General features: G+C 59.5%; 5 protein-coding genes across 7 annotated transcripts; 1 reads left to right on the plus strand and 4 right to left on the minus strand.

The window, feature by feature from the left end:
• Positions 1-923: 923 nt before the first annotated feature.
• Positions 924-88,720, minus strand: BCR (BCR activator of RhoGEF and GTPase). Its single transcript, XM_055549709.1, has 23 exons — positions 86,977-88,720; positions 48,224-48,390; positions 40,274-40,378; positions 39,749-39,934; positions 34,566-34,673; positions 31,267-31,327; positions 30,003-30,055; positions 28,132-28,272; positions 25,284-25,405; positions 24,160-24,328; positions 22,997-23,116; positions 22,184-22,259; positions 20,818-20,922; positions 20,139-20,213; positions 17,938-18,035; positions 16,300-16,434; positions 8,016-8,075; positions 6,848-6,957; positions 5,620-5,759; positions 5,007-5,141; positions 4,221-4,326; positions 3,739-3,901; positions 924-3,480 (listed from the first exon to the last, which is right to left on the minus strand). Exons 1-23 carry the CDS (start codon positions 88,292-88,294, stop codon positions 3,391-3,393), a joined length of 3,843 nt encoding a protein of 1,280 aa, XP_055405684.1. The 5' UTR covers positions 88,295-88,720; the 3' UTR covers positions 924-3,390.
• A 6,119-nt stretch (positions 88,721-94,839) lies between these two features.
• RAB36 (RAB36, member RAS oncogene family) lies at positions 94,840-104,836 on the minus strand. The gene is made up of 11 exons (XM_055550216.1): positions 104,768-104,836; positions 100,936-101,027; positions 100,329-100,394; positions 99,822-99,923; positions 99,151-99,215; positions 97,747-97,802; positions 97,029-97,106; positions 96,714-96,803; position 95,264; positions 95,104-95,223; positions 94,840-94,904 (listed from the first exon to the last, which is right to left on the minus strand). Exons 1-11 carry the CDS (start codon positions 104,834-104,836, stop codon positions 94,840-94,842), a joined length of 804 nt encoding a protein of 267 aa, XP_055406191.1.
• Positions 104,837-110,388: 5,552 nt separating this feature from the next.
• Positions 110,389-157,984, plus strand: RSPH14 (radial spoke head 14 homolog). 3 transcript variants are annotated; one of them, XM_055550344.1, is made up of 6 exons: positions 110,389-110,587; positions 112,129-112,231; positions 114,754-114,872; positions 155,969-156,194; positions 156,421-156,557; positions 157,684-157,984. In XM_055550344.1, exons 1-6 carry the CDS (start codon positions 110,389-110,391, stop codon positions 157,920-157,922), a joined length of 1,023 nt encoding a protein of 340 aa, XP_055406319.1. In that variant the 3' UTR covers positions 157,923-157,984. The 3 variants fall into 3 exon arrangements, with proteins under 3 accessions (XP_055406319.1, XP_055406320.1, XP_055406321.1); XM_055550345.1 differs by lacking the exons at positions 110,389-110,587; positions 112,129-112,231; positions 114,754-114,872 and adding exons at positions 150,910-151,304; positions 151,489-151,622; XM_055550346.1 differs by lacking the exons at positions 110,389-110,587; positions 112,129-112,231; positions 114,754-114,872 and adding an exon at positions 150,910-151,622.
• Positions 121,583-150,693, minus strand: GNAZ (G protein subunit alpha z). The gene is made up of 3 exons (XM_055550343.1): positions 150,549-150,693; positions 136,511-137,683; positions 121,583-121,963 (listed from the first exon to the last, which is right to left on the minus strand). Exons 2-3 carry the CDS (start codon positions 137,231-137,233, stop codon positions 121,619-121,621), a joined length of 1,068 nt encoding a protein of 355 aa, XP_055406318.1. The 5' UTR covers positions 137,234-137,683; positions 150,549-150,693; the 3' UTR covers positions 121,583-121,618.
• A 4,430-nt stretch (positions 157,985-162,414) lies between the features above and the next one.
• Positions 162,415-210,303, minus strand: LOC129629805 (sodium/glucose cotransporter 1-like). Its single transcript, XM_055549969.1, has 15 exons — positions 209,249-210,303; positions 204,634-204,705; positions 201,603-201,707; positions 200,055-200,114; positions 195,055-195,159; positions 193,454-193,559; positions 192,348-192,428; positions 187,251-187,471; positions 179,628-179,763; positions 177,053-177,160; positions 175,798-175,948; positions 168,468-168,636; positions 165,998-166,213; positions 164,688-164,787; positions 162,415-162,695 (listed from the first exon to the last, which is right to left on the minus strand). Exons 1-15 carry the CDS (start codon positions 209,363-209,365, stop codon positions 162,415-162,417), a joined length of 2,028 nt encoding a protein of 675 aa, XP_055405944.1. The 5' UTR covers positions 209,366-210,303.
• Positions 210,304-232,763: the final 22,460 nt, after the last annotated feature.

Consider the following 232,763-nt stretch of genomic DNA (forward strand, 5'->3'; position numbering starts at 1 on the left):
TCGCTGGCCGTGCCACGGGCCTGGGCTGGGCTGGACAAAGCCCCTGCTCTCAGCTTGTCCCCAGATCGCTTCCTCCAGAGAGAGGCGTTGGAGCTTTTCTTTTTATCACAGGTTTTTGAATAGGACCCGGAAGGCAGGGGTAGAGAGATACAACTAGACTTTAAAGGGAATGGCAAACCACTCCAGTATTCTTGCGTGGAGAATCTCACGGACAGAGGGGCTGGGCCTGGCGGGCTACAGGCCAGGGGGTCCCAAAGAGTCAGACACAGCTGAGCGTGCACGCACACACAGAACTGCCTTTCGGGGGCCAGGTCCGAGGTGGGGGCCCGCGGTAGCCCTTTCCTTGTCAGCAGGCGTCAGGAGGGCAGCAGCACAGCATCCACGCAGCTCTGCAAACGCCAAGCCTCACGCCTCGAGGAAGGCGCCCCGGAGGAGCCTCAGGGTGACGCTGGCAGATGTCGAGGCCGGCGATGCAGGTCCCCGTGGCTGTGGCCCAGTTTGTCCCCACCGGGCATGCCCATCTCCACGGGGGCACGGCTTTCCCGGACACTGGGTAGCTTTTTCTGAAGGCAAGGCTGGTGGCAGCTAAGGGGCCCCACGCCCCGAGGCCAATCACCCAAAGGCTGGGCCCGGGAGCACCGGTGGAAACCAGAGGCTGAGGGGCTCGGGCAGGGCTGGGCTGGGCGAGGCTGGACCCCCCGCCCCCGGCACTGGGCAATGCCCGTGTCCCTGCAGCTGTTCACCCCAAACCCAAAGGCCCCGTGCTTGGCAGGGAGGCCTCCTGGATGCCTGCCTATCCGGTCCACCTGCTGCTGCTTCCAGCCCCAAAGCCCACCCCCAGCCCTGACCCATCGGCCCCGTCGGGGGTGCTCCCGGAGCCCCTGGTCCCGGCGTTCCTATAGCAGCCACCACACAGACGCAAGTTGCCTTGAGGAACTTTAATCAAAGTGTCAGCAGTCTTTCCCTCCCCACCCCCAGCGGCAGGAGAGACGGCTGGGCTGGAACTCAGACATGCAGCTGCCTGGAGACCCACCACCAGCCCCAGTGCGTGGCCGGGTTCCAGATGCAGGGCCCTGGGCGGCGAGATGGAGTCCGGCCACTGAGCCTCGTGGACGGTCACATCCGGCCCCCAGGGGGTCACCCGCCCGCCAGCTTCGCTGACCGTCAGGGCCAGAGTGTCAGATGGGCGACGGGGATGCCCGGGGACTCAGAGCGACCACCGCCACGGTGGGTCATTGAAGGAGCGCCTTGACGGCCGTGGAAAAAAGAACAGTCATCCCACCACACGATGGCGCGCATCCTAAGTAAAGAAAAAGCTCGAATGGGGACAGAGGTGTGGCAGGGAACCGGGATTGGCACAGACGCTGAGAGACGGCTTTCCAGTTTCAACGCGATGGATGCAGATCACGAAGGCTCCAGGGGAACAGAGACCAGGCCAGGGCTTTCCAGGCAGAGCGTGTTCCCCACCACAGGGCTGGATGGGATGGGAAGCCAGGCTAGAAGAGGTCAGGGGCCGGAGGCCGGGAGACCCACCGAGTCCAGAGAACATTTGGGGACAGAGGACACCCCCCCTGACATCTGCTACACCCTCATCCCCCAGGGGGACCACGGCTCTCCCCACGAGACCAAAGTACAACTAAATAAATACAGTACGAGGACGTAAGACCTTCGAGTGGCTTCTTTTTCTGTCCCCCGGGTCAGCAGGTCCACGAGCAGACAGGAGGAGGGGCACGTGGCCCCCACATGCCTGGAGCTCCTGCCCAACAACACGACGGGGGAGAGCCTCCCACCCCGCAGGGACACGGGACGGGGCCGGGCAGTGCCCCGCGTGACTGGTCTAATCGCGTGACAAGTGAACGCCTTTTCCTGAGTCGTGCCTCCGCTTCCCTCCTCTGGTTCAGCTCATCCTCTCTTCCCGCAAGTCCAGCCTGGAAGCTTTGCCTGTTTCTTTTCTCCTTGCCCCCGCCCTTCTTAGAAAGGAGCAATGCAATTCTTCACAGACGCGCGTGTTCAAAATACCTAGAGGTGCCCCCAGTTATTGTCTCCTCTAAGTCAGACGGTCGGGAGGGTAACCAGCCACGTGCTGGCTTCAGCACAGGGGCGTGGAGTGTGTGAGCAGGGCGGGGTCGGTCCCTCTACCTGCTCTGGGGCGGGCACCCTCACCCTCGGCCTGTTCCCAACCTCCCCCCCAATTCCGGGTGCCCAGGAGACTTCCGGAGCAGCTCCCGATGGAAAGAGGGCTGGCGTGTGGAGGAAGACGAGATGCCGCTGTGGACACCGCTTGTCCACAGAGTACATTCTAACATCTTAGTGGGTATCTGAATCTTCTTAGGAAAAAAAAAATTAGAAACTGTATAAAACTTAAAAATATTCAAGTATCAAAAAGCTATCCGGATCAAAGTTTAAAACAAGCTGTCGGCAAGCTGCCGCCGCCACCAAAAGAGGAAAACCTTTACAAGAGTCTGGGGGGCGCGTGCGGCGAGGGGGCGCAGCCGATCTGGGTGTCAGGGGCTTGGGGGGGGCCGGGGCGTGATCAGGGGAACGGGAGGGCAGGGGGCAGACGCGCCTCGGGTCGAGGAGGCTGGCCTTCTGAGCCGACGGGCGACTGTGCGGTCTTCTAGACGGTGGGTGGGTCCGCCCTCCCCCGACGAGCGGCGGTGAAGTGCGCAGCCCGGGGGCTCCCCTCCCCTGGTGTCCGGGCCCTGCGCGTGACACGGGTCGGTGGGCGGCTGCCCAGGAGATGGGCGGAGACAAAGCAACGGAGGACAGAGCAGGAGGGAGACCCGTGTCTGCCACAGAGCCTTCTGCAGAGAAACAGAAGCCAGCAGGTGAACGGGGTCAGGCGCTGCACGGTGCAGACTCGGCTCCGCCAACCCGGTTACAAAACAGGCGTCAGGCGTTCTGATCTGGGAAACCGACACGCTCCCACCGCACGGGAGGGGGCCTGGCCCCCGGGCGTGAAGCGGCGGCGGCGTTTATTCAGGACGGCGACTCGCGGGTCAGGGAGTCCGCTCCTGCCTGCTCGCTTCGCCCGCGAGATGCGCAGGTGACCCAGGGGAAATCTTGCAACGCTCCCAAGTTAGGTTTCGTAACCACCACTTCCTCCGCCTGGTCCCGCCCAGGCCCGCGACGGGCGACGCGCTGGCTCGGGGCGCCCTCTGGCGGTGGCGCGGACACAGTCTGAGGCCGGCGCGGCGCCCGCGCGGGCGGGGGCGGGACTGCGCGGCCGCCTCCGCCAGGGGTCGCTGTCTCGTGGCAGCAGCGTGGGCCCGGGTGGGGGCGCCCAGGGACGCCTCCAGGAGGCGCAGCTCCCGCTCTGTGGCTGGAGGGCCCGTGTCCCAGGCAGGGTCCCGGGCCGTCCTCTGCTCTCTCGGGGCGGGCCGGGGGCCTCTAGACTTCGGTGGAGAAGAGGACGCTCTGCCTCCTGCCGTCCGGGGCGGGGATGGCCTCCAGCTGCAGGAAGTACAGCAGCACCTGGACCTGCGGGCGGGGCGGGAGGGCCGGCGGCTCAGAGCGGGGAGCCCCCACCCCGGCGGGGCTCCTCACAGCAGGAGGGCCGCCAGGCCGGGCGGGTCCCGGGAGCCCCAGCCAAGAGCAGACAGCGCAGCTGCGGCCCTGTCCCCAGACCTCGGCCACCTCCCCTGCGCGGCTCGGTGGGAGCCACTGGCAGGACACGGGGGTGCGGGGGTGGGCAGGCAGGGGCCACAGGTCCAGGCCAGGTAGGCGAGGCCACCGTACCTGAGACATGACCTCCAGGGACCAGCTGTCGGTCATGGAGATGGCCTGGCTGGGGTTGGTGGGCGGCTTGTTCTCCTTCTCCGAGGGCCGGAGCAGCGTGGGGCCGAACACCGTGGCGAGGTTGTGCAGGGACATCTTATTCACCGTCTCCTTTTCTGCCACCCTGTGTGTGGGGGGGATCTGCCGTGACACCGCCTCGGGGGATGGGGGCATGGAGGTGGGCGGGGACTCCTCCCCAGCTGCCCACCCTAGCCGGGATGCAGAGGGCTAGAGGCCCGCAGGGGGAGGGCAGGGTCGGGAGGGGACACCCGAGCCCACGGCTGGCCACGGCGCAGGGGTACGTGGGTGACGGTGGCGCTGGTACCCGGAGGGGCACCCACAGATGGGGGCGAGCACTACACAGGGAAGGCCCCGGGTGCCAGGAAGTCTGACGGGCGCAGGGGACCCACTGGAGCCCTGAGGACCCCAGAGGAGGGAGCTACCTTTTCAGGTGGTCCAGGAGGAAGAGGAAGGTGAGCAGATTGGCCTCCGGGAGCGACAGCAGCAGGTTAAGCATGCAGCTCTCCTTCGCCACAGGGTCTGAGAGCGCTGCGGGGGGCGGGGGGCGGGGGTTACTTCTCACAGCCACAACCCGGGCTGGAAGGCGCCCCCAGGGCCCGGCCGGTCACCGTCCTGCCTCTCACGCTAGCCCCCAGTGAGGGCCCTGGGTGGGAGCCTGGCCACCCTGGACACCTTTTCTGAACCTCAGAGTGGTGGAGGGCGCCACACGGACCAGCGGCGGGGGTGCCGGGCACAGCTGGCTCCTCAGCCCTTCCCACGTCCTGCTCAGGGGGAGCGGGGGCCACAGACCCCCCATCACATGAGCCTTTGCACCTGGGTGGGGGTGGGTGAGGGCAGGTCCTCTGCTGAGTGGCCCTGTCGGGGGGGGCGGGGCGCGGGCAGGTGCAGAGGCTGCAACCACCCCGTGCCAGCGCCCCCCACCCTCCAGGTGGGCCCAGGGTCAGGGTGTACTCGAAGGCCCTGACCGATAAGCCAGGGTCTGGGGCCAGTGAGGAGGACAGCGGCCTCCGGAGCCCACGCTGGCGTGTCCACAGCGGCAGCCTCCCTCTCGGCGACCTCCAGGGAAGAGTGCGGAGGTCAGCCCGTGGAGGCCTCCCAGGACGGCTGGGTTCCCGGTCCCCCACCACTCGCAGAGTTTCTGCTGAACCTCGGGTTTCCCCCTGACCAAAGGCGGACAGGAGGAGGGACGGGAGACGCCCCGCGCTCACCGATGCCCTCAGCGAAGTTGGGATAGAACTCGTCCGTGAAGAGGGGCTCGGGCAGCTCGCGGAAGTAGAGCTTCAGCGTTCCGGCAATGGCATTCACGTCCATCTCGCTCATCATCACTGACACGTCCTTGTTGTCTGGGGAAGAGCGTGGAAGTGGAGCGGAGCCCGCCGCGGACCCCGAGTCGGCTCCACCCTCTGAGCCCCAGCCGGCCGTGCGGGTCACCTGACGGCAGCTGTAACTACCGTGGCGGTGACCCGCACCCCGCGCCACACCGTCCAGGGCTGCAGGCCCCCCGCGGCGGGAGGAGAAATCCATCGAGGACAACCCTGGGGTCTCCCGCCCACATCTGGCAATCGGGGCGGTTCCACCAGCTTCTTGGCACCAGACTCGTTGACCCCTGGGCTTGGGTCACACCCACCCCCGGGGCGGGGGGGGCAAGCTGAATCCCCGGGGGTAGAGCAGGGGGCCGCCCCACGGAAGCCCCTGGACCGACTTGGCAGGAGCCACGCGCGTGGTCAGGACGGGTTAGGAACCGCTCTACGGAGCCGCCCTCCCCAGCGGCGGACGCACCGCGCCCACCCCTCCCTCCCGCCCACCCGCTGAGACACTCACTGACGTCAAAGGCCGCCTTCAGGGCCTGGATGTCCGTGGCCACTCCGGACACGCGGTAGATGCCCACCTCCTCCATGCCCCGGCGCTCGATCTCCTCGACGCACTGGCGCACGATGTAGGGTACCTTGGACCGCTCCCTCCTGCGGGGCGGGGGAGGAGCCTCAGCGTCCGGCAGCCCCGCCCCCTCGCCCCTCAGCGCCGGAGCCTGTGTGTGCCCCCTGGGCTCTGCGGTCTCACGATCGTCACTGCCTCCATCTCATCAGGGTCTTTCCAACAGTCCGGGTGGGTTGGACACCCTCTAAGCACACCCGCCCTGGGGGCGCGATCGGGAGGTCTTTCTGAGCGAGGTCGGCTACTGGAGGTGTGTCCGGAGCTCCCCCGGCCCTGGGTTAATGGGCAATGGACTGCAAGGGTCCTGGGAAGCGGTCTGGTCTCCGAGTCGGGCGGGCATGGGGGGACCCCTCCAGGCCTCAGGCAGAGGGGAGCCCAGCGCCCGGCAGGCAGCCGGGCCAGAGGACGGAGTCCACGGGACCGCCTTGCCCCTGCGCTCAGCTTGGAATCCTGTGACGCTACCCTTCTCTACAGGACAATTCTAGCCCCTGCAGGCAGGACGCCAGAGTAAGAACTCTAATTCTTCAGAGTAAGAACTCTAGAGGGTTGGTTTAGTCTAGTTTAGCAACTGCATCCAGGACCCAGCAGAGTCCTCTCCCCAGCCCCTCTCATGAGTGGTGCTCGTTCGGGGGTCCCTGCTCTCGCCCAGAGCCTCTGGCAGGAGCTGGGGGCCAGGCTGTAGTCAGGTGTCCCGCCTGACCACCAGTGAGGTCAGGGCCAGGCCAGGCTCCAAACCGGGGAAAGTGGATTCCGGAGGAAGCGGCTGTGTCCCCAAGGCCTGCCCTGAACCTGCACACAAGTGTCTCCTCACGACTGACCCGTGACGCGTGGGGGGCAGGATAGGAGCTCGGATCCTGACAAATTCCAAGGCAGGGAAGGAAGCCCTGGCGAGCCCAGCTCTGGGGGCAGCACAGGCAGGGGGCGGGACAGCCCCAAGCTGCTGGGGACTCGTCTGTCGTCAGCACGGGAGGCAGCCACGCAGAGAGTGCTCCACGGGCCTGCGAGGGGTGACTGTGCACAGAGAGGGAGACCCACACCGGCTCCGTCCTGCAGAGACACCCGGAGAGGGAGCGCCCTCCGCCCCCGGGGACGAGACGTGGGCGCCCAGGCCACTCACTTGGTGACTACGGCGATCCTGACTCCGAAGACACCCGTCTGTTTTCGGGAAGGCATCCTCTTCAAGCTGAGCTCCCTGCTGGTGAACTTGATTGACAGCTTCACTTCAATCTGCAGGGGAGGCGAGGGGCACGACCCTCTCAGCCTCCTGGTCCTCAGAGCCTGCTCCCAGGGCCCCGCAGGCTAGGGTCCAGGTTGGGGGCGGGCCCTGGTCCAACTCAGTGGCAGCCAGGAACAGCCAGGGCCGTCTGAAGACCCGCTTCTGCACAACCTCCCCCCAGGACCCTGTGGCTTCTGCTTCTCATTTAATCCTGATTAAAAAGAACCATGAGACTCCATGTTGCATGGCATCCTGGATGGGACGGGAGTTTGGCGGAGAATGGATCCATGTATCCATATATGTATCCACCGAATCAATGGACATGAGTTTGAGCCAACTCCGGGAGTTGGTGATGGACAGGGAGGCCTGGCGTGCTGCAGTCCATGGGGTCACAAAGAGTCAGACACGCCTGAGCGACTGGACTGAAATGGACATACATATGTGTGTGGCTGAGTCCCGTCTGTGTTCACCTGAAACCATCACAAAACTGTCAACTGGCTACATCCCCAAACAAAATAAAAAGCCAAAAAAAAGACACTAGAGAAAATGCATAGAGAATGTAACAAAAGGCCACCGATCGCCTATCAAATGTTGGCACTGTGTCCTGCATGCTGACTCGCTTCAGTCGTGTCTGACTCTGTGCGGCCCCAGGGACTGTGGCCCGCCAGGCTCCTCTGTCCATGGGGCTCTCCAGGCAAGGATAGAGGAGTGGGTTGCCACGCCCTCCTCCAGGTATGCACAGAGCTTTTCTGGTGAGCGGCAGTGCTTTTTCTTAAGGTCTCAATTCTTACGGGGTACTGGAGTCTCATCAGGGGTCTCAGTCTCTAAGGGCAAACCCCAGGGTCCAGGCCCCCTCCATCCCCGTGATGCCCCTGAACCCCGACTTGAGGGACGCCCAGTGCCTGGCGGGTGACCCGCACTCCAGCCACAAGACTCTGGCCTGCGTGGACTTGGGCCCGCACACTGTGGTCTCTCTGCCTCCTCCAGCCCCGAGGGTCTCAGAAGGGACTGGCACCACCCCAACCCTCTGCAGGAAGCGGAAGCCAGCACAGCGCCGGGGGGCACGTACCCCGTTCATGGCGATGACGGTCCGCTGCCAGTCTCTGTCGTGCAGGGTCTGAGGGTCCAGCTGAAAGCAAGGGGTCGTGATTACCGGAAGCCCTGGGCATCCACGCAGAGGCCTGGCCGGGCAGCGAGCCCAAGCCTGCGACTCCTCCACGTCCAAGCAGAATCAGCGGCAGGCCTCGGCCGGCACCTCTCCAGAGGCCAAGCGGGGTCTTGATGGAGGACCCGCTAGAAAAGTCTTGGAGCCTCAGAAGCCCTCCCGCCCCCAGACCCTCGCTGCCTGCAGACCAGGCTCAGCTGGGGGGCGAGTCAGCGACCACTCAGGCCCTGCACCCTGCTCCCCCGGGAACCCTCCCTTCCCAGTGGTGCTCACGCCCCGCCCTGGCAGCCTTGGGGGCTGGGAGCTGTCCTGCTCCCCCACCTCCCAGCAGCACAGGGGGCTTCACACAGCTCGGAGAAGGCTGCATAGTCATGCAGGCGACACTTTGGGAAGCCTGGTTTCAACAGCATCTTCTTCTGGGTGGTGGGGAGGTGTGCTGTGTCATCTAAGAGCTGGGGACCCTGTCTTCCCCTTAGTGTGGCCCTCTGGCATGGGGGCCTGTGCAGGCTGGGTCTTTAGTCCAGGCCGGGGCACCCACGGCGGGGCCTCCCCTTCCTGGGAGGCTCCTGGGGCCATGCTCTGGGGCGGTGGGGACTCTGGCCTGTGGGGCGGGTGTGTGAGCAGAGAGCCGGCACAGACCACTGGCCCGTAGGGCTTCCCGGCCCCCAGCTGTGGTCACACCTCCTCGGGGGGGGCGCCTGCGGGCAGGGACAGGGGGGCACTCAGGGCCCTCGCAGCTCCGGGGTCCCGACCAGGCCAGGTGTGGCAGGAGCAGGGAGGCGCCGGTGTCCTGGCCACCCAGGAAGCCAGGGGGCAGGCTCAGTGCCCCCTGCTCCCAAGGAAAGGGACAGGGTCCCTCCACTGAGGCAGTTTTATTATTTTAATTAAAAACAGAAACTTGTCTAGCCATGCTGTGTAGCGTTTGGATCTTAGAAGCCTTGCCCTCTGCAGTGAAGCGTGGCATCCGAACCACTGGACCCACCGGGGCATCCCTACGTGCAGCTTTAAAAGGGGAGACAGAGCAGCAGAAAGACGCCCTTTCTGGTTCCCTCCAGAAGCTGGCGACCCCTGGGCCCTTCTCCCCATCCCTCCCCTCCCCTCCTCTTCCAGAACTGAGACCAGCACAGCCAGCAGGGGGACAGAGCCCGGACCCTGCCCGGTGCCACCCACCCCCGGGATCCCAGGCCCCCGCAGGCCCACCTTGCCCTTGCGCACGAGGCTTCGGATGTGGGTCCACAGGGCGGTGCCGCAAGCACACACGTGCTCCTCCACCGAGGCCGCCCGGCTGCGGCCCGCCAGGCCAGGGTGGAGGTGCCGCAGGAGGGTCTGCAGGGCGGCCGTGCCCGGTGTCTCCCACATCCTGGGCCCTGCTGCCCGAGGGGCTGGCGGCGAGGCAGCGGCGCGGTGGATGGGACAGCGGCCGGGCAGCAGCATCGGGCTGGAGTGTGCCGGGCTCCGGCCCCGCAGCCTTTTGACCCGGTTCTCAGGAAGCCCCGCCCCCGCAGGCTCGCCCAGTCCCATCGTGCCGGTTCTCCGTTTTGTTTGCGTGGGAAAAACACCCCCACGGGTGGCCTGTTGGTTACGGGAACCCCGATGCGTCACACTTTCCCTCCAGAGCCCAAAAAAGCCATGCTTCCTTCTCAAGTGGCCGGTTTCCTGCCGGGCAGTTTGGAGACGCTGAGTAACCTGTGTCTGCCCGGCCAGCCCTCCGCACGGCTGGACAGGCCCCCTGCTCCTAGGTCCTGCGAGAGCCACAGCGGCGACCCCATCCATCCCTGCCGGGGCCGGACTCAGGTGGGAGAACGCCCCACAGCCCCCAGAACCGGCTGCTCGGCCCAGGGACCAGGGGCTCAGCGCCGCCGTCCACCCCTCCACCTGCCTGCCCTCCGGCCCCAGGGGGTGGGGGGGAGACGGTCCACAGGCTGGCCCGGCTCCAACAAACAGAGCGGGCGGAAACCACGTGAGGACGGCCCCCCGCGGCCGGGCTCCGTCCACAAACAGTGCTCGCAGCGGACGTGCTCCCGCCTGGGCTATTTACGGCACAGGGAAGTAAACAAGCGGGGAACCCGGGCCGGGAACGGAGCACACTGGGGGAGGACCAGGAAAGGGCCAGCGCCTTCGGGAAAGCCCAGGGCGCATGGGGTCCGGGAGGAATGCGCCAGCCACTCAGGACAACGGGGCTGGGTGGGCGGGGTGCCTCCCCAGACAGAGGTCTGCATCTCCACTCGCCTCCCCCAGGGCTGGGCACGGGGCACCCCCAGGGAACAAGGGTGGGTGGCAGGCCTGGTGGACGGCTGCCCCCAGCGCTGCCTGGAAGGCCGAGGCGGCCTGGTGGTCAGGGATGGACGGCCTGACGGACACTCTCAGAGCATTCTCTCGTCCACCCGCCCGGGCGGCGGCAGAACCAAGACAGGGCACGTGGCTCCCTCCTCACCCGCCTCCTTGGAGACTGCGGTTATCTCCGGGATGTGCTCAGCGCCCAGGACGGGCCAGTGGGGCCTCCCCGGCCCTCCGGACCAAGCCCCACGTGTCTCACCCTGTAACCTGCTCTCAGGAGTGGTCCCTAGAGGGAACCAGAGACGCCCCCGCCCCCGGGGAGGGGACACGGCCCTCCAGCCTCTGTCTCTCTAGTGCATTCCTGGAGCTCTGACCTCTGTGTCCTTAACTCCTTCCTGCCCTCCCCCGACCCCAACCACGCTCCAGCACCACCCCAAGACCCAGAGGACAGCTCTGATCAAAAAAGAGAGGGGACCTCCCCGGGTGGTACCATGGTTGAGAATCCACCAGGCAAGGTAGGGGATGCGAGTTCGAGCCCTGGTTCGGGAACTCAGCCCTCAAGCCACACCTAGGGAGTCCACGTCCGGCGACGAAAGAGCCTGCATGACGTGGCAGGGACCCCAAGTGCCACAGCAAAGACCCAATGCACCCCAATAAATAAGAAACAAACAGTAACGGGCTTGTCGAGGATGCTGAGAAACAGGAGCCCTCGGGCACCTCCACGGGGACGTGAACTGCTGCAGGCGATCGGGAAGAGCAGGTCAACAGCTCAGAGCGCCAACCTTGGCGGCGACCCAGCGACTCCCCCCGGCTCTCCACACGGGAAGGAGGAAACCGTCTGTCATCACGCCGACCGTGACACGTTCACACAGCGGTCACCGTCATGGCCGGGAACTCGAAGCGGCCCAGGTGCCCCCCAGCTAGAGAACAGACAGGAGCTAAACGTGCCGTGTGGACACATGCGTGAGGCAGGGCCCAGCCAAAAAAGGGAGAGTGGTGAACGCACTGTGAGCGCGTGACCCTCAGAAACATTTTGCTAAGTGGGGGAAGCCAGTCACGGAAACCGCGTCACAGAGTGTGAGTGTGTTTACACAAAACACGCAGCGTGAGCAATTGTTGAGTCAGTACGTCATGTCCGCCTCTTCGCGAGCCCATGGACTGTAGCCCGCCAGGCTCTCTGTCTGTGGGATTCTCCAGACAAGAATGCTGCAGTGGGTTGCCATGCCCTCCTCCAGGGCATCTTCCCCACCCAGGGATCGAACATGCATGTCCTGCACTGCAGGTTGGTTCTTTAGACTGAGCACATCCGTACACAAAAAGCACATCAGCCTGGGCCCGGGGGTGGGACAGGGAAACCGCTTTGAGAGGACAGAAATATTCTCAAACGCGATTGTTGTTAACAGTCATAAAACACTGTAAATTACTAAGATCACTGACTATCTCCCCGGTGGCTCAGACAGTAAAGAATTTGCCAGCAATGCAGGAGACCTGGGTTTGATCCCTGGTTCGGGAAGCCTGACAGGCTACAGTCCAAGGGGTCCCAAAGAGCCGGACACGACTGGGTGACTAACACTTTCACTTTTCACCGGCTGCTTCTCTACTTGAAAGGGATGCGGTGGATGTCAGCCAGTGAAAAAAAGATGTAGAGCCCCACACGGGACCGCAGCTGGAGCAAGGGGGCCTGGGCCGCTCCGCACCACTCCTCGCAGCGGCAGAGGCTCTGGGAAGCTGAGTCCCGGAGCGGCTCTGTGGCTCCACACAACTTCTACAGCCTAAAACTGGCCTCAGACGGTTAACAGCCATCTGCACGCCTCTCCCGTTCATGGGGCCGGAGACCCCGTGGCCCTGCCCGCTCCAAGGGGCTGTCACCGCTGATGCCCTGAGGCACGTTCGCACCTCAGCCACCTCTGACCACCCCCCAGCACCCCCCCGCTTCCCAGCACCCGAGTGGCCCTGGCACGTGAATGACCATAGGGAACAGATCGTGGCCAGCCCTGAGATAACCCTGATGGCAGGTGGGCCTGGGGACTCTGTGGCACTTATCTGATGCCCGCTGCCCATCTTCCTCCTGCCCAGTGCGTCTCCAGGCGTCCCACCCGCACTCTGGCTGGCTGGGGTCAGGGGGAGAATGCAAGTGCCCCGAGGGCCGAACGACAGCAATGTAAAGTCACCCTCTGAGCAGAAGAGACAGACACTGCACACAGAGGCGAGAGAAGGAAAACGGAAGGAAGGGATTCGCGACGCCCCCTGCTCCCAGGCCAGTGGTTCCTGAACCCAGGACTCCCCAACACAGTCCGGGGGATCGGGTGGATCCAGAAGCCTGACCTGGGGGGCGAGGACCCGGCTCCCCGGACGACTGTGATGCCTCCGGGCCTGACAGCGTGTTCGGTTTCCACCCCTGGCCCCTTGGGGCCCGCTGACCCGGGCTGGCTCCAGGTTTTCCCCGCGCCCCCCTCGGACACTGTGGGGTGCTGTGCCCGCCCTCTGCTCATGGCAAGGGCTCTGCACTCAGTTTCTGAGTTGAGGTGTGTGTGAGGGAGGGGGAGAGGACTCGGGGCGGGGTGCGTGGTGTAGCCACCCCTCCCCCACAGCAGGACAGGCAGGGCCACCTGCCCCTCGCACGTGGCCGGGCTGGGAGACCACCTGGAATTGCTGGGAAAGCCCCCATTTAGGCAGGATGGGCCCGGGAGTCACCGACAGCCTCCCCGAGGTGCCCCCCACAGAGATACGCGTCCACGGGGGAGGGGGGCGGCTGGCTGGGGTCCCGGGCTGATGTCAGCATGACCGGCCTCCCCTGACTGCCTTCCTTCCTCCTGCTGAGGATCCAGACTCGTAAACAAGCCCGGCCGCCCCCAGCCTGAGTCACAGACCCCCTCCCGCCCTCCAGGACGTCCCCGGGGCTGATGACAGTTCTGAGTCACCCCAGGTCCCAGGAGGGGCAGCGGGGCTGTGGGACCCGAGTCTGCAGGCTCCTCTGACCTGCTTTCCAGCTACGGACAAGCCCTCGTTTTTCTGTGCTCCGCCATTTGCGTTTTTACAAGTTGAAGGTTTGGAGCAACGCTGCGTTGTCAGATGCTGGCTGGCACTTCTCAGGAAGGAAGTTTTGTTTTTTTCATTAAGGCACCTGCACTGCTTTTTCCAGGCGACGCGATCGCGCACTCCGACCTCAGTACAGTGTCAGCATATCCTTGACACGCACTGGGAAACCAGAAACCTCATGTGATCCGCTTCCCTGCGGCACCTCTGAGGCACGCCTGCAGGTCTTGTCCCCAAGAGACAGGTTTTAGCAAGAACCCTGCTAAGACAAAGCGTCGGACACGACTGAGCAACTGAACTGAACTGCTAAGTCAGTTAAGCAAAAATCCCCTGCCCTAGGGACTTCCCTGGTGGTCCGGTGGTTGAGTCTGCCCTGCCGTGCTGGGGGTCGTGGGTTCAATCCCTGGTTGGAGAACTAGGATCCCCAAGGGCCACAACACAAAGTCCAGGCCCCGAAGGACAGCTCTTCTGTGCCGCAACTACGGCCCAACGCAGCCAGATGAACAGAGGGTAGGTATTTAAGAAAAAAATTAAAAAAACCCACCGTCAATATTTAACCATCCTCAACCTGTGACCACGCTGTTCATCCCCGCCTTCCCTGGTGACGTCTGAATGACCCGGGCCTGTCTTCAGCAAGAATCCCACTAGAATAGCACAGCCAGAGACCCCCTCAGTCCCGCTGTTCTCTGATTACCACCGCTCTCTCCCTGGTGGTTCAGACAGTAAAGAATCTGCCCGCCACGCGGAGACCCCGGTTCGATCTCTCTTTCCAGAGACAGCCTGACTCCATAAAGGAGGAAGACGAGTGTTCCCTTTCCTGTCTGAGACCCCCAGTTACCCAGCAGCAGTGCTCGGAGGCCCCGGTTCAGACCCCGCCACCCCCGGGACCCCAGTCCCACAGAAGAATGCAGATGACGTCAAGTCCAAGGTTGGAGGAACCAAAGTCGAGAAAAGGAATCGGGTGCCCAGCCTGCCAACTCACCATGGGCTGGGCAAGGTGTAGGCAGAGCCTGGGTGTGGGGGATGAACGCTGGGGCAGGGGGCAGGTGCAGGAGGGAACGGGGGAGGGGTACAAAGGAGGCCAGCCGTCCTCAAGCGCAGAGGCAATGACCGAGGCCCCGAGCGATGACCAGCGCGAGGCAGCTGCCTGAACACCGCCGCGCTCAGAGGCGTCCGGCTCGGGACGCCCACGGAACAGCCCTGTCTGGGCAATGCCCCGCCGTCCATCAAGGCCACCGAGGCGGCCTCCTCTGCCAGGGTGGGAGACACGGGTTCGATCCCTGGTCCGAGAAGACCCACCTGCTGTGGAGGAACGTGCTGCATGCTAGCGGCTCACAACCACTGAGCTTGTGTTCTAGCGCCCGGGGGGCTGCAGCCACTGAAGCCCCCACTAGAGTCCGTGCTGCTCCGAGACGAGAGAAGCCGCGGTGGTGGGAAGCCCGCACCCTGCAGCCACCGTAGCCCTGCTCACTGCAGCCAGAGAGGAGCCCGAGCTACGACGGAGACCCAGGGAAACAAACGATATGTATGTATATATAATAATAACAAATTAAATAAATGTTTTTTAAGTAACCACTTAAAAGAAAACAAAAACGGGATGGTCAGCAGTGAGGCTGGAATCCCTGGGATTCCACGCAGTCACAGCCACCCCGGGCTGCCCCTGCCCGAGGAGCACCCAGCCCCAGGCGCCGTCAGCTTCCTGTCCTTGGGTCTCAGCTCAGCGAAGCCAGGACTGCCCGCGCCACCCCCCCACCTCCCCCAGCGCCCTTGCCCCGTGCTGCCGGCTGGCAGGTGGCGGAGGGCGGCAGAGACGGGTGACTGGGGGGCACCCTGGCTCTCAGACCCAGTCCCAAGGGACAGGGGTCCCTGGAGGCCGCAAGCTGGCCAGTTCCCTAAGCAGCTTCTCAGGCACTGTGCCCCTCCCGGAAGCCAGCCAGCCAGCCGTGGCAGGGATGGAGCCCCCCGCCAGGCGAGGACTCCCCAAGGTCGCAGCGGAGACGAGGAACTCCGCGGAGTGTGAGTCACCTTCTCTGCCTGGAGGGTTTTCACTTCCTGCACCGGGGAAGGGAGGCAGGGTTCTCCCACGGCTACCTGGCATGTCCAGCCACTCCCCCCAGGAGGCCTCATGGCAGGGGGGTTCCCAGGGCACTGGGGGAGCAGTCAGGGCCCACCTCCAGGGCAGGGCAGGCAGGAGCCCCCTTAGCTGGGTCCGGTCAGCTGCCCCGTAAGGAAAGAGGGTGCTGGGGCTTCCTCCTGGGGTGCAGAGCCATGCAGGTGAGGCTGTGAGAAGGACAAGGCAGGTGGTTCTGCAAGAGCTGGGGGGCACGTCCTGTCCTTGGAAGGCTGAGGGCCCGGAGGGCTTGGACCTGGGGACCCCTCCCCGGTCCTCTGTGAGACTTCCTCCTGATCCACCAGGGGCTCCTCTGCCAGCTCCGGGGGGCCGGGGGGGGACTGGCGCCCGCCCACAGAGGGAGGCGGCTACAGGCCTGGAAGTGGGGTCTACACGCCAAAGAGGGGGTGCCAGGCGGGGAGACTCAGAGTCTCGGGTTTTTCCAATTAGAGGCAGCTCCTGACTGCCAAGGGCAACCCTGCAGGGCGCCACCTCAGGCTCTCCAGAGGCCAGGGTGGCACAAGGCCTCCTGGAAAAACAGGTAGAGCTGGAATTCCCTCGGGGACAAGACGCTGAGTGACAGACAGGCTGCGGCGGGAAGGGACCCACGACGGCGCCAGCCCAGGTCTCCCATGCCGACAATTAAGAGCCGGGCCTGCCTCACTGTGTCCCCCGACCCCCCCTCGGTGTCTCCGGGCGTCAAATGGGAAGAGCACAGAGCACCCGGAGGCGAGGAGCCCGCGGGGAGCGGAGGGGCCGCCTCACCTGCGCCTGGCCCTTGCCCACGATCCTGTCCGTGCTCTCCCCGCCATCCTCCTTGGCGAGCCTGGTCTTGTGGTAACACTTCTCGTAGCACAGGATCCTCAGGGTCTGCGAGCCTTCCAGCTCGATCTCAAACTCCTGCGCCCCGAGAGAGGAGGAAAGCCCCCAGGTTACCGGGCAGGCCCCGCAGAGGGGCGGCCAGCGCTGCTGGCCGAAGGGGCCTCTGAACAGCGGCCCCTTCCTGCACAGACAGCTCCCCTGAGGCCCCGCAGCGAGACCCTCCCCACTGTCGCCCCACGATGCAGACCCTCAGCAGCCGCTGCCCTGTGAACATCACACCACCGGCCAGTCTGGGAGCTTCCGGAAGCTCTGGGCGCCTCTCACGGCTAACCCAAGCTCCGGGAGCCGGCATCTCACACAGGGTGGTCCCCAAATCACCTGCAGCAGAGGCCCCGGGGCGGGGGGTGGGGGTGGAGGGGTGGCTGGTTACAAACACAGACCCGCTGTGGGCTCTGGGGGGTGTGTCTCTGGGGGCCCACTGATCACGACCAGTGCCCTCCAGGTGGGTCGACACCAGGGGGCCAGGGTCGGCGGGCAGGGGGAACGCTCTGCCCTTTGCACTCAGCTTTGCTGCGGACCCTCAAGCTGCTCCGAGGACAGTCTATTTGAAGGGAAAAAATAAACATCGACCCAGGGAGGTGACCCAGGCGAGGCGAAAGAGGGACCCGGGAGGAGGGGCTCTCCTGCAGGCTCTCGGCGTGTCTGCCGTGGGGTGCGTGGGGCCTGCTTCCTCCTCCGTCACCCCCACGGCACCTCGGGAACTCCGGTGCTTCCCAGCAGGGTTTCACCGGCATGGGTTCTTGGTGGGGAAACGGGGGTCGGAGGTCAGGAGAGCAAGTATTTCTGAGTCTGAATTGGGGGGAGGAACGGTGCGTGCGCCGGGAACCTGCGAGAACCTAGACAGTCCACACGTGCAGCCAGGGTGGTGGGCTGCCCCGAAGCCCCGAAGCCCAAGCTCGGTCTCTGCAGCCCCCTCGGTGGTGTCCAGAACCCGGCGTGCGCTGCCTCTGCGGGGTCACGCCCTCCTGGATGGGTCCGCCTGGCTCTGACACCCCCTGCCCCACCCCGGACAGCCCGGGCGCCCGGAGTTCTAACGACCAGGCAGGTCCGCCGGCTCCCCAGGCCCCCGCTCTGAGGGCGGCGTGTGGCACGTCTAACGATCACAGAGACCAGGGTCCTCTCCAGCCCAGCGAGGCAACCCCCGCCCCAGGAGCAGAGCCCGGCTTCCGGGCCTCGGGTGCCGCAGCGCCCAAGGCTCATTCCAATTTCCAAGCAAAAACACCATGGAAACCTCCCAGATAAACACTCGGCAATAATAAGGGCCTTAATGCTAAGAAGCCCTTTGAAGCTCTTTTTCCAGACGCTCTGCCAGCAAAACAAGTGTCTCCGTCACTGGCGGTGGGGGGAGGCGGGTGTGTGTGTGCAGGCGAATTCTCAGGAACACGGAGATAAAATCTCCTGGCCCGCCTGCTCCCCCGGGAAATTCCGGGAACGGCTGCTGGCACGGAGGCTGGCGGGGAAGCCCTCAGGGGTCACATCCTGTGGACGGAGCACCTCGTTTGCTGGGAAGTGGGGCCTCACCTCGTTCCAATTGGGCTCGGCTGTGTCCCTGTAGACGCGCGTCTTGGCTTTATTTACAAAGTAGCCGAAGGAATCCACCTCCAGGGTGCAGTAGAGACCTGGGGGGCACACAGAGAGCGGGACTGACCACATGGGCCTTTGTCACCCTTATCTCTCATAAAAGCAGGTGTTATTTTCTAAAGCATAAAGAAAAAGTGTCTTGGGTTTTTTTTGGTAGCGCTCTGACGCCTGTGGGATCTTGGGACCCAAACCCAGGATGGAACCAGTGCCCCCATATCTCCTGCAATGGAAGTGCCAAATCCTGATCTCTGGACCACCTGGAAAAGTTCTCGGTTTCCTTTCCAAAACAAGACACCAAAACAGTGCCATCAAGACAGCCTCACGTCACACGAGTGCAGCTAGAAGCCGGCACCTGTCACGACATTCGCTCCCCTGCTCACGGACAGTAGCTCGGCGCTGGGAGGGAAGTGGTGTAGGGCCGTGGAGCGGGGCTCGGTCCATCGGCGTATTAATGAAGTTCTCCAGGCAAGAGTACTGGAGTGGATAGCCTTTCCCTTCTCCAGCAGATCTTTCCCGACCCAGGGATCGAATCTGGGTCTCCTGCATCGCAGGAAGATTCTTTATTGTCTGACCCCAGGGAAGACCTATTAATAAAGTTACTATGCTGCTGCTGCTAAGTCACTTCAGTCGTGTCCGACTCTGTGCGACCCCATAGACGGCAGCCCACCAGGCTCCCCCGTCCCTGGGATTCTCCAGGCAAGAACACTGGAGTGGGCTGCCATTTCCTTCTCCAATGCAGGAAAGTAAAAAGTGAAAGTAAAGTCACTCAGTCGTGTCCAACTCTTCGCAACCCCATGGACTGCAGCCCACCAGGCTCCTCCGTCCATGGGATTCTCCAGGCAAGAGTACTGGAGTGGGTTGCCATTGCCTTCTCCAAAAACTATAGGGCAAAGCAAAAATGTGTATCTGAATAAGGATTCAGGCTTATTCAAACCTAGTTATAGTTTTAACTTATCCAACAGAAGTTGTGTTGCTTCCTTTAAAAAACGGCTCTACTGAGGTATGAACGATTGTACCTTCACATTCACCCACTGTGAGCGCCCAGCTGGGCGCTTTTGGGTGAGTTTACAGAGTTCTGAAGGCATCACCGCCATCCAATTTTAGTGCATTTCCAACACTCCTAAAAAGATCTCTTCGGCCCATTTTTCCCATTCAACCACAAATCTATAAATCTGCTTTTTCTGTCTATCTAAATCTTTTGTTCATTTTTAAAAGACTGGGCTGTCTCAGGCATGGCACTGTAAGCCTTCTCGATATATCCTGGATACAAAGCCCTGATCGTATCCACCTGGTCTGGAAACAGCTTCTCTTCTGGGGCTCATCAGGCACGTCTGGTTCGGTTTTGTAGCCACAGTGGCATGGTCAGAGGGGTGCCTGCCCCGTGTCCTCCTCCAAGGGGCCCTAAGAGCTCGGGGGTCAGGCTGACAGGTGAGTGTGTGCCGAGCCTGCGCCGCAACGCGACCAACCCTCACCGCTCCCGAGTGGCTGGGACAGATGGCCCCAAGGGGAGGGATTAAAAGGGTACCCCATCGGCACATCAGAGCAGCAAAATCTCCCTGGTACCAGGGTCAGGGTGCCAGCCCTCAGCCTCCTGGAGACCTAGGCTGCATTTTGTTGATGTTCAAGTCGCTCAGTCGTTTCCGACTCTTTGCAACCCCATGGACTACAGCACACCAGGCCTCCCTGTCCATCACCAACTCCTGGAGTTCACTCAAACTCATGTCCACTGAGTCAGTGATGCCATCCAACCACCTCATCCTTTGTCGTCCCCTTCTCCTCCTGCCCTCAATCTTTCCCAGCATCAGGGTCTTTTCCAATGAGTCAGCTCTTCGCATCAGGTGGCCAAAGTATTGGAGTTTCAGCTTCAGCAGCACTCCTTCCGAGGAATACTCAGGACTGATTTCCTTGTCTGTAGCAAAACCTGACCTCTACAATTGCATGACCTGCCTGCTGTGGGCAGCTCCCAGCTCCCAGAGTCTGAAGAGCCAGGTGCAGGCAAAGGCAAGGTCCACCCCAGAAAGCAACCCCACACCCAGCGGGCGTTAGCGAGCACCACACCTCCGGGCGGTCAGCCGCCTCCCTGGTCCCCATACCCTCCGGCTCAGGGTCCGGCCACCTTACTCCCCACACCAGCCACCTACTTGAACTCTGCTTAAAGCCGGTGGCAGAGTGGACGATGACATTCAGGAACCCGTAGAGCCCAGGAGATTCGTCATCTGTGCAAGAGACCAGAGAGGTGAGTGCCCGTCCTCCTGGGAAGGGCAGGCAGGAGGCAGGGCTCTGCTTCAGGGACCCTCTCGGGGCGGGGCACTGCGTGACTGTCACTTGCTTAGCGGGGGACCAGGCGACAACGTGAGCAGAAACACATCCGCTGTGGCCTCCACTCGGCCTTAGGATCGAGTGCTAAGTTCACAACGTGGACAAACCAGGGGCGGAGACGAGACGTGACGGGCTCTCAGGACAGGAGAGGGGTTGGGGAGCATGTCACGTGGATGAGGGGCACAGTGTGCAGAGCACGCTCTTGTGTGTGAGCGCGTGTACACGAGTGCAACAGTGAACGCAGGTGCGGCACGACCACACGTGGGGGCGGGTGGGGGGATGGGGATCAGGGCCAGACCAGAGCACTGAGGGTCTGAGGAGCGGCTCGGGACTCGGAACCAAGTCTCCGGTCGCCTGGGTCACCCCAGCTTGTCCTGTCCACTCCAGGGAAAAGCCGACAGGAGCACACACAAGCCCGGGCATGGAGATCCCCGGCCCCAGGGCAGCCCCAACAGCAGTAAGGAACGGCAGCCTGGACGGTGCGGGGCGGGGGCGGCCCACCTTCCTTGTTGATGGTCAGCGGGATGCTGTGGACGGTCTGCAGTTTGACACACGAGTTCGTCAGCATCTGCAGCTCCACGGACGTCAGCGAGAAGCTCTTAAAACCTGAGATGGGGGCACAGGGGTGCCAGCCAGTGAGTCCACCCGGCTCCTCGGAACCCCGGGACCCCCTGGAGCGTTTTTTCCAGCTACCCTCACAGTGGGCCCTCAGCACACCCCGGTGAGGAGGCCCACAGCGTCCACGTGCTCCCAGGGAGGAGCCGCTAAGGGACGGGGAGGCGTGGCCCGGGGGGCGTGGAGGGAATCTTAGCAAGATGCTCACACAGGGTCGCCTGCCACCTCGGCTTGGCCATATGGCGGTCGTGAGGGGCGACCCGGGGCAGCTTCCTGTGGGGTCTCCCCAGACACCCAGCGCAGCTGTCCGCTGCGCCCCCGTCTCTCCACCAGGTAGGGGAACAGAGCTCACTTCTGAGCAGAGGACAGACGCTGAAAGTGGTCTGGGCCCCTGGTTACAACAGGACACCGGTGATGGGAACACGGGCCGGGTCCAGGCACTGGCCGTCAGAGCCGCCAGGAGCACCCCGTCCCCAGAGACGGTGCCCTGCGGGGGACAGGGCAGAGGCGTGTGGAGCCCCCCGCCCACCTGGGATGCGGGGCTCAGCCTGGCTGCCCCTGCAAGAGCCACAGAGGAACCTCTCAGCAAGAATGGCTCGGGAGTCCACGGGGTGGGGGACGGCGGGGAGCGGAGGAGGGAAGCAGGCGGCCACAGCCCCAGGTCCCGGGTAGGGCCTGCCCTCCAGCCCTGAAGGCAGCCAGGCAGCACGGGACAGCTGTGAGCTGAGGAGAAGTAGAGACCCGCTAACACACAGGGAAGCGCCCAGAGAAGGGCCCGTCCTGGCGCAGGCTGGGGGCCCCGTCCCGACAGCGGTCAAGCACGGGGGAGCAGGGCCAGCAGGGTGTGGCCGCCCAGCTGGGCTCAGCCAAGGGCCCCGTGGCGCCAGCATCTGCTGGGCTGTGTGGCAGGGTGGTGGGGAGGCGAGGCGGGGGTGGGAGAGCCCCAGGGGCGGGCAGGGGTCAGGGCAGGAGACCCACCAGGCGGGATAGGGGAGTTCAGGGAAGGCTAGGGGAGCAGGAGGGGTTGACGGGGGGAGGTCAGAGGGCAGGCTGGCGGTGGGCAGTTACGGAGGGCAGGGGGTCCTTTCAGGACAGCCCCTCCTCAAGCATCTCCAGTGTCAGGGCTCCAAGACACACCTCACTTGGATGAGTTCCACAGCCCAGCCCGCTGGGGAAAACGAGGTCAGAGACCACAGTGCCAATGTCCTGAACCCACACCTGGATCCCCCACCCCGGCCCGGGGGCCACTCACACTTCTTCTGCTGCTCCCGGATGGTCTCTCTCCACTCGGCCCGCTCGTAGTCGGAGGAGATCAGGAACGTGTAACTCTGGGGGCAGGTGGAGAGCACACCCCAGTTATCACCATCCCACTGACCGGGCACCCAGGGGACCGGGCTCCGTCCCGGCCATCATGTGCAGCCGGCAGCGAACCCGCTCGGGGCGCCCGCAGCCCCGCGCTGTAGGCGTCAGAGCTGGGGAGTAGCGGGGTGCACTCACAGCCCTGCTCCTGCACCCCCTGCCCGCCTGGCTCAGGGCGACGCATCGCAGCACAGGCCCACCGGGTCCCCAGGATGGATGTGCCGAGGGGAGGGCCCTGACGCGGAGGCAGCGGCCCCCGCAGAGCCCCTGGGCAGGCGCCTGATGCCACAGAGAACCCTCAGGGTAGAAGTGAAGCGTCCCTTCAGGCCCACGGGCTGCCAGACTGCATCCTTGCGCTGAGAGCCTGTGAGCCCCCAACCCTATGGAGACGCCCCTGGAGCCCCCGCCGTCTCCCAGCTGTGGGGTCCAGGCCAGAGCCCCAGAGAGGGGCGCCCTCAGGCCCGTGTGCCATGCCGCACAGGCCTCTGGGGCCCAAGAGGGACCCCAGGCAACCGGAGGGGTGGGGCGTGGGTGTGGCTGGCGGGTAGGGCGTGGTCTACAGGGTGTGATCGGCAGGTAGGGCTGTGACTGGCGGGTAGGGGCGCGGCCTGTGGGCGTGACCTGGCTTGTCATATGGGCGTGGCCTGTGGGCAGGGCGCTGCCGGTGAGGGGCATGGTCCGCAGAGTGTGGCCGGAGGTCACTCACCTTCCCGTTGCGGCTGTGCACGCGGAAGGCCATATTCGGGGACATGAGGAGCAGCAGCGACTCCTGCTCCGAGAGCTTCTTCCTCAGCCTCTCGATGGCCTTGCTGCCCTTGTTCGCTCTCTGCGGGGAGAGGGTGCGGCCACGTGTCCAGCCCCGACCCAGCACTGCGCGCTCCTGCTCAGCCTGCCCGCGGGCCTGGACCCTCGGTCCGCAGAGGACAGAAGCCCGTGGACAGGGCCTCGGCCGCACTGTCCAGGCCGGGCCCGGGCTGCCAGATGTGCTCAGTGCATGCTCCCCGGGGCAGCAAGGCCTTCTCACGGACCTCCCTTCTGCCACTTTGCCCAAACTTAGGACAACGTCCAGGGGCCCGTCGTGACCCCGAAGGCCCCTCTGTGCTCCCGGGTCTGCACATTTTGACATCACGTCCCCTGGGAGTGAGGGGCCCGTGCAGGGTGAGACGTGCCCCCAGGACCTGGCAGGGAAAACCCTCTCTTCTCCCAGCTGTGCACCGCCCTCCTGAAGCTTCCGTCCCAAGGGCACGGCCTGGACACGGGCATCAGTGGACGGGGCTCGACAGCCCTTGGGACACTGCCCCGGCCAGACAAACAGACAACCCAGAGTTCATGCCAGCCCGGAGCTCTGGGGACCCCCCATCCCCTGGGGTTTGTGGTGCAGCAGGGCGGGCAGGGGCGGGCTGCGAAGGACGCCTGTCCCGCTGCACCCACCGCAGCAGCTGGTGTCCCTGGACATCAACCTTCCAGGGACCCACCCTGTCTTTGGCCGCCACACAGTACCTATAGACCGACCCTACAGGTTGGGGGCTCACCCTCGCTGTTCCCTCAGAACACTGCTCCTCTCCAGAAACAACCAGGGGTCTGCCGGGCGCAGGTCAGACCCTCCGGAGGGACCGTGTTCCCCACCTGGGACTCGCTCCCCATCGGGGCAGTTGTAACAGGGACAGTTGGGCAACCGCCCCCCACCCGATCCTGGACGGCTCCAAGTCTGATGGGACGCCTGGTGCTCTGAATGCTCTCAGGGCCCCAGCAGGTCCCAGAGACCTGCAGTGGGTCAGAGGCCCAGCAGAACTCGCCCGCTGGGAGGTGCTGCTGCCCCCGGAGCTGCAGAGCCAGCCTGGTCCACCCCCTCACCCCCGCCCCGCGCACCTTCTCTCTCTGGATGTCACTCTTGATCTGGGAGATCTTGATCTTCATGGCGTCCAGCTCCTCGTCCAGCACCAGGGGGATGTTGGGCGCAGCCTCAGACTCGTCCACCGTCTGGAAGCTGAGGTCCGTGAGCGGGATGTACCACTTGCAGTCGTACTGCTGGGTTTTGCTGGGTGTGGGGTGGCGGGGGGCACGTTAACAGGCTGCCCACCTTCCTCCACTTAAGTCACTGTTTCCAGTCTGGGAGCCCTGAGGTCACGGCCATGATGTCTACCTGACCTTCAAACCCTGCCCGTGGTCCCCGAGACAGGCCAGGACGAGGACCCAGGTGAACACTGGCGACCCGGTCCTGGTGGCCCCTGTGCAGGGGCGCTGCTCACGGGGGACGCAGGCCCCAGGGGTCTGACATGCCTCATCCACTCTCTCCTGACGCGGTAGACCTCCTAGGCCGCCAATGACAGTCAGGACAGGACTGCAGACGCCCCCAGGGCTGCAGTTTGAGGGGCTGCAAATCCACCCAGTGTAACCCCCCTCTCTTGACAGACAGACGGGGAAGGTGAAGCTCTCTTCTGATCGAACTCACTCAGCACAGCAACGGCAGGGGGGCTGAAGAGCCCAGTTCAGTGACTGGTCTCTTCCTTCGTTGCTGCCCCTGCACCCTGGGCGGTCTGATCCCTGAGGGGCTGGGTGGGATCTGCAGGCCAGGGCTGAGAGCCACTCACAAGCCTCTGCGTTCTTGGCCATCAGCTGGTGATGTCTACCAAGGGCCGGGGCGGGGCAGGCACCATGCATGCCCCACCTACAGCAGACCCTGCACCCCCGGACCTCTCTGGGTCACGACCTGACAGCCCCCCTGAAGTCACAGTCAGGCTCCCCTGTTCCTGTTAAGAGTCAACAGCCCAGTCACTCACGCTGACCCAGGACATCTGCTAATGATGATCTCTGACCATGAGCCTGGCACCGTGTTCCAGGTGGAAACAGACTGTAGCTTAACGACAGTGGCCTGGCCCACAGGGGAATGACCTCTGCAAGCTGACTGGCAAGAACACCCAGTCTCCTCCTGTAGAAACCGCCCCGGGTGCCCTGGACCCTCTGCCGGGCCGGGGGGCCACACGGTCACTCACCCCCCGCTCTGCTTCTTAAGCTTGGTGCAGAGCAGCAGGTCGGTGAAGAGGAAGACGTGCCGCAGCTTGCGGGCCCCCTCCACCAGCTCCACCATGAAGCTGTCCTTGAGCAGCTGCCGGTGCTGTGGGCAGGGTGAGAGGGGCGTGGTCAGGGCGAGAGGGGCGTGGGCAGGGTGAGAGGGGCGTGGGCTGGGCAGGGGTCGGGGCCTCCGCCCCCCCACCTCCACCTCCCGCGCCCCCTCCGCCTGCAAACACCTCACACCCCTTGCCCTCTGTCCATTAAAGTCCCCAAGCGCCCGGGGCACACGGCCTGTGGGGGAGGGTGCGTGGACAGGGTCTCGGCCGCCGGCGTGGAGGCCGGAGGGCACGGCGCAGCCCAGGGGATGGAGAGGCCGTCTGAGCAAGGGCGGCCCAGGCCTCCCTCCCCAGGATAGCCCTGGACACCCGGGCGGGAGGCAGGCCAGGAGAAGAGGGGACAATCTCGTGTGGGGGACTGCCACGACGCCAGCAAGAAGGGCCCGTTGCTGAGGGCGGACAACCGCCTGGTGAGTGGGGAGGGGCTGGGCCGGGAGGACTCCGAGAGGGGGGCGGTCACGCTCAGGGCCAGGCCCAGATCTGCGGGCGTCAGAAGGCCAGGCAGGGGTCCCCCAACTGGGGCCCCGCATTCCAGTCCTTCTCAGGTCACAGCCCGCTGATGGACAGAAGCCCACACAGGGGTCACATGTCTGATGCAGGCCCCGAGCCCCAAGGAGGCCTTGAACAGCAGGCGGACTCGAGGCACCCGTGCCCCGGCAAGCCCTGCACCTCCGCCCTGGCGGCTTCCCTGAAACAGAGGGGCGGGTGTCCCCAGTTCGCACAGGTCCAGGGCGTGTGGCGGTAGGTCGGTCACCAGCCAACAACCAATGGCCACCACCTCGTCACCTGGACCAAGGCTGTGCAGTGCCGAGGACAGGCGGAGAGGCTGGCCCACCACACCCCGGGGGCGGGTCCTTGTGCCCATTTTACAGACAGGGAGCTCTGCCACCCGCCCCTGCCAGTGCAGAAAGCAAGCAGGGACTCAGGGCTCTGTGCCCAGGGGGAGAGGGACCCTGCCCACCCAGCCTCAGGGAAGGCCCCTCAGAAAGCGCAATGCCTCCCCTCAAGTCTGCAATGGCTGGGGCGGGTGTGGGGCAGTGCAGAGTGTCAGGCCCGCTCATCACGCAGAACTCCAGAGCCGCCTCACCACGGTCCCCCCGGCAGGTCTGGGCACCCGTACCCAAGATTCTTCTTGGGGAGGCTGTGCCTCTCTGAATCCCCTACCAACACTCAGCCAGAGCCCCCCCAGAAGCGAGTGCAGCCTGGGCTGGGCACCCCCCGACACCCACATCACTATCACGTGGGGGTGGGCTCATGGCAGCCTGCCAGGCCCTGGCACAGAGCGCAGATGGTTCACACGGCGCTGCCCGCGCCGACCGCACAGTACGTGAGAGGGCGGGAGGGCTGCCCGTGAGCCAAGGCCATGACGTGGGGTCACCGCCCTCCGCCCACCTGCGCCCCCAGGGGGTGTGGGGGCGTGGGCATCTGACGGCGGGGTGTGTGCAGGTCCTGGGACGCTGAAGTCCTCGAGGGACAAACGGGGCGATGTCCCCTCGGCAGGGACTCGGCAGAAGGTTCTCCAGCCCAGGAGGCAAGACCTGGGGACCTTCTGTGAGTTGGAGGGGGAACCGAACGGGCTGAGCTACTGGACATCGCCAGCAGAGGGCGCCCGACCTCCAGCTCAGTGGCAGACCGTCCCCCAGCCGTGGTCCCCGGGGAAGGAGGCCTGTGACTAGAGACCCAGGAACAAGGGCCAGACTGCCGACTGCAGGCGACACCTGACCAAAGGCAGCTGCTTCCAGCGATCGAAGGAGCAGGAAGGCTCGTCTCCTAGGGGATGCCCGCTGCAGCGGGAGGCACGGCACAGACTCGACGTGCCCTGAAGCCGCTTCCCGGGAGGGGAGACAGAGCCATGGCAAGGCTGTCTCGGCGAAAGCAACTCCCATGTCTGCTGAGGTCGCGTGAACTTGTGACCAGGGAGGCTGGGCACGCACGCACGACTTCCCCCAGAGATTAGGAGCTTCGGGCCGAGAGCCACTTGCCGGCCGCCCCGAGCACCTGGCGGGTCAGACTGGGCACCACCGAGCCCTGGGGACTCGAAGGAGCAGGAAGGGGAAGAAGCGGCTCCCAGCAGTGGCGACGGTCAGGTTCACCGCCCGGCCCACATGCCCCGTCCCTGCCTGCTCCCGCCCCGGCACACGTCCAACAAAGTGTGCTCACGCTGGACGCCAGCCCCCTGATTGGCACACCTCTGCCATCTTACTGCAAGGTGCCTGGCACGGGTGGGCCACTCCCGGGAAGGGTGGAGGCAGCCAGGGCAGCACCTGGCCCCTCTGCGCCACACTCTCGCCTCCAGGGACAATGGAGGGCAAGAGGGGCCCTCGGTGCGGCGGGGGGGAGAGGAGGGGAAGGGGAACACCCCAGAGGACGTCAACCCCGTTCTCAGCTACGAACACACCACGCCCCGCTCCCTTTCTTGCCCAGGAAGTCCTTAAACCCGCTGCCAACTGTCTTATCATGAAAGAACAGCCAGGGGGGCACGGAGCGGTCACCAGGCAGACAAATGCCGTCTGCCTTCTGGTCCATATCTGGGACCCCGATCCGGCAGAAGTGTGGGGGGCTCTGCAGCGAGGCCACCACATCCCTGCAACCCCACCTGGACGCCCCGCCTGCCGACTGGGGTCCACCCTGCCAGGGTCATCTCTGCTGTGCTGAGCTGCGGGGACACGGGGGGCCCGGCGTCCCCCACCGGGGCAGTGGCCACTGCACTCACCTCTCCCTTCTTCACGGTCATGGACTGCCGGCGGGGCGTGATCTCCTCGTTGATGCTGGATAGGAAGTTCTGCGAGATGCGGAGGGCGTCCTGCAGCAGCGGGTGGTCAGGGTGGCTGGGGGGCGTGTGTTTCAGCAAGTCCTGTGTTGGGGGAAGGGTCGAGTCAGAGCTGCTGGGCCCGTGGGCCATGCGAGCTGCAGACACGCTGGGGCGGGGTTGGGGGGCGCCCGGGGCCAGCCCTCTGACAGCCGGGGCCGCGTGGCGGAGCACCATGCCTGGGGGAGGTCCCGAGCGGAGCCAAGCTAATGCTGTTTGCACGCTGCGGAGAGGGGTTCCACGCTGCGGCTCTGGGGCAGGTTTCTCCAGCCAGGGCCGGGAAACTCTGGGTGGGGGCGGCCCCGTGCCCTGAAGGAGGCTGGCACCGTCGCTGGCCTCTGCCCACTTGATGCCAGTGGTGCCCCCTCGTGTGTGGCGGCGTCAAGCGAAACCACCTCTGGACGTGTTTCGTGTCCACCGAGACCACCCGGGTGCGCTGGCCTGTGCGAGGTCAGCAGAAAGCCCCCAACCTTCCCGACTCCTGCTCTCTTAGATCAGAGCCTGGGAATTCCTCTCCACGGGGGATGCCCGTAATTTGAGCTCAAAGTCAACGGTTCTCTGGTCCAGAGACACAGAACCTCTTGGCTCCCAAATCCTATGGCAACAAGAGCCTGGGGGAGACGAGACAAGTCAGGGGAGACTCTGGCATGGGGGTCCCAGGCCAGCCCCTCCACCAGGCCTGAGCTCATCGCTGCCAGGGGGTCAAATGAAGGGCCTCCAGGGTCCAGCGCCAGAGCCTGGCAAATGTGTGCAAACCGCAAATCTCAGCTCATCTCCCTCCATCCACGAAGTCTCTGAGACGTAAGACATTACGAAACGTGCAGTGCGTGGGAAACCGCGCAGCTCAGAGAAGAATGAGGCAGAGCCGCCGGGGGCGCCACCGCCCTGACGCAGCACAGGGGCCAACGGCACGCGCGCAACGGCGGGCCCAGCGTCTCTGAGTGATTAAAAGTACGTCACGTGTGTCAGCATTAAGGACCCTCCGGTGGTGGGTTCGTTGTGGGCAGGGAGCAGGAAAGGAAATGCGCGCTTTATAGGCTTCTGCGAGCTGGTCGTTCATTTTTAAAAAATGAGCGTGCAAGACTTGCTCTAAAGACCTATGGATAGGGTCGCCAGGCAGTAGGGCTGGGGGCCTTCTTCCCTCTGCTTTTGTTTCTCGGTATTAAGATGACCAGGCTGCCCAGGCGGCGCGAGTGTTAAAGAGCCCGCCTGCCAACACAGGAGACGTAAGAGACGTGGGTTCGATCCTTGGGTTGGGAAGATCCCCTGGAGGAGGGCATGGCAACCCACTCCAGTACCCTTGCCTGGAGAATCCCACGGACAGAGGAGCCTTGCAGGCTACCGTCCAGAGGGTTGCAAAGAGTTGGACATGACTGAGCACGCACACACACAGACTGAATGACGGTCACTTAACAACATGTGAGTGACTCCCCGCTGTCCTCAGGAGCAGCCCCGCTGGGCGGGCCCCCTCGCGCGCCGTCCATCTGGTGGAGGGTGTGATCCGACCGCAGCCCAGGCGGGCACCTGGCATCCGTGCCCTGCCCCCTCCCTCAGGAGAGCATCTTCATTCTCGAGCCCCTCCCCACCTGTGCCTGCGCTGATGAGGCACCGGGAGCCCCGGACCACCCCCCACCCCAGGAGCCCGGGAAAGGAGAGGCACCTCACTCCTGCATGCTCAGTACAGGTGCAGGGCAGAAAAGAGGGCAGGCGAGCAGAGCTGACCCACAGCGGCGCCAGCCCCGAGACAGCAGAAGCCAAGAGCCCTGGGGACTCACGTGCAGGACCAGCGTGCTCCGGGTCACCCGGTCCACGGGCTTGTAGAGCAGGGCTGCGGGGAGACAGGCAGGGGCTGAGAGGTCGCACGTGCAGGAGGCCGACCGCCCGCCCTGGCTGCAAGGCTGGAGGAGGGGGTGGCCCCCAGCCCGCATTCCCAGGGCACCCCACCTCCCCTCTGCCTGGGGACCGGCAGGGAACCCGGCGCCTTGGAAGGCTGGGGATGTCGCTGTGGGCTTTCCGTCCGTGACGTCAGCGCCGGGTCCGGGGCTGATCAGGACCCAAGCCTGTGAGGCTGCCTCGGAAGCAAGCACTCAAAGGCGGGGGGCGGTCAGGGAGCCAGCCGACTCCCTGGGAGGATGGGCGGGCGCGGGTCCCTGGGAGGATGGGCTGGCGCGAGTCCCTGCGGGCAGAATAGCCCGCTGGTCTCCACGCGGACCCAGGCCTGGCGCTGAGACACAGCTCCCGGTTGAACCGGTGGGTCAGCTCATTTGCTTTTTAGTATTTACGCACGCAGGCTGTGCCGGGTCTTGGCCGAGTCAGGATCTCTGATCTTTTCTGTGGCGAGCAGCATCTTCAGCTGCCTTGCGGGTGTTTTTGGACCCCTGGACGCAGCGGCCTGGAGCCCCAGTGGCTGGGCTGCCCCCTCTGCTCCATGGCCGGCACGGGACTCGCTGTGTTTTCCTGCGTCGGGGGCACTTCTGCCCGTGACCCGCCGGCTCCCGGCATCGTGCCCCCCTCGGGCAGTGCAAGCTGTGCGCTCACCCCATTTCACAGACGCGGGGGAGACCGGCTCGGAGCGGGGCGGAGCTCTGGCCCGGCTCCCATCACACGTGCTGCGCTCTGTGAGTGAACATCCTCCTGAGACCCTAACAGCCAGGAGTGAGGAGGACCTTCTCGTTCCTGAGCCCACTCTGCCCAGAGGGAGGAGGGCAAACACCCTAGGGGGCCTCGCCGCTCGGCTCTGACCCCTGCCCAGCCACTCGGGACCCGCCTTCTACACAGGTCCTTCATCCTAAACCCGTCGCATCATCTGGAAGAAGGGACGATACGATCCCCCGCAAGGTCGCTGGACGACACCGTGGCGCTGGAGAGGCCCGGGGGGCGTCCCGCGTGATCCTTGGCAGCGGCCACAGGTCCTGCCCGCTCCCTGCTCCCCTCCTCGTGACTGGAGGTCTGCAGCAGCAGAGGGGGGCCCGGCTGGGCACCCTGTCCCCTCACAGTGGCCACCCCCCACAACTCCCCCAGGGAGCACTGAGAACTCACTTTCCAGAGAGTTCTTGGTCGTCTGGTCCTTGGCCTCCTTGTTGCTCCTGGCTCGAAGGTTCTGCAGAGAGAAGAGCGCGTTTTCACGCGGGTGAACAGAGCGGCCTTGATGGTGGCAGCGAGCTCACCCCCAGGAACCTCGGGCAGAAACCTCAGCATTCTTTCAGCCACAAACCTCAGGGGTGTGTCTGGGTCACAGCGTGAGGGGCGGGGCCGACTTCAGCAAAAGTCTCTGTTGTGAGACGCCCTGGAGGCTGAACAGCCCCTCCTCCTGCTGGGACGTCCCCAGGCATTGCTAGGCGTCCCCAGGGGACACAATCGGCCCTGGCCGAGACCTCTGACACAGAGTATCTTGCAAACCCAGACCAAAGGCAGCACCTGTCCTGGGAGCGTGGACCGGCTTCCTCGCCTCAGTTAAACAGCATGCTTGGACGCAGGGGCCGGGGCAAGGGGGGTCAGAGCACCCTGCCTCGGGGCAATCACCAGCAGGCAGGCTGCCTCCATCCCTCTCCGGACTTTGCAAACGTCCTTGCCCAGGAAGCAAGCAGAGCTTTTTTAGCGGGTGGGTCATTTTTCAACATAACTGCGTTCACAGGAGCTGCCGATTCGGTCCGAGGTACCAAGAGAAAGGGAATGAAAGGGCCCTGTGTGCCTGAAATCGTCCCTGAAAAGACACTGTGGTTAATCCCAGCGCGAGGACTGGGAGCAAGAGAAACCCCAGCTGGAGACTGCATTCCTAACCTCTCGGGCTGCAGGAAACCTCCAGGGCCAGCCACCGGATAAGCCCTGGTGCCCCTCCTGGGCGTTTAGTTCTCTGCAGGGGCTCCTCCATCACCTGCCTCAGCAGCTCCCAGAGGGCAGGGGAGGGGGAGTGGGGAGCGTGCGTGAGAGCTCAAATCTGCACAATTCAGGTGCTGCTCCGGTGAGCCAGGGCGGCAGCCCACGCTTGGCGCCCCTAGAAGGCACAATGCATTTGGGCCCCTTCATCGTCTGGGAGCTCGGTGGGGCGGGGGGAGGGACTGCCTTAAGGAAACTTACAAGTTTGGTTTAACCCCGCAGCTCCCAAACCAACTACAGACTCCAGAAGCCCTTTGCACTTGATTCCCGTTACCTATTTATCAGGGGCTTCCCTGGTGGCTCAGATGGTAAATGCAATGCAGGAGACCTGGGTTTCATCCCTGGGTCGGGAAGATCCCCCTGGAGAAGGGAATGGCTACTCGCCTGAGGAATTTCATGGACAGAGAAGACTGGCGGACTACAATCAATCCACAGGGGTCACAAAGAGTTGGACAGGACTGAGTGACTAACATTTTCACTTTTTTCCCCTTGTCACCTGTTTATTATCCGGGGAGCTTGGGCTCATGGAACCCAGCGCGGGCAACTCCGGTCTGACCGGACAATGCGAACACGGATTTCTCAGGCTGGTCCTGGGAGAGATGAAGGACCACTGCTCCATGTCGTTGGAGATGGAGCTCCCGTCCCCACGGCCGAGCTCTGACCCCCACCCCTGAATGCAGCCCCCTACACCTGTGGCCTGCTCCTTCCGTGTCCTTGTGGCTCATTCCACGTTCCGTGTGGTTCTAGTTTCTCTGGGCCTGTTTTTCTGCTGTTTGTTAGTTATCTGGCTCAGTTGCAGCACACAAATCTTCATTGCGGCGTGTGGGATCTAGTTCCCTGGCCGGGGATCGAACCCTGCATTGGGAGCACAGAGTCTCAGCCACTGGACCCCCAGGGAAGTCCCTCTCTGGGTCTTTTTTGAAACAGGGATGGAGAACCTGAGTGGATATCACCCGACGGTACAAAACTTCACGGCAGCCTGGCCGCTGGCTGCCCCCCAGTGCAGTCCTGTTTCCCACGCCCGGGTGGGGCTCGGATCCCCTCCTGCATGTGGTCGGTGGGACCCCGTGAGCCCCGGGTGGTGTCCCACTGTCACTTCCTCCTGTTTCTGTAGAAACCTGTCTGGGTGGATGTGAACGTGGCCCCGTTTAAGTGCAGCCCGATCTTAAAACGTTACGACTCTTAATTTGACAAGGTCACCTAGGGACTCAGCGCCCACACCCCAGCTCTTGGGGGCGTGAGGGCTGCTAGTTTAATGAGTGAACAAGAGGAACAGACCCAACGCTCCAGGCCAACCGGGGCGGCTGTGGAGGGCAGCGTGGAGCCAGCCTGCAGCCCTGGGTGCGTGCTGCGTCTGCGTGACCAGCGGCACCAGGCTGGGGGGAGGGCACCACGGGCTCTGGGGGACGGGGTGGCACGTGTTAGCACCCTGGGGCGACGTTGGCGCCGGGACCCGCAGGGCCCACCTCCCCGTTAGGCTATGAGACAGCATGAACGCTCTGCAGCAAAGCCCGGATACGGCCGTAAGCACAGATACAGTCAGTCTCCCGCAAGAGAGCCGCCCTCCCTGTTTCTGGCTTCCGTTTCTCTTCCTAAAGCTGAGTTCTTGGGGCTTTCTTGGGGGTCCACTGGTTAAGACTCCACGCTACCAATGCAGGGGACACGGGTTCGATCCCTGGTTGGGGAACTAAGATCCCACAAGTAGGCAAAAGGTAAGAAATTGAAGGAAAAAAAAAGCAGCTGAGTTCTCACTCAGAGGTCTTCCCACACAGAACCCTTGCTTGGTGGGGCAGGCAGGTCAGGGCTCTGACGAAGATGAGCCCCAGGAAGAGGAAGGTGTCCCCCCAACTGCAGGGAACAGCAGGATGGACAGGGCAGGGAGGACCCAGCACGGCCACCAGCAGCCCCTGGTGGCCGGTCTCCTGCCTCCGGGGGCTCTTCCAAGGCCCCTCCTTGTACTGAGACTCCAGGGCTTGAGGTTTCAGAGCTGCTGGGCTGGTGAGGCTGGCAGCCTGCAGCTTCCCCCGTTGTGGGTGGGCAGCCCACCCTGCGCTGCCTGTAAGCCCCAGAGGAGCGGAGCGCAAGGCCCCCACCTGTTCTCCGCCCGCAAGGTGCAACGTCAGCCTCTGGCTCGGGTGTCGAAACCCTCTGTTCCTGGGGGCCTCATAGACAAGCGCAAGACAACATCCGTTCGGGCTGCCCAGACGGACCCCCGAGCCGGGCCCTCGCAGCTGGAAGGGCAGGGAGCGTCCAAGGCTGCTCAGGACTGCAACCCCACCCCGGCTGGGGCTGACAGGGCCCACCCACAGGCATCCGGAAACACAGGTTCACGACCAGACCTCGGTGTGCAGTGCGTGTTCTCTGGGGTCACGGCGAGCCCACGATCGCCCACGGCGCTCCACCCCACCCCGGCCCCACCCAGGGAGGTGCGGGCACACCTCTCTGAACAGCATCACGCGTACCTCAGAGATTTCTGCAAACTGAGCGTTGGCCTGACAGCACTTCTCGGCTGTTTCCATGGCAACTTCATAGTTGTCCACAAAGGCCCGGTACACGCCCAGCTGGCTGGCCTGCGGGGAGAGGGAGAGACAGTGGGACGGGCGCCGGGCAGGAGCGGGGCAGGAGGCCTCCGACCCTCAGTGCTGGGCTCCCCTAAGCCCAGGTGCAGCAGCTGGTGCGGGGCTGCAGGGACCTCAGCTCCCTGCGCGCTCACCGCCGCCCACCTGCTTCCCCTGCCCACGCGCTCAGCGCACTTCTGCTCCCCACGCGACACATGGGGAGGTGACTCACAGCCCCAGGCAGGTAGGGGCTCTCTTCCCAGCAACCTCCTCCTCCCACCCTGCTCGTTTAAACCCGGCCACCAGCAAACGGCTGGTGTTCCAGGATGTCAGTGAACAAAGATGAGCGTCTCCAGCAGGTGGGAGGGGGCGGCCCCTGCTCGTCCCAGCTGCAGACGCCTCGGCGGGACCCATCCCTGGCCCGACGGGCTGCGCTGCTGCTGCTGCTCAGTCGCTCAGTCGTGTCCGACCCTTTGCGACCCCATGGACTGCAGCGCGCCAGGCCTCCCTGTCCATCACCAACTCCTGGAGTTTGCTCAAACTCATGTCCGTTGAGTCGGTGATGCCATCCAACCATCTCATCCTCTGTCATCCCCTTCTCCTCCCACCTTCAATCTTGCCCAGCATCAGGGTCTTTTCCAATGAGTCAGCTTTTCTCATCAGGTGGCTAGAATATTTGAGCTTCAGCTCCAGCATCAGTCCTTTCAATGAATATTCAGAGTTAATTTCCTTTAGGATTGACTGGTTTGATCTCCTTGGATCATAAAGAAGGCTGAGCACCAAAGAATTGATGCTTTCGAACCGTGGTGCTGGAGAAGACTCTTGAGGGTCCCTTGGACTGCAGGGAGATCCAACCAGCAAGGCGGGGCTACACAGCTCTGCTCCTCTACAACCTCTTCAGACATGTGAGAAATGCGCAGTTTAGCTGCCCATGGAGAAGACGGGCTCCCACTGCCCAGTTATGAGCTCCATCCAGATCCGCGACGGGGCTCAGGTGTCACTTGGCACACCTGGCAGGCGGGAGACCTCCGCTGCCAGCTGCAAAGCAAGGGGCGTTTGTCCTGTTCTCAGCCAAAGGCATTAACAGAAGGTCTCCTGCCCCGACAACTCAGCTGAGTCAAGACTTCCAAGGTTGGGGGCAGGTTTGTCTGCGGCCACCACCATCACCAGGGCCTGGGTCACCTCCAGAGGCAGGAGGGAAAGCCCAGCCTGGACAGGTGAGGACAGTCCCCGTGACCGGCTGGGTGGGTCTCCTCCACTGCAGCCCACCGGGAGCCGGAGGCCCAAGACTTCTGCTGATCCTGGCGTTTGCTGCGTCGAACCTAAATTTTATTTCTATGTGCATTTGCATTTGTATTGAATTTTAGGTTTCTTCGGACAGCAAGGCCAGATGCCCTCTGCACTGTTTGGTCTTCTGGCCCCGCTCCCTGTGGGGGTTGCACCAAGGGTCTGGGGGCGCATGAGAAAAAACAGCAGCTGGAGGAGGCCCCGCCCGGCCCTGGCCACAGCGTTCACCTGGACAAGTCGCTGCGTCCAAGACCCCAGGTCCCCTGTCACATGGTGGGACCCAGAGCCCTTTCTCCCCCGACTCCCCCGCTCACTGAGGGTCTTTCTCCCCCGACTCCCCCGCTCACTGATGGTCTCCCACCCAAACAAAGGCCCTGCTTCAGGCACTGTCTCCACCAATCATTCAGACACAGTGCGTGTGGCCGGCTAGCAGAGCACACGATAAATAAGTAAAGAAACGCATAATGACAGGTGGCTGAAGGCAGAGCATGGGAGAACAGCAGGGCCACAGTAGATACCGTGGCTGGGGTGACCTCTTGAAGAGGCCATGGCTCAGCCTAGTCCCGAGGCGATGTTACTACTCAAGTGTGTCCCCTTGGAATCCCTAAGTCGAAGCCCTGAGCATGGAGAATGTGACTGGAGCTGGAGATGGGCCTAAAGAGGTGATGGGGAGCAAATGATGCCGTTACGGGACTTCCCGGGTGGTCCAGTGGTTAAAACTTCACCTTCCAGGGCAGACGGTTCACCCTCTGGTCAGGGAGCCAAGATCCTACACGCCTTGCCTCGACGCCAGAAAAACCAAAACACAAAAGCAATAGTATAACAAATTCAATAAAGAACGTAAGAATGGTCCACATCAAAAATAATGTTTTAAAAACCATGAGGCTGTTCGAATGGGCCTGATCCAATCTGACAAGGGTCTTTAGGAGAAGAAAAGATTAGGACACAGAAACAGCGGGACGACCACGTGAGGACACAGGGAAATAACAGCCATTGACACATCGAGGAGAGGCCTTGGGAGAAACCAGCCCTGCCAGCGCCTGGATCTGACTACCAGCCTCCAGAAATGGGAGGAGATAGACCTCTGTTGTTTGAACCGCCTGGGCGGTAGCAGCCTAAATACATCAACACAGAACCCCTTGTTGGTTACTTCTGCCCGCTCTTCCAGGAGCTCACATGTCCCACGTGGCTTTAGAGAGGTTTAGGCAACTCATGCACCAATCAGAATCCGAGCTGCATGGGTAACCGGACAGATGGAGATCAGGTGCACCAATCAAAACCCGAGCTGCATGTAACCAGGTGCTGCACGGATGAACATGAGCTGCACGGATGAAGGGACAGATGGAGACCAGGTGCACCAATCAGAACCCAAGCTGCACAGGTAAGGGGACAGATGGAGACCAGCTACACCAATCAGAACCCGAGCTGCACGGGCAGTGGGACAGATGGAGCCCAGCTGCACCAATCAGAACGGAGACCAGGTGCCCGCCCCGCACCATGTGAGGCACCGAGAGGACACAGCATTGGTGCAGTGGTGAAACACAGAACCTGAATCTTTTCTGGAAAAAAACATCCGACCCAAACTGGTGTACCCTTAAGAAAAATGTCAAGGTTGTGGAAGACCAGCGCAGGTCAAGGAAGCGGTGCAGATGTTAAGAAACTAAAGAGACCTGATGACCACATCCGGACTCAGAAGGAAAATGGCCACAAACAACAGGACACCTAACCTGGAAGAGATCTGTAGAAGGATCGCGTATTAATCAGCAGTATCACATCAACATGAACCGCCTCCGATGGAGCACTGTCCTGTGGGCTGTGGAGGAGCATGTCCTCAGCAAATACACGATGATGCACTTAGAGGTAAAAGGCAGGATCAGCACTTGACTCTCAAACTATTCACCGTGTGTGTGCGTGTGTGTGTGTGTGTGTGTGTGTACAAAGGAGAGGGAAAAAGAGAAAGAAAGCGAAACGTCACAAGTGGTGCAGCCGGCACAGAGACTTCTTTGTGCGATTCTTTCAACAATTCAGGAAGTTTGAAATGATTAGTAACCAAAAAAACTGAGCTAATAAAAATTCAGCCAGAAACAAAGCCCCAGTTGGGTAGTGATTAACCCACAGGAAGGGAGTCAGGGCAGCGGCAGGAAGGGGCTTCCCAGCGACGAGGTGTGGCTCGTGAGTTCCTGGGGAGCGGTGGTACCAGGGCTGGGGCATTGTGGGCTCCTGGGGGGTCCCGAGACCCTCCCAGCTGGGGAGCCCAACCCCACTGTGCTCATCTGAAAGCGGTGGGGACGGAGCCGTCCACCTGTCCGTGGGGATGCCCAGCGCCCGGCCCCGGGGGCACACAGGTGAACACACGGCACAGGGCTCCCCAGCAAGCACCTCCCACGGCGGCTCCTCTTCCGTAGGGCTGCGCCTTCCCTGTCTGCCTGTCGCAGTACCTCATGCATGAAGGTAGCTCCAAGGCACCAGGGAGACCAGAGCAAATGCTGCAAATTCCGGTGTTTGTCAGACTATAAAATTTTTTTAACTTTCTGGGTGACTTAAGTGTTATTTGGGGAAGAGAGTGGTTGCGGTTTCTGCCCACAACCTGGGTCTTCAAAAATGGGGGTTTTGAGGATGGGGAGTACCTGTCTCCCTGCTCTCTGGCCCTGGGAAAGGGGTCCCAGGCGGGGAAATCTGAATCAAAGAAGCGTTCCTCCCCTTCCTGAAGCCCCGGGCAGTGGAGAGAGGGAACAGCCCACAGGAAAGCCACGCCCGAGCAGAACGCCAGGGTCCGGCATGAGCTGAGGCCGGCCAGCTGGAAGTCTGGGCAGCCCAGGAGGGCCGGGGACTGGTGCTTGGTCTCCGTGCACTCTGGACACTTAGAAGGGGGCCCAGCGACCTCAGCTGCCCCGGCCCACAAGGCCGGGTTCCCTCTCAGAGAAAGAGCACGCATACAGGGGGCCGGGCAACCCGGAAGCTGGGATTTCAGGTCCCTGCAGGGGGAACTCCGGACACGCGGGCCAGCCCGGCACCTGCCTTCGAGGAGTCCCGGGGCGAGGACTCGCAGTGCTGGGAGGCCGCCTCTCTGCTGGGCCGGCCACACACAAACCAGCCCGGCTGCCTCCTCCACCCCCGTCCACAGGATGCGCCGCGTCTCCAGGGCGCCGCGATCACCGTCACTAGCGGTAAATTCGGCTCCAGGTCCTAAAACGGCTGCCACGGGAGCTGGGGCCACACAGGAGCTCTGTCCTCACCACGTCCTCAGTCAGGGACCCCCCTGGGGACCAGAGGGCTCCTCGCCCATGACCAACCTTCCCTCCCCAAACTGCCTTTCTCTCGTTCTTTAAGAAATCCTTGACTAACCCTTTAACTCAAGAGAAGTGCACACACGCAACGAAGCGCAAGGAGCCCCGCTGCTCCCACCTGCACGGGCGGCTCCCGGCTCCCCGCCCCCGTGCCCATGCCTGGAACCTCAGTTTTGCTGCCCGGTCAGCAGCCTCTTTGTGGTCCAAAGAGGGCCCCGTCTGGAGCCTGGGAACCCTGAGCGGAACTCGGGCGGAGCCAGAAAGGACCAGAGATGTACGCGGGGTGGGCCATGGGGAGAAAGCCTGGCTTGGCGTCCTCGCCTGGGGGTCCAGCAGGGGTGCTGCACAGTACCCACTCCCCGCGGCCCGCCCTGGGCGTCTGGGGCGGTAAGATGCGCCTGGAGTCTCCCTCCCCACCACGCCCCTGGCAGAGGGTGGGCGTCAGGCTCAGGGCGAGGCCTGGCCCCGCCGCCCTCCACCCTGTCACAGCCGCGAGGCCCCCGGGTTCCTCACCAGCTTCTGGAAGAGGTCGCCCACGCGCTGCTGGCCGCTCCAGCGCTGCACGCGGGGCAGGAGCCCGTCGTAGAAGTCCTTGTGGATCTCGTAGAGCTCAGGCACTTTGAAGAAGATGGTCTCGATCTGCTGGCTCGTCAGCACGGGCTGAGAGGTGGTGGCAGCCGCCTTCAGAGGCTTCATGGGCTGGAAGAGGGCACAGGTGGCGGGTGGTGGGGGGGCGGCAGGGGACGGGGCTCGCCACGTGCCCGGTGTGCGGCGGTCACGTGAACACACACGCGCTTCGGTTTTTAAATTTCAGCAGCCACAAAAGCGTGAAGCCGGCTCGGCTGGGCACCGCGTCTCACGAGTGCGTCCACCGCCCCCTCCCCCGGGGAGGGCCGACCTCCGCGGCCAAGGCCGTGTCCTGCCCTCCTGCGGGTGTTGGCGGGGATTCCAGGGGGCAGGCGGGGGCTGCTCCCAGGCCTCCATGGCAGCACTGCCCAGGCCTGCCCTGCCCGCCCGGCACCCCTCCGCCCCCCTCACCAGCAGCAGCGCCTCCAGGTGGCTCAGGTAAGTCTCCTCGCTAGCCAGGATGCCAGACAGGACCCATTTTCTCATCTCTGAGCCCTTTTCCAAGTCCGGCTCACTCTGCAGGACAAAAGGACAAACGTCAGGCCCGAGGGGGCGGGTGGGGGCGGCGGGGAGAGTTGTTGAGGTGGAGGAAGCCGGCTCGTGACCCTGAAGATCAGCTTCCCGAGAAGATTCTGGGTGGGATGAGACTCAGGAGGCCTGGGGGCCCCCCGGCAGGTCAGGCCCCGGTTTCCGGTCCTTGCAAAGTCTGGCCAGTCATCCAGCAAAGCTGGGGGCCACCCTTGGCCTTGACGCCAGGCAACGGGCAGTGGGGAGCTGGGCGGAGGGGCAGGCAAAGCCCTCCTACGAACCTTGAGCCCGTGACCAGAGGAGTTGAGCCCGGGGGGGGTGGGGGTGGGGGTGGGGAGGGGCATCGGGCCCAGCCCACAGCCACTGCGGCCTCTCCGCCACAACACCCCCTCGCCCGGCACCTGCCCAGCCTCAGCACCGCTACCACTGGACCTTTGGACCGGCCAAGGCTGGGTGGCCCGCCTCGTGCCCAGTCACAGGGCGAGGCTGGGGCTGACGCCACCTGCCCAAGGGAAACCCCGTCTCCTGGGTCCAGGGCCTTTGTCCCTTAAACCTGCTGTTCTGAGCCTGCTTTCTAGATGCTGGGACCCACATACCTATGGGCTACAGCAAGGACCCCCTCCTCCCCACTCTGCAGTCTTTGCCTCGAACACAGAGCTGGCAGGCCCCTGGATGCAGACAAGGGGGGCCGGGTTTGGAGGCTGAAAGACGACAGTGCCGTGCTGGGTGTGACGGTGTCACACCAGGGACGTGTCCCCGGCGCCCCAGAACGCGACTGTCCTTGGAGATAAGGGTCTTTAGAGACGTAATCAAGTTAACATGAGGTCAGTGGGCTGGGTCCTAGTCCAAAACGGCTGGTACGCCCTTCTAAGAAGAGATCAGGTGATCAAAAGGCACAAACTTCCAGGAACAAGACAAGCAAGTCCTGGGGATGTACGGAACAGCTCGCTGACCGTGTGTTAGCCGCTCGGGTGTGGCCGGCTCTGCGGCCCCAGGGACGGTCGCCCGCCAGGCTCCTCTGCCCATGGACCTCCCGCTCTGGAGCGGCCAGGCTCCTCTGTCCACGGACCTCCTGCTCCGGAGTGGCCAGGCTCCTCTGTCCACGGACCTCCCGCTCCGGAGCGGGTTGCCACAGTCGGTACCATGCCGTATACGTGAAAGTTGCTGAAAGAACAGATCTTACGAGTTCTTAGCACACAAAACATTTATAAGCAGGCGTGGTGATGGATGTTGAGTCATGGCCAGCAATCGTTTTACAATATACACATATACCCAACCACTGTCTCGTATACCTAGGATAAACACCGAGTTATAAATCGACGCCTCGAGAAGACGAGGAGGAGGGGTTTAGGACACAGACATACCCGGTCGGAAAGACGCAGGGGGAAGACGGGCATCTCTGAGCCGAGGAGAGAGGTCCCGGGAGAAACCAGCCCCCCTGACACCTTCACCTTAGACGTCCCACCTCCAGAACTGGCAGAAATCAATCTCTCTTGTTTAAGCCACACGGTCTGTGATGGTTTATTACAGACGCCCGGGAAACTGACACGGAGCATGATTCCAAAGGCAACGAAACTGCTTTTTCATCAACTTACGGGCTGAGGTCTTCTGCCTGCTCCCTGACAGGCAATGAGGCAGTCTGGGGTCAGGGTGGCTGTGCCCAAGGCCTGCGCCCCACCTGGCTGGGGTTTTCCTCCCTACGTCCAGCCTGTGCTGCCGGCCCCACTGCAGCCCGAGGGTGGTGCCAGGGGGCTGAGGCCCTGTGTCCCTGTGTCCAGAAAAGAGGACACAGCCCTGCCCTTTCCGCCACTGGCTCCCCAGCCTGCAGGTGAGCCGAGACGGCCCTATCCTTGGGTATGGAACCGGAGCACTGGCCGTTGGTCACTCGGGGGGACGTGACGGACGGGGCAGGTCCCGGCCTTGGCACCGCTGACCTCTGGGGCTGCAGGATTCTCTGCTGGGTGCCGAGGGGCACCCTGTGCCATGCTGGGTGTCAAGCGGCACTTCTGGGCTGCGTTCACTGCACCAGCAGCAAGGCCCTACCCCCGGTTACGACAGGGCAAACGCCCGTGGGTGTCGTCACCCATCATCCCACACCAGCGCGGGCCTCCTGGCACTCCCGTCGTCGTTGTTCAGTCGTGTCCAGCTCTTTGTGACCCCGTGGACCGCAGCACGCCAGGCCTCCCTGTCTGTCACCAACTCCTGGAGCTTACTCAAACTCATGTCCATCGAGTCGGTGATGCCATCCAACCATCTCATCCTCTGTCGTCCCCTTCTCCTCCTGCCCGTAATCTTTCCCAGCATCAGGGTCTTTTCCAATGAGTCAGTTCTTTGCATCAGGTGGCCAAAGTACTGGGGCTTCCGCTTCAGCATCAGTCCTTCCAATGAATATTCAGGGTTGATTTCCTTTTGGATGGATTGGTTTGATCTCCTTTTTCTGTTGTTGTTATCATTTCACTTGTTCATTTATTCCTGCCTGTGCTGGGTCTTCGTTGCTGCGCAGGCTCTTCTCTAGCTGTCGTGAGCAGGTGCTCCGAGTCTCTAGTTGTGCTCGGGCTTCTCACGGCAGCGGCTTCTCTTGTTGCCGAGCACGGGCTTCAGGAGCCGCAGCCGTGAGCTCAGCAGTTCTGGCTCCCGGGCTCCAGAGTACACGCTCCACATTTGTGGTGCCAGGGCTTACCTGCTTCGAGGCATGAGCGATCTTCGTGGATCAGGGATGAAACCCACGTCTCCAACACTGGCACGCCGATTTTTTATCACTGAAGCACCAGGCGAGCCTGGTTTGATCTTCCTGCTGTCCAAGGGACTCTCAAGAGTCTTCTCCAGCACCACAATTTGAAAGCAGCAATTTTTCAATGCTCAGCCATGTTTAGGATCCAACTCTCACATCTGTACATGACTACTGGAAAAACCATAGCTTGGACTATACGGGCCTTTGTTGGCAAAGTAACGTCTCTGCTTTTTAACATGCTGTCTAGGTTGGTTACAGCTTCTCTTCCAAGGAACAAGGGTCTTTTAATTTCATAGCTGTAGTCACCATCTGCAGTGATTTTGGAGCCCAAGAAAATAAAGTGTCTATTTCCATTGTTTCCCCATTGATTTGCCATGAAGTGATGGGACCACATGCCATGATATTAGTTTTCTGAATGATGAGTTTTAAGCCAGCTTTTTCACTCTCCTCTTTCACCTTCAGCAAGAGGCTCTTTAGTTCCTCTTCACTTTCTGCCAGAGGTGGTGTCATCTACGTATCTGAGATTATTGGTATTTTTCCCAATAGTCTTGATTCCAGCTTGTGCTTCTTCCAGCCCAGCGTTTCTCATGATGTACTCTGCATATAAGTTAAATCAGCAGGGTGACAATAAATAGCCTTGACGTACTCCTTTCCAGTTTGGAACCAGTCTGTTGTTCCATGTCCAGTTCTAACTGTTGCTTCCTGACCTGCATACAGATTTCTCAGGAGGCAGGTCAGGTGGTCTGGTATTCCCATCTCTTTATGAATTTTCCAGCGTGTTGTGATCCACACAGTTAAAGGCTTTAGCGTAGCCCATAAAGTAGAAGTAGATGTTTTTCTGGAACTCCCTTGCTTTTTCTATGATCCGACGGACGCTGGCAGTTTGATCTCTGGTTCCTCCGCCTTTCCTAGATCCAGGTTGAGCATCTGGGAGTTCTCGGTTCACCCACTTTTGGGACGTGAAGGATTTCGAGCATCGTCTTGGTAGCCTGTGAGATGAGCGCCATTGTGTGTTTCCATAATACCTGGAACAGGACCTCCCAGGGCAGCCCCTCTGGACCCCCAACCCTACTGGCCCTTCCCACCTGCCTGGCCTGGCAGGAGGGAGGTACTTCGTGGTGGAGAAATGGCAGATCTGACAGGAAGCACCCGGGGCTGAGTCAAGGGGTGGGGGTGCGGCCATCAGCCAGGCCTGCCCTGCGAGCCCCACTGTCTCAGGCCCTTGCCCTCCTACCCTGAGCCTTGGCTGCCCAGGTGCGAACTGGAGAAAAGGAGCCCAGTTCCCACTTGCCCCCGTGTCTGCTTTCTGCATCCTTGGGACTTACAGCGCATCCTGGCTGCCCGCCGGGACCACCCAGAAAGGCTGCCTGGACCACCACTCTGCTCTGGGCATTGCTGTGTATGCATAAGCCAGGTGCTCGTGTGTGTGTGTTTCGTGTGTACACGCATGTGTGTGCTTGTGTATGTACACCTGTGCTCAAGCACGCACACGTGTGCTTGCGTGTATATGTACGTGTGCTCCTGTGTATGCACACGTATGTGTGCGTGTGCGCGCATGCGTGTGTACACGTCTGCGCTCATGTGTGTGTTCATGTGTGCGTGCACATATATGTGTGCTCATGCATGTTCCCATCTGTGTCTGTGTACACGTATGGGGGGTAGCCATCGGATTCTTGGCTTTCAGCCACTCTGGGGAAAGGACACCCAGGTCCCACACCACAGCCCCGTCCAGGCCATGCTGGGCAGTGGGAGCCTCTGGGCCAGGGCGCCCAGAACCCCAGGTTCTCCACCAAGATCCACAGAATAAACCGACCAGCGAGAGGACCCAGAACCGCTGGCTGGGCCCTGGTGTGGCCACACGTTCAAGAAGGTGCAAAGGTCCCTCCAGGGAACCCTTGTCCATCAGATGAGCAGGTTCCGGGGTCCAGGACCGTCCGGGCAGCCAGCTCCGGGGCCCCCAGCACCATCAGCAGAGATGTGCAGGGTGGGGGGGCCCAGCCACCCCTCTCCTCTCAGACCACGGAGGTCATGTCTCGAATGGAGGCACCCTGGGGAAGCTGCTCCCAGGGGACCCTGCTCACACCTCCCGTCATGGCCGAGGTGAAGGCTTGTGTGCCTGGGGGGAGCTGCTCCCCAGCCCTACGGCCTGGAGAGCCGGGTGGAAAAGGATGGCGCCCCGTCCTGCTCTCTGCTCCCAAGGGCCTGGCCGGGTAAAGGAACGTCTGGGCGAGGTCCAGGGCTAGACTAGAACCTTCTCCTGAGCCTCAGAGGGGCTGGGGGCAGCGGACAGGGGCCTGAGCACCGGCTACCCCACCCAGAGGCGAGAGGGCGGAGGGAACAGGAGGAGGGGGCAAAGGGCAGGGCGGGACTGCAGTGCTGACACCTGCCCTGCGCGCGCAGGCTCTGACAAGGGTGTGTGCAGGCACCCAGGACGCGGAGAGGGCAGGAGGAAGCTGGAGGAAAGAGGCCTCCACTGCCCGGGAGCTGGAGGGGAAGACAACACAAGCCCTGGGGCTAAGAGAGCAAAAAAGAAAACCCCCAGTGTGACAACAAGGTCGGGGAACGGAGGGAGGGAGCCAGGGGAGCAGAGGGGCAGCCCGCCAGCCAGCTGCCAGGCCCAGAGCTGCAGGGCCCCCACCCCCACCCTGGGGCAGTCGCAGCCTGCTGGCCAGCGCGGCTGCAGAACAAAGGCTACCCCCTCCCAGGACAGCAGCTGGGGTGACGCCTGGACGCTCGTCTGCACCCCTGACGCGCTGGCCGGAGGCCCTGGTCCGGGCTCCCCGGGAGCCCACTCCTCTCTGCAGCGTCTCCGAGGGGCTGACGAATACGTAACCTCACTGTCCCTCGCAGAGACGAGGGACGTGTGTCCGCTGGCACTCTCCCGGGACTTGGGTCCCCAGCTGGCACTGCACACTCGTCGTTCCAGGGAAACGCAGACACGCCCAGCAGCCCCTCTGAGGACGAGCACCAGGAGGGAGGCGCTCGCTGACGCTCCGCGCCGGGACAGCCTCCTAGGGTCACAGGACCCACCCTACTGCCCACCTGGCTCCTCCCCCAGTGCCCCGGGCAACTCCCCGGGAACCCCTACTCACCCTGCAGGCATGTGTTCCTGGAGCTGACCTGCACCCCCAGGAGGCCAGCGAACCCCCGCATCGCCATGGGGTCCCCAGGAAGGTCCTCCTGACCCCCCACCACCCGCCACCCTGAAAGGGCCCAGGCTCGGCGGCCCCCACCCTGGAGGGGCGGGATGGAGGGGAACGGGCAGGCACCCCGGCCCTGGCGGATGGGGGATCGGGCAGCCACGACCGCAAGACCACAGTGCTTCCTGTGGGCGCCAGGAAGCCCCAGCCGCATCGTCCTCAGACGCACAATCAGAGACGAAAGAGGGAAGTGTCCCTACGTGGCCGACGGGGCCCCAGAAAGCCAGAGCTCTCTGCTGGTCTCCGGGGCCCCGAGCCCTGGACCACAGGGCTTCCAGAATAAAACCACGCATGCCTCATCCGGTCCCGTCCCCGTCTCCCCCAGGTGCCACCTGAAAGCCCCCTGGGCCAGGTGCCCGCTTGGGGCTGGAGCCCCCAGGCCCGACAAGCAGGTGCAGCCTTCTCGCCATGTGTGTAAGGCGAGACGAGTCTGAGGGCTCCTGGTCTGGACAGGCTCTCCAGCAGGTGGGCCCCCCAACTGGGGGTAAAGGGTGGGGGGCACAACCCCAAGTCAGCGTGCTGGGGGCCTGAGGGCAGGGGCCCGGGCAGGGGCGGAGGTTATGTGCCGGGGGAAGACAGCCCTCAGGGACCACAGACAGACAGGGAGGACCGTCCCGAGTCCAGGGATCGGGCGTTAGGATGCTCGTCTGTCCCAAGTCACACCCGCAAGGCAGGGTGAGAGAGGAGACCTCAGGAAGGGCAGGGCAGGGGCCGAATGGCTCAGCTGAGGGGCGGGGAGGCCTTCAGAGCTGCCACGGTGTGGCCTCGAGCAAGTCACTCTGCCTCTCTGAACCCCGGTCTCTTCGTCTATGGAATGCCGGGGTTGGCAGTGTGGGTAAGCCGCACCAGGCAGGCATGTGTTCACACGGGCGCCCACCTACCGCCCCCGTTTCAGGGGGAGAAGCTTGCCCAGCAGGGGGAAAGCCAAAGTGTCAGTGGCTCCATCACGTCTGGACTCTTTTGCGACCCCATGGACCGCAGTCTGCCGGACTGCCCCGTCTGTGGGATTCTCCAGGCAAGAATCCTGTAACGCGTGGCCATTTCCCTTCTCCAGGGGAACCTTCCCGACCCAGGGACTGAACCCGGGTCTCCTGCACTGCAGGCAGATGTTTTTACCATCTAGGCCAGCAGGGAAGCCAGAAATCACAGAAGCCAAAGGAAAACGGCAGTCCTGAGTGAAGGCGCCGGCCCCACAGGGGGGCCACGTGGTGAGGAGATGTGGTTCCAGCCACGGGGGAAACCACAGCCCTCGCTCTCATTGCTAAATCCGGGGTGGAGACGCCCCAGAAACAAGCTGAGCGGGAGGAGGGTGTCGGTCATCGGGGGCAACACCTGCACTTAGCCCCTCGGGCGGGCCCGGGAGGCCAAGGGCGCCCGGCCAGGTCCTGACGCCCCTCGGGCGGGCCCGGGAGGCCAAGGGTGCCCGGCCGGGTCCTGACGCCCCTCGGGGGCGCCAGCCTGAGGCGCGAGGCCACGGGGACCGGGAGTCAGGCCTTCACGGCCACTGCCCGCGAGGGAGCGCACTGGGGCGGTGCCAGCTTTTGCTTGCCATGGGCCTCGGGGCCTCAGTTCCATCGCAGAGCAGAGGGGACGGCAGGAGGGTCACTAAAGACGGGGAGGCCCCTGGAGAAAGACCCCAGAGAGCGGGTAAGCCATCTCAGCAGCTCCTTGGGCAAGAGCAGGGGCTAGTGTGCTGGGGGATGGGCCTGGACCCGACCCGCCGTGCACCCTGCCAGCCGAGACAGAGCCCCAGGACCCCCACGCCCGCCCTCGGCCCCCCGGGACCCCCGCGTCCACCCTCCACGCCCACCCCCTCAGCCCGTGCACCCAGATCCAGGACGAGGGCCTCAGGGAGACTGGACCCTCGGCGGCCCCCTCTCCCACCCTCCTGCCCCGACTCACCGCTCTGCTGGGCTCTGCCGCGTCCCTGCCACCCCGGGCCTTGCTGCTGAGGTGGGGTGAGGAGGCGGGCGAGTCATCGATGTAGGGCAGCCCGTCCTGGGGCCGGCGCGGCTCCTCCGCCCGATCCGAGGCACAGCTGAACCCCGGCGGCGTCCCGAACAACGCATCTGCAAGTGCGGAGAAGCAGGTGGCATCAGAGGCAGAGAGGGGCTGAGGGCTGTCAGCCTGCGGGGGGTGGCACCCCACCTGTCCCCTGCGGGCCTGGAACAGGGGCCTCGTATAGCCAAACCTCACCTTCACAGCTGACTCTGCAGGCGGGCGGGGTGGGGCGCCTCCTCCCCAGACAAGGTGAGGCTGGGCCTTTGATCCCCGTAGGTGGGGGTAGTGGGGCCTGAAGGGTGGACCCCAAACGCTAGAGGCCTGCTGTCCAGGAACGTCTTTAAGCCCCATCTGGGGGGATCCTAACTGACCCCACCAACCCAAGTGCAAGGCCAGGAGACAGGCTGTGCCCCCCTGCCCCCCAGCTGAGAGTCCCCACGAGCAGAGCGTGGCTTGTCCTACAGCAAGCTCTCCCCGAATTGGGGAGTGGGCGGTACCTGGCCACAGAGACGACACCCTGTTCCTTCAGGTGCTAGACAGTCAGCGCTCCCCCCACCCCGCCCCCACGGATCACAGGCCACATGGGCTCCAGAGCCCGCTTCCCAGAGCCGTTCTTACCGAGCGGACTCCCTGGCTGGGCCATCAGCCCGCAAGGGCCCGGCCCGTTCCAGCCTCACGTCACGGCCGCCCGTCCACTCGTCCTTCCAGAGGGCGCCCGGGCCTTCCAAGAGGTCATCCCAACGGGGCTCGGTCACGTCACTGTGACGCGCCCGCTGGCAGTCCAAGGTGACGGCACAGGCGGCCTCCGGGGCGGTCAGCCCCCAGGTGGCGACACCTTCCGGCACCAAACGTTCTGCATGCTGGAAGCACCCGGACCGACCCGGCCAGGTGGGGCCCAGTGCCTGGCACCGGCTTTCCAGAGCCTACTAGAGCAGAGGACAGGCCTCACTGCCTTCCACGGGCGCCGCGGGGACGAGCTGCAGGCTGAGACGGGCCACCGAGCTGCGGGCGCCCGCAGGCCGAAGTCCCCACTCCCTGCCCCGCCCCCACCTCGCCCCACCCCTCCAGCTCCGCTCCCGTAAGGTCACCGTCCTCCAACAGGGCCCTCAGCCCTGGCTACCCGCCAGCGTCATCCAGGGGCTCAGAAAGCGTAACCCAGGCGGGGCCCACACCTACTGACCGAGTTGGGGGTGGCCTGGGCCCCGGTGGCTGCGAAGGACCCCCAGGGGGCTCCAGCCAGGGCAGAGAGCCTGTCCTGCCGCCCCCCGGCCCGGGGCTGTGCCTGGGGCCCTGGGGTCTGCACTCAGGGGCCGGTCACCAAAGCCAGGCTGGGCTTTCCTGTGGGTCCACAGGAGGGTCCCAGTCCTCAGGAGCCGCTTCTTGGGTGAGAGCCACAGAGGACGCTGTGGGCTGCACCAAGGCACCCTGGTACCTCTTAATCCATCATCTGAGGGGCTTCAGGGACCAAGATCACTGCGCTGGGTGTCGCCCTTGGACTTCGGGGTCTCAATTTTTTTTTTGGCCGCACATCACAACATGTGGGATCTTAGTTCGGCGACCGGGGATGGAACCCACGCCTTCTGCACTGGGAGATCAGAGTCTTAACCACGGGGCCACCAGGGAAGCCCCTGGACTGTGGGTTCTGTACCGTCCTGAGGGGGCAGCCCGAGGCCACAGTCAAGCACTGCCTCCTCCTGAGAAGACCCAGAGGCTCAGCTAGCTCTCACTCAGCGTTCCTGAGGACTGGGGGTGGGGGGGGTACAGAACCCTGGTCCACACCCACCCCCCAAACAAGTCTCATCCCGGGTTCCTGTTCTTTCGGGAATCACATTTTTTTTTTTTTTTTAATAAAATAAATGTCCTCCGGCGGGGGGGCGGGGAGGAAGGTCGCAGACTCGAGAGGCTCCGGTTCCACCCAGGTGGCAACACAGCTGAGACAGCGCCGGTCACTCAAGCCATCCGCGTCTCAGGTTCGCTGACTTGAAACTGGGCCCAGAAACTAGACCACGGACAGAGCCCGCCTGGCGCTGAAACGTCCCTGTCGCCCAGCCCTCCCTGCTGCCTTCGACAGCTCTACCCTCTGCCCCGCTTCCCATTAGCGCAGAATGGCCAGCGTCCACACGTCCCAAGAAACCTTCAGCTTTTCTTTTTTTTTTAATAACCATGTTGTAAAAAGTTAACATATTCTTCATTTCGTGGAAGAACATGACCTGAGCGCGTCACCTGATTGCCAGGCCTGCGAGCGCATTGAGCTCACGTCCGAGGTCAAGTCGACACCGAATCCCCAGTGAGAACCTTGGGATGTCAGGGTCAAGCTTGGGACCCCAGGGCTCACCCTCAAGAACCGCAAGTGTTCACACGTGTGACTTCCTCACGTGCTGGTTCCACAACAGCATCCGGGCTAAGGCCCGGTGTAAACCGAAGTCCTCGGTGAGGGGGCGCTGGCCCGTGTCAAGAGGGGCTGGCTGTCGGTGCTGCCGTGGAAGCTTCGCCCGGCCAGACCAGTCCGAGGGGCCAGGTCTGCAGCCAGATGCCAGGGGTCACAAGGTGGTGCCCTGGAAACTAAAAACCCAGCCGTCTCCCCACTCTGCACACATCTCCCCAGTGGACATTGGTTAAAGGAACCAGTGCCGTTAAGCCTCGGTCCTGGCTGGCGGCCACCCCTTGTTTCTCACCCAAGGGCTCAGTGTGCCGCCCAGCTCATCTGGACTTGACATCCCTCATTTTGATGACCGCCCCCTCCCCACCCCGCCCCAGGCTGTTCTGACGCAAGTGTGTCACGGGAGGAAAGCCCCCCGCCCCCGCCTCCTGCTTCTAAGCAACACGCGGGGAACTGTCTTCCTCTCGCTCTGCAGCTTCCACACCCGACGTCCCCCCGTCTTGAGCGTAAGGCACGATTTGGGATGAGAAAGGCCGCTGTCTGCCCAGAACCACAGCACAGCGAGAGGCAGGGCGTGCCCTCCACTCCTCTGCCAGCGACACCCAGGGGGAAATCCTCTCCAGGCTTGGCCACCTCGGGCAGGACTGGGCACTTCCTATAAAGCTCGACCCAAAGCTGAGGCCAAACCCAGGAAAGCAGTGTGTGTGGACTTGGTGGGCATGGGATCCCATGGCTTCTAGAGTCTCTGGGAGATGTTGTTGTTGTTGAGTCGCTAAGTTGTGTCCGACTCCTGCGATCCCCTGGACTGTAACCCGCCAGGCTCCTCTGTTCATGGGGTTTCCGGACAAGAATAACTGCAATGGGTTGTCATTCCCTCTTCCAGGGCGATCTTCCCGACCCAGGGATCGAACCGAACGAACCGGTGTCTCCTGCATTGACAGGCGGATTCTTTACCGCTGAACCACCAGGCAAGAGAGGAGGCTCAGCTGAACAGCTCACAGTGCGGAGGGGAGGAGGAGGGACGGAGCGGGGCTGAGTCATAGTTCTGGCTGAGTGTGGAACAGCTGAGTGTGGAAGAGCGTGGAAAAGCGTTTACACAGTGAAACCTGAAACCTCCTCTGCACGCAAGCAGCCCAGCACTCTGTGCATCTACAATCCATTCTGACGCCTAGAGAAAAGGCAGCCTCCCTCCCCACGCCACAGAAAAGGCAAAGGAGTAAGTCTGGGGGGTGCCAAGTTCACGTCCCCTTCTTACATCTGAAGGGCAACACAGGTTTTAAAAAAAAAAAAAAAAAAGTCCTTCAAAACATCACACACAGAACACCCACAGGATCCAGCAACCCCGCTTCCGGGTATGGACTTGAAGGAATTCAAAGGAGGGTCACGCCCAGGTATCTGCCGGCCCACGTTCACAGCGGCCAAACGGCAGGAGCACGCGCCTGCCCGCTGAGGGACAACTGACACAGGATTCAAAGCGGACACCGCTCGGCCTTAGAAAGGAAGGCTGTCCAGCGCCCGCAGCAACGCGGCTGAGTGACCCCGGCCAGACCCGGAAAGGCAGGTTCACCCTCTGACTGCACCCTGTGTTGCTCTTGTTCAGTCGCTCAGTCGTGTCTGACTCTTCGGGACCCCATGAACTGCAGAGTCTGTTAATTTCATGGCTGCTGTCCACGGGGTCGCAAAGAGTCGGACACGATTGAGCAACTGAACTGACGGACTTAACTGCAGCACACCAGGCCTCCCTGTCCTTCACCGTCTCCCAGAGCTTGCTCAAACTCATGTCCATTGAGTTGGTGATGCCATCCAGCCATCTCATCCTCTGTCGTCCCCTTCTCCTCCCGCCTTCAGTCTTCCCCAGCATCAGGGCCTTTTCAAATGAGTCAGCTCTTCACATCAGGTGGCCAAAGTATTGGAGTTTCAGCTTCAACATCAGCCCTACCAAAGAACACCCAGGACTGATCTCCTTTAGGATGAACTGGTTGGATCTCCTCGAAGTCCAAGGGACTCTCAAGAGTCTTCTCCAACACCACAGTTCAAAAGCATCAATTCTTCAGTGCTCACTATATGAGGTCCCTAAACAAACTTGTATACACAGAACAAGGAACAGGGGTTACCAGGGCAGCAGGTAGAAGGGAACGGAGCGATATAGTTTAACGGGGCAAAGTCTGGTTCAGGAAGAAGACGACTCCTGGAGCTGGACAGCGGGGACGGCTGCACAGCGATGAGAATGTGCCTCGTGCCTCCGTGCTGGGCACGCACAAGGACTAAAACGGCACACTTAACTGTAGGCACACACTCCTGGGGGTCCCTCCTGCCAGTGGAGGAGACCCGAGACCCGGGTTCCAGCCCCCGGTGGGGAAGATCCCCTGGAGGAGGAGATGGCAACCCACTCCAGTGTTCTTGCCGTGAAAATTCCATGGACAGAAGAGCCTGTGGAGCTCCATGCAGTCCACGGGGTGCAAAGAGTCGGACATGACCGAGCGCACACACAGATACACACACGTCTAAGGGCCCTGCCGCCACTGGCGACGTCGGGGAGCGGACGAGGAGGGCCTCATCTCCAGCAGCCTCTCGGCAATCACAGCCCAAACAAGCACGGAACGGGGGGTGAAGTCAGTCAGAAAGAGAGAAACAGGTATCGCAGACACATGGAATCTAGAAAAAGGGCACCGATCAAGTTATTGGCAAAGCAGAAATAGAGTTACAGATGTTTACAGAACAAACCTATGGTTACCAAGGGGGGCGGGGTGGGGGGGGCGGTGGGACAGACTGGGAGACTGGGACTGACATATACACGCTATGGTCTCTTAGACACAAAACCAACAAGGCCCTACTCGACAGCACAGAGAATCCTACCCAGGAGTCTGTAATGACCTACATGGGGAGAGAATCTAAAAAAAACAGCAGATATTTATGTATAACTGATTCACTTTGCTGGGCAGCAGGAACCTGACAGTGTAAAGCAGCCACACTACAGTAAAAACTAAAAAGAAATCAGCAGAAAATGAGCACAGAATCGAAACATCCAAGGGGGTGCTGCCTGAGCGGCGGGGAGAGGCCTGGGTGAGGGACATCGGGGCTCCATGACACCCCCAACCTGTGAGCTCCTTCAGCAATAAAGATGATGAAGGGAAGGATGGGCCTTCTCTGTAGAGCAGATCCAGGTGTCACAGAGCCCCACCGTCTCCGCTGGGCTTGCATGCCCCCTGCCCACTCGCACACCCCCCACCTGGGCTGGGTGCGATCCCTGCGGCGAGGGCAGGACCTGATCCATCGCAGACCACACCCGGGAACCGCCTAGCACGTGCCTGCAGCCCTCAGATGCTGTGCCCCCTGGCCTGAGACAGCCCGGCCACAGCTGCCCGGGAAGCAGCAGGCGCCCCAGGAACTTCGACACGCCCCTCCCCATTTCCACGTCGAGCGAGACCCCCTCTGAAGCCTCTGCCCGGCCCCCTGGGAAACCCCGCCGCAGGGGTCTGCGGGAACACGTGCAAAACGGAGCTCGGACCATGGCCGTTCTGTCCTGGGGGCGGGCGAGCAAGGCGGGGGGCCTCCTGGACCCTACGTGCCCGGAGCATCCCCAGCTCCAGCCTGGATCGCCTGGCCGCCGGATCCCAGCCCAGGTCCCGCCCTCAGGCCAACGCGCCCCTGGGGGCGAGTCCGTGGGTGGGCGGCCCTCGGTTGGGGGAGTAAAGGTCCGTGGCCTTCCCGCCCAGAACACACCAGGGAAGGAGAGAGTGCGGGGAGCGGCCCGGCTGATAAGACAGGCCCCCGGGGTCAGGAAGACACAAGGGCTGGGGTGCGCCGCAGGAAGACCCCAGCGGGACGTGCTTATTTGCAAAGGTAAAAGCACCTCAGACGGCGGCTTCCTTCCGGCGGTCAGCTCAGAGAACCGCTCCACCACGCCCCCTCGGGCTTCCGCCCTCCCCGCCCAGCCCCACACCCCGCGGTGCTGGCCCCCGGCCCAGCCCAGTGCTGGCGGTGCTGCGCTGGGTACTCTCGACGCTCGTATTCCCGGTGGCTAGCGGTGGGGTGGGGGCCCTGCAAGGTAGGCTCGCTCCTCTGAGAGAGGCTCAGAAAGCCGGGGTGTGGGGGTCAGGTATCACTGAGGGGCGCACAGTCCCCACGGGACAGAGCTGGCCCTGGACCCACAGTCATCCTCTGCTTTGAGCCCTCCCGGGGGCTCGGTGGTCGGGAACCCTCCTGCAGGGCAGGAGACTCGGGTTCCATCCCTGGGTGGGGGAGCTCCTCTAGAGGAGGGAACGGCCCCCCACTCGTGTTCTTGCCTGGGAAAGCCCATGGACAGAGGAGCCTGGCGGGCTACAGCCAGCCCACGGGGTCGCAGAGTCAGACACGACTGACCGACTCAGCAGCGGCAGCAGCGCGCCGCCCCGTGTGCTGAGAGCAGATGCGGGGTCCAGGCTGGCTCCTGTATTTGCGGCAGCACCTGCAGCCCAGTCAGGGGATGCCTGTGCTGCTCAGGAAAGTAAGTTTCCCAAAGAGTGAAAACTCTCACATCTTTGATGTAACAAGTGGGTATTTTTGCAAAATTCCCGCTGACCTCTGCCCTAAACTGCCTCTGGGCCAAGCACAGGGCTGGCCGCTCACGTCGGCTCCTTGAATCCCCCCCACCTCCGTCCCCTTAGGAGGCAGGAACTTCCAGACGCCTGCTTTTCAGACGGGGACACTGAGTCCCAGAGAGAGGAACTGCGTCCGCGTCTGTCTGCATGAGCTGCCCAATTCAGTCAACTTACAAACACTTCCAAGCAAAGGCATTTTTCAAAAGCCAAACTGGCAACCATGTGACTCAGCAATTCTCGTCCCGGGTATGTGTAACTCAGGTGAAAACAGGCGTCCAAACCAAAACTTATTACCAGAATGTACAACTGTTCTTTCGCAACATTTCCAGAACAATCAGAACGTAAAACAACACAGGCATCCATCAACAGAGGAACGAGTCAGGAAGGACAAGTCGGAAGCCTGGGACGCATGCGCGCACACACACTCTGCCATATACGAAACAGACAACCACCAAGACCTACTGTAGAGCACAAGGAGCTCGACTCAATATTCTGTGACAAGTTGTACGAGCAAAGAACCTGAAAAAGAGTAAACAGGGACGTCCCGAGTAGGAAAGAACCCACCTGCCAACGCAGCAGACGCGGGTTTGAGCCCTGATCCAGAAGAGCCCACAGGCCTCAGAGCAGCCACGCCCGTGGGTCACAGCCACTGCGGGCCGTGCCCTGTGACGAGAAGCTGCCGCAAGGAGAAGGGTGCGCGGCAGAGGAGCCCGGCTCACCCCAACCAGAGAAAAGCTCACGCTCGGCAACGAAGCCCCAGCACCGCCAGAGCAAGGGACGGGTTCGATTATAAACCAGAATAAACACGTACAAGCTCAACCGAGTCGCCTCTGCAGTATGCCCGAGACTGACACGCCCTCGTAAATCAACGATGTGAGAGCGTCAGTCGCTCCGTCGCCTCTGACTCTTCCCGACCCCGTGGGCTGTAGCCCGCCAGGCTCCTCTGTCCATGCGATTCTCCAGGCAAGAATTCTGGACGGGGTTGCCATTTCCTTCTCCAGGGGATCTTCCCGACCCAGGGATCAAACCCACATCGCAGGCAGATTCTGTACCACCTGCCATCTTCACTTTAAATCAATCATACTCTAGTAAAAACAAAACCAAAAAACCCCCTGACTTGTTGATAAACACATGGACATACCAAAGTGGTCTATCCATAGAAAGGAAGATTATTGGCTTAGGAAGACCACAGCATGGATGAACCTCCCCAGCTTTATGGCAGAAGTGAAGTGAAGGTCGCTCAGTCATGTCTGGCTCTTTGGGACCCCGTGCACTATACCATCCATGGCATTCTCCAAGCCAGATTACTGAGTGGGTAGCTTCTCTCTTCCCCAGAGGACCCTCCCAACCCAGGGATGGCTCAGGTCTCCCGCATTGCAGGCAGATTCTTTACCTGCTGAGCCACCAAGGAAGCCCAAGAATACTGGAGTGGATAGCCTTTCCCTTCTCCAGGGGATCTTCCCAACCCAGGGATCAAACCGAGGTCTCCCGCACTGCAGGCGGATTCACCAGCTGAGCCCCAGTGAGGGCAGCCCCCAAACGCCAGGCAGCGGCCTGACCCCATGTACACGAAACGTCCACAACAGGCCGGTCCACAGAGGCAGATAGCAGGTGCCCGGGGAGTGTGGGGCTTCCTTTCGGGGTGATGAAACTGGGAAGTGGACAGGGGAGGCGGCTGGCTGCCCAACACTGCGCCCCTGAGCCGTTCACGTGAAAACCTTTCCTTTTCTGTTATATAATCTCATCTCCATGGTACAAAATGGAAAAACTGTTATTGTCTCTTAAACCAGGAACCTGGGAACATAATCCAGCTGTTTCCTGACGAGCTAGAGCGTCGTTCCGGACAGACGTCAGGACGGCCTGGCACCAGGACCCCGAGCGACCGCGGGCAGAGAGCCGGGGCCGCGCGTTCTGACGCGGCTGGGTGGTTCCTCTGTTTTGCCTTCTTCCACCGGCAGGCTGGCAGCTGTCCCTTCCTGCAGCCACACCACGCGAGTCAACATCCTTTTCCAGAGAGATGGCCCCCGTCCAATCGGCCCCTTCAGCCCGGCGGGGTTCTGTGGGGGGAGGAGGGGCAGAGAGAGCACCCCAGGAGCCAGCCCTGCCAGCCCTCAGGCAGCCACCCAGACTATGAACCAGACTGGCAATTCCCTGCCAGGCACAGAAGGCCCCAGGCTGGCTATGGACCGCCCCCAGGCCAGAAAACGCAGTTGGGAGGGGCCTGAGCTTGCCCCACCCTCCAGGCAGCCCCAGGTGCCCTGAGCCAGGCTGAGCTCTTGGGGGCGAGGCCCTGCCCAACAGCCACAACAGCCTGTCCCGCCCAGCTGGGTGGAGACCAAATCATCAGGTCAACTTGGCTGGCCTTCCAGCACCAAAGCCCACATGCCCCAAACAGCACCCACCACATCATCAGAGGACTTTCCTCTGTCTCCGAGGACCCACCCAACTGTGCCTTTGGCTCCCAGATCCCCCGGGGGGTGGGGGGTGGAAGGCCACCGATGCTTCGGGCTCAGACAGAGGCTGCAGGACCAGCTGGGAGCAGCCGCAGCCCTCGGCCGCGCCGTGACCCGACTCTGCATAGCCTGACTCTGACACCGCGCAGTCTGGCTCCAGACAATCAAGCTAACGTTTATTGAGCAGCCCGCCCCTCGGGCCGGCACAGTGCCGGACGCAGGATGGCAGGGGCACCCAGCCCCAGCCCTGAGAGCCGCAGAACCCCAGGTATCGTGTGGCGAGGCCACCGACGAGGGGCGGCCGGACCCCCCAGGCGGGCAGCAGAGAAGGAAGTCTCCCTCAGGAAGTAACCACGGGGTGAGGGGGCAGATGCCAGGTCCCCTGGGAAGGACAGAGGAGGAGGAGGAGGAGGAGGCCAAGTGAAAACAGGGGCTGAGACTGGGAGTGTGAGGCCACAAGCCAAGGGGTGCACAGGGCCACCCGGAGCTGGGCGCGGAGGAAGGACTTTCTCGGAGCCTCCAGAGGGCCTGGCCCTGCCCTGCCTCTGTTCCAGAACTGGAGACAATTCATATCTGTCGTCTGAGCCACAGCCTGCGGTCGTTCTGTTTGGGCACCCACAGGAGGCTGAGCAGACACAGCCTGTGGCCTGGAAGAGGTGCCACAGAGCCAGCGGAGAGAGGGCTGCCGAGGAGACCGGAGGGCTTTCCAGGGGTGAGGGCCGGGTGGGATAGAGGAACCAGCAGGGACACCCCCACGGAAGGAGGGGTCGGAGCCTCGGGGGACCCACACTCGGGTAGGGTGACGTGCGGGAACACAGCAGGAGGCCGCAGTCCTGCTGGGAGAGCCGGGGGCTGCGGAGGTCGTGAGGGTGGGCCCAGGGGCAGGCGACGCTGGCGGCACGTCTGGGTGAGGAGCTGGACTGCGGCCGGCTTGTGATGGTCACTCCAGGGGAGCGGGCACAGGGCCCGACTTCAGGGAGAAGCGACACGGACAGACGACAGGAATTGGCCGACGGCTCGGATACAGGAGGACGGGCCAAGAGGACAGCGCATCCCCACTGCCGGCGTCTTGGGCCCGGCCACGGTGAACCAGCCACAGGGCCGTGGACTGGGGGCCAGGGGCATCACCGATCGGCAGGGCCTCCCCTTGGTGGCCTGGGCGCCCAGCCAGGAGCCGCGAACCTGCTTTGAGACCCCGCTGGGTCTGCAGGCCCCGCTGGACCCTCTCCCGCAGCAGCCGCCCAGGGCTCGCCTCCTCTTCCTCCGTGGCCCTGGAGTGGGGCCTGGCCCTGCCTTTCCCAGGGGCAGAGGCCCTGGCGCCTGGCCCCACGCCGCCCAGGGCGAGTGCCCGGGTGCCCTTATCTCAGCTGCTGGCCCGGAAGGCCAGTTTCTCTCTCTTGCCCATGCAGTTCAGAGGAAGCCCATGGCCTGTACGGGCCGCTCGGGCACAGACTGCACAACAAGAAGACACGTGGGTGCGGGGTCCTGGGCACCGGCCGCCTCACACAGTCACTCCTGCGCTGGGCACCACCCGCCCCAGGGTCCCCAGGACACTCCTACCCAGGCTGCCTCCCAGCGGGCATCAGCCCTGCTGACCTGGTTACCTGTCTGCAGGGCTCTCGGGAGACAGCGGGTGGCCGCTGGCAGCCCATGGGGTGGACACTGCTCTTCCTGAGCTCAGCTTCACCTCTGGCTCCGGGAGGATTGGGCGTCCCTGACTGAGCCACCCTGTGAGCGGCAGGGTGGGCAGAGGCTGCGAGGGGGCCCACCTGCCCACCTGCCATGGCGCTGGGTCTGCCCAGGGATGACCCTTTCGCTCATCGGGGCGGGAGGGTCCCCTCGCCCTGGTGATGAGCCCAGGGCAGGGGGCTGAAGCCCAGCCCTCGCTGGTCCTCTGGGCATCCGTGTGTGGGGACAGCCTCGGAGACCGGGCGTCAGGGGGCCGGCAGCCTGGCTGCCACCACGGGGAGGGCGTGCCCGGCTGCCTGCAGCGGGCCCAAGGTCAGCTCCCCCAAGCCACGTGTGAAGCAGTGAGGGAAAGCAGCTTGGGGCTGTGCCTTCCCCAAGCCTCAGGCACCCTCCCTCCACGCACACACAGGGGGACACGTGGCCGTGAAGGGCCTGGACCAGAGGTGGCCTGGGAGCCCAGAGCAGCGCACACGTGTGTTACTTGGGGGCTTCTCTGTGCACCTCCGGGGTCCACTCACTCGGTGGACACCCCCCACCCTGCTTCTCTGACCAGGCCGGCAGCCGGCTGGCCACGACCCCCGCCAGGTCAAAGGTCAGACTCCAGGGCCCCAGCTCCCAGGTCTCGCGCCAGGGACTCAGGGGCATGGTCTGAGCGCCTTCCTGCCCGTCTATGGTGGTGGCTGATCGGGGCTTTCACTTGGGGGGGCATCCCTGGGAGTGTGTGAGGAGCCAGGGGGACCCAGGGTCCTCATTTTCAGCCTCTACGGTCTCCTGCTCCAGCCAATCGGAGGGTGGGGAGAGAACCCCGGTCTCAAGGAGGCCAGGGTGTGTGAGTGCCAGCCGCCTGGCCATCCTGCACCCCAGCTGCCCCCGCCCCCGAGAGCAGCAGGCATGCGGGTCGCTCCACCTTCCCAGGCTCTGCCATCAGGAAGCCTGGGGGCCCGTCGGTGCGGCTGGTGCACCCCAAGGGCCTGAGACCCTCCTCGGGCCTTCACGGTTCCCCGCCATGGTCTTGGTTCACGCCACACCAGTTCTGACAGCTGCCTCAGAGGCCTCTGGAACCAGGCAAGCAAGACCGACAGCAACACAGCCTCCACCCAGGCTGGCAGGCTCCTGGCCCACATCCTGCTCTCCTTCTTTGGGACCCGGAGGCCCCGCTGCAGTGGGCCCCTCCCCGGGCGGGGCAGGGCGCGGCGTCTCCTGCGAAACCCTGCAAGCCGCCTCCTCAGGCTCCATGATTCACTTCCTTCAGGAGCCCCGTGTGCTGTTTTCCAGCACAATCTCTCCTTACGTATGAATCAAGATCCTGGATCAGGCCTTCTGCTGCCGTGACTGACGTGAATCTTCCCTTTAGAAAATGTTCTTCCCACAGGACCCAAAGTCATTCTTCCATCAAGAGTGTGTGTGCACGTGAAGGCCGCTGACAACATCTTTTTATCTTATGGCATGTCGCCTGTGTCGATGCGTTCTTGGCAGAGATGAAGAGGTGACCAAGCTGTGTGACACATTCCTCGGTCTATGGTGATGGCAAGGAACAGCCAGGTTATGAAACTGAGGAGAGGAAGGTGGTGGCGCCCCTCCTGGTTATTGGGGCCTGGGTCAGCAAGCTACAGCTCGATCCGGCCCACGGCTTGCTTTTTTGTAAATAAAGTTTTATTGGAACGGCGGCACTCTCCACAAGACGGACAGCTGCTTTCAATCTGGGATGGTGAGGCTGAAAAGCTGCAACAGACACCAACCACCTGGGTTGCAGAGCTGAAAATGTTTAACAGCTGGCTCTTTGCAGAAACAAGGTGCCTGACCCCCCCACACCCTGTTCAGGATAAAAAGCAGAGGTGCAGAGGCCCCAGCATAATGGCTGTACATAGAGGATGGGCAGTTTTATCTTTTGAGTCAGGTTTACCATGAAAATGCCAGCACCTTCATTTCCACCTGAAAGGGGCCAGAAAGAGTGAGTCCAGAGACCCAGGTCCGGGCGGAAGTGACGTTAGACCTGGCCTGGAGACCAGGCGCAGGTCCGGCGGGTGGTGACCTGGAGGCGGGCCTGCATACGCCTGAGCGACAGGACACTCTGAGCAAGGAGCGGCCTGCTGTGTACACATCTTCACCTTGAGCTTGGAAAAGTCCCCTCGAAGCCAAAAACCACGCAGTCCTGGAGCTGCCTGAACATGCTGAGTGCCTCAAGGGGCAGAGAGCAGGGCCTGGCAGAACGCACTGGAGATGTGGCTTTGGACAGCGTGCGTGCAGACTGGGACTGAAGGTGCCTCTCGCTGCCGGTGTCCACCTGGCAAAGCAACGGGCACTGTCTTCAGGCAGAGGCGGGGAGGGAGCTGCCGGGGGCGCGTCGCCCTGGGGTCCAGCCTTGTCGAGAGGATGGGGCACGAGCAAGCATCTGAGCTGCCCAGGGGCCAGAAGGAAGGACATGTTGACTGCGAGCCTGCTGAAACGTGGATGAGCTGTCAGGAGCGGGACACAGTCGCATCCAGGGAGGCTCTGCCGAGGAGAAGCCGCTTTCACATGCATCCTCAGTGCTCGGTCTTCAGCTGCCTCGTCATTAGTGCTGGCCTCGTTGGCTCCCCCACCCAGAAGAAAACCTCTGCCCCTTTGGATTCAGCGTCTCGCTCTCTCCCGAGATGCCCCCAGATCGATGGCTGGTCAAATCCCAGGAGCATGGAGCCCCTTGAGAACGTCCAAGGTCCTGAGTTATTGCAGGTTTGGTCTCTGGGATGGCTTTTATTTTTGGCTGCACCGGGTCTTCACTGCCACACACGGGCGCTCTCTCGGTTGCAGCGAGCGGGGACTCTCTGGCCGCTGGGCATGGGCTTCTAATTGCAGGGCTTCCCCTGACGCAGGGCAGGGGCCCAGCACAGGCAGGCTTCAGCAGCTGAGGCAAGCACGCTCAGCGGGTGTGCTTCCGGGGCTTAGCCCTCCGGGCCTGTGGGATCGTCCCCGATCAGGGATCAAACCCGTCTCCTGCGTCGGCAGGTGGATCCTTTACCCCTGCACCACCAAGGCGGCCCTGGGACAGTTCTTCAACTGAAGGCTCTCTGCGGAGGCGGGACCATCTCACAGGGTCCAAGCGCTGTGCTGAGACCCCTGCTAGGTCAGCCCAGCCCCTGGGTGGCCTTGTCAGCCCTGGGAGTGGGGTGGGGGTCCCAGCAGGTCCCGTTGACAGGAAACCAGACTCTGCCCATCGATGGTAACAAACGTCCCACCCGCATGGTGGGGGGCTGTGCCCGTGTCGGGGCATGCGGGAAACCTCCGGACGAAGACGAAACTATTCTAAGAGGAAGTTTAAAAAACAACAAAAAAAAGACGCTCCCCACCCCTACCAAAGAAGTCACTGCCAGGATGTCCCTCAGGTCGTGAGGTCCCTACCCCGCCCTCCGGGCCCATCTGCCTTCTGGACCCCTGGACAAGCCCCCTGCACGCGCTCTGTGCAGAAAGCACGGCCGTGGCAAGTGGGGAAGGGCGGCGGGCGTTCACACCTCTGCCCGGGAATCTCCTGCGTGCGACGCTGCTCCCGGTATTCCCACCCCACACCTTCCGAGGGCGCTGGTGACTCCGCCGCCCCCTCTCCAGTGGCTTCTCCTGCGGGAGCCCCAAGCCTGGCCCAGCTGGCTGCTACGGGCCAGCCCTCGGGGAGCCCCAGGGCCCCGACAACTCAGTGTCCAGCTCGCGATGCCGGGAGCACCTCCCTGCCGCCCTGCTCAGCCTCATCTTTGCCCCATTGAGGCCTCCTCTATGGATTCTGCCATCCCAGCAGGGCAGCCACAGCTGCACGTTAAATTCCTGCCCGCATTTCTGGGGTGGGGGGAAGGCTTTGGGCTCCCCAAGCGTGGACATCTTTGCCAACATGCGGATTCCTGGGGCTGGAGGATCCCAGAAGCTGTCCCACGTGCCAGACCCGCCTTCCCAGTCGCCTGGAGAGCCCCACGGCCAGCTGTCACCCACCCCGCACAGCAGGAATCCGGCAGGAACGTGCCCTGCGCCCTTCCCTGGATACCAGGGCCACCTGCCCCATCTGGCCGGGCACATGGCGGTCCTCGGTGGCACATGCCCCTAGTGGTATGGGGCTCCTGCCTGTCTGCAGTGGGGGCTGTGGGTGGGTGGGTGGCGGGGGCAGAGGGTCTGGGACCAGCAGACGAGGCAGCGGAGGGCGTCAGGAGCCGACCGTTCCCCTCTGTGGGGGTTCTCGTTTGTCAGCTGGGAGTGACTCGAGGAATCTGTAGGGCTGGGCTGGGACCCACAGTTAGGGCCGTAACAGCCGGTACGTGGCAGGCACCTCGCAGAGGAGGGGCTTTGCATCTGACTTGATCCGCACCCTCCCGTCCGCAGAAGGCTGGGCCATGCACCCTGGACGGGGGAGCCGGGTGGGGAGGGGTGTGTGTGTGGGGGGGGGTCCGTCCCGGGGGCTAAGGTGATTGTGCTCGCCCCACCCCGCCCGTGGCCGTGGGAGCAGGCCTGGAATCCAGCACCCTGCGTCCTTCCCGGGACACCGTGGAGCGTGTGGGCTCGCCAGTCACGCCCCCGCCTACGCCTGCTCCCACGTCTCTGCTCCGGTTTCAGAAGGGGAGCCGGACACCAGGCTAGAGTGGCGGGAGGAAGGGGCTGGTGGGGGGGGGGGGAGTCCCAGGAGAGGAAGTCTTTGGGGTCTTCCCTGTCCCCCTGGGGCGCCCCCAGCCTGTCCGAAGGCCGTTCGTCCCCTGCACACCGCCCTGCCTGTCTCCTCCAGCCTCCTCTCCCGGGGACCTGCTCGACACCCACCGGCCCAGACCTCAGCGTGACGTGACCCCTAGTTTCCTGTCACTCTCCAGCAGCTGGGAGCCGGGGGACACAGGGCTCAGCCCAGGCTGGCATCTGCAGATCCCGCAGGCAAGGGGCAGGCGTCTTCTGGATGCCGCTTTGCCAAGCATGGGGCCTGGCACCTCCTCCTCAGGACTTGTGGCCAGCAGACCGGCTGAGTCCTCTTTCTAGTGATGAGAAGCTTGGGGCCCAGCGAGACACGATCAACGGCCCAGGTCACCCAGCTGGGCGGTGGCGGGGCCTGGCACGTTGAGTTCTGCGCCAAGCCAGACGCTCAGGTGCCGCTCAGGTGCCATCCTGCCAGCCGGAGAGGCTGGGACCTTGGGGCGGACCGAGCCTGACCTGGCTGGGGGCTGCCCGTCATCTCTGGGTCTTTCTGGCTGGTCAGCAGGCCCACCTGATGGGTCCCGGCCTGTCTTGGCCTCAAGGGGAGATGCCTGACTAGGGGGACACAGCTCCACCATGCTGCGGGGACGTCTGTGCCCAGATGGCACTGGTACCCAGCCCGTCACCTCGTGCGTCCAGGCGCCCCCATGGGCCGGGGGTCACCCGTGTGGGTGTGGCGTGTTTCTTCTGATCTGGCCCTGGGTTGGAGGGGTGGGATGGTGCCTGCAAGGCCCCTGTGTCCCACCGGTTGGTGGCCGGAGGGGGGACAGGACTCGGACGTGGGTTCTGGCGTCTGGATGCAGGTTGGGAAGCAGGTGGAAGGCCAGGGGGCTCTTAGGCAGAGGGTGGGAGAAAATCCAGCAGAGGGCCTCCTGTCGGGTTGGGGGCGGGGGTGTCGGATTTTTCAGGGAGGGGCATCTCAGAGTGCCTCCCTCATCAAGGCTGAGGGGTGGTCCTGCAGCTGACTCCCCAGGACCGAAGGGGGCAGTGGCGAGGGGCTGGCACGTCACCCGGCTCTGAGGCGCCCCCGTGACACTTCGCTGGACGCTGGCCAGCCCAGGTGCCGGCCAGGTTCTAACCCGTCCCCCCCGAAAAAGGCTGGTCCCATCACACGAGATCCTCAAGCCACTGTCTGGCTCCACGCGGCTCAGGGCTCGGCCGTCTCCCCGCCAGGATGCACCGTGGCCGGGCAGCTAGCAGGCCAGGGGCTGCCCATCTGCACTGCTCATGCAGCCTCTCTGGGGGGCCCTGCTGGCCTGAGTCCAGCCGCTCAGATCGGGCCGCTCCCCCATCAGACTGCCCTGGGGGACGTGCCCTGGTCCCAGCCAGGAGCAGGTGCATCTCGGGCTGGAGCGAGGTGAGACCCAGAGACGGCTGGGGCTGACTCTGGGCCTTGGAGATGCTTTACAAAGTGTGCGATGTGGGAAGGGTCTTTTTGCTGGCAGGGCACTGGAGGACGTGGTCAGGTTCCTTCCTGGAGGAAGTGGATGGAAAGGGCCTGACATATGGAGGCCTGCGGCGGGTACCAGGCCGCTGTGCGGGTGGGTGACCTGGATGGTCTCCACCCCCACTCCCGGCAGGGGGTTGGCAGTGCCCGGTCGGGAGGGACAGAGACCTCGGGGTCGGCAACCTGAGGCCCAGGAATCGGGCTTGTCTTCTCCAGGCCTGTCTGGCAAGTTCGAGCCCAGATCCCATGGCTTTAAAACAGGACCCTAGGAACTGCAAGCCTGTGGCATGTGTGATCTGGGTGAGCCGGGCTGGGATTCCACCACGCGGGGCGTTTCTGGAAGACATCCTAGGCACACCGCTGGGGTCAGGCACCCCTGGGAGCACCTCCAATTGCCGTGTCCTCCTGATTCCTGCGAGAAGGAACTCCTCCTGGGGGGCCCGGGGCCTCCTGCAGCGTGGGGGTCCACTCTGCCCATGTCCATGGGCTGAGTCTCTCTGCAGGACTCGTCTCTCCCCAAAAGTGTTCAGAACTGATGCCCCAGACCCCCGTGGGGACCTGCTCTCCAGGCTGGCCTGCAGGTGGGCCCCCCGCCTGAGTCGGGGTCTGGCAGCTGTGCCTGTCGTAGGCATGGCCAGGTGGGTTGCGGAAGCAGGATCAGCGCCCAGCTAGACTGAGGACTGAGCCGCAGGGCCAGGGCAGGCTGGCGCTCGCGATGACAACTGGGATTATCACCGGAGGCAGTAATTCCCACGTTGACAGTTTCAAGTTTCAGGTCAAGAGCTGAGGCCAGTCCTCCCACAGCCTTTGGACGAGAGCCTCGCGGCTTGTTTCCCGCCTGCTTCCTCAGCTGCTTTTGAGACCCTGAGCCCCAGGGGGTGGGGAAGCCCCTCTTGGGTCTGGGACGGTATGTGTGGGGGAGCCACGCCTTCCTGGTGGGAAGCTCTGAGACCAGGGTTGGTGGGGGGCGGGGTGCACGTTCAGCTTTCAGGGTGGACCAGAGGGACGGGATCGCCAGGCCAGGGTCCCCCCAGACTCACGGAGGCCTGACGGGTGCCACGGGCCTGCAGCCATGTGACCCCAGCCCCCAACACGGGGACGACGCTTCCCAGCACCGCCCCCCGCCCCCCAGCGAGTGGCCCCCACCCCGTCCCCCAGAGCAGAGCCTGCTGCCTGGCATGGACGCAGAGGGCAGCACTGAGAGTCCTGGGCAAGTTGGGCTGGGGCGGGGTGCGTGGTGTGGATCTCGGGGACACGGAGCCGGCAGCCCTCGTGGGCTGCACCACGTGAACAGCTGAGGCGTCGGATAATTATGAGCAACGATGCCTGTGCTTCTTGATGCTTCCTGCTCCAGCAGGGGAACCCGCGCGGCCTGCTAGTCACCCCCAGGGTGTGCGTGCAGGGTGTCATTATCCCCACTTCACTGGTGGGAATGGGGAGACGGGAAGCCGGCCGCCCGGCCCGCGGGGACCCCAGCTTGTCCGCTGTCTTTCTGTTCCGCAGGGATGACTGGAGGAGCCCCCTGGGACGGGAGTGTCAGGGGCTGGGAGCGGGGCATCACACTTCCTGCTCTGAATGTGCAGGTCCAGGTGGGCGAGCTCCTGGGCCTCTCGGGAGTCAGGGGGCACAGAACGCTTTCCCAAGTGGAGACAAGACTTCAGCCCTGACTTCTGCTCAGGTGGAAAACACCTCAAATTCTGGTGTCAAATACCAGGTATCAGCACCCCCGCCACCCACCCCCAGCCCGCTCTGAGTTCAGTCCCAGGGCGTCTGAAACTGGTCCAGCTCAGGGTGTGGCTTTGGACCAGTGAGGCTCTCCAGGAGCTAGCCTCAGCCGGGCAGACCTGCCGGCGTGAACCCCACTTTTGCAACTCGACTTGCCAGCTCTGGGGCTCACAACACGGGGGCTTCCTCTTGGAAACTTTCAGCTTCTAAAAACAAGGTGCCTACAGTTCCGCTATAGACACGAGGACCAGAGGCAGCGCACCTGGCCAGCACCTGCTGCCACTGCTGGGTGCCGCCTCCTGGGGCCCCAGCCCTCGAGGATGAACCCCCTGCCCCCCAAGGGGCCAGGCATGTCCTGTCTCAGGATCTCAGGGGCCCAAGCCCTCAAGGATGAACCCCTCTCCATGCGCAGGGCCAGCCACGCACTGTCTCAGGATCTCAGGAGCCCCAGGCCTCAAGGATGAACCCCACCACGCGCAGGGCCGGGCACGCCCTGTCTCGGGATCTCAGGGGCCCCAGGTCTCGAGGATGAACCCCCCCATGCGCAGGGCCGGGCACGTGCTGTCTCGGGATCTCAGGGGCACGGGAGGGAGTCAGCGCCCTCATCTCCGAGATGAGGCTCAGAGACACCCGTGCGGACGGGCTGGGGCAGACATGCATGTTCACGCAGATGTGCACACGTCATGACCCGCGCGGGGTCGAGCCCTGCTCCCACTGCTAGGGGATCCAGATCCCCCTGCTCGACACAGACCTGCCGCCCAGAGACCCAGGGGGACCAGGGCGGGGGCGGGAATCCCACCCACCCAGGTCCCCGCCCCACCTCTGCCCAAGGCTCAGGCTCGTGAACCCAGCGTCCCGGCCTGACAACCTGGCTTGGGCCTGTCTGTCCTGCTCACGCGCGTGTCGCTGGCCCCGTTGGGGACACGAGCAGCTCCCTTCCACCCGGGCCACGTCTTCTCGCGCCCTTCACCCCATCCCACCTCCCCTACCCTGCTCCAGGGAGACCCCCACCCCTGGCCAGCGCCGGGACAAACCCCTGCTCCCAGCTTTCCCGGCACTCGGCAACCTCTGAGCTTTCCCGACACCCGGCAACCTCTGAGCTTTCCCGGCACTCGGCACCCTCCGAGCTTCCGGCACTCGGCACCCGCGCAGTTCACAGAACTCAGCACCCGCGCAGTTCACGGCTATCCACAGGCCCGTCCGCCATCTGCAGAGAGCCGCCCCGTCACACGTCCTTTTTACCTTCCAGGGTTGGAGTCTCCGCCTCCCACTCAGGCTGGAGACAGCCTGTCTCAAACTTGCCCAGGCCCTCAGTGAGCCGTGGAGGCAGCCCGGGATGAGGTGGGCGGGTCTCCTTTCCTCCAGCAAATGTTAACTGAGCACCTACTATGCGCCCCAAGTCACTCCAGGCGATGGGGACACAGGAGTGACCATGGCAGGCAGTGACCACAGGCCTCGGAGAGCACAGAATGGACGGACGGGTGCGGGGGACCCTGGACAAGGGTCACTAGTCATTCTAAAGAGGACTCTACCACCCACAAGGCTGCCACGGACGGCAGAACGTGCAGTGATCTCAACCAGAAGAGGAGGACCACGTCTGCCACCACCTGGGGGGTGTCTGTCCTGAGTCTGAAAAAATGAAGTGTTCTTCACCTTGGAAGTGAGACCCTCCTTAAGAAGCACTGGGTAGGGGCTTCCCTGGGGGTCCAGCGGTTAAGAACCCGCCTGCCAATGCAGGGGACACAGGTTCGATCCCCGGTCTGGCAGCTAAGCCCGGGAGCCGCAGCTGCTGAAGACCGCATCCTCCGCACGGAGCAAACCCACCTCAGAGAGAAGCCCACAGCCACAGCCAATGGCAACCCCTACTTGTCGCAAGGAGAGGAAGACCACACGGAGACCCCACCCGGCTAGCGATCAGCACACAGACACCCTGAGCAACGCGGGAGCCTCAGCCGGCCTCCGTCTGGGGCACATGGATGGCTGCGAGCGGGTCTCTGCTCCCTGCCCCCAGGGTGGGGCCTGCAGCACCCCCTGGGCCCCTTGCTCTGGACCTGGCACCCAGAACTCCTCCCAGGAGGACCTCACCCACCCGCCCTGGGTGGGGGTGCGGGCAGAAGCAGGAGACCCCCCGCTCAGAGGGGCTGGGGCAGGGCTCTCCATCCGGCGGGCTCCGGGTGTCCAGGCCGCACCCGCCCCAGCCGGCTGGGCTGCATGGGAACGCCCTGCCCCCCCACAGCCAAGCATCCCACGTGGAGGTGCAGCGCGGTTTCCCGTGTAGTTATTTGCTTAACTTTTAATTCTGAAACAATTTCAAACTCACAGAAAAAAACGCCTGTGAGCAAAGTACAGAGAGCCCTGTGTTTAGGACAGCCACGACCTAGAAGAGGGAGCCCGGAGGACAGCCGACCAGACAGCGCTGTCCTCAGACACCAGGCGCCCGCGACAAGTACATGCGGGGCCCACGCCTGCCTCCCGGAGGCAGTCAACCAACGCCTCCAACGGCCCAGGCCCCTCTGTGCGGTCCATCCACCCTCTGCCAGCTGACACGGCACCCGGAGCCGGAGGGCGGCCACGTGCTTTCTTCTTCCCAGAGTCCAGGCCCCAGCGTGCTGCACCAGCCAAGCCTGTTCACTGAAAAGACAGAAGGGTTGGGCCCCCACCCCTGTCAGTCTCAAGTCAGGCGCCCCATGGTCGGCGTGAAGAAAACTTTTATTTTAAACCTATGCCATAAACACGGCAGCGGTGAAACTCTAAAGACGACTTGCCCATGTCCTCACCTTGGTGACCCATCACCGAGGTTCGTTTCCCCGAGATCCCAGAAGTTCCTCCCCTGTGATCACGTCGGGAAAACCCCAGAGAAGGCAGTACCAGTGGGGCACCTGGAGTCACACCCGCCCGGGCCCACACCCCCTGCCAGGGGGAAGCTGCCTGCCCCTCCCGTCGAAGGACAAGCATCCAGTTCTGGTTCTCTACCACCCTAGGGCCTGCGACCGATGCGGCGGAGGTGACGGACTGCGAGCTCCATGGCCCGGACCTCAAGAGGCCTCGCTGCCTCAGCCTGTATCCGCGGACCCCAGCCTCCCGCCGTGTGAAGGCACCCAGGCTGGACCACGGAATGAGGGGCTGACCGAGAGGTCCCCACCAAGTGACGGCCGACAGAAGAATCACCCACCAACATGGAGTCAGAAGAGATAAACCATGCTGTTCTAAACCGCTCAGCGTGGGGACAGTTTGTTACACAGCAAAAGACGACAGATACAAACCCTGAGACGTTCGGCTCCACGCGTCTCTCCTCCTCACCTAGGAGCTCGGACCCCGCGTCCCTCCTCCTCACCTAGGAGCTCGGACCCCCGCGTCCCTCCTCCTCACCTAGGAGCTCGGACCCCGCGTCCCTCCTCCTCACCTAGAAGCTTGGACCCCGCGTCTACAGAATTTTCTCTGTCACCACGAGCTGATTATATTGCAGTCCAGCCAGCTCATGTAACCCCTTTCCTTCTGGGAGACTAGGTTAGTTTCTTTCCAGCTTTCCACTGTTATGGATACAATGAATCAGCTCATACAATAATATCTAAAGGAAAAGGGAAAAAAAAAGTCCTATTTCCTTAGGAAAATCTAGGGTGGGATTCCTGGGTCTGAGTTTATAAACACTGCTAATGACTCCTGAACAATGTGGATGCTGAGAACTCAAGAGAAAGGGGCTGGGAGTCAACTAGGCTCTGCAGAAACCAGGCGTCCATATTCTGAAGCCAGGCCAGGCCGGCCAGACTTCCTGAAGCTGGCAAAACTCAATGGACTCTGGTTAGTCTAGAAAAGGAGCCAGGTTTCCAGGAAAGGGCAGACGCCCGGAGTCTCAGTCTCTGCCTGCTTTCGAGACTCCTGGTCCCTCAGTCCCCTCGCACATCCCTGTCGGCCAGCTCCCACCCCGATTCCCGACCTGCTGACTGAGGGGCAGGACCCCAGTCCACTCCAGGGCCAGGTTCAGCGCCTGCCAGCGCTGGTGGCAGGAGGGCACCCACCCACCCTGCTCCCCTCAGGAAGCAGAGTGTCAAAAACACACAGGCGCCGGAGTGCCGGCCCACCTCGACGCCGGCTTCATCGCTGACTTGCCCAGGTGGCTCACCCAGAGAACCACCCCACCACCTCCCGGGGACCTGATCGGAGGTTTGCCACATCCAGGAGCGCCTGGCTCAAGTTTTCTTGGCAGGCAGAGAAGGTGGCTGGCGACACTCACGGGATGCGCCACCGGAAACACGGCTTTCCAAGGACCCCTGCCTCTCATCGGCCCCCTGCTCCACCCCCAGAGGGTTAGGGTTAGGAACCCTAACCCTAACCCTAGCCCAGCCCCATCTCTCATCCACGGCCGCCGCGTGGTGCTGGGCACTCCCGCAGGGGTACCAGGTCGCAAGGGCTCAAGCGGAAACGTGTTCCAGCCACGCTCACAGCAGCCAAAGCGGGAAACAGCACCCTGATGGACGCACGGGTAAGCAAAACGCAGCCTCTCCACACGTCTTTCAGTTCTAAGAAGGAAGGACATTCTGACGCCTGCCACAGTGTGGACCAACCCCGAAGCCACAATGCTGAGCAAAATAAGCCGACACGAAAGGACGAACACGGCAGGGTCTGTGCGGCACCTGGAGCGGTCAAACCCAGAGACACACAGTGGAGGCGGGGCTTCCAGCTGCCAGCATTCCCTGGGGACAGAGTTTAGGAGGCAGGTGGTGACGACCTCAGGACAGTGTGAATGTGCGCACGCTAAGCTGTCACCTGATTCTTCATCATAATTTTAAACAAAAACAAAAAACAAAAAGTTTCGTGACAACCAGAAACCTTGCCTTTAACCCCTCGCGCATGCAGGTTCGGACCCCACACACACACGCAGACCCAGGTTCCCAGCTGGCGCGCCCCCTCAGCCCACCCCACGCCTGTTGACAAAGAGTTGGGCGTTTTGGAAGGCAGGTCTGTGTCTCGGCCCCGAGGAGGAAGCTGTACCAGGCTCCCTGCCCGGCTGACTTCTCCCTGGAGAAGACGCAGGAGCCCGACCTCCAGGGATGGCCGCCCCCAGCCTGTCCCCAGGACAGCACACACCTGGGTCCTCCGTGCTGGTGGGAGGCGGCCGGCCCGGGAGGGCGGGAGGCTGGGCGGGGCAGGGCCCGGGGACACTGCTCAGCTCTTTTGTGTACCAAGGCGTCACCTAAAACGTCATTTGAAAAGAAGGGCCGTGCTCCTAGAACAAAGCAGCCCATCTGTGGGTCCTGCCCGGTGGTCTGGCGGTTAGGACTTTGTCTTCCCATGCCAGGGGTGAGGGGGGGATGCAGGTTCAGTGCCTGGTCCCGGAGGTAAGATCCCACAAGATACCAAAACATGAAACAGAAGCAATACAGCAACAAGTTCAATGAAAGGCTTTAAAGATAGTCTCCCTGAAAACACACACGCCCCAGCCCTGAACTATCACACACAAAAAAGAAAATCACTGCTTGGAAACAGGACTGGGTGTTTCCAACTCTGATGGGAAACGGCGGCTTCTCAGCTTCCGCCGTGGCCCCCGTAAAACAAACAGGCCCACATGTCCAGCCGGCCGATGCAGCCGACGTCCTCCCCGCCTTCCGTCCCGACCGCGACGTGCCCCGCCAGAAGAGCCGGGCTTCCGAGGCACCAGGCGCACGTGCCGGCAGGCAGGCCGCCTCCCGGAGCTCCACGCCAGCCCCCGAACGCAGGGCCCGCTCGCCCACCCAGCTCACACACGGGGAGACCCTCCTCCTTGGATTTGCAGGCAGAGGTCTCTTGCCCCTTTCAACAGGACTGAAGGGGGCATCTCTCACTCCTCCCTGACTCGACGATGCTAACTGGCGCGTGGCCCTCGGTCGCTCCCTCTCTGCGGCTGCCACTGCCAAGCGGGTGCGGGGTGAACACGGTGGTGATGGGCGTCCCCGGCTCTGCGTCTCTCCAGGGACGGGCTCTCCACACCCCTCAGCCCGGGGCCACACGGGTCGGTGCACCACCTCCGGGACACCCGGGCCCCACCAGGGCAACAGGCAGATAAGCCCATGCGTGAGAGGGTCCCACGGGGGCCCCCACCCCGCCAAGGATGCCGCTCCCTGCAAGAGAGCATCCTGCCTCCTTGTGCCTTCTGTGGTCCCCAGCCTCCCAGTGACAGAGAGAAAGCCTCTGCCCTCACGTCATCACCAAGTCCCTCTGCAGATGTGACGCTGATCCAGTACCCGAGGCTCCATCCTGCGGTCTGGGTAAGGCTCAGCGCGGGGCAGCCAGCCTGCAGCTGCTCCGGCCAGAGAGCAGGGGCCTCCACTTTGCTCTTCAAAGGAGGGGATCAGCCAAGGCATGGAGCCATAATCATCCCCCGCGTCCATCAGAATCAGAGCCTGTGGGGGTCGGCAGGGGGCAGGGCGCGCGGATGCTCAGAGGACGGCACGACCCATGCACGCACGTCTACACTGCCGCCTTGGCTCCAGAAGCCCCTACCCTCCCAGAGGAAGAACGGAGCCCCCGCTGGAGAGAGCGGCATCGGGGGGCTCACCCCAGGCTGGCAGCCTGGGAGGCCTGGAGCACCCGCGGCCACAGCCCTGGCTGGTTTCTGGAAGCCGGACCCCGGACAGCGGGTGTCCCGACAGGCACCAAACGCCACAGCGGCTCCCAGACACACGGGTCAGCTGTCCAGGCCGAGGGCTGCGGGCAGCAGCGGGATCCGACTGTGGCCACAGCCCACCCGGCCCGTCTTCAGCCTGCCTGGCCGTGTGTCTGCCAAACCCGACCATGGTCGGCCCCCGGCCCAGCCCAGGCTCCGCTGGGGACTTTCCTCCTGGGGCTGGCTATTCCAGCAGCCACAGTGACAAAGGAACCCGGCGGCCGGACTCACGGGGGAAGGGGCACTGCAGGGCCCGGGCCCTTGAGGAGGCCACAGGGTCCAGCCTCTGAGGCGCCTGCCCCCCGCCGCCTTGGGGGGCAGGACAGCAGGGCCCCTCATCATGGAGGAGGGGGGCCAGGAAAGGGGCTTGCTGCCTGGTCCCCGGCGGGGAGTGGCCCCCAACCCAGGGAGCAGGGTGCCGGCTTGGGGAGGAGCTGGGGGGACATGACAAGGAGAAGCTCCTCACCCTCACCCCCTACCCCCGGCCAGGAAGCGGGGCGGCCTGGCGACAGGCCTTCCAGAAGAAACCAGGAAATGGGGCCACATCCACCCGGAGCCACAAAACCGCGGGCCTCACTCGTGCGAAAGGTCCAGTAAAGGCCCGTCCACACAGACAGAGAAAGCGGGCAGACGAGCTGTGCCCGGGCTGAGGGTGGGGCGGGGGGCAGGGGGACCGCTGGGGGCTGCGGGGTCGAGGTTGTGGGGTGAGAGCGCGCTGGACGCTGGTTCCCTCGGTCGGTGGACCTAGAAAGGCCACGGGACACGGGCAACGTGGGGACCGGGCGGAACACAAGGGTCTCGGGAGAGCGGGCAGAGCAGAACGGGAGGGGAGACGACCGCGTCCCCCGCCCGCGACGGGCTGAGACGAGCGTGACACACACAGCCGCTCCACTGGACGCGCTGCCCGCCACCCGCCCCGCGCCCCAGCCCGGAGCGCAAGGAGCTGGGCCCAGAAGGCCCCGCGCCGCAGGCTTCCAGCTACTGCACACCCGGGAAGGAGGAGACCCAGCACGTGCGGCAGCGCGGCCGGGGCTGCAGGCTGCGGCGGGGACACGGGACGGAAGCCTGGGGGTGGGATGGCGGTTTATCGGACGACAGGCCTGCTGCGCACCTCAACTGTGGCCACGCCACCCTCATCTCTCCCAGAGCAGGACCCGAGGGGCGCCTTCTCTGCCTCTGAAACCGCACTTCAACGACACGCACCTCTGCTGAATCTTTAAAGGGGTAACTCACACGTGCTTTTCTTAACCTCTGACTCAAAGCTTCACTTTCCTAACGTGGACAAAAATTCCTCTAATTGGAAATCTGTTTAAAGAGAACAGGGAATTGGTTGGAAACCAGAGGCAAAAATAAACATATGTTAACGATGTGTGGACAGGATGTTAAGAAAACTTTACTGCAGTGACCATTATGCAATACATACATATTAACAAACTGTTAACTCAGTGCAGCTAAAAATGAATACAATGTTAAATATCAACTTTGTTGCTGTTTAGTCACTAAGTCATGTCAGACTCTTGCCACCTTACAGACTGTAGCCTGCCGGGCTCCTCTGTCCACGGGGATTCTCCAGGCAAGAAGACAGGAATGGGTTACCATTCCCTTCTCCAGGGGATCGTCCCAAGCCAGCGATCGAACCCAGGTCTCCCGCATTGCAGGCGGATTCTTTACCAGCTGAGCCACCAGGGGAAGCCCTAAATGTAAATTACATTCCAATAAAAATGAGTAAGGGTCGTTGAGAGTTGAACACTACTTAGCAACTAAACCACCACCAAAAATGAATAAACAGATCAGATAGCTAAGGAAGGAGGGAAACAAAGGTAGGATTCAGGCGTTACAACAAAAAGACCGCTGAGCTGGGAGGCTCGTTCACAGCGGCAAAAGCGGAGCCAACCCAAGCGTCCAGCCAGAGAACGGATGAACAGAAGGTGATCCGTCCGCACAAGGGAACACACGAAATTCAGCCTTAAAAAGGAAGGGCATCCTGACACCCGCTGCGACACAGATGAGCCCTCAGGACACAAAGACACATACTGCAGGAGTCCACCTGCAAGAGGCCCCTGGAGGCGCCAGAGGCACAGACCCTGAGAGGGGCCGGGCCAGGGTACGGGGCGGCGGGCGCTGGGGTTTAGCGGGGCCAGAGCTTCCGTGCGGGAAGATGCAAAGTTCTGGAGGCGGATGGCGGAGTCAACGGCTCAACACTGAATGCACTTGATGCCCCTGAGTCGTGCGCTCAGAAATTTAAAGATGGTCAATTTTATGTAGCGTGTATGTTACCACAGCTAAACACACAGCCCCCGGGACTCTCCCCACAGTCCCCAGTGAGCATGCAGCCTGGGGCAGGCAGCGTGCTGACGTCGTGGCGCGGGGCCCGGGCTTCACGCAGCCACAGACCCGCCGCACCATGGGAACACGCTGCACGGACTCGGACCCCAGCAGGGAAGGGGCCTGGAGGGGCAAGGGCTGCTGTCTCTGCCCTTCCAGCCACGGATCTGTGGACAGCCACTCCACCGGGGCCCGGAAGAACCAAGGAAAGCACCAAAGTCCACCCACGCCGACGCGCGGCATGTCTGTCCTGCCGGCGGGACACCACCCATCCAGACAGCTGCTTGCCAACAGGGGCCCCTGAGTCAAGAAGCCAGAGCCAAGGTCAGCGCCAGGAGGCCACATGCTGAGGCCGAGCCAGGCTGGCAGCCACCCAGCGGGGAGGAGTTCTGTGCAGAAGGGGCCCCGGAAACCACAGAGGCCCGGCTGGGACACCAAGCAGGGCCGAGGGCTGCAGCCTCGCTCTCCCACCCCCCGCGCCCCCCGCCCCCACCCTCCATTCAGGCATCGCCAGGGCTTCCTCTGGCTGGGGGCGGGGGGCAGGGCACACCAGACCGCCCCGCTCCAGCTGTCCCGAGCCCCACTGCTCCACCTGGAACATCCTCGGCCTCCACAGTGGCCTGACACGCTCCGTCTCTGTGGGGTCCATTCAAGACCCAGCCAGGGGGCCGTCCTCCTCCCTGCGAGCTTCCTCGAGCTAACCTGGCAGAGTCACCGCTTCTTGGTGCCCACCTGGTACTGACTCTACTTATCAATGTCTGTGGGCTCCTTGGGGTCAAGGACTGTGTCGAGGCCTAAGCACAGAGCTTGCACCTCAGCAGGTAAGTGTTACATAAACCTCAGATGAATAGATAGCCAGGTGGCTGAATCACGAAGGGATGGAGGGACGGAGAGTGGCTGAAGGGATAGAGTATGATGGAGGGATGAACAGACGGTGCATGGATGGGTGGATGGTGGACTGATGGATGGAGGGGTGCATGGTGGATGGCGTGGCTCGAGTGTAGCTTGGCTTTTCCAGAACATCTGCTACCAAGGAACAGATGAGTAAGACTTGACTCACACATATTTGGAGCTTGAGAAAGAGTCAAGATTCCAACATCCTGCTCTCTCAAGGTGAAGGGATTCTCTCTGATAACTGTGAGCGATAAGTGACTATTTTCTTAACTTTTTATTAGGGGAAATTTCAAGCACACACGAAATCCACAGCACAGTGTCACATTCCGGTCGCCCCACTTCAGCCACTGTGAGCCCGCAGGCAGCCTGGCTCCAGGGGAGACACGTGGGAGCAGGAAGATGGGCGGGGGGAGACAGGAGCTCTTGGCGACCACTCCCGACCCCTGCGACATTCTGGGGGAAGCAAGCCTCCCAGGGACAGGAGGACCAACCCTACCTGCCTCACGGGTTCTGTGAGGAAAGCTCACAAGCGCTCCCGAGCACAGAGGAGGGACACCCACACGCAGCGCCGTCATCTTATTTCGCATCAGCAGCAGGACCTGGACACACCGCAGTGGAGACGGCCCGCCAACAAGGGAGCCTCTCGCCCTCTCCTTTCCGCCCCGAGCCTGTCACACCTCGCTGCCCGACTCCCAGAGGTGGCCTTGGGGCACACACCTTCTCCGACCTGGCCTACAGGACCACATGACCTACACACTCTTGAGTCCTCAGAGGTGTTTGACCCGACAACCCCAGCAGCATCCCGCTGCCTGAGCGGAGCCATGTAAAGCGGGGAAGAAAAGAAAACTTCCCTTAACACTTGCTTCCCTGAAAAGTGAAAGCGAAGGCTGCTCAGTCGTGTCCGACTCTTCGCAACTCCATGGGATTCTCCAGGCCAGAATACTGGTATGGGTAGCCTTTCCCTTCTCTAGAGGATCTTCCTAACTCAGGGATCAAACCCAGGTCTCCCACACTGCAGGCAGATTCTTTAGCAGCTGAGCCACCAGGGGAGCCCTGTTTCCCTGAAGCTTCCAACAACTAATACCAGATCAGCCTCCCAGCTATGACCCTGAAGAAACCCATTCCCCCTTCCACACAGCAACAGTTCAAGACCCACAGCCAGGGCTCGTGGATTCTGCAGGTGGACAGTTCTCGGGCTTCACAGGAGACGGCTCGAGGAGATCTCCAGAAAGCCAGGCTGGCTCGGAGGAGATCAGTCATCTGTGCGGAAAGTGCTTTATGAAGATGGGAGGCCTCTGGGAGCCGCCGACGGACAGCAAGAAAACAGGGGTGTTCCCCTACAAACCACCAGGAACTGATTCTGCCAACAAGCTGGGCTGGGAGGCAACATGCAGTCCCAGAAGGGGACGACACTCTGGGAGACCCTGAACAGAAGACCCGGCTGAGTCAGTCCCTGAGCCCCAGACAGCTGACCCACGGAAACTGATACAAATTACAAACAGGAAGGACCTCAGAAACCAGACTCGCCGGGAGTGACGAGGCAGGGGGGGCTATGTGATTTTCCCAACTACGGCAGAGGTGGTCCCCGAGGCAGCCGGGACACAGAGGCAGCCTCCAGTCTCTGCCAGGCCTGAAGCCCCGCTTCTGGCTGAGTCCTCGGGCCCAGCGGCACCACGCCGAATAAAAGCTATAGCCTGGATGTGTCTGCGGACGCCAGGCAGGACTTGGACAACTAGATGTCACGTGCCACCCTGCTGACCAACAGGAGGCCCCAGTCAGATGAACCCGCAGACCCTCCCCACCTGACGCCCAGCCCCGCCCAGCCTTCAGAAAGCCCCCCTGGAAGCAGCCCTCAAAGGGGACCGCCGAGGGACCATACGTGGGTCCTCACCCCCTGGTCCCACCTGGTCTGCACACCCGGAGCCCCGTGGGGACAGCGTGGGCGTCCGTGCACCCCACTGACAAAGGGCATGCCCCAGGAAAGCCCAGCCTGGCCCTGTGATGTCCAAGGTCTTTTTACGGTCATGCCCCGTCACGCTCGCCTTAGGACTCAGTGGACAGAGTGACCCTCCTCCCTTAGGACAGGCTCTGATCCACTCATGGGCTCAGGGAGCCCAGTGCTCTGGGGCCAGGGAGGCAGGAGAGGGATAGGGGGAGACAGAGGAAAAGAGGGTGGAGAAACAGCCACGGCCTGCTCTTCTCCCAGAGGTCCCATTCGCTCTCAGGGAGACCGGCAAGGCACTGGGGCTCTGGCAGCCACGCCCTTCCTGCGGCCCCCCATCAGCCAGCTGGGATAGCCCCCCGCCCGCTGCCTGGGGGAGCTGCATCCCAGCCCAGCGCGTGGGATGGGCTGCCTCTCCCAGGCGGCCGAGTCTCAGCCCGCTGACCTCCCTGCTTCCCTACTGGGGTTCCTGCACCCAAAACCGCACACGTGGCAGAGATGAGCAGCCGCACGGGGCCCACGGGCCGGGAGAAGCCGGGCGGTGGTAGGCACGGCTGGGACTGGGTCTCCCAAGCCCCCCCGGGGTCTCAGGGGCCCCCCCCACAGAGAAGAGTCGGCTCTGCCACACGGAGTCGCGCCATGTGGCTGCTGACAAAGACCGCAGGAGGGCAACCTGCACCGACGTGCGTCATCCCAGCCCGGCTGCTTCAGAGCTGAAGGGGACCAGGGGGCTGTCGGGCAGCCCCCTCGACAAGATGCTGGCCCTCCTGGCGGCTGCCCAGAGGCATGGGAGTCCTGGATCCAGACCCTCCCCGCCACGCGGCAGGACCCCGAAGCAGACAGTTTCACCCTTTCGTGTTCCTACGGGAGAAAGTGCAAAGCTTTCTGCAGTGGACATTCATGAAGGAGTTACACTTTCCGTCTTGAGATCGGAGCAGACACGAACCCGGCTGTTTGCACACACTAGGCCTAGAGGCTGAGCCGCCGTGCTGAGCGCCACCGAAGACAGTTCACAGGTTGGGTCGCCGGGGCTTCCGGCCAAGAGGACAGCGGCAGGGCTCTGAGGCTGGCTCAGGGACCCCGCGCCTCGGGGTGGACGGGCGACGGGGGCACGGGCCTGGCTGGCCCACCGGTGCGTCCCCACCCACAGCCACAGCTACCCCGTGACACTGGGGAGGCGGGGGGCGAATGTCACCCCATCTCTTCCACCAGGAGTCTGAGGGTACCCCCCAGCGCCTCCTCAGGGGCAACAGGGGGAAGATGACATGGGTGCGTGCCCCGAGTGCCCTGGGCGGAGGGAACAGCCCAGCAAATACAGCAGCTGGCTTTCCTTTGAGACCACAGGGCAGAAAAATACACACAGACGGCACCTTTCACACCTGGGAACCACTGAGCCCAGGACACAGTGAGAGAGACGGAGGGCCCGCAGGCCCAGGGCCCTGGAGCTGCGCCCAACGGGTGAAAAGGCCTGTACCTGCCTTAAAATCACTCACCACGGGGCATTCAATCGACTGACGTCAGCTGCCTGAGAGGGCGGCTCTGTGAGACCAGAGAGGGGGGCCACTGTCCTGGGCACTCAGACCTCCCCCCCCAGGCCCCAAGACGGGGGCAACCTCGCCGGCCAGCAGAGCCCAGTTCCTGCACCACAGGCCACACGCAGGGCCTCCGGTGTGTCCAGGTCTCCAGCCTTCAGGGTCTGCGTTCTTCCTGTAGACCAGGTGGACATCCATTCCAGAAGGCTGCCCTTGCTCCACGCAAGGGTGCATCACGTACGTCACCTGCAGAGCAACTCTCTCCCCACCCCCTGGCAGACCAGCTAACCTGGCAGCATTCTTTCAAGGGAGCAGGTCAGGCCTGTAAAAATGAACCTTCAAAGGCCTTTCTGACGCCAACAGAGGCACCTGTGAGGAGCACCCCCCGGGCTGCCCGTCCACGGCCCTTGTGGAAGCGGCAGGGAACGACAGAGCGCCCCGCTCCCTGCAGAGTCCACACGCCGCAGTCTCTCGGCCAGAGATGGGGCCTTCCTGGCGCCCCCTGGGCCGTGTGCTGACCGTGCTTGTGCACACGGCCGAGCGCCTCGGTCACCTCCTCCCAGCCAGGCCCTGCCCGGAGCCGGCCAGCGTCACGACCCCTCCCCAGCTGGATGGACGGGGCGGATGGGCGGGCAGCGTCCCCCCAACACGCCTGTCCTCTCGGGCCCTCTGCTGCCCAACCTGCTGGCGGAATCTGAGCCGGGTGCCCCAGGAGGACAGACGGTTTCAGGATATCTTGCAGCAGATGTTTTGTTTGTTTGCTTCTGTCGTGACTCATCAGGTCCCCCCAACCCTAGTGGAAGGGTCCTTCACTCGGGGCCCACTCTCATGCGCCAGGCAACACTCACCAGCCAAGGAGAGTGCCCGGCGGCAGGCCCCTGCACCGACCACGTGATCTTGGGCGGGGGTATGGGTCCCACGCCCCCGCAGAGCCAGCCTGACGAACAGCATGTAATTACGATAATCATCGCACTCCAGCTGCTGCACAAGAATGTTCCGAGGGCACATGAAACGGCCTCCTCCAGAGCCAGGCTCTCACGTCCCAGGTTGGGCCTCGCGGTCCCCGCCCACACCCCAGGCACCAGCCACCGCCCCATCCACGCCGGGGGGATTCGGGAAGCTCTTAGGATTGAGCAAGACGAGCCCCAGCGTCAGCGAAGAAGCAGAAAAGGCCTCGGAGGTCACCTTCAAAGCCAACAAGCTCCCTTGCTGGGGTGCCTGTGCTGTCGGGCCCCCTAAATCAGTGCCAATTATCAGATGGGGGGGTGGTGAGCCCGGTGGGGTCAGAACACAGAGGGCCTGAGCAAACAGGATCCTCAGAGACGGGGGGGCAGGGTCGCGCTCCACCCGAGACCCCCAAGACACCGCGGCACCCGAGGTACAGACGCCACAGCAGGTCTCTGTCTTAAGGACGTGCCACACGGAAGGAGGAAGCCACGCAGACACAGGACTAATGGGAAACCGCGGCGAGCGCATGGGTAAGGGAAGACTCGTGGCCGCGGAAGGCGAGGAAGGATCACAAGGTTCTGTCTGCCCTGCTTCTCAAAGATAAGGCGCAGCAGGAGCAGCCTTCCCACAAACCTGTGGATACAGACACCAAAGGCTTTCCGGGGCACGGGGCCGGGCAGATGCCCAACAAACCCCTCTGTGGGTCCGAATGGGGAGAGGTGGTTGCTGTACTAAAGGGAACGCAGGTGCAAACGGGCATAAACAAGAAAGACCTGCAACGCTGTGTTCATCAATTTAAAGGAAAAAAAGCTCAAGGGACTTCTCTGGTGGTCCAGTGGTCAGGAGTTGGTGCTTTTTTTTTAACTGCCGTGGACACCCAGGTTCAATCCCTGGTTGGGGAACTAAGATCCTGCAAGCGGCAAGACCAAAAAAAGAAAAAGAAAAAAAAAAAAGAATGGAAGGAAAAGATCTTTTAGCAACGACAGGGTCCAACCCCTAACTTCTAGATGAGGAAAGAGATGCGGCCAGCCCATGGTCCCAGCCTCAGCGGGCCGCTCAACACCTCACCATGAATTCCTCCTAAAACCCGGGGGCGAGGCTGCTCATGCACCAACTCTCTGCTGTCTGATCAGGGACTTGCTGAGTGCTGGGGACCAACCTGAGTCCCTCTGCCCCCAAAACTCACACACCGAGGGCCTAGCCTCCAGCATCTCAGCAAGTGGGAGGCAGGCTTCTCATGAGGTGATTAAGTTCAGGGTCATCAAGGTGGGGCCCTAAGCCAATTAAGCCAATGTGGATCGTGTCCTTATAAGCAGAAGGTTTCAGAGATACACAGAGCCATCGGGGTCCATGGGCACAGAGGGACCACCCTGTGGAAGGGCATCAAGGGCGGCCCAGCTGCCAGCCAAGGAGAGGTCCCCAAGGAAACCGTGCCCACTGGCAGCTTCATCCTGGACTTGCAGACTCCAGGGTCGAAGGGAAAATAGATCTCTGCTGTTAAAGGACCCCAGTCCGTGGCAGTTTGCCCCGAGGACACAAACACACGTGGGGGTGAAAGTCAAGGAAACACGGCCATCACCCCCAGGGGTTCCCTGAAGAGACACGCCCATGAAGGACCAGAGCTGGCGCGGGAAGGGCGAGGGCACTACGCGGCACATCAACCCCCACTGAGGGAGACCACGGAGACCCCAAGGACAAGCATTCCATGATTCCACTCACAGGAGGCACAGGGGACAAGTAGATCCACAGAAAACGGCCCGAGAACACCGTGGCGGCGGCCAGGGGCTGGGGGACAAGTAAATCCACAGAAAACAGCCCGAGAACACCGTGGTGGCGGCCGGGGGCTGGGGGTGGGGGGGCGGCGAGTGACTGCACCGTGGAGCGGCTTCCGGCTGGAATGACGGGAGTTCTAGAGATACGGATGGTTACACAACAGCGTGAGTGCGCTGAGTGCCACTGAGCTGGACGCTGGAAAAAGGAAACACGTCAGATTCTGTTATGTAGATTTTGCCAGGATGGGCTTCCCAGGTGGTGGCTCGGTGGTAAAGAATCTGTGTGGGTTCCGTCTCTGGGTCAGAAGATCCCCTGGAGAAGGAAATGGCAACCCACTCCAGTATTCTTGCCTGGAGAATCCCATGACAGAGGAGCCTGGCGGGCTACAGTCCATGGGGTCGCAAGAGAGTCAGACACCACTTAAAGACTAAACAACGTTTTCTAGGATAAAGAAAAACCTGTCCTATATCACATAAGTAACTCATTTTAATTAAAGTTACTTTTTTTTTTTGTCAGAAAGAAGGAAAAAAAATCCAACGTGAACCACAGGAGTTCTAATTCTAGTCGGAGTCCAGACCCCCAAAGGGCTCCTAGTTTATTAAATCCTCCCCCACCTCCTGACCGTCATCTAAAAAGCAGACTCAGTCAAAACTCAAGCCTATTGTCTGGCAACTTGAGAAGAGGCTTGTCCATTCGCCATGAACCTGGAACCTTCTAAAACCAGGGGGTGGGCTGGACCACTGGACTCCTGGCCAGGGAGGGGAGGCCACAGTGAAGCCATAACAGGGAGGAATGAGGGGCGCTGAGGCCTGGACCCACACAAATCTACACCTCAGCTCCTTCCTCGGGGAAAGGTCCAGAATGCTGCCTTCTGTTCCCCAAACCAGAAAGCCATCCTTTCCGAGCCAGAGAACCCTTGTACAAATCCATCAAGACTCCCTTTCCAGCCTGTCAATCAATGACTTAAATGGTCTCAGACTCTGCCCCCGTCCCCGGGAAGGAGGCCGCACTCAGGCTCAACTTGGAGGTGCCCACAGGCTCTGTCTGGTCTGTGAAGCTGGTGGAGGCCCGGCCAGGCCCGAGAGACCCTTTTCAGCCCAACAGTTACTCAGGCAGGTCACCAGTTCACTCAACAACCCAAGGGAACAACAAAGCTGTGATCGCTCTGACGATAACGTGTGACCAGGATCCAAAGGGCAAATTCACCGCTTAGTAGAAACAGAAAACAGAGCAGCTGCCGGACGGAGCCCAGGGAGAAACACAGACCCGGGCTCCCCGCTCATGGGGGACGCGCAGGGTGGGGGCGCCTCGGATCTCGGCAGGAAAGGCCCTGGCTGAGCGGCCTTTCTCAGGAAGGGGCGGCCGGAGTCCCCGAGAGGAATTTAAGGGACGAGGGTGGGCACAGCTGCCTTCCCACCCTCCCGACCCTGCCCTGGGCTGTGTAGCTCCCAAGCGGGGGCAAGGACCACGCTCCCTCCTTCCACTCAGCTTGCACGGTGGGAGGCGTGGGCTCGCTCACAGCGGGGCTCACAGCCCGAAGGACCCCGGGACCCACCCGGCCCCGTTTCCCAGGGGTGTGAAGGGCCGCAGAAAGGACCGGGGGTCTGCATCCCCGAGGGGCCCAGAGGCCCCCCTGCCACTTCCTGGCGGGATCCTTATCTGCAGATGGGGTAGGGGAGGGTGGTGAGGCCGAGCTCCTGGGGGACACACGTGTCAGGGCACGGTCACCGTTCCAGCTGCGTCCCTCCCCTCAGACACAGAAGCTGCTGCAGCAGGGAACGAGGTGAGGTCCCCTCCGTCCACACTGAGACCTTCCCCACTGTCGCAGGTCAGAGGCACGGGCCCTGGCCGGGGGTGTCCAGGGAACGCAGGCAAACTGTTGGGAAGGAAACACATGGCCTGGCCCTGGCGGTCCCACCGTCGCCTCCAGCCACATGCCTCAGAGAGCCCTGAGAAGCGGGCTGGGCAGGCTCCCAGAGCTGAAACTGCCAGGAGCTTCAAAACCCAACAAGAGACACAAGGCGGGACCCTGGAGGGCTTTCAGAGCACGATTCACCGAGGGCCAAAGGGGCGGGGATGGGCCAAGACGCCAGATGACCTCCTCGGCTGGGAGCCCACCCTGCGTCACCCACAGAGCAGAGGCTGAAGGCAGGCGAGGGGCTGCGGGCTCCGGAGACAGCCTACGGGAAGCCCCCCAAACACACCCCCACAACGGGGCCCTACTCGCTGGAAACTCCCACCTTCCCCAACAAGAGAACAGTTTCAGACAACAGGTCTCCACGAGAAGCTCTCCTTTTCTCCTTTGTTGACAATGTTCACACGCAGCCTTGCGGGTGCTGAGGGCCAATCCAAGCTGGCTTGCCTGGCTGACAGCTGGCCAGGCAGGGCTGGTGCCTGGCGACCACAGGGTAATCCTCCAGAGCCCAGAGGAGCTGACCTGCCTGCAAAGCGGTCTTCTCAATAGTACCGGCTTCCCCACACACGAGGGGCCTGGGGGATGGAGGCTGGGGCCCGCCACGGGTCCCAGCAACACAGCAGGGACAGAACCAACAACGACGTGAGCCTAAAACAAACAGGAGGGAGCGCGGATGGCAGACAGGCCCCTCCACAGAGCCAAAAATAGCCTCCCTTGTCTCAAGAGGGCTCTGACCAACCAAGAACACACAACTCCATCAGCAGAAAAAGTCAATGGAGCGGAAAACCACATCAGCTCAGCAGGGCCCGGGACTCTGAGAGGCTCCCAACTGCCTCACCCCCTACAGCCCCAAATCCCTGTCCTGACTGCCATCACAAACTGCGCCCGGCTCTCGAAACACAGTCCCGTTAGCCCCGCGCCACAGGGCGTCTGTACACAGATGTGCACACACGTTACACCCATGGTCCCGCGGGTTTAATCTCAGGGCCAGGAGCCGGACCGCGTGACTAGGAGCCGAACATAAGCGTGGGTGGGCAAGGGGGATGATGGAGTAGGGGTGAGATGCCCAGCAGTGAGGTCTCCCGTCCAAACCGGACAGATTAGCACGGGTGTGGCCCTCCTTCAGCCCCGGACAGAGCTCTTCAGCCCCTGCCCTTCGGTGGCCCACTGAGTCAGAACTGCCTGTGGCCTCCCTTCCTCCCGGTTTGTATTTTTCACCTGCTCTGACTTGCGCTGGGGCTGCCGGCCAGAGTGCGAACCCGACACTCCTCCGGCCTGGGAGCAGCTGGCATCCCGTGGATTCCCCGGATGTGTCGTGGAACTCTCCCAGGGCAGGTGGCGGCGACTGCCCAAGACATGGATCGATCAGTCCCTGCTGAAGTATCCACCCAGAAAGCAGAGATGACCAAGGCGTCCAAGGCGTTCCTGGTCCCAACCCACGGAGAGGAAGCACTCTCACAAGAAAGCACAGGCTCCAGACCCAAAGGAAGGAGCCACCTCCACCATCCTGACACACCACCCCTCCTACCCGAATCCCACTCCAGACGCTGGGAATCTGCATTCAGGAGGAAAGCAGGGATGGAATTTGTTCAGCTGGGGGAATGGGCACGAATCCTTCCAGCCCACCACTGGCGCTTGAGAACCACTCCACAAAGTACCTACCTGCCCCTGCACCCCCAACCTCTCCGGTGTCCCCACCAGGCTGGCAGAGGCACTTACCTGCGTCTGCGTGGAAGGCGCCATCCTGAGACAGCTTGCCGGACAAGCTGTCCCCATCGCTAGGCCAGATCTGCCCCGTCTTGCGGACGCCCACGATGGTGGCCTCAGACACCACGACGGGGCCCTGGCGGTGCCGCTTCTGGCACTGGGGCGTCGGGGGGCTACTGCTGTCGAAGGACTGCTGGGAGTTCTGCGAGGGCGAGCGGCTCTTGTCCCGGAAGGGCCGGTAGGTGGTGGGGCTCGGGGACACGCGGCTGGACTGGCCGGAGGAGAAGTCCTCCTCGCTGGACGTGAGGTTCTCGTTGGAGCTGCAGTCCGGCGTGTAGCCGCCTCCGCTGTCCTCGAAGCTCCGCGGGGAATAGGACCTCCGCGGCCAGGTAAGGCGCTTCTCCTGCTCCGAGGTGCTCTGGCTGCGCTGCAGCGAGCCCTTGGCCTCCCCTTCCACCATCATGCCCCCGACGTAGATGCTCTGGTAGGGCTGGTACTCCAAGGGCGGCCAGGGGGGCCTGCCGCTGCCGTTGGCGTTGATCAGGTTGTCCTTCAGGAAGCGCGGGTTCAGCTCGACGTCCTCATAGTCGCCATCGAGGCCGCCGCAGCCGCTGCCCTCGGAGGCGCGCCCGCGATATGAGGGCCTGGGGGTGTCTGCGGGGCCCGGCCCGGCGCCCTGCTGCTGCGACTTCTTGCGCTCCATCTGCATGGCCTGGCTGCCCAGGGAGCTGATGCGGTCCGACACGTCTTTGTCGTTGACCTTCACCAGGCCACGCTCGTGGTGGAACTCGACGTTCACGTAGAAGGGCTTCTCGGCGTCCGCCGCCGCCGCGGGCTGGCCGGGGCCCTTGCGGATCCTCTCGAAGTTGGAGCGCAGCGCCGCCACGCTGGTGGGGGGCCCGCGGTCGTCTCGCTCGGCGGCGGCTGCGGGCCCGGGCCTGCGCGCGGCCGCGGGCCTGGCCTTGCCGGGGGAGCCCTCCCCGTCGGGCCGGGCCTCGGACTCATCGGCGGCCGGCAGGTCGGCGCCCTCAGCGGGCGCGGGCTGCGCGCGCGGCGCACGGGGCTCGGCCGCGCCGTCGGGGGGCTGTGCGGCGCGCCGGAAGCCCCAGCGCTGCCGGTCGTAGCTCTTCTTCTCCTTGGCCAGCAGAGTCTGCAGGTAAATCATGCGGAAGCGCTCCTGGTTCACCTCCTGCTCCAGGCGCCGGATGGAGGCCTTGCAGCGCTCCAGCTCCTGCTCGATGTCGCCCACCGAGCGCAGGTCCATGCGCGGCGGCTCCGAGTCCGGGAACTGCGCCTTCCACGCCTCGGCGAAGCCCACTGGGTCCACCATGGCGCAGCCGCGGCTCCTCACCTGCGCAGCCTGGCTGCGCGCGCCAGCGGGGCCGGCTTCAGCGACGGCGCGGCGGCCTCACCAGGCCGGGCCCGGGACGCCGGGCGGCCCCCATGCCCATGGCGGGGCGGCAGCGGCGGCGGCGCGCGAACAATGCCCGCCCCTTCCCGGGCGGCAGGTGAGGCCGCGGCCGGGCGGCCGGCGCGCGGGGCGGGGCGCGGGGCGCGGGGCGGGGCGCGCGCGGGGGAAGGGCGCGGGGCCGCGCGCCCGCTATTGTGTGCGGGGCTCCCGGCGCGCGCGCGCGCGCGGGGCGGGGCAGGCGCTGCCTCCGCTCGGCTGGCCAGCTAGCCCATGGCCGCCGCCCGCGCGCCGCTGTTCTCGGGCTCCCGCACCGCCGCCCAGCTCCCCGCGCTGCGCTCAGCCGGCCCGCTCTCGCCGCTCTGTCGCGCGCCGCCCGCGCTCGGCTCCGCAGGAAGGGGCGGGGCGGGGCGGGGCGGTGGGCGGGGCCTCTGCGCGGCTGAAGGGGCGGTGCGGGGGGCGTCTTAAAGAGGCCTCTCCCCGCGCGGCGGTCGGACAGCCCGCTCCCGCCGCTCTCTTGTGCGCCTCCCGCGGTCAGCACCGCAGGAAGGGGCGGGGTGCAGGGCGGGGCCGCGGCGCTGATGGAGCGGGGCGGGGCCTCTTAAAGGGGCCGCCAACCTCCCCCCCCCCCCCCCCCGCCCCCTCCGCCGCGGCCCTGCTGGCGGCCCCCGCGCCTGGGGAAACTGAGGCCGAGACGGCGACTTCTGCACTCCCGGGAACAGGTGCCCTGGATCCCGGCGAGCCGGATGGCCCCTCGCTCCCGTCACTGGCTGAGCGCGCTCCCCAGCGGACAGGTCGCCCGGCGGTCGCCAACGGGCCTCCGGGCGCTGGGGTCCCGGCGTGACGGCTGAAGCATCACGTAGAGGGTCCAGAGGAATGTCTCCCCGCCGGGCCGCTCAGCACACACGTCTCCCTTTCTGCAGCCCTGACTCGGAACTTATCTGTCATCTGCCTCCGAGGGGGGCCCCGGCCTCCATGGGCGTGCAGGGATGGGGGACGGAGGCGGACAGCACGGCCCGGCGGGCAGTGAAACGGAGTCTGTTTTTGGTCCGCCGGAGAAGCCCGGAGATCTCAGACACACAGCGGAGTGGACCCCGGGGATGCGGTGGGGGTGGGGGGGGGCCTGAGGGCCGAGAAGACCCCGACCAGCCTGTTGAGTGGCGCGAAAGGAAATGGGATGTGTCAGCCGGAGACCCCGGCTAGAGGCCAGGCGCCTCTGGGTCGCTCGCGCCTGCTTCCCCGGGCGTTAACAGGAGAACCAGAATGCACACACACGCCCGCTCCCGCCTCGTGAGGGTTCTCTTACCCGCCAAACCCCCAGCTCCGGTGCCGCCCAAAGCGGATGCCCAGACGTCTCATCTAGAGGGAACGGAGCCCAGGGCGGCCTGGCTGGGCTTCAGGTCTCTCCCCTGGCGGCTTGTGTGACCTTGGCAGTTCCCTTCCCCTCCTCTCTGAGCCGGCTTTTCGTCCTCACGTGGAACAGTGTTGTGAGCACCGTGCGGAAGCTGCCCCGAGGGGGCAACCGTAAAACCTGTGCTGTTCCTCCCGTGGTCGCCTTTCACGCTGGTGCCTTGGGAGCCTGGCAGGAAAAGCCCCGGGGCTGTGGGGGGTGGGGAGGGGGACTGGCAGACGCTTCCAGGCATGGCTCCCTGCAGGCGCTCCGCTGTGTCCACCCTCGCACTCCTCTGCCAGCGGACAGGGCCCCGACAGTTAAAAAAAAAAAAAAAAAAAAAAAAGCCTGTTTTGTATCTGAGGAAGGAGAGCTTGAGGCCCTGACTTGGCGGCCGGCAGAGCTAGGCAGGAACCCCAGCAGCGTTTACATCCTGAACACCTCTTCAAGTCGGGAGTAACAAACCCTGACCTCCCAGCCTATGGCACACGGCAGCTCACCATCTGCATTAGTGCCTTCCTCCGGCAACCCCGCCAGTGGATCTGGCAGAACCAGAACCCAGTGCCTCTGGAGCCCCATTCCCTGGCCGTCAGCAGGGAGAATCCCAAAAGCATAAACTGGGTTTTTCCCCCTTGCTAACAGGGTCCCTGAGTTTCCAGAGGGTACTTATGGGTTCATCTGGGACAGTATCATTAAGCACTTTGGGGGGCGGGGAGCTGCTGCATCTATTAGTGAGGTGTTCCTCTCTGGTTTGCAGGCCCCCAACTTGGCCCCACCTTCAATTTGTGTGCATTGGAAACTGACACTGCAGTTTGGGTTTGTACGCCCTGTTCTCTTGGCAGAGCAAGTGGCTTGCTGGGCACAAGGACACTGCAACATAGTGGCTATCTCCCCGTGGGACAGTTTCTTCTGGCCCCAAGGACATTCCTCTCCTCCCCGGAGTCTCCCCAGGAAGCACCCTTGCCCTGGGTCTCTGCTCCTTCCCCATGAGCTTTTTTATCATCCCTCCCTCCAGAGAAAGGGAGGGCAGAGGAGGAACGTGGGATCCATATCCATTAACAGTCTGTGCTCCCCACTCAGTGTGTGTTCCCAGCTAGATCTAAACTTCTGAGGACAGAAATCTGTCTGTCTTGTTCCCCAGTGAACTCTGAGTGCTTACGACAAAACAGGTGCTCAGTCAGTCCTGCCCGGGGGGAAGAGGCAGTGGTGAGCACACAGGAGGGAGGAAGCGGTGAGGCGGGCAGAGCCAGGCCGCGGCAGACACAGGAGCTGTGTGAGTGGGCATCCCAGAGGACGCAGATGTCTGGGGAAGGCTGGCTGGCGGGGCGACTTCTGAGCTGGTCCTGGAGATGCGGAGATGCGGACGGACAGGCAACAACGGGGAGAGTTCAGAGGTCCGGGTGTGTTTGAGGAACAGCTGGGTTAGGGGCCAGGCTGGTGTGGACTGCAGGTCAGATCTGGGGTTTCACTCACGAAAACCATCACCACCATCAGTTAACAAGCATTTCCATCGCTCCTGACAGATTTTTTTCCACCCCAAAACTAAAATGGGACAGCAAAGTGGGATTGTTGGTGATATTTCCCTGTTACCACTTCCATCATTTTCTGGGGCAAGGCTCTATAATTCATTTCCAAATCTCAGAATCTCTCTCTCTCTCTCTCTCTCTCTCTCACACACACACACACACGCACACACCCCCTCATGTACCCTCAGCAGCAGCCCTAGGGGTCCTTGAACCCAGGACCACATTCGTTCAGGCAAGCCCCGCCCCAAAGGCTACCTGCTCCCTTTGCTGCAATGAGCCGCTGGGACTCAACAGCCCCCTCTGCTGGACAGAACTCAGAACTTCCGATGCCTCAGAACCCAGGGGGATGGAAACAATGACGCTGGAATACTATTTGACCATCAAAGAAAATGCAGTACCAGTGCATGCTGAATACCCACGAACCTTGAGAGCATTATGCCAAGTGGAAGAAACCAGGCATAACAGACCACATATTGTGTGACTCCGTTTACATGAAATGTCCAGAACAGACCAAGCCTATGGGGACAGAAAGTTGGCTGGTGGTCACCTGGGGACGGGGATGGGAGGTGTGGGGAGTGACTGCTGATGGTCTCACACAGCAGGAAGGGGGACTGTGTTTCGCTGCTTCTCTGCTCTATGTGCGCCCTCATCCCCACCAGCTTTGGGGGCCAGAGGAGGGCTCCCTTCACGTGGGGATGTGGCCTCATGACCCCCCAGCTGTCATCCATCATCCTTCAACCCCAGGGAGCTGCAGGCAAGACCGGAAACTGGGGGTGATCGATACAGCTGTGCTGTAGACCTGCCCGTGGCGGTGTGCTGGAGGGCGCCTGGCGGGGCACCTGCTGCAGGCCCCCAGCCCCGGCCCACAGTGGGGAGCAGGGTCTCTGCAGGGCTTCGCTGGCCCCGGGCTCCGAGTGAGTGAGCCGTGGACCTTTCCTCCTCTCTTGGCTGGAACTCCCCCACCTTCTGCAGAATCAATTATTGATGAGGCCCTGCAGTGGAGGGTGGGGGTGCAGATCCCTGTGAGTGCCTCAGCTGCGTTTCCAGCCTCACAGAGAGTGCAGGGGCCTGGACAAGGTGGGCTGGGTCCTGAAGGCCCGGCCGGCGACACGGTGCGGGCTGTGGCTTCCTGTGGTCAGAGACTCAGGGCACCCTCAGGCAGGGGTGGGGGGATGCCACCCTTCCATTGGGGACCAGGGGGTGGCGGGAAGGACCTGTGAAGAGCAGCCTGTGGACAGGAGCCCCCGCCCTGCTTCCTCCTGGGGGTGCAGGCTCAGACAGGTGGCCGGGGGCCCGGAATGCCGGGGTGGGGGTTGTGTCTGGATGAGGGGTGGAGGCCTGGAAGGAGGCCACGGGACCCCATGCTACTCCCCGTCGGCTTGACACACGGGCAGTGGCAGGGAGGCCGCAGCAGATGGCAGGGGAGCCCGGGGCTGCTGGGCAGGTGTCGTGTCGTCTTGGGGCCCCCAGCTCCCCCGCCCCGTCTCCAAGAAAACGGAAGGCTCAGAGGATGAGGGTCCTCTCTGAGCTGCGGCTGCTTCTGAAAGCTCCCGCGCCCCACACTCGCTCTTGTCTCTGCCCCAGGCCTCCTGGGTCCCGAGCACCCTCTGCAGCTCACAGGCCAGGAAGGCCCGTCCCCGCCCCCCACCGGCCCCCCTCAGGTTTCTATCTGCGTGACTGTGAGTGGATCGGGCCCCCCGCCCATCGCCACATCCCCTTACCTCCATCTCAGGCGACCTCAGGCGTCCGGCTCACGCGCCCAAGGCCCTCAGGAGCCTGTGGTCCCTCGGGAGAGGCCTGTGTTCCGTCGCCAGACTGAAGGGGGCTCTGGATGCGTCCGAGGCCCCCGTTTCCTCCAGACGCCTCGGAAGTGCTTGCACACAGCCCTGCGTCGGCGCCCAGACACGTCACTGTCTCTGTGGACTTGTGGGATCAGTGGGCCCACGGCAGCTTCAGAAGAGACGCCGTAATAGCCGGACACACACGGGGGGCCCAGGAGGGGAGTTTCCCACCGGGCAGCTTAGGGGGCTGGGTGCACATGAGACAATGGTCCTGGCTCAGGGGCCAGTGACAGCCGGACACGGTCCCCAGAGTGGGGGCGGGAGCCGGGAGGGTGCCAGCCCACCTGAGCAGACTCACCCATCCCGAGCTGTCTCTCGTGTGCCCCAAGCCTGGGCCTGGCGCAGCCGAGGCTGGGTCTGGTGGGCCAGCCCACCGGAGGCCCAGCTAGATCTCTGCGGGGAATCCCGAGCGCGGAAAACTGCCGCTGTGAGGACCGTCATCTCAGTGAAGAGAAGTGAAAAGCCGACTGTCCCAGGTCCGGGCGGCCTGAACGGACTCTGGCCCATCTGCAGGAAGTCAAATCTGCAGCCCTGAAGGGACACGCAGGCTCGCCCAGCCTGGGAGGAAGAAGGCCGCCCGGTGGGCCAGGGAGAGGTCACGCTGGTTTCACAGCTAATGAGGAGCAGGAGGCCTGCGCTGCTTACGTCGGCCCATGGGGGGCGCCTCCCTGGAGGCTGAGCCCTGTGCTGCCCCATCTCACAGGCGTTTGCCGTTCCTGCGGGAGTGCTTTACACAAAGGAGTACCCTCCGTCTATGAAAAGGAGAGCTGAAGACATGGGGAAGGCGGACCAAACAGAAGACGCGGCATCCCCCAGTCGCTGCCCACCGGCTGCCCAAGAAACACTCGCGGTCCCCAGGGACGGAGGCTAGACGTGCGCCCGCCCGTGGCCGTGGGGTGGGGGCTCAGGAGGCCCTGTGGAGGAGCCCCACGGCAGCCTGGAGCGGGCCAAGCACTCTGGGCGGGAGCTGGGGTGGGGAGGCCGGGGCGTCCGCCTGTTCCAGGGGTCAGGAGGACCATGGAGACGGGGAGCCTGCCTGCAGGTGCTGGAGCGCCTCCGATGTGCTGCAGACACGTGGGCCATCACGGGGTCCCCAGAGACCTGCGCGCGGCACCTTCTCATCCCCAGGGGTGGGTGGGGGTGTGCGTGGCCCGTTCTGCCCGTCCTCAGCCCCTGACCCAGGGGGCAGGATATCACGGGTCACGACGCAGCCAGAGGTGGCCCCTCGGTGGCCAGAGAGGGGCACACAAGTCCGTGGCGGAGGGACGGTGGACGGTGAGGCCCAGCCCTGCTCATAGAAGAGTCAGGGCCGGGAGAGAAACCCGGCTTTCCCTGGGCTTCCGCTGACGTCGGCGAGTCCCACTCGCCTGGGCCCGAGATGAGGGGGACTCCGAGGCCAACCCAGGAAGGCTGGGGAGAGACCTGGGGAGCCCTGGCTGTGCCCGGGCTCTGGGACCCAGGAGACAGGTGCCATGCCTGCAGTCATGAGCCTCTGGGGCTGACGGGCAACTTTGTAGGTGTGACTGGCCTTCCAGCATGGGGCCCTGGGTGGCAGTGGGGGCCTCCTCTGGCTCCCACCCCGCTACGGAGAAGAGGAGGCGGGGGGCCCTGGGGCTCAGCACGGTGGGTGCTCCGTGTCCCCCTCCATGTCACGGACGCACCACCGGCATGCCTCGTGGAGGGTGGGGAGGCCTCTGCTTGCAGGCCTGGCTAACAACAACTCGGGCCGGAGGGCCTCCTGCTGTCCGGGGCCTCGGGTCGATGTCCCTCCATCCCTGCAGCAAGGGGAGAAGTCACCTGGCATTGACTGGGCACCTGAGCTGCCCGGCAGGCGGGGGACCTGCAGCCGGAGGTCAGCGGGATGGGAGAGGGGCCCAGACAAGCCGGGTAGATGTCTGGTCGAGTCCCAGCAGAGGGTGGTGGATGCAGATGTTGGGCGTGAGCCCCTCCCCAGCCCGGGGGCCCTGAGCTTACGGATGACGTCCCCGCCGCCGACCTGCAGCGGGGCGCTGCTCCTCTGCTCCAAGTCCTGCAATACCGAGCGCTCGAAGGCCAGGGCAGCCACGCGGCTGAAAAACGCCTTCACATTCTCCCCTGCGGGCACGGGACAGTCGTGACCCCCGCCTGCAGGCACCCTGTCGGGGGCGGGGGGAGCCGGTGGGGCAGGAGGCAGGACGCTCCCCTCCCTGTACAGGGGACGGGCTCCCGGCCAGGCCATTAGCCCTGGCCACTCCTGACAACCTCTGAGCCTTGGCTTCCAGGCATCTAGTCTTTCAGTTGGGCTTTCCAGGTGGCGCTAGAGGTAAAGAACCTGCCTGCCAGTGCAGAGACTTGAGTCACGGGTTCAATCCCTGGGTCGGGAAGATCCCCTGGAGGAGGGGCAGGCAACATACTCCAGTATTCTTGTCTGGAGAATCCCATGGACAGAGGAGCCTGGCGGGCTGCAGTCCATGGGGTCACAAAGAGTCAGACGTGCCTGAAGCGACTTAGCATGCACTGTTTCAAGCAATCACAGCCGAACGCCTGCAGGCCAGGCGCTGGGCTGCGCAGAGATCACAAGTGCGCCTGCTTTCCTGTCACCTTTTTGCATCTGTGCAGCGGGCAGCCACCAGGGTTAGCGCCCCTGGCGCCCACGTGGAGCCTTTTGTGCCTCCTCCTGCAGGAGGACAAGGCCACCCATCGGGCACAGGGCCAGGTGAAGCCCTCGACACGCACACTGCATTTGTGCAGTTAACAACTGGTACAACCGCACAAGGCGGTCCTGCTTGGTCCATAAGGAGCTCTCTGGGAATGGGCTGTTACTCCAACAAGAGGGTGGGTTCTCACAGACTTGGGGGGTGCCCTCAGGAAGGGGCGGAGGGAACTGGGCACAGCCACCACTTTGTGCTGGGCCAGAGGAGGTGGTGCTTCCACCTGCACCCCGGGCAGGCATCCACAGTGGCCCCTCCCCTGGGGTGAGGACTCCGAGGTGTAATTCTTGAGTCCCCACAGCGTTGGCGCCCGCGGTGCGCCAGGCACTTACAACCTGTTTGCAAAGTCTGTTCTTTGCTTCTGTGCGTTCGCTCGTTTTTCCTCAGTGAATCCTGTGTCTTTTATCATAAAAATCGTGTTTTGCATTAAAAATACAAGACTGACGGCATCGCCCCACTTCCCGGGTGAGGATGCCGAGGCTCAGAGATGTTGGGAGCTGCGGTAAGCGGTGCCCGTGGGTGCGGTCAGCTCGGGAGCCAGGGAACCAGTGAGGCTGGGCAGACTGGGAGGGATGTGGGTGAGAGCCGGCGGGGGCGTGGCCGCTGTCTCCGCCTTCTCTGAAGACGGCTGGGGAGGGGAGGGACAGTGCGCATCTGTCCAGCGGGCAGAGCTTGGCCTGCGGGCGCTCAGCCGCGATTGGTTGAGACCGTGCGTGCTACGCCCGCTCGGGTAGGGGCGGGACGACGCTGCGGCTGCCCCTGCCTCCCTGAGACGCCGGCCAGGACCGCGGGGACCTGCCCCCACACGCAGGAGTCGGGGTCTCAGTCCTCCCACCCACGGGCCGGCCCCCCGCCCCCGATCGCAGGCCGCGGCGGCAGCCCGCACCCACTCACCGGTCTTGGCGATACGGACCAATACTCAGCGCGCATCTCGTTGGCCAGGCGCACGGCCTCCGCCTCCGCCTGCTCGCACGCGGCCCCTGACTGGGGGAAGCGGCCCTGCTGACCCAGCACCCTCGTCCCCCCCAGCCCCCCGCGGGGATGCCCAGCCTGGGCACCCGCCTGGAGGTGATCCCGGGCGGGTCTGAGCTCCAGCGTCCCTCCCTGACTTGACGGGGATCGGGGACCCGAGAGCTCCCGCCTAGGCCCTGGGGGTCACCCTCTGCTCCGCGTCCCCCGAGGCCGCCGGGCCCGCCTGGCTCTGCTCACCAGCAGGTCCTTCTTGGTCCCCACGAGGAACACGAAGCAGGCGCCCGGCTCGTTCTCCCTCAGCGCGTCCTCCAGCCACTGCCTGGAAGGCGGGTGACAGGCTGGGATGGACCCACCCCACCCCGAGCGGTCGAGGGAGCCCAGGGCCCCCCAGGGCCGGGGTTGCCGCGAGGGGATGTGGACCGTGCTGCCCGAGGGCGTCTCCAGTGGGCGGGGACGCAGGCGCATCAGGGAGTCAGGGAGCCCCGAGGCGTCCCGCACCCTGGGTCCATCTGGCACTGCCACCAATGGGACTGACCAGCCCAGCTCCCTTCACAGGGCTGCAGACGCAGCTGTGAATGCCCCAAACCAAAGTCAGGGGCGGGGGGCTCTGCCCATCAGCCAACGACCCCTGGCTCTCGCCCAGATCTCTGCCCGAGAGAGCAGGTGCCCAGTGGTGTCCCCATGCCTGGGGCCCAGGAGTGGTGAGGACGCCAGGGCCTTCCTCCCAACACTGGTAAGGCTTTCAAGCTGAGCCCTGAAGTCAACGCAGGCCGCTCTGAGCTGGCCGAGGGACAGAACAGCAGCCGCACCGCTGCTGGCCTGTGGGCAGCTGGTGCTGACCGGCCAGCCTGGTCTCCTGCACACACCGTCGGGCTCCAGCTCGTGGCCCAGGGTCGGGGAGCCCTCCAGGCAGCCTCCCAGCCCAGGGAGCCCACGGGGGCCACCGAACCCAGACTTGCCTGCTGTGCTCCAGGGTCTGCACGTCAGTGAGGTCAAAGGCCGTGATGATCACTGCAGGCACGGGGGAAGCCGGTGAACAACAGGGAGGCAAAGACGGCAAGACAAGGGGGCTCCCACACAGCTGTCCCAGGAGCCCCTCAGGCACGCAGCCCTGGACCTGTGACATGGGGACCCAGTCCCCACCCCTCTGATCCGCAGTGGGGTCCAGGAAGGCAAGGTGAGCTCCCTGCCTCAAAGTTTCTCTGCCTCTGATGACTGTGGGGTGCACAGGGGAGGCCTGGACTGCTGAGAGATCAAGCGGCCTCCCCAGCCGTGACCCGGTGGGGACTGACCATGGCCACCTTGGGCCCTCAGGGTGGCCGAGAGGATTAAGCTGGAGCAGCGGTGGGAGAGCTCTGGGACCGACTTCCCACGCTGGCGGCTGGGGCCCAGCGGCCACGAGCACCAAGCAGCTTCGGGGCCGGTTGCGGAGAGGCAGGCTCGGGGCATGGGGGACCTGGCAGTGCAGCTCCCCGCCCTCGAATCCTCCGTCACTGCCCTGCCTGCTCCCACGTGCCCTGGGTGGCTGCACACGGAGATCGATCCAGAGGGCAGGACATGGGCAGCCCCCTGCCCTACCCCGCCTGGGGGCCAGCGTGAAGGAGCACGCTGGTGATGGTAGTAACCAAGGCTGGGCGGCTGCCTGCCGGGCTTATTCCCGGGGGGAGGGCGCACACCAGCCCCCCACCCCGAGAAGAGGCCACAGTGGGCGTGGCAGAGCTGTTACTCCAGGCCACAGCTTCCTGGTTTTGCTCTTCTCCAGCCTTCATGAAAACGCGACTTCTGACAGCAGCAGAGTGGACGCGGCTGTGCCTCATCGCCTGAGTCTAGACAGGACGCCTGCGACCCTGGGCCCCCACGTCCCACGGGAACCCTTCTCCCTCGTCTTCCTGGTCTCAGTAGGGGGCTATGCTGCCACCGCCTGCCACCCGGGAGGCCTGCCCGGTGTTGGGGTGCCCTCAGCATGGAAGCAGTGGGCAAGGAGTCTGGTCTCCACGGTGTGCATGGGGGTGACGGGCACCCCCTCTCCTCCCCTCCGCCCAAGCCCCAGCCTCTGCTCTTGAGCTGACCCGCTCTTCTCTGTGGGGTCTCTGCCCAAACACTCCCCACCCTGAGCATCTTTCTGAACTGAAACTGGGGCTGAGACTTTCAGTGGCGGAGCACGTGCCACCTAGGGCCTCCTAGACTGTGTGGCGGGTGAGGCCCGCCCAGGCCTGGCTGGAAGGCCACTGGACCCCCCGTGCTTCCTCCGTGGCTCTCGGAGGACTCAGCTTCTCAGGGTGAGCCGGCGGGGAATTCACGGGGGACCCCCAGCTGCACGTGGTTGAGGCCCCTCCAGTGGCATCAGCCGGCCACTCACCCTGGGCACCCCGGTAGTAGGCAGATGCGATGCACTTGAACTTCTCCTGCCCTGCTGTGTCCCAGCTGTGCCGTGGCCAAAAGAGACAGGAGACCAAGAGGCGGCAGGTTTAGCTATGCTCGTGGGGTCTCAGCCAGCAGGCTCGTGGGAGCCCCTGGTGGGAGACCCAGAGCCCTTCCCAGCAGCACGGGCGTCGGGAAGTGCCTGCTGCCAGCCCCCATCTGCTCTTGATCCCTTCCTAGGGTGCGCCCCCCGTGGGGCAGGGAGAAGACAGACAGACAGACGGATGGAGAGAGGCAGGGGGAGGTGAGCAAGGGCGGGGGTGGGGGGATGTCTGCCCCCAGGAAGGCCTGGGGGCCACGTGACCCCCGCTAGAGCCTCGCACGCAGAGACCAATTTTGGCCCCGCTTTGCAGGCGTGAACAGCGGCTCAGAGGCCTGAACTGACTTGCTGGAAGCCATGCCCAGACCCGGTGCATGGGATCAGAGGCACACGAGGCCCATGGGGTAGGGGGTGTGGGTGTGCCTGGGGCCTGGGTCTGCAGAAGCGGGGAGCCCAGCCTCACACAGCTGGCCAAGGTCCCCTGCTCCCTTGCTGGGGCCTTCCCCGGGGTCTCCACAAAGCCCGTCCATGACCATTGGGAGACACTCAGGCGGCCGCCAGCAACTTACATCTGGAGACTGAAGGGGGTCCCAGCGACCTCAAACCGCTCAATCTCAAAGTCCACCCCGATGGTGGCCTTGTAGTCATGGTCGAAGACATTCTTGCAGAACCTGTGGGACCCGGGAAGCTGTCAGAGGCCACGTGTGGGGCTGCAGGCCACAGGAAGTCCGCCCGCGCGGGGAGGCCAGGTGGCAGTGGCCATGGAACCGGGCCATGGGGACAGGCCACAGGCGGATGGAGCCTCCAGCGAGAGCTCCATGGGCAGAGGCTGCCGCAGCCAGAGGCCACAAGTGGGGGTCAGGACAGGGAGAGGCCCTGTGCCCACCAGCAGGGGGGGCAGTGGAGACCGCCTGACCATTGCCAGGCTCCGGGGAGGCCACACTCGCTGCACGCCTGCCGTCTCCCTGATTTCCTGCATCCCCTCCCAGCAGCCACATGGTCTCTGCTGTGATCTGGGACTAGGCCTCCCAGGCAGGCCTGACAGCCGTGCTGGGAGGGGGTGGCTGGCCACGCACCTGTGGATGAGGCTGGTCTTGCCCACGTAGAGATCGCCGACCACCACCACCTTGGAGAGTCTGAGCCTGAGAGGGGCAAGGCATGGTCTTGCAGGCGTGGTCACGAGGGCATCCTCACGCACACGGGCCCCTCCTCCCCTGCGGTCCCCACTCGTGACGGGGACAGGCCACCTGTGAGACGCTCTGTGGTGTGTGCCCCCCTCGCTGGCCCAGGGAAGGGGCAGAGGGCCTGCCTTTGTTCTGGGGCCGTCATACCCCTGACCCCACCAGGCCCCTGTCCCTGTAGTGAGAATCAGAAATGTGCACCACGGGAGGCAGAGTCTTGGGCTGAGGGGCAGGCGTGGTGGGGACTCAGAGGCGGCCCCGGGGCCCCGACACTAAGGCTGAAGCCCGAGGGAACAGCCGCGCTCAGACCTCAGGCACTGGCCTCCCCAAGGGCAGAGATGTTCCTGCGGCAGGTGAGGTGAGGCGGGATGACCGGCACAATGGTCCCCGGGCCGGCCGGGGCGGCACCCGCACGGTCTGCTGTCCGAGGCGCGCGTCTGCCTCCGTACACTCAGGTGTGCGCTGGGCTCTCCCCACCCTCCCCGGCGGAGACAGCGCTCACCCTACGGTCCCCGTGTTCCCGCGCTGGCAGGCAGTGCTGACCTGCCCGTGGAAGTGCTCCCGGAGCTGCAGGCAGGCGGCGGGTGTGTACCACTGCAGAAAGACAGACAGACAGGCGGGCATGTCCCCCTGCGGAGCTCCCGGGCAGGAGCTGGTGGCTTACTTCCCAGGGTCCCCTCCCTCCCCTTCCAAGCCTCCATCACGTCCCTCCTTGTCAGCACCTCACAGGCTCCAAGGCTCTAATGTGCCAGGGAGCCCAGGCGGGGACCCAGAGAGCTGGGTCTTGTTGGGGGAGGGAAGCTGGGCCCTTGCTCTGGGTGTGTCACACCTCTGTCCCCTCTGGTGAGAGGAGGGGTGGGCTGTAAGGACACGTTTAGCACCAAGACCCTCCTACGCTTTCTACTACGAATCTCTGATGCTGCTTTCGTTTTTTTAAAATATGCATATTCGTGCATGGAAATTGTCCTAGAAAGCACTTGCTTCGTCCACATTTTTCGGAAGGCAGGACCGAATAGTGGCCCGAGAGCACGGACCCTCAGGTGCTGTGTGACCCTGGGCAGTTGCCTCATGCCTCTGAACTTCAGTTTCCACATCTGGAAACCCTTCGAGACTTGGGGGCGTGAATGAGGTCGTGTTTGTAAAACCGCCAGCACAGAGCCGGCCTGGCATATGCATACTGGGTGCTCAGCAAAGACGCCCTGACACTCGGGGATTGCAAGTTTGTTCTATAGGCTGCAAAAAAAAAATCATATTCAACAAAAAAAGTGAAAGTCGCTCAGTCGTCTCCGACCCTTTGCGACCCCATGGACTGTAGTCCCCCAGGCTCCTCTGTCCGTGGAACTCTCCAGGCAAGAATAGCCATTCCTTTCCTCCAGGAGATCTTCCCGACCCAGGGATCGAAGCCGGTCTCCCGCATTGCAGGCAGATTGCCTACCCGCTAAGCCACACGGGAAGCCCAAACAAACGCAACGTGACTATTAGGTTTTGCGGTCAGATTGGCCGAGGCTACGTGGGGCGTGGCCGGGGCATGGGTGGAGCCTCGCCGCGTTCCGCAGCTGCGCTCTGCCATGTCCCCAGCCACCTCCTTGGCCCGTGCCCGGCGGCTCTCTGCCCTGGCCCACCTGCCCTTTCGGCCCCGTGTGACTGCACCAGGGCAGCGAGGAGAGTGAAGCAGCTTTGCAGAGGGCGAATGCGGGGCCTCATGGCGCCCATGTCCTCAGCTGTGAGGTGGGGGCACTCTCACAGCGCCTCTTGGTCTGCGGGCGCTCAGGCAAGCGCTCAGCCCAGGGCCACGGTCACGCGGAGGTGGGTGGGCCCTCTTCTCGGGAAGGCTGGCTGCTTTTCTGTCCGCTTCTCTCCCTGTCGGCATCAAGTCGCGGGAGGAGCGGGGTGAGGGATGCGGCGCGACCGAGACACGGCGGTCAGGAGACGGGGCCCACCACTAGTCCAAAAGCAATAAGGAATCTGGCCGTGCAGTGCGGCAGGAAGGAAGGCAGCCAAAACCCGACACAAAAAATGTAGTTCAACTGGTGATGGTAATAAGCCAATGGAAGGACACAGCCTGGTGCCGGCCAAGAAGAGGGAAATAGTAGAAGTGTTGGGGACAGAAAGAAGAGGGGGAAAGAACAAAATAAGAACGATGCAGTGGATCCCAGATTCTTCCTAAGAGAAAAACTTTCAAATGTACTGTTTCTGTTGTCCTGAGTAAAAGCTAGGAATTTCTTCTTTTCAAGAAAACGTACAGCTTAAAAATCACTTTCATGTGTGTGTGTTTTTTTTTTAACCAGTGGTAAAACTTTCTGATAGGCAATATTAATTCTATATCACGTTGATATATAGTAGGTTAATGCTTCCTACATGGCTCAGTGCTAAAAAATACATCTGCCAAGGCAGGCGATGCAGGTTTGATCCCTGGGTCAGAAAGATCCCCTGGAATAGGAAATGGCAACCCACTCCAGTATTCTTGCCTAGAAAATTACATGGATGGAGGAGCCTGGCAGGCTACAGTCCATGGGGCCTCATAAAGTTAGACATGATTGAGCGACTGAGCACACACTGCACCACTTGGGATACAGATTAGAGAAGCGTGCTGAAGAAGGCTGGTGGGCCCTGCACACACGGAGACTGGACATGTGGGATGAAGGAAGGACCAGCCCGCTTGACTGCAGACTGCTCAGGCCTGAAGTGCTGTGGCCCCCAGGGTGCAGGATAAACCTGGCCACAAGCAGATGGCGGAGAATCTCACCTTCTGTGGGAGCAGGGGTGCCCCAGGCTGCCTCCCAGGGCGGGGGACAGTCAGAGCTCGGAGTCAACTATGGTCGGTTCAAGTCTGGGCTCCCCCACGCACAGCTGTGTGACCTCCGGCAGGCAGCCCTCCCTACCTCTCTGAGCCTTGCTGTCACGCTCTGTAATTGAGGTCCTTTGTCCCATGAGACCTGTGCCAGTCACCCCTCCCTTCCTTCAGCTCTTCAACCCCTTCATCCCCAGTCACCACTGACAAGGGAAGCAGTTGCTGGGCCTCTGATGAGATGGAAAGTCTTTCGGGTACCATCCACCAGTCAGAGGCACCGAGGCTTTCTCTGTGCGAGCTGGAGACAGAACTCAGAAGGGAGGAAGCAGGAGACGGGGAGGAAGAATCACTGCAGACCCCAAACACCCACAGTCTACCCTCCTTCGCCCCCTGGCCTGAGCACAGATTTCAAGACTCTTTAAAAGGGAGGCTTTCTCCCGCACACAGGGCGGCGACCACAGATGGCAGGGTCTCAAGCGTGCTTCCAGGTACTCTGCGTATAGAAGCAAACACGCGTGTGGAAGTGTTTCTTTTCTGCACCTTTTCTCACATCTGGTGCTCAAGCACTTACTTTGGCCCTCATCATCATGCATCAGCCCGAGAGGTGCTCGTTTCTCCTGTGCCTGTGTCAGGAAGCAGCATCTGCTGTCTAAGTGGCCCCCTCTCGAGGACATCGTGTTGTGTCTGACCTTCTGTGTTACAAATTGCTGCAGAACCTGGCCCTGAGCGGCGGCGAGCAGAGGGTAGGTGAAGCTTCTGCAGGGCTGGGAGACACTGGTCCTCCCACCCACTTCAGGTAGTATGGATTTGTGTCCCCTGCTGTGATTAAGGATGGATTTTAAGACGGCTGTGAGTTTTTAGTAGGGACAGAAGGCAGAAGGGTAAGGGGTGAGAACCTTCGATTTGGTCCCAGGAAACTGGCGGTACTGTTCGATAATGTAATAATAATTTTACAATATTGATTGATTTTTGGCTGGGTTGGGTCTTAGTTGCAGGCAGGATCATTGTGGCTTCACAATGGGCTTAGTTGCCCCAAGGCATATGGGATCTTAGTTCCCAGGCCAGGGATCAAACCCGTATCCCCTGCATTGGAAGGTGGATTCTTAACTACTGGACCACCAGGGAAGCCCTGATAATGTAATAATTGTAATGAGAAAAGCAGCAACCACCACCTGGGCAAGGGAGCTCCCGTTCACCATGAACCAGGCGTCCAGCGTGAGCAGAGCTATCCTTGTGGGCCAGCAGCTCTGGGAGGTCGAGTACCTTGTCCAGGGTCACACAGCTTAATGGCACGCAGGACTCACACCGCTGTCTGACTGCAAAGTCTGTGCCTTTAACCTCCACGTCACACTGCCTTCCAGTGTCACCTTTTGCCTGCCAGCTTCTCAACAAGTCTGCTGAGTCCCTGGGGTCTCTCTGCGAGGGACTGGCCTCCCGATTCACCTGCCTTGTTCAGGTGGTGAGCGAGGTGGGGAAGGCTGCGTGTGGGCATGCTGTCCCTGGAGCAGTGCACACATCAAGGGTTGGCCTAAGGCCTCCCTACCTTAGGGAAGCTGCTGATGACGCGGTCCCGGCTCACAGAGGGCCCCAAAGGTGTCAGGGAGGACCTCATCCTTCCAGGAATCCTGTGCCCCCAACAGGGGAAAAAGAGGGTTAGGGAGTCCCTGGGGGTTCCCCAGAGTTGATGCCAAACATGGCTATTGCTCTGAAAACAGTCCAAGCCTCCTTCTCTGTGGGGCATGTCAGGGGCCATCTCCCCCGGCTGCAGGCAGTGTGTGCAGGGGTGCGGGTGCAGGCCTGCGGCCGGCCTGGGAGAGCTGGAGAGCGGGGTCTCCTGCCGGGTGTCCTGCCAGGAGTGGCCCCTCCCTGAGCTCAGCGCTGGGCTCTGAGTGTCTGTGGCACCGCAGGGACCCAGAGTCCTGGCAGAGGAAGTGGAGTAGCGAGGGGGACCCCGCTCCTGGCCTCAAGCGATGAAGGCTCTGGGGGCGCCGGCCCTTAGGGTGCAGCCCACAACCCTTTCGCAGAAGCACCCCACCCGGCGCTGGGCCCCTCCCGCCGATATCCACAGGCCCGGGTCTCCTCCTCCCGGTCAGCGCCCTCCCCACTGAGTGCCCTCGATCGAGGCCTGTGGTCCTCCGCATCGGATCTTCCCTCTCCGGACCAGCACCTGGGGGCCGGGGTGGGCGGTCAGGAAATGGGGAGGCCCGGGGGCCCTGGCCGCGTTCAGATCGTGAGGTGGGAGGGTATCACGCGGGCCGGCGAAGGTGACACCCAAGGGGAGTCTGACTGACCTGCGACCGCTGACACAGTTCCTGGCGCTGCCTAGTCCCGGAGGGTCGAGGCCGCGATCACCATGGCAACGAGCACCCCGCGGGACCCGCCTGCTTTCGACGAATCCCGTACGCTGGGGGCGGGGCTCACGGCCGAAAAAGTCCCTCCAGCGCCCTGCGCCGCCATCACCATAGCAACCAGAGCCTCGCGGGAGACTCCGGGACGCCGACCCAAAGCGGCGATCACCATGGCAACGAGGGCGGGGGAGCTGATGGGCGTGGTCGGGGCGGCCAGGGGTGGGGCCTGGGCGGGGCTGACCGTGGAAAGACTTGTGCACCTGACTTTCTGACGTCACCATGGTAGGGGAGAGGATTAAGTGTTTATTTTCATAGTATGTCAAATATGAATTGTTTCTGGTTATCTAAATATTTCGTGTTTTGCTTTATATCTGGTATGAGATCCCTTGACTCCTTCCCGTCACATCCCATGTCTGATCTATCAGTAAATCCTGTAGGTTCTACCCTGAAAAATTGACCAGTATCTTCTCTCTCCGTCTCACTTTCATTGAGCTCGCGGTGGTCCCAACCATCATCGTCTTCTCTCCCCTTAACTGGCCTCCCCACCTTCCATCCTTGCTCCTACCCTCTTCCTAGTTCAGCAGTCCCCAGGGACCCCTCGTTAAGACACAGATCAGATTATGTCAGTCCTCGGCTGCAAACCCTCCAGCGCCTTCTCATCATCCTCAGAGTAATAAAGTCTTTCCAGTAGCCCAAGAGGCCCCACGTGATTTGCCCCATTTCTTCTCTTAGCTCGCCCCCTACTGCTTCCCGCCTCCCCACCCCCACCCCCCACAGGCTCCATTGGCGTCCTTGCTGTTCAACACGCCATGCACCGGGGATGCTTGCTCTGCCTGTCTCCTAGGCCTGGAATGCCCTGTCCCCAGACAGCCACGTTGCTCAGATGTCACCTCTAGATGAGATATCCTATTTACAAAAGCTGCATCCTTCCAACCCCTTCTTCTGCTCTATTTCTCCCAGGCACTTCCTATTTTCTAAGAGATTATATAACTTCCTGTTCGTGCGGACTGTCTGTCTCCCTCCACTGAGCGCAGTGAGAGCAGGGGTTCAGCCCCTCAATTGACTGCATCGGCAAAATGCCTTCACAGAAGCAGCATGGAGTGAGTGTTACATGAGTGAAGGAATATTGCACTTACAAAAGGAAGGTGGAGAACACTGTTTGAAGTATGCTGCCATTACCTTAAAAGGCAAATAAATTGTATTTACTTGTATCAGTGTAGTGCATGGCTGGAAAGACTCCAGTGGGCCGCACAGATGAGGACAGTCCATCGGCTGCGGGCCAAGGAGGGAAGGGGACATACTCTCATACTTTTGGGATTTTACTGTGTGCATGTACCATCTATTTGGGAAATAACTGAAATGAAAAGAAACATTTGGAACTCAGAGAATACAGTAACAGCCTCCATCTGGGCCCTTCGGGGTCAGCCGCCTTTCCCAGGCACCTCCTCCTCGCTGTAATCGTGGCTAAGACAGGACTCTCGCTGTAGCTGCAGCCGACTGCCCTGCGGTCACAAGGGGTGGACACGCCTCCCATTTCCTGACCTTCATCTGCACAGCTCTGAATCTAATGATGCCTGAATATCATAGGCTGTCTTCCAGAGCTCATGCTACAAAATTAATTTCCATAATTAATGGCTGTGTAAAGGCTGACCTGAGTCACGGAGCTTCTGTGAGCTAGTTTCTGTTTGCACAGAGAGGCAGGCGCGGCTCAATGCCTGGCTCGATGGCCTCCAGAGGCGTTTGTGAGATGCTAATCACAGAAACGAGACAGTAGCTTTGGAGAGAAGCACAAAGGAGGGGATGAGGGCACTGATGATGTTCTCATGGTGAATTCACAGGCACTTGTTATATTTTTGGTCTCATAGGTGAACATATATGCTACATAGAATGTTATGTATGTTTTCAAAGATAAGAAAAAGGAGATTGGAAAACAGAAAATGGAAGGACAATTTTACGAAAAGACTCTGTAACCGAGCCCTGAGAGATGTGGAGTTCCCAGCTTTGAGAACCTACTTGATTCAGCTCCCTGATTTCACAGGGAAATGAAGGCTCACATGTTCCAAGGATTTGCCCAGGGAGTCAGAACTAGACCTGGAACCCACATCTCCCAACTCCCAGCCCAGGGCTCTCCACACCACCTTCATAAAAAAGCTCAGATGCTCTGGGTTAGAGAGACCTTCACGACTTGGTCCTTTGAAAGACAGCAGTAAGGATGGATCTCCATGGCACAATACGGGGTCCACGGCACAGAGATCGAGGCCAATTACCTTCATTTCAGAGCGAAATGTGCTGGAGGCTGATGCTTGGTGCCTTTATTAGTGGGTTTCACTGCGAAGGGCCCAGGCCTTGGGGTGAACTTCCCTGAGTTGCTTAGCGTTCTCCTGTGCCTCAGTTTACCCCACTGTAAAATGGACTATATACTTCAAGGGGTTTTTGTGAGGATCACATGAGATGGTGGAAGTACTTTGATTACAAAACTTGACTCAAACCCATGAACCATGCACTTCTTCTACACTTACTGAAACCTCCTGGTATATTCCTGGAACTGGCGAGGCTGGGGGTGGGGTGGGGGCTGTGCTGTGGAGCAGGGGGATGGAACCAGGCCCGACGTGGGCTCCAGCCTCAGGGAAGTCTGCCGGGGAAACAGAGACGCAAGCAGACAATCAGAAGAGGGATGCGCGCACTGGGGCAACTGAGTTCTAGCATCACTTGCTAATTTGGAGTTGGGGAGACGCTGGGCTTCCCGGAGGAAGAGTACGCCAAGCTGTGTCCTGAAGGACCGAGAGGTGGCTAGTGTCAAAAGCAGCCCAGCTGCAGCAAAGAGTTAGCATCTGGGGGAGTAAGAATCCAGCATGGGTGGAGGAAGCCATCACCCAGGGCCTCCAGTGGCAGGCTAGGAGTCTGGACTCTGTCCTGAGACCAGCGGGGAGCCCTGGGAGGGTTTGGTGGACGTGACGGCTCAGTCTGGCTTGCTTTCAAGAATAACTGTTCCTGCCAGCAGTGCGTTGAGCCCCCTGCAGGGTCCGACCTGCGTCCTCACGTGCCAGTCAGCTTGCCGAGAAAGGAGCCGAGGCTAGGGCTAAGCAGTCCCGGGATCAGGCCTTTGTGATTCCGGGAAAGCTGCAGAACCTCTATGAGATGCTTGTCCGTAAAATAAGAGAATGCATCACCTCCCGGGCTTACGCTGAGAATTAAAGGCGTGCCAAGTGCCCAGTACAGAGAAAGGCGCCCACAGTCACTTGCCTTCCCTTCTGCATTACGAACAAAGCTGAGCCCGCCTTTGTTCTCCCAACAGGAACCCGGAAAACAGCACCAACCCCACTTTACAGCCAGCCCTGGCCTGGGGCTGTTCGCGCCTGCGCGGTGGGCGGCCCGGTGTGCGGAAAGCTGCCCAGCGGACACCGCCCAGGGTCGCCTGGCAACCGGGTTGCCTGGCAACGGGCGAGTGCTACAGAAACTCACGCGCTGAGGCAGGTGAGCCGGCGGCCGCAGACTGGGGGCCCCGGGGAAGGGGCTCCCCCAGACTCACCCAGGCCCGATCAACAGGGCCCGTGCCCCTTGGAGGGCGGCAGGCGCCCAGCGTTTCCTGCCCCGGGAGCCCCGATCCCAAATAGCCGGGTCCCACCTCCTCTTCCATCCCCACCTCCTCGCCTCCTTCCCTAATTACCTGCTGCCAGGAATCGAGAGTCCAGTTCACCACCTCTCTTAGTGGGGTGGATTCGCACAGGGCTGGGGCTTGTCACTGCCAACGAAACGCAGTCACAGCCACCATCCGCATAATAATAATGGCAGCCGAAGTACCTACGCCCTGGTGAGCTATGCTCCATTCTCAGCGAATATGCCAACTCTGGGCGGCGGTGGGGGGCTGGGGGTGGGATATTAGCCTCTCCCTTTCTAGCTGCTTGTTAAGGGCCATCCATTGGCTTGGGTCTGGAGCCCATTTTTAACTATTCAGCCACACTGCTTACAGTTGCTCCAAGTGTGTGAATAATAAAAAATAAGTCACACTTTAACCTTGATTCCTTCTCTGTGGATGTGCTGGAGGCATCCGACTGTGGGTCCCTGATGGGTGAATGTCCCAGACCTGGATTAGGACATTGGCTCCTAGCCTAGCTCATGACCTCCAAGGCTCCTTGTCCTGAAACCTCAATTTCCTCCCGGGTCATAGAACTCCCCGCCTCCTCCTGGGGTAGCTGAGTTGCATATTAGGTATTGCTGGCACAAGATAAGCTCTAAATGGAGCTTGTTCGATCACTGTTTGCTTGTTTGGCTTAGTTTGTCTTTTTCCTTTTTTAAATCCATTTTCACTGGAGTATACTCGGCTTACAACGCTGTGTTCCTTTCTGCTGTACAGCAAAGTGAATCAGTTATACATGTATCCACTTTTTTTAGATTCTTTTCTCATATAGGTCATTACAGAGTATTGAGTAAACTTCCCTGTGCCACACAGCGCGACCTTAGTTATCTATTTTATATATAGTGGTGCGTGTATGTCAGTCCCAATCTCCCAATTTATCCACTGCCCCCCAACCCACCCACCCAGTTGGCTTTTTCCAATGCCTTTGTCCTGAGGCCCAATCTATATAGTTATCAGCAGAACACTGAAGTTTGCGGTCTGGGCTGCCACTTACCTTTGCTGTGACCTTGAACAAATTCCTTCACTGCTCCTAGTCTCCGTTTGCTCATCTGTAAAATGGGAGTAAAAAAATGCCAGATCACAGTAGCAATGACGATGATGACTGGGTTCTTTTAACCAGCAGTCTCCTTGCAGCTTCGCTCTGAAAGCTCCAGAGTCTCCCTGAGCAGGCGCAGGACGATGGCAGACGCCAAGATCTCCATGTACCTGCCCCCCAATGTCAATCCCACTCAGGCTGCCATTGCCTACGGCTGCCGCGCGCTGCCCAAGCTGAATGAGGAGCTGCAGTCGGACGACCTGCTGACGAGGCAGAAAGCCCTCATGGCTCTGTGTGACCTCATGCATGACCCCGAGCACGTCTACACAGCCATTAGCATCGGTGAGCCCAAGGGACCACGACTGGGGTCTGGATGGACAGACGCAGAGCGGCTGGAGGCGGTGGGGGTGGGGGGTGTGGGGGGAGCTGACCTGGCCCCTTCACAGCAGCCCTCCCAACCGGTCAGTCGGTCCTCAGCTGGACGCCCCAGTGGTCAGGCCATCTTGCCAGGACTCAGCCCGGTGGCCACACATTCTCCAAAGAGGCCTGTTTATCTGTCTCATTCACAAGGTTGTCACAGAAGCTAGGCGCTAGCCCTACTGAAGCCACCCGGAGGTGGCGACCTCTGTCCATTTTCTCCCACATTCCTAATTACCCATATATAGGGGGCTTCCCTGGAGGCTCAGTGGTAAAGAATCCGCCTGCCAGTGCAGGAGATGTGGGTTTGATCCCTGGAGAAGGAAATAGCAACCCACTCCGTGTTCTTGCCTGGGAAATCCCATGGACAGAGGAGCCTGGCAGTCCATGGGGTTGCAAAGAGCTGGACCCCACTTAGTGACCAAACAACAATTAGCCACATAAGAGCTAAGTTGACATGAGTGGCCCGGTCGCAGCTACTCCAGATGAGGTCCACAGTGCGTGATCTGCCGCTTCTCCCACTGGCCTTACTTATCCGAAGGGCTAGTTTAATCCCATGGAGAAGGCGATGGCACCCCACTCCAGTACTCTTGCCTGGAAAATCCCATGGACGGAGGAGCCTGGTGGGCTGCAGTCCATGGGGTCGCTAAGAGTCAGACACGACTGAGCGACTTCACTTTCACTTTTCACTTTCATGCATTGGAGAAGGAAATAGCAACCCACTCCAGTGTTCTTGCCTGGAGAATCCCAGGGACGGTGGAGCCTGGTGGGCTGCCGTCTACGGGGTCACACAGAGTCGGACACGACTGAAATAACAGCAGCAGCAGCAGCAGTTTAATCCCAGAGGGGGCAGCAGTGGTCCCAGCCTGGCCTCGGAGGCTGCGTGGAGCCTGGGTAACAAAGGCTGTGATTTAATGAGCCCGACTCCGGGCCGGGACCACGACGAGCGCGTGCATGCCCGTGTTTATCTCAGTCCTCGTGGCTCTGGCCCCGCGAGGGAAGGAGCCTCCTCAACAGAAGAAACGGAGTCTCAGCGAGAAGGACTATGAGGCCAGGGGTGCCCCACAAAAAGGCAGGGTTTCTAGGTGCTCGATCTGGCGTGCCACGGTGTAACCCTTTCAAGGGCACACAACAGCTGGTGACAAGGTGGGAACTGGACTTCCGGTCTCTCCAAATAAAAGGGGTTTTTTGAACCCTGGGGAGGACCAGGAAGGGTGGCACCAGCAAGAGGCATGCACAGAAATCTGGGGGGGGCAGGTGTGGAGACAGGGTCCCCGGGGTGAGCCTTTCTGGCACCCAGAGGCCCCAACAGTGACTCTGAAGCACTCGGTTGCCCACCCGGCCTCCCCACGCCCGCAAACAGCGGAGCCCTGGTGCTCTTGACCCCGACATCAGCGCACCCATCGACTTCTGGGTCGGCTGGTGTCTGAGCCTGGAGGACACCTGTCGGTCCCTCTGCCCCGCAGGCTGCCTGGAGAGCCTGAAAGCCTTGCTGAAGGACACCAACGACCTTGTACGCATCAAGACCACCGAGGTGCTGTGCGTCATGGCCACCCACAACGTGGGCAGGTGAGCCTCGTGCCCTGGGTCCCTGCCCACGCTGAACCTGCCGCCCTCCCGGATCCACACGAGGGGAGTGCATGAGTGTGGGGGCCTGGCCCCCGGTCGCTGTGGGGAGTTACAGCTTACAGAGCTGACTTACCGTCAGGGAGACTTGGGGTGGGCACCCAGGTGCTGAGAGAAGAGGTCTGGACACCTCACTCAGGGCGCAGAGAAGGGCCTGGCCACGTGGGGGACCCCCGTGACCTCCTTCTCCCAGAACGAGGCTGACCTCAGGCAGAGCACAGCTGGGCACTTCCTGTGTACCGACCTGGGCCAGGCCTCACACCGAGCTCTCTCTTAGGCCCGACCGCAGCCTGGAGACCCTCACCAGGCGTAACCGGGCCCGCAGTTAGGCGGCTAATCAAATAGAATGGCTAAAAAGCCAGAAGTGGGAGAAAAGCCGGGAAAGAGGGACTTCTCTGGTGGCCCAGCATTTCAGCCTTCACCTTCCAGCGCGGTGGGCACGGGGTTGGTCCCTGGTTGGGCGGCTGAGACCACACGTGCCTGGTGTCCAAAACACCGAGACATAAAGCACAAGTCAGATCATAACGAATCCAACCAAGATTTAAAAAATGGTCCACATTAAAAAAAAAAAAGCCAGGACAGAAACCGCACATTCCCTTGCAACGCTCGGCCTTTGCGTTTGCCACCGTGTGGCTTGGGGGCCTCAGTCCCTCGCAGCGGCAGCGCTGTGCGCGCACTCCAGTGTCTGACGCTCGCGACCCCGTGGACGGCAGCGCACCAGGCTCCTCTGCCCGTGGGATTTCCCAGGCAAGAACACCGGCGTGGGTTGCCATTCCCCCAAGGGGTCTTCCTGACCCAGGGATCGAACCCACGTCTCCTGCGTCTCCTGGCAGGCAGGTTCTTTACTGCTGAGCCACCTGGGAAGCCCGACCACCACGGATCAAACCTGTGCCCTCAGAAGTGAAAGCTCGGAGTCCCGACCACTGAACCATCAGGGGATTCCCCAAACAGTTCATCTTAAGCCCAAACCCCTGAACGATTAGGCAGCCACCAATCCCTGTGCCCAGCAGACCATGTTTCCCGTCATCTTTTCTGCTTAAACCACGCCTGTACCATCATGAATCAGTAGCTCCGCTTATTTAAAGTTAACCAAGAACTAAGACATTAATGAAGTAATCTGCAGGCCAGACCCTTCTAGAATCTTTACAGTCATCTCCCTACTGTTTCAGACGTTCATTTTTAAGTATTTCCAAAGCATTCAACTTTGTTTTCACAGGGAAGTTTAAAAAAAAAAAAAAAGAAACCCAGAAACTAAAAACTCTTCTCTCATCGAATTGGCTCATATGCATGCTGAGTCACTTCAGTCGTGTCTGACTCTTTGCGACCCCATGGACTGTAGCCCACAGGCTCCTCTGTCCTTGGGGATTCTCCAGGCAAGACTCCTGGAGTGGGATACCATGCCCTCCTCCAGGGGAATCTCCCCATCTTCCCCACCCGGGGATCGAACTTGAGCCTCCTCTGACTCCTGCATTGTATGTGGGTTCTTTGCCGCTGAGCCGCCGGGAAAGCCCTTCAATGGGCTTACCTGATGGTTAACGAACGTATGTCGTTATAATGACAAGCACGACAGGCTTATGTGGGTGTGGAGGGACGGGCCTGCCCTGGACGGAGGACAGGTGTGTGTCCGGCAGGTGGAGAGAGGCTCAGTCAGCCCAGCCCAGTGCTCAGGGAGGTTGGCCTCTGGCTTCTGTCGCCCGGAGTCCTCCACCACCACTCAGGTACGCCGGATTCCACGGCCACTGCAGCCTCTGCCTTCTCCCCAGAGGCTGCAGGGATGCAGTCTGTCCCAGCCGGTCCAGGCTCAGGCTCCAGGGAGGCGGGGAGGTGGTGCAGACCCCCTGCCTCTAGGTTCTTACTGGGTCCTCTCCGGGCACAGCCTTCAGTTCAGTTCAGCTCAGTCACTCAGTCATGTCCGACTCTGCGACCCCATGGACTGCAGCACGCCAGGCCTCCCTGTCCATCACCAACTCCTGGAGTTTGCTCAAACTCATGTCATTGAGTCGGTGATGCCATCCAACCATCTCATCCTCTGTCGTCCCCTTCTCCTGCCTTCAACCTTGCCCAGTTTCAGGGTCTTTTCCAATGAGTCAGCTCTTCACATCAGGTGGCCAAAGTATTGGAGTTTCAGCTTTAGCATCAGTCCTTCCAATGAACACCCAGGACTGATCTTTAGGATGGACTGGTTGGATCTCCTTGTAGTCCACGGGACTCTCAAGAGTCTTCTCCAACACCACAGTGCAAAAGCATCAATTCTTTAGCGCTCAGCTTTCTTTATAGTCCAACGCTCAGATCCATACATGACCACTGGAAAAACCATAGCCTTGACTTAGATGGACCTTTGTTGGAAAAGTAATATCTCTGCTTTTTAACATGCTGTCTAGGTTGGTCATAACTTTCCTTCCAAGGAGCAAGCATCTTTTAATTTCATCCGTTGGCCGTGTCTAAATCTGACTTTTCTTCCCCAGAGAGGGCTTTTTGGAGCACAGTGTCATCCAAGCCCTGTCCTTCCTGCTGAGCGACCCGCAGCCAGCCTGCCGGGAGAACCTCTACACGGTTTTCAAGCACCTGGCCCAGGCACCTGCAGGTAAGCTCGCCATGGGCACACGGGCGGCCCAGGGCCCTTCTCCCGATGGGCACCTGCTGTGCTCATCACAGTTTAGAGCATGCCATGCTTTTACTGAGACACAACATACCTGTTAAATGGGACTTCCCTGGTGGCTCAGACGGTGAAGCATCTGCCTACAGTGTGGGAGACCCGGGTTCGATCCCTGGGTCGGGAAGATCCTCTGGAGAAGGAAATGACAACCCACTCCAGTACTTTTGCCTGGAAAGTCCCAAGGATGGAGGAGCCTGGTGGGCTACAGTCTGTGGGGTCGCAAAGAGTCGGACACGACTGAGGGACTTCACGTTCACTTTTCACCTTCATGCCTGTTAAAAAGGCCCACGTTGTACATGAACGCTTGATTAACTTGTTCCAAGTGAGCCTGTCACTTCTGGGCACCGCTGCTACCCAGATCAAGACACGTGCCAAGGGTCTACTCCCAGAAGTCACCGCCCCTCACCCAAAGGTCGACACTTCAATTTGTCTCTAGTTTATAAGGCCGTAGGTTGATCTGTGCTACTTTAAACTTTGCATGGGGCTTCCCTGGTGGCTCGGACAGGAAAGGATCTGCCTGCAATGCAGGAGACCCAGGTTCGATCCCTGGGTCGGGAAGATCCTCTGGAGGGGGAATGGCCACCCACGCCAGCATTCTGGCCTGGAGCAGGTGGACACAGTCTGCAGTATTCTGTCTCTGGCTTCTCTGTCTCTGTTGTGCGGTCGTCTGTGGCTGGTTTTTGCCAGTTTGTGGTGCAGTGTGGTATGCACACTATATGAGGGGACTACAGTTTATTTATCCCTTCTGTTGCCCGCATGGGTTTTCGTTGAGAATGTATGAATTGTTTCTGGTGTGTGGCAGCCGAGAATACAGCGGCCGCTAACAGTCTTACCTGTCTTTCGATGGACACGCGTATGCGTTTCTTTTGAGATCCACCTTGCAGAGAACTGCTGAGCGCAGGACAACTGACGTCCAGCTTTAGAAGGTCCTAGGAGTGATGTCGTAAACGAGTTTCGCCAACATGCGCCCCCACCAGTCATGCGAGGGAGCCCCGGGCGGCCCGTGCCGTGCCCACACGGGCTCTTTGAGCTGAGCTGGCGGGTGTGTGGTGTGTCTCATCTCCCTGGTGACGAGAGCCCCATAAACACCCTCTTCTGAGAAGCACCAGAGTGCGTTTTTAAGGATGGAAGATCCCACCCCTGGGTCACCATCCCTCCAGCTGACCACTTCTGCTAATCCGATGAGAGTCCAGGGTCACCACCACCCGCTGACCGCGACTACAGGGTGGGGATTCGTGTCAGAGTGACACTCGACCCGGAGCGTGAGGCAGTGAGCATTTGTAAATGAGGGGCTCGTTCCGAGAGGCAGGAGGCCAGGCCTTGGAGGGAGGGCCTTAAGCCTGACCCAGGCCTTAAGATGTCAGGCATCAGGAGTCAGACAGGCCAGGTCCATCTGCTCTCCCCTGGAGCCCCACGAGCCCCGGGACAGGCTGTCTCCTTGTGGGGAAGGGAGGCTGATGAGACCTGTCCCCACCTCAGACGCCCGCAGTGAGGACCGGGTGGGGTGCTCCCTGAACCCGGGCCCAGAGACAAATGGCCAAGGGAACCAGTCAGTACAGAGGGGCCGGCTGAACAGAGCGGAGCCCCGGGGCTTCAGCTGCGGCCGGCGGGGACCACGGCCTCCTGCAGCTGGGCTGGGCTGGGCACGCCAGGCCAGAGGGCACAACCCCAGGGGTCTTTTTAAAAAGTCCGCTCTGGGACGTCCCTGGGGGTCCAGTGGTTAAGAACCTGCCGTGCAATGCGGGGGACTTTTGTCTCCATGCCCGGTTGGGGAGTTAAGATCGCACGTGCCGTGGAGCAGCGAAGCCCACGCGTGTAACTAGGCTCTGTGTGCCACAACTACCACCCAACGTGGCGGAATAAACACACAAATCAAAGGCCACCCTGCCCCCGACCCCGGCCCACGTCTTCACCCCTTGGCTAGCTTCTCCTAGGCGACCATGCTCGAGGGCCTCTGGGAGATCGGGGCGTCTCCAGGAGGAGACAGTTCTGGGGCTGAGCTTCACCTTTGCTCTCTGCGCCGGGGCACCCCTACTCGGGGTGTGGAGACAGGGGATTTGCAGTTCTCACCCGGGACTCTTAAAATTACTGTGACCTCTGTGAGCATTTGCGGGAGCACAGAGGCAATGATAACGAACATCAGGAACCACCACCAGCTTCGCTGAATCTTAACATTCAACCACCCTTCACATTTGCTTGAGATTTCTGCTGAAAAAAGTACAGTCCCCTGTGAACCGCAGCACCGCCCCCCACCCAGCATCATCCTCCCTTCTGGCCTCCCTGGAGCCACCGAGGGTGGGTTACTACACCCGCAACACATGTCTCTGCATATTACCACGGTCGTAATTATATACATTGGGCTTCCCTCGTGGCTCAGCTGGTAAAGAATCCGCCTGCAATGTGGGAGACCTGGGTTCGATCCCTGGGTTGGGGAAGGAAATGGCTACTCACTCCAGCATTCTGGCCTGGAGAATTCCATGAACCGTACAAGGGTCACAAAGAGTTGGACACGACTGAGTGACTTTCACTATCATGAATTATATATAGATCTTGCCTCACCTGATTTAAAAGCTGTATATAGGTGGATCTTGCTGTACGTGTCTGCCTGCTACTTTCTACACCGAATGCCATGACTAGGGATGTATTGATGTGTGTCACGGGCTCTATTTCCTGATTGTAACCTCCATCTGCCCATCCTGTGTTGGAACCTACAGTTACATTCAGTAAACTCACCCCAGCCTGGCTGACCTTGCGTGTGCTGGTTTCCCCTGGGGATGGTGTCTTGGGGCTGCAGATCCAGTCGCTTCTCAGCGTTCCTGTCCTGGCCAGGAGGGCCGGGCGTGCCCCCTTATTGCAGGGTGCTGGCTGCATAGCCTTAGCCGTCGCTGACTGTGGCTCTGCAGAGGTCCCCAGGCTGGCAGAGGGGCGTCTTCTCTCCAGCCAGAGCCTCTCGGGAGCCCGAGTCCATCTGTCGAGTTGTTTGCTCCGTGTCTCGTCGATTCCAGGGAGTGTTTCATTTCTCCCAGATTCTACCCTCAGCTGGCCAAACACAGTGCAAACACCATGTTCCAGGCGGTCTGATAGATTTCCACTGTTTGTTCATTTGAATAAAGTCACTTTTTATTTAATAAAACGGCAGTTTTTCATTTGAATGGTAGTGAGCTTCCATCAATCTTTTCCTTTGTGGCTTTTGCTGGGGGGTGCCATTTAAGACTTTGGTGCTAAGAGCTCATGGAGGCATTCTGTCACATTTTCTTCTAAAAGTTGAAAGAGTTTTGCTTTTCACACTCAGCTTGAGAAGGGACCCGGGATGGATTTCTGTTCTGAAGCCAAAAGGCCCTTACCAGCCCAACACTGTCTTCCTACCTTCAATAAGCAAGCGCTGTATGGCCTCCTGCAAATTTTTCTGTAATTCACAGGGGCTAGGCTCTCCCGGGGAGCAGGGAGGCCAGAGTTTCACCCTATATCTCAGGATTTCCTGGGCGCTGCTCATCCTCTGTGACCCGCCCAGAGGGAGGCCTGGGACACTCTGGGGAGGGTCGGCGGCAGGCGGTGCGCAGCTTGGACGGAGAGAGGGGGGAGGGACACGGCGCGTGGCGGGCGCCCCGGGAGGACCTTCTGGGGGCCCTGAGCGCCGGCCTGGGGGGCCGTGTCCCGGGCGTGTCCTCGCTGGGGCCAGTGTTGGGGGGTTGAGTGGGCCAGGGCAGCTGTTTCTGGTACCCCTCCCCGCAGTGGCCGGCAGGGGGCGCCGCAGGACCGGCCACCGCAGCGCGGGCGGCTCCGCTTTGCGGGGCCCGAGTGACCGGCGGCCGCCCCCCTAGCGGACACAGCCCGGAAGCGCTCCCACCACCCCCCTCCCCGGCCCTCTCCTCTGGCGGCGGGGCGGGGGGCGGGCTTTCCTGGAGTCCCTCCTTGGGGCCAGACAGCGATGGGGGGCTGCGTCCAGGGGAGCGCGGCGGTGGGGTGCGCGGGCGTCCTCAGCCGGACAGCCCGGGGGCAGCACACGCCCCCGGCCCCCGGACTCAGCCGCGGCCCCAGGGGGGCAGGGGACCCTCTCCCCGCTCAGGGCCGCCCTCCTTCAGCTCCAGCCCCCTATCCCAGCCCCCGCACTGCTAAGCGTGGGCCTCTGCCTTCCCGGAAGGAGGCGGCTCCATCCTCGCAAACGCCCCAGCCTCGGAGGGGACTTCCGAGGCCCCGGGGGTGGGTCTTGGGCCCCCTCAGCAGAGGGATCAGCTGGTCAGAGGACGAACTGAGCAAATAAAAGGTGGAGGTGGGGGGGCCAGGGGGCTGTCGCAGGGAATTCTCTCGCCGCCTTGAACGCATCAGGGCAGGAGGCAGACGCCTTGTTTCCCTCCAGGTGTGTGCTTTTAGTTAAAGACGCTCACGGTGAGCTTGCGGCTCTTATCCCAGCTGGCATGAAAGCACAGAATAAGCCTGCAGAGCGGTTTCCGCTGCCTGGGGATGAGCAGGGGCCCTGCACGCACTGTGTCTGCGTCCCTCCCTTGGGGCTTCGGCTGGGTCCTGGGTTTGAGACGGTTCTCTGGGCTGGCTCCGTGCACCCCTACCCCCGGGCTCCCGCCGAAGCCGTTCGGGGGGCAAAGCTGAGCAAAGACCCAGGCCTTGGGAGGCACTGGCCCCCAGCCCCCTCTCTGCCCCTCCTGGAGAGGATGGCTCCGCTGGCCCCGCCCCCGACCTCGGGCACGTTCCGTCCTCGGGCACGTTCCCATCCTCTGGCACGTTCCGTCCTCTGTCATATGGGTCGCCACAGACACCCCACAGCACCCCGCCCAATGAGGATGAACTTCCCTGAGGAGCGTTTCCCACCCTCGGCAATGCTGCTCCCCACCCTGGCAAGTCAGCCGGCGCTGGGCTGGGGACCCTGCTCCGTACCGCCGGCCTGCCCTGCTGGGATGACTCTGACCCTGGACACGGTGTCTTTGGGGCAGAGGGGGTCCAGGTGACTGAGCAGCTTGGGCTGGAGCCCCCACTGTCCCCAACTGCAGCACCTCAGGACACACAGGCGGGCAGGCCTCCGCCTCTGTTGGGCTTGTTGGTTCTTGACGTTCATCTTCAGACGGTTTTTCTAAAGCTGTGCAGGAAATGGGCAGAGAAGAGGGACCTGGGCACGCCACCGTCCCCCCAACCCCGCGCCGCACACAGAGCACTCAGGGACGAGGCCTGGCTCATTCAGGGAATTTTATTTTCATAAAGGAGACGATCTCAGACTTTCGCGCCATCCCCTGGCTCCTCACGCCCCCCTTGACAGTCCTCGGCTGTGACTCTGGGCACTGACCTCGGGCTTGGGGTCTCGGACAAGGGCCCAGAGGGGTCCCGCCTGGCGAGGGCTCTGCGGACAGCCCTCGGCCGGGGCCGTCCACGTGGCGGGGGGTGGCCCCGCGGGCAGGAAGGGCCCCCCTCAGGCGGCCGAGCCTTCACAGGAGGCCGGCTGCCCCTCGGGCCTCCCGTCCCTTCACACGCAGAGAAGCCACAGGTCGTTTTCCGTTTTAAACACCGAGACGCCAAGCTACTGCTCATCCGCTCCCGCGGTGAAGGGCCTTCTGTGAACACGGCACGTTTATTTTCTGAAAGAAAAACGAAGCGGAGGCCGCACCAGGGACAGGGGGACGCCGCACGGGCGTATGTACAACGCGGCCCCGAGGCTACCGCCGGGCGGACGGACAGACACGTCTGGTGACAACGTTGACACTCAGCAAGCCAAGACACGAGAAGGGCCACCGGAGGGGGAGAAAAATAGGTTTTCAAAATCTGCGTTTAAAAAAGAATACTCAACTGCATTGGAAATTTTCTGTATCTCTGCGAAACACCACGAGATTTGGCCCAAAAAAAAAAAAAGAAAGAAAGGATATCAGAGGAGAAAAACCAGGGTTCGGTTTTATAAAACGTCCAACTCGTAGGAGAAAAGCGGGAACCCAGCGGGCCGCGCCACGCGGGTCACCGTGTGGCTTTGCTGCATGTTCCCCAAGCGCGTTAAAAAGGGCGGTGAGTGGCCGGAGGGCTAGTCAGTGCTGTGGCCGGCCTGGTGCCCGGTGCCCGTGTGGGCGGCACGGCCCCGGCTCTGGGTCTCCTCCCCGGGAGCTGGCCGCCCGGCCCCGTGGTCCCCCAGCGCGGAGCGGGGCCATGTCAGGAAGGCAGAGTGACGTGGCGGGAGGGTCTGGGGGTTGGGGGACGGACTTGGCGACAGCTCGTCAAGCCTTCAGGGGCCTCAGCCAGGCGAGGGGCCTGCCCGTCTGCAGAGAGTGTGTGTGCGTGTGTGTGCACGCGCGCAAGTGTGTCTACCTACCTAGCAACCTATCCGTATGTAGTCGTGTTTGCAGAGACGAGGGGGCGGGGGGGGGGCTGGGGGCACGCTCCAGCCCCCACCCCCGTCTTCTGCCCCCCGGGCTGGTCCCCCGTCTCGCCACAGCCCCGCTGGCCCCCACCCCCGTCTTCTGCCCCCCGGGCTGGTGCCCCGTCTCGCCGCGGCCCCACCGGCCCCCACACCCGTCTTCTGCCCCCCAGGCTGGCGCCCCGTCTCGCCGCGGCCGCGCCGGCCCCCACCCCCGTCTTCTGCCCCCCGGGCTGGCGCCCCGTCTCGCCGCGGCCGCGCCGGCCCCCACCCCCGTCTTCTGCCCCCCGGGCTGGCGCCCCGTCTCGCCGCGGCCGCGCCGGCCCCCTCAGCAGAGGCCGATGTACTTGAGGTTGTTCTGAATGATGACGTCGGTCACAGCGTCGAACACGAACTGGATGTTACTGGTGTCGGTGGCGCAGGTGAAGTGCGAGTAGATCTCCTTGGTCTCCTTGTTGCGGTTCAGGTCCTCGAACTGCCGCTGGATGTAGACGGCGGCCTCCTCGTAGGTGTTCTGGCCGCTGTACTCGGGGAAGCACACGGTCAGCGGGATGCGGCGGATCTTCTGTGCCAGCAGGTCCTTCTTGTTTAGGAAGAGGATGAGGGACGTGCTGACGAACCAGTTGTTGTTGCAGATGGAGTCGAAGAGGCGCAGGCTCTCAGCCATCCGGCTCTGGGGGGGACGGGGCGGGGGGCGGTCAGCACAGCTGGGCCCCAGCAGGCCCCACGCCCCGCACAGCCCCCCAGGGGTCACTGACCACGCGCGCCTTCGGGGCTGCCAGCCGGGGACCCGCCCCCCACAGGCCAGCCCCTGCCTCCCATGCAGGACCGTCCTCGCCACACCCCTCTGCAGCGAGCTCCTGGTCAGCCCCGCCTGCTGGGGGTGGGCCAGCCAGGAGCCTCCATCCCGCCAGGTGTCAGGGGGCCTCTGTTCCTAAAAGGCTCCAGGGCGGAGCTGGGCCAGCCCAGCCCCTGCTGGCTGCGTGCTCACCTGGTGCCACACACAGCAGCCCTCCACCGCCCCCAGGAGGTGAGGACGGCCCCCCGGAGGCCCCGTGACTGCAGTGTGGCCCCGGGGGCCCCTTCCACCTCCCCGAGAGGACCAAGGATATGCTGCAGCCTGCGGGCTCTAGAGGAGCCCAGGGCCCTCACCTGCTCCTCCCCGCCCCCCACGACTGATCACCTTGCTTCTAAAGGGACGCCTGCGGGTGGTGAGCTGCCCTGTGTTTTAAGGTGAATAAGATGAGTGTCAAAAAGGCAGGGCCAGCCTAGAGCTGAGCCATTAGATGAAGGACTGTTCTGAGCACGCCAATGAACAGGGACACTGTGCTGACCACCCTCGACCTTATCATCCCATCCTGCGGACAAAGAAACCAAGGCAGAGAAATGTGCTCCAAGTCCCCCGGCCAGGAGCTCAAGGCTCGCTGACCCTCCAGGGCAGACGCGCAGAGCTGCTGGCCCCAGGGTGGGGGTGCCCAGGGGCGCCCATGAAGCCCTCATCTCCCAGAGGCCTGGCCCTCTCGGATGAACAGGGTCTGATGGCATCAGGGCTGACAAGGCATCCCTCCCCACCGCCCCCTCACCACAGAGACATGGACTCCAGGCCCTGCGCTCCACCTGGGAGGCTGGTCTTTCAAACCCTTCCTGTGCTTTCGTTAGAAAGAGCCTGGTCTCAGGTCTTGGGGAGGGTGTGTGTTTGGGGGGTGATCATGTGTGTGTGTTGGGGGTGATCATGTGTGCTGGGGGGTGATCATGTGTGTTGGGGGATGATTGTGTGTTGGGGATGATTGTGTGTTGGGGGTGATCATGTGTGTTGGGGGGGTGATCGTGTGTGTTGGGGGTGATCATGTGTGTTGGGGGGGTGATCATGTGTGTTAGGGGTGATCATGTGTGTTGGGGGGTGATTGTGTGTGTGTGTGTATTTGGGGGGTGATCGTGTGTGTGTTGGGGGATGATCATGTGTGTTGGGGGGTGATCATGTGTGTTGGGGGTGATTGTGTGTGTGTGTGTATGTGTGTTTGGGGGGTGATCATGTGTGTGTGTTGGGGGATGATCATGTGTGTTGGGGGGTGATTGTGTGTGTTGGGGGATGATCGTGTGTGTTTGGGTGTGATCGTGTGTGTTGGGGGTGATTGTGTGTGTGTGTGTTTGGGGGGTGATCATGTGTGTGTTGGGGGGTGATCATGTGTGTTGGGGGTGATCATGTGTGTGTTGGGGGATGATTGTGTGTTTGGGGAGTGATCGTGTGTGTGTGTTGGGGGATGATCATGTGTGTTGGGGGGTGATCGTGTGTGTTGGGGGGGTGATTGTGTGTGTGTGTGTTTGGGGGGTGATCATGTGTGTGTGTTGGGGGATGATCATGTGTGTTGGGGGGTGATTGTGTGTGTTGGGGGTGATCATGTGTGTGTTGGGGGGATGATTGTGTGTTGGGGGGTGATCGTGTGTGTGTGTTGGGGGTGATCATGTGTGTTGGGGGGGTGATTGTGTGTGTTGGGGGGTGATCGTGTGTGTTGGGGGAGTGACCATGTGTGTGTGTGTGTTGGGGGGGGTGATCCTTCCGCAGACAGAAGCAGGATGCTGGCCCCCAGCGTGTCAGAGCAGGATGGAGCCCCCTCACCGAGGCTGGTGGTCCAGGAACACCGCCTGCCACTGGGTGGCAACGAGCACTAATAGATTCCTGGAAGCCACGTGGAAAGGACCAGCGGCGGAACTGTCTGTCATTTCGCCGGAATGATGTCTTAATCAGGGTGCTCCCGACCCCAGATCTCACACGTACGATAAACAACAGATGCGGCCAGGAGCACGTATTCACCAAGCACTGAGCGCACACTCGCCGAGCAGGTCTCTGGTTTCGGGCAGGTGCCGGAGCCCAGAGACTGGAGGCCGAGTGGCCGGGGGGGCCCTGTGTGTGGCGGGGCTCCAGGGTGGGTGGGCCAGCGCGGGGCGGGGGCAGCAGCTGTTCGGATATCCAGGCATCTGGGCCCTGCTGGGTCACCGGTGAGGGGAGACAGGCAGCTCCTGCGTCCAGCTCGCCTGCCGAGGGGTCACTAGGGACTCTGCTGGTCTGCCCTGCAATGCTGGGGGGGTGGGACCCTGTTGGCACGAATGCGGTCTGACCAGCCCCTGGGCAGGAGGGAACGGGGGCCTGCCCACCCCCACAGGGAGAGTACGTCCCTGATCAGCTCACGGTGTCTCTGGCCTCTGGGGGGCAGGGGGGGGCATGGAGGAGGGCCAGGGCATGCGGGCCACTGGCCACCTGTCCATGGGGGCCCCTAGCACCTCCTCCCACCCCGACAGCCCCTCCAGGGGCGCCGGAAACCCTGGCCTGTCAGCATCTCCGTGCCCTCTGCCACTTGAGCTGGCTTCCCTCACACCTCCTCGGCCTCCCCGGGCAGCCGGCACCCCACTCTGCCAGCCTCCAGCTGTGCGTCGGGCCCGCTGCAGCCCCGGGAAAGGGGGCTCTGTCGGCCGCCCGCCTCCAGAGGTTGGGGGCGGAACGGGACCCCTGTGGGAAGCTGAGGGGCCCCGCGCCAGGCGCCAGGGCCCGCAGCAGCCACCATGCGCTGACTTGGAGACCAAGGCCAGACGTCCTGGGGCGGGGGGCCCTGGTGGCCAGGACGGAGCGGCGGGCAGGCCAAGCAGGGCGGAGGCCCGGGGCAGCGGGGTGCGGCCTGGTGCTCGCTTGGCTCCTTGGGGCCCAGCACAAGGTCCTGGCCCAGGAGGGCCCCGGTCTGCCTGCTGCAGGACCAGCCTGGGGTGTTTGTTCTTGGGAGCCGTGAACCCGGCTTTTCACGCGGGGAGGCTGGGCTGCAGGCGTGAATGAGCTCCATTCACCACAGTGCCAGGCTCTGAGGGCGCCGAGGGCGGGGGCCGCCAGCGGGGATGCCTGGTGGCCCCTGGCTCAGTGGGCCAAGTGGGCAGGGTCCATCCGGGGCTGGACGTTGAGGTGGCACCGGCGGTCCGTGGGATGTGAGGGCGCTGCTGGCCGCAGGCCCGTCGGGGGGGCCATGCTCAGCGTGGCACTGACCGCCCCCTCCTCCACGCCCCGCAAGGAGCTGAGGCCCAGACAGCCCTGTGCCCTGGGCGGGAGGAGCCCCCCGGGACCTCCCCTGGCCCACCCTGAGCCCTGCTGCACGGGTCTCCTCCGCTGAGGACAGGGCAAGTGGACCCCAGCCTCACACCCCGTCTGTCCCGAGGCGCTGGCAGGGGCAGCGGCGGGGGGCCCGTGTAAGCTGCACCTGCAGGTGCAGAGGCAGGCGTGTCACCCAAGTGGGGGCTGCCGTCTGTGGCTGAGTGGGCTGTGTCGTCTCCATGCAAAGCTGCAGAAAAGTCTAGCAAGCCTGGGGTGCCGGGGGGCCCTGCTGGGAGGCTGTGGGTTGGGGGGGCAGGCAGAGGCTGCACTTGGGGCACCCCTGGCCCTGGGCTCCCCAGGAAAGGGACCGGGCCCGGATCACAGGCTGCCCGGCGGTTTGAAGCCCTGGGTTCCCCCCGACCCATTCCCGCCCCCAACCCCCACATCCACTAAAGGTCCTCAGCCTCCGCCGTGCGCTTCCCTTTGGGCTCTAGTTGTCGTGAGTCAGGGGCGGGGTGTGCTCAGAGGTGCAGGGCCCGCTTGTGGCTACAGCCCTCAGGCTGAGGGGTGCAGGCGGGAGGGCCCCCTGGGGACAGGGAGGAAGCAGCCAGAGGCAGAGGCTGGAGGCCTGGGGCGGCGCCCACCATGGACGAGTCCGTGGGAGGGCAGGGCCCGTGAGCCTGGCTCACCCTGGCAAGCGTGGTCACTACCGCCCTGTGCGGACGGGCAGGGGCGCAGGCATGGTCCCAGTCGGCCTGCCCACAGGGGGCCTGGGAACGCCCATGGCCCCTCGGGCCCTTCCCACCGCCAAGTCTGTGCCACCAGGGTGACTGAGCGCGGTCCTGCCGTTTCCACGGCAACTGGGGAGGCAGCTCCGCCCTCAGCCTTGCACAGCGTCGCAGACCCAGACCCTCAGGCTGGACCAGGCGGCCCTCTGGGAGGGGCACGGAGGATCGGGCTGGCTGGCGGCCAGGCGACACTGTCCACCGCCGTCTACTTGCTGGCAGCGGGGAGGGCACCTCGGGGTTCAGGAGACCTCACGGCCCCCCGGGACACGGGGCAGGGAAGGGGGTGGTCCTTCTGGGGACCTGCTGCTGGTGGGCGGGGGACGGGGCGGTTACCGCAAGGCACCCTGTGGCTGGGCCTCCGTCTTCCCCGCGGCCCCTGTTTACACCACATGGGGGCCGGGCTGAGGGCCCCTCTGCCCCAGGGAGAGCCTCTGACAGCCGGAGCCACCTGCGGTCCCCGCCGGCCCCCACCCTAAACCCTGTTCCCAGCGCCTGGGGAAAAGAGCTGGACGACCAGGTTGCGTCCAGGCCGATCGAGTCAGTGTTGCCCACATGTTCCTCCTGCAGGGCTGGGCGCTGGCTGCCCCGGACCCAGGACTGGGTTAGCGAGGCTGATGGGCGCGGGAGCCCCGCAGTGCCCGGGGCTGGTCTGCGGGGATGGCTGGAAGCCACGGTCAGCGCGGGCCGCCCGCTGCTTCTCCTTCTGCCCAAATCCGCGAGCCCTCAAGGTGCCCTGGCCCTCGACCCCTTGGGCTCCCAGGGCCGAGATGGCACAGTCCTGCCCAGGGTTGGTGCTATGGCCCCAGGATCCGACTCCATGACTCCGTGTGCCCTCCACCAGGGCCCTGACCCTCCCCCAGCACCTGCCACCCCCTGCAGACAGGCAGCCCCAGGTCTGGGTCAGGGGTCAGAGTGGGGGTCAGTGAGCAGCACTGGGATCAGCAATCGGGGGTGGGGGGGTGTGCGTCTCTCACCCTCACCCCCCAGGTACTCACGGCCCTCGGACCCCACCCCCAGGGACCAGAAGGGGGCTCGGCAAAGGGCCCAGCCTGCCCCCACCCCAGGGGGTGGCTCCCTGCATCCCGGGCGGGCTGGGGTGGGCAGGGCGGGGGTGCTGGGCCCCATAGGCCTGGGGCCATCGACAGATGGGGCTTCGCGGGGGGCGGGGGGGTGTTGTGTTCTGGAGGCCCGTCCCCTGCCCACCCTCCAGGGACAATTGTGAGGCTCGTGGTAACCGCGTGGCCAGGCCTGCCCCTTCAAACAGCAGGGCTGTTTAAACAAGATAACAGGCTGCGAGGAGGCTGTGCTCAGGCCCCGATGGCCCGAAAGCCACCCCGAACGTGCCAGGAGCAGCGGAAGCGGCAGCTTGCCGGATGACCCTGCTGCCCCGCCCAGCGCCCCTCCCCAGGAGCAGGTCCCGGACCCCCACGGGGAGGCTCAGCGAGCTGGGATGAGCCCTCTGTGTCAGGGGGCTTAGAGGTCTGCATGAAGGCGCCCTCAGCCTCCCAGGGACCCCAGCCCCCGGGCAGGAAGGACCACAGCCTGGGTTCCACCGGGGTGCCTCAGGACAAGCGTGCTCAACCCTCCACGGCCACGGCCACGCTGGCCTGGGGGCGCCCCTCATCCTTGGGGGCTGGGCGGGGACAGCCCGCGGCCACACGGGGCACGCTGCCACCCCCTCTCAGGACCAACGCGGGGGCCCTGCCCACCTATGCAGCAGGAGTCACGTGAGCGGCCGGCCCCCACGCCCCAGACACATGCATCTGTGCCCTGCTCTCACTGAACCTCAAAGACCGACGGGATCTCAGCCAGAAACGACGGCTCCCCAGCCCACGGGTGGCCGCAGAGCCCCGGGCAGGGGGCACGGGGACAGGGGGCGCCCCATAACTTCAGTAGCACGGGTGGGGAACGAGTTAGGGTCCACCCCCAGAGTCCCAAGGCCACGCGTGGAGCACTTGCCCTACCGGGCACGGAGCCCCCGCACGCTGCTCCCCGCCCCACCCCGAGTCAGGCCCAGAGGGGGCGGGTGCTAGCCTCCACGGGCCCAGGCTCTGCGTCCCACCTGCCTTCACTTCATCTCCCCCCGCCCCCAACGCCCCCCACCCTCGCCCTGCAGGGAGCACGCCTCCTTCAAAGCCCCAGTCCTTCTAGGCTCCGGCTGAAACGAGACCTGCCTGCTACTTGTTTTCGTCTTAAACCTTGCCGGCTTGATCCACGTGCCCCTCGCTCCCTGAGCGTCCGTCACTGATGAGAATTAGCCGATGGCGGGATGCAGGTGCAGGCGGGCCTGGCCCACGTGCAGACCATCGCCGCTACTGCGGGAGGGCCGGCAGCCGCCCTGGGACCAGAAGGGGGACCCCGGGGGCCCAGTCCTCTTGCCTGATGCGGCCCTGACTCGGTCCAGCAGGTGGGGCTCCTGCAGCCCTGGGCCACCCCTCCCCGAGCGAAAGCAGCAGGTGGGGAGACATCCCAGAGGGGAACCTCTGTCCCGGCTGACAAGACGGTTTCAGAAGTGCTCACCCTCAGCAGGCACCTGGGTCATGACTGCCCAGCACTGGCTTGTCCATCAGCGGGGGCGCAGGCTGGGCCGGGCCAGGGCCCTCAGCTCTGCCAAGAGACAGCGAAGTGACAGACCCTCTCCCGGGAAGGATGCCCACGTGTGGCCAAGGGCCTCCCGAGGACCCTGGGGCCATGGCAGGCCGGGCCTGGGAACGCTGATCCAGCCGGGGCAGCGGCCGGCGCTCTGCCCGGGAGGCTGGCACCGTGGCTGACCACAGGCCTCACCCCGCAAGGTGCTCCAAGCCCCGCAGCCCCCTGCCCAGGGGGAGGCGAGGGGTGAGGAAGCCAGGCGGGGCCCCGTGTCTGGTTTCCAAGCCACAGTCCCCCGGAGACAGGTCGCACGTGCCCTTCAGATGTCACCGTCTTCCTGGTGGGTCCCTGAAACCTGCCCTCTCCAGCTGGGGCCCCCTGGATCACTCCCCGGGCTGTGTCAGTAAACAGTAGCGTGGCAGGAAGCATCTGGGCCATGGGGTCCACGGGCTCCTGGCCCGTGTTCAGCAGAGTGCCTTGCCCTCCCTGAAGCCCTGCACCACCGCGGAGGGGCTGGGAGGCCCTGGGGGGAACAGGCCCTGTGCCGGGCCCCCCGGCCAGCCTGCTAGGTCTGGGCATCAGGGGAGCGCCCAGGGACAGCGCGGCCCAGCACCGCCTCCATGCCCGCCTGGGGTGGCCTCTGGCCTTGGTGATGCCGCGCCGAGGGGCACTTGCAGCCTGACCCTGGCAGGCCTGAGCCGGACTGCGGGGGGCGGGGGATGGCAGAATGGCCACCAACAGGCTCTGAGGCTCAGCTCGGTCACGCTGTGATGGGCTGGCCTTGGCCTTGGGGGGGCGTCGTGCTGCATGGGGGCCCAGCCCACCTGTGCGTCCAGCTCTCTTGTGTGAGAGAGAGGAAAGGATGCGGCCTGAGGTTCCCACAGCCTTCCCAGCCAGCAGCCGGGCCAGGAGGAGGTCGTGGGGGCTGTCCGGGGTCTACGCTCCACTGCCCGGCGGCGTTCTCCATCCGAACGCCAGCCCCAGAGCCCCGGGCCCCGCGGGCACCAGACACGGGCGCCGGGAACGGCAGACATCAAAACTGGGTCCTGTGCCCGAGTCGCAGGCCTTGTCGCCCAGCTTTGCGGGCAGGAAGGCGGGGCTGGACCCGCGTGTGGCTGAGGCCCGCCCTCCCGCCTCCCAGGGTTCCGTCCTCCGGCGGGTGAGCTGGAGGGGGCGGCCGCACAGGAAGTGCAGGCCGCCCGGCCGCTGAACCAGTCTCCTCCGGCTGGCCACAGGAGGCCTGGGCCTCCTCGGTCAGGACTGCTGGCAGGGTCGCTGGAGGGCAGCAGAGGTGTGCAGGGCTGCGGCCTGGGCAAGCCTCAGCGGCAACCTTAGGGCAGGCCCCCGGGGCCCGCTGAGCTCGGCTCCGGATCTGAGGACCCCCGAGCTGAGCGGGTTCTCTGCCCTGAGGTCCTGCTGAGCACAGACGCGCTGACACGTGTGTGGACAGAGCTGGGCATTATGGAAGCCCGGCGGCAATGGCCACCCCAGAGACTGGGCTGTGGGCTAGACTCCCCCGTGGGGCCTTCCAAACCCCTTGGTCCTACCTCGAGGGGCTGCCCCCAGCCTCCTCGTGACCCTGGCAAGCTTGGCAAGGGGGAGCCCCGGCCAGCACCCCCAGCTTTGCCCCAGGCCCTGCCCCCGATGTTGGACCCTTCTGCCCGCACACTGGTCTCTGGGGCAGGAGACCCCCCTGGCTGCTACTTGGGGCTGCCTCCCTGCCAAGCCCCATGGAAGCCAGTCTCAGCCTCCAGAGGCCGCGCCATGCAGTCCCCACATGACCTCAGGGGAGGAAGGGGGGCTTGTCCTCGGGCCGGGGGGGAGGACCCCGGGGCCGGCCGCGAACATGCTGACGGACACAGCAGCGCCCCCAGCTCCCGGGTAGCCCCTCTGCACACAGCATCCATTTCCCTGCCCGCGGAGAGCATGAACCGCTCTGGCAAAGGGCCGTCCCCCAGCGGGGCAAACGTGAGCAGAAATGACGTGCATGGCCACAGGCCCAGAGCAGGGGGCTGCTGAGGGGTCGGGGGCGGCTGGCCTGGCTCTACGAGGAGCCGGCAGCAAGTGCCGTTGTTCACTGAAGACTGAGCCTGCCGGGCAGGGACGCGGGGGAACCACTGCCTAGAGGAGGCGGGGGCCGTTTAACGTCCGCCTGGGGCGGGGGGGTGGCCGTAGCATCTGCCAATGTCCACGACATCACTGCTCTCACCTGGCTGATCTCAAGCTGCTAACGTGATGTCCACCAGTCTCAGAGGACAGGGGTGCAGTGTGGCGGGGGCAGCCCTACCTACACAGCCCAAGACCTGGCAAGAGGCTGACCCTGACCCGCCTGTGAGGCGGAGGACCCCAGCCTCATATCCGAGAACACGTGGACACCCCCCGGCAGAGTCCACCAGGTCACGCGGCGAAGACAGAGTGACCAGGGGTGGAGGGGGAGGGTGGTGTATCCCTCCTGCCCTGCTGTGTCCAGTGATGGCCTCCGGGGGTGGGCGGGGGCCTCCAGGGTCATGGCGAGAGGCAAGCACCACGGAGGGGACAGTCCACAAGGACTCAAAGTGAGGAGCGGGGCTGGAGGAAGGCCCTCTGAGCGGCGGGTGTCCTTCCGTCCAGCTGACCGCTGTGGAGAACGGACTCTGGCAGATGCTGAGCGCCAAGGGAGCAGGAGGCAGGGGCCCTGGGAGCAGCTGGTGGGATGGGGCAGGGCAGGCCCCGTCCGGCTGAAATGTCAGCAAGCATGCGCCCACCGAGGGCTGGCCGTAGGCACCAGGGAGGCTGACCTGCCAGGGTAGGGTAGCCATGGGTGCTGCCCCTCCACCCACCCTCCCCCGCCCCCAAGTGAAGCCCAGGGCTCGCGAGGGGAGGACCGGATGACCCCCGCCACTGAGGGGGGCTGAGACAAGGGCCGGGCGGGGGAGCAGGGGCCCCGAGCAGAGGCGGCCAGTGCCCACGAGCCTCAGCAGCGGCTCCCAGCAGTGAACGCGCGACTGGCCCCGTGGGCTCCCCTGGGAGGGGTGACGGGCCACAGAGAGACAGGGCCGGGCCGAGCACGCCAGGGACATCTGCAGGGAGGGGCAGCGCGGTCAGCTGAGCCCTGTGCCGGCCAGATGTGCTGTCACGGCCCCGCCAGGGACTCAGCCCCTGGGGCCGCCTTCACCTCAGGCTCCAGTCCAGGGGGCCTCTGCGCTCCCAGGGTCAACGTGCTGTGCAGAGGTCAAGGCTGCATGTGGCCCTGGCATCCCGTGAAACCGGAAGCAGCTGCTGGGGAGGCGGGTGGCCTCCGAATGTGACCTCAGCCGGGGTGGGGCAGGAGGCAGACGGTGGGGTGTGCTGCACTGGGGCTCCCTGGGGGTCCTGCTTCCGAGGTGGGTGCTGCTAGGGTGGCGCCAGCCCCAGTGGCCGCTCAAGCGCCCCCAGGCCCGCTCGCTGTCCGCACCCTGGCTCCCAGCCCCGGGCCCACGATGGTGACCTCAGCCTCGGCCTCCCCGTCTGCAGAGCTGGCTGGGTACAGGCTCTGGAGGCGGCGTCAAGCCCCCTCCAGTCTAAGCAGGGCGTCACCCGCGCCCGCGGCTCCCCTCTGACTGCGTCTGTCGGACACGCGCTTCCTGCTGTGTCGCAGCGGGTGGCGGCCGGTGCGCCACGCTCCCGGGCAGCACTGTTTTGCGACAATGATCTTACAGCACTGAAACGTGCGCCCTTTGGGGGCTGAATGACACAGCGTGGTGTTCGGGCGGTGGGTCACGGGACTTGTAGGACAGCCTGGAGCGGCCCCCTCGACGGCACCTGCAGGGGCTGCCTCTCAGCTGCGCCCTAGAAGCCAGGGCCCCAGACGTTGGCTCTTCCCGGCCCTGGCCACGTCTGTGGCATGCCACTGTGTGCCAGGCCCTGCCACCGTCTGTGGGTAGCTCCCCAGGACCAGGAGGGGCCGCTGGGCAGGGCTAGGCACACACTGACCCCTAAGAAGCATGTCCCTGTGTCCCCTGCTCCTGAGACCCTCAACACAGATGACATGGCTGACCAGCTACTGCTGGGTAGCAGCGGGGACACCAGGCCTCCTGCAAGGAGCCCTGTGAGAAAGTGAAATCACCCTGGGAGATGTGCCTGCCAGGTCCCGGAGGAGGGGCAGAGTCCCTAGGCAGCAAGAGGGTCTGCAGACGTGACACTCAGCTGTGCCGGGGTGAGTGCCCCTACCTCAACCCCTGTACCCCTGATACTCGGGCTCACCATGGCATCTGTACCCACAGATGCATCTGTACCCACATCTAGGACCCACAGCAGGCACACAGCAGGCACACAGCAGGGATATAGCAGGGATACAGCAGGTATACAGTACGTGCAAGGCAAGTATATACCAGGCATACAGTAGGTACGCCAGAAGCAAAGAGCAGGTATACAGCAAGCACACAGCACGTGTATAGCAGGTGCACAGCCAGTAAACAGCAGGTATACAGCAAGCATACAGCACGTGTATAGCAGGTACACAGCCAGCAAACAGCAGGTATACAGCAGGCACACAGCAGGTACACGGCAGGTATACAGCAAGCGCACAGCAGGTATACAGCAAGCATACAGCAGGTACACAGCAGGCACACAGCAAGTATACAGCAGGTGCACAGCAGGTGTATAGCAGGTGTACAGCCAGCAAACAGGTATACAGCAGGTGCACAGCAGGTGCACAGCAGGTATACAGCAGGCACACAGCAGGTATACAGCAAGTATACAGCAGGCGCACAGCAGGTACATGGCAGGTATACAGCAGGCACACAGCAGGTGCACAGCAGGTATACAGCAGGCGCATAGCAGGTATACAGCAGGCGCATAGCAGGTGTACAGCAGGTGCACAGCCAGCAAACAGCAGGTATACAGCAGGCGCACAGCAGGTATACAGCAGGAGCACAGCAGGCACACAGCAGGCGCACAGCAAGCCTGCTGACAGCCCCACAGCCCACAGCACGGGGAGCCACTGAGGGTGCTGCCGTGAGAACCGACACCTCGTGGCCGCCTTGCCCGTCCCTTCCGGGGGCCCCGCAGTGCAGAAGCCCTAAGTCCGTCAGCAGGCCCCCGGGGCAAGGCCGGAGCAGGCCGACAGCAGGGTGCTGGGGTTCCGCCTGCAGGGCGCTCAAGGGGGCACCCTGGGGGCTGTCCGGGCGGGTGGGCACCCACGGGGCCCACAGCTGAGCTCCTTGTCTTTTCCACCCAGGTGGAGGCCGGCAGTCAGGTGGCGGGAGGGGGGCTCCACAGAGGGCGGGTGGGGCAGGGCGGCCTGGCTGGGCTGGTGGGCTTGGTCTCTGAGCTATCCTCATGCCAAGACAGGGACCCGGGCACCACTGCCAGCCCACGGTGCCCACGGGTGACGCCTGGGCTGAGCTCTGGCAGCCCTGCACGGGGGACGGGGCCCAGGCCGACTCAGGACCCATGAAATCCTCCTGGGACGAGGGCCCAGCATCACGCCCGAGGCTGGGCACAGCTTCTGCGACCCGCGGGCTGCCATGGTCCACGGACACTCTGAAATCTGTCCCTGCCCAGGGGCTGTCCTGCACATGCCCCAAGCCCAGCAGTCTTGACGTCACCCTTGGCAACACGCTGACGCAGAAGCTGGCGGGGGCGGGAGGGGGCCCTGGCGGGGGGCGGAGACGAGGCTGCAGACGCCGAGTGGGGGGCGCATCCAGAGCCTGGCACTGGGTCCCGGGCCCCTCTGGCTTCTCGGGGCCACCCGGCCTCCACCGGGGCCCTTGGAAAGGCGAAGGCAGGGGCGGGGGGGCAGCCCTGCACCCCCCTCCCTGGCAGCCAGCCCCCCTGTGGCCAGCAGCGGCGGGACTCACGGGCGGCACTGTCTCCGCCCTGCAGTGTTTGTTTTCCATCGAGATACTGCTGGTGGAGCATGAAAGGTCAGAACCACTTGGAATCCAGTGAATTTCCAGCCCTGCTTGACTTTCTCATTGAGAATCTCCTTTTCTGGTGAACAGTCACCTCCCAGGCCTGCCGAGCCCAGGCGGGGGGCAGCTGGGGGCCTCTTGCTCCAGGAAACACTGTGACGACCCACGGGCCTCGGAGAAGCCTCTTGTCCACCTGGCCATGCACTGGGCTCAGCCAGGAGCCGCTTGCCCACACACGACGGGGCCCTGCTGTGCGGGGCGGCAGCGTGTGGGCGCCCGCCAGGCGGGCGTGATGCCTGAGCTGAGACCTGGCGGGCGGGGTGGGAGGCAGGGGACAGGGCGGCCGCATGCCTCCAAGGAACACGGGACGCCCCGGGGCCTGGCCCCCCATTCCCCTCTTGACCCAGCACTCCTGCGGGCGCATGCTCCACGGCACGACGTGCTGGCTGACAGCCTGGGCACCCCGCCCAGTGCCCAGGGAATTCACCCCGCCTGTTCTCTGGTCCTGGAGACGACAGAGGAGGCGGCCCGGAGATCCGGGCCTCCGGAAGGCCTCAGGGCCCGGGGCCACCACCAGCCAACCCCGGGGGAGCAGAACCAAGCTGGTGAAAGAGAGCCGGAGGGCGGAGCCCGGGTGGGCGCACACCCGTCCGGGTGGCCCCACGCCCTCGGCCGTGCTCGGCAAGGAGCATGGCCTTGCCCCGCCGCTGCCCAGGACCACGTGCCGGACCCAGAAGTGGGGGCGGGAGGATGCAGGCACAGTGCTGGGAGCGAGATGGGCAGGCCCTGGAGGCTGCGGGCTGGCCAGGCCCCCCATGCCAGGATTGGAAACCTCTTCAGGGCCAACTCCAGGTCTCTGCTCAGGGGTCCTGCCTGACTCAGGCCCTACCAGGGTCCTGCCTGTCTCAGACCCTCTGCTGTGGGGGCGGCCCAGCCACACCCACCCCTGTGCAGCTGAACGGCCTCCAGCACTGTGGCTCCTGGCACCTGGGGCCTCCTGCCTAGCTGGGCCTGCAGGGCGCTGCCCAGCTTCCTTGCCGGGGTCCTGCCTCCCAGCTTGCCCAGAAGCTCCCGTCAAGCCCCAGTGGCTTCAGCCCCGGGCCCAGCTGTCCCTCGGCAACCTCCTACACTTGCCCACAACACTCGAGACTGAGCCCGTAGCCCACAGGGCAGTCCTCAGCCTGGGTGGAGGGCCTGAAAGAATTCCCATCCCGTCCCCGACCCCAGGGATGAAGCCTCAGAGGAGCTTCTTCACCCTGCGGCTGACGGACGCTCAGGACTGGGTCAGGTCATGGGGCCGAGGTTGCCGGGATCGAGCCCGGTGCTAGGCTGGGGAGAACCGCCCACCACTGGCCGCCCGGCCCCCTTGGTCCTGCAGAGCAGCCAGCCTCCATCCCGCCTCCCGGGGCCTCCCCACACACCTGCTGCCCCCCAATCTCACCTGCAACAAAGCCTCTCGGGGTGCCAGCTCCCTTCCTCCCCACCCCGGGAGGTCCACGGGCTCTGAGGGCCAGGGAGCAGGCCCCAGCCGGCCCTCTGCGCCCGAGAGCAGCAGGCACGGGGTGTGGCCTGCTCGCGGCACCAAGGTGCAGGCCCCCTGGGCACTGGCCCTCGCTAGCACCCTGAGGTCACCGTGGCCCAGGGCAGTCTTCCTGCCCGGGGCTGCGGGGATAGTGGTTACTTGGTCAGAGTGGACGGCGGGGCCTGGACTGGAGTGGCCACCGAGAGCTGCGCTCTGGGCAGACGTCCTGACGGCCGGCGCGACCCCAGGGTCCTCGCTGGGGCCGATGGCCGCCGGCTCCCCTTGAATGACGGCGGCGGCTCCCACCTCGCCCCAGGGGCCTCAGGTTCCGGGGCCGACGCACACAGCGGCGCGGAGGAACCCGCCGCGCACTCACCGTCTGGTTGTCCTCGTAGAGCTTCAGGTCGTAGCCGCTGAGCTCCACGCAGAAGATGATGGCGGTGACGCCCTCGAAGCAGTGGATCCACTTTTTGCGCTCCGACCGCTGGCCGCCCACGTCCACCATCTTGAAGGTGAGCTCCTTGAAGGTGAACTTGTTCTCCACGATGCCCGTGGTCATGTCCCGGGAGCGCAGGATGTCCTCCACGGTGGGCACGTAGTCGGGCGCGGCGATGCGCTCCAGGTCGTTCAAGTAGTACGCCGCGTTGTCCTCCAGGTGGTACTCGCTGGAGCGGCCGAAGCAGGCCTGCGCGCCGGGGTCAGCCCACAGCCGCCGCATGACGCCCAGCAGCTCGGGCGTGATCTCGCCCTTGCTCTCGGCCGGGCCCGTGAGCGCGAACAGCTGCACGGCGTCGTAGGCGCGGTCGGGGTTGTGGAAGTCGATCTTGAGCGCGGCCAGGGCGCGCACGATGCGCGTCAGCGAGTCGATGGCGTTGTAGACGATGAGCGGCTTGTACTCGCGGCAGGCCTCCAGGTTGAAGCCGCCGCTGTGCAGGATCTTCATCTGCTTCACCACGGTGCTCTTGCCCGAGTTGCTGGTGCCCAGCAGCAGCAGCTTGATCTCGCGCCGCTGCCGCTGGCTCTCCGAGCGCAGGTGGCGGTCGATGCGCCGCGACCGCCGGGCCGCCTCTTTCTCCTCTGAGCTTTGCCGGCATCCCATGGTCCGGCCGGGCAGCACCGGGGACCCACCAGCCGCGGGGGGAGCTCGGACGACGACAACGATGCTGAGACTGGAGGCTCAGTCCCGGCGCACGCACGCACGCGCGCCCCGGCGGAGGGAGCCGGTGCCCGGCGGCCGCGCTCAGTGCGCCTGGGGGGGCGAGACCGTGGCCCGCTGCAGCCCCTGCCCCGGCGCCCCCGCTCCAGTTGGCATGGCGCTCCCGCCGCGGGAGGCGGCCCAGCCCCCCCTCAGGGACACTCTGCCGACCCCCGGGCCCGTGGGGCCACCACCGTCATTCCCTGTCCTCCGGATGGCGGGAGGCCGGTGCGGCTGTTGGTGGCTGGGGTGCTGCTCCCAGGTGCGTGACTGGAGGGCGGGTCCCCGGTAACGATGCTGACGTCCAGGGCTCTCCCTGCAGCCCCGGAGGCCTCGATCACATCCGCCCTTCACCTGCCAACGAGAGAACAGCGTGAGCCTCCTCCCGCACAGGCCAGCGGGGCAGGGAGCCCTGGACGGGCCTGGTGCGCGGGGATGAGGAATCAGAGCCCTTCCCTTCCGTGGAGCTCACCCCGCAGCCCAGGGGGAGGGGCGCACCTGGAGACGCGTCTGCTGAGGGCAGTGACTGGACGATGGGCCAGTCAGCGCAGTCCCGCGAGGCTGGCCGCTTGGCTTAGAGCAGAGACCCCCAGATGGTCCCCGCTGGGCATGCAGCGGCCTCGCAGAGCGAGTGCTGAGGACAATGTGAACACTATGCCGGCAGCAACCGCACGCGTGAGCCCCCAGGGCACACGTGTGCATGCACATGTGAGCGAGGGGTCTGTGAAGTCGCTCCGAGCGGCAGTGAGCTCCAGGCTGACAGTTCCAGGGGCTCGCGCCCTAAGCAATGTCTGCAGACAGGAGTCCCGCTCGGAGCGGGGCGGGGGCCGGGTGGGTGTGCGGGTGCTGACTCTGCCCGGCCCTTGGCCCGAGGCTCTGCATGTCTGGTTCCAGCCAAGCAGCCGCCCAGGGCTCCCGGGGGCCCAGCCTCCTGAAGGCAATGCCTGCCACATTAGCAGCTGCCTGGTGTTGTCAGCTCTGATTTTCTCAATTTGGGGTCATTAAGTCTCACATGTAGGCCCAAGTGACCAACTCCCTCACCTGGTCGGCGACAGGGACAGAGGTCCCAGGAGAGCAGGTCCCTCCCGCTGTCCGGGGCCACCAGCGTGGGGCGCGACACCAAACACACAGGCAACGAGAGACAACAAACTGGATGTCATCAAAAGTTAAACGTTTTGTGCATGAAAGCCGGCATCAGCAGGCCGAGAGGCAAGCCACAGAAGGTCAGAAAACGTCTGCAAACTGTGCCCCTACTGAGGGACCGGCTTCAAGAGCATCGAGAACTCCTGAAGTTCACGGGAAAACACAATGAGTCAAAGCTGGCAGAGGACTCGAGTGGAGGTTTATCTAAAGACACGCGAATGGCCAGAAGCACGTGAGAAGACGCTCAGAATCGCTGGTTATCAGAGAAACATACATCAAAACCGCACTAAGGTACCAGCTCACAAGCTATGAAGCAGAGTCACTCCATGAAGAGTGGAATCCTCGCGGCCTGCTGCTGGGAAAGTCAACTGGCGCAGCTGCTGTGGCAAACAGCCCGGAGGGGCCTTAAAAACTAAGAGCAGATCTACTCCATGACCCAGTGAGTCCACTTCTGGGTGTAGACCCCAAAGAACTGGCAGCCGGGTCTCAGCGAGGTATTCGTTCACCCGTGTTCACAACAGTGTTATCCATCAACGGCCAAGAGATGGAAGCAGCCCAGCGTCCACCGACGGGACCGAGGGGCAAAGACTGGGATGGAAACATAACACGGGAGCGATATTCAGCCTCAAAAAGAAGACACTCGTGACGCAGGCCACGACACAGATGAGCCTTGGGGACACGACGCTCAGCGAGACGGGCCTGGCCCTCAGGACACGCGCTGTCGTGATTCTAATTCTCGGCGGTCCTGACTCGGGTCACAGGCGTAGAGGCCGGAGGTGACGGTGGTGCGGGGCTGGGGAGGGGTGGGCACGGGCTGTGCTTAAAAGGGAAGGCGTCTCGGTTTAGGAAGACGGGCAGGTCCTGGAGACGATGCCCGTCGTGGTTGCACGGCATGAATGTGCTTGATGCTGCGGAACTGCGCCCGTTTACACACGGTTAAAGGGGCTTCCCCAGCTGTCCAGCAGCGAGGAATCCCTGGCAGTTCGGGAGATGTGGGTTCGACCACGGGTTTGGACCGAGAGGGTTTAGTGTGCCGAGGAGGAGCGACTAAGCCCGTGGGCCACAACTACCACGCCCAGAGCCCAGCTCTGCCAGGAGAGGAGCCGCCGCAGTGGGACGCCCGCGCACCCCACCCTGGGAGGGGCCCCTATTCCCCGCACGAGAGAAGAGCCCCCCACGGCCAGAGGACCCAGCACGGCCAAAAAGAGACGAGTGAAGACACGTTTAAAGAACGGTTACACGGATAAATCTCATTACGCGTATTTTAACACCTCTGTGAGAAAGGTGGGGCTGGTCACGTAGTCCCTGACCGGGGTGGCCACAGGGCACCGCGTGGGTCAGAGGGAGACGTGGCCGGGGGCGACCGTGCCCGAAGGGCTGAGTCTGGAGCTGCTGCAGATGAGCCATGCACAGATCGTCAGAACCAGGCCCGAGGCCCCCGAGAGCCTCCCTGCAGCTCCACGAGTCTCAGCCACAGCCCCAGGGGTCTCCGCAGTGGGGCTGGCGCTTTGGGTCCAATTGGGCTTCCCGGGACCCCCGAGGGCGCCTCCAGTCATCCCAGAGGCACAGGCCCAGGGCCGACACCACGTCCTGCCCTGGCCAGGAGCCGCTTTCAGGTCCCCAGCACCTGACACCCAGGACCCCCGCTGTGGTGCCACTGGGTCCACCTGGATTCCATTGAGGCGTGGGGCTGGCAGAGGCAGGTGGGGGGCACAGGGGAGAGACTGATCAGGGAACTTAAAGAGGGTAGGACCCCAACAGAGAAAGGAAGACGTGGGCGGGCGGGCAGGCCGGCCAGGAGCCCATGGCGCACGCCGGGGGCCACATGGTGCACATGCCATGTGCTGTGGGCATGCAAGTCTGTGCCTGTGTGCGGCGCTGCACACGTGTGCACACGCGCATCTGTGTGCCGCGTGTGGGCTGTGACGAGAGGGCTGCACGTGGACTCCGGGCCCTCACCCACAGTTACTCACTGGGCTGGCCGGTGGGCAGTGGCGGGCCTGCTGGAGACCCTCGACCGAGGAGGGCGGGCATCGGACCAGAGGCGGCAAGTGATGGGGGCCCGGCTTTAGAGCGCAGGCTGGGGCCGGGTGCTGGGCTGCGGGGGTGCGCGGGGCTGGCCTGGGAGAAGCGGAGGACGCAGGGAGCTGGCCCGACAGCGGGGGGCGGCCTGCTCTCCGGGTCAGGTGGGATGAGTGCCGCACTCTGTCTGGGTGTGAACAGCACCCCTGGACGCAGCACACTCTGCACGCAGCTGTCCCGGGGCAGGGGTGGGGGATGGCTGCAGCTGGCTGGCAGGCACCTTGGGGTCTGGCCCAGGCTGGGAGGGGGGACCCTGGGGGAAACGGGCTCAGTGCACACAGGTGGACCAGCCCGGGCTCCCCGACAGCTGCGAGGGCAACCGCGTCCTCTGAAGCTCCACCCCGGCCCCCTCAGTGGCCTTGCGGCCTCGCCGACCCATGTGCCTGTGGACCCAGGGGCCACCTGGGCGGGACTCCAAACCCAGAGCCCACTCAGGACTCTGCGGCTGGAAGCTGCCCTCCCCCTCCACAGCCTTGAGAGAGATGCTTCCCCTCGGAGCCGCCCTGTCCCGACCTCGACCCCTACCCTGGCCCCTTCCCCAGACACGCCCCTCTCAAGCCTCAAGTCACAGAGCGCGGTGCCACTGGGCGCCAGGGCTGGGGTCACGGGCTTGGTGGGGCCCTGCACGTCCAGTGCGCTGCCCCTGGACGCCCCCCGGGGCCTGGCCTGGACCTCCAGCCCCGTGACTCCCGGGTCTGCTGCCGCTCTCCTGGCAGCCGTGTCAAGAGCTGGAGCACGACTGGGATGGCAGCCCCCAACTGCGTGCCCAGCGGCCCCCTGTGGTCCCCACCCCTGCTGCAGGCAGGGAGCCCAGGGCCAAGGTCACCTCGGGTGTCGTGCCCAAGCCGGCCTAAGCCAGAGGGTCCCTGGGACGGAGGACGGCTTATCGGCTTAGGGGGCCGAGGAGCCCTGGACCCGGCGGGCGGGGCGGGCTCGTCCTGGGGCCCGGATTCCTCCAGGGAGGCAGAGATGAGACAGGGCAGCCCCCACCCCCAGGAAAGCCCGCTCCACACTGAGCCCTGGGCTCCCAGGCAGGGCTGGGTTTGAGGGAGCGTGTGGGGTCTGAGCAGAGGTCACTTGGATTGGCCAGCTGTGCGAGGGGTCAGGGGAGGACCCCAGGGTGGAGGGCAGCCCAAACCCCAGGGCCGGTGTGGTCAGGCAAGACCACCCCAGCACCGGGCCGCCAGGCTGACGCTCTGGAGAGCTGCTCCTGGGCTGACACCTCCATGGGGACCTGGGGGCCGCCAGCCTGAGCCCCAGTGCCCGGGGCCTGGCCACGCGCCTCTGCCACGGGCTTCCGGCCGGGATCGTCTCTCACACAGGCCTGGCCCTGCCCTCCTGGGCCGCGGTCCCTGCTGGCCCCAGCCCCGCCTCCCAGGAAGGGCGCGTCTCCGCCCCCATGCAGGCTCGCTCAGCTGCACTCCCCCGTCCCGCGCCACGTGGACACTTGTGTCTGAGCACCGGTCCACGTGTGCCCTTGCTGGGCCTGCTGGAGCTCGGCCTGGGCCCGTCCACGGCCCCGCAGGCCTGTGCCCTTCACCTGCAGCTCTGACCCGCCTCCACCCGCTGAACAGGAGCTACAGCCCCAGCACGAGGCTTTGACCTCAGAGCTCATGGCCCTGCCCGGCTGGCCCAGGCCCGCAGACACATGGGGCAGTCTGCTTGCGTCCTCGAACTCAGGGCAGCTGTGGGCTGGGCCTCGGGGACACTGTGTCCCCGGGAAGCCGGCGAGGTGGGGTCTGAGGGAGGGCCTGGCTGCACCCTCAGTGTTTGGGGCCCGTGGGGCACGGCCTTCACCACCGTCCCGCGAGCGCGGCTCCCGCATCAGCCTCGCGGGGTGCCTGGAGCTGGGCATGGGGCCCCAGGTGTAGGACTCGGGTCTGGGGAACGGGCAACGCCCTCGGGCTGCCTGTGGGGTGGGGGGCCCTCCGACTCCCCCAGGACCCCTGGTGCCAACACAGCCGGTCACCTGTTCTTGTTGTATGTGGCCCCGTTTTCTTTAAGCTGACTGCCTTCTCACCGAGCCATTTCTGCTTTAAAATTGCTCTCTTGTTCCTGCTTCGAACAGAAAGCCCGTCGCAGCTCCAACAGAAGGAACGAGACCAGCGGGGTCGTAGCCACCAGCCCGGGGACTGCCGGGAGGCCACGGGCTCGCTCCCGCTGGACAGTGGGGTCAGCAAGGCCGGGGGGTGGGAGCCACACAGCTCACGGGGCTTTCCCCTTAAGGGCAAGGACAGAGGACGAAGGCAGCCGACCCAGGTGGAGGGTACTTCTCGCAGCTTGGGGTCTCAGGCCCTCTCCGTGGCCCGGCGACCACCCAGCCCCTAGCATGCAGAAGGGCGCACCCAGGCTAAAGCCCTGCCTGCTAGGGCCCCCGCGGAGGGGTCACTGCTGCTCCCTCGGCCTCGCTCAGCACGGATGCTGTCTCAGAGAACTGCTGCCCTGACCCCCTCAGCCCGCTTCATCAGACCACAGCCTGAGGCCCTCCCAATGGGCAACCATCTTCACCCGGACCCATCTGACCACTGTGGTACCGTCGGGGGCCTGAGCTGGGTGTCAGGCTCCACTCTGGGCTCGGGGACACGGGGGTGAGCCTGTGCACCGAGGGGCTTGTGTTCTGGTGGGGGAACAGGGAAAGAGTACCTGGGGGCTTGTGTTCTGGTGGGGGAATTGGGGAAGAGCACCTGGGGCTTGTGTTCTGGTGGGGGAACAGGGAAAGAGTACCTGGGGGCTTGTGTTCTGGTGGGGGAATGGGGAAGAGCACCCGGGGGCTTGTATTCTGGTGGGGGAATTGGGGAAGAGCACCCGGGGCTTGTGTTCTGGTGGGGGAAGCAGGGAAGAGTACCTGGGGGCTTGTGTTCTGGTGGGGGAACCAGGGAAGAGCACCCGGGGGCTTGTATTCTGGTGGGGGAATTGGGGAAGAGCACCCGGGGCTTGTGTTCTGGTGGGGGAAGCAGGGAAGAGTACCTGGGGGCTTGTGTTCTGGTGGGGGAACCAGGGAAGAGCACCCGGGGGCTTGTGTTCTGGTGGGGTAACCGGGGAAGAGCACCCGGAGGCTTGTGTTCTGGTGGGTGAACAGGGGAAGAGCACCCGGGGATGTGTTCTGGTGGGGGGGAAGCGGGGAAGAGCACCTGGAGGCTTGTGTTCTGGTGGGGGAACAGGGGAAGAGCACCCAGGGCTTGTGTTCTGGTGGGGGAAGCGGGGAAGAGCACCTGGAGGCTTGTGTTCTGGTGGGGGAACAGGGGAAGAGCACCCAGGGCTTGTGTTCTGGTGGGGGAGCAGGGGAAGAGCACCCAGAGGCTTGTATTCTGGTGGGGGAACAGGGGAAGAGCACCCGGGGATGTGTTCTGGTGGGGGGTAACCGGGGAAGAGCACCCGGAGGCTTGTGTTCTGGTGGGTGAACAGGGGAAGAGCACCCGGGGATGTGTTCTGGTGGGGGGGAAGCGGGGAAGAGCACCTGGAGGCTTGTGTTCTGGTGGGGGAACAGGGGAAGAGCACCCAGGGCTTGTGTTCTGGTGGGGGAAGCGGGGAAGAGCACCTGGAGGCTTGTGTTCTGGTGGGGGAACAGGGGAAGAGCACCCAGGGCTTGTGTTCTGGTGGGGGAGCAGGGGAAGAGCACCCAGAGGCTTGTATTCTGGTGGGGGAACAGGGGAAGAGCACCCGGGGATGTGTTCTGGTGGGGGGGAAGCGGGGAAGAGCACCTGGAGGCTTGTGTTCTGGTGGGGGAACCAGGGAAGGACAGCGCCATGGAGACGGGAGTAAGGTGTGTGTCGGGGAGCTGCCCCAGGGGGTGTGGCGGCAGGTCCAAGGAGCTGACGCTGGAGGAGACAGACAATCACGCAGAGCGGGGACACCTGGCCTGATACTGCCCGAGAGAGGGCTCGCGGGACAGCGGGCACCTGTTGGGCCTGGTTAAGGGCAGGCCCACCCCAGCAGCGTCCCTCCCACAGTTCCCCAGGGGGCGGCTCAGTTGGGCTCCCTGGCAGGGACCCCCAGGGGCCAGAGGGCAGAAAGTGCACACCTCCCACCCTGAGACACCCCTCCTCTGGAGGCGGCGCTGCTGGCGTGGGAGGCGGGGCCTGGCCGACATCACTGCAGCAGAACCAGACTCTCTGCTGCCTCTGGACACGACAGCACCTTCTGAGATGACCCCTGCGCGCCCAGATGCCAGGAATACTGGACAGGACAGGGACAGGCCGCCCTCCCGGCACCTGCTCCCTGGGCAAAGTTGGCCTCCCTCAGCGTCCCCCCCACTGCCCACAGCACCTTGCCCATCCCCCCATGCTGCCCACAGCACCCTGCCCATGCCCCCTGCTGCCCACAGCACCCTGCCCATGCCCCCAACCCTGCCCGTGCCCCCCGCTGCCCACAGCACCTGCCCACGCCCCCCAACCCTGCCCGTGCCCCCCACTGCCCACAGCACCCTGCCCGCGCCCCCTGCTGCCCACAGCACCCTGCCCATGCCCCCCTAAGGCCAGGGAGACTCTGCCCCCCAGCGCCCAGCCGTAGCAGCGCCTTTGAGACCTAACATCTTTCCCAGGGGACCCTGAGCCAAGGCTCCGGGGCCCCCCCCCAGCAGCAGATCAGGACCTCCCCCAGGACAGGGCCTTCCTCAGCCTCGCCTGGCCCCCGCCCCCTCCTTCCTGCAGGCCGAGGCCCCAGGCCCTGCTCTGGACTGCCCCTGAACAGCCAGCGGGCCCTGCCTCCCTGCTCCCCAGGGACACAAAGGCAGAGCCGCTCTGACCTCAGCACCCCCTACGCCAGCATTATTTATGACCCCCCACACAACACTGTGGCTTCCTCACCTGCAGTGGTGCCCTCGCGCTTATGGGACGCTGGCTCCGCGGGGCGGGGCGGGGGCTGTGGGCAGGTTCTGTCACCAAGGTGTCCCGCGGCCCACAGGTAGCCGGCAGGAAGCAGGTGCGGGATGAACGCACCTGCCCTTTGTACCGAGTGAGGGAGGGGCCCACTCGGGGCAGGGAGCGGCCGGGGACTTCCGGGAAGCCTTCCAGCAAGGCCGGGGGCATCCCCCTAATGATGGACAAGGTGTGTGCCCGGCTACACCCTGACCCGGCCTGCCTGCGAGCCCCCTGCCCAGGCTGGCCCTCCTAAGCCTACAGGCCCCACGCCCCCCGCCCCGCCCCACCCTCGGCACCCAGACACCGCTCACGCCCTTCCCTTCCTCCGTCTCCTGCCCCAGAAGCGCCCAGGACAGCCAGCAACAGGACTGGAGCGCCTCTGCACTTCCAGAGCGGGGGGCTATGGGTTCCATCCCTGGCCGGGGGACAAAGACCCCCGCGTCTGTGCAGCACGGCCGAGAAGCAGGCCAACGCACCTGGAGAGCGGGCCGTGGGGCCGCGTGGGGCAGGGCCCAGCCCGGGACGGGGTGGCTTCCCGGTGGGGCCCGCCTGGACCGTCCTCCTGGCCGCCGCCCGCAGGGCGAGGCCGGGGATGGGCGCGCGTGCGTGGAGTTATCACAGAGGAAATCAATGCCTGGCACCGGCCCAGTGTTTCAGGGAAATGAACAGATTTTGGCCGAGGACAAAGAGAGTTTGATTAATCAGAAATTGGATAATGGAGGCAACACTCTAATTATTTTTTTCTTCCCGGCGTTTTCTGGAGAAATATGTTTGCACAGCGCGTCAGAGGTAACGGAGAGGGTGAGGGGGCGGCCACGCCGGGGGACAGCCCCGCACCCACACGTGCCGGCCAGGGCTGTGGGGGACGGGCTGGGTCCTGGGGGTCGCTCTGAGGGGCCCCAGGAAGCAAGGGGGGACAGGTGGGCAGGCCGGAGGTACACACACACCTCAGGACAGCTGGGCACTGAGCAGGAGGTCAGGCCACCACAAAATCAGGAGAGGCAGGAGCCGGAGGAGCCGGGGAGGGCGCGGACGGCTCAGCCGCTGCTGCCGGACCGCAGGCGGGGCCGACGGTCTGCGACCCCACCCCCAACCCCCACGCAGAGGATTCTAACCGGCTCACTCCTTAGCACTTTCACGGATCCTCCAGGGACTTCTCTGCGAGAGAGCGCCACCCCAATTTAGAAGCAGACAACTCCAAACTCTGTGATGAGCAGCAGGTCCCTCTGGAAAAGAGACGAACTCAGGGAAGCCATTGTCTGTGAGGCTGCACACCACGTGTGCCCGCTCCTGCCAACGGGCGGCCCAGGCCCCGCCATCTGGCCGTGCCTCCCGCCCGAGGGCCGGGGCCCACAAACAGAGCAGAAGAAGCACCGCGCGGGAGGGCGGGCGGCAGCCCCCGCGGCCCCTGGTGCCGGCTCCGGCCCCGCCGCCCACGGGCTGGGGTGGGGGCAAGGGAAAGACAGGGTGGGCGCTGGCCCGGGGCACCGCTCCACGACGGGCCTCATTGGGCGCGTACACAGGGCCCCCCGGCCTGACGCTCTGCAGTCACGGGCCTCACAGACGCTTAATGACCTGTAACACGGGCCCCGCAGATGGTGCAGCTGGTCCTCGCGGGGGACCCCACCCCTTCCGCCAACATGCTCCTCCGGGGCCCCGCATCCCAGCTCCTGGTCCCACCCGTCCTCAACCCGGACGAGCCTCGCTGACCCCCGTGCCCCAGCTCCTGGTGTACGAACGCCAGGGCTCCAGCGCCCACCAGCTCTCCCCTCAGACCACCACGTGTGCCTGGGTCCAGCCGTGTCGCTCCCGGCTCCCCACGTCCCATGCAGCCTCTGCGGCTGCCTCCTCGCCGAGGCCAGCCCTGTCCTTCCCCTGCCCCGTTGGCGGACCCACTTTCAGCTGACCCCTGCGTCCAACCCCTTCTTGGCGCCTGGCCCCGCCCTGGGTCAGCAGCCCCTGGCCACCAACACAGCGGTGGCCCCCGCGCCGTCCGCCGGGTGGGTCTCTTTTAAAAGGGTGATCCCACCCGCCCGGCCCCCCATGGCAGCTCCCTGACCCCCGGGCCTTTGCAGCGGCCACCTTCCCCCTGGCGCTCTTCCCTGAGGGACATACAGCTCTACCGTCGCCTCTCCAAGGCACTGCGTCAACAGCCCCGCCACAGAGACGCCCCCTCCCACCCGCCACACTGGTTCCCTTCACGGCAACTGTCCTGCCTGATGCCGGTCACGGGGTGTCTGTCCGTCCTCAGGGCCTGAGTGTGCTTGCGCTGGGCACGGCCCCAGCCCTCGCGTAAAGATCAGCCAAAGGAACCCGCGGCTGAGCCGGGCCAGCGGGTGAGGTTCCGCTTCCCCTGGGGGGCAGCCCAGGGAGACAGGTGGTCCCTGCGGGTTGGTCCCTGTTAGCTCACTCACGGGAAGTGCCCGCCCTGGCAGTGTGGAGCCGGGGAGGGCCATGCAGGGACGGGCAGGGCTCTCCTGGATCTGCCTGTGGTGGGGACAAGAACAGGCTTGGGGGGGACGGGGGGCGGTGGTCTGCGCCCGCCTGCCCCGGGGCTCGCCGTGCCCTGACGCTGCGCGAGTGGCTCAGGGCCCCCACCAGGGCTGAGCCTCAGCGTCTGCCCTGACGTTTGTGACGGCTTCCCGGGGCCGCCTCCCTGCCAGCCCACAGAACCGGCCCTGGGGCTCGGCCGCACTGGGCTTCCTTCCTGGGGGTGCAGGGTGGCTAATCTGCCTCCTCCAGGGTTCCTGCCAGGCCAGACGCGGCTGGCAGCCGGGAGCACGCCACGCAGAATCCAGGTTCTTCGAGGGCCGGCATGGGGCGGTCAGGGAGGCCGTGTCCCCACGGCTGGGCAGGAGGGCGCGGCGTGGTCATCGCGCGTGCTCACGGGGCGGCCTGGCAGTGGGGTCTGGGCCGCTGGGGCCATGCCCTGACTTTGAGACCAGCCTTCCCCGTCACTTGGCTCTGCGCCCCCTCTGCCCCAGCCTCCTGCAGGGGCCCTGGGCAGCCTGGCCACGTGCCCCTGGTTACCCAGAAGTTCCTGGGATCGCCGGAGAAGCTCCAGACAGTCAGACCGGGAACCTGTCCTCCCGGGACTCCAGGAGACAGAAGAGCTGAGAAGCAGCGGGGAGGGCAGGGCAGAGAATTCACTCCCCGTGCCCCCCGTCTGGAGTTGCGTAGCGGGTCCCTGCAGAGGGGCCGGGCAACGGCACAGAGGCAAGCAGCTCCGGCCCCGGAGCACAGGCTGCGCCCCGCGAGGCCAGGCAGGCAGGCGGCCCCACTCTCCCTGTAGCGAGCTGGGCCTCAGCCAAGAGCTGGTGTGTGTCTGGGGGGGCAGGTGGGGGGCAAGGAGGGGGCGCCCTGCATAGATGAACGACACACAGCCCCTTCGGGGGAGGGCAGAGACACCCTTGGCAGCGGCAGGCAAATAGATCCAGAGCAGAAGGTCACCCCGGCCTGCTGAGGGGGACGGAACTGACTCTTCACCTCCCGTCTGAGAAAATCAGCATCTGTACAACACACGCGCTTTACCCCAGATGCCAGTGTCTTGTCCGTGAAATGTGAAGCATGCTGAAGGCACAGCTGCCTAACTCAGAGCCTCCCCTGCCATCGGCCCCTCCCTGGAGACCCCCACGTCTCCACGGTTACAGCTCAGGAAGGTCCGCACCCCAGAGGAACAGAGCCACCAGCTCAACACCATCACCCTCCGTGCTGGCCAGGAAGAGGGAGCCGGTTACCCAGTAGCCCAGCCCTGCTTGGAAGGGCTGGCTGAGGCCGCTAGCACCTCGGGGTCTTCTGGGCTCTTCCTGGGTCTGGTGGGCTCTGGGCCATGCTGCTGCCCCTCGCTCGGGTGAGGGCACCACAAGCCTCCCCGGAAGCGGCCATCGCTGACGGTTGCAGGGGGTCAGATGTTCCTCCCGCGTTCCAGCCTCGGGCGGCCTCCGCCCTTTCCCGCCTGACCTCCGGTGCCCCTGCCAGACCCAACTGCCTGAGTGCCCCCTCCACCCCGGTCCGCGCCTTAGTCCACGTTCTGCCCTCTGCCCGCCAGGCCCACCCGAGCCGTGCCTATGTCCTTCAAGCTTCAGTTCAAATGTCACTTTGCCCACGGGGCCCAGCTAACTCCGGTCCCACCCAGGGGCCCCCTGACGACACCCACCCTCAGGGCTGAGTTCTCCGAGCAGCAGACACTTGTCCCTCCTGGGGCGGTGAGTCAGTCCCGGGAGGGCAGGGCCAGTCCACTCCCACCCCAGCACAGGGGCCTAGGGGAGCAAAGGCTCAGTATACATTTGCTTAATTGAATTTGGCCAAGGAGCCTCCTCCAGACGGGCACGATCCTCGGTGGGGGTGCAGGGAGGGAGAGAGACCAGCAGCCCTCCTAGCAGGTGGGCCCCTGCGTCCCCAGACAGACACAGGGCTCCCAGCCTGGGTGCCGCCCTCCCATCCCTTTCTCTGCTCATAGAGAACCCCGATTCTCGGCCTAGGAGGATTTCTGCCACCGACGCCGGGAAGGCTCGGCTGCCACCCTGAAGCCAGAAGAACCCTTCGGGCCCCCGGCAGCAGGGCACTGAGCCCCGGCCCAAGGCCCTCCCTTCTACCGCACCCCTCCTCCCCGCACCCCAGGGCCCCCACCGCCTTTTAAGGGAAAAAAAAAAAGATCGAGCCGGGAACATATTGCAATCGCAGCGGGTCGATATTCGCCTCTCGTTCTAAATGCCTGCGAGGAACCTGCTCGGGTGCGAGAGCGACGACCGCGAGTCGTGCGTCCCCCGGGGGCCCAGGCCTCTGGGGCCCACGCCTTCCGCTTCAGCCCAGGCCACGCGCCGGCCCCTCACCATCACCATCGCCGCCCCGGGAGGGAGACCCCGCCGCACCCGCAGCTCGCCGGCCCGCGCCCCGCGCCGGCGGCCGCCCGGGGCCCCCCGGCCCGCCGCACCCCCGGGCGCGGGCGCCCCTGCCCGCACCTGCCGGCCCGCGGCGCCCCTGCCCGGCGCGCGGGCATCCGCGGCGCGCCGTTCCGCGCCCGGCCCCCGCATCCCGGCGCCCCCCACCCCGGCCCAGGCGGGGCCCCCCTCCGCACAGAAGGCCCGGGCGGGGTCCGGGGGCTGCGCGCCCCGACCGCGGGGCCGCCCGCTCACCTCAGGGCCGCGGCCGAGCTGCTCCGGCGGCGCGGGGCGGCGGCGCCCGCGCGGGGACGTGACCGGGCCGCGGGCGGCGCACACGCTCCGCCGGCCGGGCTCCCTCCGCCCGCTCTCCCGCGCCGCCGCCGCCCGCGGGTCCGCCCGCCCGCCCCGCGCCGAGCCGCGCCGCCGGCAGGAGGCGGAGCCGCCAGCGCGCAGTGTTGCCGGGCCAACCGCGGGCGGAGGCCCCCGCGCCCGCCGGCCCACCGCCCATTGGGCGCGAGCGGCTGACGGACAGGTCCACGGCCCAGCGACGGCAGGCCGAGGGGGCGGTGCCGGGGCTCCGTGCGCTCCGCGGCCCCGCACGCGCGCGCCGCCCGCTCGGCCGGCACCCGGAGGGGCCCTGCGGTCTCACTGCGTCGAGGCCGGGCGCCCACCCCGCTCCCCGCCGCCGCCCCCGGGAGGCCGAGTGCGCGAGCGGTGCGTGGCCCCGGCCGCGTCCGCCGTCACCGGCCCAGATCCCAACCTAGCCTGAGCTCCGCGACCTTGGACAGCCGGTTGACCTCTGTGAGGCCTGTTTGCAAAGTGGGACTAGTGGCCCCTGCTGCCCTGAGTTGTCGCGACGGTCGCCTAGGACGTGGGAAAGGGCCGTGCGGACCCTGGAGGTTTACGCCGGCGACGTTTTGCAGCGATGGAAGGGGGCTTCGTCGTCTTTGCTGCTCGGGCCAGCAGGGTTAGGGCTCATCAGGGTCTCTGGCAATCCTGCCACAGAAGGTTTGCCTTGGAAGGGAGGATACTAGAGTGGGAGGGGCCCAGGAGCGGCGCCTCCAGACAAGAGAGGCGGGAGGGAGCCAGTTCTGTTGAGGCCAGGGCCTATGGGCGCCATTGGGAAGCTCACAGACTGCTCGGATGCTCAGCAAAATGCAGAGAAGGGCAGTCTGCCAGCTTCTGCTTTCAGTTTCAGGGGGAGCCCATCTGCGGGCCTCGGAGCCAGGAGCCCCTCGTCCCTGTGCTTAAAAAGACTCAAGCCAGAACCAAGATGTCAGTGCTCCTCTGTCCTCCCCTACGCTCCGTGCATCTCAGAGCCCCCAGGTAAATGCAAATGCTCCTGCAGATGCTCCTCGCTAACCCTTCTTTATCCCCTTACACCTCCTTGTATGGTCACAGTACCAGGGTCAGACCACTTGTTGGCTGAAGGAGATGGGGTGGTGGGCCAAGCCCAGGCCTGTGGAGGTGCGCCTACACACGGTTAGAGACAGGACAGATGTCGGTGACGGGCATCCCGAAGTGGATGAGTCGCTGAGGTCTAGACCAGATCTGATACGTGCTGGCTGCAGGCGGCCCCTGAGGACCAACGGGACGTGGCCGACCATCGGGGCTCCGTTGTGTGCATGCCCGAACCGCCAGGCTGGGTCAGGATGGGCTTTTCTGCCCAGAGGGCCACTCAGAGGCCAGTGGCCGTGACAGACCCTGCTCCAGGGTGGTGCAGAGGAAGCTGGGGGTGAAGCACAGCCCCGACTCCGCCGCCACCCCCTGTACACGCTTGACAACTTACTTCACCCGGATGAGCCTCAGCTGCTGCTCCTATCACAGGGGACACGAGCAGGTGGTCCCGAGAGGGTGATTCTGACGGGAGATGCACGTTGACCCGTGTGCAGAGAGGGGCGGGGCACCTGGGGGACCAGGGGTCCAAATTCAGCTGTTTGCAGAGGCACATGTAGCTGTGAGCGTGGGGAGACCCCGCAGGGCAGTCCAGGTATGAGATGAGGGGCCCGACGAGCCTGGCTGCTGCCCCTGCAGCCCCCTGACTGCGGAAGTGAGTGCTTCCCCCACCTCGAGCAGTGACCTTCACCCTCCTTTCAGCACGCACTCACTCCTCTGCGCTCAGGATGGAGGGGGCCCACGAGCTGGGGCAGGAGGAAGCCCATTCCACACTGGGGCAGACCGCCGAGCGTGAGCCGCGCGTGGCCGGGACGGAGCCAGAGGAGCAGGACCGCTGGAGCCCCGAGGATGCCAGCTGCCCGGCCTGGGGCGGCTCAGGGGACGCTAGCAGCTGTTGGCGGCCCTTGGATGGGACTAGGGAGCTTGGCCTAAGAACCGCGGGAGAGTTTTGGGCCCTAAAATTTAAGGAGGAGGATGGCAAGGTCCACGTACATTCCTCTCTGCAGTCTTCACGTTTATTCACAGTAGGCCTGGTCCCACTGTGTGAGGTCGTTCTCAAGGGTACAATCAAGTAAGAAAACGTCAGCTAGTCAGCCCAGGGACAGGAAGAAAGCAGAGTCCGTCTGTGAGGCTCAGGCCAGGCGGGGAGATGCCAGGTGACCTGGCATGTCTGGGAAAGGCCGGATGGAGGCTGGGGGCCGAGAGGAGCCAGTGTGGGGGAGATGCCGGAGGAGGCACTTGTGAAGCCCGCGGAGGAGCCGCTGGAGAGGTGCACGCAGGGAGGGGGGGCGTCTCCGGGCCGCGGGGTGGGGGGATCTTGGGAGGAAGACGTGGTCACTGTGTCAGGCGCTCCTGAGGGGCCGAGGAAGCTGAGGACAGAGCAGGGTCCCCAAGAGCCAGGGCAGGCGCGAGGGTGGAGCGGGGGCCGCACGAGGCTGAAAAGACAGACAGGCAGGTGGAGGCCGGGCCCGCTGAGGTCTGGGCACCAGGGCGGATGCCAGGCCCTGGGGCCGGGTCCACACTGCCCTGGAGCACAGGACGGGAGAGCACAGTGCTGGCTCCGTGGGAGAAAGGGGGACGGGGCCCCTGCTGCCTGAGCCCACCCAGCACTCGGAACGGCCAAACCTCCACCGCAACGGCTGCACACCTGGGGATCATGACCCTCGGTCCCAGCCATTCCTGGCCCAGCAGCCGCGCTGGACCCGGGCCCCCCCGGGCACACGCGGGCGTCACGCTGTTGCCCCACGAGGCCCAGCTCCCCCGGGGCCTCCGGGGCCCCAGGACCTGGAAGGCCTCGTCTACGCGGGTCAGCCCAGGTGGTGACTTCTGTTCCGCGGCCTTGCGCTCCGGCCTCCCCACCGCCCTAGGGCGCCCCCTTCTGGCCAGCTCTTCTCCCAGCCCCTCCTGTGCATCCCGCTCAGCCCCGCCCCGCCGCCGGGCAGTCGGGGGTCCTGGTGGGTTTTCTGACGGGTTTCTCTGGGGTCTGTGCACCTCCACTGCCACCCCCCCGCCAACTAGAACAAGCCAGATCTGGGTTAGTTATAAATAGCCAGGCCTTCGACTCTCCTTTTAGCTGAAAAGCAGCGAAGTGAGCGAGCAGAAAGGCGCACCCCGCACGCGTTTTATTTTTAAATCTCCCGTTTCCAAATGAGCCAGGCCCAGCAATGCTGGGAAGGAAAGCCCTGGGCAACTGAAGGCCTTGCCTCTCCCTCCTGCGTGATTCCCGCTGCTCACCTGTCCACAGCAGCACCTTCCCTGGGCTGGCCCGGGTGCAGAGACCCCACTCAGCCCTGATGGATGGTGCAGCCCCCAGGCAGGAACCGTATCCCTCCGACGGCCAGTGCCGTCCTTCTCGGCGAGTCAGACTGTCACCTCCACACTGTGGGCTGTGGAGCGGCCATCCAGATGGCTGTGGCCGAGCAGGACTGTGGCTGGGAGGCCCGAGCGGAAGGGGCGGGTATGCCTGTCTGGTGGTGGCCAGGCCGGAGAGCAGGGCTGAGGGGGTGAGAGCACTCAGACCCCCCGGAGGGGCGGGCGGGGGCCACCCAGAGGTGTTCCCACAGGGCAGGAACTGTGCAGCCTTTGTCTGAAGCCCCCTGCCACCCGTCACCCGCACCCACAGGCCCTGGCCTGCAGCTGGAACTCCGTGGGCTCTGAGACCGTTGCTGTGCCAGGTCCGTGTCTGGGCACACGGGGATACTAGTCCCTGACACTAGCCCCCTCCCACCCCTCCTCCTCTGACACTGCCCTGCCCCCTGCCAGGTGGGCTTGTGCCAGTAACGAAGACACCAGGCTCCGTGAGGGTGAGCGGCTTGTCTGAGGTCACACGCTGGATACAGTTAGGAGTCCACCTTAGCCTTCTTCTGCCTTTAGTCTGTGTCAAACCACGGGACTCCCCTGGCAGTCCAGTGGTTAGGCACCTGCTTTGCAGTGCAGGAGACATGGGTTCGAGCCATATTCAGGGAACTAAGGCCCCACGTGCTGCAGGGCGGATACTGAGCCCGTGAGCCATGACGGAGGCCTAGCACAGCCAAAAATAAATATTAAAAAAACCCACAACTTAGACAGCCCAGTACTCTTGAGGCAACAGGAAAACACTTTTCCTGTGTTGTGAGTGCCCTGAGAAGAAACGGGCGGCGCTGGTGGTTCCACCTGACGCCCCAGGAGCAAGCCAGCTGGGGCAACTGGGGGCCCCGCACACGCTGCCCTTCCTCTCCGCAGGCCCCTGCCACGTGAGCTCTCGAGGACCGAGGGCGGAAGGCTGGGCGATGTCTTCAAAGAGGAAATCCCTGGGTGCTAATTGGCACTCAGAGACCTGTAGGCTAATTAACCTGTTTATTTGTCTCTCTGGAGTAAATTAGTGGGTTGAGCGGGGAGGCAGGAGACAGAGGTGTCTGCCGGTGGCAGCTCCGGTGGGGGACCGTGGACGGCTTCACGGTGGGCAGCCTGGGCTGCTGGGGAGGGGGTGGGCTGCTGGGCACCCTCCTTGGGGGCCCACTCCCTGCCCTGTGGGGGCTGCTCTGCCAGCAGTTCTGAGCACTCAGGAGCACCCTTGGGGTGCTGCCTGGCCGTCTCTGGGGTCTCCTCTGGGCAGCCAGCTGTGTGCTGACTCCCCAGGGTGGGCAGGCTGGGAGCAGTAAGGCAGAAGCTTTCACAGGGGTCGAGCAGGCGGCTCCAGGTGGGGCCCCTCCCTGCTGGGCACTGGGCCCCTTCAGACCCCTCGGCCGGAATCTATGGACCGCCCGCCCACTGTGGATGGGGGCGCCGCCCTTTTTATGTGAGACGCTGTGCTATTCACTCTAAACCTTCCTCCTGTAACCCCCCCGGCCAGCTTTCTCTCCCATCCCCGGGGCTGGCCGGGTATCACAGAGACGTTGGGTTGTGGGTGGAAGGAGGGACTGATGCCCCCCGCCCCCACCCCAGGCTTCCCTCTGGTTCATGGTGGTTGGGGGAGGGGGAAGGCCCCCCGTGTGCCCGGGTCCCGCAGGGGCGGCTGCTGCTTCTCAGGCCGCTTTTCCAGGCGGGTGCCCCCCAATCCCAGGTGGCCAAGGGCTGGAACTTTTGGGGCCCTCCATGACCTCACAGCTCCCACCCCTGCTTGTCAGCCGTGGTTTCAGGCCCCTGCTTGGCAGCAGGAGAGGGTGGGATTTGTAATTTATCTGGTCAGATACTGCAGCCCCCCACCCCCACCCTGCCGCAGTCCTCCGGCTTCCAGCACACGTGACAGGTGGAGGGTGGCCACAGGCCCACGTTCCGTCCCTGCTCCTGTCCCACAGGGGCCCTGGGCATCGTCAACAGTGGCCTGATCCCCTCGCTGGTGTGGAAACTGCAGCGGGAAGAGGAAGAAATCCAGGTGCTCCTGCTGGACACGCTGGCCGCCTGCCTCACGGAGGATGCCACCGAGGCGCTGGCCAGCCGCGCGGTGCCCTTCCTGAAGGAGAAGCTCCTGAGCACCAACAGCGACGTCCGCAGCAAAGCCGCCCGCACGCTCATCGCTGTCAGGTGAGGCCCCGGCTGGCCGCCCCCCACCTGCTTGTGCCCTGGGGGAGTAGGACCCCTCCACCAGGGCGGCCCCGACAGTTCTGTGCCCCAGGAGGCCCCCAGTCCCGCACCCTCCCGTGAGGAAGGGAGGCCCAGGAGATGCCTTCTGCAGTCAGGACAGGGAGCCCAGGGCGTCGAGTCACTCGTGAGCCAGGGTGGCCGTGCTCACAGTCTGTGCCCGGCGCAGCGTCCCCCTGGAGGGCAAGGTCCAGGTGTGGCAGCATGATGTCATCCCCATCCTGGTTCACCTGCTGAAGGACAGGGACGAGGAGGTGCAGGCCAACGCGGCGGGGGCGCTCATGAACGCCACAGTGACCACTGAAGGTGAGGCGGCCCGGGCGGGGGTCACCGTGGCCCCAACTGGCCGGTGTCGCCCCCTCCGGGGCGGCCGGGCCCCTCCCTGTCATCCTCTCGGTTCCCTGGTTTTGGAATTCCTGCCTCTGACCCAGTCCTTTGTGAACCAAAATTCTCGGACTGACTCGGTTGCCACACCCGAGCCAGTCCTCCTGAGGTCCCAGCGGACGATGGAGCCCAGCAGCGCTCTCCCCAGTGTGCTGGGGCGGGGGCGGGGGGCGAAGAGAAACTGAGGTTACCCCCCACCCCGACTCCCACACTCAAGTCAGTGCCCTGGGTGGTTGGAGGGGCCTGGACCGGTTCCCCGCCTGGAGGCCGGGTCCCTGCAGCACCTTCCGCCCCCTGTGCCAGCCGGGTCCCCCGAGCTTCCTTGCTGTCCCCCCCGGCTGCCTGGGCCTCTGATCCTCAGTCAGCGCTGACCCCCCAGCGCTGGGAGTCCTGCCGCTCCCCATTTGCCCTGAGGAGCCCCCCGCAGCCCCCTGGCCACCCCCACCCCCGTCCGCCCTGGGCCACACTCAGTGTTTCCCCGGGCATCCTGGGTGCGCGCCTGGAGGGCTGGGGGCTCCCAAGGGACCCCAGCGATGTGGGCGTTTGGGGACGTGAGGCCACTTTCCCTGAGCTGGCGTTCCTGCCGAGCGACCCTGAGCCCCCGTGGCAGGCCAGGCCCCAGTGTGGGGGTGGGGTGGGCGGTGGAGACGTGGATGCCTCGGCCTCTGAGGTCTGCGGCTTGGGGACCTAGGGGCACGAGGTAGAGCAAGAGTGTCGGGGTGTCCTGGGGGCAGCGGGTGTGGGTGGACCCACAGGATGACGGGGGCCACCTGGGCCAAGGGGGCTGGCCGGTGTGACAGCGGCGAGAAGTGATTGACGCGGGAGGGTGGGGGCAAGCGTGGCATTTCAGCAAGCGGGGACAGCGGGCAGCGACTGGAGTTTAATTTTCAAAAGATCCTTCACGCTGCCTGGTGAGGCACCTGGTGGCTGGGGAGAAGCCAGCACGGGGAGCTCGTGGGGCCCAGGCTGCGGGCACGGACGGCCGGGGGGCCTGGGAGGTGGGCAGGGCTCCCCCACCCCAGGAACACTTGGCATTGGTGGCTGGCAGGGAAGTATGCGGCCCTGGACGTGGAGGCCACCCGCCCGCTGCTGCAGCTGCTGACCTCGTCTCTGAGCAAGGCGCGCCTGAATGCCATCAAGGCCCTCACCATGCTGGCCGAGGCGCCCGAGGGCCGCAAGCTCCTGCAGTCCCACGTGGCCACCTTCAGGGTGCTCGAGGAGGACTTCAGCCCAGCCGTGCAGCGGGCAGCCCAGATCGCCATCAGAGTCATCGAGTGGAAGCCCTGAGTCTCCTACCAGCACCCCCGGCCCCGCGACTCCATGCCCGAATAAACGCACGGAGCCTCTTTATCTTGGTCCGAGTGGTGGCACCTGATGGTTCTGTCTCCTCTCTCTCGCCAAGGGGGAACGCCCAGCTTGGGAGGACCGGGCCAGAGGCTGACCTCGGGTCTCGGGGACAGGCGGGAGGCTTCTCTGCACCCCCCTGCTGCACTCGAGGCCCCTGGGAAGGCAGAGAGCAGGGAGGGGCGGAGGAGGGGCTGGACACTCCGGTGAGCGGGCCCTGGGGTGCAGCCCTGCCCCTGGGTCAGCCAGCTTCCCGCAGGGGTGGCAGGAGGGAACGCCACAGATGCACCGCCGTGGGCTCCTGCTGGGGGAGGGTGAGTTGTAAGAGGCCCCCACCTGCACCCCAGGGGTGAGTGCTTGGCACAGGGTAGCCCTTAAGGCCTCTCCCTCAAACAGCTGAGCTCCCCAAAGCCAAGTCCCCTAAGTGAGCCTGGGCCGGCCTCCCCCAGCCCTCCCGCTGCTGTCTGCAGGCTAGAGCGACTGCGGGGATGGGAGATGACGTAGCGGGGAGGAGAAGCAGGCTGCTGGGATGGGCTTGCTGGGGGGCAGGAAGGCACGAGGGGCCCCAGGGTCCCCCCCAGCCCACCCTGGCCGGCAGTCTGGCTCTGTTTCAGGGCTGGACTCACTTGTCTGGGCTGAGCCAGGGCCTTGCTCTCCAGGACTCACACCAGCTTTTTTTCCCTCATTCCATCCGCAAACAGCAGCCCCACTTCCTGCAGGAAGGAACCTCCCACAGAACTAGCACCCCAGGGGAGTGAGTGCCTTCCCCGAGTCCTTCCGGGGACTAGGGCCTTCGCTTACCCAGAAGGGACACAGGGACGCCTGCCTCCCTGGGGCTCCCAGGGATAAGCTCCAAGCAGGCCCCCTTGTTCCGGGAGGGGCCGGCTGCCAGGCCCAGGGGGGCTTTCAGGTTAAGTCTTGTTCTCAGGAAAGGTCCGGTAAGAGGGGCGCTTTGCTCTGAGGGCTCCGTCGGCCTGCCCCGTCGCCCCTCCGCCACGGCGCGCTGGCTCCAGCTCGCCACCTCCTGGCCGCCGAGACCCGTGCACGGGGCCCCTCCCTCCCTGTGGCGGCCGTCCTGGCCCCTCCGCCCAGGGCCCCGGTTGCGCCCTGCTGGTCTCCTCTGTAGAAAGACCCCCCTTTCCTAACCTGGCTGCTGTGTCCCGCTCTCCCACACCGTCTCGCCTGCCTGGCGGGCTTCCTCTACCAGCTTCTCTTCTCAGATAGGGCGGCCCACTGTCTTCTCTCCCTGCAGTCTGAATCACTAGCGCCAGCTTCTCTCCCGGGTCCCGGCCCCCTGCAAGGAACTTAATACCGACCCTTAAATGTCTCCATGCAAGAATTAATACCAACACTTCACCAACTGCTTTAAAAAAAAGACAAGAGGCAGGGACACTTCCCAACTCATTCCATGAGGCTAATAGCACCCCCATCCCCAAACCAGGCAAAGACCTCACGAGGAAAGAAAACTATACACCGATGTCCTCTACGCATATAGACACAAGAACTCAACCAAATATTAGCAAACCAAATCCAGCCGCGTGAGAAAAGCCTCATATACCACGACCAATGGGCATTTCTCCCCGTGACGCAAGGTGGGTTCAACGCGTGACGACGAACCAATGTAACCGTGCAAAGAGAATAAAGAACAGAAATCACACGGTCACCTTCACAGGAGCAGGAAAAAACATTTGACAATCCAACACCAATTTAAAAAAAAAAAAAAAAAAAAACCCTTAAAACTAAAACAAAAAACTCGCAGCAAAAACGTCCCTGGTGCTCCAGGGGTCAAGAATCTGCCTGCCAGTGCAGGGGAGACGGGTCCCAGCCCTAGGCTGGGGAGATCCTCCATGCCACAGAGCAACTAAAAAGCCTGTGTGCCAGAGATACTGAGCCCACCTGTCGCAAGTCCTGAAGCTCGCGTGTCCGAGAGCCTGAGCTCTGCACGGGGGAAACCACCCCAGTGAGAAGCCCACGCAGAACGACTAGAGCGTGGCCCCACTCACTGCAGCTAGAGAGAGCCCAAGCACGGCAGTGAGGGCCCGGCACAGCCAAAAATAAAAGAAACACGTACACAAAGCTTGAAAAACTCAGCAACACAGGGATAGGGTGGAATTTCCTCAACATAATAACATCTGCTAACATCCTACTCGACCGTGAGACGCTCGATGCTTTTCCTCCAAGATGGGGAGCAAGACAAGGATGTCCACTCTCACTGCTTCAACCTTGACGCCGTACCCGAGGTTCTAGCCGGGGCAGTTTAGGCAAGAGAATGAAACAGAAGGCATCCGGGTTGAAAGAAGTTGTCTGTACTTGCAGATTACATGATTTTATATGTTAAAACATTCCAAGGAATACACTTAAAAATATAAGAATAAACAAATTTCACAAAGTTACAGGTTCCAAGATCAAGATACAAGTTTTGTTTTTCTGTACCTGAGCAATGACCCATCTGAAAATGCAATTAAAATACAGGGTAGGGGACTAACAAAAACCATTGTGTATAAAATAAATAAGATACAAGGACATACTGTACAACCCAGGAAATAAAACCAACCCTTTGATAATAACTATAAATGGAGTGTGACCTTCAAAAATTATGAATCGCTAGGTTACACACCTGTAACTTACATAATATTGTACATTGACTACATCTCAGCTTTTAAGAAAGCATTATTTACTGTAGTATCAAAAAGAATAAAACGCCCAGGAATCAACTTAGATGTGTAAGACTAGAGTGCTGAAGACAAAACACTGTTGAAAGAAGCGAAAGGGGCCCTAAATGAACGGGGGCCATCCCACCTTCACGGATCAGAAAGACCGAACGTGGTCAAGGTAGCAAAGAGCGTCTTCATGCGACTCGGAGCCCGCGTGCCCACACGGAGCCCCGCCTGCTCCCGCGCCTGCTCCCGTCCTGCGGGCCCGGCGCTGGGGCTGGGGCGCCCTTTGCCCATGTGCTCAGGCTGGAGAGCCATTGCTGGGCCCTCCTTCCAGAAGCCCAGCGACCCAAGCCCTGTGACTTCCGCTTGCTGGCTTCTCTTGGTGCTGATTGGCTCCCTTGTCTTTCCTGCCACTGACTTGCCTGGATCCCTCTAACAGCCTCCCGGTGGGTGTTCTCACCTCCTTTTCACCTCCCCGGCAGCACTCAGCAAACTGGGTCCTATTCCTTCATGGCTGAAGCTTCCAGCGACTCAGGGTTCCAAAGCATGTGAGGCCGGCAGGTCGGGCCCCTGCTCACCTTTGCCCTCCGCGCCCCCAGCTCTGAGCCCGGGCCTGCTCACACCCTCGCGCTCTGCGCCCAGGCCTGCTCACACCCTGTCACTCTGTCGCCCCGCTGGCTCGCTGACCTCCTGCTGTAGTCAAGGGAGGCCTCTTCCCTGGGGCGCCCCTGCCGCCCCTCTACTGGGTTTCCTGACTGAGTTCAGTCTCCTCCTCTGTGCAGTGTGGCTGCTCCTGGTCCTTCCACCTGGGCTGGGTCCACGGCTTGAAGGTGGTGATGACCCCAGCAGGGAACAGTGGGCCCACCCTCCGCACCGGCCATCCCCACTGGTGCTTCGCCCTGCTTCCCGAGACCATGAGCTCTGCCCGTGACGGTTCCCAGCAGTGCGGGCGCACAGTAGGCACTCAGACACGTCCGCTGAAGGACTGAACGGGGGAAGACGGGCTGGTTCTGACCGCACCTTCAGAGGGTGGTTTTTGCAATGCTGGTGGGCCTCCCCCAAACCCCTTTGACGTATCTGAGACTTTGTAAAGATTCAAATCATTTATTCTGGTCTGAGAAGAATAAAGAGGACGGGGTGGCTGAGGGCGCCCCTGCAAGGACACAGCCCTTGTCCTTGACCGCCAAGGGGATCCAGCCCAGGGCTCGCGTCCCAGGAGCAGGCAGATTGAGAGGGACCAGGCGGAGCTCGGCAAGGAGGGATGTTTCCTCTCCGTCTGTCCCCAAGGGGCGCAGCCAGACAGAAGCGAGCTGCAGGGAGGCCCGGTCCTCGGGCAGGGACCAGCTCAGGCCACCACCGTCCAGGCAGATGCCAATGCCTCTGTCCATGCAAGCCCTGCCTGTGTGACCTTCGGCGGTGGGCTCAGCCCCTGTGGGTGGGCATCTTTGCCAGCAGCGTACCTTTCCAGAGGAGGAGAGGGCACTGCCAGTGGAGGTGGGCACAGGAAGGAAACGGTGGCAGCAAACACAGGCAAGGCTCCCAAGGGTCTCAAGAGGCGAAACGCCAGAGCCAGCGTGGAAGCCAGCGCCTGTGTGGTGCAGCCATCTGAGGGCGTGGCTCAGCGGGCAGAGGAGGCGTGCTTGCCCACGGGCCCTGCCCTCGCCACGGGCCTTGCCACCCGCTGGCCGCACCCTGAGCCCCAGGGTGCATGCTCGGCGGTGTGAGCCCGGCCCCTCATCCGGGGGCCGCCCCGGGACCCCCTCCCTCCCGCGCGGCAGCTAGTAGAAGTAGATGTGGCAGAGCACCGTGAGCAGCACCAGGAGGAGCCCGCAGAGGCCGAGCGCCCTGCTCCAGAGGAGCCGCTCCTCCGGCGCCTCCCTCTCCTCTGTCCCTCCCGACGTGGCACCGTGCGCCGTCCCTTCAGCCATGTCATTCTGCTCCGTCTCAGGCACAACCACCTCTTCCGGGGCCAGCTTGGGGCTGGGCAGCAACTCCAGGCCACAGAACACATCCCAGGCCTTCCAGAGGCAGCCCCTGTCCTCTACGAACATGTCTGGAACTGAGGGGATGGGCACAGTCAGGAGGCCGCACACAGGAGGGTCTCCCCAGGGTCTGGCGTCTCGTGGGGAGCCCTGAAGGGAGCCCAGTGGACTGGCTCCCGGTGCGGACAGCAAGCCTCAGCCCTGGCTGCGGAGTGCCTCCCACCAGCCTCAGGGGCACAGAGAGTAGGGCTGGGGGACCACACTCGCCTATCATCAGCAGAGACTTCAGCCAGCCCAGAGCCCAGCTGGCACAGGGCAGGCCTCCCCTGTGGGCCTACACCGAGCCCAGCTCTGCAGGTCCAGGGCAATAGGCTGCTCCTCAGAGGACAGAAGAGCCCCGCTGCCCTGCTCTCTCTGCTTAGCAGCCCTGGGAGTGTCTTCTCCAGGCAGTACCAGCCTCAAGGCCTGACCGAAGGACCTTCTGGGTCCTTGGAAGGGGAATTGGTGTTTTCTCCAGGAGCAGGGGGAGGCCCAGGAATTATAGGCAAATTTCCATCCGTATCTCTGGGCCAAATCAGTGAAACGCCGCCCTCTGGAGCTTGGCCGTGCCTCCGGCGTCTGGCAGTGTGGCCCGCGCAGGCCAGCACCACGGCCAGCTCCGAGCACACACAGCCCGGAACGGTGCCCTCCCGATGACGACAAGCAGTGTGTCCAGCAGTGCGTGCGGCGACCTGCTCTGCGTCTCACCCCCTTGGGCAGCGGCCGCGCCAGCTGTGCCCCGAGGCTGAGGCAGCGCCAGGATCGTGGGGCTCGCCAGCTGGTGCCGCAGGGGCCTGAGTCGCGGGGAGGGGCCGCCCCCGGGGACCCCGGAGACGAGGGCCTGCGTGGCGGTGAGAGGCCTGGCCTCTCAGATGCTGCTGTCAGCCACCAGGCCCAGAGGGCTGACCCCTCACGCGGCCACAACCCAAGGGCTGTCTGAAGGGAGGCGGGACAGGCCAATGGCCGCGAGCATGTGCTCTGCAGTCAGCCTGCGGTGCCCGACCTCCCAGCCCCGCCGCTGCGGGGTCGTGTGCGGAGCCGGGGCAGACACTTCCTGGGTGGGGCCGCAGTCTCCCCATCTGCAAACTGGGACGATGATGCCCCGTCACACCCAGTGGCCGGCACATCCCATGTGCACGGCAGCTGTGCACCAGTGTCCTCATGGTCGCCCACCCATGACTGAGGACAGGACTGCGAGGGGCCCCGGGCACACCCTGCACATGTGGCCCTGACGAGCAGTTTCCCCCGTCCCCCAGGGAGGGCACTCCCGAGAGCCCGGCACCCTCCAGAGACCCGGGGCCGCCTGCCTGTAGGTGTCAGGAGAGGGTCCCTGGCAGGAGTGGAGGCGGGGCCCCAGGACGATGTCCCCCAGACACGCCTGCCACAGCGCCCCCTCGGCCCCCCCGCCCCGGTCCCTGGCTGCAGACTCAGCGCTAATCGCGTTAGGCTTTATCCGCTTGCGTCAGTGCTTCAGGAGGCGCAGGTGCCCTCCCCGGGGCCCCACACGCCTCTCTGACCCCCCTGCTGAGCGCTTTCCCCTGGGCCTCCTGGAGACCCCGACCCAAGCCTCTCCTGGACACTCTCCCTGCTGGGACTGAAACTCAGGTGTCCGCAGCGGTGTCCCTGGCGCCCTCGCAGGGGCAGCTGCCCGCCACTCCTTGCAGACAATGCCTGCCCGCGCCCAGGAGCCTCTGGCTTGAACCGCTGTGAGAGGTGCCGTGACCCACTGTCCCTCCCCCCACCCCACCCTGGGGCACACGGTAATCCGTGCATCCCTGCTGCCCCACCACAGACACTTCTAGATCGCCAGACGCTTCTGTTTCTCCGCCCCTCGCTTTGTGCCAGACCCTCCCCTGCTCCCTCTGCACCTGCTGACGCCTCCCACCTCCATATTCCTGGGCCAGAACCCCAGAGAGGGGTCTCAGAGGCATCACGAGGCCTCCGCCTCGAGGTGCTTCTGGGCATGGAGACCGTGGGCTGGGGGGCGGGAGCAGGCCCCTCCAGTCGCTGGCTTCCAGCTTCCCTCTCACCTGGCTGTGCCTGGGGCTCGGGGCTCTTCACCTCTGTGTCCTCGTCCAGGTCCACCCTCTCCTCCTGGCTGTTCCGCAAACTCCAACAGAGGCGGTGGAGCTGAGGGGGGACAAGGGGCCTGTCGCCACCAGGGCCTATCGTTGGGGCTTATGGTGTCACAGCTGGGCCCCAGGGTCTCCAGGGACTGAAAAGAGGTGTGGTCATTGGTTCCAACAAGGGAGGAAGGAAGGGGTGGGGTGGGGAAAACGTGGTGCTCGGGAACCCTGTGTTTCAGTTCTGGCCTCGCAAAGGGCGAGCTCAGTGTCCTGGGCTGGACCCTGGGGGTATGAGGCACACGCTAAGCACACCTTCTGGAGACTGAGGTCCAGGAAGCTGTGCCCTCCAAGCTGGGAGAAGCAGCCCCGCACCCCTGGTCTGCTGCTCCTGGGTCACCCACAGGGTGGACCCAGGGGCTGATTTCCTGCCAGAAGAACCTCCTGGCTGTCAAGAGACAAGCGCTCACACGCAACCCAGGGGAGGCTTGGCCTGCCTCATCTTGGGTACTCAGTGGCCTGGCCCCAGCAGGGCTCAGCCGCTCACACTCAGCAGGTGTCTGCAGGCGCAGAAAGCTGGCCGGAGCAGAGGCGTGTTCCCGGCCCAGCTCCCATCCAGACCCCAGGGCGTGGGCCTCACAGGCCCCTCCCTCCAAGCGCCACCTCCCCTCTCTTTTCCTGGACACCCAAGAACCTCCCTGCTGGCCTCCAGCTCAGCCAAGCCCTGGGGGGTCCTGCTGGGCCCACCGGCCATGCCCGTGCAGCTGACACAGCGGCGTCTGCTCAGGCCCAGCAGAGTCAGGGACAAGTGACCGCACTCCTCGGAGCCCAGGCATTTTATATTCCAACTAGAGTGGCAGACACCTCCTCCTTGGCAGGGCAAGCGGCCGGACAAGGAGAATGGGGCGTGTGGGCCACTGGCCACAGCTCTGCGGGCATTCCTGTCCCCCCACCCCCACCCGCACCCCCAATGGCCAGGCGGGTGGCCAGGACGACCCTGCTTCTATTAACTCACACCGGAGTGAGCGACCTCAGCGCTTCACAGAAAATTTGTATTTTGAAAGTCAAACGTCTCACTCTGGGTGAATGCTTCATTGGAGGATCGCCTTTTAGTTCAGCTCTGTGCTTAAGGCAAGGAGGTTACTTGCCTGTTTCTGACCCGTATGTCACCCCGACCCCCAGCCCTCCCGCTTCTCTTCAGCCGCTTTTCTCCCAAGCTGCTCCCAGGACGCAGGGGCCGCCGGTCGGCCCTGGAGCACGCCCACGGCAGCACTCACGTGTTTGTCTGGAATCGGCACGGTGAACATGGAGACGCCCAGGACGGTGACGAGGCTGATGGTGAAGAGGATCATGGCAAAGTAGAGGTAATGCACGCCACAGATGATCCGGGGGCACTTCCTGTTCACGGAGCAGCTCCAGGGCCCATAGGCAAACTCGGACAGCATGCGACAGGAGCCGATCGCAAGGCCGCTGGCCAGCCCCCAGAAGGCGCCCTGCAGAGGAGTAGCCCGAGTCAGCGGGAGCAGGGCGGCCTGAGCCGAGTCGTCGGGTCTCAGCTGAGCCCGGCACAGCAAGGGCTTCACACGCCTCGCAGACCCCTCTCGGCAGCGGGAGACGACACCGCCCGGGACGAACAAAGACCGAGAGGCGCGCTCACTCTACAAAGTCCGTCGGAGAACTCGGAGCACTGGAGACACGTCTAAGTCAGATGATGAAGACGCATCCCAAACAGTGTCCAAGAAGACCCGTCTCGCCTGCTGCGGTGGGGGCACCTCCATCTCCCCAGCTACTCAGGCACAGACCCCAGGAGACGTCCCTGGCTCCTTCTCCTTCCACCCTGCCCTGCCACCGATCCACCAGCAAGTCATGCTGTCATTTCCACGGAGACCACCTCCGTCGCGATCGTCCCGTCTCTCACACAGGGGGACTCCCTTCCTGGTCTCTCCTCGCCCGCAGTCCGAGGAGCCCGCGTGAGCTCTTCGAAGCGTGGGTCAGGGAGTGCCCTGTCTCTGCGGAAGCCCTTGTGACTTCTCCTGGCCGCCCTGAGAAGCAAGGCTCAGCTGCTCTGCTGACCTCACCTGGCTCCGCCCTCCCATCAGTCCCCTCCAGCCACCAGGCGTGCCCTTTCCCTGTCTGCCAGTCCTCTGCACGTGCCCTTCTTCCTGCTTTGGTCTCTCCCCAGATCTTGGTGGTTCTGGCTCGCCCTTCAGGACACAGGTTCTAGGCCACTTTCTTAGGAGAAATCTCCTCCCACGACCTTGGCTGATGTCCTTGTGCCCCACGGCCTGCCCCCAGCATCTGCCCTGCTCACCTCCGTGCTTCTTTACTTTCCCCCCACTTCTTTACTTTTAAGCAGCACTACTCCACTCTCAAAAATCTTATCTGCTCACTGGGTATCATCTGTCTCCTCCACCAAGACATTGCACTCCTTAGTGTGAGGACTTGGACTTGGGCTTGGAGCCAGTCTCAGGGATGGCTGGATGTGGGAGGAGGCAGAGGATGCAGTGTGTGTGGGAAGAGTCCTGGAGAAAGAACTGAAACCAAAGGCCAGGTGAGTGCTCCACAGGCCCCATTTATTGAAGGAGACGTGCAGGAAAGGGAAGACCAAGGGACAGATGAGGGTGAGAAAGAGGGCCTGGAGAAGTTCTCTAGGCCAAGGAAGGGACCCACAACATGCTATAACCTTGGACCAGGGTAGCCGGAGAGCCACTGACAAGCTCCCCAGTTTCCCTCGGTGGCAGGCCCCAACACCCCGAGAGTGACTCAGAGGTGGGAGGCAGACCGTTCTGACCGCCTGCTCCTCTTGCCCACGCCCCTCCCAAGCAAGCACAGGGAGGAGCATTTCCAGAACCCAGATGCCCCCTCACCCCTTTCTCGGTGCTAAACTGAGTCCTGGTGAGCTGAGCTGTGGCTTGGTGGTAAAGAATCCACGCCAATGCACGAGACTCAGGTCTCATGTGGGTTTAATCCTTGGGTTGGGAAGATCTCCTGGAGGAGGAAATAGCAACCTACTGCAGTATTTTTGTCTGGAAAATCCCATGGACACAGGAGCCTGGTGGGCTACAGTCCACGGGGGTCACAAAGAATCAGACACGACTGAGTGACTGAGCGTGCACCCACGAGCTGAGCAGAGCAGAAAGCTCTAGCCAAGTGGCCTGGAGGACTGGACACCTGGCCTGAGCCTGCAGGAGGCAGCAGCCAGATGGAGGTGGACAGAGAGTCTCATGGCAAAGCAAAGACTCCGTGGGGAAGGACAGGGGCCACAGAGGGCAGGGGACAGGCGGTCAGCACCGCACGTGACCAGCAGCGGCCAGGCCCGGGGGCTGCGTGCGGAGAGGCCAGGGCCGGTGGGCAGGCAGGAGCCAGGTCTCAGAGGCGCTGAGCTCAGAATGCGTGCAAGGCAGGAGAAACAAGTCAGGATGTGACTCAACTAACCAGTGAAAACGTTCTGGCAAACCATGCTTCCAGTCTTATGGGTGAGATGATCGAACCATTAGTTGGGACCTTTATCTAGTTCTACATGTGGTGGAAGAGACGGCCTTTGTGCAGGGAAGGTGGTAGGAGCCTGGGGCTGAACATCCCCCTGAGTGTCTGACATCTCTGAGCAGGAAAGCATCCTCCTGCAGAGGCCAACAGCAGAGGGCCCTCCTGCGGCTAGACAAGCGTGCACCGCACGGCTGGAGGCGGGCGGCCTTGGGAGGGCGAGCCTGCCTTCCACCAGCCCACCCCGCTGTGTGAGCCACCCACCTGCTCAGTGACCCTCTTGCAGAAGATGGCCAGCAGGAACGTGGCGGCCACGGGCGGCGTCAGGTAGCTCAGCAGCGCGTGCATGTACTCAAACAGCTGCTCCCTGTGAGCCACCTGCAGGGCAGGCACCCAGGCGACGGAGACAGCGAGCAGGACTATAACAAAAAACCTGCAAGTTCAACCAAAAGTCAACGACACTGAGAGGAGTTTGTGCTTGTTTTTTTAACCAGCCAATAAAACATCTGCAAACCATAAACTATGAGCTAGTTCTAATCACACCTTAGGGTAAATTTGGATGCCCGTTCCTTAAGTGTGGCAGAGGAGACAGCATACCCCTAAACATTAACGGGACCCGAGGGTTCTTAAAACCCCTTCAACTTGCGGACTGGATCGTGCATAGATTTTCATCACGTTTGGAGGGTGTGTCTTGAGGTGGTCATGCTTAAAATATACAATACATGGAAAATGTTACTTTCTTGAGGGATAACACATTTCTACACATTTCAAATGGAGCAGTGATGCACCTGACTTTACAGATTGGTGTCAGCTCCCTTAAGCCCTCGGTTGCTCATGCAGGAAAACTGCCCAACAGTCCACAATGAGCAACCGAGCAACAGGTAAAAGACAGAAAATGCTGAGCAAAGATTCCATTGCCTACAGAGGGAACCGCCTAGGGCTTTCCACTGAAAGCAGAGAGTGTGTCTGGGACTAAGAATTTGCTACATGACTAGAGAAAACTGACGCCGAGTCACACTGCTGCTGCTGCTGCTGCTAAGTCGCTTCAGTCGTGTCCGACTCTGTGCGACCCCATAGACGGCAGCCCACCAGGCTCCCCGTCCCTGGGATTCTCCAAGCAAGAACACTGGAGTGGGTTGCCATTTCCTTCTCCAATGCGTCAAAGTGAAAAGTGAAAGTGAAGTCGCTCAGTCGTGTCCAACTCCTAGCGACCCCACGGACTGCAGCCCACCAGGCTCCTCCGTCCATGGGATTTTCCAGGCAAGAGTACTGGAGTGGGGTGCCATTGCCTTCTCCGCAGAGTCACACTGACCAAGCATGAACGCCAGGCCCCCCTGTGTCAGCCTAGAGGGGTGGGGTGGGGACGGAGATGGGAAGGAGGTTCACAAGGAGGGGAGACATGTATACCTACGCCTGATTCATGCTGAGGTTTGACAGAAAACAACAAGATTCCATAGAGCAATTATCCTTCAATAAAAAATAAATTAATTTAAAAAAAAACAGGCCTCCTTAAATTCAAGGGAATCGGCTAGGAATTTACCTGCATACTTGAACAAAAGCCAGTATTCTTCAGAGGAACATGATCCAGAATTTCTACTATTATCTACAATGTTAAGTATATAATAAAACTTTTCTATGAATGGGGAGAAGTAAGAAAATGTAACCTACAGTCAAGGAAAACAGACGTCAAAAGAAATCGACCCCAAGATGGTTCAGGTATTAAAATGACCAAAGACTTCAAGCAACTGCTACGGTTATCTTAAAGGATTTAGACAAAAGGATAGTTATGAGTGAACAATGGGAAATCAAGGCAGAAAATGGAATACCAGAGAAAATTTTAAAACGAACGAAACAGACACTCCAGAACTAGAATTCAAGTTGAAAATATGAAATGAAAAATTCACAGGTTGGCCTGAACAGTAAATTGGAAATGGCAGAAGAAAGGGCCAGTATCCTCAAGGGAGACTGATGAAAATCGAAACTGAAGAACACAGAGAAAAAAGCTTTAAAAATAAACAGTGCCTCAATGAGCTGTGGGACAATATCAAAAGGCTAATATGTGTGCAAGCAGAAGAGGGACGCAGCAGACAGATATGCAGAGAGATAATGGTCAACAATTTCCCAGATCTGGTGAAAAACATTAATTTGCAGATTAAGAATTTCAGCAAAACCCAACCAGCACATCCAGAACAAAACTGTTGAAAACCAAAAATGAAGAGAAAATTGTAAAAACCCAGGAAAGAAGACGCATTACATACACAGAGCAGTACTATGAATTATAGATGACTTCTGATCAGAGAGAAGAGGAACTCGGACAACTTTAACAGCAGTAATAATAGAATTAAAAATGGACAAAGGGCCTGATAAACAGTTTTCCAAAGAAGATATTCAAATGGCCAACAGGTACATGAAAAGGTGCTCAACATCACTAATCAGGGAAAGGACAAGCTACAGTGAGATGCCATCTCATACCCGTGAGAACGGCTGCCGTCAGAGAGACCAGAGGTGAAGCGCTGGCCAGGAGGGGAGAAGAGGCAACGCGGGGCACTGCTGCTGTGAGTGTGAACTGCTGCAGCCGCCACGGAAAACAGGATGGAGGCTCCGCAAGAAACCAAAAAGAGAGCTCCACTTCAGGTTAGTTCAAGTAGTCGCCCAGTCGTGTCTGACTCTTTTTGACCCCATGGACTGCAGCACGCCAGGCCTCCCTGTCCATCACCAACTCTCAGAGCTCACTCACACTCATGCCCATCGAGTTGGTGATGCCATTCAACCATCTCATCCTCTGTGGTCCCCTTCTCCTCCTGCCTTCAATCTTTCCCAGCATCAGGGTCTTTTCCAAGGAGTCAGTTCTTCGCATCAGGTGGCCAAAGTTTTGGAGTTTCAGCTTCAGCATCAGTCCTTCCAATGAATATTCAGAACTGATTTCCTTTAGGATGGACTCGTTGGATCTCCTTGCTGTCCAAGGGACTCTCAAGAGTCTTCTCCAACACCACAGTTCAAAAGCATCAATTCTTCGTCACTCAGCTTTCTTTATAGTCCAACTCTCACATCCATACATGACCACAGGAAAAACCATAGCCTTGACTAGACGGACGTTTGTCAGCAAACTACTGTCTCTTTTGAATATGCTGTCGAGGCTGCTCATAGCTTTCCTTCCAGGGAGCAAGCGCCTTTTAATTTCACAGCTGCAGTCACCATCTGCAGTGATTTTCAAGCCCAAGAAAATAAAGTCTCTCACTGTTTCCACTGTTTCTCATCTATTTCCCATGAAGTGGTGGGACTGGATGCCATGATCTTAGTTTTCTGAATGTTGAGTTTTAAGCCAACTTCTTCACTCTCTTCTTTCACTTTCATGAAGAGGCTCTTCTTCACTTTCTGCCAGAAGGGTGGTGTCAGCTACATATCTGAGGTTATTGATATTTCTCCCGGCAATCTTGATTCCAGCTTGTGCTTCCTCCAGCCCAGTGTTTCTCATGATGTACTCTGCATATAAGTTAAATAAGCAGGGTGACAATATACAGCCTTGACATACTCCTTTTCCTATTTGGAACCAGTCTGTTCCATGTCCAGTTCTAACTGTTGCTTCCTGACCTGCATACAGGTTTCTCAAGAGGCAGGTCAGGTGATCTGGTAATTCGCATCTCTTTCAGAATTTCCCACACTTTATTGTGATCCACACAGTCAAAGGCTTTGGCGTAGCCAATAAAGCAGAAATGGATATTTTTCTGGAACTCTCTTGCTTTTTTGATGATCCAGCAGATGTTGGCAATTTGATCTCTGGTTCCTCTACCTTTTCTAAATCCCACTTGAACATCTGGAAGTTCATGGTTCAGGTACTGTTGAAGCCTGGCTTGGAGAATTTTGAGCATTACTTTACTAGCGTGTGAGATGAGTGCAAATGTGTGGTAGTTTGAACATTCTTTGGCATTGCCCTTCTTTGGGATTGGAATGAAAACTTACGTTTTCCAGTCATGTAGCCATTGCTGAGTTTTCCAAAATTTGCTGGCACATTGAGTGCAGCACTTTAACAGCATCATCTTTTAGGATTTGAAATAGCTCAACTCGAATTTCATCACCTCCACTAGCTTTGTTCATAGTGATGCTTCCCAAGGCCCACCTGACTTCACATTCCAGGATGTCTGGCTCTGGGTGAGTGATCAGACAATCGTAGTTATCTGGGTCATTAAGATCTTTTTTGTATAGCTCCTCTGAGTATTCTTGCCACCTCTTCTTAATATCTTTTGCATCTGTTAAGTCCGTACCATTTCTGTCCTTTATTGTGCCCATCTTTGCATGAAATACCACATGACCTGGCGATTTCACTTCTGGGTATATATCGAAAGGAAACACGGATCGCTACCTTGAAGAGATCGCTGTACACTTTACACTGTTTTTAATAGCCAGGACATAGAAAAGCCTAAATGTTCATCAACAGGTGAATGAATAAAGAATATGTGGTACATGTACACAGCCTATTTTTTTCTTTTATTTTTTCCCCCCACACCTCAAGGCATGTGAGATCTGTTCCCTGACCAGGGATTCAACGTGAGCCCCCTGCATTGGAACCACAGAGTTTTAACCACTGGACCACCAGGGAAATCACTCTATTGTTTTCTGTTCAACCTGCCTTTCACTTAATTTTTATTCTTCTGACTTCCTTTGGGCTAATCAAATATTTTATTGGCTAGTTCGTATTTTACTGACTTGTTACACATCCTTGAACTGTCCTTATATCGTTCAGTCTAGAGGCCACACATGCACCCTTGACACGCCTCAGTCTGGTACCAGAGAACCTGAGGCTGTTTACACTCCATGCAGCCCCTTCTCGCTCCCTCTGGGATTCCCGGTGTGTTCTGCTCCCCTGTGCTGCTGTTCCCACGGACGTTTTTCCTTACTGATGTCAGCACTCGCTCTCTCCCATTTCCCATATACTCCCCCTTTATGGCACTCTCCATCCTTCTCTGAAGGTCAATTCTTCCATCCAGGTTATTTTTCCTGCAGCCTAAGACTCCCCTTTCAGTTCAGTTCAGTTCAGTCGCTCAGTCATGTCCGATTCTTTGCGACCCCATGAACCGCAGCACCCCAGGCCTCCCTGTCCATCACCAACTCCCGGAGTTCATTCAGACTCAAGTCCATCGAGTCAGTGATGCCATCCAGCCATCTCATCCTCTGGCATCCCCTTCTCCTCCTGCCCTCAATCCCTCCCAGCATCAAAGTCTTTTCCTTTGGTATTTCTTATCATGAAATTCCAATGGAATACATTCTCTCAACTTGCATTTATCAGAAAACATGTTTGTTTCACTTTCACTCCAGAGGCTATTCTGATGGGTACTGAATTTCAGGTGGGCAGTGTGTTCCTAGCACTTGAGGATGTCATTCCACTGTCTCCCGGCCTCTACAGTTTCTGCTGAAAACTCCACTATGCGTCTCTGTCGCCCTTTTGGAGGCGATGCGATTCACTTCCTTCTGGCTGCTCTATAGGTCTCCTGTCTCCATCTCCAGCAGTTCCACCACCACGCGGTCTGGGTATGGTCTCCTTTGTATCTATCCTGCCGGAGATTTGTGGAATTTCTTGCATCTCTGGATAGTTGTCCAGACATTTGGAACATTCTTGGTTGTTATCTTTTCGAAATTGCTTCTGCGGTCACACATATATAATTACAGAGACATAATGTATTACATTCATCTGTGTCCCCCGTGCATCTTTTTTTCCTTCATGCTTTATTTTGGATATTGCTGATTGACCCATTTTCAAGCCACTTACTGTGTCTTCTGCTTCAGCCAATCACTTGTTAACCCATCGAACTGTTTTCTTTCTAACTCAGTTGTTTAGCTGCGTCAGGTCTTCGCTGCAGCGCGCAGGGTCTCTGTGTAACATACGATCCTTCATAGCGTGTGGGCTTAGTTACCCTGAGGCATGTGGGGTCCCTGACCAGGGATCAAGCCTGCCTCCCCTGCATTGCGAGGGGGATTCTTAACCACTGGACGAGCCGGGAAGTCTCCACCATTGAGTTCTTAATTTCAGATACTTGTTTTTCAATTCTAGACCTCCTCATTTTTACAAATTCTAATTTTTTGGGAAAGTTCCCAATTCTTTCCGTCTATTTTCTTGTACATATTAATCCTGGTTATTTCAAAGTCTTTGTCCGCTAGCTTCACCTGTAGGTCTACTTTTACATGTATGATACACTGGATTTCACACATGTGGTAGTATAAATACAGCGGTGAGGAGGGACATTCTCTCCTTGTTTCTTTCTAGCTCCATCAGACATGACTTGATTTTTAGGGCGATACAGATATATTTTACTGGGTTGAAAGGTACCTACTTTATGAAATACTTGTTCACCATCTGGATATATATGATTTTCCTCTTTTGATCCATTAATATGGTGAGGTGTGTTACCACACTTTCTAATATTGAACCACTCTTGCACTTCTGGAAAATAACCACAGCTGGCAATGAAATGTCATTCTGTTCTTTTTAGTATTTTGTTGGATTTGTGTCCACTATTTTATTTTCTATTTTTGCATTGGTATTTAACAGTGAGACGAGGCTTTAGCTTTAATTTCTTCTGTGCTGTACTTGTTAGGTTTTGGCATCAATATCTTGAGCTTTATAAAATGAGTATGTCTTCTCTTTCTCCCCATATTCTTTAACAATTTACATAAAACTTGTATCTGTTTCTTAAAGTTTCTCACAAAAGTGCTTTTTAAAGAGTGAAATGCTAATCAAAATGTCACAGCAAACTCAATTTGCAGGGGTCACACAGGTAAGACAGTGAGCAAGAGGCGCGGAGCGCAGAGAGCATTTGAGGTTCAACGCAGGCCAAGTTCAGTGTGTGGGGCTCGAGGTGGGTCACCCTACGGAGGTGACAAGGCCCGTGTCTACATGTTCGTACCCCTGCCTTATGCCCAGCATTTGTGGCCTCCTGGTTGATGGTGTAGCCCTGAGACGGGTGAGTTCTGCTTACCACGTGGTCAGGCAGACCAGCTCCCTTTTCTGAGCCACTACCCCCCATTTGTATAGGAAGAACAAGAACTAAAATTTACCTTTAAAGGCTGTCCTGAGGACTGAAAGAGACCCTGGAATAATGAACACACACTCGTTCATGAGGACTACTTTGGGGGGTATGTTAATAAACTATGCTCATTATCACTGTGCTCACCACTTAATTTTCTCCCAAGTGGAAACAATTTCCTTTGTGATTATAAAAGCAATACATCTTCAGTGCCAAACTGCAACAAAAAACAAACAGCACCATTCCACATGTAAAAACGCTAGCTCTATACACAGTTCAGCTCAGTCGCTCATTTGTGTCCGACTCCTTGCGACCCTCATGAACCCCAGCACGCCAGGCCTCACTGTCCATCACCAACTCCCAGAGTTTACTGAAACTCATGTCCATCGAGTCGGTGATGCCATCCAACCATCTCATCCTCTGTCATCGCCTTCTCCTCCCACCTTCGATCTTCCCCAGCATCAGGCTCTTTTCTACTGAGTCAGTTCTGAGAGCCTAAATGTATCACGTAATGACTTATCGGGGGCATCATTTCACTGACAGCAGAAACCCGTGAGATTAGAGGAGTACTTCACCTTCCTGTTATCATGAGCTCCTTTTTAGTGGCCGTGGGCCGGATCTGGGGGTAGATGTCCATGGTGAACACAGCGCTGGCACTACTGTATACGGCAGTCAGGGAGGACGTGAGCGAGGCCCAGAGGGCAGACACCACCAAGCCGCGGACGCCTGCGGGAGGAGAACACCGCCTGGGCCTCCAGCTCCCCGGCCGCCCCAGGAGGTGCCCGAAGCCTGCCGAGGAGCATTCCCACGCGCTGAATCTCGCGCAGGGTGGCAGTCCAGCCAAGATGGGTCCGTGCATGAAGCCTGCCCTTGCTCGGTGACAAGCCTCGCAGTCTCCGGCTGGGTCCTTATAACCAGGGTGGTCACTCTAGACGGCCCCCCTGCAGCCCTGTGGAAAGGAAACCACGCTGTCCCCCTTTAACACACGAGACCCAGAGGGCCAGGCCATTAAGCAAGTGACACAGCTCCTGGGCCTCGCTGTTCCCATCTGCAAGGTGGGTTTAAAAGTGCATCCCACACAGGGCTGTGGTTAAGGTGAAGACAGCGCCCAGCGCTGGGCCAGCGCCCAGCGGACGCCAGCTGTAAACATGATGAGCTCCGCTTCTGGCTGAAAGGCTGCTCAGCGGCAGCGGCGTCTGTGGGTGAGTCCCTCCTGCAGTCAGGAGAGCCGGGGGTAACAGGGCCCGTGCAACAGCGCCCCCCACCCCGAGTCATCAGGGACGTGGGCCGGGCCACGCAGCCCTCCCACTGCCCCACGGCCCAGGCCGCAGCCCCCGTGCACAGACACAGGCTCAGCTGGCGAAGCCAGGTAACCTCCTTCCTGAGCTGTGGGGCGGCTGGCGCTTCCTCCAGTGGGATTGTCTACATCATATCTCAGGGGAATCAATGTCTCCATGTTGTTGGCCTGCTGGTACACAAAGCTAATGTGGAATTTTAAGAAGCCTGTACTCTTGGCTCGGCTCCTCTGGAGGTGGGGAAGCAGGTGAGAGGAAAGCCACCCCTCTGTCGTCCCACTGGCCCAAGCCCCCTGCCAGCGGGATGCCACCTTGCTCCCCTCTGTGTCTCCATGAACCATCTGTGGTGGCAGGGTGGGGAGGGTACAGGCTCGGTGGGTGCAAATGCTGGTGAGACCCGAGAGTCCAAGTGAGGAAGCAAGAGGAGGCCCCAAGGCTCCAGCGACGCGGAGGGCCTCTGCCACAGCCTCGCCTCCCCTGGGGCCCTCACTCCGGACCGTCCGCTCCCGGCCCCGGGCGCAGCTCCACTGCTTACCGCTAGGCAGAAGCTCCACCACCAGTAGGGGGTAGGCGATGGGGCTGCAGCTGGCCTGGATGCCACAGTACTTCTTACACTCTGAAGGCACAGCACACGCCACCTCATCTGCAAAGAGAGACGGTCGCACCAGCACGGGCCCGGCTCACCAGGGGCTCAGGGTGCAAGTCGGGGGAGGCGGGGCTTCTGCCAGTTCACCGCTTAACCCTGAGACCCCAACAAGCCTTCCGGTGACCCAGTCGGGTGTTGGAAAAGCAAACAATGATTCAGCCTCACACTGACTGGAGGGCCACTCGACCTTCTCCCTTCGTCTCGCAGGGGCTGTTATTTCAGAGGATTTGGGGAGAAATGTGGACAAAGGCAAGTAAATAAAGGAAAGTGATGGGCCATCGAGAGCTCTATTCAAATCCCATAAAGAGCTACCACCTGAGAGAAAAGCAGAAACGAGGAATCCTCGTGGACTAGGAAGAGGCAGGTAGGCCTGGGTTCACTCGGAGAGCAAGCAGTTTCACAGGGGAGGTCAGGGGAGCACGGGAAAACCAAGGGGCGGCTTGTCCTCTGCCTGGCCCCACCCCCGGCCAGCAGGCCCCCAGTCCCTCTCAGTGTGGTCCGAGAAGGGCCCCCGGGCCCCTGGCCATTCTGGACACGCCTTCCCCCACAGGGACTGGCCCCTGCCACTCAAGTGGGCTCCCTGAGACTCGCCTGGCATTTATGCCCAGGCGCAGAAAGGAAGCACTCTTTCCGGGGCTTTCTGGGCTGGAGGTTGGAAGCCTGGCGCCACTGGTGGTCAACTCACAACAGAGAGACTGCGAGAAGACCAGCTTGAAGGAAGTAAAACGCACATCATTTTCAGTCTAGAGCCCAAACAAACACGGGGACCGCCACAGCAGACCAGACTGACAAACCTCCAACGTGGGGGCATGCAAACCCCAGCTCTGGCCGCCTGAGACACAGAATCTAGGCCAGAGGCCTTCGCGTTACTGGAAAGCCACCCTCTCCCAGGAAGCGGGTGGAGGCCCAGCTTTCGTGCTGAGCGCCCCTCTGGCTCTATTCAAATCCCAGGCGTGTGGATACCATCGCAGAGTCTGGCTCTTTCTAGGACTGAGAACAAGTGGTCCCAGGCCCCTTGCCTCCCAGGCCCAAGTGCAGTCCCCAGGGCACCTGGTGGGTAGGTAGAGGTGGGGGGTGGGGGGCGTGGGCGAGGGAGGCTGGCTCTTCCTGCGTCCTGCAGCCCTCCACCGCCCCCCAAGCCACCTCTAGAGTCCAGGAGTCACAGGATTTTGCCCAGTCTTCCTCCTCAGTAGGTGGGGTGGTCTGTGCTGTGCAGAGGGGCTGCGGAGGCAGGGCTGCCAAGCCCAGGGGACTCTGGGGTCCTAGGGAGCACGGGGGAGGGGACTAATTTTTTTTATATAGTTTACAGACTTTTTTTTTAATGCGGATCATTTTTTTAAGTCTTTACTGAATGTGTTATAATACTACTTCTGTTTATGTTTTGGTTTTCTGGCTGAGAGGCACCGGGGATCTCAGCTCCCTGACCAGGGACCGAACCCATGCTGGAGGGCAGCGTCTTAACCAGTGGGCCACAAGGGAAGTCCCATGGGGCCTGTTTTCTACCCTCTGAGGGGACACCACCTATGAGGCTCCAGAAAGCGCCGCCTGACAGCCAGAGAGCAGACCTGGGATGCGGAGATGGAGCACGCCTCTCTGCTGGGACTGGAAGGAGTCAGCGCTAAGAGCAGCACGTCTCCAGGGCAGACTGGCGGCTGGACCATGCTGAGCCACGTCTCCTGCACCTGCCCCTTCATCTGCCGGGGCTGTCGGACACTGCGGCAGAAGACTCCACAGGAGCGGCCGGCTCTGCCCCAGTGGCCGCGCCAGCAGAGTACGTGCGCCATAAAGGTGTAGAACGTGTTCGTCGCTCAGTCATGTCCGACTCGATGCGACCCCGCGGATTGCAGCCTGCCAGGCTCCCCTGTCCGTGGGATTCTCCGGGCAAGAATACTGGAGTGGGCTGCCATGCCCTTCTCCCCATAAAGGTTTAAGGGGTAAACAAACCTAGTGCCAAGAGGCAGCACAACCAGTAAAACAGGGCTGAAGGGGAGGTGAGGGACATCACAAAATTAGGACGGCTTGTTCAGGGAAGCGGGGACGTTTCCGTGGTGCTGAATGGAAAGAACGTGGGTTGTTCTGGGGTTCCACACACATGCTTCCCCTGGGCTGAGAGGGGTGATGGCACCTGGCACCCGGGAGGGCCCGCACAGTGATGCCCGCGGTGAGCTCCCCGAGGCCGGGCCTCAGCCCCACACAGAGGCCCAGCAGCGGCTGCAGGCAGGGTCAGCCTCTTCCCCCTGCCGATTTGCCGCTCTGCCATTTCTCTCTTGCCACCTACCTCCACGGTCCCTGCCAGACTTCTTTTCAGCCACACCCCTCATCTAAACCCATGGGCCCCCAAGAAAGCACCCTGGGGCACCCTGACACCAGCAGGCTGCAGGGGACCTGACAGCCCCAGGCCCTCCCGAGGCCAGAGAGCCAGGAAGTCGCTCAGTGTGAACGAGCACAGCAGAGCAGGAGTTACCTGTGTACAGGACACGGCTGATCATTCCTGGCATGACGATGCTGAACATGGGCAACAGCTTCAGGAACCCGCACAAGACGCAGCCGCCTTTCACGTGGGACAAGTTCTTCCCTGCCAGGCAGCCCTGGACGAAAATCTGCAGAGGAAACGTGGGGGCGGCGTGGGGGGGGGTGCTTTCTCAGAGTGTGTGAGCCTGGGCCGCCTCTGCACAGACAGGACAGGACGGCTGGGACCTGCAGCAGCAGCAGGGGGTGCCCTGGGGCGGGAAGCGGGGTGCCGACCGCTCACCCCACTCATCCGGTGCCCCGGGGCACGCAGGGCCTCAGGAGACACGTGTGACAGAGCAGCGCGTCCTGCTGGGCGCACAGCTGCCCGAGCGGATGGGGGCAGCCTGCCCTTGGCCTCATTGCTAGAGCTGCACGCCCAGCGCAGCGGTGCGGCACTTACCAGCTGCCCCCGGCAAGGACAAGACTCCCGCCCAGAGGACACAGAGTGCCTCTGCCCGGGACATCAGTCCCAGCACAGGTGTGTCCCTCGCAACAAATGGGCGTTCAGAGCTAGGGCCAACCTCACTCGTCTCAGCAGAAACCAACCAGTGCAGACCCTGACACGCAAAGTCTCCTGGGGGCACGTCACAGCCCGTGTCATGGCGCTCTAAGAGGCGGTGTGCGCTCAGCCCGAGCAGGAGTGCGCGCGGGCAGATGGAGAAGCACGTGAGAAAGAACACGCAGACGTGGTCCGCTGCATCAAGAAGAGGCAGTATTCTGTAGGAGCTGAAATGATGTGCTCAAGGCATACTGAAATAATGGGGAGAAACGCTCGGAGCATGACGCTGACTAAAAGGCACAGAGTGCAGCAGAGGCGCTGACACCGTGACTCTGTGCTTAGAGAAAGTCCACAGGGGTAAACCGGGGCGGCGACAGCAGCTAATCCTGACGGGTAGGATTTTCCTGTTTTTCTCTAATGCTTTCTTGCTTTTCCAAATGCATTACTTTATTAGTAGAAGGAAGAACCCCAGAGTGGTCCTGCCTCATGCAACAGGCACTGCTTCTCAGGGGGCCAGGCGTCATCCTGCTGCCCGCCCCCCGGCACCCTGGGGGCCTCTGCTGGGCTGCTGGGCTGCACTTCCTTTTTCTCCTTAGCCCTGCGCACAGAGGACACGGGCTCTAAGCGAGGGGCGGGAGGAGGGCTGGGGCTGAAGCCAACTCTTATTCTGAGGACAGGACAGCCGTGAGGCATGAAGGCGCTGCATGCAGAAAGCCCTGAGCACTCGCGCAGGTGGTTATGTGTCACTAAGTGGGGCGATGGGTGAACTCTTGTTTAAACGGCGGGCACTGTTGTTCAGTCAGTGAGTTCTGTCTAACTTTGCGACCCCATGGACTGCAGCACACCAGGCTTCCCTGTCCTTCACCATCTCCTAGTTTGCTCAGACTCATGTCCATTGAGTCAATGATGCCCTTCAACCATCTCATCCTCTGTCATCCCCTTCTCCTCCTGCTCTCAACCTTTCCCAGCATCAGGGTCTTTTCCAATGAGTCAGTTCTTCACATCAGGTGGTCAAAGTAGTGGAGCTTCAGCTTCAGTATCAGTTCTTCCAATGAATATTCAGGGTTGATTTCCTCTAGGACTGACTGGTTTGATCTCCTTCCTGTCCAAAGGACTCTCCAGTCTTCTCCAGCACCACAGTTCGAAAGCATCAATTCTTTGGTGCTCTGCCTTCCTTAGTTTTCAACTCTCACATCTGTATATGATTACTGGAAAGACTATACAGATCTTTGCTGGCAAAGTGATGTCTCTGCTTTTTAATATACTATCTAGGTTTGTCATAGCTTTCCTTCCAAGAAGCAACAGTCTTCTGATTTCTTGGCTACAGTCACCATCCACAGCGGTAGGCAAAGGAAAACAGTTTTCCTTCTGTCCGTTTCTTTGCCTCTTTTTTAAATAAAATTTTTTCTTAAATCATTTTCTTTACTAGTTTGGAAGTTAGAGATGCTACTTTAATGCTTTTAATAATTACCTGTAACATTTTAACATGGATACAACTTCAGATCTAAAGAAAACCAGTATTCGCACACTCAACAATTTCAGGCGCACAGACAGATTTAACTCCAATTGTGGTTTCCGAGTTTAGCTCCGTTCTGTTTTACTTCCCATGAGCATAATTACAATGACTTTCAGGCACTGCTTTAGATCTGTGCATGTGCTGGCCAGCATCTCTATAACCATCCCTTCTGCTCTCCAGGACCTCCTTTTCCCTTATGCACCTCATTCAGTATCTAGGGACGGTTATGCCTTTACTTTTATTATGTTTAAAATATTTATTTGGCTGTGCCGGGTCTTAGTTGCAGCATGTGGGATCTAGTTCCCAGACTAGGGATTGAATCTGGGCCCCCTGCATTGGGAGAGTGGAGTCTCAGCCACTGGACCACCAGGATAGTCCCAGTACGACTTTATTTTGCCCTCAGATCAGATCAGATCAGTCGCTCAGTCGTGTCTGACTCTTTGCGACCCCATGAATCTCAACACGCCAGGCCTCCCTGTCCATCACCAACTCCCGGAGTTATTTCAGACTCATGTCCATCGAGTCAGTGATGCCATCCAGCCATCTCATCCTCTGTTGTCCCCTTCTCCTCCTGCCCCCAATCCCTCCCAGCATCAGAGTCTTTTCCAATGAGTCAACTCTTCGCATGAGGTGGCCAAAGTACTAGAGTTTCAGCTTTAGTATCATTCCTTCCAAAGAAATCCCAGGGCTGATCTCCTTCAGAATGGACTGCTTGGATCTCCTTGCAGTCCAAGGGACTCTCAAGAGTCTTCTCCAACACTACAGTTCAAAAGCATCAATTCTTGGGTGCTCAGCCTTCTTCACAGTCCAACTCTCACATCCATACATGACCACAGGAAAAACCATAGCCTTGACTAGACGAACTTTTGTTGGCAAGATAATGTCTCTGCTTTTGAATATGCTATCTAGGTTGGTCATAACTTTCCTTCCAAGGAGTAAGCGTCTTTTAATCTCATGGCTGCAGTCACCATCTGCAGTGATTTTGGAGCCCAGAAAAATAAAGTTTGACACTGTTTCCACTGTTTCCCCATCTATTTCCCATGAAGTGATGGGACCGGATGCCATGATCTTTGTTTTCTGAATGTTGAGCTTTAAGCCAACTTTTTCACTCTCCACTTTCACTTTCACTTTCACCAAGAGGCTTTTGAGTTCCTCTTCACTTTCTGCCATAAGGGTGGTGTCATCTGCATATCTGAGGTTATTGATATTTCTCCCGGCAATCTTGATTCGAGCTTGTGTTTCTTCCAGTCCAGCGTTTCTCATGATGTACTCTGCATATAAGTTAAATAAACAGGGTGACAATATACAGCCTTGACGAACTCCTTTTCCTCTTTGGAACCAGTCTGTTGTTCCATGTCCAGTTTTAACTGTTGCTTCCTGACCTGCATACAAATTTCTCAAGAGGCAGATCAGGTGGTCTGGTATTCCCATCTCTTGAAGAATTTTCCACAGTTTATTGTGATCCACATGGTCAAAGGCTTTGGCATAGTCAATAAAGCAGAAATAGATGTTTTTCTGGAACGCTCTTGCTTTTTCCATGATCCAGCGGATGTTGGCAATTTGATGTCTGGTTCCTCTGCCTTTTCTAAAACCAGCTTGAACATCTGGAAGTTCACAGTTCACGTATTGCTGAAGCCTGGCTTGGAGAATTTTGAGCATTACTTTACTAGCGTGTGAGATGAGTGCAATTGTGCGGTAGTCTGAGCACTCTTTGGCATTGCCTTTCTTTGGGATTGGAATGAAAACTGACCTCTTCCAGTCCTGTGGCCACTGCTGAGTTTTCCAAATTTGCTGGCATATTGAGTGCAGCACTTTCACAGCATCATCTTTCAGGATTTGGAATAGCTCAACTGGAATTCCATCACCTCCACTAGCTTTGTTCGTAGTGATGCTCTCTAAGGCCCACTTGACTTCACATTCCAGAATGTCTGGCTCTAGGTCAGTGATCACACCATTGTGATTATCTGGGTCGTGAAGATCTTTTTTGTACAGTTCTTCTGTGTATTCTTGCCATCTCTTCTTAATATCTTCTGCTTCTGTTAGGTCCATACCATTTCTGTCCTTTATCGAGCTCATCTTTGCATGAAATGTTCCTTTGGTATCTCTGATTTTCTTGAAGAGATCCCTAGTCTTTCCCATTCTGTTGTTTTCTTCTATTTCTTTGCATTGATCGCTTCTGAGTAATACTTAGCTGGGCACCTAATGGAAAGTGGGCATCTTCCTCAGTCCTTCGAAAGGTTTCCTCCTCTCCCTCAGGTTATGCTGCTGCTAAGTCTGTTCACCAAGAGGTGACTCTGTGTAGATTTGCATGGGAGTCACTGTGATTCCTGAATCTGAAGAGTCCTACTGTTAAAACGACTGTAAAAATTCTCAGTTATTTTCTCTTCAAATATTGCTTCTCCTTTTTCCTCCTGGAATTTGAAGGAAGTATTTCAATTCTGTCATCCATGTCACAGTCTCTCGTTCACACTTTTTTTGTGCTGTTAGGGCAACTGCTTCAGTTCTCTCTTCCAGGTTGCTAACTCTTTCCTTCAGCTATGTTTAATCTGTTATTTTAACAGTTACTGAATTTTACATTTCAACAAGGATATTTTGCATTTCCAGGAGTTTGAGTTTTAAATCTCACTGGTCATTTTTGATGAAATTGTGTGTTCATGTTTTCAGGTCCACTTTTACTTCCTTATATGCGTCTTTTGTGTTTGGTATCTTAACATCTTGGTTTTGTGAAGTATGGGGGTTTCTTGCTTGTGGTGGTTAGGTTCCAGCCTGTTTTCTACCTTTTACAGAAGGATTTTTCTTGTCTTCGAGGCCAGGCAGCATAACGAGACACGTGATAAGCAGAAGAGGAGGAATACAAGCAACAAGGCTGCGCCGCATCACAGAGCACGCAGGGCGCCGGCGCTCTTCCGGCTGCTCGGCCCTCCTCTTCCGGCTTCCGGGCCCTCCAGTCCGCACAGGTCGCGCTCTGTCAGTGCGGCTCTGGGCACGGCGGCCCCGCGGCTGACAGATGCGAAGCAGTCCTCGGTGTTAGCTTCCCCCGCCACCCAAGCCGGTCTCATCCTCCCACCTCAGTACGATCGATGCGGCCATCAAGGCCTCACGTGGTCCCTTGTGAACCTGGTGAGGATCTGGGGGTGCATTCTGGGGAACATGACTACTTGGTCACAGAGCACAGCATACCTGATTTGATTCAACACGCAGTCCCCCAGAGCAGGCTACCCCGATCTGCACTCTCACCAGAACCGCACGAGGATCCCTATACATCCACGTCCTCCCCAGAGCTTGCCATCATCAAGCTTCGTGATTTTTGCCAGTCTCATTGTGGTTTTAAATTGCACTCCCCTTTTAATACTGGGCTATATTTCATTTTCTACAAATTGCCTGTCGCTGTCTTTTGCCCCCGTGGCTGTGTGGCTGCTGGAGTGTCTTTTTCTTGCGGGTTTGCTATTAGTCTCCGGCTCTTGGCAAACATTTCTAACGGTCTCCTCTGGCCCACCATCCGTCAACTTTGTCTAGGGCATCTTTGTTAAAAACACCCTCCGTGCAATGTGGTCAAATCGCTGTGACTTACACTCCCCACAACTAAGAAAGTATTCACCAGCGTTGCCTTCCCTTATTAGAGTATGGGTTTCCTTTTCACAATTAAGTCTTTAATTCACTGGAACTCTCCCCTGTTGATTGGTGGAGCCTCCAGAACATATGTTAAATCCCTACAAGTATTTTAGTCTGTCTCTGAGCTCTTTACTCTGCTCGGTTGGTCTGTATGTCGATTCCTGGGAATTTCAAACTGCTTGCGTTACTGCAACTTTGTCGATGTTTAAATATCTGGTAGGGCAAGTTCTCCCACTTTGTTCTTCATTTTCAACCTCGGGTTAGCTATCTGCGACAACTCCTTTCGTAAAAGGCTTAAACCTTTTTACTGTGATACCACACACGGACGTATGCTATAGCACATTACTGAGCGCTGTAGTTCCATTACCGTGGAACCACCACCAAATTCAAGAGGTGCAACTCTGCGGAACCCCAGAAGCCTCTCTCCGTGATCCTTTTTTTAAATATTAAGGTAAAATTCACATAGCGTATAACTATCCATTCATCTTTTACTTTTGGGCATGCTGTGTAGCATGTGGGATCTGTTTCCCAGCCAGGCATCAACCTTGGGCCCCCTGCGTTGGAGATGAGGCGTATTAGCCCCTGGCCTGTCGGGGAAGCCTCTGTGATTACCATTTAAAGTAAACAGTTCAGCAGTGGTTGGTGCCTCCCGATGTCGCGCCATCGCCACCTCTTTCCAATGTCAAGACTTTCTCATGACCCAGAACAACACCCAGGCCCACAGAAGTGGTCACTCTCCATTCCTCCACCACTCGTCCCCTTCGAGGCACTAATTGGATTTTTGTCTCCATGGATTTGCCTGTTCTGAATGTTTCATATAAAAGGAATCATAGAACAGGTGAACTGCTGAGCCTGGCTTCTTTCACTGAGCATAATGTTCTTAGATTCATCAAACATGTAGCATGTAACAATTTCGTTTCTTTTTATGGCTGAATAATATTCCCACACACAGGCACGCGTTTTGTTCATTCACTCCTTGGTGGATATCTGGGTCATTTCCACTTTTCAATGATTGTTGAGAACTCTGTCACGTGCGCTTCTTTTTAACCTCAGCTCTTCCCCTTGCTTCAGAAATGACTGCTTTACCACCATCTTATTTCCTCCTTGCTTTTCTTTAGTCTTTTGCTACTTAATTGTGTGGGCTGAAACGAGGTAATCGGTGCTGCCCGTGCTGCACTCGGTGAGCATGACCGCACAGCCCTGGCATTCTGCTCCAGAGGCTCGCTCCCGGTGTGCTGTGCAGCTGCACTTCCTTCTCTTTATTGCCTTTCCACTGTATGAACATTTCACAACTCAGTGATCGACCACTGATAGAACCATGTCATCTTTAGAGTAAGCTTTGAGTCCTGACAAAAAAATCCAACTGAAATACTGATTAGCAGCATTTAATTTTTAGGAAAACTGACATTTTTCATGAGCAAAAAAATTGTGCTTTGCAGATAATGAGAGGGAAGAAGAAGAAATGAAAACAGGTGCTGTGCTACAGATGGGACTGGGAGAGAGACCCCTTTTTTAAATTTTATTTTATTATTACTTTTCAAACATGCTACATTTTAAAAAGTTTTTTAAAAGTGTTTTGGCCATACCCAACAGCATGTGGGATCCTAGTTCCCCATCCAGGGGTGGAACCCATGTCTCCTGCATTGGAAGGCAGAGTCTCAACCAATGAACCACCAGGAAGTCCTCCACCACCACCTTTTTTAACTGCCACATTAAACTTTTTTCCCAAATTTTAGAGACCTCTTTTAGACAGCGCATGGCGCTGCGGCGTCTGGGCACCGCCTGAGGCTGGGAGGGAAGCCTGCCTGAGGCTGCAGAGCCCCCGCCCCCCGCAGGCCCGTCGGTGCCCCTCGCCCCCCGCAGGCCCGTGGGCGCCACCTGCCGCCTCACCTGGTCGGTGCCCCACCCCCCCGCCCCCCGCAGGCCCGTGGCGCCACCTGCCGCCTCACCTGGTCGGCGCACCAGTAGTACAAGGAAATGGTGGAGAGGCCGAGGACGACCCCAGGCCAGGGAATGTCTCCAGTGGCAGCGTCTCGGAAAATATGGAAGGCGTCCGCACGTGGTATGAAGCACTCCATGGGGGCAGTCCAGTTCCCTTCCCAGGTGACGGTCGGCCTGGCCTCCGGGTACCTGCTCTCTAGCTCCTGGTATCCGCCTATCTCGTTAAAGGCTTGAAAACACCACACAGTCGGTCAGTACCTTCAACTGCACAGGAGCCAAGACAGCAACGTGAGACACAACAGTAACTGACACTGTACATGCTAAGGCAAGACACCCCCTCCTCCAAAGCGAGAGCGGAGCAAAGTGGACACGGGGTCATGTGCCCGGCTCCCCGTCCTCCTGCTGCTGGGGACAGATCCCTCTCTCCAGCTGCATGCCACCCTGCATGGCTCAGGTGGGCCTTGTCAAACTGTCCACCATGCATTCTGATCTGGCATGTGACCTAGGCCTGGCCAGTGCTCCCTGTCCCTGGGCAGCTGACTTGTCAGGAATGGACTTGAGACCCAGGCCCAACTAATTTAAACAGAACTTGTCCCAGGAGCCTTCTGCTTAAGGCACCAAAACACCTGCTTCCTTGCTTTGGGGTGCTAAGCAACAATGGGAGTGTGAGGTCCTTTTGTCCACCTGACTCTTGCAGAAGCCTGGGTCAAGCCATGCTCAAAAGTAAGATGCCCTGGAATTTCCAGTCATGTGAGTCAAGGAAGTACTTAATTTGCTTCAACTAGCTTTAAACTAGAGTTTTATCACAAGTTACTCAAAGAATCTCGACTAAATCAGAAATTAACATTCATTTTCCTGCCATCCCAGCAAAATGTTTGTGAGACTTCATGTTTGGGATTCTCCTCAGTGCTCAAAGCATTTCTTCCTCCGTATCCTAACTGGTGTAAAACCTTATTATTAAATAAAAGTGTCTTTAAAAGGCACTAAAACACACGTAGTCCCACCCACATAACTAAAAAACACCCTGTGAAAGTGGAAGTCGCTTAGTTGGGTCTGACTCTGCGACCCCAGGGGTTATAGTCCATGGATTCTCCAGGCCAGAACACAGAGTGGGTAGCCTTTCCCTTCTCCAGGGGATCTTCCTAACCCAGGGCTTTGGCATAATAAACCAAGTTCCTTTGAATTTTGAAATGGATTCCGAATCATTTGGAGTCAAGACTAGTCAATGAAAGATACTGAGTGACTATAAAATGAGTAAGACACCTCATGGCATTTCTAAAAACAATTTCCATGGGGATTTTTAAAAGGTGAGCTACAAAGCCACGTAGATATTAGAAGAAAACAGGAAAAGTATCTTTATGAAGTTGGGTGAGGGAGTAGAACATTCTTAAACAAAGCACAGAAAGAAAAGAGAGGTTGATAAATGTGATGTTAAAATTTCAAATTTATATGACAGAAACCAAATAAAAAATGTTAGACTGAAAGAAGAAATTTGCACCATGTATGAAGGATTCACACATCCACAGCCAAGGAAAACTACTGGAAAGAAATACGTCAGTGAATATGAATGTGAAATTCACAGAGCAGGAAATACGATGGCCGCTAAGTGTGTGAAAGGATGTTCAGCCTCACTAGTGTCCGGAGAATTCAAATTAAAACAAAAATGAGACACTTCCACCCCCCTTCACCTATTAGGCCTATTTTTATTATTTTTAAAATTTTATGTATTTCTTTGGCTGTACTGGGTCTTAGTGCGGCACGCGTGATCTTTTTAGTCGTGCATGTGGGATCTAGTTCCCTGACCAGGGACTGAGCCCAGGCCCCCTGCACTGACCGTGGAGAGTGTCAGCCACTGGACTACCAGGGAAGTCCCTGGGCGTATTTTTAAAAAGTCTTAAGACATCAGGTGTTAGATGGGAGATTAGGAAACACACATTCTCATACATTTCTGAGAACGTAGTTAAAACTGCCACTTTGGAGAGGAAATCGAGGGATTTCTTGACAAATCCAGGAATGCAAGGTTAACATTCAAAACCAAGTTAACCTAATGTGCTATGTTAACAGAAAAAGGAAAAAAATAATCTGATCACCTAAGCAGATGTGGAAAAAACATTTGATACAGTTCACAACCTGCTCATGATAATCTTAGCAAACTAGGAACAGAAGGGAGCCTTGTTAGGACGACAAGGAGTACCCACCACACAGGAGACTGCGAGCGTAACGGTGGCGCGGCCAGAGCTCACCTCGGACGGGAAAAGAGGCGGGGCCTGGCGGCTGCCTGCGCCACGTGCGACCCGCCAGCCCGAGGCAAGAAAAGGACCCGAAAGGCGTCCAGTTTGGAAAAGGAGGAAACCACGAGTCAACTCTCCCCCCGGGGGCTGGACAGTGTTCACTCTGTGACACTTCACCTCACTGCCCACTTTCATTTGTGCCCTTGGCAATAGAAGTTAGTAACAAGCACAGAACAGACGCAGTAGCTCTCTCTCTACCCGTATAAAAACCTGCCTGAGATATCGTTCCAGTGGTGAAAACCAGAGGCAAAATGCTCTCCTTCTATTAAGATGCGTATCTCACAGATGGATACACTTGTACAGGCACACACCTCATTTTGTGTTTTGCTTTCTTGCACTTTGCAGGTATTGCGTTGCTTTTGCTTGTTTTACAAATTGAAGGTCTGTGGCCACCCTGCAATGAGCAAGTCTACCAGTGCCACTTTTCTAACAGCATTATTTTTAAAGTAAGGCATGTACCTTGTTTTTAGATATAATACTATTGTACACTTAATACAGAACTACACTACACTATAAACATTGCTCTCGTAGGTACTGGGAAACCGAAACACCGTGTGACTTGCTTTGCGGGGGTATCCGCTTCATCGCTGTCATCTGGAGCCAAACCACACTCTCTCTAAGGCCTGCCTGTACACTGTCTCTGGAAGGATGTACACAAGACTTAGGATACTGGTTGGCTCTGGGGAGTCAAACCAAGAATATGAGTGATAAATATTTCACCTGGTACCCTTTTGTTTACCTTGTGTATGCATGCATACACGCGTGCTAAATTGCTTCAGTCGTGTCTCTTTGCGACCCTATGGACGCTAACCCGCAAGGCTCCTCTGTCCATGGGATTCTCTAGGCAAGAATACTGGAGTGGGTTGCCATGCCCTCCTCCAGGGGATCTTTCCAACCCAGGAACTGAACCTGCGTCTCTTATGTCTCCTACATGGGCAGGCAGATTCTTTACATCAGTGCCACCCAGGAAGCCCGCCTTGTGTATATACTAATTAAAAGTTAAAAATTAAAAAAGCTGTATGTGCATCAGTTCCCACAGTGACTGGTTTGAAGACAACATTCATTTGTAACTACAAGTTTTTGTGTATTTTAAAAAGAAAACAAGCCCCCACAACAGTTTACTTACCAAAAGAACTAGCATGGACACCCCAATTTAAAAAAAACCGTTAAATTTCTCAGAAAATGCCATGGTCTGTTTGGGCTGCTGTAACAAAACAGCAGATAGTGGGCGGCTTCCCTCCCACAGTTCTGGAGGCCGGGACTCCAAGCTCGAGGTACCGGCCGCCTGGGTGCTGGCCACGTCCTCAGGTGGCAGAAAGGACGAGGAAGTCTCTGGGGTCTCTCATAAGAGTACTAACGCCATTCACACAGGTTCTTCCCTCAGGAGCTAACCACCTCCCAATACCATCACACTGAAGGCTAGAATTGCAACTTACGAATTTTGGGGGGAAAGAAAACTTCAGCCTTTAACAGTAAATGATACATAATTATTTAGAGATATAACTCCTAACATTAAATGGATTATTCTACCTGCCCCCAAAGTTTAACTGGATATCATTCTCAAGTATTGGGATGATCCTGGCAGATTTTAATAAAGTTTATATTTAATACTAGCACACGAATAAACACAGTGACTTAAAGAGTATTTTATAATTTTGTCACTCAAATCGGTCGTTGCTTCCCCGATGCTTTAAGAAGTCCCTGGACCGTGCCTGAAATGTGTTTTGTGTCCCAGAAGCACGGTGCTGAGTAAACAAGGAGCATTGACACTTCCTGAATGGTGAGACTGCGGTTTGTGATCCTGTGGGCCGACATGTTCTCCTTCTATGGGGCTCAGTGATCTGCTCTATGGAACCATAACCCTTCAACTCAAGTATCATTTCAGTAATTTTCCAATACCTGAGCCCAGAGGTTTTCCTTCTAAGTTTCTGCAAGACAAACCTGTGACCCACCACCAAGTTCACTAAGGCTCCCCCAGCCAGTGGGTGCAGGCGCCGTAACAGGCTATTTGCGTGTCCGGGGCTTTCGTGCTTGAAGGATGCAGCTCGGAGTTCTACCCTTGGTGTGTTTCATCAGCAAGTCATTAAACTGAGTAACTCGGCTTCCTCATCAGTCAACGAAGGACAGTAAAAGTAGCGAGGCCTCCTGGTGATTGTGATGGTTGAACGAGACAGTACAGCCAAACGCCTGCCCCTGGCTCTCCGTTCGTATCCGCCATCACCCTCATTCGTGGCACTCACTAAGCACCTACTGTGTGCATCAAACGACACACTGTGTGAAGGATACGATGGCTCTGGTTCTCAGAAGCTCTAGGTCTGGGGGTGTGACTTATTTATGTAATACAATGAACGATCAAGGTAAGTACCAACAAAAAACGTCATGTTGGAAAAAAACAGGTGTCGTGCTGCGTGGGTAGTGATGCAAGCCCAGAGAGCAAGGATGCAGAGGTGTGACGATCATGGAGTCACAGGTTTGGGGGCGGGTTTTCCGCTGACCCTGACAGATAGATTTAACTCAATGGACAGGAGAGGGGCTTCCGATGGAGAGGAAGGGCAGGCTCCAGCGTGGTGGGCCACTCCCGACTGCTGCTCAAAGCCCTGGGGTCTGTCGTCACCCCCTGCTCCTCGACTCCTCTTTCTCCACGAGCAGAAGTTTCCACCCCAGGTGGTCAGCATGACCTCAGACAATGCTCACTCATGGGTCCTGAGGGCCTCAGTCCCGTCTGTGAGAGGACAGGGCTGAAATGGCCCCAGGCAGTGGCCAGAGCCCCCCAACCCCACACCATGGTGCCCAGCAGTCTCTAGATTTACTTACCATAGCCCATTAACAAGACAGAGCCCAGAACCACGAAGCTAGCATGTAAGAGATCAGTGTAAACCACGGCTGCAAAACCACCTGCGTGGGCGAGAGAGGGGCGAGGGAAGCCTGCCTGACTCCAGGGCATCACTGTGCATGCCCAGCGCACTCGCATCCCCGTCTCCACACCCACAGCTCCACCCGCGGTTCAGCGGGCCTGGCTGCCGCCTACGCTGAGCCCAGGCGCGTGCTGCTTTCTCCCCTGAACAGCCTCTGTGATCTGCTGCTGGAGTCTCACTCTGCCTAGCTATATCCCAATTTCCTTTTACTCCCATTTTCTGGATGAAAATCTGGTAGTTTTCCCAAGCAAAAAAAGTATACAGGTCTTCCCTGACTTAGATGGGGTTACATGAGAAACTCATTGTTACGCTGAAGAGACCACTAGATTGAAAATGCATTTTCTGTATCTCACCCCCCGAACATCACAGCTTAGCCTCGCCTGCCTTAAATGTGCTCAGAACACACCACTAGCCTACAGCTGGGCAAAATCATGACCACAGCCTATTTTATAATGACATGTTGGGCATCTCGGGTAACTTACTGAAGACCATGCCATAGGCTGTCTGGGCAGACGGTGGTCGCTCACCCCATGGTCTTGCGGTTGATGGGGAGTGGCTGCCACCCAGGACTGTGACTGTATCATGTCAAGTGTTGTTAACCCAAGATGGAATCAGTATTGAGAATTGAAGTGTCCATCTAAAAGGTCTCATCCGATGGGCTGCCCAGGTCACCAGCCACCAGGACGACCTAAAGCGGGCACCTCCGTTCTCCCCGTCTGCACCCCGCCCCGTCATCCCACAGCCTGCCGCATCAGGCCGGCCCCACCCCAAACGCAGCCGCTGCCGGCCCTGCCCAGCCCCCTGGAGAGCCCGTGCCAGTCTGACGAGACTTCCAGGAGCAGGGCCCCTCTCGGGCACCCGCCTCGTTTATGTTCAGGCCTCAGCAACATGACTCAGTCTCAGGGAAAGTGCAAAAGCTGGACCTCTCTCAACGTCTTCGGGTCTCCACTAAGCAGCAGAGCTTTCGTGCCAACACAAGTACCCGTGGGGTCAGAGCAACCTCACCTGTGATGGAACATATGCCGGTGACTGACAGCAAGACCACGGTGGCCAGGTAAACATCCAGCCCCAGAACCAGCCTCATAAACACGGCGCCCGTGCAGATCTCCACCTGAAATGAGTACAAAGGCGGTGGGCTGCACTTGCATTCCCCAGAAAGACCCTGATCTCAGAGGCCATCTTCAATCAGCAGGTCCACTCCATCCCCAGTGGACACTAGGGGAGGTCTCTCCACATTCTGCTGGGCGACACAGCTGGTGGCCATAAGTTCAGCCAAGGTCAGCACTTTTAAGGCTTGGGTTAATCCCGTTAATGCAACTTAGTCTCTTCCTACTTGGAGCCTCAGAGTGGGGAGTGTGCTCAGAGAGCGGGCTTTTCCCGCAGTTTCACCAGCAGGGCAAGCAGAAGGGACAGCTTACTAGGACTGGCGAGCTTTTTCTGTAAAGGGAAGATGCTGAACGCTGTGGGCTTTGCGAGACATAGACTGTTTCTGGTTTTTACGGCCCTTTAAATGGTAAAGACCATTTTTAGTTCAAGCGCTGTACAAAGCAGACCTCTAGGCTGACGGCCCGGGGGCTGGCTCTGTCGACCGTGGGCTCTGCTGACGCTGAGTCTGCGGCGTGTGCACGTCACTCACTGGCTAACCTCCCGCCCTCTCCTCCGGTCACCACACCCAGGGGCACCATCGGCAGAGGTCTTCCCAATATATCCGTGCACACACTGATTGTTCACCAAGTACCGACCACACGGTAGACACTCAGCAGGGTTCAGAGGGCCCTAGGGCTACCAAAACCCAGCCAGCCTTCAAGGAGGACTCCCTCCTTATGTTTAAGGAGGGAGGCAGACCACCAGATAGACAATTTTCATGCAGTGTGATAAGCAACGCTCATTCAGTCATTCAGAGAACACTTCTCTCCGTGTTTATGTGCTAACCACGTTCTCAGCACGCTTCCGGCCCCAGAGCTGGCTGGGAAGGCAGGGAGCAAGCCAGGCAAAGCCCAGGGGCTCAGGAAGCTCATCGGGGAGTGAAGACAGACAGTGAGGAGGGAACAGATCCATCTTCTCACATGGTGGCATGTATCAGGAAACAGAAACAGTAATGGAGCGGAGAATGAATGGGTGCATCCAAGGAAGGCCTCTCCTAGGAAGTGATATGTGAAAGATCTGGGGGAAGAACATTCCAGACATAGTACAGAGCAGGTGTCAAGGGCTGCAAGTGGGAATAAGCTCATAGGATCTGAAAAACAGTACGGGAAGGAGACCACGCCAGAGGCAGAGTCTGGACTGGCCTCACAGGCCATAGCTGGGGGTTCTGGTCTCTGTGAGGGTGGAAGGCCATGGACTGTTTCAAGGAGGGGCAGGGCACCTCCTGATAACATGGCAGGAATAAGCCCAAGGTTCTCTGGGAACACAGGCTCGGGAGGCAAAGAAGGCGCTCTGCCGCTTATCCTGTGTACTACTCAGCTGCTTTTTCTCTGCTTTAGTTTAGACAGTGGAGGCCGACATGTAACTTAGGGAGCCCCAGAGTAAACTCCTGGGGCACATCTAGTCCCGCCTATCGGTTTTTCCGTGTTTCCCTTCCCTGGACTCGCCTTTACACAACTCACCGAGATCTTACTGAAGATATAGATGACTAAGTACAGAACAGCGAGGAGGAACTGGATCCGGCAGCCACCAAACCTCTTCCTCAAGTATCTGGGCAGTGTCACTACCTGGAGAACAGCAAGAGAAGCCCCCGTGAGGCAGAGGGCTCACGGAGTGCCGGCTGGCACGGCGACACAGCCCGGGAGCCTCAGGTGCCGCACATGAACACAGGCGAGGGCGCGGGAAATCAGGAAGGAGAGGTGATACCACTGTCTTCAAGAAGCTTGGAATCTAGCTGCTGTGCAGTCTTTGGAAAGCAGAAGTAATGACGTTGCCTATGATGACAAATGACTTTCGTGAAATAATCATACAGCAAAATCAAATGTTTTATCAGATACTACAAATATACCACGTTGTTGAGAGACACACGACCTGACTCCACAGCTCTCCGGGTCCTCTGTGCTCATGCTGCTGGTGTGCGTGCGGGTGTCCCGAACCATCCTGCTCATTTCTGCCTCCACCATCTCACGCTGTATGTGCCCAGGGGCAGGAGCACCCCCGTCGCTCAGCAGACGCCTAGCCCCAAGCACAGGGGCTCACGGAGGCACAGGCACCCCCGGTAACTGAGTGTCCTCCTGTGCGCTCACCCCGCCTCACACGTGCGCGTCCCGGCTGCTCCCTGCAGCCCTGGCTGGGGTGCGACACCCGCAGCTTCTACTTGTTTCCCTCCGCCTGGTCCCCAATCACACCTGACACACTCAGTCAGCCCCAAGCCGTCCCACGCCCGGGGCGCCGTCACAAGGTATAGCGCAGCGGCTCACAGGGCAGAGACACACGGTGGTCGTGCAGCCCCGGGGCCGTATGCGTGCAGGGTCGGGGGGCCAGTTCCCCTGGGCCGCGAGGAAGGGCGGGCCCGGCCCCTCCCCTCGGCTGGCCAGCCTCCCCTCTGTACGCCTCTGTGTCCAGTGTCCTCGTCTCATAAAGTCATGCTGAATTACGACCCGTCCTCACGACCTCATTTTAACTCAGTTACTGCTTTAAAGACCTTATCTCAAAAGATGTCACAATCTAGGGTGATTTTCCTGGGATTACAGCTTCATAACTGCAAGCGTTAGACTGCAAGGCAAACCAAGCTTTTCACGGTTTTAATGCCCTCTCTACAAGTATTTTAAATGCTTAAGTCTTATGAGGCGTGGTTTACACACAGTAAAATGATCCCATTTTAAAATCTGAGGAGTTTGGGTAAAAAATGCACGCAGTTGTGTGGTCACCACCACACGCGAGATGCAGGGCACTCCCAACTCCCCTCAAAGCCCCGAGGGCGTGTGTCTGGGACCTTCTCCACTGGATCCTGGGTATCCAGCTCACCTCCCCTGGAGCTCAAATCCTGTCTGGCTACTTTCACCTGCCACCATACCCTGTAGGTCATCCATGCTGGCACTTGACTCCTTCGGGCCGCCGAGTACCGTGCTGCGGGCTGTCTGTCCGTCCCCCACACGATTCAGGTTATTTCTAGGTTCGGATGTTATGACTAGAACTTCCTGCGCAGTCTGGGTGTGGACCTGCACCTTCATGTCTCTGGGGTTGGGGGAAGCGCCACACCCAGGAACACAGCAGCTGGGTCCTAAGGCGTAACTGGGCAAGAAACTGCCAGCCTGTTTCTAGAGCTCTCTCTGGAAAAGCAGGGGGTCCCAGAAGCTCCACAACCTCTCCTGCTCTTGACGCATCAGCCCTCTTTATCTCAGCGGTTCAGTGTGTCTATGTGGGATCCTAAGTAGCGTTTCCCTTTCAATCGGTGAGAGCGAACATCCTTTCATGTCATTGTCTGTCATTTGTAAGGTGAAACGTATGGTGAGAGGCTGTCTTGTTATAAATTACAAGAGTTTTTTAAAAAAATGTGTGTATTCAGGACACAAGTGTTTCATTATGAATCATTTCAGTTTAGTTCAGTCGCTCAGTCGTGTCCGACTCTGCGACCCCATGAACCACAGCATGCCAGGCCTCCCTGTCCATCACCAAAGTTTACTCAAACCCATGTCCATTGAGTCGGTGATGCCATCCAACCATCTCATCCTCCGTCGTCCCCTTCTCCTCCTGCCCTAATCTTTCCCAGCATCAGGGTCTTTTCCAATGAGTCAGCTCTTCGCATTAGGAATGTGTTCTATAAATATTCCTCCGCAGTCTCTAGCTTGACTTCTCATTTTCTTAAAAATCTCTTTCAAAGAGTAAAGTTTAAAATTATACTTTGAAGTCCAATATATCAATTTCTCCGTTTATAGTTTGTATAAGAAATCTATACCTAACCAATACCCTTCATTTTTTCTTTGCAATGGTTCTTCTTTAAACTGATGTATAAATGACATATAACCTTACATCAGTTCCAAGTGTACAATGTTTCAATATCTGCATATATCTCATCTTCTTTTTGACCACACAACTTGCAGGATCTTAGTTCCCAGACTAGGGACTGAACCTGGGCCCTGGGCAAGGAAAGCACAGAGTCCTAACCACTGACTCACCAGGGAATTCGCTCATCTTCATTTTAAAAAATCCTTCTGCTGGGCATAGGGTTTTTGGTCAACAGCTTGTTCTTCCTTTCCGCATCTGGCTGCATCATTCTGATGTTTTCTGGCCTCCACTGTTCTGAGCAGAAGTCGTCTATCAAGAATCATTGTTCCCCTGCGTGTAACGTGTGATTTTTCTCTCACCGTTTTCAAAACGTCCTCTTTACCCTTGCTTTCGGCATTTTCACTGCGATGTGCGCCTACGTGTAGTTTTGTGTTTACTCTATTTGGTGGTGGGTAAGCTTGCTGAACCTGGAAATTAACGTTTTCACCAGAGGAGATATTTCCAGTTATTATTTCTTCAAATAATGTTTGGGGTTACAATTTGGGGGCACCTGTGAGCTTCACGATCTCGCTCAGATTCGGGAAGTTCCCAGGCTGTAAGCGACCTTTCCGCCTGCCTCTCCCCCTCTCCTCCTAGGGCTCCAGGAGGTGCTGACTGTTTCTTCCACGGTGGCCCATCGTCCACACGGGCTTTCTCCACTGTCTCTCATCCCTCTCCCCTTGCTCTCCTCTGACTGTGCGTGCTCAGTCGCCAAGTCATGTCTGACTCTTTGCGACCCCAGGGGCTGCAGCCTTGCCAGGCTCCTCTGTCTATGGGATTTCCCAGGTAAGAATACTGGAGTGGGTTGCTACTTCCCCCTCCAGGGGATTTTCCTGACCCAGGGATGGAACCCACATCTCCTGTGTCTCTGGCATTGGCAGGCAGATTCTTTACCACTGAGCCACTTAGGAGGCTGCTTCTCCTTGACTGGATCATTTCGAATGGCCCGTCGCTGAGCTCACAGGATCTTCCTTCGCTTTGCTGAGTCTGCTGTAGATGCTTTCAGCTGCAGTCTTCACTTCGTTCACTGCAATCTTCAGTCCAGAATTTCTATTTGGTTATTTCTATGGCTTTTCTGTCTGTTAAACTAATTTCCTTTATGCACTGTTTTCTTTATTCTGTTGAATTGTCTTTCTGTGCTTTCTTGTAGCTCACTGAGTTTCCTTCCGACAACTATCTTGAACTCTTGATCAGGTAGATCTCTGGGGTTCGTCAATGTTAAACTACAGTATTCCTCTGGTGGTGTCACATTTTCTTGATTGTTCCTGTTCCTTGTAGTCTTGTGTTGCTGCCTCTGCACTGAGGCAGCAGTCACCAGCCCTTTCCCCTGACTGCTTCTGGAGAGAGACACCTTCCATCAGTCCTGCTAGGGCTTCTGAGACCTTCTCAGCCCTTGTCTGTGGACGCACTGGCTTCTCACGCCCTCTTTGATCCCACAAAGCCAGGCGCTGTGCTGACAGCCTTCCCGAGGGCGGGCTGAAAGCTCCTCTGTGGCTTTCCCAGTTCCACAGGTCAGGCTGGTTTTCTGCACGTGCCTCTCGCTTTCTGCCGGGGCTCAGCACACCGCCACTGGGGATAAGCAAAGGGAGCTGGCTAACGGGTGGAGGCGTACGTGGGTGATGCACACAGCACGGCAGGGGTGTCTGTGGGCAGCTGGGCAGATCTGCAGGTGAGGAGCCCCCAGCAGCTCGCCGGCAGTCTTCCTGAGAAGAGTCTGTGAGGGGGCTCTGTGTTTCCCTGATGCCGTCTGAGAGCCCTGGGAGCTGCTCTCCAAGTCACGCCCTGTCCCCTGGTCCCACAGCACACTGCAGCATTCCGGAGGGACAGAGAGCCAAGCAGGGCACTCTGGCAGCACACTGCACGGCCAGTGCAGCCGAGCCCGTTCACGTGCTCCCCTCCCTCACGGGAGAAACCTCAGGCTGAGACGCGCTCTCCTGGCACAGAGCTGTGCCGCCTTGGGGTGGGGGGTGACGTGGGTGAAGCGGGCCCGCCCGGCTCACCCTCTTCAGCGCGTCCAGTCTTGGATGTTTTTCTCCAGAAGCACGACTCCTGCACTCCACCAAGGCCCCTGTGTGTGGTTACCATCTAAAGTGGGATCCTCTGACAGGAAGCTCTGCCTGCCGCGCTGGTGACGCCGCTCCAGGCACCCTGTGGACGCTGGCCCTGGGCCTCTCTTCTCTGCCCCTCGCCAGGCACTGACACGCCTGCCCTCAGCTCTCGTCACACTTCAGAACCAGCCTGTCAGGTTCCGCACAGCCTCTTCTGGATTTAGGGAGAACTAACACCGTTAGTTCTGACAACATTGTTGGGCTGCTGTCTTCCAATTGTTAACAGAGTTGTTCCCTTCATTAATTTAGGTCTTATTTTTTTAACAAAGTTTTAAAATGTTTTCTATAAAAGCCTTCAGAGGGGAACCCTTGAATAAGATCCAGAATGAAACACTGGCAGTTACTGGCTCTTGTTTATCCATGTCAGCTGATATTATTTCAGGCATTTCTTAGGATTTAGGGATGTCAGTACAAGGATCAAAAGATTGAGAAGTTTAACTTGTCCTCTAAAATGTTTTTATGTACAACTGTAATATTTGTAAGAAAAAATACTGCAGAGACCAGACTAACTGATCATGGATACTCACCCCAGACTTCATATAAACAGGAGAAAACACCCAGCCAAGAGCACAGAGGATGAACACGGCCTGAAACCAAGAAGAGAAGAGCGATTACATCAGTGTCCCATCTTGACCAGGCTCTTAAAGGGGCGGCAAACTCAGTTACTAACTGTTTTGAGCCCAATAAATGCATCACTACTGGGAACCTTGCAAACAACAGCCCAAGAAAAAACCCTCCAGAAGAACAAAATTAACTTATAGGCACTTGATCTTTGCCTATAAAGGTGCATTCTTAATTTTTTCGGAGGGGGGGGGGCGGTTTGTGCTTAACTAAGCCAATTTTCAAGGTATTTATTAAAAGTTATGTTTGCTAAGATCCAGATAGGATCAAAGATAACTGATCATTAAACAAAGAAAGATAGGTTGAAAAAAATCAGAAACCATTCAGATAAACAGTAGAGAAACTATGCCAAAATTTACACAAGTTATTGAAATTAAGTAATACACTTCTCTTCAGCTTTCTTTACAAAGAAGAGGGAAGCTGAATATAAGGAGATGCTAGTAAATTCTGAGAGGTCAACTGTGGTAAAGGCCAGGGCTCCTTATTAGATTTGGAGCTGACTCTGTTAGAAGTGTTATTTCTTTTTGTAGTCTACCAGGAGAAAGATGAGACCCAGAAAGAGGGAGCTTTCTGATTTATAAAAAAAGTCAGGTGATTTATATAGATATAGGTTAATTAACCCAAAACTTATAAATTCACTTATAATTTAGGTGAACAAACTCTACATCCTACAACAAATACATCCATATCCCACAGATTAAAAATAAATAATCCATTTTATAAGTTTTATAGTTGAAACTGGTATTCATAGATCAATTAGGAGTTTTATAGTAATCACTTGAATATCTCAAAGAATTCAGCTGACCCTATTCTCCATGTACAGTTGACCTACTCCCATCTAGTGAAAAATCTGCATAATGCTAAATCTGCCTCAAAAACAAACTGAAAAATGACTCACCCAAGGGTGAAGCTGAAAGAGTTTGGACAGAATCAGGACTCAAACCCTAGTTCTTTTGATTCCACATACGGTGCTCTCTAATCAAACACAAACTTGTCTCCACTTAAGTCAATTTAAAGATCTGTGAAATGAAAATACCGGTACTGTATTTTCGGAAAAATATCTGTGTGTAAGTGGACCTGCACAGTTTAAACGTGTGCTGTTCAAGGGTCAACTGTATACTGGAAATGTATATACCCAGACAAATACACACACACACATGTACACACGTATCTGTGTGTATATACACGAATGTTTATGTCTGTATGTATTTGTCACTATGATCCCACCTGAGTAGTCTCCTAACTGTACTCCTATGGTCCCTGGAATAAAAAAACTGTCTCTTTATCACTTTGCTAAGAAGAATGAAAACGAGCACCATCCTTTTGAGAAATGAAAGACTTGGTTCCTTCCTTCTATGACTTCCCAAGGAGTCTTTCCCGTTTACTCAGGCCTTTCTGAATTTCATCTGGACACACAGAAGTGGAGGCTCGCGGCCACCAAAGGCACTACTCACGTTCCACTCGAAGGCGCCAACAGCGATGCCTGAAGACGCCCCCTTTCCAGCCAGACCCATAAAGTGGCCAGTGCCAATATTGGAGGCAAAAAGAAAAGCACCTATCTGAAAATCAAAAGACAATTACAAAAAAAAAGACAATTACAGATCAGAACTCTTATCCAACTCCAAAAACTAATTTTCACAAATGTAACCTCAAGCTGAATTTCACATTTCCTCAAAAGAGAGTCCACCTTGGGCAGAATTCCCATTTGCCCTTTTTCTACACTAAAGCCTCACCATAAATTAGAAGCCAAGTAAAAAGAGGGATGAAATGAGAAAAGCAGCACGGCCATTCTTACGCTGCCCTGAGCCCAGCCTGCCCTGCGCCTGCAGCAATGCCAGCAGGGGTGTGACGCCGTCGCTGCTCGGGGTTAGCGTAGGCAGCTTGACAGCTGGGCTGAGTGTAAGAGCATGGCTAGAGCGCTAAGGTGGTGGATATGATGAAACCCGGCGCAGCCTAAAGGAGCCCATCAGGCGATGCAAACAAGGCAAGCAGCATGTATGCTTTAATCGTATTAAAGTGCATTGTGTGCGCACACCCCTGTGCACATGTGTGTGTACATACACATGGGTGTGATTCTGGTAGGACATATATAAAAAATACTTTTGGGGACTGGAATCACTGTTATAGAAATAGAATGGGAGAAAATTTCAAGTTCTATAATTGGATTTTAACTTTGTGTGTGTGTGTTTTTAACAACCAGCATCTGTTACTTTCCAAATAAAAAATCCCAGAGGCATTTAAAATGAACAAAATCCCTCCTAAACCAATAATAGCTTTTTAGTTGAGTAGAGATAGCCATAAAAATCCAAATCCAAATACTGTGCTGTATGTGACAGAAGGTCACTGAAAACCAAATGATTAAGAGAGGCTGAAAATAACAAGGCCTTTTAGGTAAAAACAAAACACAAAGCACTGACAAAAGTAACGTAAGATAAAGCAGCACTCAGTACCAAGAGCATCACTGTGACCGGGGCGGGTGGGTTTGAACCACGACGCGCAAACTGCACTAGTCGAGGCCGCAGCTGAGGCCGCAGGCGCCACGCATGCAGCAGCGAGAACGGAGGCGCGCGCCTCGGGGCAGGCACACAGCAAGCACTCAGCAGTTACGTTTACCTGCCACCCTTATCATAATGATGAAAAACTACACACAGTTTAAATTGCCCCAAAATATGGTACATAAATAGTGGACTGTCCATATGATGTATCACTATGCAACTGTGTATAAAAGTCTATCTATCTACCACCATTTATAAAGACTTAGGGAGACCTCAGCACATTATTAAATGAAAGTGTTAGTCACAAAGTCATGTCCAACTCTTTGTGACCCCATGGACTAAAGGCTGCCAGGCTCCTTTGTCCATGGGATTCTCCAAGCAAGAATACTGGAGTGGGATGCCATTCCCTTCTCCAATTAAATGAAAAGGTAGGCTAAAAAGTCATCATTTATTAATTAACTATAAATATGTCCACTGCGAACTATGTGCCAGACAGCATTGCAAGTACTAGACATCAGTGAGTAGAACAGATCCTTGCCCTCGTGAAGCTAGCATTCTGCTATACAAGAGTATAAACAAAGTAAGTCAGGGGATTATTTTGTAGCACAGTAGCCAGTGGCAAGCAGTGAATTCCTACAGAGAAGGAGAAGGTAGGAAGGCAGACAGGAAGTGCTGAGCGGTGGGGAGGGCGGCGCCGGCCTTCCTGAGGAGGGCTGAGGGCAGTCCGGGGGCCTGTGGCAGCGGGGCCTCCAGGCCACAGGAGCGGCAGGGTCAGAGTCCCTGAGGTAGGAGCACGGCTGAATGTCTCAGGGTCATGCAGGTAAGGAGGTGCGGGTCATCCATCTGTGGCCTGACAGACTGGGTGACATGCTGGGTGAGCAGGAGCCCCCAGAGGGCTGTAAGCAGTAAGGCGGCATGTCCTACCCCCTGGCTGCCTTGCTGAGGCTGGAAGTGGAGGAGTGCCGGTGGAAGGAGGGAGTCCAGACAGAAGCTGTTACAAGGAACCCGCATGAAGGATGATGAGAAGAGGTCCTCCTGATGGACTCCCTGATGGACTAGAAGATGGGCTGAGAGAGAACGGAGAGTCGGACGCGACTCCCCGTGTTATCAGCCTGAGCAGCTAGACGGCTGAAGCTGCCCTTCAGGGACGAGAGATGGCGGGGCGGGTTGGGCGGGCAACTGCGCAGAGGCCGTGTCGTGTGCAGTGGCTGCCAGGCCTTCCAAGTGAGGGGCTAGACGGGCAGAGGGACACAGGCTGGAGTGCAGGCAGAGGGCTGGGGCTTGCCAGCATTCCAGCAAGTGGTCTTGAATGCCAAGTCACCAGGTGTGGGAGTGTAACTGCAGAGTTAAGAAGCCAGGGAGATGGGAAGGAAGCAGCCAGGGGACCTCAAATGAGCAGCTGGTGAAGCAGCAGTAAAGGTGGGAAGCCCAGAGGCAACACGGGGCAGGAGGGGGCACTGAGTTTCAGTCTCACCACCATGGAGCCAGGTAAGAGGAGGCCTGAGCACCAACCCAGGAATAAGCCCCATGGAGGCCCCGATGAGAGCAACTCATACCCACTGGACACTCACTGCCCAAGTAGAAGTATAAAAGAAAGAAAGCTGGAGTGGTAAAACTCCTCTTTTATTGCAATTCCTTTTAATAATACCATACCACAGTTTATTAAAGCAGTAATTCTAAGAATGAAAACAGGAGTCACATCCAACCCCCAGTCTGCACTGCGCACTTCAGAGAGCAGGGCTCCCTCCACCTGGTCTGGGCCCCAGAGCCCAGCGCCAGGCTCTGCACCTCCCAGGCACCTAGTGACGGCTGTTGGACTAAACTGAGCTAAGGGAACACTTATGTAAGAAACTACTTGAGAGCTGAGGGAACGACTACTGAGGTGGCGTTCCTGATTCCGCAACTCTACATTGTGTGGGTAAAAGGCACCTGCGTGGAAGCAGCAAACAAACCCGCACGCAGCCCCCGGGGCCCCACGGGGCGCGCTCACCTGCCACCACACGAGGCTGCGTCCAGCCAGAAAGAAGTCTTCCTCTGTCCCACGACTGCACGACATGACCACCTTAAACGGGGTGGGGGAATCCAAGGAACCAGTGATGACTCATTCACAGGTAAACGTCCTTTGCAGAGATCCCATTCCCCTCTTCATTTTTTGTTTGTTTGTTTGTTTAGGAAGAGAAGTCTTTGCCCACCGAGTTAGAGGAGGGCCCATGGTCCCTCCCAGCTGTGAGACTGCACAGGCATATCCATTTCTTTACACGCCTGTGAAAACAATATTGCCTTATTTCCCGCGCCCCGCCCCGCCCCGCCCCGAATGGTTAACCAGTGCTGTGGTTCCCATCAGTCTGGGAGATGAGTGGTCTGCAAATGCCTTAATCGACTGGGGATGGAGAAGGTGAACACAGCCCAGCTTCTTCCAGGAGGACAGTCACGCTGCCAAGATTATGGTGTCCTCCCCATGCACCCAGAGGCTCTCTCCTCCGGTCCCCAGCTCTGATCCTCAGACTCCAATATGGTCAAGGGACAATCCCAGGGTTTCCTGGATTGCCTAAAACAGCAGGACCCAAGGACGACCGCTGGTTGACAAAAATGCGTTTCTGTGCGGTGAACTTATGACAGCCATCCAGAGTATCTGCATTATAACCAAGTCCCCTCACATCACCAAAGAAACGCTCTCTAAGTCAGGCACTTGAAGCCAGTCTCAGTCGTCCAACCACTGAGCGCTGATCAGGAGCCTGTGATGCTCAGAGCTGGCCTTTTCTAAGGAAGCATCAGCAGGGTGTAAGGACATGCACATTAGGACTTTTAGAAGGAATTTACAAAATGTTCTAAGGTGAATAAAATCACTCTTTTTCCATTAAAGAACCAGACAGGGGAGAGGAGGTCCTGGGAAGAAAGTGGTTACACACATCTTGCCTCTTTCTTCTTCCCTGCTCTCCTTCTAGAATGATCCACTGACCACAGCAGGAGGGCTGCTGGAGCAGAAGGTGCATTCACCACTTTCTCAAAGATCTCAGGCTGAGACTGATAACAGAGACAAACAAATATGTAAATTTGTTCCCCTTAAGCATCTTAAAGGACCCAAGACAACAGCAACAAAGACAAGCTTTCCCTGTGGGGCTTCAGGGACAGAAGCTGATGAATGATTCCAGAAAGGAGCAAATGTGGGCAATTCCTATCAGTAAAGAAAAGGGTGGTTTGCTTAATAACCAGAAGAAAATAAAGCTCGAGTCTTCCATCACATTATATACAAAAGCAAACTCCAGATGTTCAAGAGATTTACATACTTGTAAAAACCCATAAAATATTAGAAGAAATTTAAAATAATATTTGTATATCCTTGGAGTGGGGAAAACTTTGCTGAGCAAGCCAGGAATGAAATCTAGATGTAAAAGAAAGGAGAGATATTTGACTTATTGAAGTGTCAGAAACATGCCAGTAACAGTCTAGACCGAGGGTTCTCACCCCACCCTCCAGGGGACAGCTGGCACTGTCTGGAGATACTTCTGGCTGTGCAGGGGTAGGGCTTGGGGCGCTTCTCAGCATCCTACAGTACGCAAGGAAGACCCCACAACAAGGAATCATCTGGTCCCACGTCAGGAATCCTGAGGCTGAGAACCGCTGGCCTAAAGAATGACAGTTTGGGAAAAACAAATTAGCCAACTCAAATGACAGACAAGCTGATAAACGCAAGGTTGAACAACCCAATTCAAAAATGGGCACATAATCTGGCTATTCACAGAGGAAAATCAGTGGACAACAAGCTCGTGAGGAGATGGTCAGCTTCACAGGAGGCTGAGTCCAGAAAGTGCAAATCAAACTTGCGGTGACTTATCACTATTCATTCAGCAGCCTGCCCCCACCTCCTTCCCAAAATTAAATTAGAAGTAACACACCAGGTCAGCGAGAGCTTGGGGCAAGGGTGTGCTCATATGCTGCATAGCAATTCCAATTTCAGGAATCCATGCTACACAGATTAAAAGCACAACACGTTAAAACCACGGCCTGGCAATAGCCTCAGTGTCAGTGAGCAGGGAAGAGCTGAATCACACACATTTCTCTGACTATCGTGCAACAAGCTAGCTCTCTACTTAGGCCCAGAAGCACTTCACGTCGTGTGTAAGGGGAGAAGCGAGCTGCGGAGTGATGTGTATGATATGACCACGTTTTCTGCAGAACCAAAATGCACAAACTCTGCCTGTGTGTCTGTGTCGTTGTTTAGTCGCTGAGTCGTGTCCAGCTCTTTGGGACCCACGGACTGTAGCTCGCCAGGCTCCTCTGTCCATGGGCTTCTCCAGACAATACTGGAGTGGGTTCCCACTTCCCTTTCAGGGGTGTGTCTCTGTAAGCACTGAGAAAGGGGAGAAGGAACACATGGCCCCTGGGGATCTCAGGGGCTGGGAAAGGATAAGGAAGAACAGTAACTGCTCCTGACAATTAATGGATCTTTTTACTTCTTATAATTAACATGTGATTAAAAACAATATACGATTTTTTAAGAGAACCAAAGGAAAAATAACAATACAGAGAAGGAAAGAGATGAAAGCATTCTGGACAGCAGTGCATGCTTTCTGGCTCTTAGAAGAACAAAAGGAACAGCGGGTTTCCTTTGGAAGCGTCCAGAAGGTTGACAGGTCCTCTGAGCCTGGCCAGACCTAGACCCCACCTGGGCCCAGAAGAAAGCTGGGTGGGGCTTCCTGATTGAGGGCAGCTGGGGGAAGGATCCCCAACAAGCGCCCACCACTAGAGCGCAGCCTGGCCGCCTAGGAGCATGCTTCCCACACGCGTGTGCGCTCGGCCATGTCCAACTCCTTGTGACCCCATGGAGTGCAGCCCATCAGGCTCCTCTGTCCATGCGAGCTCCCCAGGCAAGAATACTGGAGCAGATTGCCATTTCCTACTCCAGGGGATCCTCCCGACCCACGGAGCGAACCCTCATCTCTTGCATCTCCTGCACTGGCAGGCGGATTCTCTACCACTGCACCACCTGGAATGCTTCTCATAATGGAAGCCAATCTGAAAAAAAAAATCATTCATTTGAATGATCTAGATAAATCTCAGACTTCTTTCCACTTGGAAGAGATAAAAAAAAATTCTCTTAAGAAGATGGAGACCATATTTCCATTACTCCATCTGCCCACTCACACAGCATGGTAAGCCCTCAAGAGACTGTCCAAAGATCCTGCTTGGAAGGGCCAGATTCTGCACACTAAGATCTGCTCATAACCTCATGAAGCACTCCGCTTAAAGGTTACATGGGCAGGTAAGCTCCAACTGGGCGGGAGAGGCCCAGAACAAAATCTCCCCTTAGTCGGCAAACAGTGACATCGTCACCAGGTACTCCTGCTCATAAAGCAGGCCGGGAGAGGCTTCTGATGGTTAACAGCTTAGCCGAGGGGCCATACCATGACCGAAGCCAGAGTCTTCTGCCCTACCCTCTGACCTTTTGCTGTCTGGCTCTGAGGGTATATCTTAGGGACATCTCTGTGAGTGCTTACAAGTTAAGCAAAGAGCCGACTCATTGGAAAAGACTTTGATGCTGGGAGAGGCTGAAGGCAAAAGGAGCAGGGGGCAGCAGACGATGAGATGGTTAGACAGCTGCTGCTGCTGCTGCTGCTAAGTCGCTTCAGTCGTGTCCGACTCTGTGCGACCCCACAGACGGCAGCCCACCAGGCTCCCCCGTCCCTGGGATTCTCCAGGCAAGAATTCTGGAGTGGTTTGCCATTTCCTCCTCCAATGCATGAAAGTGAAAAATGAAAGTGAAGTCGCTCAGTCGTGTCTGACTTGTAGCGACCCCATGGACCGCAGCCTACCAGGCTCCTCCGTCCATGGGATTTTCCAGGCAAGAGTACTGGAGTGGGGTGGTTAGACAGCAACACTGACTAAATGGACCTGAACTGGAGCAAATTCCAAGGGAGAGGAGCTTGGCGTGCTGTAGTTCATGGCATCACAAAGAGTCAGACACGACTTAGTGACTGAACAACAGGTGAAGCGTTAGCAGGCAGATGGCAGTACCACAGACCCGGTCTCCAACCCATTAAGAGGACTTTACACTAGAGAGTATGTAAGTGCTCAATTCAAATTCAATGGAATACTTAGGGCCCGGAAATAGATGTGACCTTTGAGGTTTCGCAGCCAGGGCCTCTGACGGCTCCCCTCATGCCTCAGGAAGGGGCAGCTCTAGGTTCAGGGCCGCACTCCATCATTCTCTGTGGTCACTCAGCCTCTGCCAATCTGTTTTTCCTCATCTGTGACGCACAGCCTGGTTTTGAGGATGCGCCACGCTCAAAGCCCTCAATACCCAACCCGGCCCTGTAGGGCTCTGCGGTCGCTCCTGCGACCACCACGGCACCTCCGTATCGCACACAGCGTGGGTCCCAGGCCGTGCGCGCTGGGCCATCTGACCTGTCTATCCGGGCGGGCGGGTAGGGGAAATGGGCTTGCACCTGCTTGCCCTTCTTCTTGGTGGAGTAGCTGCACAGGGATGCTGGAGAGCTCCCGGCAAAGGGCTGCGCAGGAGCAGGACAAGCGGGAGGCGAGGCGGGGCCGGGTGACAGGCAGGTGGGGTTCGTTCCTCCCCTCCCCCACGCCAGGCCCCCACTCACCCACAGCGCGATGCCCAGAACCAACAGGAAGTACAAAACTATCACCAGGACGTCCAGGGCGCTGCTGGAGCTGAAGAGCTGAGCCGTCCAGCCGAAGCCCTGCCAAGGGGATATCATGGTGCTGCGTCCCAGCGAGTGAGCACCACCGGCGGATTGAAGGTTGCAACGGCCTCAGTGGGACTCTGGCTACTCGGCCGCGGGGCACGCTGGGAAGGGCCGCGGGGCACGCTGGGAGGAGCCGCGGGGCACGCTGGGAGGAGCCGCGGGGCAGCCTGGGCGTTCCGGCAGGCCCCGCGCGGCCCGATTCCTACCTTCTGGAGGCGGCTCTTCGAGGGCCGAGCATTGACTGCCGGTGCAGGCGCAGCGCCGTCCGGCCTGTAGCCAGAATCGCTCTGCCCTGGACCGAGAGCTGGTCGTGGGGGGCGGCTGGCTCAAGGCTACCGAGCCGCATGGAGCCTGGCGTGGTGGAAACCAGCAATACCTCTCCTGTCTTTATTTACCATTTAGATCTTCTGTTCCTTGTGGGTTTGGGACATTGACTTGGATTTATTAAAATCTTGCATTTGAATATTATGTATCCAGAGTCCTGAGTTTTCTTGGTTCCCCACTCCTCTTAAATTCTGCATCGAGGAAACTGCTTTGCCCGCCTCCCGGAAATCATGGCCCTGAGTGGACCAGCTGATCACAGAGGGTCCTCAGCTCAGTGCAGTTTGATCTTTTCTGGGTGATATGCGAATTCTCAAGCTGGGCCAAGCCTTACTCTCCTTGGTGTGCTTCTCTGCTGAGTTCAAGTTCTAGAAATCTTGGTCAACAATACAAATAACAGTAACAATAATAAGAGCTAACACATAGACTTACTTCTGTGCACTTTATATGTATTAACCCGTTTGTATGCATGCTAAGTCGCTTCAGTCCTGTCCGATTCTTTGCGACCCTGTGGACTCTAGCCGGCCAGGGTCCTCTGTCCATGGGACTTTCCAGGCAACAATACTGGAGTGGGTTGCCATGTCCTACCCCAGGGGATCTTCCCCACCCAGGGATGGAACTGCATCTCTTAAGTCTCTTGCATTGGCAGGCGGGTTCTCTACCGCTAGCTGCCACCTAGGAAGCCCATTAACCCATTTGATTCTCCCCCAAAACCAGTCAGTCTGTGGCTAGGACTACAGGGCATGAGGCTTGCAGCTGGTCAGACATCTATGGCCTCAGCTTCTTGAGCAGAACTCTGTGTCCTAGCTTCAGTTCAGTTCAGTCGCTCAGTCATGTCCGACTCTTTGCGACCCCCTGAATCACAGCACACCAGGCCTCCCTGTCCATCACCAACTCCCAGAGTTTACCCAGACTCAGGTCCATCGAGTCACTGATGCCATCCAGCCATCTCGTCCTCTGTCATCCCCTTCTTCTGCCCCCAATCCCTCCCAGTATCAGAGTCTTTTCCAATGAGTCAACTCTTCACATGAGGCGGCCAAAGTACTGGAGTTTCAGCTTTAGCATCATTCCTTCCTGTCCTAGCTTAGATCAGCGCTATTCAAAAGATGTATAATGTGAAGCACAGATCTTGATTTTTTCCAGCTTGAATGAGGTATGATTTACAAATAAAAGTTGTACATTTAAGATGTACAATGCAATGTTTGGTATAAGTATACAATGTGAGATAATTACTATTATCAAGCTAATATCAATCACTTCAGTTGCCATTTTTCCTGTGTGTAGTGAAAACGCTTGAGATCCCTTTTAGAAAATTTCAAGTATACAATATGTTATTAACAGCACAGTAATCGCTGTGCTGTACTTTAGGTCTCTAGAATTTATTCATCTTATAACTGAAGGTTGGTATCCTTTGATCCATATCTCCTTTTTGCTCCTAGTCAACCATCCTTCTCTTCTCTGTTACCATGAAGGTTTGTTTTGTTTTGTTTTGTTTAAGATTTCACATGTAAGATCATGCAATATTTGTCTTTCTGTCTGGTTTATTTCACTTAGCATAACGTCCTCCAAGTGCCTCTCCATCGTTGCAAATGGCAGGATTTCGCATTTCTTCATCCACTCATCTGTTCATGAACCCTTAGCCCTTTCCATATCTTGGCTGCTGTAAATAATGCTGTAATGAACAAAGGAGTGTAGATATCGCTCTGAGATAGTGATTTTATTTTCTTTGGACATATACCCAGAAGTGTGATTATTAGATCATAGGACACTTCCGTTTTTAATATTTTGAGGAAACCCCATGCTGTTTTGCATGCTGTTTTCCATAGTGGCTGATGCTGTTTTCCACTCTGTTTTCCATAGTGGCTGATGCTGTTTTCCATAGTGGCTGATGCTGTTTTCCACGCTGTTTTCCATAGTGGCTGATGCTGTTTTCCACGTTGTTTTCCATAGTGGCTGTGCCAGTTTACATCCAATCAGCAGTATACTGGTATTCCGCTTTTTCCAATACCTGCCGATACCTGTTATCTTTTGGCTTTTTTGCTAGAAGCCATCCTAACAGGCGAGAGGTGATATCTCACTGTGACTTTCACTTATATTTTCTTGGTGATTAGTGATATTGAGCATCTTTTCATATACCTGTTGGCCATGTTTATGTCTTCTTTAGAAAAATTTAGGAGCTATTTAGGAGCTTTGCCCAGATTTTGATTGGGTTGTTGTTGTTCTGTTTTTGCTATTGATTGTATGAGTTCCTTATACATTTTGGATATTAACCCCTTATTGGATATATTGTTTGCAAGTATTTTCTCCCATTCTTTAGGTTGCTTTTTCACTTTGTGTATTGTTTCCTTTGCTGTAAAAATTTAAATTTTCCAGCAGCTACATTTAAAAAGTAAGCAGGTGAAAATAATCTAAATAATACACTTATTTTAGTTAAGCCAATATGTCCAGTAAGCCAAAATATTAACATTTCAATATACAGTCAACGTAAAAATTGTTGGACTATTTTATACATATATATTTCCACATTAAGTCTTTGAAATCTGGTGTTATTTTACACTTACCGCACACCTCAATTTGCATGCTACCTTTTCATCAGAAATACTTGATCTGTCTTTAGTTTTAACAAAATTCACAGTTGAAAAAAATAGATTCACTTACTACGTTGTTCTAAATATACGTGAAACTTTTCCAGGAGCTGAATATAGTCCCATAATTTCACTTTCCCTTGTCAATGACAAAAACAGTTCATCTTTTTAGATGAATTGATTTGACTTTGATGCAAAAGCCCATCACTTTCAAAATTATCTTTCCAAATTAAGTAATTCACTAACTCTTGTTGACTGAGTATCATTAACATTGAATTCAGAGGCATGATATAATTTGAAAAGTGTCTCTAAATTGATCAATATCACAAAGCATTCTTCCTTCAAGTTTTTCTTTGATTTCTTGCTACCAATTCCATAACACAGCCAGTTAAAGTTAAAATCTTTAACATATTGACGGGTCAGAAGAATGTGTAAAATAATTATTATTGATTTGTATTATGGAGCTTCCCAAGTAAAATTTCGTATACTGCCGGGAGCCGGCATATTGCATATTGAGTGAGGATCTGTAATAGCTCAACTGGAATTCTATCACTGCCGGGAGCCAGTGTGAGGCACTCCGCCCGTGGCAAAGGTCATGAGGAAGGAGGCTCGGCATACGCAAAGGCGGGATCGAGCCTCAGGAGTCCCTCTGGAAATTCTCGAGCATCTACCCCCAAAACCAGAGTCTGCCTACTTTCTGCTTTGTGCTTTCACCTACACCTCTGACTTTATGGGGGGCTGTCTCCCACTACCTCTCTCTGAAAAAAGAGTTAGCTTACAGCTCCAGTTAATAATTCTTGGATGTGACAGTGTTTCAACCTACAAACTCCTTTGGAAATCCTCTAGCCTGCCTGAATGGGTTTTTCCGGCCACATGTGATTGTTCAGAGCCTCCCAACTGTGAGAGGCAGGAGATGTTCTAAACTGCCTAAACACAGATTCCTTTGAGTAGTTAAAAGATTGATTAGAAATTGTATTGGTGAAGGGTTTTTCACTTGTTGGGCCAATGTTTGCTGCTAAGTCTCCATACTCCTTACCTACTGTGTCCTTGGCAGTGTATTGATTGATATAATGGGTGTATAGAAATGTAAAATGCAGCTTTGTCCAATGCTTTTTGGAAGGCTGGCGCCTGACTTTGGAATAATCACCTTTAGAGAAAGATAAGTTTCTTAAAATGTTAACAGGCCTCCTGGCCAGAAGATGATGTCTATCACCTGAACTTTTGCATATGATAAGTTTACAGGAAAAAAGCCTGGCTTGCTGCATGACTCTACCCCTTCCCCCATTATCCTCTATGCATAACTTAAGGTATAAAAACTACTTTGGAAAATAAAGTGCGGGCCTTGTTCACCAAAACTTGGTCTCCCCATGTCGCTCTCTCTTTCAACTTCCGGCTGAGTCTCCATCTGGAGCGCGGAACCCGCCATGCTTGCTAATTATGCCTGGGCTTCTAAGATCCAACCGGGGAGGCCTCAGTGTCTCCTCTCCTTCGGGAGAACGGAAGGACGCCTGCGGCCTACGTAAGTGGTGCAAACTTCTTGTCTTGAAGTTTTATTGGTCTCCCGCGTAAACCAAGCTACTCAGCCTCTTTTCTCCACTGAATTTTCCTACTGAGCTATCCTCATTCTATTACTCTTTGTATCCTTAATTAAAGTGTAATTAAGCAGTTGTTCCCTGACCCTCGCCTATGCCGTCTCTCCTTCGAATACCCTGGATCAGCTGGGGCTGGACCCTGGCAGTATACCCAAATATAAATTTTTATACTTGGGTAGCTAGCTTATGGGCTTCCCTGGTGGCTCAGATGGTAAAGAATCCACCTGCAATGCAGGAGACCCAGGGTTTCATCCCTGGGTTGGGAAGACCCCCTAGAGGAGAGCATGGCAACCCACTCCAGTATTCTTACCTGGAGAATCCCATGGACAGAGGAGCCTGGTGACCTACAGTCCAAAGGGCTGCAGAGAGTCGGACATGACAGAGACACAGCACAGCACAGGTAGCTTACAAATAAGCTTTTCCTGTTTTCAACTATTCAAATTTAGCTCATTCACGCTGCTACTGCTGCTAAGTCAGGTCAGTCGTGTCCGACTCTGTGCAACCCCATAGACAGCAGCCCACCAGGCTCCCCTGTCCCTGGGATTCTCCAGGCAAGAACACTGGAGTGGGTTGCCATTTCCCTCTCCAATGCATGAGAGTGAAAAGTGAAAGTGAAGTCGCTCAGTCGTGGCTGACTCTTAGCGACCCCATGGACTGCAGCCCACCGGGCTCCTCTGTCGGTGGGATTCTCCAGGCAAGAGCGCTGGAGTGGGTCGCTAGTGCCTTCTCCAAGCTCATTCATATATGGTACGTATTAGTGAGTTTAAATATGTATAAATACAGACTGCCATTTTTGGACCTTTGCTTACTGAACATTCAACAGACATTCCTTTCATTTCTAGAAAATCTTGAATTGAAATTGACATTACAGTAATTCTTTGTAAAATTTCCAAGATTCGGCCAATGAGCATTGGCAAAAGCACATCAGCAAATTCATAGCCTTCTATTTCTCTCAACAGTTCTATAAAATAGTGGTGATTTGTGTTAGTTGCAAATATACACAGAGTGATTTAAACAATCGTACCTATCTATGATGCTTTTCATAAAGTCTGCTATAAAAACTAAGCACAAAATTTTTAAATATATAGCACAAACTTGAATAAAGCAGTTTACCTTTTGTATTTTATAATCCCATTACATCTGGAGTTTTAACCTGAACGCCAGTAGAACAGTGTCTGTCATGATAAAAATAAACATACAGCAACTATTTTCCCTTCAGATTTAGCTGAAATTCTTCTTTGACAACGTCAGAGGTTTAAAAGATCCAAGCCACAAATTCAATCTTTTTTTTTTTCTTTCTTTTTTTTTTTTTTTTTTTGGCTCTGCAGCTTGTGGGATCTTAGTTCCCCAAACAAGGATCAAAGCCGGGTCCCCTGGCAGTGGAAGCAGGGAGACCTAACCACTGGACCACCAGGGAATCCCCAAAGTTCAATCTTTTAGGTCATCGATTGGCCACATTTCTTCCTAGGTCTGGATGTCCTTTGAGACAAAAGGTATTCAAAATATTAACCGGGCAGGGTCTCATGTCACATGACTCAACTAAAACCAAAGAGAAATACTTGCAAATTTTCAAATTTCGAATCCATTTTTGGTGTTATTGGAAAGACCTTGTATTCCATGGGCAATTGTTTTGAGGCTTTAATTGAAAAATCTCCCACTTTTTGTAAAACATCTTTTGAATAGTATTTTCCTCCATTTCCTAACACATTTCCACAACCAAAACAATTCCCTTTGTCATCTTTCCACCTAAATTGTTTTTCTTGTTAGTGCAAGATTCCAAGCTATTTTAAATCTGGCCAAAGTTACAAACTCAAACGCTGTTAAAAATCATCACGATGTGTTTTGGACGTTTGTTTCTGATTCCAGGCAACTAACTTTATATATATATATATATATATTTTTTTTTTTTTTTTAACCACAGAGCAAACATTAAAAAAAATCAAATCCACTATGTAGTTGTTAAAATCTTACATTAGTGTTCACAGTATTATCCTTATTTCTCACACACCCGATAACTATGTCTACCATGAAGCGTGAAGAGTGAGCGTGTTACTTACTCAGCTGTGTCTGACTCTTGGCGTCCCCAAGGACTGTAGCCCGCCAGGCTCCTCCGTCCATGGGACTCTCCAGGCAAGAATGCTGGAGTGGGTAGCCATTCCCTCCTCCAGGGGATCATCCCCACTCAGGAATCAAACCCAGGTCTCCTGTATTGCGGGCAGATTCTTACTACTGCACCAACAGGGAAGTCCAGGTCTATCCACCAGGACACACAAACACGGTGTCCTTTAGATGAATGGATTCCTTCCTGTTATGAAGTGACCCCTCTTGGACCTGGCAATGTTCTTTGCTCTGAAGTCAATAATGTTAATATAGCCTCCTCGAGCTTTCTTTTGTTTAGAGCTGCATGGTATATCTTTTTCTATCGTTTTATTTTCAGTCTATTTGTACTGTTTCATTTAAAGCAGACGTCTTGTAGCAAGTGTCAACTGGGTCTTGCTTTTTATGTATCGGAAATCTAGACTCTAATCAGCGCGTTTAGGCCGCTTGCATTTGCTGTGGGTGCTGGTGGTGGTTTCCACACAGCATCGTGTGGTTTTCTGTTTGTCCCGTGTTTTTGGCCTTTTGTTTTTCATTAATCGATGCTTTAGGGCTTATATTATATACACATCTTCAACCTAACCAAGCTCACCTCCAAGTGATACTTAATCCACGTCGGCTACAGAGTAAGAACTTTATAATAGTATACTGCCATCTCTCCCCTCCTAGGCTTTGCAATATTTTTGTCATATATTGTCACGCACTTTGCATTTTTATTTATAAATGGTACTGTTTCTCTTAACAGCTCCTTATCCTTTAACGAGATGTAAATAATTTTAGAAGTCTCTATATTTGCCCACATTGTTACCATTTCTAGCTAATGGGAAAGCTCTGGACGCAAGTCCCTTGTTGGACACATGAATTGGAAATAAGCTTCATTAACTGCAGCTGATCGCTGCAGCGTCTCGACAGAACCCTGGGGCATGGGTTACTCCCAGACCGTTCCAGTTAGATCTGAACCCTGGGGCACAGGCTACTCCCAGACCGTTCCAGTTAAATCTGGGCTTGTTTGCAAGGATCGTTTCTGAGGTCAATGTTGGAGAGTCGTTCTGACCTCTTTTTAGTTGTCCCTTTTTTTCTGGTAGATTAGCAGTCTGTGATTCAACTTATAACTAAAGACACTATAGTCTCCTTTTAATCTCTGTTGACCTCAAACTCAGTGGTTTTGAACTTCCTCATACTCTGTTGCAAATAAAGTCAGCTTGTTTATGGAAGGGCTTAAAACAGTTGTTTTGTCTTTCCTCTCTGCCTGGAAAAAACCTCTGAGCCACCACTCTGAGGCTGGGGCAGGGGCCGCGGTGTCATCTCTCAGGATGACAATCCTGTTTTAGGAGTGGCCGTCACCAGGGTGCCTTTGATCTGCTTGACTCGCTTCTCCCAGCGTGGAATGCGCACTTTACAGGTGAGTCGGGCTAGGCTGATGGATGTCCTGGTGTTTTTGCCAGCAGAACCTCTGTGTCACAGACATCACTCACCTGGAATGTAGCCTCTGCAGCAGGTGGCTAGGGGTGGCAGGGTGGGATGAAAACCACTGAAGACCGCTCCTCTCAGGAAGATGTCACTTTGGTCTGGATCTGGCTGGGGAGGGTGCCCTGAGTGTGACCTTGCCGGCACCCAGGGGGAGTGGAGGTGCTATCAAGTGGGACTGGTGGGGGGAAGAAGGAAATAGGTCATAGCTGCAATGTTACAGACTGTCACTGCCTTCGCCAAGTTTTAGCAGATTTTCTTGAATAAATATTTCATTTTTTGTATGCCTTTAGGCTCATTTCCAGAGACATTAAATATATAGAAACTTTACATGTATATAAAGATGGTATAGGAGAAGGCAATGGCACCCCACTCCAGTACTCTTGTCTAGAAAATCCCATGGATGGAGGAGCCTGGTAGGCTGCAGTCCATGGGGTTGCTAAGAGTCAGACACAACTGAGAGACTTCACTTTCACTTTTCACTTTTCATGCATTGGAGAAGGAAATGGCAACCCACTCTAGTGTTCTTGCCTGGAGAATCCCAGGGACAGGGGAGCATGGTGGGCTGCCGTCTATGGGGTCACACAGAGCTGGACACGACTGAAGTGACTTAATAGCAACAGCAAAAATGGTATATCTTTATATAGAAACAATATATTATTTCTTAAAATGTATATGTATAGATTTAAAATGTATAAATAATAAACTAGTAAATATACTTGGATATTACATCTATATGGTATATATTTGGTATTATAATATGGTATATATTTATATAGAAATAACATGCTGCTACTGCTATTAAGTCGCTTCAGTCATGTCCGACTCTGCAACCCCATAGATGGCAGCCCACCAGGCTCCTCCGTCCATGGGATTTTCCAGGCAAGAGTAGTGGAGTGGGGTGCCATTTCCTTCTCCATATAGAAATAACATATTATTTCTTAAAATTCGTATGTATAGATTTAAAATATATAAATAATAAACACAAACAAATACATAATGTTATACATACATAACTATAAACCTATATTTATAGGTTATGTAAATATATAACTAATAAATGTATTTATATAGTATTATAAACATTTGTATATGATAAATATGTAATTCTAAATATACAAATAAATATATTTAAACACCATAATAAATTTAAAAATAATTTTCACCACTTTCGCTGGGGAGTGTGTCTGTGGTTCACTTCATGCTGTTTCAGAATGGGAACTGTCCACCTCCCAAATGGGCTTTTGAGATTCCAGAAGTGGACACCTAACTGGATGCTTAGAGGACTATTGGGAAGGAAGGAACAGGGAGACTTGAGGTTAGACATTCCTAGTGAGTCAAACCTACTTCTTTTTTAATTAAAAAAAATTTTTTTTTTTTTGCTGGTTACACATTAGTTGATAGACTAACACTCTTGTTACCTTGAAGTTTAACTTTCTGAGCCCTTTGGGGTGAAGAACACTCATAACCTCATGCCGCCTCCCATTCCCATCTCCCACTTCCCTCTGGAAGGTGTCCTCTGCTTGGTTTTGGAAAATATATACATATATTTGATTTTTATTTCGAACCCACATCCCCCTGTAGCAGAAGCTGGAGTCTTAACCACTGGACCACCAAGGAAGTCCCAGTTCTGGCTTTTAGATCCGTGGCAGCAGCAGTCTGGAGATGACCCCTGTTTCTAGGCCACCTTTTGATGCTGTGTCGTGTCAATCGGGGTTGCATCAGAAAACAAACCACACTAGTAATTTGAGACCCATGGAGGGTAGATAACGCCTGGAAGGGTAACAGAGGGCGCTGAGGGGCCTACTGTGCTCTACGCAGCCCTGCCAGGGAGAGGAAGGCTGGACGGTGAGGAAAGCGGCTCACACAGGCTGAGACTGCCCTCTTTACAGAGGCAAAGCCACTGGCCACGGGGCGGGGCCACCACTGCGGGGGGTGTGGGGCGATCGGCGGGCAGGAGCAGCTCCGGGGTGGGGACATGTGGCCTGAGGACGCAGCGGGGGGTGTGGGGCGATCGGCGGGCAGGAGGGGCTCCCGGGTGCGGACACATGGCCTGAGGACGCAGCGGCACCAGGAAGACAGAAACGGCAGCCGGGGATTTATACGTGGATTAATAACCTTTCCCCCCACTGCCGGTCCAGAATCTGGAAAACGGAGGCCTGGGCCTTCTAGAAGATTCTCTATTGCAGGGAGTCAAAGACAAACCTTTGGTGGTCAGCAATCTGTGGGGCGGTTGGGAGTACGGAGTGCTATGTAATAATGGTTTTACATTTGTTAAGGAACCTGGGTTTATCTTTTTTCCCCATGGGCAGCAGGCCCAAACACTGAAACACCAGAGGTTTGCAGCAAAGAGCGGGTTCATCCACAAGGCAACCAGGCAGGGAGACCAGAGACCGCTCTGGCATCTGCCCCCCTGCGGGCACGGGCTGGGGGCTGGGCGCTCACGAATGAAGACCGAGCAGCAGGGGGCGTGGGGCGTGGGGAGCCTGGGAAAGCGATGGACAAGGTGCGGGGACCGCGGTCCGCGCGGTGGACCCAGGCTCCGCCTCCGCGCTCGCAGCGCGAGCTTCCAGGGACACGCGGCCGCGCCCAGTGGGAGGGTCAGCGGTCCACCCAGTCCTAACAGCTCAGCTCCAACTAGACGCTGCTGAGTCCGGCTTTCTAGAGAGCAACCCCGGCGGGTATTTTATTGTTTGGCTTCCTGACTGGAGGACACGCGAGTCTTAAAACACCCTTGATTAGTGCGGGCAGGCGGAATGGATTTGACTAATCATGACCCGCAGTTTCACCATCTCAGGGGCCGCCCTCACCCCCACCTATCCTGACAAAGGGCGGGGGGCCTCGGTGCTGAGATCGGGGCCACACGTGCCCTAGACCGTCGGTCAGCGTTGCTGCTGAGCGGACCCGGGGCCACCCTCACACCGCCACTGGCCCCTGTGCCTGTGCTCAATAAAAGGAAGGAAAGCGGGAAAAGCGCTTTCTGGCCGCGGTGGCCTTGCGCGTTCCTCCATCGCCATCTGCTGGCAGAGCCCGGCATGGCACCCGCTGCACAGAAACCTCGGTGTCCATTTGGGTGCCCCATCCTTGACCCCGAGATAGCACCCTCCTTCCAAAATGAAGGACACCTGCCTCCAAGGGTCATTATAATCGCAGCCAATTAACTGTGTTAATTCCTCCTCAAGTTCACTCAGAGTTCCACGGAGGAAGTGTGCTGCTGCTAAGTCGCTTCAGTCGTGTCCGACTCTGTGCGACCCCACAGACGGCAGCCCACCAGGCTCCCCCGTCCCTGGGATTCTCCAGGCAAGAACACTGGAGTGGGTTGCCATTGCCTTCTCCAATGCATGAGAGTGAAAAGTGAAAGTGATTCTCCAATGCATGAGAGTGAAAAGTGAAAGTGAAGTCGCTCAGTCATGTCCGACCCTCAGCGACCCCATGGACTGCAGCCTTCCAGGCTCCTCCATCCATGGGATTAGCCTCCAACAACTCTATATAAAATAATACTGAGAAGAAGAGAACGTGGTTAATAAATGCAGATACACCTGCAAAGGGGCAAAGAAAAAAGACGCAGTCTCCGCAGTTCTTCCTTTTCCACGGCTCATGAATAGGGCTGCAGATAAAACAGGATGCCCAGTGAATGATTTTTTTAGCATAAGTATGTCCCAAACATTATAGGGGACTGGAATGCAAAAGTAGGAAGTCAAGAAACACCTGGAGTAACAGTCAAATTTGGCCGTGGAATACAGAATGAAGCAGGACAAAGACTAATAGAGTTTTGCCAAGAAAATGCACTGGTCATAACAAACACCCTCTACCAACAACACAACAGAAGACTCTACACATGGACATCACCAGATGGTCAACACCGAAATCAGATTGACTATATTCTTTGCAGCCAAAGATGGAGAAGCTCTATACAGTCAGCAAAAACAAGACCAGGAGCTGACTGTGGCTCAGACCATGAACTCCTTATTGCCAAATTCAGACTTTAATTGAAGAAAGTAGGGAAAACCACTAGACTATTCAGGTATGACCTAAATCAAATTCCTTATGATTATACAGTGGAAGTGAAAAATAGATTTAAGGGCCTAGATCTGATAGATAGAGTGCCTGATGAGCTATGGAATGAGGTTTGTGACATTGTACAGGAGACAGGAATCAAGACCATCCCCATGGAAAAGAAATGCAAAAAAGCAAAATGGCTGTCTGGGGAGGCCTTACAAATAGCTGTGAAAAGAAGAGAAGCGAAAAGCAAAGGAGAAAAGAAAAGATATAAACATTTGAATGCAGAGTTCCAAAGAATAGCAAGAAGAGATAAGAAAGCCTTCTTCAGAGATCAATGCAAAGAGATAGAGGAAAACAACAGAATGGGAAAGACTAGAGATCTCTTCAAGAAAATCAGAGATACCAAAGGAACATTTCATGCAAAGATGGGCTCGATAAAGGACAGAAATGGTATGGACCTAACAGAAGCAGAAGATATTAAGAAGAGATGGCAAGAATACACAGAACTGTACAAAAAAGATCTTCACGACCCAGATAATCACGATGGTGTGATCACTGACCTAGAGCCAGACATTCTGGAATGTGAAGTCAAGTGGGCCTTAGAGAGCATCACTACGAACAAAGCTAGTGGAGGTGATGGAATTCCAGTTGAGCTATTCCAAATCCTGAAAGATGATGCTGTGAAAGTGCTGCACTCAATATGCCAGCAAATTTGGAAAACTCAGCAGTGGCCACAGGACTGGAAGAGGTCAGTTTTCATTCCAATCCCAAAGAAAGGCAATGCCAAAGAATGCTCAAACTACCACACAATTGCACTCACTTCACACGCTAGTAAAGTAATGCTCAAAATTCTCCAAGCCAGGCTTCAGCAATACGTGAACCGTGAACTTCCTGATGTTCAAGCTGGTTTTAGAAAAGGCAGAGGAACCAGACATCAAATTGCCAACATCCGCTGGATCATGGAAAAAGCAAGAGAGTTCCAGAAAAACATCTATTTCTGCTTTATTGACTATGCCAAAGCCTTTGACCGTGTGGATCACAATAAACTGTGGAAAATTCTTCAAGAGATGGGAATACCAGACCACCTGATCTGCCTCTTGAGAAATTTGTATGCAGGTCAGGAAGCAACAGTTAAAACTGGACATGGAACAACAGACTGGTTCCAAATAGGAAAAGGAGTTCGTCAAGGCTGTATATTGTCACCCTGTTTATTTAACTTATATGCAGAGTACATCATGAGAAACGCTGGACTGGAAGAAACACAAACTGGAATCGAGATTGCCGGGAGAAATATCAATAACCTCAGATATGCAGATGACACCACCCTTATGGCAGAAAGTGAAGAGGAACTCAAAAGCCTCTTGATGAAAGTAACAGTGGAGAGTGAAAAAGTTGGCTTAAAGCTCAACATTCAGAAAATGAAGATCATGGCATCCGTTCTCACCACTTCATGGGAAATAGATGGGGAAACAGTGGAAACAGTGTCGGACTTTATTTTTCTGGGCTCTAAAATCACTGCAGATGGTGACTGCAGCCATGAAATTAAAAGGCGCTTACTCCTTGGAAGGAAAGTTATGACCAACCTAGATAGCATATTCAAAAGCAGAGACATTACTTTGCCAACAAAGGTTCGTCTAGTCAAGGCTATGGTTTTTCCTGTGGTCATGTATGGATGTGAGAGTTGGACTGTGAAGAAGGCTGAGCGCCCAAGAATTGATGCTTTTGAACTGTGGTGTTGGAGAAGACTCTTGAGAGTCCCTTGGACTGCAAGGAGATCCAAGCAGTCCATTCTGAAGGAGATCAGCCCTGGGATTTCTTTGGAAGGAATGATGCTGAAGCTGAAACTCCAGTACTTTGGCCATCTCATGCGAAGAGTTGACTCATTGGAAAAGACTCTGATGCTGGGGGGGATTGGGGGCAGGAGGAGAAGGGGACGACAGAGGATGAGATGGCTGGATGGCATCACTGATCCAATGGACATGAGTCTCAGTGAACTCCGGGAGTTGGTGATGGACAGGGAGGCCTGGCGTGCTGAGATTCATGGGGTCGCAAAGAGTTGGACACGACTGAGCGACTGATCTGATCTGATCTAATGTCCCAAACATTGCACAGGACATACTCTTTAATCCACCTTTAAAAAAAATAAAATTTATTTATATTATTTCATTTTTGCAGGTCACACAGTTTACAGCTTAAAGACCTGGTCACTCTGAATTGTAATTTTTTGAACCCTTTGTGGTGAAGAGTACCTGTAACATCGATAGGTCATCAGACAGTCCTCTTGAGACTGGACCCGTCTCTGCCCATCACCGCACAAGGGGGACCGGGAAGGCCCGCCCGGCCCAGCACTCACACCGCGCCCCCCACCCCTGCAGGCCAGTTTTGTGAGGCGCCCTCGAAGCCTGGAAGGAATTCCACGGTCTCCCGCGCCCTCTAGCGTTGAAAGGTGTTTCGCGTTCAGTTCAGTTCAGTCGCTCAGTCGTGTCCGACTCCTTGGGACCCCATAGACTACAGCACGCCAGGCCTCCCTGTCCATCACCAACTCCCAGAGTTTATTCGAACTCATGTCCATTGAGTCAGTGATGCCATCCAACCATCTCATCCTCTGTCGTCCCCATCTCCTCCCGCCTTCAATCTTTCTCAGTACCAGGGTCTTTTCAAATGAGTCAGTTCTTCCCACCAGGTGGCCAAAGTATTGGAGTTTCAGCTTCAGCATCAGGCCTTCCAATGAATATTCAGGACTTATTTCCTTTAGAATGGACTGGTTGGACCTCCTTGCAGTCCAAGGGACTCTCAAGAGTCTTCTCTAAGACCACAGTTCAAAAGCATCGATTCTTTGGTGGTCAGATTTATTTAGAGTCCAACTCTCACATCCATACATGACTACAGGAAAAACCATAGATTTGACTAGACAGACCTTTGTTGACAAAGTAGTATCTCTGCTTTTTAATATGCTGTCTGGGTTGGTCATAACTTTCCTTCCAAGGAGTAAGCGTCTTTTAATTTCATGGCTGCAGTCACCATCTGCGGTGATTTTGCAGCCCAAAAAAGTAAAGTCAGCCACTGTTTCCACTGTTTCCCTATCTGTTTGCCATGAAGCGATGGGACCAGATGCCATGATCTTCGTTTTCTGAATGTTGAGTTTTAAGCCAACTTTTTCACTCTACTCTTTCACTTTCATCAAGAGGCTCTTTAGTTCTTCACTTTCTGCCATAAGGGTGGTGTCATCTGCATATCTGAGGTTATTGCTATTTCTCCCAGCAATCTTGATTCCAGCTTGTGCTTCTTCCAGCCCAGCGTTTCTCATGATGTACTCTGCATAGAAGTTAAATAAGCAGGGTGACAGTATACAGCCTTGATGTACTCCTTTGGAACCAGTCTGTTGTTCCATGTCCAGTTGTAACTGTTGCTTCCTGACCTGCATACAGATACTCAGGAGGCAAGTCAGGTGGTCTGGTATTCCCATCTCTTGAAGAATTTTCCACAGTTTATTGTGATCCACACAGTCAAAGGCTTTGGCATAGTCAATAAAGCAGAAGTAGATGTTTTTCTGGAACTCTCTTGCTTTTTTGATGATCCAGCGGATGTTGGCGATTTGATTTCTGGTTCCTCTGCCTTTTCTAAAACCAGCTTGAACATCTGGAAGTTCACGGTTCACGTACTGTTGAAGCCTGGCTTGGAGAATTTTGCACATTACTTTGCTAGCGTGTGAGATGAGTGTTTCGCACACTGGTGGTATTTATTAGTGATCAGGTGAGGATGATGGTCCTTTACTAGGAAGCACATTTGGGGCGTGTCGGCTCAGGGGCCGAGCTATAAGCCTGCATCGCACCCACAGGCATCGCGTCCCCCTGGGCCGGGTCAGCTGTGGGCTGTCCAGACATGGGCTTCCCCGGGCCTCTAGCCCCGTGTCCCTCCCAGATCAGTGTCCAGCGTTGCCCTTCTGGTTGTGGACTTGTGCAGTGGTCTCAGCAGATGTAGGGGCGACCCTAAAGGATGTATTGAGGCATCTCAGCACCGTCCTCCGCCCAGGTTTGTGGGCCAGCAGTGATGTGACCGGGGAGAGGGGCTGCTTTGGGGACTGTTGCGCTACAGTCAGACCTTAAGGGCATAAAGCACCTGAGCCCCTCCTTGTGGGGGTTCCCACCATCTCAGACCCATCTGTCCCCACCCCCTGAGCATCAGAGCCAGGGATCCTCACCAATTGCCTTCCAGCAGAGGACAGCCACTGCAGTTGATCTAATCGAAGGCGTCCCAGCACCCCAGCCCTCTGCTGGAGTCAAAATGACCGGAGCCTGTGACCCAGCGGTTCAGAAGCCTGTTGTCCTGTGTCCACTCTGAAGCTGTGACCCGCCCTCCTGGGCTGGGACCGCTGCCACATTGAACTTAATTATCTGCTCTGTGACCACCATTCTTATCTTATACATGAAGGATCTAGAAAAAGCCAAATGTGGCCTCCTTGGGGGCCGTTTGTCCTGGAACGTTGGACTTGATCACGGCAGGCCTCACCTCCACTGTCCTCTCACCTCCCGTGAGGTTTCTTCTATGAAAAGCCCTAAATTGAGCATAGTCATTTTTCAAAAACGTGACATTTTTTAAATTCAGAGCTACTCCTGAAGCCAGCACGTCTGCCCTCGAAGCAGTGGTGAGAGGTGTGGGAAGAGGACCAGGTCTTCTCCCCTCCTGACACTCAGAAGCAGGAAATGTTCAGGGGACACAGAGCTGAGTGTCCAGCCTCCCTGTCACAGATGTGGCCTCTGGGAGAGGTGAGGGGGAAGGAAAGCTGGTCTCCCCCCTTGCTGACGTGCCTACAGGGTTTTCAAGGGCCTGTGCATGTGGTCCCAACCCGTCCCATCTTCTGGGTCCCTGGGAAACGCAAGATTCCTTTACACACCCCTGGCCAGGCCCCTTAATGGGGGTGAAGCTCACTAATCCTGGAGACCCTGCCCTGCATGGCATGGCTGGAGGGAAGAACTTCAGCCTCCTTCTGTGTTCCCTGCAGCAAGGCCATCCCAGAGCAGCTGCCTGTGTCCTCACGGCTGGCCCCTCCCCTCTGGTCTAACCCCGTGTGGGTGGGCCGGCCTGGGGTCTCCACCTGCCTCCTGCTGTTCCCTGGGCCGCAGGCTGTCTGCAGGTGTGGGGCCCTGGCCCGGAGAAGCCCCATCAGAGCCCAGAGGACGGGAGTAGAGAGGGGAGATGAGCCCCAGAGTCTCGAGGGGCCAGAGGCAAAATACTGGGCTGTGTCCCTGGAAGGCAATTTCCCATGAAACCTTCAATAGAGGCCACCCCAGACGATCAGCCTGATCTGCTACATGGATTCCTCCCCGTAGCGAATGGTGATTGGGTTCTACCTGGACCCGGGGCTTCTGTTTGATTTATAATCTTTCCCCTACTGCCCCTCCAGGGATCTGGAAAACGGAGGCCTGGGCTCCGGAAGACGGAAGCTTCCTGCAAGATTCTTTATTGAAGGGATTCGAAGAAAAACAGGTGGTCAGTAATCTGTGGGGGATGGAGGGGTGAGTTCTACGTGTAACGGTTTTACTGTTGCTACTGAACCAGTTTTGATGTCTTTCCCCTTCAAGAAGCAGACCCAAACACTGAGATGCTGAGGTTCGCAGCAAAGAACGGGTTCATTCACAAGGTAACCAGGCAAGGAGACCAGAGAACGCTCTGGAATCTGCCTCCCTGCGGGCATGGGGCTGGGCATTCAGGCATGAAGACCAAGCAGCAGGTGGCGTGGGGAGCCTGGGAAAAGCGATGGACAAGGTGTGGGGACCGCGGTCCGCGCGGTGGACCCAAGCTCCGCGTCTGCGCTCGCAGCGCGAGCTGGGGGCGGAGCTTCCAGGGACACGCGGCCGCGCCCAGTGGGAGGGTCAGCGGTCCACCCAGTCCTAACAGCTCAGCTCCAACTAGTCGCCGCTGAGTCCGGCTTTCTAGAGAGCAACCCGGGCGGGTATTTTATTGTTTGGCTTCGTGACTGGAGGACACGCGAGTCTTAAAACACCCTTGATTAGTGCGGGCAGGCGGAATGGATTTGACTGATCACGACCCGCAGTTTCACCATCCCAGGGGACGCCCTCACCCCCACCTATCCTGACAAAGGGCGGGGGGGCCTCGGTGCTGAGATCGGGGCCACACGTGCACAAGACCGTCGGTCAGCGCTGCTGCTGAGCGGACCCGGGGCCATCCTCACACCGTCTCTGGCCCCTGTGCTCAATAAAAGGAAGGAGAGTGAAGTTGAGGCCCCAGCGCCACCCAAACCTCTGCCAGGACAGGACGGCCTGGGAGGAGACACAGACTCCGCCCCGGCCCGGATCCCTCCTTCCTGCAGGTCCGTTGGCTGAACCAGGTCGCACCTGCTTTGAGACACTCTGTTTCCATCTGTTTGGTGTGGATTTTGTCAGCAGAAGTTCACGAACCAGCGAACTGAAGATCCCCTGGGGGAGAGAATCAGTAGAAGTTTTTTGGTATTTTTTTTTTTAATTGTAAAATTCACATCACAGGAAACTATCCATTTTGAAGTGGGTTCAGTGGATTTGGTACAGGCATCTTGTTGTTCCAACCACCATCTGCATCTAGTTTCAAAATACTGTCATCGCCTCAAAGGGGGGCCCTGAACACATTACATGCTAGCCCCCGGCCCCGCTGGCTCCAGACCCTGGCAGCCGCTACCGTTGCTGTCTGTCTCTCGGGACTTCCCTGAATTCTGGCTATTTCATGTAAATGGAATCCTACAATAGGTGACTTTTGTGTCTGGCGTCACGCGCTGAGTGTGTTTTTGAGGCTCATCAGTACTGGATCAGCCCTCCATTCCTTTTAACGGGAAAATGAAATTCCACTTCATGTATATCAACATTTGTTTATCCATTCATCAGTGGATGGACTTTTGAGGTCTTTTCACCTTTTGGCAACTGTGAATAGTGCTACTGTGAGCTTGGATGAGTAAGTATTTTATGTGCATCAGATCAGATCAGATCAGTCGCTCAGTCATGTCCGACTCTTTGCGACCCCATGAATCGCAACACGCCAGGCCTCCCTGTCCATCACCAACTTCCTGGAGTTCACTGAGACTCACGTCCATCGAGTCGGTGATCCCATCCTGCCATCTCATCCTCTGTCGTCCCCTTCTCCTCCTGCCCCCAATCCCTCCCAGCATCAGAGTCTTTTCCAATGAGTCAACTCTTCACATGAGGTGGCCAAAGTACTGCAGTTTCAGCTTCAGCATCATTCCTTCCAAAGAAATCCCAGGGCTGATCTCCTTCAGAATGGACTGCTTGGATCTCCTTGCAGTCCAAGGGACTCGCAAGAGTCTTCTCCAACACCACAGTTCAAAAGCATCAATTCTTGGGCGCTCAGCCTTCTTCACAGTCCAACTCTCACATCCATACATGACCACAGGAAAAACCATAGCCTTAACTAGATGAACCTTCGTTGGCAAAGTAATGTCTCTGCTTTTGAATATGCTATCTAGGTTGGTCATAACTTTCCTTCCAAGGAGTAAGCGTCTTTTAATTTCATGGCTGCAGTCACCATCTGCAGTGATTTTGGAGCCCAGAAAAATAAAGTTTGACACTGTTTCCACTGTTTCCCCATCTATTTCCCATGAAGTGATGGGACCGGATGCCATGATCTTCATTTTCTGAATGTTGAGCTTTAAGCCAACTTTTTCATTCTCCACTGTTACTTTCATCAAGAGGCTTTTGAGTTCCTCTTCACTTTCTGCCATAAGGGTGGTGTCATCTGCATATCTGAGGTTATTGATATTTCTCCCAGCAATCTTGATTCCAGCTTGTGCTTCTTCCAGTCCAGCGTTTCTCATGATGTACTCTGCATAGAAGTTAAATAAACAGGGTGACAATTTACGGCCTTGACGTACTCCTTTTCCTATTTGGAACCAGTCTGTAGCTGTAGAATTGCTGGAGTATATGGTGATTCTAGTGTAACCTTTGGAGAAGCTGTCAAGCTGGTTTCCACAGCAGTTGCACTGTTCCATATCCCACCCTCAGTGTACAGAAGTTCTGATTTCTTCACATCCTTGCCAACATTGGTGATTTTACATTCTGTAAACATTACAGTCATTCTACTGGGTGTATGATGTGGCATCTCATTGTGGTGGGAATGGTTGTTTTCAATAATTGCTAATGATGTTGAGAGTACCTTGGACTGCAAGGACATCAAACCAGTCCATCCTAAAGGACATCGACCCTGAATATTCATTGGAAGGACTGATGCTGAAGCTGAAGCGCCAATACTTTGGCCACCCAATGCAAAGAGCAGACTCATTGGAAAAGACTCTGATGCTGGAGAGATTGAAGGCAGGAGGAGAAGGGGACGACAGAGGATGAGATGGTTGGTTGGCATCACCGACTCATTGGACATGAGTTTGAGTAAGCTCTGGGAATTGGTGATGGACAGGGAGGCCTGACGTGCTGCAGTCCATGGGGTCGCAAAGAGTGGACACGACTGAGCGGCTGAAGAACAGCAATGACTTGAGCACCTTCTCATGTGTAGCTGGGTCTCCTTTACAGGAGCAGCAGCTTTTCTTTTGTCAGTGAGGGTCCCTGAAGGGGGAGGTGAGAATCCCTGTGGTCGGGCCTTCCAGGACCCCAGGACCCAGCATGGGGAAGACGTGCTGGGGCGGGCCAGGCCCAGACTAGGGCTGGGCAGGGGCTGGAGGGGTCTCCGCTACCCCCACCTGCGAGCTGCACAAACATCCGACATCAGCCCTGAACCTGGCCCATCCCACCGTGCGGGCCACACCTGGCCATTTGTCCCCTGTCCCACACCCCGCCGACCACGGGCTCGGCTTCTCTTCCTCTTCCGGCTCCCTGGTGTCTCCCAGAGTTCTGTTTAGGGCAAAGTTAGACTTAGCTTTAGCCTGGAGATTCCCAGGGGTAGCCAGCTGCGTGGGGTTGAGGGTACAGGGCCCGCGGGGAGCCCGGGGGTGCTGGCCTGAGGCCGCTGGGCCCCGAGCAGCTGGTCGCCAACGGCAGCAGCAACTGTCAACCCCAGAGGCCACAAACGTTCATTTTCCACCTGACCGGCCCTCCCAGCCCTCCAGGGAGTGAGGTTCCATTATCTCCAAGCCCAGCTGCAGGGAGGGGACCCTGCATCAGGGCTATCCTGGCCCCTGGCCACCTCGAGGCCCGGGCGGGCAGGGAGCTGATCTAGGGGCTGGGGGACGCGGTGGCGTCAGCAGTGGACTCCTTGGCCATCCCCCCAGCACACGGGCAGTTCCAGAACAGGTGGTCCTGACTCCTTGCCCCCAGCACTGGCCCACAGCGGTGCTCACTGAGCTTTCTGAGTGAGTGAGTGAGTGAGTGAGTGAGTGACTCGTCACGGCTGAGAGGCCATGGAAAGAGTGGGGGGTGGCGGTGAGGTGAGGGGGCGCAGCTGGTCAGCCAGCAGCTCCCCCTGTGTCCCGGGGCAGGTCCCAACCCCCCTCCTGCTGTCTGAACCTCAGTTCTCTCCTCTGTGAAATGGGCCCACAGAACCCTCCCTGCTTTGCTATAAGGACTCAGAGGGTCCATGACCCCCTCCAACCTGCCCCCCTACCCCATACCAAGTCAGCATAGATTGAGGAACCCGGGACCCCCACCCCACAGAGCCTCAGGGGGCCGCTGACGTCCAAGGGCTGCGGGGTCGTGGGCTCAGCTCCTGGCTCCTGGGGATGGAGGTGACCCCGGGAGAGGCCCTGGGTGCCCACCGCAGGTGTGTGGTCCTGAGCGGACCCCAGGAGGCTGCCTCGGCTCTGGGGACCTCAGTGTCCTCAGCCATGAGGGGAGCACCCTCCTCCCGGGGTGGCCTGGGGACCCAGGAGGGAGAGCAGGACCCCCGGGTGGCACTGGCCAGCCCCATCCTCACAGCAGAGAGATGGCGCCTGTGGCTGAGCCTGGGACAGTCAGCCCCCGCTGGGTGGAGCGAGGGGGGCGGTGGCGCTGCACTCAGTTGGCTGCTGTCATCGGGGGGCTCCATGACACCCACCCAGCGCCCAGCAGGGCCCCTGGGACATGGAGGGGGGCAGCCAGCTCCCCGACTCCCCTTTGCCAAGGACCTGTTCCCAGCTGCACTGAGCAGGTCAGTGGCCGGCAGCTGGTGGGGCCCAGGCCTCGTCCCCGATCCCGACTGGAGGTGAGAGAACCCGCCTCGGGTGGCCCTGGGAACCCAGGATCAGGAGTGGGGGGCATGCCGGGGAGAGGCTCCTCTCAGCCCCCATGCACTCAGCCAGCCCAAATTGCTGGGGTTCAGGGCCCTCGGGAGGGTCACAGAGTGGGAGCGGACCTCGGGTTGACGGGGGGCGGTGGGTCCACCGGGCAGGTGGGGACCGGGTTGGTCAGCCCAGCGGAGGGGCTGGCAGGATCGGAGTGCAGGGAGCGTGAAGCTGGGGCCTTGGGGGACGAAGATGCTGGGCTGGGGGAGCTGGCTCTGGGGGGCCAGAGGCAGCAGAAAGCGGGTCTGGGGAAGGGACAGGGACCCATCCTGGGGGCTTGGCCTTCAAACTCTATCCTCAAGATGCTGCCACTGGGCCAGACAGGCCCTATGCCAGGTTGGCCCCTCTGGTGGCAGGATGCAGGGAGCACCCCCGCCCCCTCCACTGCCCCCAGCCTGGAACCGGGACTGAGGCGGAGTCTCCAGGAAGAGGCCACCCTCTCCCGACCCCTCCCCGAATGCCCGGGGCCCTAATTCCTGACCCAGAGGAGGGGCGGGGGGGGGTGACAAAGCCCGTCCCTCTGACTTAAGGCCCCACAACTCCGTCCCTGAGGCCGTGGGTCCCGGGGGCCAGGAACCTGGGTCCAGGCAGGCTCGGAGCACTCAGGGTAGAGGGAACCTGTACCCCAGAGCCAAAGCTAATGTCCAAGCCCCCTCCCTGTGAGCCCAGGAGGCCAGGGAGAAAGGAAGAGGGAGCCGGGGCTGGGAGACCCCCAGGAGTGGCCCAGCCCGGAGACCCGGCAGGACACGGAGAGATGGATGCAGGCCAAGGTCCCGGGTCAGTTACGGTGACAGCTGTCATACCGTGGAGAAAGGACAAGCCGGGGGCAGGCAGGTGTGGGGGTCCCCACCAGGCAGGGACGGAGCGCTCCTCTGGACGACACCAGCCATGGGCAGCTGTGTCCTGCCGGGGTCCAGCCCCGGCTGATCCAGGGTATTCGAAGGAGAGACGGCGTAGGCGACCTATTTATTTAAATATTTATCAAAGATATAAAGAGTAATAGAATGAGGATAGCTCAGTGAAGAAATTCAGTGGAGAAAAGAGGTTGAAATAAGGATAGCTCCGTGAGGAAATTCAGTGGAGAAAAGAGGCTGAATAATTCAGCCAGAAGGTGAGAGAAAGAATGACATGGGGAG

This window comes from Bubalus kerabau, chromosome 16 (assembly GCF_029407905.1).
Source record: "Bubalus kerabau isolate K-KA32 ecotype Philippines breed swamp buffalo chromosome 16, PCC_UOA_SB_1v2, whole genome shotgun sequence".
NCBI classification, from domain to species: domain Eukaryota; kingdom Metazoa; phylum Chordata; class Mammalia; order Artiodactyla; family Bovidae; genus Bubalus; species Bubalus kerabau.

Coding starts and splice junctions, on each gene's coding strand:
- BCR (XM_055549709.1), bottom strand. CDS start 88,294: ATGGTGGACCCAGTGGGCTTCGCCGAGGCGTGGAAGGCGCAGTTCCCG. Junction 34,674..39,748: donor GCGACCTCTTCCAGAAGCTG/GTGAGGAACCCG, acceptor CTCTCCCCGCAG/GCCAGCCAGCTGGGCGTGTA. Junction 25,406..28,131: donor TGACCGTGAAGAAGGGAGAG/GTGAGTGCAGTG, acceptor CCCTGCCCACAG/CACCGGCAGCTGCTCAAGGA.
- LOC129629805 (XM_055549969.1), bottom strand. CDS start 209,365: ATGATATCCCCTTGGCAGGGCTTCGGCTGGACGGCTCAGCTCTTCAGC. Junction 193,560..195,054: donor ATATCTTCAGTAAGATCTCG/GTGAGTTGTGTA, acceptor TACTCATTTCAG/GTGGAGATCTGCACGGGCGC. Junction 192,429..193,453: donor CGGCATATGTTCCATCACAG/GTGAGGTTGCTC, acceptor TCGCCCACGCAG/GTGGTTTTGCAGCCGTGGTT.
- RAB36 (XM_055550216.1), bottom strand. CDS start 104,836: ATGAGGTCCTCCCTGACACCTTTGGGGCCCTCTGTGAGCCGGGACCGC. Junction 97,803..99,150: donor CTACTACCGGGGTGCCCAGG/GTGAGTGGCCGG, acceptor CCGTGCCTGCAG/TGATCATCACGGCCTTTGAC. Junction 96,804..97,028: donor GGACCAAGAAGGACCTGCTG/GTGAGCAGAGCC, acceptor CGCTTCCCCCAG/TCAGGGGCCGCGTGCGAGCA.
- GNAZ (XM_055550343.1), bottom strand. CDS start 137,233: ATGGGATGCCGGCAAAGCTCAGAGGAGAAAGAGGCGGCCCGGCGGTCG. Junction 121,964..136,510: donor TCTACGAGGACAACCAGACG/GTGAGTGCGCGG, acceptor CGTCCCCCCCAG/AGCCGGATGGCTGAGAGCCT.
- RSPH14 (XM_055550344.1), top strand. CDS start 110,389: ATGGCAGACGCCAAGATCTCCATGTACCTGCCCCCCAATGTCAATCCC. Junction 114,873..155,968: donor CCTGGCCCAGGCACCTGCAG/GTAAGCTCGCCA, acceptor CCTGTCCCACAG/GGGCCCTGGGCATCGTCAAC. Junction 156,195..156,420: donor CGCACGCTCATCGCTGTCAG/GTGAGGCCCCGG, acceptor TGCCCGGCGCAG/CGTCCCCCTGGAGGGCAAGG.